This window comes from Perna viridis, chromosome 4 (genome assembly GCF_037379345.1).
Source record: "Perna viridis isolate PV_CMFRI_1.1 ecotype Kerala chromosome 4, ASM3737934v1, whole genome shotgun sequence".
Classification (NCBI taxonomy): Eukaryota; Metazoa; Mollusca; class Bivalvia; order Mytilida; family Mytilidae; genus Perna; species Perna viridis.
Genome location: NC_142448.1, coordinates 39,699,350 through 39,985,666, shown reverse-complemented (window position 1 = coordinate 39,985,666; position 286,317 = coordinate 39,699,350). Strand labels below are relative to the sequence as shown.

Genomic DNA, 286,317 nt, shown 5'->3' with positions numbered 1-286,317 from the left:
ATAGTTTAATTCCAACGGATATAATTAATGTCTACAGACTTAAAAATGTTTGAGCATAGTAACACTCGAGCGACAAGGTTCTTTCCGTTTATAAGTCCGATTAAAATGACTGTTTTTTCCATGTATGCATTGAAACATATTGAAACCTTTCGAATTGAATATAAATTTGCCAAAAACGAATTCAGTTCATTATTATAAATACTGCAGGTTGTGCACATGTAAAGTACATTGGCGACAATCCAACAGAAGACGTCATAAAGGCCTTAGGTGGGTATTTCAGCAATTCACAATTCCATTCTAACAAAGAAAACAGTTTTTACAGCTGTTCAAGACGTTGTTTAATTTAAAAGGGAAACCGCCCATTTTAGCTATTTCGTAATATTATACAGAGATATAAGATATTTTGTTTGCATATCTTTTTTGTTGCATTGTGCTTTAGTATGCCGATAATGTAAAGATACTTTTTTAATCATTACTTTAAAACATTGATAAATCTAGGAAAGCAGAGGACACTTAACCTACCGGTGCACCTGGTCAATGTTCCCAGTTTTTAGTGGAGCCCGAGTTGCTCATTTGCTTTTGTTTCTTTGTATGTATGATTTCATTTACTTTATGTTCTTTGTTGTGTATGTCTGTTTTCCATGTCTGGTCTTTGTCCCTGGATTACATTCTTTGATTACCGCTATAACCTTGGTTCCCTAGATTACCTTTCTACAATTGTATTTATTTATTTATTTTTTTTATTTTTTTTTTTTTTTTGATGATGATGATATTAAGAATGTTGTCCAGTACAAATATGCTTTGCATTACTTTTCGACAAGTCAGCGTTTTCCACAATGGTACTTATCGCATTCAGATCAGGTGGAAACAATACTCCGATGAATCAAGATTTTCTAAGTTGCGTGCACATCTTTCCTGTAATTTTTACAGATAGCATACTCAAGTTTAGGCAATTGTACACAATGAAAAAATATGTGTCCGTATTGAGCTGACTATCAATTGTGTTAACCAAGATTCTTTGCTGAGTAATTTGTATGTGTAAGTAAGTTTTTTTTGTAAAAAATCAGGCAAAAAGTGAACAATAAAACAAAAATGCATGTCAAGACCCCAACAACCTAACAAAATGACTTTTTCTGGACGTTACTATTTTTTATTTCAAAATGCCATTTTGTGAACTCTGCATCACTATATTACCTCATATATTTTCAATATAATGTAAATAAAATTGTTTTGTTTTGTTTTTAGCCACAACTGAATTTACCAAAGTGATAAAGACCGCAATTATGATGGTGCTAATAATCCAATTTAATTTTCAATTCGTGTTGCACCCACTGTCTAATTCTTACAGACACTGACACTAAAGTTGCAAGATATATTTCTCCGATGAAGATTCTGATGATTTCAATTAATCTGGATATACTTCTGACCTTAATGTATTTACTTGAACAGCAGCTACGCCAACGTGTACGTGTACATGCACCATTCTTTTCATTAACTTAACGGTCTTTTTTTCCAGAAATATTGCAACCTTATTTACTCACTGCAAACATAATGCTTAACATTACTCTCTGTTGTTTGATAATCTTCGAATATAGCCATAATGATAAACAGTTCAGTTATTATTTGCTGTTTATTCAGTCAATAAAAAAACTATTGACCAAACTTTACAACAAACGTGATGACTTTACATTCAGAATTGTCAATTTTTTTTCGTGTGTGCCAACATCTCTTCAGCACCTGCATATGGAGTTTTCATATCACAACTCATACGTTATGCCAGATCTTGCCGTAAGTACACAGATTTGTTTGTGTCGTGCAAGACTTTTTTACAATTAGGCCTCAGTAACAGAGGTATATTGCTACAAGATTGAAGTCAACACTACAGAATTCATGAACTCGTTGCGGTGTATCCATCTGCATCATGAATACTGATTTGTTCAACATGTCATAGTTTTCCTTCCCTTTTTTGTCTACCCTGAACTCGTCGGGTGTGTCTAGAAAAGCAGAAGATTTCTATCCTATCGAGGCACCTGGTCCATGCTCCTAGTTTTTAGTGGAGTCCTGGTTGCTCATTTACTTTTGTTACTTTGTATGTTTTATTTTTACTTGATATTCTTAATTGTGTTTATCTGTTTTAGATGTCCTGTCTTTTCCCAGGATTCTGTTGATTTCCACTAGATAATTGGTTCCCTTGATTGCTCTTATAATGTAAATTGAGAGTCATTTCTTTCACGGAATTAATTTTGATGTTCCTCTCTATTTTATCTGAAACAGTAAACAATCTATATTGGAACGGAATTGCCAGTGGTTGAAATATTTGCTAAAGGCCAGTATAACTTGTTTTATTGAATTTTCACCAATATTCTTTACATTTGCACAACCTATAATATCCATAGTAATGTAGTAAATACTTTTTGGTGATATCTTTAAAATACCTAAAAAAAATCAATGCATACATTTGGAAAGTCCATAAACATGATTTATTTCTGTTGCAATCAAATTAGGCCAGTTATGAAATTTCCAAGAAATCAATAATTCCGCTTACTCTATAGCACCGTCATCCATAGTTGTGAAACTTTCCTGTTTTTGTTAGTTTGTTTATATATTTTTTTGTCATCATTATGAACTCTTGGATCGTTTTGATGTTTCCATTTTCACTATGAGAAAAGATATTTTCGCCGTCTCATAGTTTTGCTTTTCTCTTTGGGCTACTAAGAACGTTACATTTCATGAGGAACTCGGTAGGAATTCCTAGAAAAGCAGAGGGCGCAAACCCTACCAGTACTCTTATACAGGCTTATATATATGCGTTATTCTGATTATTTTATTTTCTTAGTTGTGTAAATTTATTTCCTTGTCCAGTTTGTACTTGAATTATATTCTTGTCGTAAACATAGGAATTTTTGTTCCCATGTCAACTCTTTTAGATAATTATACATGCATACATAATACGGAAGAAAATGGACATAATCATATATCATTTCTGCTTGACTGTGTTTACAATAGTCCCTTGTGAGTCTGTATCTGGGTCATTCTATGACTACATGTTGTCAAAGTAAATATTTTTAGGTGCCAAATTTTACACCGATTAACAGATTTATATACATAAACATTTGTGTGCATGAATATTATTTATTTTATAAATGTTACAAAATAGATAAAAATAGGTGAGTTTATAAAATACAATCAAATATGGTCAATAAACATCATGTGCACTATGTCAAAAAGACTGTATAGTTTTTTTATCAAAAGGACGTAGGGTTTGGAATGAAATGGAACATATTTACAGGCTATTGTTTAACATGCATTATTTTTCCCTTAACGAACAACTTTTTTAAATACGGAATACAAAGATAGTTGTTCGGAACAATGTAAGGGTAGATAATCTGCCGTGCTGAATCCTATTGTGTAATATTGGCACTTATAATTACATCGATCTCTATTTTTATTACCTGTCATATATACTTACACACCGAGAAAGACAAGTCTTTAGAGAACCTGAATATGAAACGGTTGATACAACAGACATCCTAGTATTTCCAAGCATGAACAATGAAAATTTTGCTACTACGTCAGTGGGAATAATTTTATGATAATAATGAAGATCTGTGTTTATTGATCATGAAAAGTTTCTACTGATTTGTCAGTGCCATCACAATTTTTTTAGTTTACTATGTTAGATTTCCCAATTTTAGGAACATAAAAAGGAGATGTGATGACTTTTCGTATGACTACTATACTTAAGATTCGGGTGAACCAATGTAATGTTAAAAAAAATGAATAAATAAGACAGTAAAATGAATATTATACATAAATCATATAGGATATAACATAATGAAAAAAAAAGAAAAAAACGGACAAGCTCATTTTTGTTTCTAATTTTGCATTAATTATATTTTCAAATAAAAGGGGGATTCCAAAACCCGGGCCTCCTCTGCCAATGCGATGATTAATCATAGATACATATCCAATATATACATATAACATTTGTTTCATTTTTTAGTCTAGAGCTCTCGAATTATCAACCCAAAGGGCATTGGTTCGTGCGCATAAAAAAGACTTGTCTGCGTTTTACCTGTTTTATATTCTTATAGTTTTCTAGACTTGTAAGTATGAAAGAGAGGCTATTGTAGGAAATATGTCATATCTACAAATGTATTTAATTAACAAATGTTGTTTACACCCGAGCAGAAGATGACTTGTGTTTCCAGAAATTGAATTATCAGAAGTATCCGCCAGGCAAAAATTGAGCTTCTAGAAATATGTCTATTTGCGTATGATCGACCGAGGATGCAGTTTCTACGTCGGATGTAAGTCCTCGTCTGAAGTCCGCTTCTTTCTGCAAAAGGTCATGTCATTGTAAGTAAAGTTATATTCATGGCTATATTTCTAAGAACTTATCTTAAATACCATTAATATTCTTACTTGGTAAATTTCAGAGTGATATTTTTAATAATTCTTATCTTTTAGGGCAGTCAAGTACATAATAGTATTACAGAGTTTTTGGCATAAAATGTTTGCCTGAAGCGACTTTTTAATTAGAAAATGACAAGGGAAAGAAAACATTGAAAACACTACTACAATAAACAACAAAACTTAAAAATCCAAAAAAAGAAAGCTGACGCAGTAAAATTATGTTTTTTTTTTATAGTTTCTACATTTCTGTCAGGAAAATAACACATAGCACGCAATTTCAAATTTTCGATTGTTTTTTTTTTTTTTTTTTCGAACGCAATTTCAAATTTTCGATAGATTTTTGGAAAAGCAATTTCAAAATTTTGTTACAATTTCTTTTTTACGCCACTAAGTTAGCAGTATTTGACCAATCGGAAAAATAATTGTGATATGCATTTCCATAGAAGAGCGTCCTTATGGTCAAAAGGTAAAAAGTAAAACTATACCGACTGCGTCGCAATGAACAAATTTAAGATTTAATCAAAAAAGCATGAGATCGGAATTACTATATCCGCCGATAAGTTTCAGTGATGGGACATGATTTTAAATGAAAGTTGATCGTATCTTAAAATTGTTTCGGAACCTACTTTTTGAACATCCATCGTATATATGAATTAAATCTTTGTTCATTAATTATTTTGAATGACACAATGTATTTCATTCTAACTTTCATCTTACAAATATATTATAGTTCATCTACAATACACCATTGCCGACAACGTTAACGGACTGAGAACCCCATAATTTTGTTTGGAGAATATTGATTTTTTACTACATTAATTACCTTCTATGCCAAACAAGATACATGTGCACTACTGCAGTAAGTATGAGAAACACAAGCATTGTAGCAATGTAAACGTAGATTCCAGGAAAGTCATCTGTAACAAATATTACAAAACATTTTTTATCAGCAAAAGGCCTATCAGAACATATCACTGTTGATTTGATTCTATAATCAATCGCACAATCATTACTATCAATACTATTGTATTACCTATATAATATTTTAAGGCAACGCAGGATTATTATTTCAATCTTATTGCGTTTAACTGTGCTAACTTTTTGTTGCGTTTAGATTCGATTTGTTTAATATTAAATAAGCAAATTAAGTTTGGGGTCGGCTTATCAATTGTCTCCAATTAACTTTGTTCTGAATATAATAACACCTTCCACATCAAGCAAACTATTTAGATATTCTCTAAAACATACTTTATAATCAAGTAAACTGTTACCTTGTTCGCCATTGGTTGTTTCATCCTTGTGGCTATGTTTCAAAGTCCTATTATCATCATATAGATTTATTTATATTTTGATTGATATTAAAATTGTGACGTTTTGGCGGGAGAAAGTCCGAGAATGAAATGACCGAGTTTAATTCACAGTGTGAATCATCGAATTTTATATATATATACTTATATACTTTATATTTATATATGCGTTATATATACTTTTTTATTTCCTTGCGTATTAGAACATAAAGAATATATTTCAAATGTATGTGAAGCGCTAAATCCTACAATATGTGTTTCTGTTTTAGACGAGTTATCAATAATATTTGTACCAGCAGTGCTAAAGATTGATGTAGTATTATCATGGTCCTTTTCGGTGCCTTCATTCTTTTGATTGATGTCGGTTTGGTCTTCTGGTTGGCTGTTATCTGAAGTATGATAAAACATTAGATGTCGTAAGATGATTTTACATTTTTTTTACAATTTTAAACAATTGCATCTATGCTACACTATCTTAACTAATTATGTTCCTATAATGGTGATTTGTCGTCAGCCATTGATCAGTATATTATTAGTTATTGATCCATCAACCGATTGAAATTTTTCATAACGTGACTCCTAAAACTGATCGAATTGATCTTCGGTTGTGAAAATGTGAGCGATCGTTTCAATCATCTTCTGTCAAACCCAGTAACGTGAATCAGTTTAAGGACTGTATGAGATGTTATTATGAGTACTGATCAAAATATGAGCCGTAAATACGATGTATTCAGTTTAAAGTGATACATATGGTAATCCAATGATTATCAACTGATTTTTTTGTGTTGGTTTGCTTCATATCATTATAATATGTTTGCGCAAAACATAAAATTATCTTGCAAAAAGCATATGACAATCGTTATGGTGTATCCATCTGCACCATAAAACTGATTTATTCAACGGGTCATAGTTTTCCTTTCCTCGTTAGTCTACCCCGGATTTGACTTTTTATGAGCAACTCGGCGGATGTTCCTAGAAAAGCAGAGGGTGCTTACCCTACAGGTGCATCTGGTTCATCCTCCCAGTTTTTAGTGGAGTCCGAGTTGCGCATTTGCTTTTGTTACTTTGTATGTATGATTTTGGTTACTTTATGTTCTTTGTTGTGTATGTCTGTTTTCCATGGCTGGTCTTTGTCCCTGGATTACATTCTTTTGATTACTGCTATAACATTGGTTCCCTTAATTGCTCTTTCAATATCAAGTATAAATTGACACTAATGTTAATCATATCACGCTCGATTAATAAAATAGTTATGTGCAGTAGTTCGTATGATTATCAAGTGTAGCAGGTTTGACTGTATAATAACATATACCCGCGTTGAGACGTTTAGGTTTCCCGCACGCACGATACATGAACGCACGCTAAACGCTCACTAAATGCACAATAAACGAACACTTTTTTCTTGCTATTAAACGCAAGAAAAACGAACGCTGCTAGCGTGAGTTTAAACGCACGATAGACGAACTCTCACAGCATTTAAATGCATGATAGACGAAAGATGACAAATTATAATATTAACAAGTAATGATGAAAGGGAAAATAGAAAATTGACTTTAAAAAATATATGAATTAATAATAGCAAATAATATACAAAACACAGTTGAATCGAGGAAAAAATCAAAGTACAAAAATAAACGAACGCTTTCATAGTACGTTTAAACGAATGCTCGTATTGTGCGTTAAACGAACGCTTCTATCGTACTTTCATCGCGCGTTTAACCGAACGCAAAACGATAATAGATCCACAAACGCTAACATGGGAAAAACGTGAACGTTTCAAGGAATGTACATTTAAGCACCTCTTAACATAAGTTGTTTACTCTTTTTGTCAAAGTGAATTGCTAGCTTTATTTTATTCTAATTTTATTTAAAATTAGTTAAATGTAAATTTTGTTTATGCACAATTGTTGACCGAATTAAAAGTACACCATTCCAATAATAAACTTTTTTAATAAAACTTTTATTCGGTTTATTTCTTCATTTCAATACACACTTTCTGCTGCTTAACTTTACACTAAAAGCGCTATTTGTAAGGAGATTTGGCAAATTTTATATTTGTTTTTCGACATCCTTTTAGTATTAAGTATGGCCTCGGTCTGCTGTTATAGTATTCAGTCCTACCTCTCGACAGAAGAATCCTTCTGCATATTTTTAAAATTTCTGGTACTTCACATGACGAGTATACAAATTATACAAAATAATATACATTTAAATTGAAATTGACCTACCCGAAACTGTAGTGAGGAGAAGTCTAAAATATGGCTGAGGTGACACGTTATCAAGTCTAGATTTACATATCCATTCCACTAATCCATTTGAGCCTTTTAAAAAAATGAAGGCAAGGAAATTGTAAAGCTGTTTTAAAGTCCATGTAAAACACAGACAATCCTATGGTAAAGGTCATGCAGGGTGTAGAAAACTCATTGAAAAATGGATACAATTGTTGGTCTCTTTATTAATTTTTTTTTATTTTGTGAACTTGCTACTTTCTGTATTCAGATACGTATTGTTGCGAAAAACATACATTCATCTCCTACTTAAACCAACCATATCAACCAAATCAAGATCATTGACTATTGCCATGTGTCAATTTCATACACAATCATTCATCTCAAAAGCGCAACATGTCAAACATGGAATGATTATGTGATATGTAAGTGTTCCTAATTAGATATAAAAATAACTTTAGTAGGTTTCGAAAATGCATGAATCAACTCTTGATTGATTTTCATAAAACTTTAGTATACGGCAACATACTGAACTATACATGACCATTTTTTTTTTTTTTTTTTTTTGGCATGGGCAATGAAAAAAATGAGAAGCCTAATATATCTATGATGTTGAATTTGTTATATTTTTTTAAATATTTGATAAAGAAGAAGATGCAACGTAGAACAAATTGGGGGTTCACCTTTCCTTTTGGTTAATTACCTAGTGGGAAAATTATCGTTGTAAAATTACATGGCATTGTGCGTAATATCTGTGAGCATGTCTCGCCATTAAGTTCCTCATTTGTCATCAGATCTGTTCCGATACTACAACAATTCATAGGAATCCTGACTGGGAGTTTAATAGAATTCTTCCTTTGTACTGTAACATAAATTTATTTCCGATACATTTTGTATGTATTATAATAATATTAAGAAAATAGAAGAATTCATATTACCATGATTTAACATCTACAGTTCTTGTATTGGGTAAATTTCCCACTCTTATGGTGTACAAGGAATAAGGACAAGGATAAAGAAGGTGTTTAGGTGTTAATTAGTTTGAAAGGGGAAAATTAGGAATAAAGTTTTTAAAGTATGTTTTATACGAGGCATGTATCGAAAGAAATTAGAAATAACAGTTTAGATTTTCATAAAAATATAAAATTCATTTTAATAATGTATGGGGGTTGGGGATTTTTACAGGGAATTCTTTATAAGGAATGTGGGATGTTTTATGGTGTAAATGAGAGAAGTTTATACCTTCCAAGAACTGTACACAAACAAAATGAAATGCAACTGTTACTAAAAGGATGTATAAGATAATCCTCTAGTCTAAAGAATAAATACACAGGTAATATTTGATTGTGTTTTAATGTAAAAAAAAACAAAGTTCTAAATTTCACCATTAAAAATATTGTTTTTCAAGTGGCCTAATTTGTCTTTTTGTCGGATTGATCCAATAGCTTCTGATACGTTTCATATGCCGCCAAAGCCAAAGACTTACCGGATATTATAAGGTGCAGGTGCGAATTTTTCGAGATTTGTCACACATGCCTGTTTATAATGTGACTTTTTTTCTTGTATTTTATTTTTTGGTATCCGGACCAGTACGCTGTGACATAGTTATTCTATGTACATTAAGAAAATACAAAAAAAATAAGTATTGAAAAGTTGAGTTGTACAATTGCAAGATATAGATCTCTGTAAAATACTTATAATTACTACTGTTACTACTTTATGATATTTTATCACTTATTTGTAGATTTACCATTTTCAATAATATAAACAGGAACATCCTTCCCATTGGAACAGAAGAATTCATTAGATCTTCTACAGTATTTCTGATCTATACAATGATTTCTCCCAACTTTCACATAAACAAGTGGTCCTACTGCCAGATAATCAATACACAGACATACTGATTTCTATTATGAAACAAATATATTATCTTAATCAAAAATAAATAAATGCATATTGCGTCGGATATTCCAAACGTCTAGTGAAATGTGTATTAAATATATCAATGTATTAAACTAATCATGTAAAAAGATATCTTCGTATTGTCGGCATACTAAAAACTTGTTCAAATAAAATTTCTTATATTTCTGTATAACCTTACGAAATATGTAAAAGAAGTGATTTCTCTTTCCATTAAACAACGTCTTGAACAGCTGTAAAAACTTTTTTCTACATTGGAACGGAATTGCGCGATGTTGAAATACTCCCTTAAGGCCTCTGTGACTTCTTCTGTTGAATTGACGCCAACATTCTTTACATTTGCACAACCTGAAATATTTTTAGTAATGAAGTGAATTCATTTTGACAATTTTATATTCAACCTGAAAGTTTTCAATACATACATGGAGAAGCAGCAAATCATTTTAATCGGATTTATTACCGGAAACAAACTTGTCGCTTGTGTGTTCCTATCCTTAAACATTTGTAAGTCTGTAACATTATGTATTTCCGTTGCAATCAAATTATGTCAGTTGAAAAATTTCCAAGAATTCTGTTATTCCGCTAACCCTATGCCGCCGCTGTCCTTGATTGTGGTATTTGATGAAAGTGCGAACTGATCTAATAAAGTCAAATGAACACGATTGATTAAAAGGATTCAATTATTTAGATATGAAAACACGTTTAATATTTGTGAATGTTTTATAAACACTCATTGAAGAGAAATTATTATTACATTTGGTAACCTTCAAAGGTTGCTAATACTGTGGCATTTGTTGTAACTACGTTATCACATTTTAACATCTTTGTGCTCACTTAGAACTATGAAATTCTATTACCTTCAAAAGTTACCCATGCCGTTGCATTTGTTGTACTTTCCATATCAACAGAAAGTGTATGAAGGATATCTGTGTTTATCTTTTTTAACTCGGGATTCGTGACTATTAATTCTCCCTTTTCTGTCGAGCTTTCAAATATTTCTTCTGTAAATTTCGAAGGATAGTTAGAAATTAACAATTCTATTTTTTTTAACGTTTTATGAACTGGAAATGTTTATGTCCTATATGTTAAGCGTCAATTCACGCTGAAAAGTTATTTGTGTCCGTTTAGTTATTACATCGTTTTTATCAGGAAATTCTAAAATACAAGGTTATTTCTGATTGATTTAGTATCATGCTTTCATTTTTCAAAATTGTAACATTCCTTTTACATAACCTGCTTACAAATATATTTTAATAGCTGTGTGGTAAAATATCTGCATGTATGTGATCAATTTTTCCACAGCTGCACCTTCATTTTTGATATGAGAAATGTTTCTTAATTTTGAACAGTAAGTCCAAATAACATAGTTTGTTGCAGTTTACACACGAAGGTGTTTGTAAAAAAGTGTAACTGGCCTCTTTACCGTGTCACTTTGATGTTTCGGTAGCATAGGAATCCCGAAGCGAACGGTTTAATAAAATGAAGAAATCTATATACTGCTAAAGCTACCCATGGTTTCCCTCATTTTAACCTAAAGTTTTTATATTTCATATTATCAATATTATGTAAAGCAGCTGTCAGATATCTATGTTGTAAAAGAAACGATCATTTTTTGGTTTCGTTAAAAAATCATGCAGAAATAATATTTTTTATCTCAAAATTCATTGGTTACCGTGCCCTTCGAAGGCTATATTTAACAAAAAAGAAAACGAATTTTACTAGGTGATAGGTTGATACATGTACACCTCCTGAACCATGTAACATTCCCATTTTAGCTTACTTTATGACCTTCGTGTGTGTGTATCGTGTGCTTTGTGTGCATGTTTTGTGGGATCGTGTAACGTGCAGCTTGGGATTCGTGTGCATGTGCCGTTCATTTTCGCACTTTGTGTTTTGTTCTTCATGTAACCGTTCTGTTTTATGATTGGAAAATGAAAATAGCTCTTTCGGTAGATCAATTTTACGGAATACCGTTGTAATTTTTTGAAAATATATTGATTTTTTCATAGTGGCCCTTATCTTTTTTTGTTGAGTTTATATTCCTTTCTTACGGATATAATTCCTGACGCATATGGGGAAATGCTGAACACATTACGTTTTAATAGGTTCCGAAAGCCTAAATAAATTCCCTTAATCTAAATTCCTGTGAACTCTCATATCAAGTTTAAAGTTCCCACTTTTCTCATGTACTTATCGTACAGTACATACGTACATTGATCGAAAGTCTTTAAAACGAATTTCATCGAGAAACAATCCAAAAATCGTATTAGCAACTAATGAAATTGATGCATCGTAGTTCCTTGAATGTTCATACACTGGCTAATAAACTTTTGCCCGAGTTTGGAATCATAAATGAGAGTCACATATTTAAAAATTTCATATACAACGTCCGGGAATTGTTTTCTTTGTTAAGAAACGATTCGCAGTTATTTCAATTTCAAAACATAACTTTAACCTCTCTTGCAAAATCGATTGAACTTCTACCGAAGCAAACTAAAAATAACCACCAATCATCTGCCTCTACGTCACAGATAAGAGCATGACAATATGTTAAGAAATCAATAATCAGATTATTATTGTATAAACTTAAATTTAATAGATTTAATTGCCTAAAATTTCAATATTTTCAGGTATCCAGACCGGTGAAAATATTTTTGCAATGTACCATGTATAATAAAAATGAACATTTATCATATCAAAAATGCTACTTTCTTAGTTAAACAAAATAGCTAAATTACTTCAAGCATGGTTTACTGATACATTTTGAAATTTTACTATTCTGGAACTAACAAAATGTGTTCCCATTGATCCAAATACAACAAATATGGACATTTTTCGCATGAAAATTATTTTTTTATCATATTCAAAGCAATAAAAGGTACCACATAAATCAAACATTCTGTATTATATAAGAATTGAGTATATTTTACCCTAATTTCATGCAATTTCAATATGTTCATACATCCAGACCAGTTAATATGTTATTTGCAATGTACCATGTATAAAGCAAATGGACAATTTTTCATATCAAAAATGTAATATTTTCTTCTTTAGACAAATTAGATGGCATCACATTAGTTAAAATAGCAAAATTACTTCAAAACAGAGTATGGGTTACCAATGCATTTTGAAATTTGATATTTTATACTTCTGGAACAAAGAATATGTGTTCCCAATGATCCAATACAACAAATATGGACGCTTTTTCACATAACATTTACTTTCTCATATTCAGAGCAATAATATGGTATCGCATAAGTCAAAAATCCTCTATCATCTAAGAATTGAGTATATAGTACTCCAATTTTATGAACATTCAATTTATTCATACTCCCATTTCAATGAAAATGTTTTCGCAATGTACCATGTTCAATAAGAATTGATATTTTTCATATCAACAATGCAATATTTTCTTTTTTAGGCAAATAAGATGGTATCACATTAGTTAAAAGGATTTGATGCTTTCAATTTAGAGTATTTTTACCATTACTTTATCTGCAGTATGAAAACTGATTTATTCAACGTGCCATAATTTTCCTTTCCTCGTTTGTCTACCCCAGACTTGCTGGTCCATGTTTCCAGTTTTTAGTGGAGTCCGGGTTGCTCATTTGCTTTTGTTACTTTGTATGTATGATTTTAGTTACTTCATGCTCTTTGTTGTGTATGTCTGTTTTCCATGTTTGTTAACTTCATTAACTAAAATTTGGGAATTTCACTTTAATATTTCAACACTTTCACACTCCCAGCAAGTGAAAATGTTATCGCAACGTACGATGTATAATGGAAATGAACGTAATTTTATATCAAAATATATATTGACATATTTTGAATGCATTTATTAAAGCATAATACACATTAATGTCAAACTACATGTAAGATGTTAACAATCATAAAAAAAAATACGACGAACAGAAGAACACTATAAACTATAATCGATTATAAGTTTCGTGTTTTTCAGTTAGGTACCGTAATACACTAATAACTGAGATAAATACTTCTGGCCGACACGATCATTCGTGTATCGTGCTTTGTACAACGTGCTTTATGTGCGTGTTTTGTGGGTATCTTGTGAGCGGCATTTGGAGCATTACACGTTTCATGAGGGGAAGTATAGTCAGTATAGTCATTGCAAAGTTCTAAACGGGAAATACTCGAATCCGATTTATACTAATAATATATTCTGATTTTACCAAATTGTCGTTGTCATTTTAGGTAATTTGTTTTCAATTTTGTTATAGTTCAGAGTTAAAAAAGCTGTGTATCAATTATTGTTTTCATTTCTCTTTACCTCCATATCCATCACTGACATTTTATGTGTGGTATATTATTAAAGTTAACTTGACACCAAACAATTTTCCTTTACCTGCAAATGGAGTCCGATTAGATGCCTTTTCTCTAACTTGCTTATCTTTAAGTAGAACTGTTTCACCTTGCATCTTTTCCGACTTCATACTCCTGACCTGCCGTTCTATTGAATTCTCACTGACAGCTTCTACGAATATTGGAAGAAAGTAAACAATACACCACCTATCTTTGAGGAACATGTTTAAAATTCATTTGAAAACACTTCTTATTCTTGCAATCAAATGTGTTCAACAGGAAAACCTGCGTAGAGTTTTATAGGCTGGAGTTATATTTAGGATAAACAGGAAATGCGGAAAACATCGAGAGACGAAAATATCATAAAATAGTTTGTACTAGTCGTGAGAAACTTAGAGCAGTCTCCGACTGATACTATTAATATTTTGTTTTGAAACATATTAGTTTTCACTCTTTTTGAAGTCAAATAGCTGAATGCCTATAATTTCATATATATTAAATACAAATGCATTTTACCGTTGACATGTTTTAGATGCATATAATAGGTTATATCGTTTTTCAAGATATAAAAGATGCAAAATAAAAGGATGAACTTAACGTTTTATATTTTCACTCTCTTTATAATTTAATTGATTAAAAATTAAAATTAATACTTCGATATTCCCTACACCATGAGATTTGGTGCTTTGTGATCGGTGTAAGAGCGCCTGCGCACTTGTGCCGAAGGAAATATCGGTGTCATAAAACTGGAGAATTTTCAAGGTCAATGGAAATATGAATGACAAATCAACAAATCTGATCAATTGTGTAATATGTCTAATTTGTCGTGATCAGTACATTGTGACTTTCTGATTGAATTTTATGATTCAATTGTACCAAGGAATATTTTAAATTATACTGGATATATATATAGATAGATTTCATAAAAAGTGAAAGTTGAATATAGCAAAATACGATGTAACAACTCAAGTTATTTGATTTCAACGAACGAGCCTTTTTCATCCTATGATTTGGCCGCTTGATATTCTTAATCTAACATGGCGATGATTCTAGCGAAAAAATGTTCTGTAGATAATAAAACATACATTTATAACTACACAATCACAACAGCAAATGTTCCATTGCCATGATGTGATATAGCAAAATATCTGGTGAAGTAGATAAAACGTTTTGTCAATTTTGTTTATCAAACTTAGAGTTCTTTTTTTTTTTTTTTTTTTTGGTAATGATATAGCAAACTTAGATTTCTTTTTTGGTTATTGTAAAGAATATGCATCAAAGCTATATAAATAATGTACATATATACAATTATCACATTGACTTAATAAGCAACTAAAAGAAAATGTGTCTTTGTAATTTTTCGTAGATTATCTAGCAACAATTGTATGTGTTTGCATTCGGGCATGCAGCTCTTTAAATATACCCATGCTCTCATTTATGAATGCAGTCCAACTTGCTCATTTGCTTGTGTTACTTTGCATGTATTATTTTAGTTACTTAATGTTCTTTTTTGTGTATGTCTGTTTTCCATGTTTGGACTTTGTTCCTAGATTAAGTTCTTTTGATTACCACTGTAACCATGGTATTAACTTGATTACGCTTTATGTACAGATTTAGGTCAAATTAAAACAATAAGAAAACAAATCAGACATAATATTTTTGTTTTAAATGTTGTTACTTCAAAATAGATAAGACGATATATTTAATTTCCACCATTCGATGTTTATATTTCTCAACTAGTTTGATATGGCCGTGTTGGTAGCGAGGTTTAATACATGCAAACTCAGTATTACCGGTAAATTGTCAAATTAAGTCAAAGTTTTTTGCTACCATAGATTAGTTATCAGTTTTATCAAATTATTCTTTAAATATAAAGATTTGATCCTGAAGTTTGGTTGTACCTGTCGTAACTTAATTAAAAAAATGTTTCACATCCTATCTTTTTACTGCAATGAAATAAATAAAACTCGAAATTTTGAATCAATGAAATCTTGAATAAATGTATGATCTTTAACTTATCTTCACCGTAGTATTATTAAATCTGGGTTACGTATTATTTGTTCTGATATTGACTCTCTTGTTAATAAATATAATAATAACTTACTCTATACAAAGGTACTCTATTCTGTTTTTCTAGTACACAATTGATGTTTAATAATTTTTTAACAAAGTTTAAGATTAACGAATCACGTGTAACGTTATCATGTTAATGTGTTGTATTAACGTCATTGTTTTTTATCTTGCCATTAGCACGAAGACCTTGTTTAACTTCTACATTTTATGATATTTTTCCACTAAATCTTATTGGACGTATTGTTTAAATAATCTAGGTGTACTTATCTGTTGCTTTCGGGTTTAACTAGCTAACATAAACAGTGATAACTTTTTTGAGGTATGTGCAGCCTGTTGTCTTCTGTCCTATGTGTTAAAGTGTTTGCTTTCTTTATCGGTCTCAATGGTATTTATACTATATCTCGACCACAAAAAATCGTGTTGCTCATTTAAATACCTCGCATAGTGTTGTTGATGACGCATTCCTAGTACAACGGATCTTGTTCCAGTAGAATTGCGAATAAAAAACAATATGGTATACTACATTTATCATTGTCTCGTTGAAGGATCCACAATCCCCTAAAAATGAGTGATTTCAAAAGTTCTGTTTATCTAAACAATCAATCCACCATCGGCACCTCCCTTTTGTATCTTACTATATATATTAAGATATAAAATATAACAAGAGACTTGAATTCTTCTAGAAATATAAAATACCTATTAATCATAATGACCAACAAATAGGAATAACTCTAATTGACTAGGCTGACTAGATGTAATAAATTATTTTGTGTAAACTTCTAGCTAAAACGATAAATTGTAAATAGGTTCAAAATACCTTTATACAAAAAAAATGTTTAAAAAAAAATAAAAGAGGCAAAATATATATTATGCTCGGCAGATCTAAAAAATGTATTTACACAAATGTGTCTTGCACTTTGAAACGACTTCCACTTGCGATTAACTAAGCCTTTATCCGACAAAAACAAAATATTAAAACGTTTTTCAATGTGTTTTTGGAAAAGCAGAGGACGCTTACCCTGCCGATGTACCTGTTCATTGCTCTCATTGTTCAGTGGAGTCCGAGTTGCTCGTTTAATTTAATTTAATATTTTTATTATTTATTATTTCGATAATTTTATCTTATTTGTGTGTGTTTGTTTTCCATGTCAGGTCTTTGTCCCGGGATAACATTCTTTCAATGTATTCTAAAATCTTGTTTCCCTTGATTACTACACATACCTTTTCCGAATGATCCATGTATGAACTTATAGTTCTCTCCTTGAAACGTTTAGGTCTCCTGCACGCATGATAACTAAACGCACACTTAACGCTCACCAAACACACGACAAACGAATGCTTCTATCGTGCGTTTAAACGAACGCTCCTCCACGATAACCCAACACACCCAGCGTGCGTTTACACGCATGATAAACGAACGCTAATTGGATCGAATATTTCTTTATCTTGATTGAAAAAGTGAGAAACACCAGGCATGGAAGAGACACACATAACAAAAAACATGAAAGAACTAAATTCATACATACAAAGTAACGAATGTAAATGAGCAATTCTGACTCCACTAAGCCATAAGAATAATGAGCAAGTACATCGGCAGGGGAAGCGTCTACTGCTTTTTTAGAAACACTCGCCGAGTTCTCAGAAGGTCAAGTCTAGGGTAGACGAAAAAGGAAAGAAAGTCTATGCCATGTTGAACAAAGCAGATTAAATGGAGCAGATGGTACACCGTAACGATCCACGAGTATTTGACTATTCACAGTTTGATTGAAAAACAAACAAATATTTCATTGCACTACCTCATTGGACGGCCGATACTTTACTGTGATAAAAATGTGTATCTAAAACATTAACGGGGTGTCCTGATTATTGAGTAATCGTGCCTTACAGCATACGATAACATTGTCTCACATTTTTTTTTTTTTTTTTTTTTTTTTTTTTTTTTTTGATAATTGTTTTCTGGTATATTTATGTCTTGATCTGTCTTCAAGTTAAGCAATTCATTTATCTTAAATGGTTTATTTTGTTCGTCTGTGATTGTTGTAAGACAGACAAAACAATACAAATTATTTGATTTTGGCTTTATGTCCATTTCGACGTTTCATACATTTCAAGGAGATAATGGTTGCTCAATTATACCCTACTTTGGCATTGATAAAGGAAGTAACCGAATCCCAATTGTACCAGGTCAAAGGCGCAATCTCTTGTGACTATGCATGTCAACCCTGGCGACCTGACAGGAAATCTTGTTTTGATTTTGAGCAAATCAGTCGTCACGTAATTAATATTGCGGAAAAGTAGTAAATACCAATTTTTAGTCTTTGGTGTGATTTGACTTAGAATCGAAGCAACATACTCCCGCGATCAGAACGTCTAATGCCGGCGGTCACCCGCTAAGGCAAGAAGAGCACCATGGATTAGCATTCAAATGCAATATCCTTTTTGCTCACAATTAAGTTTACAAATAAAACATTCGCATTTCCCCTGTATAATCTTTTTTCCGGAACATCTGACATCAAATTAAACAACTCGAGTGAGTGACAATAAGGAGATACAATATACACCATATTTCATTAAATGAAGCGTATTCAGACTTTTGTACTGGGACTGACAAATTATTGGAGTAGAAACAAAATTCAGTAGTGCAGAAAGTTTCTGTCTATATATTTTAATGCACATAATACACAGTAATTTGTTATATTGATTACTTTTCGAAAGTTTTGTGAAATATATATAGTGGCAACACCATTAGTGACATAAATAAACTCTTAAGTTTCAGAACTAAAAAAATTATGAACATCATTAACACAACAAGATAATTTACTCGAAAGTAAGTACACAATAGCATAGTTTTACACATACTTTCCTTGTGCCTGGATGGTTTTGCAAAAATACTTTTATTTAGCACAACTGCTGTTTGAGTAGGGCGCACTAACATGCTGATTCGTTATCCCTCGCACATACAAATATGAAAGAACAAAACCTCTACGAATGATTCATTGAAAACGCAGCTCTCTAAACAAACATATCAGCTAAATACTGAAGTTCATTTCACATGAAGTTTTTAACATTTTTTCTTTGATCATATGGTATAGTTCTTTGTATATCGATATATAGTTTGATCTAAATTTATAATTCAAATATAAATTAAACTGAGATACGCTTCAAGCCATTTTCCCATTATTGATTTGACGCCGGTTTCCTAAATACATGAGTGCATAAGCACTGATAAGTATTTATTTTAATATCATATGAAGTTTGTCCTTGAATCTATATTAAACTATAAAAAAATGATTTTCTCCAATCTCATCCAATTGATTAAACTTTAATGTGACTGTTCCGGCTTCATCTGTGTTACACTGTCAAAATATGATGCTGAACAAAGATGTAATAAATGTCATGTAATTTATATTAATCTTGACGGAAAGTCTTACTAAGCTGTGCCTTACTTCATTACATTTTCAAATATTTTGAAACGATTTGAGAGTACACACGGTACTGTTAAACTTTAGAGTTAGATCTCATTTTTGGGTACATTTATTTTTGTAATCTTGAATAAAATCATAAGAACAAATCAATTTTGGATCAAATTTGTACAGAACTACAGTATACATTAAGTTTTAAATGATAACCTACAAATGACATATTTTCCATTCCATGTCCAACAACCTGTACAGTCAATGGGCGAATTTCAATGCAATTATTGGTGATATTAGCAGAACATTGACAAAATGGTCATTTTTATTTGTAGAATGTCAGTATGCCTACTCTAAACTATTTTGAAAATATGTATTTGAACTTTGTTCGTGATCATCTCCTTGATGACAAAATATCACCGCCTTGTTTACGAATATGGGTGATTCATTATGTTTGATAACTGCACAGCTTCACAATGAATTATTTAGTGGAGATTTGAACAAGCAATGTGTAATGGTGGACCAAAAAAAACAAAAGAGTACAAAAAAGTAAACCTTCAATACCTATAGCAACAATTACTTACATTTATATATATATATATGTATATATATATATATATATATATATATATATATATATATATATATATATATACTGAGTTTTATTTAAATTGTTTTGTTTCAACGAGGGAGTTTAATATTATCCCCGGCTGGGTCTCAATACTGAAATTTTATTGGTTAGATACACGTTGCTCAAAATCCCATATCCCCGGGCGTTGCTAAGCCATATCCCCGTTGGTTGCTAGACATTTTCCCGGGGAACGTCACGCGCGCTGCTGACTGCGTCCAAGATGGCGAAGCGATTTGCTTCACACAGAGAGAGTGAAATCCTCGATAAAAAAAGCCAAGAGCAGTTTCAGTGATTGAATTATAAAGTTTTTTGTAGAACTACTTTAAATTCCTCAAAGAATGATGGATTCTGTACACTCCATATAACCCGAGTAATTAAATGTCCTAGCTTTTAAACGAATCAATCCTTTAATGCCATTAATATGTCCTTTTCACATTTTTACGCACCTGACTTTGCTTCGTCGTCATCATCGGCAAAGGAATTCCTGACCTAGTATAGTTTTGACGTCACATCTCTGACCCATGAACTTTTGACGTCTGTGACGTAGCGCTCGAAAGGTTGACCGGCAAAAACAACATTGTCGATTTCCATTGTTATTTCAATAAAAACACCTTATATTTGTGCACCTACCAAGACCAAAGGTAGTGCCCTACATTCGATAAATAAAAAACACTCAAAATTTGGATATTTCACTATATTTTTTTAAAAATACTTGTAAAAACCTCAATTTGCGTTACATAATGTGTTGAAAATCCCTAGAAAAACGCCAGTTTAAGCTTGAAACCGGGGATAAAATCGTTATCTACGTTTGTATCTGTAGATATTGAAATTTAAAATCCTTCAGTACTACCGTACACCCTTCGGCTTCGCCTTAGAATGTACTAATGTACTTCAGGGATTTGCAATATCCATATATACGGATACTAACGTAGATAACTTATAGTATTACTTATTTATTGCTATCATTAATGCTATCATTTAGGAGCTTAGTGGATATAGCACCAGTTTTACACACATTTTTAAAACTTTAACCGATCAAATACAAATACAATAGTTACGATCTACAATATTAAATTTCGATAAAATTTCCATCCTTTGTCGCCATCATGCTGCAATACTTGACAATCCCTTTCGATGTGTTCACGATCATTTTATTTTTGCATAGCAGTGTTAAGGGTTTAGTTGCATAGATGGAAACAACATTTATATATACATTTATACAAAATATAAACAGTGGAAATAGTTCTCGTTCTCATACGAAAAAAAGGCGAAGCCCCAGAATCCCGATTCGTACGACGGGAAGAAAACCTTGCTATGTTTAAATTTGAATTATTTTTCAATATTTAGCCGACTTTTATGTATAGCATGCAGTACCTACAAAAATTATTGCCTGCCGTACGTGCTACGCCCCTGATAATTTTAAACAGTTTATACAGAAATTGTAGACCTTTATGGAACTTTAAAGTGCTCACAGTCATGTACATTTTGCAAGAATAAGATATCTTCAAGAAATTTGACTCCAACACAGCCACCTACATGATAGTTATATTGAAAAAAAATAGCATTTTAGTCATAAATTGTAGACCCTCATGGAAATACAAACTGCTTGCACTCATATATTTTGCAAGAATATGATATTTTTGGAGAATTTTGACACAAATTAATGTGTCACAGCCACTATATGATATTTATATTGAAATAATTGGCATTGTAGTCAATAATCTTATACCCTCAAGCAAATTCAAAGGAAGCACACTCATATATTTTGCAAAAATATGACATTTTAAAAACATTCTGACTCAAAAATAATATGTTGCAGCCACCACGTAATAGTTATATGGAAAAAAATGGCATTTTCGTCATTAATTTTAGACCCTCAAGCTAATCAAAAAAGATTGGGCACTCATACATATGCTGAAATATGATCATGACATTTTTTAAGAGTTTTTATTGAAATAAAGGTGTCACAATCACTTATACGAAACTCACATTTTTTAATTTCTATATTTTCTACATATAATAATATGTAGGGAAATTAGAAGTGTTCAAACTCATAAACTTTAACTTGGTCAATCTTGAACTTCGTAAGAACTACCTGAAACACCTGAAAGATATCTGTTATGACATTAACACTTCGAACAGACACATAGACCTTTAATTTTATTAAAAAAATGATTCAATTAATATCACAGTTGTATGATAGAATGCAAGAATTATAAATGTAAACAATAATGTTTTTTGAACGATGAGTGCTCGTGAATGGACCATGACCTACGAAAATTGGAACATGAACAACGATCGAGTTACTGTGGGATGATGATCACGACGAGTTCTATATATAAAATTGGAAATTCAAAGTATATTTTGAAATAAAGATTTTGTTTAGCTAACTTACATTAGTTACACAGTTTCATTTATTAAACTTTCTGTTCTAAATTACGTCACACAGAATAGAAAGATTTAGTGTTAGGAACTGTCCAGGGGTATGACAGTTTAGAACAGCTTTTCGTTTTTTCTTTGTCAGGACCCAGGAGAGTTTCTGTCAGGATCTGTCATAGAATAAGGCAATATGTGTCCTGACCCAGAACAGTCTCTGTCAGACCCTGTAAGGATCTGTCAGGATTTTTCTTCTATCTGCTGTCGTAGAACAGAAATCCTGACAGATTCTGACAGAATTTAAGAGAGGTTAGAAGTGATCGAAACTGTACAGTTATATTTTTTTATTTGAAAAAAAAGCTTGCCTGCTCTTCTCCTTTTAGGCTATAATTATGGTAAAAGTATGTTGTTTGCCTCTCCCCCCCCTCAAACTAGTTTTGCGGTCTATTCTCATTGATTTTTTTTCAAAATTCATTGGTGTTAATGTAGGATTGGGATTAGAAAATATCATTCATGACCAAATTACCACTTTTTTATTAAATCGAGAAATGCACTGTATTTTGTATTAACTGCTTGAACAATTCTCCTAGAGGTAAAAAAAGATATTTAAGTAATATTCACTCTACACGTTGACGTACTCCCAAACATTTACAGTGGGGAAACGCTCTCGGACCCACGTGGGGTCTGGGAGTAGGCCAGAGCGTCAACAGAGCAGCCCAGCCGCTAGTAGGACATACTCTTACTGAGTTCTTCGGTCGGGTATCCCGAAGGCTGGACTCTGCTACCTCCAACTACTAACTGAAATTTACTAACATAATCCCCGTAAGGGGCGGTCGTGCGAGATATGTAAGGATAGTCAAGACCGTAAAAACCCCTAAACATATAAAATAATACGATGATGAATAAATAAGGCTGTATTTTCTGTCATTAGTTCATTTATTTAAGTAGTCTAGGATTTTCTTTCTCCACTTACATGTAACTTTTCACAATTGTTGACTCTACGGTGTGTTTCACTTGTCCGATTATCATATTAATTTGAAGACGTTTGCCTCGCTTCCATATCTTCAAAACAATCCATATTATTATTCATATTAAAAAACCAAAAGAGGCTTCAGAAAAGTGTAGCGAAAGATCTTAGCAATTTTTTTTGGCAACAATTATCCTTTAATTTATATTATATTTCTCTTCCTGAAATTGCCGGTAGCATAGAGAAACTATAACCAATACATTGTGATAAACAATTCTCTAACAAAGCCAAAGTATGAGTGTCGATAGTTTCTTAAAGAAAGTAGAAACCTGAATTAATGTCGTACGGATGATATCAAATCTTGGTATGAAATAAAGGAAACTTTTTGTAAGTTTCAGCTGTTTATGGAATTTTGGGTGAAATTATACAGTTTGCTTTATGGTTCATATTCTACTATACTAATAAAAATGCAGCTTTTCAAACTTACAACTATAAATAAAAAAAACATGAAATCTGTTATGTAAAAGGAAAATTTCAATTTTGAAAAATCAAAATATTATACTGGTATCAATAGGATACAGCTGCGATTACTAGTGTTTCCTGATTAGAACGAATCAATGACAAAAATAACGACAGTTAAATTTAGATATATGATGTAGCAACAACTGAAGAGAAAAAAAAAACAATAATAGTAAAATGCATATACATATACAGATAAAATAGTTGTAGGCATTCAGGTATTTTTTTTCTATCAGTTTCTATAAAATTTAAACACTGGTACAAAATGTACCAAACGGATGTTGTTCTAACTCGTGAATATTAATTTTGCTTAGATCGCAATCGTATATATATACATGTACATGTACATGTACATACACATATTTTTGCCTCTCTATTTTCCTGTTCATACTAATCTGAGCGTTGTAAATCATGTAAATCGTGAATATTATTACGATTCAGTTATTTAGTTAGAAACCACTTATAAATGTATGAGTTTAGTTCTTGCTACATCCTATACCTAGTTTTAAGTGATGCATAACCAAGTGTGAACTTAAAGATTGTTTAACTTTCATTTATGCACGTTCTTTATGAATTGCAATGAACTTTCTGAATAAATGGTTCTTTTTTGTATTAAATAGGTTATTTCGAATGAGCTTTTTTGTATGTTATAAATGTTGATTGGACCGCAAACCGCATTTCATGTACTTCTAAACTACATATACTACACAACGTTTTGATTTGAATCAAATCTTAATTTGTACCTAAGTTAATTATAAATTAAGCTATGAAAACTGCTTTGATATCACCAGGGTAAGCATGCATTATCAATTAAGGGGCAATTTAAGCTTGTATATTAGCTTCCAAATCAATCCGCTAAAACATCGCGTTACTTGTTCAAAAGTATAAAGCGATTACTAAACTTTCCACCACAACGCTTTGTGCAATGCCCAACACTTCCTTCAATTCCTTTAATTCAAAGTGAATCCCGAAAAATTAAAAAAAATCTATGAAGACAATCAGTTCAAGACTATTATCTGTATATAATAGCATTTAAACCTATGATCATTAAAACTGTATACTTCTATGACTTCTACTCCCCATATTTAGTTAAAATCCCGACTTAAAAACATTATACATCGTTGTTTTTCCATACAAGATGGTACACCTAGATACAAATATATAGTTCTTGGTAGAGATTCCTCATACTTTGCAAGAAATGATTCCAAATCATCTTCCAAATATACAGAAGAAGATGTTTACAAAATGCTGAAAGTTTTAATCGACAACATATTCGTCCAGTGTATTGGATGTGTTTTTCAACAAACTTTATTGCTGATCTTATCCGAAAGAAAGAATACCGTTTGGCTAGATCCTTAATCTCAGTTCCCGCTATATAAATGACGTATTATCTTTAAACAATTCTAATTTCGGGGATTTGATATATCGCATCTACCCCGAATAACTTGAAACAAATGATGCTACAAACACTGTGAAGTCAGCCTCATATATTGAACTACACTTAGAAATCATTGGTAAAGGAAAACTACTAACCAAACTTTACGACAAAAGTGATGACTTTTCATTCAGAATTGTCAAATTTCCTTTAATCTGTGGCAACATCCTTCAGCACCTGCGTATGGAGTGTTCATATCACAACTCATACATTATGCCAGAGCTTGCAGAAACTTTTTGTATCGCACTAGAACTCTAACAAATAGGCTTCTGGAACAGGGTTATGTTGCTACAAGATTGAAGTCATCACTACAAAAGTTTTATGGTCGTCATCATGAACTCGTGGATCGTTATGGTGTATCCTTCTGCACCATGAAAACTGATTTATTCAACGTGTCATAGTTTTCCTTCCCTCGTTTGTCCTCCACGAACGTGACTTTTTTTTCGGCAAGCGTTTCTAGAAAAGCAGAGGATGCTTACCCTACCGGTACAACTGGTCCATGCGCCCAGTTTTTAGTGGAGTCCGAGTTGCTCATTTGCTTTTGTTACTTTGTATGAATGAGTTAATTTCTTTATGTTCTTTGTTGTGTATGTCTGTTTTCCATGTCTTGTCTTTGTCCCTTGATTACATTCTTTTGATTACCGCTATAACCTAGATTCCATTGATTACTCTTTCTTTTCTTATCATTTGCATTGTATAAGAAATATTCGAATAAAATAAGCATCTCATAAGTATAAGGTAGATTTACTTATAAGAGCAAATCGAAAACGTTTTGCAAACTTACATTCTAGAGTGAAGAGATACGACTTAATGTGTGAACAATTCAATTTCTTGATTTTGATCATTAATGGATATTGGTGAATTAAGTTTTTAAAATAGAAATTACAAATACAAAATGTTTTGGTCATGTCGATTCATGAAGCATTCCAGACACAAATCGATTCATTTATCCAAAGTATTTTTAGGTTTCTCAAAAATCTTTTTTTAAATTTTTTTCCGATAAGGTAGAGACGGAACATATACAACCGCAATACCCAACAAGAGCACCAAAATTATCGAACTTTTCATCCTGAAACTCAATATTGTTATTTTATCAAGATGAACCACTATTATACTTAAGTTTCAATATAACTGCGAGCATATGCTTTTTACACTAAAGTGCTTTAGCCTTTGAAGCCCCTAATGTATTGATGCAGTAGTTCCTTTTTCCGTTAAACATTCTCTACCGCGTGTAATAATTGAGAAAGGTCTTCATATATAATATAGCTGAAATTCAAATTGCATACTGATTAGGAAAAATAGGGAAAACACATTACCTTGGAGCTTTACGAATTTAATTGTCTGTAGATAGCTTAAAATGTCATTAGAACATTAAACTGAAATTTGATCATATATCCAAAATTACTGTCATGCCCCATGTTTCATTTAAAGTCAAGGCGGTATTTTTTTTTTCATTGGATCATAAATCTCCAAAACACTTCTATGCCGAACAACTTAAGAAACAATTATACTACGTTTAAATCTTATTGATCAGGTAGTGTCAGAGGAGAAGATTTTTTTAAGTACTTACATCAAAAATAGCAAAATAAGTATAAAAAGGCTAATAACTCCAAGATGGATTAATGGACGTAGACAATCATTTGATCAACTGATAGATTCTTCATATTGAACACATTTTCCCCCAGTCAGATTTTTGCTATACCTGAGGTTTTTGAAGATGTAAGCGAAAAAATACTTTTGTCTGACCATATGTTCTTTTTTTAGGTAACGGCGGCTATGTTTTTCCAAGAATAATCTCTACACCAGTTCTATTGAGGAAATTCTAGGGAAAATTCATATATTATTTTTTCACTTGAATAAATAAAACTACAAATACATTGTAAAAACTTAAATGAGGTCAAAAAGACCTTATAATCCTATATATTGAGCTACTTTTTTATATTCATATAACGTTCTAGTAAGTAGTCTTACCCTCTACTGTATGATCAATAATTTTGAAATAGGCCTGCTTTTTTGAAACACCATATCTTACATATCCATTCTACCAATCCTATTGAATCTTTAGAATAAATTGGCAAGATCTGTGATTATTATTTTACTTCAATGAATAGGAATACATATCAAGAAATCGATTAAACAAATTATGTAATGTGACCTTTATATCATATATTATTCCAAACTTAAAAATATTAAGGCTTATTTCCTTGCATTTATCATCTACCTTTTATAATCAAATTATTTTGATACATACTTCCAATTTCACTATTATTTTTGTTTTGATTACTTCCTGTACATAGATTATGTTTGAATCGTGAAACTACTGTGTATTTGTTGCTGATTGCAATACATGTACAGCATACCGAAATTTGAAAGTACTTTTTTTTTCAGATATTTAACAATGTTGTTATGAACAAGAGTCATCAATGCATCAATACCAGGAATATCGTGATGCGTTTAGCGGAAACTTAACGTTCAATTGACATTTTTCATTCTCCAATAGTTCCGAACTTTATCCAGACTGCTTATTACATTTTTTAAACTTATTATCACCTATTTAACATTTATTAACTTAAAACATATATAATTTATGTTGAAATTTCAAATCATAATAACAGTACTTTTACAAATGTATGAGCTAAACTTCCAATTCTGTTAGATTCAGGGGGTCGGGAATATTGTATAGTGGATACGGATTTTGAATGAGGAAAATGCGGAAATTAATTTTCGAAGCATATCTAACTTTAAAAAATAATGACAATAAAATTCAATTTGAATATGTTAATATTTAATTAAGAAAATTTCATGCGGTACTATTGATGAATAGGGAAATTTTGGACTATCATTGGGGAATGTTGAAAAAGTGATGGTTAATGATGTATATCATACAAAATTTGTAATCAAGCAAATTCACATGTCTCATATGTCTCTTACCTAACCAAAGTATAATTCTTTTAAAGTCACATGGACGTTTTCGTAATTCCTTTGAACATAGGTTTTCAAATATGACTCTTGTTGTATGATGATCTCTATCGATCCTACGGCTGTGAGATGGAACGCTGTGTTGGCTTTTATTATATTTTTTCTCTAGAATAAAAGTTTCATGAATAAGGTCAATCCGCAATTTATTTAAGCAATATTTTCTTTCCATCAATAATAATCGAGGCAAGATTATCTTTTATTGTGAGTTAATCTAGATCTTTTTTTTTGCGATACTACATACAATGTCATCGGCTTTGAATAATTCAAATTTTATAGAGGAGTAATGTTATGATACGTATACTAAAACATCCGGTTTCTCTCCATGTTACACCGGAAGTCTCGTGTAGTAAAAAAATATTGAATTAGAGTACCCATCAGGTAAAGATCAAAATGAATAGGTTGTTGGTTTTATATATGATTCCAATATTCACCCCATAAATTAACATGCGTCTTTATACAAATTCATCAACAAAAATGGTTCCAAGTATTTTGCATTACAATATTTGTAATGTAGCGATAATTGTCACAAAAATGTTTAGACTTATCCTGATAAAACACATAACATGGAACACTCCATTTGAACAAAAATTGTCCCTAAACTTTTCACAAGATTCTGGATCTGTACAAAGATAAGTCTAATTCAACTTTAGGAAATGATTCAAAATTCCCTATACACTGACACACTCACTGTAAAACACAATAAACATTTGTGAAAAATCATCGACTCATTTGTGACGTCAGCTGTATTTATATCAAGATGTATCCAATCAAAAATAGGGTTTTTATATGGTTTCGATCTTGAACTTCGTAAATTTTAAGTTCAAATGATAGTTAAACGTTGAAACATAACAGCATATCGTAATTTACAGCATCTGTTTGATAAGTATGCTAGTATTCATTTTCGAGTAAGCATTCAACCTTGTAAGATATTTGAAATAAGCTACATTGTAACTAAACTTTTTGTAAATGATAATTAAATATTTTCAATTCATCCCATATTTAACAGTTTAAAATATTGATTATTTGAAGAACATATATTACATTAGATTATACTTTAAACGGCTGATTAATGAGGGTTAAAAAGATGTGATCATTATATCGATATATATTTTTTCTATGATTTTACAAGAGGCTCGACATTTCAAGTGCTGTCTAAAGCTACTAGGAATGTTCTGTAGTAAAGAACTCCAAGAAAATAAAGAATTTCGGAGTAAACTTACGTAAAATGTAAAATGTATAAAATTCGCCTCCATTACACATCGTTTTGAGCAGCTATAAACATTATTCTCTGTTGATAATTGAAATTGCGATTTGTGGAAAATCTCGTTGAAAGCCACTTTAACTTGTGCAATTGTTGGATGTTCATCAAGTTTCTCTACCTTTGTACAACCTGTAATATATTGTTTGTTTGTTGTTTGTTGGGGTTTAACGTCCGAGCAGCAATATTTCAGCTATATTCAGACGATGGACATGAAATTGATGATAAAATGAACATGAAATGATGATGAAATGAAAAAGGGATGGGACACAAGGACAATGGGGTCGACAAATTTTTATTGCCACTGGAGATAGGAAGAGGTGGGAAGGGTCGGGCAATTTAGCTTCCTGTGGCAGAGCCCTATGGTTCCTACTCCGGGAGAATACCACAGTAGGGTTATTTAACGTTCGAGGAACGTGGCATCTTTCCCAACACGGTGCACCACTATGGTTTGCGGTCAGGTTTTCCGTATTATAGCCTGACAACCCCAGCATGTAACACGCCAAGGGTACCCCATTCAACCACCTGGGGCACACATTCCAGTTGCTCTGTGGGCAAAGCGCCCTAGCCCCCGGCTAGGATTCTGAGCACTATTTAGTCGCCTTTTACGACAAGCTTAGCGCTGCTGCAGGCCTATTCTGTTAACACCCGGACCTGCACCTGTAATATATCAAAGGTTTATTTTTCATAATCAACCTATATCTAATCATGAGGACTTTGAGATACATATTAAGAAGTATTTATCAAAATTTATTGGTCGATAAAAAAATTGCACTGGTTCCCTTGATCGACATATTCAGTACGCCAATTAATGACGTTTGCCAAGTACCTTTAATTATGCAACATCATTAGTTGTATAAAAAATTGTTGATCATTGAGTAGATATCCATTGAAAATCAACTCAGGCAATACGTTTGAACTTTTATTGAAAGCTGTTGTAAAACACATGTATAATGTGACGATGTAAATATTTAACAAGCTGTTTTTAGAAAAAAAAAATATTTCAAATTATTTTTCCTTAAGCGTAAAAAATGTTTGACAAGGAAATTACATTTTTAATGACATCTGTTGTTTAGATTTTGTGGGCATCAAATACTCGATTTTCAATGTCAAAAGTAGGTCAAACGATACTTAAAACATCTTGTCTACATAGTCTAAGTGGTATATGTTTTAAACAGGAAATAAATACAAAAACAATGAGCAATCTCCGGTTTGCACTTATATTTGTTTTTAGAGGTTGTCAATGAAAACATCAGGCAGTGCACAAGACACATTTTGTTTTAAAAAAAAATTCATCCATTTCATATCAAATATACATTCTTTCTAAAAGTCGAATGTTGGTTTCTGATTAACTGCAATGGTTTAAGAGAATGCTTTTTATATGAACAGCCTCTTTAATTTTTTCAAAGGAATTTTTTTTTCAATCGTAAATATTTTAAGTTTATTTTTCATGATAAATGGATAAATTCCCATTTTCGTTTTACCATGCATTGTATCCATTGTCGTTTCGAAGTTTATCGTCATTTGGGTTTAAGGGACTGTAAACGACAATGAACAAATCAGTACTCTAAAACTCTCAGAACTCTTCATGGTGCCATATGAACCATGAGGTCAATAATATACATTGAAACCTGTCAAAACCGAGACTTTTTGGATTTTGAAATTAAATCGGTTTAGACAGGTGATAGGTTCAAAAATCATTTTAATTGATAAAAAAGGGACTGGTTTAGAAATCTTTGTTGATTATACAGGGTATTGTTAATACGGATTTAACCGTTATTTTACCAACAACACCAAATAATACTTTAGATTGTCTGTTATCGCATTTGAACTTGCCTTATCCAACTCTGGTCTTGATTAGTATATAGAACGGTTTAACAACTTTTAAGCAACATACGGATATAATTGAACCATAACTTTGACAGAAAATCAGTGTTGTAAAACTGATGCCAATCGCATTTATCCTTACATATCAAACAATACATCCCTGTTTCTTTTGAAATAGTTTTGGTTATACTCAATTTTACGGTCATTGGTTCCGGTAAAATGTATCAAACCCAGTATCTTCATGAGCAGTGAACACTTGAACTGGGCTAAATAAATTTCTATCAGGTCGGTACGCTTATTACCCTATACATCGGCTTTAATACTTTTCCAGATAAATTACTGGGTAACAGTAAAATAATTTCTGTGAAAGAAATAGCCTTCAATATAGATTATAGGAACGCTTGTTTCTGATTTTTTACTGAATGTTCATGCGCAACAATGTCCTAAAGACACTACACACTACTTATGTAGAAAGATGTCGATACCCAAGACCCTTATTTCAAATATATGTTTTTATATAAAATTGAAGAATTTTCTAGAACCTATCTGCAAGAAACGTTTTCGTAATTGTTAGGTATAGTTTTTAATGTATATATTTTCTTTCTGTAAGCAAAATTGATTGTTGTCCGATTGGTTAAAACTAAAAATATACATATGTCATGCAATTAATAGCAACACGTATCTCTACCTATTAGACCGAACAAACAAGAAGGAATACTTTAACTGTTTATTAATATGAATATATGTTGATTATCAAGAGACTGATTGCTGCTGAATGCATTTTGTTCTGAAAGAGTAAATACAGTAGAGAGTCAAATATCCAAATATCAAATTACGAAAATTGGGGGGGGGGTTGCAAATGTGCACTTGGGTACAGCAGCAACACAAGAAAATACAATTCAGAATATTTATCCAGAATAGATTTTAGTCCCCAAAAACTTCATCAAAGAAATGTTGACTGTTCCAGTTTAATATTTTTTATACGTTCAGTGTCAGACTCTGTGACAATCTTTATCGACATGTTCACGATCATTTTGTTTTTGCATGGCAGTGTTAAGGGTTTAAAAACAGACATACACAACACAGAACATAAAGTAACTAAATTATACATACAAAGTAACAAAAGTAAATGAACAACTCAGACTCCACTAAAAACTGGGAGCATGGACCAGGTGCACCGGTAGGGTAAGCGTCCTGTACAATACGTTGCCTAAATGTCTTGTAATTTTTTTTTGCGACTATGTTCATCACTTGCATATATGTTATATTTTCCTAAATTTGCCATTAACCTTAGCGAAAGAGTGCTTGAATTTTTGTTTGCATTTCAATCATGTTCACGCCTTCTACTGATTAATGCAACAAGTTTTTAGTTACACGAACGTAATAGCACATTTTTCATCAGTTGTGTTTCGAAAAGTTCAAATGTTAGTTATATCAGCCATTTCATAGCCAGATCTAAATATTTGTCCTTCTTTATGTGGTCTTGGAAACATATCCTCTCCTTGATTTCTGCACGCAAGAAAACTCTGCTTCTTTCTGAAAATTAGTAAGGTATATTTCCTTATCTATATCTTTATACTCTGACAGCAAATTTACACTGAAATTTTTTTTTTTGTTTTACTCCAAGCATTAATTTTTTTCTCAAATGTTGAAGAAAATCGATGTTCTACATCGTTCTATAGAATAGAATCACTTTAAAAGCTTATCAAAATTTCCATATGCATGACAAAATTGTAAGCGGGAAGAAAGTAACGGAAACATTCTTTCAAAGAGAAATAAATACAAAATCGCAATTTTAAAAATAAACATACAATTCCACTTTAAAATGTGATAAAAGTAAATAGAAAAGGAAACACTAATTTGTCGACTTAGTATAAACGATCAGAGCATCCTGTTAGGAAATATGTCTATACCGTGCTCTTAATTTAACATCACTGTCTCAGATGTTTTACAGTGAAACATATATAGACCGAACTCCTTTTGGATTTGATAATTTGTTCCGTTAAGTCATGTATTTGGCTTACAAAGAAGAGTCAAGAAACCAAGGTTCTTGCGGAACTCATAATAATGCAATCCAGGGACAAAGACCAGACATTGAAAACAGAAACACAAAATAAAGAACTTAAATTAACCAAAATAATACACACAAAGAAACAAAAGTAGTTCGGTTAGGTTTATTCAAGTTTCACTGCATACGGATTTAAGCTTTGCCCACAGAATAGTATATAAATATATATATATATATATAAATATATATATATATATATATATATATATATATATATATATATATATATATATATATATATATATATATATATATATATATATATATATATATATATTTTAATGGAATTATAATATACTAAGTAAGCTTTATGACATGGACAGGGTTTTTTTAAACAAATCGATGAATCTATTTATTTATAGTTTTGTAGTTTTTGTCTGTTTTTTAGTTCTTTTTATACAGTAATATTTAACCAGTTTTATGAACTACCAATAACTCGAATTTATAAGTTATTGTAAACATTCGAACAGTTATAAAAGTAAAAAACTAACACACACTTTCATCGTTTTCATCAATCGGTGCAGCCATTGAATAAATTCTTGACTTTTCCCTTATCATTGAACTGTTTCTAGAATCGCGTCTCAAATCCAGTTTATATCCAAAGGGCTTGAGAGGAAAACTTGACAACATACTGAGTCTATTTCGGAAAGATATTCTTTTATTAATTGGTTCACTGTAAATATTATCACAAACCACATTTAATCTTTCAGAATAAGGAAGAACCGGGAATAGACCGTCATGCTTGTGTCCAGAATTCATATCTTCTTCGAATCTATTGCTTTCACTTTCCCTATCTTCTTTAATTTCGATCGAATTGTCCTCTATCTCTTTCCTTGTATAATTTTTCAGAGATTCATGGTATCGTAAAAATGGTGGTTGCCAATCATTACAATAATGTTTTGTTTTGTTAGACCGTGTCGGATTGTCTTGGTACATCTCTCGTTTCATAACTGAATTTCGAATGTTTCTGGCACTATCGTATACACTGGTTCTGAACTGCGAGAACAGTTTGTTAATTTTTGACGTCCCAGCATCCCAAGGTTGATCAAATACACTTACGGTGTTAGCTCGTGGTCTGGCATATTCGCCATCTGATACAAATTTAGGTTTACTATCTGAACGGAGTGTGAAATCAAGGTGATGATATTCACTTCCATCAGAGGACTGCGGTTGAGAATAGATGTTTTGGGTACTTTCGTCACCATTGCACTGCGAAAATATTTTGTCTGCACTATCTTTTGAATTTTCTATTATCGGCTTGTTTTCAGCGAAAGATTCCTTTTCTTCATTTGTTCTAACTGTTTGGGAATTCTTTTCAATTCTATTCAATATAAATTCAAATTTAACACAGTTTACTATATTACATGAATTCACACTTGTCAGTTTGCTTCGAATTACCCCAGATTTATCCCCAAATAACCTTTTTGACACCAAAGAAACAAAGTTATCTTATATTGTTACATCATTAATATTGAAGTTGATAATTAATTATGAAAACAATGGGAACATACATAACTTTCTTAAAAGGCGTCATCAAGTGTAAATAAGTCTATAAAGTAACTGTTTAAATGGGTGCGCATAAAAATATATTTCCTTTTGCAATTATCATTAAATAAGCATATCAGAGCACACTTTTGGCAATCGTAACCACTGAATCCTGATATTTTTCTCCAGGAAGTGATACTTTTCATTTTAACACTTAAAAAATGATTCAAATTAAGTAATCTTCGTGATTTGCTTATATTATACCTTAATACCGATTATTGATCAAGGAAACTTTGATTTTTTTATATATAAAAACAATAGAATTTCAATTATTGCCAGGTCTTTTATTTCGCAGTTTCCGCATGACAAAACATTGAAGTATTAATCCTAATTTTCGGTTCATGAATAGTTCAGTGAATCTAATAAGAGATCATCTTAGTCTCCAGTACTAAATTTCACATCCCTATTTCAATATAAATCTAATAGCGTATATATCCGTATTTTTTCTATATATGTTTATGTGTCCTACGGTCTCGCATTCAGTCGGGTTTTAGTATACATTTTCATGTGGATATTTTGAGTGTAACCATGAGTTTTAAATTAAAAATATCGTACGTTGTAATTAATAAGAGGTCAAGTTTGTTTTTTTACTTGAATTAAAGTTTGCCTTTTTTATTTGATCAATCTTGAAACGGTAACCTCAAATTTTCTCTTGCCTTTGTTTTGAATAAGTCTTTGACGCTTCTACTTAGAAGACATTTCATTGGTCAAGAGAACGAGTAAAGGTAAGACGAACCTGCATGACTTCGTCTTACACGGGCCGTCTCACCTCGCAATGACCATTTAATAAGAATTAATTATTATAGTCTGGAACAATAATCAGCAAAAAGAGATCATTATAATTCTACATATTGAAAAAAAATGACAAAGTGATAATCACTTTTTGAAATCATGAACTCGGTCAGCAGAAAAACAATCCTACTCTTTTAAAGTAAAATTGTGTTTGCTATAAAAATAAAGTTTGAGGACAAACAGTTTGTAATAATGCGTAACCTTATTAGCATTTGAAATACCAATCTGTGAAGTGTTGAATTGCTCATTGGAATTAAAGTTCGATATACATTAGTGCTAAAACTTAGCACAAAGTTCCTTTATCTTTTGAGTTTTCAACCATTTTAACTCGAATTTCAGAACTTGAAGGTAGAGTTGTTGAAACTAAGTTCTGCTTTATTAGAAGCTTTATTTAAACACAACTGACAGAACTGTAAGTTATACAAACCTTGTTCGTCGGAATAAGCATACTGCTATAACAGTAATTAGAACAACAAAAACACAGCTTGCCAGTGTAAAACCTACAAACAAATGCATAAAAGTATTTAAATCTACAGATATATATATATATGCTTTAGCTTTTACATAAAAAAAGTGAATCAGTTTACATAAAAATATTTCATTGATAATGACTGTTGAGATTTTCTTTAAAAACTATTTCAAATCGATAAATATATTTGTCGTTGATTGTATTTCAATTCACTTAACTGCGGATAAGTCATTTTTGTAAAAATATAGCGTCCACAACCGTTGATTACTATCTGCAGTACGAATTAATTGTTTGGCATTATGAGACCCGTTACCTACCAATTATCAAACGTATATCAAAACTGTGATATTTATTTCCAGTAGCGTTACTCGGGACGTGAACGATTGTACTTGAATCAACATTAACATCATTTTTAGATGAGACAGTTTTATAAAAAGATGTGGTCGAATCTCTCTCAGAAGTCCATAATTCAGTTTGCGAAACATTGTTAGTTGTCGTAAGCGATTCGTCTGCAAAATAGAAAATATCTTTCAACTAAATTGAAATAATCAGTCGTATTCGTCCTTTACATGTTGTTTTCAAATATTTAGCTTTTCGGCTGCAGCGGAAAAAAAACAAAGACGATTCAAACATTGCGAATTTAGTAGGTTTATTTCAGCTTGATCAGTTTTCAATCCCAATCCTTTGCGATACATTAAAATGATATGAAACAAACAAACAAACAAACAATGTGTATCCGATAGATTAAAAATAATAGACAAATATTCAAATGTCAACACATTCCGACTATTGAAGAATCCAGTTTTTTTTCTAATTGATACCTGATAAGAAAAAAATATAAAGTCGCGAGCTCCAAAAAAAAAAAAAAAAAAAAAAAAAAAAAAAACAACAACAAAAAACAAATTAAATCCGTGCACATATAGAGTATTCCCTTTCGAACAAAGTTACGAAATTGGCATAATCCGAACCATAAAATATAGTACGACAAGGTCAGTATAATTAGATAAAACGAAACATATTTTTTTTTCTTTTTCAAAGCCATGCATGACTGTTTGTGTGCACAGGGTCTTAAATCTTAACTCATTAATCTTCTTTAAACCTCCTCAAATTTGAGTGCGAGAAAATCTTCTTCGCATTGTTGATTACGGTAAAGTGATACTGTTCGTAAGTGTTTATACAAATACAAATGTAAAAAGTATTTTTTATATCACAAGACTAATCTGTAATCGCTTAGAGTGCCATTTCCTCAATTGGTTAGCATCTTACATTCCTCACGCATTTCAGATGACATCGTAAGAGATGACAACATTGTTTTATTTATCAAAGAAAACGAGCATGCTGTAAACAGTAAAATAAATAATACCCTGTCTATGGGCATGATATTCAAAATAATTTTGCAATCTTTGGGTGCTAATGTGTATTTTCCTTGGTTGCCTTTCTACGAAATTATGGCATGAATATCATACTTGAAAACACACCTCATTAATAATTATCTGGATTATGAACATAGGGAAATTAAAGTGCATATAATCCGTTCTGATAGCATGACCTAGGGCTCAATATGGTTATGATGAGTAAATGCAATGTTATATTCCATAATAAGAAGCCGATTGCAGTGCAAGTGTAACATAAAGATGATTCATTGTTCATTAATCCGTGTCATTGATAAAGTGTAGTTGTAATGTAGATAAGAACACAAAGACTTTTACTTGCAGAGAAAGCTTTTTATTTCTTTTTGATAATTGTTCACTTTAATCATTTCGTTATACGAAGAGTCTTTGGGAATTCTTGATAAAAGATAATTTATTGGAAAGAGATAAAAATGTGCTTAAAGAAGCGAGGTAGCTTCAAGACAATTTACTTCAAACAAAGATCCATGTTCCTCTTATAATAGTACCCGTATTTTTTTTTTTTTATATATTTTTTTTTTGTATTTCGACACCAAACCTTTATATATATTAAGACACAATTGTTTTAGTACTTGAAACAAATTTAACTCTTAAAGTATTATCACTGAAACCAATATCTACACACAGATTATAGCTGACATTTAAATTGTGAGTTATACAAACCTTTCTTTTCAGAATAAACATATATTAAATTTTCAACTTCTTTGTTGGTGCATCTTATCTTCGGATAATTCATCGTTGTTATGTTACATTTAAATCCACTGCCTAGATAATTTGACGTTACAATTTAAATAAGTCCTATGCAATTCACTGTTAAGTTAATTACATACTTGTTAGCGTTGCCTAAAACTGACAATCATCTTTGTACTTGTACTTGATGGAAAACCAAAATTCACTTATGTAGGCTAAATTTATAGGTGATTTATTACTTCGTTTTTGTATCTAGGTGATCCGTCTTTTTTGATGAGTAACGACGAAGAATAATGCTTTTGAGTCGCCACTTCAAATAAGTATAAGGACTACTGGTATAAAGGGTTGAAAAATCATAAGTATTGATGTTAAAATATTCTGATGATAATCTAGTATTGAAAGTTTCTACCAAATCTTTCGAATTTTTCTGGATCCATTGAATTAATACCACTACGGGACTAACAATTTTCATGGTAAGATTATAGACCCCTTTTGCAGCTGTATGTATGAACGTTAATAGTTTCGAAAAGATAGAGGATTGGTAGAGAATTCTGCAGATTCAAATATGACACGAGTTTTGGATATAATGAATTGACGGAATATCACAGTAGAGATACTAAAAACAGGTAGAACTGGTTTACGTTCTTCCACTTCAGTAAATGTCATAATAGATCATAATAACATGAAACGCAATTTACAATTTCTTTGTATTTTTAATAATGCATTAATTGATTTTAAACTTTTATTGTGATTCTACTGAAGCTTTATGCATTATTCGACCATTATAAGCTACTATGCTGTTTTCATTTCATTCGTAAAAAAAATATTAATAGATAACTGTGTAACTGTGTCGTAATCATAAAGTTAAAGTAAACATCCAGGTGGATAACACGTTTTGAACTGCACAATATTTGTTTTATAAAATATTATATTATAGCTTACAGTACCTTGAACCTCTTGCCCAAACGATTGAAAACGACAACGTTTTTATGATTAAAGGTAACCCATGATTTTACTGAATGGACTTACGTTGTAAGTTAATATGCAACTTACCACCCCCTTCCTCTCCACAGGAAATATTCAGACGAAAAGTGTTGATTAAATGAATTGATGCGTTTTTAATTATTTTGAGATATGTTCCTACGAAAGAAGATAAGTTCTTATGATTAAGAGGTTAATAATTCTATGTATTCAAATCAATATTATATCTTTATCACACGAGCTTTTATCAAATTACATTGCTACCAAATTATAGATTTCGTTTATTTTTAATTCTTTTGATTTTTTTTCATTGATCATTTTCCCAGTTTTTAGTGGAGTCCGAGTTGCTCATTTACTTTGTATGTATGATTTTAGTTACTTTATGTTCTTTGTTGTGTATATCTGTTTTCAATGTCTGGTCTTTGTCCCTGGATAACATTTTTTTGATTACCGCTATAACCTTGGTTCCCTTGATTACTCTTTTATAAGATAGATTAAATACTTGTAAGTCAACACCAAAAGAAATGATTTGTTGCTCCTGCTTTAAAAAATATATCTAGCTGAATAAAAATAAATCGTCACGGCAGTTATTAGATGTATGCAAATGGCATCGCCTTGTCCCTTTTTTGTTTAGTTTTTTCTTTTTTGTTTTTGTTTGTTTGTTTATTTGTTTGTTTTGTTTGTTTTGTTTGTTTGGTTTTTTTTTGGAGGGGGTTTGTATTTTGTTTTGTTTTGTTTTGTTTTGTTTTTTTTTTGGGGGGGGGGGGGTATGCGCACTTTAAAGTTTTTGATATTCTGTTTTTTTCTGTTGTCTATTTACTACTGATTCCCTTTCGCTAGCTTTTATTCTTGTTTTTTTTTTCATAATTTTCTATATATCTTTTTTATCTTTAGCTATTTTCTCCATTTGATTGATTAAACATGAAACAAACAAAATCTGTCAAAGAATCTTCTCCTCATCATTTTTTATTCTAAAACAAGTTTGGGACTTAATACCATATCTTTTGAAAATAAAACTGTTCTTACTTTTACGTTGTTCATAGACGCATGTATTGTTGTCAGCACAACCGTGTTTACTTGATTCGCTCTCTTCCATTATACAATTATCACTATTGACTTTTGACGTAGGGATGCAATAACACATTCTTGTTTTACTCTACAAAATATGCCAAGGTCTGATTTTTTTAAAGACAAAAATGGTATGTACGACAAAAATATGACTAATTCTTTCCTAAACTGTGAGTACCAGCAGTTACACAGCAGTAGGTTTCGTTGAGGTATCAAATTATGCCTTATTCTTTATTTTCACTTCAGTGATCTATCAATTAATATACAATAAGAATATGCAAATCTAAAATGGTGACAATCTAGCGTCCAATTAATACCAAAAATATTAGTAGTGGTTAACTGTATATATTCAGCACAGCTTTATCACTTTGTATTATTGTCAATCGTTTAAACAAAACGTATTGTAATGTAAAAATCGGCAAGAAAAGCATGTTTGAATAGTTTTATGACAAGCATCTGTTCGGGGCTTAGAATGTGAGTGCATTCTATATACTTCAGACGAAGTGCTTAGGATAAATTTGTTTAAAAAAAAGAATAATTGATTAAAGGCAAGCCCTGTTGTACAATTTTGTACCTCCAATACAAAATATCTAGAGCGTCCGATGCATAGAAACGCACACGTTGATGGTGAATAAGTAATATTTGCCAAGCTGTAATTCAATTCATTTCCAGTATGTAATTTTCGATTTCACAATCTGAAAAAAAGTAATTAATAAAAAAGCAATGTTAGTTGGTATTTTCAAAATCGTCTTTCTAACACGACAAGCATTCCATCGTATTGTAAATATCGGCAACAAAATACCGAAGCGTCAAAAGGATATTAAAAATGTCTAAATCAAAGTAAATGGCTTGAACGAGAAAACAAGAAGCAAGAACTATCTACTTACCCGATGTAGCAAGTCACTAGAAAATAAATTTGTGAACGAGCTTTTGTTGAATGAAAAAAGTTATCAACTGTTACAATAACCACGACTGTTTGCAAACTATTTATTGTAACATTGGTATGTGTTAGTATACATACATTTAAACAACCAGCTTGTTATAGTTCTGTTTTGGTCGGTTTGATCAATCGCTGTAAGCCTTGCAGTACAAGTATGATTTTTATTCGAATGTTGATTTGAATCGCCAATTGCGAAGTCTGAAAGAAAACATGACTGAGGTTGTAGAAATGTATACTTCAATGATTTTCACAGTTTTAAAAATTGAACCGACAATATCCGATTTGATGAATAGATAAACAAAAAAGCAAAAAAGGCAAATACGTAATTAATAATCCAATAGAAACAACAAAACTAGAAACAAATTATAAAAGATTTCATGGCCACGATCTGGTACAGAGAAAATTTTGTTTAAAAAAATTACATAGTCAATAATGTAACAACACGTTTTTAAAGTAACAAAATATTTTTGAAGGATTTTAATGAGTCAAAGTAGACTTATCATACTAGTTGATGTTGTCATGTTGCAACCTAAAGTACCACCAACATTGTAATTTATTGCGGACCCTACAATTGGTCTTTTTGAAAGAGAACATACTTAATGTCGCATCGGAATTGATTACCTTGAGATTTTTAGGAAAATGCCTTTTTCAACACCATGATAGGACGAAAACACGTTATTCGTTTTGTTAAAAGAATAATCAATGGTCCATCAAATTAATTCTTTTTCCAAAGGTTTTTTTTAAAGAATAATCAAGGGAAGCAAAGTTATAGCAGTAATCAAAAGAATGTAATCTAGGGACAAAGACCAGACATGGAAAACAGACATTAACAACAAAGAACATGAATTAACTAAAATCATACATACAAAGTAACAAAAGTAAATGAGCAACTCGGACTACACTAAAAACTGGGAGCATGGACCAGGTGCAGCGGTAGGGTAAGCGTTTTCTGCATTTCTATAAACACCCATCGATTTCCTCATAAAAAGTCAAGTCCGGGGTAGAGGAAAGAGGAACGGAAAACTATGACAGGTTGAATAAATCAGATTTCATGGCGCAGATGGATACACCATAACGATCCGCGAGTTAGCGCGATACAAAAAGTCTGCATAGTTTTGGCAAGCTCTGGCTTGAGTTGTGATATGAACACTCCATACGCAGGTGCTGAAGGGATGTTGCCACAGATGAAAGGAAAGTTGACAATTCTGAATGAAAAGTCATCACGTTTGTCGTAAAGGTTGGTCAATAGTTTAATTTTATCATCGATTTCTAGGTGAAGGTTAATATATGAGGCACAGTGTCTTTAGTATCCTTTATTTCAACGTCTTTGGGGTAGATGCGATGTATCAAATCCACGAAATTAGGATTATGTAAAGATAATACGTCATCCAAATAGCGGAAACTGAGATCAAAGGATCTAGCTAAACAATATTCTTTTTTTTTTCAGATCAGATCATGTATATAGTCAGCCTCATAAGGGTGAAGGAATAGTTCAGCAAGTAGAGGAGCACAATTTGTTACCATTGGAATGCCGATCGCTTTCTTTAAAACGCGTCCTCCACACTGGACAATTATGTTGTCGATTACAAATTCAAGCATTTTGTAAACATTTTGTAAACATCTTCTGTGTATTTGGAAGATGATTTGGAAGTATTCCTTACGAAGTATGAGGAATCTCTACGAGGAACAATATATTTGTATCTAGGTGTACCATCTTTTTTTTTTTTTTTTTTTTTGAAAAACAACGATATATTATGTTTTTTAAGTCGGGATTTTAACTGAGTATAGGGAATAGAAGTATACAGTGTTGACAATTCATAGGTTTTCATGCTTTTATATTCTGATAATAGTCTTGAACTGATTGTCTCCAAAAGATCTAATACCACTACGGGAGTAACAAGCGTTGTGGTAGTACTGCAGACCTTCTTTGAAAGCTGTGAGTATAGAAGTTAAAAAAAGGTTTGGTGGAACATTTTGAAGATCCAGCTATGCAACGTTGTTTGGTTTTCCACAATCTCTTCTTTGGAGAGTTTGGTACCGGTTTAGGTCTTATCACTGCTATTATTCTCTAGGCCTACCTCAGATAATAAACATTAAACGTAAAACGTTATGCAGACAAAACAATGTTGTTTTTGGCTTTGTCTGCTGATACGACAACATATTTGACAATGTTTTGCTACATCGGGGTCTTTAAAAACTGATGAGGAATTGGCACTCATTGACCTACTTAAAACTTCCACACGTTTCAAAATTAAAGACTTCACGGCCTTTAACCACTGTGACAGAGAATCAATGTCTTCTTGTTTCCGTTTTATCCATTTTCTTGAGTAGTATTCCACCGCATCCATAAGAACTTTTAAGTTATAATTCCAATTTATGGGGCGTGGTTCATGGTACTTGGGATCTTTAGAAAGGATATTACGCAGAGATTCGTTTTCCATGATGTTTAATCTCCAGTGATGACGTGACCGGAAGGACCATATTTGAATGGAGAGTTTTTGCGAGAACAGTCAGGTGCTTTAGCCTTGAAGTCCTCAATCACACAATTCTGCAATAGTCTTTTATAATTGAAAAATTTGCATGCAATGGGTGAAGTATAGAAATACGAAATAATTGGTATAGATTTGTCTTTGAAATGTGGGGGAATTTTGTTGGTAAATGTTTTTGTGATGGAGGATGTTAGCCAAATTATTTGCATCTATACCTCTGTTGACAAACGGTAGTGGAAGAAATGATCGTTTTTCTTCGTACTGGCTTTTCAAACAAACTGGTCTGTGAAATCCAATGTCCATAATGATGGCATCAATATTGCATGATGATGAGATAGGGTCAGAAATAGGAGTGTCAAGACTTGTTTTGTAAAGGGAGTGCAGTAGAGTGAGAGATATAGAATAGAGTTTGGTTCTAAGCAAAAAAGCAGAGTTTTAAGTAAGTGAATAATAACAGAAGGCAGATGAGATTATTTTTAAAAGAAAAACAAGTTATTGATAATCATTTGTCACAAACTGCTCCAATAAAACAGACAGACCACTTCTAATCAACTATAAGATTACATTTTAAGCCAAAGGATACATAAGCAACCCAAAATAAACAAAATGGACCAGGTGCATTTGTGGAATAAGTTTCTTCTAATGCCAGACACACCACAACAAGTCTGTTTTCATGGTGAAGATTACCACATCCTAACGATAAATGAGTTAATTTTGACATTATAAAATAGCTTATTTGTAAAACAAATCTCAGACTGTACAAAGCTTCATGAAGACTGCGGCATGATCTTGCAAGTCATATAAAGTGTGAAGTGGAAACTGTTTACACAGGGATTGAAGAAATATTGGTATCGAATAATTGGAAATTGCCAATTCGAAGAAAGTAGCCATCGCCTTTAAAGTAAAGTTTTGTGAGGAGTCTTCCTCAGTCATCGGTTTCAAATACTTGGACAGGGTATTCCGTAATTCTAAGAATAAGAACGATGTGTGATGTTTATGTGACTATATTTCAACTGAAGATGAAACAAAAAATATCTTGCAGTGGTACAGTCCTTGAACCGATCTACGCAATGATTTGACGGATCAATGACCTTTGACTGATAGATCGCTGACGGATCGATGACCAATGACCGGTGATCGATCTGATCGCAGTTTTGTTATGTAAAATGACGTAAGATCTGTTTTAAATAAAAGAAATATAAAATGAAAGTATAATTGATGTTTAAATCTTTAAAATTATATAAATATGTGTAAAATTGACAAAGAAAACAACAAAAACTGTAAAATACATTGACCGCTCTGTGTTCACGTGATGCAATCACCAGTTAAATGGATCGGTTTGACGGATCGATGACTGACCGGAAACGGATCGGTGATCGATGACCGATCGCAATTTTTGTTGCACGGATCGGTTCAGGTACTGTACTAGTGAAACTCTTGTTACTTTCTGCATTATTTGCAGCTGCCTCAAAAATTCCGCATAAAATCTTATGCATCTTACACATACAAATAAAGTTATTTTGGGATATTACTGCAAGTACGACAACATACTTATTATGACGGTGAACAGTGTATCCGATCCTTTTGGAGCTTTTAAAATTGAAGACGCTATTTTCATGTATAAGCATAGTAAAATAGATATACGTTTTAAGATACATGACCTAATGACCTTTACCCACTATGACAAGCAATCAATGTCATTCTTTTTTTGAGGTATTTTTATTTCGGCTCATGGCTTTTAGGCTGTTTAACAAAGCATATATTTGTTATAGTTTTACTAAATCACCCTAATGACGTGGTCAAATGGACAAAATATAGACGAATCATGATGACAAGAGTATCAAAATGAAAAAAGCAGTGAAGAAAACGTCTCTGAATTTAAATTTGAAATGCATGTACAATGGTAAGGACAGTTGCCATGGTTTTTCAACTTTCCGGTTTTTCGCCTTGATTGCCATTTGTTATGCGGACTACAGGCTAGATTTTATTAGTTTGTTACTTCATTTGTAAATGTAAATGTTGAAAAAGAATTAGGACATTAGTTTATTTTGTTCGTCTGGAATGAGTAAAGAAATAAGTTCACGGGGGACCACAAGTACTATTCCACTCACAAAAGAAACCCGCTACATTTACTAAGAACATGCTGCGAACCTTTTTTTTCAAAAAAGTAAAATTCAAACGCTTGGCTCCACTCACAGGTAACAACTGCTAAATTATATATTTAAATTTCTTACCGAACATATATAAACACAAATACAATGAAATTGATCTACAATCCATATTAACCTTCTTTGTATCCGAAAACGATAAATATTGATTTGATTTATTTTCTTCGAAACAACAGTTTCCACGCGGAAGTATTTGATTATGAATTCAAAGGTCATAGATAAACTGTTATTTAACTAAATAGTGATTGCTGAACATTCAAATGTGAATTTTATAAGGTTGATATTTAGTAAATGTTTGTGTGTGAAACCTGATTTTTTTTTTCGATTAAATGATACTACATTTGACGTTTTTGTAGTTCAAGAAGTTGTAGAATTGAATTAATGCGACTGTGCTGGACTAAGGTCAGCAAAAGGACCCGAAGAAAATAATCAATTTTGATACTGCTATGTAGAAAACACAAAACCAAACTATTGCTTCGTTAAAACAAAAATACTCGAGAAAGGTTTTGAAATTGAAAAAATATTCCAATTTAAGCGTTTTGAACCTGTTAGGGCATAGGGGTGCATATTTTGTCCAAAACACAAAAATTCAGTTTATTTTTTATGCGATTAATTGAATCTTAAAGTGGGCGGAAAAGGGTACTTGAAAATAATTTAAGAACACATTTGTTGGCTGATGCACGGGATTAATCTCAGCCCACGTAGAACAAGACACAATGATCGAAAACAAGGTTTTTATTTCTATATATGATTCGTTGGGTCAACAGGAAGTAAGTACTCGATTCATTTACATTTATATTGCATTTCTCATAAATTGTCATTCACCATTTCCTTCGATGAGAGAGAGAATATAGTTTCATTGCATTGAATGAACATTGTTTTCCGCATGTTGTCTTTTCTGATATTTCTAATTTGTTATTTTGATAATTTCATTGATAGTTCTGTGGCCTATTTTCAAGAAAATGGCGATCGGGATGTTTGACTTTTGAAAAAAGCAGGGTGCCCATAACGCATTTATTCTATAACATTTAAATATTAACTTTGTCTTCCATATAAAGAACAAAGTATCAAAACCTGGCTTCACATTTTCTTTTTTTTTTTTTTAAATATTTGATAGCCTCTTTTAAGCTCTAATGCCGCGTTAAACTTTACAACAAAGAACATATGTGTGAGCTATAATTCCAATGTATGTACATTTATTTAATACCATACTTCTAATCAGACAATATGTTTTCAGGTGAGCAAGACTATTTTATAAATACAAAATTTCAGTGAATTTTACAGTTGAATGAGTACTTGAAATTTTATATGAACGTAACAAATATGAATAGAAGCATCACATTTTTTTACATATCTTACGTCAGAACTTACGTTTTATGCTGCTCTTAAGAATGACATATGCTAAACATAAAAAGGAAATGATGTATGATTGTCAATGAGATAGTCATTCACCAAACTCCAAACAACGAACAATTAAACTTTTAGGTCATCAGTGGTTTTTAATGATTGCAAAAACTTGTACAATAAAACTTTTTCTACTCAAACATTTTTTTTGTGCTAGGCATCAACTGTTATAGTTCTTTGATACAACATTAAATATAATTGAAGAAACAAGAAAATATAATATCAGCAGTTATGACATTAGCGAACTAAGCCTCCAAAACGGTTATCTATATGAATAGAAACTTGTACATTTTGAAAAACCGAGAATATGACGTCTGTTTGACCAGAAAAAAATGTGTTTGTTTTCTGTTTCTATACTAAAAACGATATAGATACATATATAATGAATTTAAATCTCTGCACGATAGACAAACATGTTTGAAATTCAAATCAAATTTACTGATGAAAATATAAAGGTTGTTGAATTGAAGTACCGAGAAAAAAAACATTATTTTTTTTTTTATCTTCGTCAATTAAAAAAAGAAAACACAACATTAGGGTCTATTACCTAGCACACCTGGATTTGGTCTTCTGTATTCTTCCACTTCACCATCTCAACCTCAAACATGATGGTGATCCCGAAAATTCATCTGGCAAAATATTCAACCATAATTACCTTTGCACATTGTGTTAACGTTAAGAGAGCTTTCAAGCTGCCTAAGATATGGACAGATACAATATTGAATTTTAAGACCAAGTTAAGTCAGGTGGAATACATCTGGCATGACACCATTTTTCATATTCAATACCATTATTTATTCAGGCAACAGGCAACAGCAACATTACTAATCTCAATGATAAAGGTATTGAGTTCATGCCTTCCCTAAAAAACTAAGCAGGTCTGTTAGAATTGAATCCTGTATCGCCTAGAATCACCACTGCCAGGTTTGACACCAATTTCAGAAAACAACATCAATCCATGTTTACTTATCAACAAAGAAGAGAAAGATGACTTTTATAACCCATTACAAACTATTGAAAAACCAAAGAGAGACATCCTCATGATAAATTGGAGATAAAAAGGATAGTAAAGGGAGAGAAAGAGAAATACAACCAAATGGAATGAGTGAAATGAATGAAAATGGAGAACTCTTTCCTGATTTTCGTGCCATAAACAGTCTAGTAATTGGTGGCACGATTTCCCCTAATAAAAGTAAAATTGGTATCGATAACAGGAGATATAGAAAACCAAATTAATCATATTGCTATATCCAAACGGTGGAGGTCAGCGCTGCAAACGTACGCATTAAGAGATGTGCTGATATAGCGTAAGATCATAACCTATTCATTGCCAGCTAAAACCAAAGCTACTTTCATCCAAAAGAACACAGACAAGGAAAAAGAAATTTAATGTTTATCAATTCATGACCAAAACGTTATTCAAGACTACAAAATTTTACCTCATAACAAATTTAGTACACTAGAAAATACGATGATAACTCAACACAGCATGAGTAAAACTAGGGAGTCAATTGTACAATCTTAAAAAAACAATAGGCCACCTCAAAAAAAAAAAACTTCAAACAATGGATGTCTGAAAATACTTGCGGAAATTCAACCAAGGAAGACAAATCAACGGCATTTTTCGTACGGCAAAAATCAGATAGGCACAAACAGAATATCAGTAAATTAAAAAGGTGAAGAAAAGCTGTAAGCAAGATAAACATAATTATGAAGAACACCTAGAAATGAAGCTGAAAACGCATGTGACAATGGTAAAAAGGCAATTATTAAAGGGTAAACAACCAACTTCATCAAGGACAAAGACAACAACACCTTAACAAAATTTGAAGAACACCTTGAGATATTGAAAGAGCATTTCAGAGGTGTAATTAACAGACGACTACTGTAGATCCACCTGGGAGAACCAACAACTTAACTTATGCTGAACTGACTGAAGTTTTTGGAAATCTGAAGGAATGGGAAAGCTGAGGCATTGACAACATACCACCAGAAGTTTTTAAGCCCTAGATGATACTCCAGCTCATGGTCTTTTACAACTGTCAAACGGAAAAAATACCAGACGACTGGCGAAATGGATCTCTTGTAAAATTTGCAAGGAAATGTGATAGTACACATTCTTACATCTGGAGAGGCATCACTTTGTTATCCATTCTTATCACATAGTTGTGCAGCATTATCCCTCGCGGAATGAAAAATTAATTTGACAAGAAACTAAGAGATGAAGAAAGTTTGCTTTAAGCAAGAAAGATCATTCATAGACAAAAATATCCACACTGGATTTCTAAAGGCCTTTGACAGTATTGACCACCAGGTCCTTTATGGAATTCCACAATTTTTTTTTTTATCAAAATGGTAAAACTCTTACAAGGCCAACTTTCCTGCCAAGAAAACACAATGTAACTATGAACCATCATTTCCTGTAACAACTTGAGAAGATTGTCCTCTATCTCCTCTCCTTTTTATAACGGTAGTTGACTGAACTCACAGCTGTCAAAGAGGGTCTGCAGTCCTATCACAACACTTTTAACTCCCGTAGTGGTAGTTATTCCATGTGGATCCTGAAAAATTCAAAAGATCTTTGAGACAATCAGTTCAAGACCATTATCTGAATATAATAGCATTAAAACTTCTATTCCCCATACTCGATTAAAATCCCGACTTAAAACATTATACGTTGTTGTTTTTTTTTTCTTTCAAAAAAGATGGTACACCTAAACACAAATATATAGTTTTTGTAGAGATTCCTCATAATTTGTAAGAAATAATTCCAAATTATCTTCCAAAAATACAGAGCAATATGTCTACAAAATGCTGGAATTTTCAATCGACAACATATTCGCCCAGTATGGTGGACGCGTTTTTTCAACAAACGGTCGGCATTCCAATGGGAACAAATTGTGCTCCTCCACATGCTGAGCTATTCCCTCACTCTTTTGAGGCTGACTCTGTAGCTGATCTGATCCGAAAAATATCGTTTAGCTAGATCCTTTAATCTGTTTTGATACATCGCATCTACCCCAAAGATCTTGAGATAAAGGATAACACAGACACCGTGAAGTCAGCCTCATATTTTGAACTTAGAAATCGATGGTAAAGGGAAACTATTGACCAAACTTTACGATAAACGTAATGACTTTTCATTTCATTCAGAATTGTCAACTTTTTTTTCATCTGTGGCAACATCTCTTCAGCACCTGCGTATGAAGTGTTCGTATCACAAACGTTATGCCAGAGCTTGCCGAAGCTTTGCAGACTAGACTTTTTGTATCGCGCTTGAACTCTAAGAAATAGGCTTTTGGAACAGGGTTTTGTTGTTACAAGATTGAAGTCATCAATACAGAGGTTTTATGGTCGTCACCATGAACTCGTGGATCGTTACCCCGGACTTGTATGCTTTTAATTTTTTCTTGTTCCTTGTTGTGTATATCTGCTTTCCATGTCTGGTATTTGTCCCTGGATTACATTCTTTTGATTACCGCTATAACCTTGGTTTCCTTGATTACTCTTTGAAAAAAAAACAGCATTGGATGATCTAAAAAGCATTTGATGGACCTTTATATCATCTCAAGGGAGGCTGCTGGTGATATCTGCACATATGTGCTTTCAAGATGCCCAAAATCAGACCAGCAGTCTTCAAACAACAGCAAAATAAACAAGTCCTACATCAACCCACAGAAAACTTCATATATATGATATGAAATATTGACAAAAGACTGGCGACTTCCTCATAGTTGACGTCCAAAACTTTACTTACCCAGAGTATTGCCAGTACATCAGGAGGCACCGATGAGGATAAAACAGCAAGGAAAACGAAACTGCAACAGGTAATTACCATGCGTAAGTCTGTTTGGGGAAGCCGTGCTTTAAGAACTAGAACTCAGATAAAAATATTTAATATTAACGTCTAATCTATTTTTAATGTATGGGACAGAAACCTGCAGGTAGACTGCATCATCTTTAAAATCCTAACAAACTGTTTTTTTAATAAATGCCTGAGAAACATCTTCAACATAAGATAGCTAAACAAAATATCCAATTGAGATTTGGAACTGAGCAACAACCTATAATGCAGATTTTAAGATATAGAAATGGAAAAGGATTGGACATACACTACGAAAGGACGACAAAAACGTCACCAAGCAAGCCCTGGAAGGGAAGCCATAAAAAAGGGGGAGGTCTACAATACCCAGCACAAGAGACTCATAAATGAGCTTAATAAAATTGATAAGACTTTAAAAGCAGCAAAACATATAGCAATGTACAGAACAAAAATAGCTAGAAACAGTAGTCGCCATGGAATGAAGGAGAATTAGTCAAGTCGGTCACCACCGCACCAGTCGGAACCACAATACAAACATAGAAATTAACTTTCATTTTGTTAGTAAGTTGCTCAGGTGATTTTGAGGTTTGTTTTCCTAAAATAAATGGATTTAAACAAGAATCACAACAACCTGGAGACGAATTCCGGAAGCAGAACAGATATTGATTTGTTTGGAAAAAGGCATAATTATATCTATATAAAGAGACATCCTAACTATGATATAGAGGCCTGTTGTACTACACCAGTAAAATATGTACTATACTGGAGTCAATCGGCAAATACTTTTTCCAACCAACGAAATATGAATAAATGAAATTAATCATAAAAGTTTAAATGTTGGATTTACATTTTCTTTTGAAAACAAAACTATAGTAAACAAACAGCCACCACTCCTTCAAAAACGAATAATTATATCGCTATCATGATTATAATGATACATTTATTATTGTGAATACAGGGAAACTCGATCAATACATGTGTTTGAATTCGGTTTGAACCATTTCCTTCCCTGTGCTTATCAAAGCCGAATAACCATTGATATCATGTAGTATTATAAAATCTACAATTCTCAGTAATAGATGTTGGCAAGTTGCCAAATCAATTTTATGTTATTTTTCTTTTATGAATAATAACATTCTAAATTTATCAATTACTTATTTTATCCCATATAGAGAAACAGAGATTAAAACTTTTAAGAGACTGTCCATGTAGTAAGCAGGCAGATTCTTTGGCATGGTCGACACAGAATTAAATTTATTCAACCAATATTTCTGTTCCGATGCGATGTTATATTTAATATGGTGTCAAAAAAACAACAAGATTTCTTGTTCTGTATCAAAAATGGATGACACAGAAGATGTATTGAAAGTTCCATAACATACCAACCAAATTAAAAGAAAGCAAAACATCAGCAGACAAAATAGTTATTTCCCTTTTTTACAGTTTATACTTATTTATATGTAATTTATTTTGCTCATGCCATTTCGGTAACTTACAAACCAATAACAATTTATAAGAAAACACGAGTTTTTGATCTCTTATGAATACAAATTTTTTGAGAAATAAATTGACATGTCCAACCCTCTGCCTGGGTCCTCTATGGATATTCTCTTATATAGGATGTTCAAGGAAGACAAAAATTAAATGGTGAAATTTACAAATTATTGCCTCTCCGTTAATTCTTCCAAGCTTTTGTTGCTAAAAAAGCAACAAACCGAAGTCAATCAAATAATGTAAAAGTACTTTAATTCGTGGATACCGGTTATCATAGATTAGGGAATAATCACAAGCTCGTGGATTCTTGAATTCGTGGTTTTGAGATTTTTAGTATACACTTCAATGGAAGTCTCTTTTTGTTGGGAACCAAATTTCGTGGTATGACCTTCCCACGAAAACCACGAAAATAGGTACACCACGAACAATAGTACTTTCACAGTAGTTGGCCAACACAAAGTTAAGGTTTTTATAGATTAGCAAACAACCGTAAACTGTACAAAAAGGACTTAAAACATGGAATACAAGTGGCTAATATCGAGTTGTGGCGAATTTAAACGACTTATTCGGGCACGGATCCGTATAAAATAATTGTCCATCTTACATAAACAATGATTTGTCAGTGTTCAAGACGTGTACTGATTATAACTGACCGAGAAAGTATAGTACAATTTTGCCAATCGACACCTCTAAAAGGTATGACTAAAAATCAAAGTCTGTTGATCATGTTTCAAATAAAATGGGAAGAAAATGAATTGATTAATAGTTTTTGAACATATTAATTGAAAATGAACAGTGTCGAAGGAAAACTACATTCATATTGCACTAATGCTAATATCGATATATTTAACCTTGGGTAATATCATTAGAACAATGTTTACAATTCAGAACTAAGATAAAAAAAAATAATACTCTAGGAACACAAGAAAAAATATTACTGTAAAATTAAGGGTTATTGCACGAATATTAGTGACTGTTGGCTCAAACAGATATATTACAAAAGCGTACATGTGTTAATATGATAATCCTATATTTTGTTGTGTTGTATTAAAATATTGATGCTTCAATGGAATTATAATATACATCGTAAGTTTATGATTTGGTCAACGTTTTAAAACAAATTGACTTTTGTAATTTCTTATCTTTCTATTGAGTATAAGTACGAGTAATAATCGAAGAGTATTTGAATGAAAAAAAAAGTTTTTATACTGAAATTGTGCCGCCATCGAAATTGAATGAGTTAAGTACAAAATGATCAATTATTTATTTTTTTGTTTAGTTCTTTTTATACAGTTATATTATGTCACATCTATTAGATATTGTAAACATTCAAGTAGTTATAAGAGTAAAATCTAACACACACCAGCATCGTTTTCATCAATCGGTACTGTCATTTAATAAATCTTTGAGTTTTCCCTTATAATTGAACTGTTTCTAAAATTGCGTCTCAAATCCATTATATATCCAAAGGGATTGAGTGGAAAACTTTGCAACATAATAAGTTTATTTCTAGTTCTACACTGCGAGAGCAGTTTGTTACTTTTTGGAGTTCCATCATCCCAAGTTGACTAAATATACTCGCGGTTTTAGCTTTTGGTTTGACATATTCGCCATCTGACACAAATTTATACTTACTGTCCGAACGGAGTGTGAAATCAAAGTGATAATATTCATTTTCATCAGAGGACTGTGGTTGAGAATAAATGTTCTGGAGTATTTTTGTCGCCATTGCACTTTGGAAATGCTTTGTCTTTATTATCTTTTGAATTTACTATTATCGGCTTCTTTTCGGAGAAAGAGTCCTTTACTTCATCTGTGCCAACTTTTTGGTAATTCTATTCAATTCCATTCAATGTAAATTAAAATTTAACACAGTATAGTATACTATATGAATTCACACTTGTCAGTTTGCGTCGAATGACCCCAGATTAGTCCCATAAATAACATTTTGACATCAGAGAACAGTGTCATTTTACATTAATTTTACATCATTAATTTTGATGAAATATAATTCATTATGAAAACAATAGGGAAATGCATTATTTCTTAAAGGCGCCCTCATGTGTAAATAAGTCCGTAAAGTTACACTGTTTCAATGGGTGCTCATCAGCATATTTTTATTTTGCAATTATGATTTAATTAGTATATCAGAGCGCTTTCTTGGCTACCGTAATTACCGAATGTTTTTCTCAAACAAATCATACTTACAGTTGTATCATAGTAACATTTCAAACAATGATTCAAATTGGGTACCCATAAGGCATGTGCATTGCCTATATCATACCTTAATGGAATACAGATTTTTTATCAAGGATATGATTTTTCTATCCATAAAAATCAACAGAATTTCAATTATTGCGAAGTCTTTTAGTTTTGCTATTTCCGCATAATAAAACATTGAAAACATATTCTTCATTTGCCCTCCGTGAATAGTACAGTAAATCTAATAGATCCAATACTAAATTTCACTTCCCTACTTTAATTTGAATCTAATAAGATATGTCATGTTTTTGTTACTTATTTTGATGTTACATACGATTTCGCCTTCGCTCCGGTTTTAGTATACATTTTATGTTGATACATTGAGTGTAATCAGGAGATTTAAATTCAAAATATTGTTGGTTGTAATTAATAAGAGGTCAAGTTTTGTTTTGAACTTGAATCGAGTTTTGCCTTTTTTCGATTTTTCGGTTGTCACGTGTCTTGCTTTTGTTTTAAATATGTCTATGACACTATCACTTCTAAGACATTATTTTTGGAATAAGAGAGATAGAAGGTACAATTGTTGAAACTACTTTCTGCTTTATTAGAAGCTTTATTTAATCACAACCGTAAGTTATACAAACCTTGTTCGTCGGAATAAGCATACTGCTATAACAGTAATTAGGACGACAAAACACAGCTCGCTGGTGTAAAACCTACAAACCAATGCTAAAAGTATTCAAACATATAGATATATATATGTATACATCATTCTGATGCTGTAGCTTTTACATTAAAAATAGAGAATTAGTTTACGTAAAACATTTCAGTAAATAATCACAGTTAAGACCTTCTTTAAAAACTATCTAAATCGATACATATTTGTCGTTGGTTGTTTTCACAACCGTTGATTACTATCTTTAGTGTGAATAATGAGACTCGCTCCCTACCAACTAAAAACCTATATCAAAACTGTCATCTATAACTTCATATCCTGTAACATTAACCATGACAGAAATGATTGCACTTGAATCAACATTAACAGTTTCAACAGCATTTTTAGTCTAGACAGTTTTATCAAAAATAGTGCTCACATCTCTCTCTGTAATCAATAATTCTGTTTGGAAAACAATGTCAGTTGTTGCAAACGATTTGTCGGCAAAATAGTAAATATCTTTTAATTAATTTGAAAAAAAATCAGTTATCTTCATCTTTACATGTGGTTTTCAAATATTTGGCTTTTTGGCTGCAGCAGAAAAAAATTTAAAAAAAACATTCAAACATTGCAAATTTAGCAGATTTATTTCAGTTTTTAATCTCAAACTTTTGCGATACAATAAAATGATATGGATAAAAAAAAACAAACGATATGTATCCAATAAATGAAAAACAAATAATTCTCCAAACCAAAAGACAAATATTCAAATATCAACGCATTCCAACACTATTGAAGTATCCATGTTTTCCTTATTTCACAGACTGTCGGTGTGTAGAGGACCTTAAATCTTTATTCATTAATAAACTTCCAATCTACTCAAATTGGAGTGTGCGAAAATCTAGTCTGCATCGGTAATTACGGTAAAACGAAACTGTTCATAAGTGTATATACAAATACAAATGCGAAAAGTATCTTTAATATCACAAGACTAATCTGTAATCTCTTAGTGTGCTCTTTCCGATATTGGTTATCATCTTACATTCCTCACCCACTCCAGATAACATCGTAATAGATGACAAAAATTATTTATTTTTTAATGAAAACAATCGTGCTGTATTTTGTTTGGTTTCCTCTTTACGATTGTGTGGCATAAATATTTTGATTTAAAATACATCTCAGCAAACGTCATGATTACCTGGACTATGGTCATAAAAAGGTGATAAGAAAGGGTAAAAAAGTGCATATAATCCATTCACCACCAAAACATCTTTATATTCTGATTTCCTTACCCAGGGCTCATAATGGCTATGATATGACAACTGCAATGCTATATTTTATGATAACAAGCCGATTGCAGTGCCAAAGTGTAACATAAAGACGTTAAATTCATCATTCATTAATCAGTGTCATTGATAAAGTATAGTTGTAATTTACAAAAGTAAACAAAGACTTTTTCCTGGCAGCGAAAGCTTTTTTATTTCTTTATGATAATTGTTCACCTTGATAATTATTGTTATACGAAGAGACTTTTAGAAATCTAGATGAAAGATAATATACAAGAAAGATACCAAAATGTGTTTAAAAGAAGCGAGTCATTGCAAGACAAGTTACTTTACACAATTATTCGTAATGTTCTTATACCAGTACTAGTATGTTTCTTGTCTTTCGACACAAACTTTTGTTTATATTCAGACACAATTGTTTTAGTTCTTAAAACTAATTTGACTTTTTCACCACTGAAACCAATATCTACACACAGATTTTAGTTGACAGATTTTTTTATTCGTGAATTATACGAACCTTTCCCTTCAGTAGAAATACATTAAATTTCCATCTGCTATGTTGGTATATCTTATCTTTGAAGAATTTACCGTTACTATATTACATTTAAATTCACTGCCTACCATTTCTAGATAATTGGAACGTTACAATTTAAATAAGTCTTATGCAATCGACTGTGATTATAATGTGCATACTTGTAAGCGTTGTCTCAATCTGACAATCATCTTTGTACTTGTACTTGTTAAAAAAAATCAATATCCGACCGGAATTCAAAAGGCATATAATTCAAGGATAAAGACTGGTTTAGGAAAAATACAAACGCATAACAAAGAGCATGAAACAAACTATGACAACACGTACAAAGATATATAGGTAAATACAACCCGGACTAAAATAAAAAAAAATCTTGGAGCATGCAACAAATGGAAAGTTAGGGTAAGCGTCCTCTGCTTTTCTAGATACATCCGCCGAGTTCCTCATAAAATGTCACGTCCGGGGTAAACACAAGAGAAAAAGAAAACTATGACAAGATGAACAAATCGGTTCTCATAGTGCAGATGAATACATCATTACGATCCATGAGTTAATGATGGCGACGTATAAGTTGTAATATGGCACAAATCTCCACACGTAGGTGATGTAGGGATGTTGCTGCAGATGAAAGGAACGTAGACAATACGGAATGAAAATTCATGGTGTCTGTCGTATAATTTGTTCATGAATTACTCTTTCAATCGATCTCTAAAGCGTAGGTCAAGAAGTAAGGATGACATCATAGTATCTGCAGAACCCTTCATCACAAGTTCTTTAGGGGTTGATGAGATGTATAAAATCCACGAAACTAGAATTGCTTAAAGACAAAGCGTCATCATTATAGTGTAAACTCAGATTGTAGGATCTGCCTCAACGATCTTCCATTTGAGGACCAGATCAGCTATAAATATAGCCTACAGCAGTGAAGAAATTGGTCTCCATACTTTGTAAAAAAGCAATCCTAAATTATCTTCCAAATATACCGAAGATGTTGTCAAAATGCTGGAGTTTTTATCAATTATATGTCCAGTGTGGTGGACGCGTTTTTTTTTTTAAAATGGCCGATGTTCAAGTGTAAAAAATCATATTCTGCTACTCGCTGGCCTATTTGTTCACTACTGTAGGTTAAATTTATAACTGATCTATTACTTCGTATTTGTATCTAGGTGTTCCGTCTTTTTGTTTTTTGAGTAACGATGATGTATATTGATGTTGATACGCGACTTCAAATAAGTATAAGGAATACTGGTATTACAGGTTGAAAAATCTTAGGTATTGATGTTATAATATTCTGATAATAATATAGCATTGAAAGTTTCCACAAGATCTTTCGACTTTGTCAGGATCCATTGAATTAATACCACTACGGGACTAACAATTTGCGTGGTAAGATTAATGACCTCTTTGGCAGCTATATGTATGAAAGTTAATAGGTTCGAAAAGATAGAGCCTTGGTAGAGAGTATTTTGCAGATCCAAATATGAATTATGTTTTGTATGGATTCTTGTGGCAGAGTTTTGGAATATTGTAACAAACTTCAGTTAATTGTCGTTTACATTTTTTCCATACAGGACTATTTAAACTATCCTAGCTTTAAATACCACTAACACCGGTAAATCGAATCAAGTAGACCTTTTGTGAAATCACGAGATTGTACACGTATAGAAATTTAACAGGTGAGTTTTATATCAGTCGGCACATGGTCATTGAGTGAAGCATTGAGTTTGGTAAAGTAGCAGTGGGGAATTATAATTGTCAATTCAGGACATGGATATCCCTAGGCTAATGTTTACAATACTCAGGTAAGTTAATAATTAATTTTATATGGTAAATTATAGTCTATTTTGCTGTCGAGATGATATTTCTTGCTCGCGGTCCAGAATGTACGAGAAATTGCCATATTATGCAAAAGTATAGATGTTGTAAGTAATTTTTGGGTTCAATGTCTATTTACAGGGGTTTTTAGACCCGGTTTTGGTGTGCGTCTTGCACATAGCTAGAAGCGTCGACCTGTCGGTGATAAAATGGTTATCAACCTGATGTTCCCGAGATGGTGTAATAACGCCTAGAGTCGGTGAAGTAATGTCGGTGATTAAAAAAAAACCGTTGGAAAGCTAGGAATTTATTATTTTTGGAGCACAAAGTCCGTTATATTAATTTGTAAAGTAACCGAGAAGTCCGTGCTAGATATGTTCGTTTAACCAGTCATGGCTTACTGAATACAGCATTATAGTGAAATATATATCATCTGGTGTTCTCTTCGTCAATATAGAAATCTACAAAAAATGTGTGAAATTAGTCTATATTTCGTCCAGTTATAATTATAACAAAAGTCCAAGGGAAACAACCCATTTCATTCGTTAATTTTACAGTACATGCAACGTTCGACCTTACCGGGAGGTGTGCAGAAAAAAATGGTGGTGTGTTGAGACTGCGAATCATTTAGTTTATGTGTTTATTTCATTCCATTATATTTAGTTCTGTCTTGTGCGTGTATATTTAGTTACATTTATGTTTATTCATTTCATGATGTCATTTATCTTGAATTAACTTTAGTTTGTTTTGTTTATTAAATTTATGTTTTACATTTTTTTTGTTTTATATGACATTGGCCACTTGACAATCCAAAGAACTTACTTCTTTACAAATATAAAATTAATTGAGGGAAGATCACAGTATACAAACCGAAAACAAATTTATGGTTTATGTTTCAATTGATATATTTGATTTTTGTGAGTAAGTCAAAACCAAAAGAAATGATTTTTTTTGGCAAACAAAAATATATCTAGCTGAATAAATCGTCGCGGCAGTCGTTAGTTGTATGCAAATGGCATTCACACAGCCCGTTTTTTTTTTCTGTGCACACTTTTAAGTGTTTGGTGTTCTGATTTTGCTGTTGTCTATTTTTCTACCGATTCCCTTTCGCTACCTCTTTTTTCCTGTTTTACATAATTTTGTATTTATTTTTTTTTATTTAGTTATTTCCGCCATATGATTGATTAAACACGAAACGAATAAAGTCATTCCGGGAATTTTCTTCTCATTATTTTAAGACAAGCTTGGGTCATAATACTACATTTTTTAACAATAAAACCGTTCTCATCTTTGTATTGTTTATAGATATATGCATTATTGTCAATACAACGATGTTGACTTGATTCGTTCTTTTCCATTTTACAATTATAATTACTTGCTTTTCTGATTTTACTCTACAAAATTTGCCTAGGATTGATTAAAAAAAACAAACAAAATAGTATATAGCAAAAATACGATTATTTCCTCCTTACACTGTGAGTATCAGAATTAAACAGCAGTAAGTTTCGTTGAGTTATCAATGTATGCCTTAACTTTTTTTTTCACTTCAGTGATCTATCAATTTATATACGATAAAATATGCAAACCTAACATGGCGACAAACTAGAGTCCAATTAATACAAAAAATATTAGTAGTCGAAAACTATATATATTAAAAGAGTAATCAAGGGAACCATTGTTATAGCGGTAATCAAAAGTATGTAATCCAGGGACAAAGACCAGACATGGAAAACAGACATACACAACAAAGAACATAAAGTAACTAAAATCATACAAAGTACCAAAAACAAATGAGCAACTCGGAATCCACTAAAACCTGGGAGCATTGACCAGGTGCACCGGTAAGGTAAGCATCCTCTGCTTTTCTGAAAACACTCGCCGAGTAGCTCATAAAAAGTCACGTCCGGGGTAGACAAACGAGGAAAGGAAAACTATGACCCACTGAATAAATCAGTTTTCATGGTTCAGATGGATACACCGTAACGATCCACAACTTCATGATGACGACCATAAAACTTCTGTAGTGATGACTTCAATCTTGAAGCAACATAACCCTGTTCCAAAAGCCTAGTTGTTAGAGTTCTAACGCGATACAAAAGCTCTGCTTCTTTCTATCTGAAAGAAGTCAGCCTCATAAGAGTGAAGGAGTAGGTCAGCAAGTAGAGGAGCACAATTTGTTCCCATTGAAATACCGACCGTTTATTGAAAAACACGTCCACCACACTGGACAAATATGTTATCGATTAAAAATTCCAGCATTTGGTAAACATTTTCTTCTGTATATTTGGAAGTAATTTACAAAGTATGAGAATCTCTACCGAGAACTATATACTTGTATCTAGGTGTACCATCTTTTTTCGAAAAACAACGATGTATAATGTTTTTAGAAGTATACAGTGTTGTAAAATTATAGGTTTTAATGCTAATATATTCTGATAATAGTCTTGAAATGATTGTCTCCAAGAGCTTTTTCAGGATACACATTGAATTAATGCCACAGAAAGGAGTTATCAACTGTTACAATAACCATAACTGTTTGCAAACCATTTATTGTAACATAGTAATGTTTTGAGTATACATACCTTTATACAACCACGTTATAATTTTTATTTAGGCCGATTTCATTATGAATCGATGTAAGGCTTCAATTGCAAGTATGAATTTTATGCGAATGTTGATTTTAATCGCCAATAGCGGTCTGTCCACGAAAACATTACTGAGGTTGTGGAAATGTATAATTTAATGATTTTGATATTTTAATACTTGAAAAGATAATATTCGATGGAAATAGTGTGTGAATAATACAATTAAGAAACAAATATTATAAACACTATAACAGAACAATAAAAAAAAAACAGAAAACAAAACATGAGACAAATTTGATGCATAGATAAACAAAAAAGCGAAAATGACAAATAGATAATTAATAATACTATAGAAACAACAAAACTAGAAACAAATGATCAAAACGTCAATACTGAAACAAAAGAACAAAATATTTTTGAAGGATTTTAACGATTCTCGAGTCGAAGTGGACTCATCGTGTTAGTTGATGTTGTAATGTTGCAACCTAAAGTACTGTAATCGCACTATGTTAGGCATTAGATAGTCGACACAATGTTGCGTCACAGATTCATAAAATTAATACATTGAATACTTAAATATCATCTGATCGAAAGTTACTTTTTTGTGTCCTTAGAAACAGTATAAAACTTGCCAAAAGATCAAAATGAAAATAGTTACTCTCATTCGTTAACTTCAATATTTTATAAAAATAAGCATATTAAAGAAAACTGAATTAGCAAAGCAAATATCAAAAGCATCTAACTAAGCAAAATTAAGCTAAGCAAATCAAAAAGCAAATCAAAGCAAAATATAAGCAAATTCAAACTGAACGATTTACCATACCTCATATGAGGTACAAAGGTTATGCCTCATTACATCATAAGCTATGTTACCAAATCTGTCATAATACCTGTACAACAAATATTGAATTATATTTACTTCGCACGGACTTGATATTTTAGGAAGATGCCCTTGTTTATCAACACAATGACAGGAAGACAGAGACAAAGTTTGTCGAATTTCGTTTTATTAAAAAGAAGGGTCTCAAGTTAGCAAATAATAGTAGAAAACAATTGGCATTATTTTGACAGTCCACTTCAAATCAACTAAAAGATTAAATTTTAAACTGAAGGATAGATAAGCAACCCCACAAAAAAACTGAACACTGGAAAATGGGCCAGGTGCATCTGTGAAATAAATAAGTTTCTTTTAATTCCAGACATACTACAATAAATCTGTTTTCATGCCGGAAATTCCCATACCATAACAATCAATGAGTTCATTGTGTCATTATAAAACTTTTAATGTGATTACTTAAGTCTGTTGGCACAATAAGCTTCTTCCAATAGCTTATTTGTAAAAAAAAAACTTTAGCTGCTACAAACATCAGTGAATAGTTCGGCATGATCTTGCAAGTCGTATAAATATGATATAGAAACTGTAAATACAGGGTTTGAAGAATCATTGCTACAGGAAAATTGGAAACTGACAATTTGAAGTAAGTAGCCATCGCGTTTAATGTATAGTTTTGTGAGGTGTCTTCCTCAGTCATCGGTTTCAATTAGTTGGACAGGTTATAAGACAGTCTTCTAAGTGCCAATATGGTCCTTTTGAAGTTCTTTGTTATAGAAGCGATGTAGATAAACTCTCGAGTGCTGGATCATTTTATAGTAGAATGTTACCTTTACACCAGACATATTTGTATTAAGGCCTAACCATATTATGTTCTTTCATTTGAACCAGATCTGCAATGAAGTATCCTAAGGATTGCGAGAACAAATCAGAAAACAGAGGGGTACATTATTTTTTCCATTGGAATACCGAATACTGTCTGCAGAAAAAATGTCCTCCACATTGGAGACATATATTCATTTTTATTGATTTATATGGCCAGTTACTTTTATGGTGACCCCATGAATGAGGTAATTGGTCATTTCGTGAGTTGACCAATGAAACTGTTGGAAAGGGGTCACAAAACACTTATAATTTATCTCTATCATGTTCACTATTTTCATACTCACATATTTTCTGTGTTATTGTATACGTCATTTTAATAAATAACATTAACTGGAGATTGTTTTCCTTAATCATTGCCCTTACCAAAAAACCTAGTGGTGCAGCGTGTCGTCATACTTAAAGAAATATGAATTTATCTCCTGGAACTTAGTACAATATAAATGCATTTTCTGGTGGTTTGTTAAAGATCATCTTAAAGTAAATGTTAACGAAATAAGTATAGTCATTGCCCAGTACAAAATATTTGTATAATAGGAAATATATATGATGTTTATTAAACTATTTTTCAACCGAAGATGAAACAAAAATCTTGTTATTGTCTGCATTATTTGCAGTTGCCTCAGCATTAATACTCAGCATTAAATCTAATGTATTTTACACACACATAAATTTACTTTGTGATGTGACTGCATGTAAGACATCATACTTATCATGAAGATGAACAGTGTATCCGATCCTTTTGGAGCTTTAAAAATTGACGTCGCTATTTTCATGTATAAGCGTAGTAAAATACACATACGTTTTAATAAATATGACCTAATGACCTTTAACCATTTGGACAAGCGATTAATGTCATTTTGTTTTTGAGATTTTTGAATTTTGGTTGACTGTATGTAACGAAAAAGATACTTGTGCAATGTTTACTAAATCTCCCCAAACGACATGGCCGAATGGATAATATATTATTGAATCATTATGACAACAATATCAAAATACAAAAAAAAATATCAAGTAGCAATGACGGAAACGTTGCTGAATTTGATTTTGAAATGCCTATACCAATTACGGACCATTGCAGCGGTTTTCCATCTTTCCTGTTGGAATTGCTTCAATAAAAGTAAAATTCAAACACTCACTGTACAACAACTGCTAATATATATATATATATATATGAAAGCCACGCAAGGTTGTTCTGGAGATATGAAAGCTAATATGATATGGGAACTCGCATCAATTTTGGTCGTACAGCATGTACAATTACAAGGACACGTATGTCCAATAAACTTATATAACTATAAGAGTGTTGTGCAAAATGTCAAAACGAAAACAAAAACAAATGAAACAAAAAGAAACAAAACAAATTAAAAATTACCATTGGGTCAAAAGATACAAGCATAAACATGTATTAAAATTTGTATCACGTCCATATAAAAACACTTAATTTTCCTAGATTACAAAGTGTAACATTTTGAAGGCTGACTTCTTTGTTCTAGAAGTTAAACCCTTTATTTGTTATATCCCTTTTACAACATTATCACATTGAAACACATAAAAGTTATTCGAACGTTCGAACGGAGACTGAAAACCAATCAATTTGGACAACCTCCTTAACACTCATTTTACAAATTATTGGGACTTGAAGTAAAGACGATTTACATGCATATTTCAAACATTCAAAGTCATTAGCTAAAAACTACAAACTGTCTTGCCTTCCCAGTTGCAATTTGAGTAGTATGTACAACATGTCTTTGGAGAATTAAATTTGAGGGATGAAATTAAAATTAACTAAACCGGAAAGTATAAGACATACATTATATAAATACAAGTTATTTTAATGACAAACTTTATGCAAACGGATGCAAACTTTTATCATGACTGCTAGTATTCATAGAATCTCCCTTTTGGAGCCTTATTAGAAGTAAAAGTTGAGTCTCACCTTTGGAGCCTCATTGGGATCCTCTACGATTGGTCAGTTATAAATATCATCTGTTAACCACGCTAACTTGTGTAAGAGAAAGGAGGATCGATTTACGATTTTCACACCGCATTTGTATATTTAATGTCTATAATCAGTGGATATTATGAAGATTGGGTATCTGGATCACTTTTACAGGTATTGTGTGGATAGATTTGGAGGTAGTTTATCTGGAATTGCTTTTATTTACAGAATAATCGGAAATCAATATCCGCCATTTTGAAATTTTCTTGTGCGTGGGTTTGTTTACAAACATTGGATTTTCATTATGGGATCAAGGACGAAAGTTTTAATAGTTGGACATAGTTTTATTCGCCGTTTACAGAACGATGTTCACGAACGACATGACTTGCATTCTAATTTAAATCTGGATCAATGTGTGGTACAGTATTATGGAGTTGGAGGCGCAACTGTGGCTAGTTTGTTACACGATTTTCTTTTGCGTGAGAAGCTCGAAGAGTTTCGGCCTGAGGTGGTTATTTTACAAATAGGAAGCAATGACGTTTGCAAAACGAACGTAGGTCCAGATACTATAGCTTATAGAATCGTGGATTTCAGCGAGAAAATAGAACAATTTCGTTCAGTTACAGCGGAAGTCACGTGTGAACTCTTTCCTCGACTTTCACCACGAAATATAAGTGCTGAACTTTATGAGTTTCGCCGTAATATAATGAACAACATGATTTCTGTAATGTTGGAGCATACTTCAGACTGCTTTTTCTTGTTTTGGAAACATCTTCGTTTGACACATAGTCCGTTGCCGATTTTTCTACGGGACGGGACACATTTATCATTCATTGGACAGAAAAAGTTCTACCGGAGTATTCGGCTTTCAATTTTGCATGCTTTACAACTAATTTAATTGGCTGCATTCCATCTTGGTGTAGCTGTTTTTTCGTTGAGCTTGATACATGTATCTTTTAGTGTACATCATTCTACATTGTTCAATGTACTGTACACTTGTATAGTTTTATTATGTGCCTTTTGAATGTTAAGGCACCTGGCTTTTTACAGTAGTGACTAATCAGGTATGTTTTACTTGCAATGATTATACTTGTACATTGAGTATTTCAGTGCATATAATATACACAACTCATATATGTTTCTATTTTTTTAACATTCTATTTATGCATACAGTCTTGCTCTCATACAATATATAAATTGACGAGAGATGCATACGTATGTCCAGTTATTACAAATATGCATATTTATACATGTAGGTAGATGTGCGTATACCTCCTACAATAACTCGTTAAAAACCACTTGTACATAAGAATCTACAAACATGCAGTGATGCATCAACCTTATATGTACATTGTGCCACGGCAACTTACACCTGTAGTTGCTTTACTGTACAAATAATTTGATTATCTTTCTTTTCAGTTTCTTGTGTCACAGTCTGATATTTCCTTTACCTTGACTGTCACCTGAATACACAGTTATCTTGTGTTTTTTTGATAAACAGGTATGTGGTGTTCTAAATAAGAAGACTATGGTTATAGTCACATCCATTGTTTACACATGTTTCTATTTATGCCGGTTCAAGGACTTGCCTGACTTGTTCACTGATAATATTTATTCAAGTGCTGTGTCGTTAAAAAAAAATACAAAATGAAAGACAGCATATATGACAATACTAATACATACATGTATGTATTTATTATCAGTGCCATGCATTTGGGCTGTGCATACATTGTATTATTTTGGTTTTTTGTCAGTGGCGGGTATTTGAACCGCAATTCTTATTTATTGTCAGTGCCATGTATTTGGAATGCCACGTATTATTTACAGTCCGTGTTATGTCTTTTGGACTGCAATTATTATTTATTGTCAGTGCCATGTATTTGAGCTGCGAGTTTTAAAGCTGTATTTATTGTCAATGCCATGTATTTAGGCTGCAAATATTGATTATAGTCAGCACCATGTATTTGGATTGCCAAATTGCCAATATTATTTATTTTCAGTGTCATGTATTTGGGCTGCAAGTATTTGTTATTGTCAGTGCCATGTATTTAGGCTACAAGTTTTATCTGTCAGTGCCATGTATTTGGGCTGCATGTATTTATTGTCAGTGCCATGTATTTGGACTGCATGTACTATTTATTGTCAGTGCCATGTATTTGGGCTGCGGCATTTACTTCACGTGCTTAGTGAATAAGTCCATATATTCCTTTGAAGTAACATATGCTTAATGCTGTATTGATTTCATTCTTTTTAGCATAACATGTCTAAGAAAGGTGGAAAACGGAAACGCTTGGCAGACAATGAAGCCGCAACAGATGCTCTGGCTGAGGCTGTCACTCAGAAAGTTATAAACAATTTACGAAAGGAAGGTATCTTTCCTGCAGCCACAGGCAGTGACGATGCACAGATAGCAGGCCCTTCAGGCAGCCAACATGCTGTCCATTCAGGTAGTGCCACTCACATACAGGCTAATAACATTGTGGACTCTGAAAATAATACAGTAATATCAGTCAGCTGAGTGAGCCTGTACGGTCAGACCAGGTGATTTCAATTTCTGCTACCGATTTGGCATCAAGGTCAGCTAATCATGTAAATGCTTACAAACCAATTGGTCGTCCATTGTACACAAAAATTAACTTGAAATTACAGGAAAAGATTGTCGCAAAAGAATTTATAGAAATGTCAGATATTTTAACTGACCACCGTCCTTCTGAAAATGAATTTCACTTCCAAGTACAAAACAGAAGGGTGGGACTAGCTTCTAACAAGAAGCGAAAATATTTGACAATTGAGTCTTGGACTGATGCTTTTTCCATATTTGCATCAGTTCTACGTCGAGCCAATCCTGACAATTTGAACCTAGCCGAGGACTTGGCTATTTATATGGACCTAATCAGGCAAATTCGAAAGGACGGTGGTGACTGGTACTTCTATGACCAGAATTTTAGGCAGATGCTGCAAAATGACCCTAGCTTATCTTGGAGTTTTGTTGATCAAATTTTGCACACCCGGGCCTTGAATAAACAGACTCATTTAAATAGGGCAGTTGCTTTTCCGCATCAGAAAAAGGGAGTACACTCTAATAACAAGCCCTTTCCATGGGCCGCCCCTCCGAAAACTTGCCATAAATTCAATGAGGGGCGAGCATGTGACGGATTTTATGGTTATGCCCACTTCTGTGGAAACTGCAACCAAGGTCACCCAAGATACAAATGTACAAGTGGGCGCTCGTCAGGACATCATTCCACAGTCCATACAACAAACGACTCATCTGCAAACAAAACAAAAAAACACAAACCTGTCTCAACGTCTTACCCATGCCAAACAACAGGCAAACTGACTTACCTACACCAGTTTTTGGTAGATCGTTTAGCACACTATTTGCAAGGGTATGATAGACAAAAAACTTGTTTTTTATTGCAAGGCTTTAAACAGGGATTTCGCGTGGAACATCAAGGCATCAGGCAGTCATTTGATTGCTCTAATCTAAAATCAACAAAGGACAACCCTTCTGTAGTTCAAGAAAAATTGGGCAAAGAGATTGAGTTAGGCCGAATTAAGGGACCCTTTGCTACTAAGCCTTTTGACAATTTACGAATTTCCCCTCTTGGTCTTGTGCCTAAGAAGTCGGGTTCTTGGAGGTTAATATACCATTTGTCTTATCCTGATAAGACAAATGACTCTGTCAATGCTGGTATTTCCAATGAAGCTGCTGCAGTCCAGTATGCTGGTATTAATGAAGCTTTACAAATCATTAAGTCTTTCAATTGTGAAGTTTTCTTATGTAAGACGGATATCCGTTCAGCTTTTAGAATTCTACCAGTCTCTCCTCTTGACTATGATTTACTTGGTTTCAAATGGGATGGACAGTTCTATTATGATAGATGCTTGCCCATGGGTTGTAGAACAAGCTGCAAGATTTTTGAGGAATTTAGTTCAGCAATAGAATGGATTGCTAAAGTTGAACTGGGTATTTTGGACATGGTTCATATTCTTGATGACTTTCTTATTATTGCAAAATCTTTCACTGATGCTTTATCCAAATTGAAAGCTTTTGTTTCTTTGTGTGAAGATCTTGGAGTTCCTTTGTCAGCAGAAAAAACTGAAATGCCTGCTCAGCTTATGGAATTTGTAGGTATTACAATTGATGTAGACAAGAAACCCGGTTACCAAAAGATAAACTTGACAAGTGTAGAACTTTGATCAAAAAATTTTTGGGCGTGAAATGTTGTACTTTAAAAGAGTTACAATCGTTGATTGGTGTCCTTAATTTTGCTTGTTCAGTTATTCAACCAGGTCGAGCATTCTTACGTCGGTTGATTAATTTAACCATGAATTTACCAAGCAATCAATCCCATGTATTTTTATCAAAGGAATCCAAGCAAGATATGCATTTATGGCTGCATTTCTTAGATAATTTTAATGGCATTTCTATGTTTTTGAATGAATCCTTCTTGTCTAGTCAGGCACTCCAATTGCATACAGATGCTGCTCAGTCAAAAGGGTTTTCAGGTATTTATGGGTCTAGATGGTTTTATGGGCCTTTTCCAAGTAGCTGGCGTTCAATTGACATTATGATACTGGAATTTTACCCTATTATTCTTGCTTTAGAACTCTGGGCTCCTCTATGGCAAAACCATTCACTGTTACTCTTTACTGACAATGAAGCTTTGGTTGCTGTTATTAATAAACAGACTTCCCAAGACACAAGGGTTATGAAAATGGTTAGATTCATGGTCTTGAAATGCTTACAACACAACATTATGTTTCGAGCCAAGCACATCCCTGGTAAAAATAACATTTTGGCAGACTTGCTTTCTCGTTTGCAGGTGGAACAGTTTTTAAGATTAGCAGACCAAGCCAACACGGTTCCGTGCTCCGTCCCAGACAACTTTTTGCCAGAGAACTTCTAGAATACATTGACCTACTGACTAACGCATCTTTAGCCCCTTCGACTCGGGCCACTTATCACCGAGCTTGGCTGGCGTTTGATGATTTTTGCCAAGAGCTTTTGGGTACTACTATTGACTTGCCTATAGTAGAGGTTTACATATCTCTTTTTGTTGCTTATTTGTATAAAAAGGGTTTTTCACCTAGTACTATTTCAACATATTTATCAGCCATTGCATATGTACATAATATGCTTTCAATGCCTAACCTACTAAGGCTTTTTTAATTGAAAAATTACTTACAGGTACTCAAAGGTTAGTTGGCAAGATTGATTCTAGGCTACCCATTACTATACCAATCTTGAATAAAATGGTTCAAATGGTCCCATTTCTATCAATTTCTTCTTACAAACAAGCTATGATCAAATCAATGTTTCTATTTGCTTTCTCAGCCTTTGCACGAGTAGGAGAACTTGTTACCGTCCCTAGTGTGCCAAATTCTCATGTGCTTCAATTGGAAGATATTACCTTTATTTCTAAATCTGGGAAGATTAGTGACGTTCAAGTTAGTTTTCATAATTTTAAGCACAATGTCAAAGGTGAGACAAAAGTTGTACTATTTTCCCATGGCACAGCATGTTTTTCCGCCGTAGAGAGTTTGGTTGAATTCTTACAACTAAGAGGAGATAAACCTGGTCCTTTGTATTGTTGTCAAGATCAGAAAGCAGTTCCTAGGTCTTATTTCGATTCTATTCTCCATAAATGCTTGGGATTGTGTGGTTTGGATAGCAGTAGATATAAAGGTCACAGTTTTCGTATTGGGGCTGCAAGTGCAGCAGCTTTGCAAGGACTTTCAGATGCGAGAATCCGTGCCATGGGTCGTTGGAAATCTAATGCATTTCATAAGTACATTAGAGCTTCAGTCGCTTAACATAAAAAATTCATACACATTTGCAAGGGTGTCCACTTGTACATTTCTTACATATTAACTACTTCACCATAACAACCTGCTTGGGCTGGTTGTTCAACTAATGATTTTGTATTTTATTGAAAGTCTTTTGTATGTAAATTATTTGCCTTTTCAAAACATTACAAGACGCCTCTTGCTTGGGCCGGAGGAAAACCACTTAATAATAGATATTTTTTATGGTTTTTGTGACTTGATTCAATTTTTTCATGTCCATGTAATTAAGGTCACAGATTAGATGACTAACTGCTTGGGCCGTTAGTTTTATCACTGTCACTATACTTATTTTACATAATATTGAAGAACCTTAATTTTGTTTGCATTACTTGTTGGAATTAATACAAACTTTTTATATGTACATTCATATCATTCATGTACAGCAAAAGAGAATTGATGTTTTTTTGGTCAGGTTTCTTGATTGTATGCCAATGCTTGGCTTTTGTGGGGTAAGACAGCATTTTCATTTAAATTGTTTTGAATTAAAATTTCAAAGGCTGTCTATGTGGGAATTTTTAACCCCTTTTTAGGCCAAGCTTATATTATGTTGTCAGATGTATATATAGAATGTAAATATTTCATGTTGTGATTTTATTCATGTTTAATGTGTCTACAAATTTTTACGATTTCAGTAAAAATTTCGCAATTTTCATAAGCGTTGGTTTTTGTACGCTTTGGTTTTTTTTTTTTTTGGTCAGTTGAAGGAGGTTGGCATAAATACAAGTTATTTTAATAACAAACTTTATGCAAACGGATGCAAACTTTTATCATGACTGCTAGTATTCATAGAGTCTCCCTTTTGGAGCCTTCTTAGAAGTAAAAGTTGAGTCTCCCCTTTGGAGCCTCATTGGAATCCTCTAAGATTGGTCAGTTATAAATATCATCTGTTAACAACGCTAACTTGTGTAAGAGAGAGGAGGATCGATTTACGATTTTCACACCGCATTTGTATATTTACCCGCCCTCCTTTTCCTTCATCATCCGGGCATATTGATGTTTTATATAATTTTGTCTGTATTTTACTTCATTGTCATGGGGGAATTTTTAACCCCTTTTTAGGCCAAGCTTATATTATGTTGTCAGATGTATATATAGAATGTAAATATTTCATGTTGTGATTTTATTCATGTTTGATGTGTCTACAAATTTTTACGATTTCAGTAAAAATTTCGCAATTTTCATAAGCGTTGGTTTTTTGTACGCCTTTGGTCAGTTGAAGGAGGTTGGCATAAAGATCAATGTACATTAAAATAACTACTAAAGAATAATATTAAAAACGACTACCAGTATTACATTTTAGCAAACATATCAAATAATGTCAAGTAAAAATGTACAATGTACAAAGTTGATAACAATGTAATGTCGATGTTTTTGAATCACAAAAACAACGGAAATAATCAGATGTTGTAGTGGGTTATCAATAAGGATTGATATCAAGCACTTTCAGTTGATCCGAAAAGCATATGATAAGATATCCGATCGTGTACGAAAGTTCTTTGTGCACTGGTCTGTGATTATGTAATCTGTCACAGTCAATGTCCATATGAATTTGCCAAAAGGGTTCTCTCACATGTTCAAACAAAAATGAAAATTGAAAACCTAATATAACACGTTAACTTTGTCCCTACTTACGCTCAATGAGAGAGTTTTTTTTCAAATTTAATTTCAAAATTTGATTTAAGATGACGTAGAATCAGAGATTTCATAAGCAGTTTTGAGATATTTCAAAATATTAAAACTATAAATCTGTTCGTAGATCGATTTTCCAGATTTGTCTTGTTTGTTGTGTTCTTGGGAAAAAAAGTTCTGTCTTAAATTTCTGCTTGTGTCTGAACACTTCTCTTCTTTCTGAAAATGAATATCATAGTTTCTGATATGTGTCTAAACACCTGTAGAATACATAGATAATTTTTTAAGATCTTATCATTTTTTATTTCAATAACCATGATTTGTACGAATTTTAAATAGCGACATTTCATGTTTAAAATGACATCTAAAGCTCGTTAATAAATGAACGATATTAAAAAAAGACAATAACAGAAATACAAGCAACAACAACAAAATTAAAGAAACAACCCACCAACCCACACAATTCCACTTAAACATGAATCCCCAAAGTAAACATTGTATTGGAAATACGATTTTGGCTGATATGTATTTATGACGCCAATAATCAGTTATAATGTAACATATAGATTAGTCATATCTGAATCAAAACCAACCAATAATGCCTATGTATGTCTAGACTGTTTCCAAAATTACTCTATTGGGAACATGTATGTAGAAATCCCACAAATGTGAAAAAAAACGAAAAAAAGTGAAAAACCACTGCTCCAACACAATGAAATACCCCAATCTGTGGCAACATCCGTTTTCATATCCGACTCAAAGCAGACGTCTTATAATTAAGCTTCTGGAACAGGATTGTGTTGCTTCAAGATCAAATTCATTACTAAAACAGTGTGTTGGGGTTTAACGTCCGAGCAGCAACATTTCAGCTATATTCAGACGATGAACATGAAATTGATGATAAAATGAACATGAAATGATGACGAAATGAAAAAGGGATGGGACACAAGGACAATAGGGTCGACAAATTTTGATTGCCACTGGAAATAGGGAGAGGTGGGTAGGGTCGGGCAATCTCCCTACTCCGGGAGAATACCACAGTAGGGTTCTTTAACGTGCGAGGAACGTGGCATGTTTCCCCACAAGGGGCACCACTATGGTTTCCGGTCAGGTTTTCCGTATTATAGCCTGACAACCCAAGCATGTAACACGCCAGGGGTACCCCATTCTACCACCTGGGGCACACGTCCCAGTTGCTCCGTGGGCAGAGCGTCCTAGCCCCCGACTAAAGTTCTGAGCACTATTTAGTCGCCTTTTACGACAAGCTTAGCGCTGCTGCAGGCCTATTTTTTTAACACCCGGACCTGCACGGGGAACGAGTTTTTAGTGAAGTCCGAGTTTACTCATTTACGTTTATCATTTTTTTTTATTTTTGGTTATTCTATGTTGTTTATCGTGTGTGTTTGTTTTCCATGTCTGTTTTCTTTTGTCGCTGGATTACATTGTTTCGATTTCCGCAAGAATTTGTGTTACCTTAAGAACTCTTTTAAATCATTGAAGACCACTACCTGACTTTTTTCACCAGAATGTGAAAATATTTATATAACCAAATTATATATTTAATTCTGCATCAACTATGCAAATTGTATGGTGTTTTGAACATTCAAAGGGTTTTGTCGTTGGAAACGAATTATTCATTCAACTCTGCATCACCTATAGAAATGCTATGATGACACTTCTATTGAAATAATTCGTTTGTGATAAAAATATTTTTTTCCACAACATGTAATAAAATATTTCCCAAGTGGCTCATCGTTCTATAAAAAGGTTCGGGAATTAAAGCACAATGGTTTTCTACTGTCCTTATTACCTTGCATACAATATAATTACTATTGCTAGAAAAAGTACTATAAGAACCAGTATCACTGCATTGTATACGTAGACTCCGTTGACGTTATCTATCAAAAATATCACAAAAAATATAGCATGAGTTTATATTAAATAAGTGAAACAATTTGCAATATGTATTGAGTGAAAATGCAAGGCAAAGTAAATTCGTGGCGTGCTTGTGTGTGTTTTGTCGATAAACGTATTTACCTGTATGTATTTTCAAAATCCTTTCTTATTGATATTTTAACCAATTATGACATAAATAAACTGTAAAAATATGCATGAAATGATTTGATATGTTAGTTCTGCAATTTAAAATATCATTTTCATCTACATGAATGTACTCGAGTTCTAACAATACCATTTTAATATGTATGCATTGAGATGTGTAAAACAAGAGATTTCAGCATACTTAATCAAACTAGATAAACATTCACCTGCGTTTTTTGCGATGGTAATATTTTGTTGTTTGTTCGTATAGTCAAGTACTGAGGTTGCTGTATTAATTGTGTTGTCGAATGCTTTTGGGATTTTTCCATCTGGTAAAATATAAAGATAGAATTATCTATATATCAATCATCATAAAGCACATTTTGTTATTAAACTAGAGGCCCTCGAAGAGCCTGAAAACCTCACCTAACAAACCATACCCTTTTAACTAAGTATGTAACGGTACCATGAATTGTTAACATGTTTAACAAAAGAATGTTGAAAAAGAGAATGTATTCATGAATGCTCTAAGTTTAAAAGAGTACCTAAGGCAATGTAAAATGGCTGAAATGTCTTCAACGTGTTTTTAGAACCTCTCGAAAAAAACTTTCCCCTTGCCCTGTTATTCCATCATATCTGAGAGGGCATTAGCCCAGTGTACTTCTTTCGTCTACCCTGGACTTGACTTTTTATGGGCAACTCGGCAGGTGTTTTTAGAATAGCAGAGGATGCTTCCCGAAAGGGTACACATAGTTCATGCTCCCTGGTTTTAGTGTGACTGAGTTGCTCACTTACTTGTGTTACTTCGTTTGTATTATTTTGGTTATTTTAGGGTCTTTGTTATGTGTTTATCTTTTTTCATGTCTAGTCCTTGGATTACATTCTTTTGATTTTCACTAGAATCTTTGTTCCCTTGATTACTCTTAAAAGCACGTAAAAAAACCAGGTCAGGGGGACAGCATTACACTATTTTTGCATGAATCGTATATTTGATTGCATTGCAATAAATAACAAAACATGTAATACAAATATATCAATTATCAACTTCACTGATCCAAGTAGTTGGCATTTATATCACAAACGTATTTTGTTTAATAGGAATAATTATTTTACGAGTAAAAATTCCGAGATTTTTTTAAATGATTTTGGATGCAGCATATTATATAAGAGCCAAATATGCCACATATCTATATCAGATCATGCTCAATTCATATGGTTAACATGTGCAGCTGTGTAGTTTTTTATATGAGGGCATGTTAAAGTAAACTTTTGGAGTTAAAAATGAAGGTAAATTATTAGTGTCTGTATACAATAAGTTTGCTATTTTCAGAGGGCCTAAAATCCAGCATAGTGCTTATTCACTTTCCTAACGTTAATTAAATCATTCACAAAATAAGTAAAAGAAGCGAGATAGGGTAGATAAACGGCTGTCCATTTATAAAAAAAATTAAATAAGCGTACTGGAGCAAGATACTGTAAATATTTCTTTTTTGTTTTGTTTTGTTTTGTTTGTTTGTTTGTATGTTTTTTTTCATTGATTATGAACTACATTTTTGTGTTTTAAATCAATAAAAAGGTTACTTTCACTTTGAATTGACCCCCCTGAAACATTTCAGCAGACCATTCTGAGACAGTACCTGAACCGATCCGTGCAGCACAAATTGCAGCACAAAATGGGATCGGACATCGATAACCGATCAGTTTCCCGTCAGTCATCGATCCGTCAGACCGTTCAATTGGTGATCGCATCAGATGACCACATAGTGGTCAATGTATTTTACGGTTTTTTGGGGTTTTTTTTTCTTTGTAAATTTTCCACATATTTATTTAATGCAATAAATTTAGACATCAATTGATACTTTTATTTTACATTTATTTTATTTAAAACAGTTCTTACGTCATTTAACATAACAAACATGCGATCAGATCGGTCACCGTTCATCGGTTGTCAATCCGTCAAATTGTTGCGTGGATCGGTTCTAGGACTGTACCTATTCTGGTTTGCTGGACGTATATAGTTAGCCTTGCATGCGATGCTCGTTATTAGTCAGAGAAACAATACCATTTATTGTTGATTAAAGCTTAAATTTGATTTAAGGGACCCCAATAATACCAAAGAAATGGGTGTTTTATCAGCGTTTATGAGAAAAAGTCTTACCTGCATCTGTGTGGTTATGTACTCTAAAACCTCCCTGAGGTGACATGTGGCCATCTTGAGATTCACACACCCACTCAATTAATCCTATTGATTCTTGTTAAAATATCAACAACAAAAAATACATATAATCGTTTTTGTTTCTTGTAAAATTTGTTATTACCAGGTGTTTTTAGATGATTATGTTTAAACTACTTGCGCTTCAATAAGTAAAAAATTCAAACGTTGATAATAAAACCTTTTTATTACCTAAGAGCTAACAATTTGGTATACTAAGTTACTTATCTGAAATATTATCCTTTTAAAATCACATGGAACTTTTTGTAATAACTGTAAGCATCTTTCTTTCGGACGATTCTTCAGTGGCATTAGTTTTGATTCAATAATGCAACGATCTGGAAAAATGCTGTTTTGGGGAAGATCATCACTCTTTCTCAATAGGGTAACTAAAACAAGAGTATGAACTAATTAGTATGAGTTGGACACAATCTACAACTGAGCATTGCACTTCTGCATTGTCCTTGCATTTGTAAAATCATTGAAAAAGGTGTGATAACTGAAAAGGGTGAGATAGGATAGGTAAACTGTTTTCCAATTCTTTTTAAATAATTCATGCTATCGGATCCATATACTATAAATAATTCTTTTTTTTTTATATTTTTTGTGTTCGTTTTTGAATTGCACATTTTTATTGTGAACCAATATAAAGGCTACTTTCACTTTCCTGACTCATCTCTGCTGGCCTGTCTGATATATCTTCAAGTTTATCGTTAGCGATGCTCGATATTAAGATTGAAAGGAAACAATTATCACAATCAAAGAAAAATGATCAAGTCGTTTCGTTTTGCAATCAATGTGCTTTTGTTCAGTTTTAAATTCGCAATCGTTCCAGAAATTGTTTTAAAAACAAAAAACAATTTAACAAATGCTAATTGAATTTTTAAATGCATGGAGTGTTAAATCGATAAACAAAACTTGAAAAAAAAACGATTTAACAAATGATCATATAATTTCAGTTCTAAATAAGTGCATGACTTTGCTATGAAACGATACCTCTCGGTTTCAACACATATATATATACAATAATCAACATTAACATGAACTACGCCGCTGATTTTTTATTTCATAACTTGAATGCATGCTTACCTTCTTCTGTCTCATAAATAGGTACACCTTTTCCATCTGAACAATAGATACATGATGTATTATCTTTACAGTAATTCTTCGTAAGTTCAATGTTAACAATGAGAGCAGTTTCAAGTTGATTTTCTATGCACTGGCAAACTGTCTTCTATTGAAATAAAAAAAATAATTAAAATTTGAACATGAATTAAAAGAGTGTGAAACAACATGTATTTAACTGAAACAAAAATATTCTAAACTAATATTTTGTCGCATAACACTTGCATTGACACAAATTGCCTTTAAATTTATGCAATAAGATTAATAGCATAACTATTTAGCTTGCAAATATATTTTGCAAAGAAAAAAGGGTAAACTTTAACTTACGAAATAGGCAAAAAATTCACATTCCATGTAATTAAAACATCGTATTGAACAGCTATATAGAGTATTCTCTATTTTGAAAGAGAATCGTGACTTGTTAAAACTCTCTTTGAAAACCTTTTGCACATGTGTATGGGTTGAATGTTTGTCAAGTTTCTCTACTGCGAAACAACCTGTAATTTTACATTTATTAATGACAATTATATTTAATAATCTCGATAATAAACAGAATCTTCAGAATGTAAAAGCATACGTAAAGTAGCACTCACTACATTTAATAGGTTTTATGAAAAGTTGGAACCTGTTTCCAAATGCTGACCTTAACTTTAAAATAAATTTTCAAATATACTAAATCGTAACTTATGTACTGTTTACCAGAATATTATTGTTCACTGCTTCTGTGATCAATATACTTTTGCGCGTATTTCAGTTCTACAAATTATGATTGAATATTCATGACCATTTGTTTTTGCATAACATATCACAGCACGAAAAAATATCGAAATAAAATGTAGAGAAAATGTCACGTATTGCACCACTTAGTTTGATTTTACCTTTAGGTGAAGTCCATTTTGTTGTATTTCTATATTCTTTGTATTTCTCATTTGACGTTTTGACTTTAAATTCTTGTTTTACAGTTGAAGTTTCGCTTTTTTCTCCTACAGTACATGTTTAAAGTTGGAAAGATAGTAGATGTTATACAAACTATACTTGGGAAATAAATTCAAAACGCATGCATATTTAAGCTGTACTTAAAATTAATCAACAAGGAAATTAATCTACCTATGTGTGTTTTTTTTAAATATGGAGGAAATATTTTGCCAAGACAAAACGTTCCTATGATACTTAAACATATATTATGTCTACAAAGTCACTATGTCGTATCAAACAGGAAAACACGCGACCAACAAACATAAAGAGCGATCTCCTGTTGTTACCTTTATTGATTTATCAATTTTCATTTTAATGTACATATGATCGATCAAAACTTGAACACAAAAAAAACTTGCTACATGTATATAACTGTTTATAACTGATCTATTGATAAACTTTTTTTGTTCATTTTCAATTTTTATCATTTGAGTTTCTAAAATTAGCCCAGGCCTTATCATCAGTCCAGATTAATTGTATTCAAAACATTTACATCATTATCTCCGCACAGCTTTTATCTTATCTTCTAGTTGCCACGGAAAACATTAGTTCTTTTTTCACTGTCAAAGATTTCGTATAACTGCTGTATCTCGCGTGATTCATATTTTACAAAAAAAAATCATATAGTTCATAATAATTTACCCTATTCGTTTGTCTTTTAAGGGCATAAAGTAGAGTGAGATACCTTTTTTATATATTGAAAGATTTCAATCAAATGTCATTCAATTAAGGGAAACACGTTTGACTTTTCTTTTTCTTCAGTTCCTTCTGAACATTGTGAAACATTTTGTTGAACTTCGTCTGCAAAATTGAGCGCACTGTTTGCTTTGGGTACTCTCTTTTTGTTTTGATATACAGTATTATGAAAACCAGGTTTATAACGAGAGTTTCATACTATTATAACTATGAAAAAGTCGTGTGAGTTTTGTACTGTCCAATTGTAAGATCGGGCAGGGACTCAATGGATTTAGATTTCAAAGGGTAATATATATATCTTATGGTAAGAGTAACCAAGGGAACAAGTTCTAGCGAAAATCAAAAGAATGTAATCCTAGAACACAGACTAGACATGGAAAACAGACAATACAACAAAGACCTTAAAATAACTGAACTAATACATACAAACAAAAATCAAAGTGAATGAGCAACTCGGACTGCAATAAAAACAGGGAGCATGGACAGGGTAACCAAATTTTCTTTTCCTTAAACACCCGCCAAGTTTCTCATAAAAAGTCAAGTCCGGGTTATACAAAAGAGGAAAGAGGAAAGGGAAACAATGACACGTTGAACGATCAGTTTTCATGGTGCAGATGGATACACCGTAACGATCCAAAAGTTCATGATGACGACCATAAAACTTTGGTAGTGATGACTTAAATATTGAAGCAAAATAAACCTGTTCTAGAAGTTTTATGGTAAGAAGTCTGGTATACATATATTGAACTGTAAAGTAAAGATCTAAGTTTATATCTAAACATAAATCATATCAAATGCATGTACATTTTGTATTCTAAAACAGTTTTATTTTAAAAAAAAAAAACAAAACAAAACAAAAAAACAAGCAGAATAAAGACTCGAAAATATTTTTTTCAAAATATTTAATTGATTTCGGAGTTTAGGTCTATTAGAGCAGAGAATTGCTAATATTTTTCAGTATCTTTAGGATCCCTGTTTTTGACATATATGAACTTCCCCAAATGCTGGCGCCTCTGTGATTTCGTATTATTTATGTTTTTGTCGATATTCAAACTTTATTTCTAAAACGCCTGTTCTGTATTCTGTATTCGTTTCTTGTCATATTTTCAATTGCAAAATGTAGTAAAAACACTATATAATATCATCTCAAGTCAACTTTTTTTCTTTTAATTTAAATTGTTTACTTGTTTGTATTTATTTCCTTGTTGTCATTTTTAGTAATAAGGATAGCAAGGATCATGGGTTTGTGTTAAAAGACAAAGGCAAACATTGAGTATAAATTTGATGTTTTACCTTCAAATGAAGTCCAGTTTTTTATCGTTGCCTTGTCAGTTATTTGTTCATCACTTTGTATATGTTGCAAAACATTCCCGTGTGTCACCAACGACGACGTACTCGTCACAATTAATCCTTGTTTATCTGTCGAGCTGCGATAAATAGCTTCTGTGAACATTGGAAGAAAGTAAACAATATGCCACTTGTGCTTAAAGAACATGTTTAATTTCCCAAAAAAATCACGTGTGCTTGTAGTTCAGGAAGTTGTAAGATTCCAAGAGAGGAGCGTAATGGCATAGTGTTTTGGTAAACATTATGTAATATTTGATATTAGCAGGAAATGTTGCAAGGTCGGAGGAACACTTTAAGCAATAGTCTATTGGCGCTATATGAATTGTTTAGTAATGATGAGAACAAAGACTACACACGTAAGAGCTATTTCCTACAGATATTAGTATTGAATTTTGATTAATCAAGTGTCAGTTGTTTTGTTACTTTATTGTTGAGAGTGTTTAGAATTAAACAGGTTACATGGATTTTTGCTAAAATGCAAAATGAGAACAAAACCACACTGAGGACACAACAATGAATATTTGTCAATTGAACTTTTTTCTGGGGAAATCAATTTCACATCATAATTCGGTGTGCTTTATTCTAGCATTGGGCAAAAATATATGTTCAATAACAGATTTCAAGAATGACTGTTTTTTTTAACAAAAGGCAGTGGTACATGCTATCAACAAAGAGAAAACCAAAGTTAAATATCTAATTAACAATGTCGTTCCTATATTACAGCTGAGTATTGGGTTTCGTACAAATTATTATCATATCGTCATCACATCAACAGTTAACCAAAGCTACAACGCGGATGGGAAATTTTCTACAGAATACGTCATAGGATGTTTTACACCTTAACAAAGAGTATCAGGCGTTTTGCTGAACAATATTTTCTGTATGGAAAGCTGTTATTGAATATAATAGAGCAAAGGAATTACATAAAAAGTTTTGCCCAATTGAATAAGAGCATCTGAACCACAATTTAACACATCTTGCTTTACTAAGGATTATCATCAACTACAGTTATTATTTTTCTACCAGCCTTTTTTTTTTTTTTTTTTTTTTTTTTTTTTTTGGTATTTATTTTCTTTTTTTTGGGGGGGGGAGGTATCGTTAAGCTAAATCCGTTTCCGTTATATAGATGATGTATTATCTTCAAAAAATCCTAATTCCGGGGATTTGATACATCGCGTTTACCCAAAAGAAATTAAGATAAACGATACTACAGACACTGTCAGTCTCACATCTTGACCTCCTCTTAGAAAACGATGATAAAGGAAAACTTTTGACCAAACTTTACGACAAACGTTATGACTCTTCATTCAGATTTGTCAATTTTCCTTTCATCTGTAGCAACATCCTCTCAGCATCTGCATATGGAGTGTTCATATCAAAATTTATACGTTATGCAAGAGCATGTCGAAACTAGGCAGACTTTGTGTATCGCGCTAGAATCCTAACAAATATGCTTCTGGAACAGGGCTATGTTGCTACAACATTGAAGTCATCATTACAGAAGTTTAATGGTCGTGATCATGAACTCGTGGATCGTTATGGTGTACATATATCAATCTGCACCATGAAAACTGATTTGTGCAACGTACCATAGTTTCCGTTTCTCGTTTGTCCACCTCGGACGTGAATTTTTATGGGCAAATCGGCGGGTTTTTCTTGAAATGCAGAGGCCATTTATTTTACCCCCTCCCCCTCCCCCGTTTTGCTCATTTGCTTTCTTTTTTTTTTTTTTTTTTTTTTTTTCGTTTTTGTTTTTTTTTCTCTTTCTTTTTTGGGTTTTCTTAGTGTTTTGTTTTTGTTCTGCTTTTTTTCGTTTTGTTTAATTTTTTGTGATTTGTGTGAAAATGAGAAATATTAAACGCTGATAAGCTGACAGTCTCCGATTTAAGTCGATCTGATTTGAAATTATGTTAAATACCACACGACTTAATGCAAGCTTCTCACTTGTCAACCGTTCTTACTGGAAAACCTAATTCGATTCCAACTGACAGCTTACAGTGGAAACAAGCATATGTGCCCAGTGCCGGTAATTATGAAATATTGTTCACATTCTGTAACTCTCCAAAGTATTACGTCTTTTATATATTTTTACATTAGGAAAACGCTTAGTTTTTAAGAGACTTCCGTACTTTAGCAAACAATTTTTAACACGTGGTTATTTAAACCAGACGATATTTTATTTTGCAAAACCTAAACTATAATGCAATATACAGGAAGTATGCATTTCTAGTCATATCACAAAGTACTTTAAACAACTGAATGCACTTCCGTTTTTAGTCAGTATTGCTGATGACTGCATGAAAATTCTCACGTACTAAGTGCATTTGTTTTAAATGTAATCGAGTATCTAATAATAATTTTACTTTTAATCTTTTCAATCTCAGCACTACTGTAAGTTTACAACATTGATTATCCTGACTTAAACGTGTTTAATACGTGTTTACGTTTGTGTATTTTGTAAGTCTTGCCAGGTTCCCAGTACAACTTAACAATTGTACTTTTAGTACTTTGGCATTGAAAAATATGAACTTAACGTTAACTCGCTGACCAATTCTTTACGCTAAGTTTGTAGCGGATCTCATCCAAAAATGTTGTTTAGCCGGATCCTTTCATGTCAGTTTCTGTCAGTTAGATGACGTGTTGTCTTTAATCAATTCTAGTTATTTGGGGTTAATACCGTGCATCTTCCATTAAGTACTTGAGAATAAAGGACACTACAGACACTTTGAAGTCGGCAATATATAAGTTACTGTAAGAAATAAATGGGGATGGAAAACTCATGACCAAACTACTATAGCAATCGCGATGACTACTCATTCAAAATTGTCATTTTGTATCTGTGGAAACATCCCATCGGTATCTGCGTATGGAGTATTCATACATGTATCATAACTCATACATTTTCCCCGAGATTGATGAAACTGAACTTTTTGTACCGTGCTAGATATCTTACAATTAGGCTTCTGAATTAGAGATATGTTGCGGCAAGCTTAAAGTCAAAGACTACAAAGTGTAATTGTCATCATCATGAATTCGTGGAACGTGTTGGTGATTTCATCTCCACTGTGAAAACGGATTTGTTCAACGTTTCATAGCTTTCCTTTCCTCTTTCGTCCATCCAGAACATGACACTTCGTGACCAACCCGGCGGGAGTTTCAAGAAAAAAAAAGACGACGCTTCCTCTACCGGTGCACCTGGTCCATGCTCCCAGTGGAGTCCGAGTTGCTCATTTCTTTATTATCAAGTAGGAATTTGTTTTGTTATATCATCTTCTTTGTTGTGTATATCTCATTCCTGTCAAGTATTTGTACTTGTATTATATTCTGGTGGTTAACATGCAAATCTTGGTTCCCTTGATTACTCTTTTAGATAATTATGCATGCATTATATTGAAACAATTGATATACAAACAATATACCATTTCTGCCTATTGATGTTTACAATATATATGTTTTTCATTCAATGACTCCATGGTATCAAAGTCGGTAATAATGGGGGGGGGGCAATTTTTATGCCAATTTACGTACATATACATTTTAATGTATGAATTTCATTTATTTCATAAATATGACAGAATAGATATGTAAACTATAATACAATCAATGGTCATTCAGCATCATGAACAATATGTCGTAAAGAGTGCACAGTATTTACCTAAAAGTTTTGGATGATATGGAACATATTTACAGGCTTATGTTCTACGTGCATTCTTCCCTTAATCAAACTACTTTTTGTATTGAAACACGGATCACGACATGTTATATTATTACTACGCACATAGGCACTGTGAAAAGAAATATATGAAATTAATTACTGCATGACACATGTCAGTACGACTGATAGTTTCTTATTTGTTAGAATTTTGTTTGTTTAAAAGTAGAAAACAGTCATAGTGTACTCATGTTATAAGTTACTTTAAAAGGGCGATTATTTTAAAGCTTGAAGCGATGAACTTAATACTTCCCAAAAAATCACACAAAATTCCACCCGCTTTGTTAACAATACATTCTTACATATACCAAGATAAATATTGGACACTTTTCAACTGTTTTCTTCCTTAATTCGAGATTTAAATAATATAAAAGTAAATAGTTTTCCATTAGGAACATATGACAGATTAAACAAAAGAAAATGGTCTAATTAATTCACTAACTAAAAATAGCATAAGTTTTTCTTCAGCACTCAAAACCAAAATAGACAAATGTTTGACTCCACATGATCTACAAGTACATGTTATAGTAAAATATAACCACACTTTTCTGTTATCTTTAGTCCATGAGGATTTATGCATGTTTAATTAACTAATCTTTGAAAATGTAATACATAATCATTTAGTGTCATTGTGGCCGTCTTTGACTAATTGTCGTTGTGGGAATGTTGTATTACTTTTTTAGATTCTCTACCTCGAATTTTCTCCTACTTTTTACCATTTTTACACACTTCTACCTTGTTCTCAAAAAACGTCCGCTTCATCAACTTCTCGGCTTTGTACGTTGAAAAATCTGAGATATTCGAACTGACGCCGAAATACATTATCGATTCATCGGTTTTTGGACAAACCATCTAAACGTAAACAACATCTCCTAGCAACCCGATCCCTGTTAACATGACCGACTTTTGACAATACAAATATTGGAATCAAGAAGCCAAACGAATGAGCAAGTCATTTAAGACAATTTAAACGACGGTAGGTGTCAATAAAGTCAAAATTTAATTCAAAATTTAACGGAATCTTATTGATGTAACGCCGAGTATACATACATGCCATTATGAACTTAGTAAAGAATAAAACGATTGTACGATACTTCATTATTATACAGATCCATACAGAAATTAACTAACCCGTTGAACAGTGATCACATATAAAAAGAACCAACACTGTAAACCAAGTAGTCTGAAGGAACATTATTGCAGGTAAAACAAAAAAATGATAATTGAAAAAGTTTACATTAATTATATGTTACGCAAAAAATGATATACGCACAAAGAGTAATCAAAGGGAACCAAGGTTATAGCGGTAATCAAAAGAATGTAATCCAGGGACAAAGACCAGATATGGAAAACAGACACAAACAACAAAGAACATAAAGTAACTAAAATCATACATACAAAGTAACAAAAGTAAATGAGCAACTCGGACTCCACTAAAAACTGGGAGCATGGACCAGATGCACCGGTAGGGTAAGCGTCCTCTGCTTTTCTAGAAACACCCGCAGAGTTGCTCATAAAAAGTCAAGTCCGGGATAGACAAACGAGGAAAGGCAAACTATGACCCGTTGAATAAACCAGTTTTTATGGTGATGATGGATACATTATAACAATCCACGAGTTCATATATAGAATATATAGAATATAGAATCTTCATTTGCTAGCAGTTGGACTTAATATGTATACGACCGAGAAAGATTTCCAACCGACAGACTTCAGTGTTTTATATTTGAAATCTTAGATTCTTTTCTTTTCCTGGAATAGTCTGTAGGTAAGTAAGGGCATCATAACTAATACATTTTAATAAACAACAATTTCTTGTTGATCCTCTGACAAAACAAAAAAAAGATAAGTTTCTTTAGTTTTTAAAGAAAATAGATCCCTGAGTTGATGATATATGGATAATATGAAGACCTGAGATCAAATCAGGGAAAACTTTGTCAGTTTCAGCTGTATTTGGAGTTGTGGATAAAATTTCGTCGTTCGGATAAATAATAAAATGGCCTGAGAAATTGACTGAACAACAAAACAAAAATATAAACTCAATCGAATAAAACAGAAAACAAAAAACAAAAAACAAAAAAAACACACACATATTGTGGACAAAAAATTATAAAGAGGAGTTCATAACTAATTTCCTTTCTACATTTACAAAGGACATATATGAAAGTTCAGCAGATAAGCATAAAGTTAAAGTGACGAGTCCGGCGTTGACAGAAATTAACACCGATACATGTAATATTCCATCCATTTCTGGTGATAAAGAAGTCACAACAAAGGCCACAGTATTGGCAAATTTTGAAGGTTATAGAATTTGATGATAATTTCTCTTTAATAAGTGTTTATAAAACATGCGCAAATATCGAACGTGTTTTATATTTTAATAATTAACCTTGGTTTCATTTGACTTTTATTTGATCAGTTCGTTCTTTCATCAAATATCACAACCATGAACAGCGGCGCCATAGAGTAAATGGAAAGGCGTAATTTTTTTGGAAATTTTTCAAATGACATAGTTTAATTCCAACGGATATAATTAATGTCTACAGACTTAAAAATGTTTGAGCATAGTAACACTCGAGCGACAAGGTTTCATTCCGTTTATAAGTCCGATTAAAATGACTGTTTTTTCCATGTATGCATTGAAACATATTGAAACCTTTCGAATTGAATATAAATTTGCCAAAAACGAATTCAGTTCATTATTATAAATACTGCAGGTTGTGCACATGTAAAGTACATTGGCGACAATCCAACAGAAGACGTCATAAAGGCCTTAGGTGGGTATTTCAGCAATTCACAATTCCATTCTAACAAAGAAAACAGTTTTTACAGCTGTTCAAGACGTTGTTTAATTTAAAAGGGAAACCGCCCATTTTAGCTATTTCGTAATATTATACAGAGATATAAGATATTTTGTTTGCATATCTTTTTTGTTGCATTGTGCTTTAGTATGCCGATAATGTAAAGATACTTTTTTAATCATTACTTTAAAACATTGATAAATCTAGGAAAGCAGAGGACACTTAACCTACCGGTGCACCTGGTCAATGTTCCCAGTTTTTAGTGGAGCCCGAGTTGCTCATTTGCTTTTGTTTCTTTGTATGTATGATTTCATTTACTTTATGTTCTTTGTTGTGTATGTCTGTTTTCCATGTCTGGTCTTTGTCCCTGGATTACATTCTTTGATTACCGCTATAACCTTGGTTCCCTAGATTACCTTTCTACAATTGTATTTATTTATTTATTTATTTTTTTTATTTTTTTGATGATGATGATATTAAGAATGTTGTCCAGTACAAATATGCTTTGCATTACTTTTCGACAAGTCAGCGTTTTCCACAATGGTACTTATCGCATTCAGATCAGGTGGAAACAATACTCCGATGAATCAAGATTTTCTAAGTTGCGTGCACATCTTTCCTGTAATTTTTACAGATAGCATACTCAAGTTTAGGCAATTGTACACAATGAAAAAATATGTGTCCGTATTGAGCTGACTATCAATTGTGTTAACCAAGATTCTTTGCTGAGTAATTTGTATGTGTAAGTAAGTTTTTTTGTAAAAAATCAGGCAAAAAGTGAACAATAAAACAAAAATGCATGTCAAGACCCCAACAACCTAACAAAATGACTTTTTCTGAACGTTACTATTTTTTATCTCAAAATGCCATTTTGTGAACTCTGCATCACTATATTAGCTCATATATTTTCAATATAATGTAAATAAAATTGTTTTGTTTTGGTTTTAGCCACAACTGAATTTACCAAAGTGATAAAGACCGCAATTATGATGGTGCTAATAATCCAATTTAACTTTCAATTCGTGTTGCACCCACTGTCTAATTCTTACAGACACTGACACTAAAGTTGCAAGATATATTTCTCCGATGAAGATTCTGATGATTTCAATTAATCTGGATATATTTCTGACCTTAATGTATTTACTTGAACAGCAGCTACGCCAACGTGTACGTGTACATGCACCATCCTTTTCATTAACTTAACGGTCTTTTTTTTAGAAATATTGCAACATTATTTACTCACTGCAAACATAATGCTTAACATTACTCTCTGTTGTTTGATAATCTTCGAATATAGCCATAATGATAAACAGTTCAATTATTATTTGCTGTTTATTCAGTCAATAAAAAACTATTGACCAAACTTTACAACAAACGTGATGACTTTACATTCAGAATTGTCAATTTTTTTCGTGTGTGCCAACATCTCTTCAGCACCTGCATATGGAGTTTTCATATCACAACTCATACGTTATGCCAGATCTTGCCGTAAGTACACAGATTTGTTTGTATCGTGCAAGACTTTTTTTACAATTAGGCCTCAGTAACAGAGGTATATTGCTACAAGATTGAAGTCAACACTACAGAATTCATGAACTCGTTGCGGTGTATCCATCTGCATCATGAATACTGATTTGTTCAACATGTCATAGTTTTCCTTCCCTTTTTTGTCTACCCTGAACTCGTCGGGTGTGTCTAGAAAAGCAGAAGATTTCTATCCTATCGAGGCACCTGGTCCATGCTCCTAGTTTTTAGTGGAGTCCTGGTTGCTCATTTACTTTTGTTACTTTGTATGTTTTATTTTTACTTGATATTCTTAATTGTGTTTATCTGTTTTAGATGTCCTGTCTTTTCCCAGGATTCTGTTGATTTCCACTAGATAATTGGTTCCCTTGATTGCTCTTATAATGTAAATTGAGAGTCATTTATTTCACGGAATTTATTTTGATGTTCCTCTCTATTTTATCTGAAACAGTAAACAATCTATATTGGAACGGAATTGCCAGTGGTTGAAATATTGGCCAGTATAACTTGTTTTGTTGAATTTTCACCAATATTCTTTACATTTGCACAACCTATAATATCCATAGTAATGTAGTAAATACTTTTTGGTGATATCTTTAAAATACCTAAAAAAATCAATGCATACATTTGGAAAGTCCATAAACATTATTTATTTCTGTTGCAATCAAATTAGGCCAGATATGAAATTTCCAAGAAATCAATAATTCCGCTTACTCTATAGCACCGTCATCCATACTTTCCTGTTTTTGTTAGTTTGTTTGTATGTTTTGTTTTTGTTTTTTTTTGTCATCATTATGAACTCTTGGATCGTTTTGATGTTTCCATTTTCACTATGAGAAAAGATATTTTCGCCGTCTCATAGTTTTGCTTTTCTCTTTGGGCTACTAAGAACGTTACATTTCATGAGGAACTCGGTAGGAATTCCTAGAAAAGCAGAGGGCGCAAACCCCACCAGTACTCTTATACAGGCTTATATATATGCGTTATTCTGATTATTTTATTTTCTTAGTTGTGTAAATTTATTTCCTTGTCCAGTTTGTACTTGAATTATATTCTTGTCGTAAACATAGGAATTTTTGTTCCCATGTCAACTCTTTTAGATAATTATACATGCATACATAATACGGAAGAAAATGGACATAATCATATATCATTTCTGCTTGACTGTGTTTACAATAGTCCCTTGTGAGTCTGTATCTGGGTCATTCTATGACTACATGTTGTCAAAGTAAATATTTTTAGGTGCCAAATTTTACACCGATTAACAGATTTATATACATAAACATTTGTGTGCATGAATATTATTTATTTTATAAATGTTACAAAATAGATAAAAATAGGTGAGTTTATAAAATACAATCAAATATGGTCAATAAACATCATGTGCACTATGTCAAAAAGACTGTATAGTTTTTTTATCAAAAGGACGTAGGGTTTGGAATGAAATGGAACATATTTACAGGCTATTGTTTAACATGCATTATTTTTCCCTTAACGAACAACTTTTTTAAATACGGAATACAAAGATAGTTGTTCGGAACAATGTAAGGGTAGATAATCTGCCGTGCTGAATCCTATTGTGTAATATTGGCACTTATAATTACATCGATCTCTATTTTTATTACCTGTCATATATACTTACACACCGAGAAAGACAAGTCTTTAGAGAACCTGAATATGAAACGGTTGATACAACAGACATCCTAGTATTTCCAAGCATGAACAATGAAAATTTTGCTACTACGTCAGTGGGAATAATTTTATGATAATAATGAAGATCTGTGTTTATTGATCATGAAAAGTTTCTACTGATTTGTCAGTGCCATCACAATTTCTTAGTTTACCATGTTAGATTTCCCAATTTTAGGAACATAAAAAGGAGATATGATGACTTTTCGTATGACTACTATACTTAAGATTCGGGTGAACCGATGTAATGTTAAAAAAAATGAATAAATAAGACAGTAAAATGAATATTATACATAAATCATATAGGATATAACATAATGAAAAAAAAAAACGGACAAGCTCATTTTTGTTTCTAATTTTGCATTAATTATATTTTCAAATAAAAGGGGGATTCCAAAACCCGGACCTCCTCTGCCAATGCGATGATTAATCATAGATACATATCCAATATATACATATGACATTTGTTTCATTTTTTAGTCTAGAGCTCTCGAATTTTCAACCCAAAGGGCATTGGTTCGTGCGCATAAAAAAGACTTGTCTGCGTTTTACCTGTTTTATATTCTTATAGTTTTCTAGACTTGTAAGTATTAAAGAAAGGCTATTGTAGGAAATATGTCATATCTACAAATGTATTTAACAAATGCTGTTTACACCCGAGCAGAAGATGACTTGTGTTTCCAGAAATTGAATTATCAGAAGTATCCGCCAGGCAAAAAATGAGCTTCTAGAAATATGTCTATTTGCGTATGATCGACCGAGGATGCAGTTTCTACGTCGGATGTATGTCCTCGTCTGAAGTCCGCTTCTTTCTGCAAAAGGTCATGTCATTGTAAGTAAAGTTATATTCATGGCTATATTTCTAAGAACTTATCTTAAATACCATTAATATTCTTACTTGGTAAATTTCAGAGTGATATTTTTAATAATTCTTATCTTTTAGGGCAGTCAAGTACATAATAGTATTAAAGAGTTTTTGGCATAAAATGTTTGCCTGAAGCGACTTTTTAATTAGAAAATGACAAGGGAAAGAAAACATCGAAAACACTACTACAATAAACAACAAAACTTAAAAATCCCAAAAAAAGAAAGCTGACGCAGTAAAATTATGTTTTTTTATAGTTTCTACATTTCTTTCAGGAAAATAACACATAGCACGCAATTTCAAATTTTCGATTGTTTTTTTTTTTTTTTTTTTTTTTTCAACGCAATTTCAAATTTTCGATAGATTTTTGGAAAAGCAATTTCAAAATTTTGTTACAATTTCTTTTTTACGCCACTAAGTTAGCAGTATTTGACCAATCGGGAAACATAATTGTGATATGCATTTCCATAGAAGAGCGTCCTTATGGTCAAAAGGTAAAAAGTAAAACTATACCGACTGCGTCGCAATGAACAAATTTAAGATTTAATCAAAAAAGCATGAGATCGGAATTACTATATCCGCCGATAAGTTTCAGTGATGGGACATGATTTTAAATGAAAGTTGATCGTATCTTAAAATTGTTTCGGAACCTACTTTTTGAACATCCATCGTATATATGAATTAAATCTTTGTTCATTAATTATTTTGAATGACACAATGTATTTCATTCTAACTTTCATCTTACAAATATATTATAGTTCATCTACAATACACCATTGCCGACAACGTTAACGGACTGAGAACCCCATAATTTTGTTTGGAGAATATTGATTTTTTACTACATTAATTACCTTCTATGCCAAACAAGATACATGTGCACTACTGCAGTAAGTATGAGAAACACAAGCATTGTAGCAATGTAAACGTAGATTCCAGGAAAGTCATCTGTAACAAATATTACAAAACATTTTTTATCAGCAAAAGGCCTATCAGAACATATCACTGTTGATTTGATTCTTTAATTAATCGCACAATCATTACTATCAATACTATTGTATTACCTATATAATATTTTAAGGCAACGCAGGATTATTATTTCAATCTTATTGCGTTTAACTGTGCTAACTTTTTGTTGCGTTTAGATTCGATTTGTTTAATATTAAATAAGCAAATTAAGTTGGGGATCGGCTAATCAATTGTCTCCAATTAACTTTGTTCTGAATATAATAACACCTTCCACATCAAGCAAACTATTTAGATATTCTCTAAAACATACTTTATAATCAAGTAAACTGTTACCTTGTTCGCCATTGGTTGTTTCATCCTTGTGGCTATGTTTCAAAGTCCTATTATCATCATATAGATTTATTTATATTTTGATTGATATTAAAATTGTGACGTTTTGGCGGGAGAAAGTCCGAGAATGAAATGACCGACTTCAATTCACAGTGTGAATCATCGAATTTTTTATATATATACTTATATACTTTATATTTATATATGCGTTATATATACTTTTTTATTTCCTTGCGTATTAGAAGATAAAGAATATATTTCAAATGTATGTGAAGCGCTAAATCCTACAATATGTGTTTCTGTTTTAGACGAGTTATCAATAATATTTGTACCAGCAGTGCTAAAGATTGATGTAGTATTATCATGGTCCTTTTCGGTGCCTTCATTCTTTTGATTGATGTCGGTTTGGTCTTCTGGTTGGCTGTTATCTGAAGTATGATAAAACATTAGATGTCGTAAGATGATTTTACATTTTTTTTACAATTTTAAACAATTGCATCTATGCTACACTATCTTAACTAATTATGTTCCTATAATGGTGATTTGTCGTCAGCCATTGATCAGTATATTATTAGTTATTGATCCATCAACCGATTGAAATTTTTCATAACGTGACTCCTAAAACTGATCGAATTGATCTTCGGTTGTGAAAATGTGAGCGATCGTGTCAATCATCTTCTGTCAAACCCAGTAACGTGAATCAGTTTAAGGACTGTATGAGATGTTATTATGAGTACTGATCAAAATATGAGCCGTAAATACGATGTATTCAGTTTAAAGTGATACATATGGTAATCCAATGATTATCAACTGATTTTTTTGTGTTGGTTTGCTTCATATCATTATAATATGTTTGCGCAAAACATAAAATTATCTTGCAAAAAGCATATGACAATCGTTATGGTGTATCCATCTGCACCATAAAACTGATTTATTCAACGGGTCATAGTTTTCCTTTCCTCGTTAGTCTACCCCGGATTTGACTTTTTATGAGCAACTCGGCGGATGTTCCTAGAAAAGCAGAGGGCGCTTACCCTACAGGTGCACCTGGTTCATCCTCCCAGTTTTTAGTGGAGTCCGAGTTGCGCATTTGCCTTTGTTACTTTGTATGTATGATTTTGCTTACTTTATGTTCTTTGTTGTGTATGTCTGTTTTCCATGGCTGGTCTTTGTCCCTGGATTACATTCTTTTGATTACTGCTATAACATTGGTTCCTTTAATTGCTCTTTCAATATCAAGTATAAATTGACACTAATGTTAATCATATCACGCTCGATTAATAAAATGGTTATGTGCTGTAGTTCGTATGATTATCGAGTGTAGCAGGTTTGACTGTATAGTAACATATACCCGCGTTGAGACGTTTAGGTTTCCCGCACGCACGATACATGAACGCACGCTAAACGCTCACTAAATGCACAATAAACGAACACTTCTTTCTTGCTTTTAAACGCAAGATAAACGAACGCTGCTAGCGTGAGTTTAAACGCACGATAGACGAACTATCACAGCATTTAAATGCATGATAGACGAAAGATGACAAATTATAATATGAACAAATAATGATGAAATGGAAAATAGAAAATTGAATTTAAAAAATATATGAATTAATAATAGCAAATAATATACAAAAAACAGTTGAATCGAGGAAAAAATCAAAGTACAAAAATAAATGAACGCTTCCATCGTACGTTTAAACGAATGCTCGTATTGTGCGTTTAAACGAACGCTTCTATCGTGCTTTCATCGCGCGTTTAACTGAACGCAAAACGATAATAGATCCACAAACGCTAACATGGGAAAAACGTGAACGTTTCAAGGAATGTACATTTAAGCACCGCTTAAAATAAGTTGTTTACTCTGTTTGTCAAAGTGAATTGCTAGCTTTATTTTATTCTTATTTTATTTAAAATTAGTTAAATGTAAATTTTGTTTATGCAGAATTGTTGACCGAATTAAAAGTAAACCATTCCAATAATAAACTTTTTTAATAAAAGTTTTATTCGGTTTATTTCTTTATTTCAATACACACTTTCTGCTGCTTAACTTTGCACTAAAAGCGCTACTTGTAAGGTGATTTGGCAAATTTTATATTGGTTTTCGACATCCTTTTAGTATTAAGTATGGCCTCGGTCTGCTGTTATAGTACTCAGTCCTACCTCTCGACAGAAGAATCCTTCTGCAAATTGTTAAAATTTCTGGCCTTCACACGACGAGTATACAAATTATACAAAATAATATACATTTAATTTGAAACTGACTTACCCGAAACTGTATTGAGGAGAAGTCTAAAATATGGCTGAGGAGACACGTTATCACGTCTAGATTTACATATCCATTCCACTAATCCATTTGAACCTTTTAAAAAAATGAAGGCAAGGAAATTGTAAAGCTGTTTTTAAGTCCATGTAAAATACAGACAATCCTATGATAAAGGCCATTCAAGGTGTAGAAAACTCATTGAAGAATGGATACAATTGTTGGTCTCTTTATTATATTTTTTTTTTATTTTGTGAACTTGGTACTTTCTGTATTCAGATACGTATTATTGCGAAAAACATACATTCATCTCCTACTTAAACCAACCATATCAACCAAATTAAGATCATTGACTATTGCCATGTGTCAATTTCATACACAATCACTCACCTCAAAAGCGCAACATGTCAAACATGAAATGATTATGTGATATGTAAGTGTTCGTAATTAGACATAAAAATAACTTTAGTAGGTTTCAAATATGCATGAATCAACTCTTGATTGATTTTCATAAAACTGTAGTATACGGCAACATACTGAACTATACATGACCATTTTTTTTTTTTTTTTGGCATGGGCAATGAAAAAAATGAGAAGCCTAATATATCTATGATGTTGAATTTGTTATATTTTTTAAATATTTGATAAAGAAGAAGATGCAATGTAGAACAAATTGGGGGTTCACCTTTCTTTTTGGTTAATTACCTAGTGGGAACATTATCCTTGTAAAATTACATGGCATTTTGCGTAATATTTGTGAGCATGTCTCGCCATTAAGTTCCTCATTTGTCATCAGATCTGTTCCGATACTACAACAATTCATAGGAATCCTGACTTGGGATTTAATATAATTGTTCCTTTGTACTGTAACATAAATTTATTTCCGATACGTTTTGTATGTATTATAATAATATTAAGACAATAGAAGAATTCATATTACCATGATTTAACATCTACAGTTCTTGTATTGGGTAAATTTCCCACTCTTATGGTATATAAGGAATAAGGACAAGGATAAAGAAGGTGTTTAGGAGTTGATTAGTTTGAAAGGGGAGAATTAGGAAAAAAGTTTTTAAAGTATGTTTTATACGAAGCATATATCGAAAGAAATTAGAAATAACAGTTTAGATTATCATAAAAATATAAAACTCATTTTAATAATGTATGGGGGTTGGGGATTATTACAGGGAATTCTTTATAAGGAATGTTGGATGTTTTATGGTGTAAATGAGAGAAGTTTATACCTTCCAAGAACTGTACACAAACAAAATGAAATACAACTGTTACTTAAAGGATGTATAAGATAATCCTCTAGTCTAAAGAATAAATACACAGGTAATATTTGATTGTGTTTTAATGTAAAAAAAAAAAGGTTCTAAATTTCACCATTAAAAATATTGTTTTTCAAGTGGCCTAATTTGTCTTTTTGTCGGATTGATCCAATAGCTTCTGATACCACCAAAGCCAAAGACGTACCGGATATTATAAGGTGCAGGTGCGAATTTTTCGAGATTTGTCACACATGCCTGTTTATAATGTGACTTTTTTTCTTGTATTTTATTTTTTGGTATCCGGACCAATACGCTGTGACATAGTTATTCTATGTACGTTAAGAAAATACCAAAAAAATACCGGAAAGTTGAGTTAACTGGTATAATCCAAGGTTACGTTGTACAATTGCAAGATATAGATCTCTGTAAAATACTTATAATTACTACTGTTACTACTTTATGATATTTTATCACTTATTTGTAGATTTACCATTTTTAATAATATAAACAGGAACACCCTTCCCATTGGAACAGAAGAGTTCATTAGATCTTCTACAATATTTCTGATCTATACAATGATTTCTCCCAACTTCCAAGTAAACAAGTTGATCTACTGCCAGGTAATCAATACACAGACATACTGATTTCTATTATGAAACAAATATATTATCTTAATAAAAAATAAATAAATGCATATTGCGTCGGATATTCCAAACGTCAAGAGAAATGTGTATTAAATATATCAATGTATTAAACTAATCATGTAAAAAGATATCTTTGTATTGTCGGCATACTAAAAATTTGTTCAAATAAAATTTCTTATATTTCTGTATAACCTTACGAAATATGTAAAATAAGTGATTTCTCTTTCCATTAAACAACGTCTTGAACAGCTGTAAAAACTTTTTTCTACATTGGAACGGAATTGCGCGATGTTGAAAGACTCCCTTAAGGCCTCTGTGACTTCTTCTGTTGAATTGACGCCAATATTCTTTACATTTGCACAACCTGAAATATTTTTAGTAATGAAGTGAATTCATTTTGACAATTTTATATTCAACCTGAAAGGTTTCAATACATACATGGAGAAGAAGCAAATCATTTTAATCGGATTTATTACCGGAAAAAAACTTGTCGCTTGTGTGTTACTATCCTTAAACATTTGTAAGTCTGTAACATTATGTATTTCCGTTGCAATCAAATTATGTCAGTTGAAAAATGTCCAAGAATTCTGTTATTCCGCTAACCCTATGCCGCCGCTGTCCTTGATTGTGGTATTTGATGAAAGTGCGAACTGATCTAATAAAGTAAAATGAACACGATTGATTAAAAGGATTCAATTATTTAGATATGAAAACGCGTTTAATATTTATGAATGTTTTATAAACACTCATTGAAGAGAAATTATTATTAAATTTGGTAACCTTCAAAGGTTGCTAATACTGTGGCATTTGTTGTAACTACTTTACCACATTTTAACATCTTTGTGCGCGCTTAGAATCCCTAACTATGAAATTCTATTACCTTCAAAAGTTACCCACGCCGTTGCCTTTGTTGTACTTTCCATATCAACAGAAAGTGTATGAAGGCTATTTGTGTTTATCTCTTTTAACTCGGGATTCGTGACTATTAATTCTTGCTTTCCTGTCGAGCTTTCAAATATTTCATCTGTAAATTTCGAAGGATAGTTAGTAATCAACAATTCTATTTTTTAACGTTTTATGAACTGCAAATGTTTATGTCCTATATCTTAATCGTCAATTCACGCTGAAAAGTTATTTGTGTCCGTTTAGTTATTACATCATACTTATCAGGAAATTCTAAAAACCAAGGTTATTTCCGATTGATTTAGTATTATGTTTTGAGTTTTCAAAATTGTAATATTCCATTTACATAACCTGCTTACAAATATATTTTAATAGCTGTGTGGTAAAATATCTGCATGTATGTGATCATATTTTTCGGGGATTTGGTACATCGCATCTACCCAAAAGAACTTGAGATAAAGGATACTACAAACACTATGAAGTCAGCCTCATATCTTGACCTACACCTAGAAATCGATGGTAAAGAAAAACTGTTGACCAAACTTTACGACAAACGTGATGACTTTTCATTTAGAATTGTCAACTTTCCTTTCATCTGTGGCACCATCCCTTCGGCTCCTGCGTATGGAATGTTCATATCACAACTTATACCTTATGCCAGAGCTTGCCGAAACTACGCAGACTTTTTGTATTGCGCTAGAACTCTAACAAATAGGCTTCTGGAACAGGGTTATGTTGCTACAAGATTGAAGTCATCACTACAGTTTTATGGTCGTCATCATGAACTCGTGGATCGTTATGGTGTATCCATCAGCACCATGAAAACTGATTTATTCAACGGGTCATAGTTTACATTCCCTCGTTTGTCTACCCCGAACTTGACTTTTAATGAGCAACTCTTCGGGTGTTTCTAGAAAAGCAGAGGACGCGTACCCTACCGGTGCACCTGGTCCATGCTCCCAGTTTTAGTGGAGTCCGAGTTGCTCATTTGCTTTTGTTACTTTGTATGTATAATTTTAGTTAATTTTATGTCTGTTTTCCATGTCTGTTAACTTCATTAACTAAAATTTGGGAATTTCACTTGAATATTTCAACACTTTCACACTCCCAGCAAATGAAAATGTTATCGCAACGTACGATGTATAATGGAAATGAACGTAATTTTATATCCAAATATATATTGACATATTTTGAATGCATTTATTAAAGCATAATACACATTAAAGTCAAACTACATGTATGATGTTAACAATCATAAAAAAAAATACGACGAACAGAAGAACACTATAAACTATAATCGATTAAAAGTTTCGTGTTTTTCAGTTAGGTACCGTAATACACTAATAACTGAGATAAATACTTCTGGCCGACACGATCATTCGTGTATCGTGTTTTGTACAACGTGCTTCATGTGCGTGTTTCGTTGGTATCGTGTGAGCGGCATTTGGAGCATTACACGTTTCAGGAGGTGAAGTATAGTCAGTATAGTCATTTCAAAGTTCTAAACGGGAAATACTCGAATCCGATTTATACTAATAATATATTCTGATTTTTCCAAATTGTCGTTGTCTTTTTAGGTAATTTATTTTCAATTTTGTTATAGTTCAGAGTTAAAAAAAGCTGTGTAACAATTATTGTTTTCATTTCCTTTTACCTCCATATCCATCATTGACATTTTGACGTTTAGTTCAGAAGATATCTTTTTTTTTTTTTTTTTTTTTTGCTTTTGGTTTGTGTAGTCCATGTATGCGTTGTATATTATTTATGTGTGGTATATTATTAAGATATTTTAACAATTTTCCTTTACCTGCAAATGGAGTCCGATTAGATGCCTTTTCTGTAACTTGCTTATCTTTAGGTAGAATCGTTTCACCTTGCATCTTTTCCGACGTCATACTCTTGACCTGCCGTTCTATTGAATTCTCACTGACAGCTTCTACGAATATTGGAAGAAAGTAAACAATACACCACTTATGTTTGAGGAACATGTTTAAAATTCACTTGAAAACACTTTTTATTCTTGCAATCAAATGAGTTAAACAGGAAAGCCTAACATTACATTTCATTTGCGTGGAGTTTTATAGGATGGAATTATATTTAGGATAAACAGGAAGTGCAGAAAACATCGAGAGACGAAAATATCATAAAATAGTTTTGTACTAGTCGTGAGAAACTTAGAGCAGTCAACGATTGATACTATTAATATTTTGTTTTGAAACATATTAATTTTCACACTCATTGAAGTCAAATAGGTGAATGCCTATAATTTCATATTAAATACAAATGCATTTTACCGTTGACATGTTTTAGATGCATATCATAGGTTATATCGTATTTCAAGATATAAAAGATGCAAAATAAAAAGATGAACTTAACGTTTTATATTTTCACCCTCTTTATAATTTAATTGATTAAAAATTAAATTTAATACTTCGATGTTCCCTACACCATGAGATTTGGTGCTTTGTGATCGGTGTAAGAGCGCCTGCGCACTTGTCCCGAAGGAAATATCGGTGTCATAAAACTAGAGAAATTTTCAAGGTCAATGGAAATATGAATTACAAATCAACAAATCTGATCAATTGTGTAATATGTCTAATTTGTCGTGATCAGTACATTGGCCAAACTTGGGATGCAATATTCGAGTCCATAAACAACAGATTTACAGACGTCTTGTGTAGGGTACATTTGTATGTAATTGGACGTAGAAAATTCCGTATTTTCCTTTTGCGAAATATTTACGGAAAATAAGGCTATCTGCGTAGCAAAAGAAGTATATCTTATACAAAAATATAACTCTTGTTAAAACAAAAAGGGAAACGAAAGTGAAAAGTAAGCGGAAATCAGTTGCTACATTACTAGAAAAAATGTCGCAAAACAATGACTTAAGAACGCCAACACAATAGCATGGATGTTTGAAGAGTCGCATCCACGAAAGTCCTAACAGTGTACCTATTATTCATAATGTGACTTTCTCTGTGTTTTCCGATTGAATTTTATGATTCAATTGTACCAAGGAATATTTTAAATTATACTGGATACATAAACTTCATAAAAAGTTAAAGTTGAACATAGCAAAATACGATGTAGCAACTCAAATTATTTGATTTCAACAAACGAGCCTTGGCGAATTATAAACATTTTTCTTTCTGATTCCTCCTATGATTTGGCCGCTTGATATACTTAATCTTTCATTGCGAGAATTCTAGCCATCCTCTGTCTTCATGTATGACGTCACCAGTTGTTGAGGGAAACAATGTAAAACGTCACAACGTCGCCTACGACCAGAAATGTTTTGTAGCTAATGAAACATACATTTATGACCACATAATCACAACGGCAAATTTTCCATATCACATCGTGCCATGATGTGATATAGCAAAATATCTGGTGAAGTAGATAAAACGTTTTGTCAATTTTATTTATCAAACTGTGAGTTCTTTTTTGGTGATGATAAAGCAAACTTAGATTTCTTTTTTGGTAATGGTAAAGAATATACATCAAAGATATTCAAATAATGTACATATATACAATTATCACATTGACTTAATAAGTAGCTAAAAGAAAATGTGCCTTTGTAATTTTTCGTAGATTATCTAGCAACAATTGTATGTGCTTGTATTCGGGCAAGCAGCTCTTCAAATAAGTTCATGCTTCCAATTTTTAATGCAGTCCGAGTTGCTCAGTTGCTTGTGTTACTTTGTATGTATTATTTTAGTTAACTAATTTTCTTTGTTGTGTATGTCTGTTTGCCATGTTCGGACTTTGTTCCTAGAAATTAAAAAAAACAAATCAGACATAATTTATTTGTTTTAAATGTTGTTACAACTAGTTAAGACGATACATTTAATTTCCACAACTCGATGTTTATATTTCCCAATTAGTTCGATATACCCGTGTTGGTAGAGAGGTTTTAACTTTAATGAATGAAAACTCAGTATAACCGGTAAATTGTTGAGTCAAGGTTTTCGTTACCATATATTAGTTATCAGTTTTACAAAATTCTTCTATAAATAAAAAGATGAGATGCTGAAGTATGGTTGTACCTGTCGTAATTTAATTAAAAAATGGGGTTTCACATCCTAGTTTTTTTTTACTGCAATATAATAAATACACATCGAAAGGTTAAGGAGAATCATTGAAGTCTGGAAATACATTTGAATAAACTTATAATCCTTCACGGTTATCTTCAATATATCATTGTTAAATCTCAATTATGTATTATTTGTTCTAATATTGAATCTCTTGTTAAGAAATAAAATCATAAATTACTCTATACGAAGGTACTCTATTCTGCTTTCTAGTATACCGATGACTTTAATAGTTCTTTTACAAAGTTCAAGATAAATGAATCCCGCGTAATATTATCATGTTAATGTGCTATATAAACGTGATTACTTTTTTTATCTTGGCATTAACACGAATACCTTATACTTATACATTTTATGAAATTGTTTCACTAAATCTAATTGGACGTATTTTTATTGATACTTTTGTTTGAATAATCAAGGTGTACCTATCTGTTACATTTGGGTTTTAAACAAGTTAACAGAAAAAGTGATTACTTTTGTGAGGTATTTACAGCTTGTTGTCTTCTGTCCTATTTGTTAAAGTGTTTGTTTTCTGTATCAGTTTCAAGAGTTAGATCAGATTCGACAGCATTAATAGTTTGATTTATTAGTGTATTTCCCTACCACTGTCCCATGTTAGTGGAGGGGTTGAGCACTCAAAATTTGTAAACTTGTTTAACCCCGCCACATACGTAATGTGCTTGTTGTCATGAGCCAGGAACATGTAGTCAAGTGGTTGTCGTTTTTTTTTTTTTTTTTTTTAACGTTTTTCGTTTTTCGTCTCTTAGAACAGTTTATGTTAATTTGTTTTGGGGCCTTTTTTACAGCTTGCTTTATGGTATGGGTTTGGCTATCATTATAAGACCGTATGGTGACCTGTAGGTGTGTAATTGTTCGTTGCTTGGTATTTGGCGGATGGCTGTCTCATTGGAAATTTCCTTTGTTATTGAAAGCTCAAACACAACAAATCGTGTTGTTCATTTAAATACCTCACATGGTGTTGTTGATAACGCATTCCTAGCACAACGGATCTTGTTCCGGTAGAAATGTGAATGAAAAGCAATGTGGTATACTTGTATACTTTTATATATATATATAAACGTCTAATAAAGTTTAACATCACCAGATGATATATGAGCATAAAACTCACAAAACATAAAACTTAAAACTTAAAAGTTTTGTGAGTTTTATGCTCATATAGTTTTATGAGTTTTTGCTGAGGAAGGATATCTGTTATCCGAAAAATTCAATTTAAATTTTACCATCATCTGGCGATGTTAAACATATTTAGACGTTTATTTAATTTATTGTTATGTTTCGCATCGTTTTTAACGATCAATCACCCCGTAAGAGTGATTGTTGACTAATATTTAGACGATTAATTATATATATATATAATACAACAAGAGACGTGAATTCTTTTAGAAATATAAAATATATATTAATTATAATGACAAACAAAGAGGAATAACTCTAATTGACTAGGCTGACTAGATGTAATAAGTTACTTTGTGTAAAATTCTAGCTAAAACGATAAATTGTAAATAGGTTGAAAATACCTTTATACAACAAAAAATGTAAAAAAAAAATAAAAAGAGACAAAACACATATTATGCTGTGCAAGTCTAACAAATGTATTTACAGAAATTTATATTGCACTTTTAAAGGACTTCCACTTGCGATTCACTAAGCCTTTATCCGACAGAAACAGAAATGTTTTATAGCTCAAGATCAAATTAGCATCATAAAACAAAATTAAACGAATCGTGTATGCATGGCAAAATCAGACATTAAATCACAGAGCGATTTCAAAAACTTTTTTTCAAGGTGTTTTGGAAAAGCAGTGGACGCTTACCCTGCCGATGCACCTGTGCATTGCTCCCATTGTTCAGTGGAGTCTGAGTTGCTCGTTTACTTTTGCTTCTCTGTATTCATTATTTTGGTAATTTTATGTTTTTTGTGTGTGTCTGCTTTCCATGACTGGTCTTTGTCCCTAACAGTTGAATCAAGGAAATAACCAAAGTACAAAAATAAACGAACCCTTCTTTCGTGCGCTTAAACGACCGCTCGCACATGTACATTGTATCGTCCGTTTAAACGATTGCTCCTTTCGTGCGTTTTAACGAACGCTCCTAGCGTGTGTTTATAGTGCGTTTAAACGATGTATAAACGCACGTTAAACGATGCACGAACACTAAAATAGGAAACGTGAACCTTTTAAGAAATGTACAACATGAGCGACACATTAAAGAACATCATGTACGAAGAATGATAAAAATACAGATACGCGTAATTACCATTTTAAACATTTTTTTTACAAATTTACATGAATTAAACATATTTATTTCAATAAAAGGAGATCATCGGGCTCTTTGAATAAAATCATGGCCGATGAATAGATACTAATTTCCATTATAATAAAACTATTAAAATAATAAACTTCAACATTTGTCGTAAATTTGACGCAATGAACTCATAATTTGGCGACATTGTAACTTTTCCTGTACTTATTGTATTCTTTAGATTCTTTAGATTATTTTGAAACGTCATCGTCGCATTATAACTGTGTGTCATTTTGTACGTATTAGTGTAGTAAGATTACATTCATCAGCACACACTCTTATCACATATCGTCTATTTCTGCATCTAATCAATATTTACATACTACACCGTATTTTTTTCGACTCAGACTGCAAAATGTCGCTTTTTACCCTTTGACCTTAAGGACCCACTTCTATGGAAGCGCAAGTCACATGATGGCAATACTGTTTCCCGATTGGCCAAATACTGCTAATAAGTGGCATTCGAAATAAAACTGTACAGAAAATGTTATTTTCTTGACACAAATGAAGAAGAAACTTTAAAGTAATTAAAGGAACATAATTTTACTGCGTCGGCTATATTTTGTCAAGATAGTACTTGTTTTTTTCAATAATGCTTTATACAGACGTTGTAGCGCGAGCATTGTCGCTTCTTTCCTGAGCACATGGGAAATCTGAAAGGGAAACTTTCTCGACGCTCGAGCTTCTGTGAATTTGTAGTGGATGAAGCGGATGTAGAAACTGTTCTTGCGAAAGATTTATGTCAACGGCTAAAAATTTATTCTTTCTGAAAAAAAATATTTCCATCGATAATAAAGATATACACAAATAAATATTTGAAATGATTTTTTTCATTTAATTTGCGATACACTCTATGTTCTAATAAACTGTAGCATGAAATGTTGTTGTTATTGTTGCTTGTTTTTGCAATAAATTGTTGTCTTTAATAGATAAGAAAATCCCTGTTTTTATTAGCAATGAGATGCTTGCTCGTGACTCTAGAATGTACCTTCCAATGCAAATATGAATGCAGATTTCAATAGGAAGCATTCTTTTAATTTTATTTTTATTTTTTTGCATTAAAAACTAGAGTCTTACGCTCAATTTTTCATCATTGAAATTCTCTTTGAATTCACTTAATATCTGAAGTAAATATATCGATATAAAGTTTTAAATACCTAATTTTCTGTAAGAGAAGAGCAGCAAGAATAACAATCAACAGCAACAACAACAATAAATTGATTAAAAGTATACCACTGTCTTCATCTATGAATATAATAACATTGTAAAATGTGTATAAAAGTAATTATTATAATGTTTTCTATTATGTTATAATATTGTATGTGATGGAAACCGTTTTTCTCATGTTTTATTTTTAAATAAAATCAGTAAATGTGTACATTTAAACCATTTCATCTATGAATATAATGTATATTGTAACATGTGTATAAAAGTAATAATTATAATGTTTCCTATTCAGTTATATCATTATATATGATGAAAACCGTAAATCCGTAAATGTATGAATTCAAAGAGTAATCAAGGGAACCAAGATTATAGCGGTAATCAAAAGAATGTAATCCAGGGACAAAGACCAGACATGGAAAACAGACATACACAACAAAGTACATAAAGTAACTAAAATTATACATACAAAGTAACAAAAGTAAATGAACAACTCGGACTCCACTAAAAACTGGGAGCAAGGACCAGGTGCACCGGTAGGGTAAGCGTCCTCTGCTTTTCTAGAAACACCCGCCGAGTTGCTCATAAAAAGTCAAGTCCGGGGTAGACAAACGAGGAAAGGAAAACTATGCCCCGTTGAATAAATCAGTTTTCATGGTGCTGATGGATATACATATAAAACTTCTGCAGTGATGACTTCAATCTTGTAGCAACATAATCCTGTTCCAGAAGCCTATTTGTCAGAGTTCTAGCGCGATACAAAAAGTCTGCGTAGTTTCGGCAAGCTCTGGCATAACGTATAAGTTGTGATATGAACACTCCATACAAAACCATTTTCTCACAAAACGAAAGCCCAAAGCTGAATGTGAGTTAGTAGACTTATTTTACTCATCGATAAACTTTAGGAAAATAACTGTTAATTTTATGGTTTATTAAGTCTTTTAAATGCGTTTTAACTGCTATTGTGTAAATGTTGAAATGCAATAGGTACATGTTATGACCTGATCGATTAGATATATTCTGAATCACTCGCAAGTTGCTTCTCATTAAGCATTTTATCCTGAATTTCGAAAAGATAAAATTTTACTGAATTAAATATTATTTTGTTCACCCAACAGTTTAACAGCGTTGATTTGATTGAGCTAGTGTTACTGTCGGCAGTGGTCAAACTGATTCCATTTACGGTAGATGTTTGTGAAGCTAGAACTGAAAAAAAATCTTTAGAAATCAACTAAAATCTGCGTCATTTCTAAAGGTATGGTTAATCGTCTTTGACAAATGCATGCATATAATAAGTAAATGTACGGAAATGTTACCACAACAACATTTTATCATCGGTCTCTCTTTTTGATAGTTCCCTAGTGAGTAAGTAAAGATAACAGTTTAACATACTTAAAGTGTTGTTTAAAAAAAAGAATTATTAGAGAGAATAATCAAGGGAATCAAGGTTACAGCGGCAATCAAGCGAATTCAATCCAGGGACAAAGACCGAGCATATAGATTCATCAAACCTGAATGAGTTTATGAAATTATTTTTTTACCCTGTATTATATTACAAAGTCAAACCTAGGATTACGTGGATCGAATATATCTCCATCTTGATTGAAAAAAATGATAATTTCTAGTGTAAAATAATAATAATGCTAGGTCTAAGATTTAATAGCTTCACTAATATATGTATAATTTGGACATTAGTTGTGGCTTTTTTAAGATGCAAAATTATTAGCATCATATTGTTCATGTATGTACATGAGTAGCAACCATGCAAACATAATTTGGTCTACATTTAAATTGTGTTACATATTGCCAAGACAATCAAGGGAACCAATATTCCAGCGGAAGTCAACAGAATGTAATCCAGTGACAAAAAAAAAACAGGCATGGAAAATGGACACGCACAACAAAGAACATGAAATAACCAAAATAATACATACAATGTGACTAAAGTAAATGAGCTCGGACTTCACTAAGCAATGGGAGAAATGATTAGGTGCATTGGTATTGTAACCGTCTTTTGCTTTTCTCGAAACACCCGCCGAGTTCTCAGAAGGTCAAGTCCAGGGTAGACCAAAGAGGAAAGGAAACCAATGATACGTTGAACAAAGCAGAATTTATGGTGCAGATGGATACACCGTAACGTCCTCGAGTATTTACTATTTCATTGAAAAAATATTTCATTGCACTACCTCATTGGACTGATACTTCACAATGATAAACATGTGTATCTAAAGCATTTACAGGGTGTCCTGATTATTGAGTAATTGTGCCTTACAGCATACAAGAACATTGTCTTAAATTGTTTATTTTTGTTTTCTGGTCTATTTATGTTTTGATCCGTCATCAAGTTAAGCAATTCATTCATCTTCAATGGTTTATTTTGTTTGTCTGTGGTTCATGAAAGACAGAAAAGCACTCTAGATAGATTGATCTTGGTGTTTCATGCATTTCAGGGAGCTAACGGTTGATCAGTCATACCCTTGGTAAAGCACTTAGCCGAATCTTCATTGTACCAGCTTATAGACGCAACTTCTTGTGGGTACGCATATCAACCGTTGCGACCTGATCGGAAATCTTTTTTTTTTTTATTCCGAGCAAACCAGTCGTCACGTTTTACACCAATAATATTTTGTGCTCCGCCAAAAGGTAGTGAAAACCAAGTTTAAGTCTTTGGTGTGATTTGGCTCAGAATCAAAACCACAAACTCCCGCGGTCAAAACAAGTCCGTTGCCGACGATCACCTAAACCCTAAAGTGAACTTTCCACAGGTGCTAAGGCAAAAATAGCTCCGTCAATTTGCATACAAATGTAATATCGTCCAATTTCCTCACAATTAAATTTACAAATAAAACACAAAAAACATTATATGTGGTAGTATGTCCATTTGAAGAATCAGCTGATTATTATTTATGAGCACTTCGCAAATTCATAATACAGTTCCAGTTAATGCATATAATGTACTTTGGTAACCAATAAAATATTAGCGGTTTTCCTGGGTTACCTTTTTTTAGAAACATCTGACACCAAATGAAACTAGTTATTAGAAGTACAGAAATATAAAAAAAAAACGACTCGAGTTATACCACGTCATAAGTGACAATAAGGAGATATCACCTATACCACATTTTATTATATTTCTTTAAATGAAGCGTATCCAGACCCTTGTCCTGATTTATTGACAAATTAATAGAATAGAAACAAAGTGCAGGAAGATTGTGTCTACATATTTACATGATACACAATGATTTTTATAATGGTTACTTTTCGAATGTTTTGTGAAATGCATGTATATATAGTGGCAACACCATCAGCGACAGACCCGCACATAAATAAACTCTTAAGTTTCAGAACTAATAAACTTATGAATATTATTAAAACAACAAGATAACTTCCTCGGTAGTACAAAAAGTCATCATAAAAAATACTTGCAGCATATTTTGACAATTGATTTTCTTGCGCCTAGATGGCCTTGCAAAAGTAACTACTGTTTGAGCAAGGCACACTAACCTGCTAATTTGTTATCCCTCATACATACAAATATGAAAAGAACAAAAACTGTACAGGTGATACATTGAAAAATCATATTGCCAGCTTTCTAAACAAACCTATCATCTAAATACCGTTCATTTCACAGGAAGTTTTTACATTTTCTCTTTGATCATATGGTATAGTTTTTTTTTATATTCATATATGGTTTGAAATGCTAAGTTTTTTTATCTAAATTTATAACTCAAATACAAATTAACCTTGACTGAGATACGTATCAAGCATTTTCCCAGTATTGATTTGACGCCGGTTTCCTGAATACATGAGTGCACAAGCACCGATAAGTATTTTTTTCAAATTTAAATTTGTCCTTGAATCTATATTAAACTATACAAAACTATTTTCTAAAAATCTCATGCAATTAAACGTTAATGTGACTGTTGCTGCTTCATTGCTGTTTATCTTGACGGAGAGAGTTATAAGAGTAATCAAAGGAAACACGGTTATAGTGGTAATCAAAATAATGTAATCCAGGGACAAAGAGTACATATGGTGCCGTAACATGTTAGATCTTATTTTTGTGTGCATTTACTTTTCTGTTAATTTTGAAATAAATCATTACAACAATTAAATTTTAGATCAAATGTGTACAAAACTACAGTATATCTTAATTTCAAAAGATTACATACAAATGACATATTTTTCATTCCATGTTCAACACCCTGTAAAGTCAATGGGCAAGTCTAACTGTGATTATTGATGATATTTGAAGAGAACAATGAAAAATATTGTCATTTTTTTTAAATTCATTTGCAGGATGTCTGTAAGCCTAGTGCAAACTATTTTGAACATATTTTTTAAATATTGTTCGTAATTATCTTCCTGCTGACAAACTGTCTTCGCCTTTTTTACGATTGGATATATTTCGTTATGTGATAACAGCAAAGCTTCATAATGTTTGATTTATGTTTTATAATATATTGAGGATTGGATTGATGTCAATAATAGTTTACATCCGGTTTGTGATTGTATTCATCTTGCAGTAGTTATTGAAAAAAATATTTAAATAAAAACGTTTTTGAGAACAAACATATATTAAAAGTTAAAACTATAATTAAAACTTCTAATTAAATAAAGTGTTATGTTTTGTATTTAGTGGAAATTTGAACAAACAATGTGTAATGGTGGACCTCAGGAATGAAACAGTACAGTTTTAGAGCCTATAGCGACAATAACTTACAAAATATTTATACATAGTGAATTTTATTTAAATTGTTTTGAGTTTCAACGAGATTACAAACTTATTTTGCTATCATTTGGAAGCTTAGTGGATACAGCACTAGTTTAACACTCATTTTTTTTAAATTTAATTAATCCAATACCAATGCAGTAGTAACAATCTACAATATTACATTTCGATAAAAGTTCCATCCTTTGTCGCCATTCGAATGCAATACTTGACAATCGCTATATACGTATTCACGAACATAACATTTTTTGCATGCCAATGGTAAGGGTTTAATTGTATACATGAAAGCAAAAATCTTTGAACAAATATATACTGTGTAAATAGTTTATTTCGTGCTCACAGAGATAATAGGTTTTTTATGGTTGTTCAAATCGTTGTTTAATGAATCTAGATTTTGTTTTTTTTTTCTTATTTGTAAGTTTACAACCTTAATTTTCATCGTGTCTTGTTTTGTTTTGTCCCCAATACGATAACGTACTGACTGACAGTAGTTTTAACAATGGTAAAATGCAAATATGTCTATTGTCGTATTTTTGAAATACAGAACTATTATTTTACCATAGAAAAGAAGAATGTTAGTGCTTCCGAAATTGCCATACCTCCATATCGTTGCAGTGTTGGAACAGATCTAATGACAATTTATGAACTTCACGACGGCACATGCTCAAAGGAATTACGTAAACATTCGTGGAATGTTAAAGGGTTATTTTTCTTTAAATAGGTAATAAATGTCAAACAAAGGAAACCATTTCAAGTATCTGTACCAAGCTTCTTCAGACTACTTCAAGATCAAATATTTTCTGTCTGTTCATCTGTTTATTCTTTATACAAAATGTTATTGAATGTGTGTCGCTCATATTTATAGGCTATAAAGTGAATAAAATATAAAACTGGTATTTTTATTTTTTTTTTTTTTTTTTTTGTATTTAAGAACCACTGGGTCAATACCACTGCTGTTGGACCTGAAGTCCCCCAGGGTATTCACTAACCCAGTGTTAGACTTGTGTGACCCCGAATAATATCACATATTATCTACCCTTTTAACGAAATTTTGCAGTATTCCAAATTTAAAAATACGTAAAACACCGAAGCTTCACTCCTTGAATTGCATATGGTAGAACCTTTCGGTGATGGATTTGACTTCCTCTTTCGATATATTTGGTTATGTGTACTTTTTGTATACAACTTATATTTTGATTATGATCTTCCTACATATTTCATTGTAATGCTGCAGATGAGAGGTTACTCCTTGAAACACGTGTACAGCATATCGAAATTTACAATATATAAATCTGGTAAAGGCAATAGGTAAACATTTCCACAGGCCTAGAATTTGCTCCTTGATTTTGTTGTCCGATTTTCTTACGAAGATTTCTATTATTTCGCAATTATTTATGACATAACCTAGTACGTGCTACTTATAAGTCTATAAATAAGTAAAAAAAACTATCCTTGTAGAGTAGTTACTGTAAAGCAGTGTACTGAGTGCCGAGATCTGTATTTGAAAACAAAAAAATAAATTAAGAAGTCTAGTCAACAAAGGCAACAAGACTATTATTCTTTCTTTGTAATTACGATTGATATATGGTACTATAGTAAATTAGTGTGAAGTATTAGTATAATAACAATAAAATAATAGTTTTAATAACGGATTATTTAGTTTGAAGAGATTATATCTCTGTAGACGTAGTGAAATAGAAGCAGATAGACACTCTAATTGCTTTTATCAAAAATGGATTTTATCAAACTCAAGTATACCTCATTTTGAACAAAAATGTGAAATTCAAGAAAAAATATCGTTTTCTTACATCATATTTTCTTCATGTGTCCTAAAACGAACAAAAGAACTGCTTTGAGGACATTCCACTTGTTGATCGTCATATTCAAATTATGTATGGTCACATATTAATACGGATAACACGAACGCGAATATCCCGTAACAATTTCACTGCCTTACACATAATCATGAGCAACCGATGTGCATTATTACCATACTAATTGGATATTACAATTCTTTTTACAGTTAAAATGATATTTTATTTCAAGAACGTTATTGATTAATTATGCATAATTATAAGCCGAAATTATCCGTTGTCATGACAGTATATTAGATAATTACATCACATTTTCCCTACTTTTGATTGACGTTCAGCCTCATTATTTGGAAGTCTACGGTAAGCTAATATTTTATGCACAACTAAACATAATATTACACAATGTACAATTCTTTGACAAAACCAAAGTATGAGTGTCGATAGTTTCTTAAAGAAAGTAGAAACCTCAACTAATATCATACGGATAATATCAAATCTTGGGATAAAATAAGAGAAACTATTGTAAGTTTCAGCTGTATATTGAATTGTTGGTGAAATGTTATCGTTCACATTCGGGTTCAGATTCAGTAATAATAATAAACATGCAGCTTTTCAAACTTACAACTACGAATAAAAAAAATCATGAAATCTGTTATGTAAAAGGAATATTGCAATTTTGAAAAATTAAAACATTATATTGGTATAAATAGGATAGAGCTGCGATTACTTGCATTTCCTGATTAGTACGAAGCAATGATAAATAAATACACTTAACGACAGTTAAATTTAGATATATGATGTAGCAAAAACTGAAATAAAAAAGTTAATTGTAAAATACATATACATATATGGATAAAATAGTTATAGGCATTCAGATATTTAATTTCTATCAGTTTCTATAACATTTAAACACTGGTACAAAATGTACCAACTGGGAACCAAGGTTACAGCGAAATTGTTTTAAATTCGTTAATATGAATTTTGATTAGTTCAAAACCGTATATATATGTATATATACATATTGTTGTCTCTCGGTTTTCTTGTTCATACTAAACAGAGGGTTTGCCTATCCTTAACAAGACGCAATTTAATTGTAGGATAGTTTTGTTGAACTTGACTGCAAGCATTTGAAGTGTTTTGTAAATATGTCCCTCAAAACAGGTGGTTTATTTTTTACATTCTTCAAATATTCATCGAATATGTGTATGAAAGTTCGACAGAAAAGCAAGGATTCAAAGTCAAGAATATGACTTCGAAAGTAATGCAGGATGAAATAGTCAGCGGCCAAGCCTGGTGATAACAAAAGATTTGACTACATTTGCAGGTAAAACCAAAATAATAGTCGAAATTTAATATAAGCGCAAAATATAGAATTTTCATTTGCTAGCAGATGAACTTATGATGTATACGATCAAGAAAGATTTGATTTCCAACCGACAGACTCTAATGTTTTACATAAGTGTCCTGGTTTTATGTGCTAAATTTAAAATTTCAATTTAGCGCATGAGTATTAACCGGAAAGTTTCCAGAAGGTCGAGACACTCTCAAATCAAACATTTTGTCGACGTCAAAATTGTTTTGTACTGATCAAAACAAATATAAGAAAGCGAAGAATTATATTTTCCGTAGAAGCAGAGAACAGTTTAGGGTGTATCAATAATTTAAGAGTCTTAAACGGCAATGATTAACCCGCAAATTTCAGTTTCAATTTTTTGAAAAATTCATGAAACCACAACAATTTTCTAAACTTAAGATAATTAAGGGGAAGGATGTGATCACGCCAAAGTATTTTAACACCGCCGCATTTTTTGTACCTGTCCCAAGTCTCATTGCAGTTAAGACACTTTTTTTGCCTGTACCAAGTCAGGAATTTTTGGCATCTAAACAAAGAATTTATTGAAACAAGACAATATTATTGCGTTAACATTTTTTTTTAGGGGGGGTGATGTTCGGTTTTTGTTTTTTGTTTTTTGTTTTTTTTGTTTTTGTTTTTGTTTTTGTTTTTTTTTTTTTGTCAGTTAACATAAGGTTTTAATTTGTAACTGTTGAACAGTCACAACAAAACGACTAGGGATGAGTTTATTGTAGGATATTTTTGTTAGTCAAATTGTTGATATGCATGATATCTACATTCTTCAATATTCAATTTACAGATATTGTATAGGTTTTTTTCTTTGTTCATGCATGTGTACATGTAGTGTTTTATAATCCCACTTGCAAATGGGGGTATATAAATTGATAGGGCTGTCCGTTCTTCCGTCAGTACTCCCTTCCGTTCTTTCTCCATTACGTAAAGGGGACCATCTCTTATCCGTTTTCCCTCGTACACCGCTGATTGATATTTTATGTATATTTATGGAATCTTTGAAAGATATTCGTATTGTGTTCCCCTACTGTCATGATTAATAAATGGTCTGTGTAAAGTGGCTCGTTCAAAAGATAACAACGAAGAAAAGCCGTAGTGGGACAATACTCAAAGCGTTTCCTGATAATTGATCTTTAAAGCTTGTTATCCGGGATCCATTCAGGACAATTTTATTTAGCACCTATAGTTTGTAAGTTGTCATTAATCTGATTTTATATACTAGATTAATTATTTTTATTTTGCGACATTATTTTTTTTTATCCTCCACCATGAGTTTTAATACGGCTAACGACATACTCCTTGTAATGAAAGTATATGTCAAAAACCTTAAATAGTAAAGAAAAGAGGATTGTGAGAATGTTTTCGTTCGATTAAGTTATTCTAATTTTAGGAGGGACTACCTCTAAGATACAAATAACAATGTAGAAACTCATTGATAGTAAGTTTATTGACTATATTGTAGCTTTTTTTTCATTTCAACTATTAGTCACCTGTAAAGATAAGTTGATAGTACATGATGGGAAACTAGCAATAACCTAAATTTCAGAAAGTATACTCTGTGCAACAAATATTTCAATTAGTAAATATTTCAGGTTTTGCTGATGTACTGTTCAGTTAAAATAACAAAAAAAAGCAATACTTTTTTTGTCTATCATTATCATAAGTTCAACAATGATATCGTTTTTTTTTTTCGGAGAGCGCCCATGGCATGCATTGGGTGGCACATGACTGATTTTGATTTCTAATAAAGTTCACAAATGCATCCTTTCTCAAAATTGAATGTTGGCTTTTTTAATTAACCGATTCAAGAGAAATAAATTACATAAAAAGCATTTAATTTCATAGAAAAAGGGAGATAACTCTAAATTTTATGCAAAATTTGGTTCTTTGTAAGGGAATTATACTATAATTTCCAGAGCCATCCCTTGTCGATTTAATGAGTAATCAAGGGAACCAAGGTTATAGCGGTAATCAAAAGAATGTAACCCGGGGACAAAAACCAGACATGGAAAACAGACATACACAACAAATAACGTAAAGTAACTAAAATTATACATACAAAGTAGCAAAAGCAAATGAGCAACTCGGAGTCCACTGAAAACTGGGAGCATGAACCAGGTACACCGGTAGAATAAGCGTCATCACCTTTGTCGTATAGGTCAAGATATGAGGCTGACTTCACAGTGTCTATAGTACCCTTTATCTCAAGTTTTTTTGGGTAGATGCGATGTACCAAATCCTCGAAATTAAGATTGTTTAAAGATAATACGTCATCTATATAGCGGAAACTGAGATTAAAGGATCTAGCCAAACGATATTCTTTCTTTCGGATCAGATCAGCTGTAAAGTCATCTTCATAAGAGTGAAGGAATCGGAATTAGAATGCCGACTGTTTGTTGCAAAACACGTCCACAACACTGGACAAATATGTTGTTGATAAAAAATTCCAGCATTTTGTAAACATCTTCTGTATATTTGGAAGATGATTTGGAATTATTTTTTACAAAGTATTAGGAATCTCTACCAAGAATTATATATTTGTATCTAGGTGTACCATCTTTGTTGGAAAAAACAAAGATGTATAATGTTTTTAAGTCGGGAATTTAACTGAGTATGGGGAATAGAAGTATACAGTGTTGAAAAATCATAGGTTTTAATGCTATTATATTCAGATAATAGTCTTGAACTGATTGTTTCCAAAAGATTTTTCAGGATCCAGATTTAACACTACTACGGGAGTAAAAAGTGTTGTGGTAGGACTGCAGACCCTCTTTGACAGTTGTGAGTATAGAAGTTAAAGGTTTTGAAAGAGGTTTGGTGGTACATTTTGCAGATACAGCAATAAAACATTGTCATGTATAGTAGACAATGTTTTTGCTATATCGGGGTCTTTGAAAACTGATGTAGCCTTGGCACTCATTGACTTACTTAAAACTTTCATTCGTTTCAAAATTAAAAACCTCACGGCCTTTAACCATTCTGACAGAGAATCAATGTCTTCTTGTTCTTGTTTTATTCATTTTCTTGCATAGTCCTATACGGCATCCATAAGAACTTTAAAGTTATAATTCCAATTTATGGAGCGTGATTTACGGTACTTGGGACCTTTAAAAAGGATATTACGCAGAGCTTTGTTTTCAATGTAGTTAAAACGTAACGTCATAACCAGGAGACCCATACTTGAATGGAGAGTTTTTGCTAGAACAATCAGATGGTTTATCCTTGAAGTCCTCAATCTCGTGGTTCTGCAATAGCCTTTTATAATTGAAAATTTTGAATGCAGTTGGTGAAGTATAGGAATATGAAATAATTGGTATGGATTTGTCTTTGAAATATAAAATCGTTATTTGATATGCATATGATATAAACATTACATTGGTTTAAAAAAAATTAACGGTATCAAATTTACCCTGTGCCAATCATATCATGAGATCAGCCTGATTTTTATATGGACAGCCTCTTAATCCTTTGGCGCTATAAAAGAACTTTCTTTGTAAAATATAACATTATATTTCTCACAAAGGAGTGCTTTAAATAGAGAAAGCATCCTTGGGTGAAATTTCATCGTCCGATCTATGGGTTTTTGGCATACATGTTTCTGATTTTTCCCAATTTGCCTGATATTTTCAAAAACTAACACTTAAATGGTTGGGCCAGAAACTAAATAGTAGTTAATTGCACCAATTTCCTAAAAAACGCGTAAATTAGTACCCGCAAATATAAGTTGGTTGAATTTTAGAAGAAACAGACATTTAATAAGATGGATATTCAGATAAGTTAATGAAAGTTTGAAATTTATGGTTTTTGTGAAATAGCTAAAGCAATGAACAGGTGTCGATATCACTTTCTTGTACATTGAAAAGTAATTTTTGATATTTTGGTGTAGGTAACTTACAGAAGTTTCTCTCACAAATCCACAGGTATTTATTGTGACAGGCTACATCAAACCAAGTATCCAGGTTGTAGTAGTGAGCTACACAGTCCTCATTTCCGCTGCGTGAACCCCAATTATTGGGTTGTCCGCTTTAGAACGCCGTAAATTTTGGTTTTCTCTGGTCATACGACCATCTGAATGTTCCCTCTTGGAGATCAGTAAGACCTATCCAGTAATGGGTTCCTAAAAGGGCAGGTTTAGAAATTAGGTTGTTTTAACCATTTTTAACCATTGTGGTATTGATATTCCCCTTACACTGTAACAAAAACGTATTATTTTTAGTTCATGTGAGCTATAGCCATCACTTGACGTCCGTCGTCGTCGTCGTTGTCGTCCGTCGTCGTTAACATTTTTTAATCTTTTCCACTGAAACTGCTGAACCAATAAGTACCAAACTTGGTATGAATGTTCCTTTGGGTATCGTGCATAGAATTGATGTGGGGATTTTTTATCTTTCGAAAAACATGGCCGCCGTTACTGAAAATAGAACATAAGGGTCAGACAATCATTGTTCGCATATATCTGCAAAAAACGTTAGGTTTAGCTAAATTCTGTCAAGGGGATGAAAGTGTTTCAGCATGATGAAATATATCTGAGGTCAAATTATCAAATTATCGTTTTAATACGTTAAGACATGATGGAGTTATTGCTCTTTTTAATGATATTTCTTTCAAAAATCCCCTAATCAGACACTACTTGACCGGTTGAAAACAAGCATGATATGAATGTTCCTTTGGGATATCCTGCATAGAACCGCAAACATGTATATCCATAGGGATTTTTATCCGTCGACAAACATGGCCGCCTTTACTCAAAATAGATCATAGGGGTCAGACAGAAGTCTTTTGCATATATCTCCAAAACCGTTAGATAAAGCCAAATTCTTTCAGTTGCTGAATTTATAGTTTCAGGGATAAAAGGTGATGACGATTTTTTGAAAGAGTAATTGTCCTTGGAAGGAGAAAATGACGGTTTTTTGTTTGTTTGCTTTTTTTTTTTTTTTTTTTTGGGGGGGGGGGTTTTGGTTTTGTTTTTTTTTTTTTTTTTTTTTTTTTTTTTTTTTTTTTTTTTTTTTTTTTTTCTTTTTTTTTTTTTTTTTTTTTTTTTTTTGTTATTTTTGTTTTTTTGTTGTTTTTTTTAGTTTTTAGCTAATATCATGAAAACTATGATAGATAAAAGAAATTTGTGATTGCTGATATGATTTAAAATGATAGGTCTTACCAAAGTCTTCAAAAGTCAAAATTGTTGGACAACTTCTTGTTAAATGTATTGCCCTTTGAAAGGTACAATTCAACAGGTGAGCGATTCAGGCTCCTAGGAGCTTCTTGTTTATGTTTGTAAGTGATCTGAAGATCAAATATACCTTTACTGAATTGCGTCCTAAGCCGTTTTCTTCAGCATCGTCAATGTTTACAAGATAGCCTCCTATCTGTCGGCATTTCCTCTTTTTATGTGAAAATATACGAGTGTATCATTAATGAAAACACTACATATTCTGATTGCCTACTTAATTGAATTGATTTTGGCCATTGCTAATTTTCGCAAATTCTGTCAAGGAAGCATATTTGCGGGTATCGATTATCGCACTTTTAATAAAATATAATTGTTTTAAAGTGTTAAAAATTAATTTCGCAGGTTCTACTTTCGCGTGTATCTGTTCACCACCAACACTAATAAGGTTACAATATATCAAAATTAGTGTTGTTCTCTGTAATATTGATTGCTATAATAGTAAGTGATATCAAAGAGTGATCAAGGGAACCAAGGTTATGGCGGTAATTAAAATAATGTAATCCAGGGACAAAAACCTGACATGGAAAACAGAAACACATAAAAAGTAACAAAAGCAAATGAGCAACTCGGACTCCACTAAAAACCGGGAGCATGTACCGGTAGGGTAAACGTCTTTTGCTTTTCTAGAAACACCCGCCGAGTTGTTCATAAAAAGTCCGAGGTAGACAAACGAGGAAAGAAAAACTATGCCTCGTTGAATAAATCAGTTTTCATGGCGCAGATGGATACACCATAACGATCCACGAATTCATGATGACGACCATAAAACTTCTGTAGGGATACAAAGTTGCGACACAATCTTCTTGTGTATAAAGTATTGTTTTCTAAACAACTTATCAACTATTAAGTTATCATTCCGGCGAAATCCGCTATACTTTTTTTATACGCGAACATCATTCACAATGCGTACTCAAGCACCTTTCCGCTATACTAAGAAATGTGCTTATGGTATTCCCATATTCCCGCTGCAGAGAACCGTGTCTCTTTGTCACCACCGAGGTAGTAACAATGTTTATTGTATTTCTGCAATTCTTTTTTCTGAAATTATAGTAAGAACAAGTTAAAAGTAATAAAACACCCTGTCTAAACTTAGACGACAAAAGATTTTCCGGATTGGTCAGCACAAGTGTTTGTTAATTTATAATTTCAAGAATCGTATATTTCTTTTTCCTTTTCTTATCCTTTGAATCGTATAGGAAATATGCGAAAAAAAAGAAATTATCTCATAAGTTTAAGGTAAGCATGCTAGTAGAACAAAATCGAAAACATTTTTGCGAACTTACGTTCAAGAGTAAATGGAAACGATTTCATGCATGAAAAATTGTTTGAATTGATCATTTATGGAAATTTGTTATTTTAGTTTTAAAATAAAAATTACAAATAAAGTCTTTGTTCATGTTGATTCAGGAAATAGTCCAGTCACAAATTGAACTACAATGTAAACATCAAGACTCACTGTTCAGCTCCGCCTTCAGTTTATCCAAAGTATTTTTGGTTTTCTCAAGAATCTTTTTAGATTTTTCCGATAAACAAGGTAGAGACGCAACATAATACCCCACAAGAACACTAAAATTATCGAACCTTGCATCCTGAAACTAATCATTGTTATTTTATCAAGTTGAACAATACTATACTTAAGTTTCAATATATCTGCGAAAAAATGCCTTTTCCACTCAACATGCATAGGTAGCTTTATCCCTTGAAGCCTTGAAGTATTGAATCAATAGTTATTTTCCGTTAAAAATTCTCTTCCGAGTAAAATGTGTGTAATAATTGAGAAAGGTTTTCATATACTATTTAGCTGGAATTCTAATTTCTTAATGATTAGAAAAAAAAATAGAAAATATACATTACCTAAGTAAACAAATCAAAATATGTTTGTTGATTCGCTTGGAGCTTCACGAATATAATAAATTGTCTGTAGATATCTTTAAATGCCATCAGAATATTAAAATGAAATTTGATCATACAGTTCTTGTATATTTGCACGCATATCACTACATATGTGCAGACTCTCGGATTTACAATTTTTAACACCACGAGGGAATATATTTAAATGTCAGTAGTAGACTCAATTACAACCGATACAAAAAAATATCTTAACTTCTTTTTTTATAATTAAGACTGGCATCATAAAAGGTATCATGAGTATAGAGTGCGTTTATAGTGTGTTCAGTGTATATATTTGAATGGACCGGTATCATTTGATAGAATAATGTGCTTTTGATGGATATTGTACAAACAAATAGTTGTAAACTGTTATGTATATATATTTGTTCCTAAAAACTACATTTGCATCATCAGTTATCTTCAACGTATTTTGCAGCATGATCATTCTTTCAATTATAATACTGTTTAGGAAAAATCAATAAAGTTATTAGAACCTGAACCTGTGGTCCCATTATAGTTTACTATTACTTTTTTTTTAAATATGTACTTCTGACAATATTACGGTGATAATTTTGACTTTCCAGTTGTAAACTTCCCCTTCCTTAGCGGTTATATACGAACATCTCCCGACAATAAAATATATATATCATTATGATTAGTTTCGAGTCTGCGATGTTTAGATGGACTTCCTTTAAGAGAACGAATACTGTCAATATAAGTTTTGTTATCTTTAGTTCTTGAACAAGTAGTTGAATTTTCTTTTGTTTAGTAAATTATGTTTGTTTTTACTCTTCTTTCTGTTTTCACGTTTTGGTCATGTACTTGGATTTGGTATTTCATTTTTATCATTGAATAGTTGGTAGTATAACGAAAAAACTTGAAACGCCATTAAACACCCATTTCGCTTGCACGAACGTTTTACATGTATAAAAAAGACGCAGGTTGTAGCAGTTCTCAAGGAGTTGTCAAATTTATTATAGAAAGTACTGGAAATAGTAAAAGTACAATATACGAATATAAGCAATGAAGGGTTTAAAAAACATCCCTAATGTCAGTAAAGTCTCTAGCTATATTGCTATCCATACAGTTTGCTATATTTTAATACACTTGCTACACTTGAACTAAACTTCAGTTCAGTGAAGTTTTTTAAAAGCACAAAATATTTGTTTTAAACTTTTTCACATATTTGCACACTATCGTCTCTATGAGTGTACTTATCCCTCTGTATGCAAGAACTAGGAAAATATAATGCACTTGACAATTTGCATTTCCACAATATATCGGTTTGATTTGAAGCTTGATTCAAAATTGAAATAGACGCTTTGGTTTTATCACTTGAGTTTGGAGGATCTTAAATCAAGGAGGTATCAACCATTTCATAGTTAGAAATTCTATAAATTCGTCCTTGATGTTGTGGACGTCGATTCCTGTCTTGTGTTTGATAAGTACATACGAGTGGTATCCGCTTCTTTCTAAAATTAAAGACTAAGACAGTCATCTATTTTAAGATTTGATATTATATTGTTTATAAAAAAAACTAAATATTGTGTTTTGTAATAAAAACTAACAAATATTAGTTATTGTTTAACAGCTTACACTCCATGAGACGTTTGGGTCTCCCACACGTGTGATACGCAAACGCACGCTAAACGCTCACCAAACGCACGATAAATGAATGCTTCTATCGTGCGTTTAAACGCACGATAAACGAATGCTCATATCGTGCGTTTAAAGGCACGATAGACGAACGACGAAAAATAATAATATTGACAAATAATAAAGAAAGAATAGGAATGAAATTAATGAAACTATATAAATTAATAATACCAAAAAATATAAAAAATAACAGTTAAATCAAGGAAACAATCAAAGTACAAAAATGAATGAACGCTTCTATCGTGTGTTTAAACGAACGCTTCTATCGTGTGTTTAAACGAATGCTCCTAGCGTCCGTTTTAACGAACGCAAAACTATGTGTAAACGCATGATAAACGATGCACGAAAGCTAAAATGGGAAACGCGAACATCTCCAGGAGTATAAAAGAAATTGAGAGAAGAAGATAAAAGAGGTATCACTTTTAAACCAAATCTAAAGTTCATAGTTTATAACTAGTACTGTGAAAGTATTATTGTTCGCGGGTTACCAATTTTAGTTGTTTTCGTGGGTGTGGACAACGAAATTTGGTTCCCATCGAAAAGTTGATTTTCCATTCGTTTGCATGAAAAAAATCAACGAACTGATAGGTTTTCTCTAAACCTGGAAAATTGATACCCAAGAATAAAAGTACTTATTATCGGAAATGTTTTCAAAAGCGTAACAAATAAAAAAAACACTAATAAGGACTTCACTCAAAACCAGTCTTTAAGGAAGACTTGGACACTTTCACTACATCGCCCAACATGTTTTGCTGACGCCGGTAATGAGTCATGAATTAAATCGCACTCTGAAAGATTACAACGGAAATATGTCTACGCTGTATCCCAAATAACTTATTTTGAATTACTTTCACAAATCATTGTCTAAGCTTTCGTAACAAGATAATAATCAAATAAAAACACATTGTTTGTGTAACTAAATTAACTGTTCCCCTATAATTTCTATCCAAAGTACACAGAGGAAGATATTGAGGTGCAACATGTAAGCAAATGTCAGAACACATTGACGGACGATAGTATTTGCAGCTTTTTTTTATATCGTTTGTCCATTCATAACCTTGACATGATAAGTTGGTGATTAGAAAAACATGATCGTAGAAATATTTACAGACTATTTTTTTGTTTCCATATCACTATGCAGTACTGTTATCAATACTGAACCGACTTCGTGACGTCACGTGCTAATCGGAAGCTATTTCAATGGGAAGACCTTTTTTATATTTCTTCTGATAATTATCATTCTTTTTTCTTCACCTGCCCAATTTTTCGTAATTATGGCTTTACATATCACGACAAGATTTATGCCATGTATTGCAATATGGGAGAAGACTTTGGAATTCACCCTTTGAGATGTGATCATTTTTCGATCAAGAGTCATCTGCCCGACAGCAAAAATTTTATATAAATATTTTAAACCGTTACAGTTTGACAAAAACCGAAAGCTAGACATTGTTCAGAGACAGGTGCAGTACTATTTGACAATATTTCGAAAAGATTCGAGGCTTCCGGAGTCACGCAACTTAAAATGAAACGATTCGGTTGGACACTATAACCGTAAGTCGTACAGACTTGGGACCTTCACCATTGATCTTAAATGATGTCAAAGTCAAGTGTCATCGCTCACTTTGAAATTTGATCTTGGCCTTGTTATAGGACTAACTTAAAAACGGTAACAGATAGAAAAGATTTTGGACACAGAAATTATGCATCATATATAGATCTTCAATATAGTTCAAGATAGACAACTCAAACGACTTCCATAAATTAAGAAGCGTTTTTTCACATCCAGTGATATGTCATGATGCATACTTCAGTTCAAATTTGACAATTTTCCAAAATCGGTGACAATTTGCCGTAATTATGGCTCAACATATCACGAAAAGATTTATACCATCTATTTTCCGAGAGAAGACTGTGAGACGTGATCATTTGTCGATCAAGAGTTATCTGCCCGACAGTGTAAAAATCTAATTTTGTAAAATTATGCTTTACAAAATCCACGAAAAGCACGAAAATTGATACCCTATGATTAACAATACTTCATATTGTATACCATTTACAATATATAAATATGAATTGATCCAATGACTTATCTTAAAAACAAGGGCCCGGGATGTCAGTTTTAAATCTATATTGACTCTCTAAAAGTTATTTTATTACCTTCTTTGCCATGAACAATAAGATACCCCAATTATCACAACGAGCACCAGAAGTGCAGCGTTGTAAATAACGATTCCTGGCTGGTCAATCGACAAAGTCGTCGAATCCATGACAACTGTGACACCTAGAATGAGATATCCAAAAGATAAATATTAATCTATCATAACTAAGAAAACAAGCCAGAACTTATGAAATAAAAAAAAATAAATGTTTGATTCAACAGTTCAGCCAGCGGAATGTTTCTAGATGACACAATATATTTAAAACATTTTGTCATGTAGTTTTTTCCGGATGCCCTACTTCTATATTGATGGTAATGAGTACTTCCCTATATATGAGGTTCTCATGCAGCTGGTGACAGGTTACATTTTGAAACACGTAACCGACATATCGGAAAGAACCATATTGACTGGATTGGAATTTTTGTTTTTATTTTGAACAAAAAACACTTCTGAAGGTGACAAAGTTTTTTAAGTGCATTCTTAAAGTATGTTTAGGTAATCTTGACACTTTAATCATTACCATATTTGTTCTTGCTTCTTGTACTGAACCTAATATATAACTTAATGGTTGTTTTACCTAAAAATCACAATCACAACTATACGAATATTTTTTTCTTTTTTTTATTACTTGTCCAATACATTATCTTTTCTTTCACCTGATGCAATTTGATGTCGTAAATTCTTACCTCGTTTACCTAGTTGTGTTTTGATACTATAAGTTGGTGCATCACTTCCACCACTTCTATACTTCAAATATGTTGTTGTCTCGGCAAATAAACAATTTCATTTTCAAGTTTTAATTTGAATCGAAGCCGGATAAATAATATTTACAGATTGCCATTTCAGTGTTACTGGACAATACTGTATCATCCTAATTAATTTTGTCTTTGATTTCAAACTCTTATTGTGTGCAAAAAAACTTCTGAGGGACTACTACCGTACCATTTTATTAACAAGCTTTTTTATTGCATAAACATGTAATAAACTGGAATTTCTAAAGAGTCTTAATCGCTCACCTGACTTGATAAGCAATATTCTGATTTTGTAAGGCGGACCTTTTTTAATTGGATAAAAAATCATAATTTTCATACCTAAGAAACCGTCATGTCAATTTTCATTTTTGTGTGTCAAGTAGTTTCTGAGGATAGCTTATTTCAAAGAAATAATATTTAAAAAAGCACTAGAGGCTCTGAAGAGCCTAAATGGCTCACCATGTCCTATAAGAGATATTTCATTTTTAGTAAAAGCGACCATGTTTTTTCTAAGATGAAAATTGTAAACGCTCATAACAATCATATCAATTTTCATTTAATTCAGTCCAGTAGAATCCGAGGAGAATTTTTTTAGTAGGAACATTAAAAAGAACAAAAAGAAGTTATAGAAAGGCGATGACACCAACATAGCTTATTAGAGTTACATAAAAATCTGACCACAGATACATTTTGTAGAGTCTATCATACTAAACACTTCAATGACCCTTGCTTAACCTAAAAGTTTTGGAGATATATGCGAAAAACTTCAGTCTTTCTACTAAGTTTTATTTTCCTAATGGCAGCCGTGTATTTCGAAGGATACAAATACCCACATCAATTCTATGAAAACATTCTAAGGAATATTCATTCCAAGTTTGGTTCTAATTGGTCTGGGAGATGGTTAAAATAAAAAGACATTAAAAATAGCGAAAATATGTCGAAAAAGGGCAATACCTCTAAAACGGCTTAGCAAAAAATTACACAAACATTTGGCCATTGATATATCTCATCAATATATTTATCTTGTCAGATTTTTGCTATACCAGACGATTTGGAAGATATATGCGAACGAATTGGCCCAGTTGTTTCAGAGGGAAACAGCTGTGAAAAATTGATATTGACGACGACGGACGCCAAGTGATGGCGATAGCTAACCTGGCCATATAAACCATAATGTTGTGGTATATCTGCTATGTTTATATGTGAGAATTTTGAGGTATAGTTGAAGTACTTTTAACAAATCTATTGGTCGAATAAATGGTTGAACCGGATCCTGTTTGCAGTATATTTAAGTGCGAAAATATTGTAACTTCCATTGAGTGACGTTGAATATTTATACAGTACCTCTGTTTATGCAATATCATTTGTTGTATGAACTTGAATGCGCAGATAAAACTTTATGAACTTAAGATTCAGATTTAAAATACTTGAAAATCATAAATGTAATATGTTCACTTGTTCATACATATAAACTTTACATTACTGATAACTATTTCTATTTACCTGCAAACGTTGCCCATTTTGATGTCTTTGTACTAAACTGTTGATCATGGAGTAAATGTTGAGTGGAATTCGCCTCGGACAATACTTTTGAACTGCTTTCGATAGCTGTTGTAAAATACATGTATAATGTGAAGATGTAAATATCTAACAAGATGTTTTTAGAAAACATATTTCACTTTATTTCTCCTCAAGAGTAAAAATTATTCACAAAGGAAATTAGATCTTTAAGATTTGTATTTGATTTTGATAGGCGTCAATAAAATCGAGTACGGGCGAGGAATACTCGATGTCCGATGACAAAAGTAGGCTAATTGATTCTTTAAAATATCCTGTCTATAAGGTACATGTTTTAAACAAGAAAGCATCAAGGACAATGAGCTATTTCCGATCGGAAATAATATTTGTTTTAAGAGGGTGTCAATGTAAAAATCACGTTGTAGTTTGCACATGACAAATTTTGTTTTCAAAAAAATTTATCCATTTTATAACACAAATACATCCTTTTTCAAAGTTGAGTGGTTGTTTCCGATTAAGTGCAGCGAATGTCGAAAATAAAAATACATAGAAAGCATTGGAATTCATTGAAAAGGGAAGAAAGCTCTTTCATTTTGTGCAAAATTTTGTTGCTTTACAATCATTTTCTGAGCCATCAATTGTCGATTTTAAAAACCTATCTATACTATTGGACATATATATATATACAACGTCTCAGAATGTGACGACTCTATTCACTACACTGCTTCATCGGATCAAATTGATACAGGGAAGATATGAAAACGTATAGAAAGGTCTGAAAAATTCCCAACGATGTTAGAACTGTCAAATTTGCGAAGCAAATTTTTTTTGTCGTTCCCTCCGCGGGTCTCGAACTCGTACCGCTGTGACATCTATGGCAACACCGCCTGCACTAAAACCAGCGCCCTAGACCACTCGGCCAGCTAGGCTATATAAAAATATAGCTTTCGCTGGCCGGGTCATTCCTCCTCGTAGGATTAATCTAGGGCTGTAACTTAGTACACGATATATGGTAGTACGGGACAGTTCATCTAGGTGTTATTATGTAGGATAGAGGATCAAATTAATGATGCATGTCACAACAAATCAATATTATACAACGTCTCAGAATGTGACGACTCTATTCAGATAGCGTAAATTATAGAAGGGTCTGAAAAATTCCCAACGATGTTAGAACTGTCAAATTTGCGAAGCAAATTTTTGTCGTTCCCTCCGCGGAACTTGAACTCGTACCGCTGTGACATCTATGGCAACATCGCCTGCAATAAGTCCATATATATATGTTACATTGGAACAAAAAATCAGCGGAATATTATAAGATCTGCCTGATTTTTACATGGACAGCCTCTTAAATGTTTCCAATGTAATTTTCTAAATTGAATATATTTTTTTGTTTTACCAAGCATTGTAATCATAGGCGTTTCGAAGTTTATCGTCATTTTTGTTCAATATATTTTAAACGACCATTAAAAAATCAGCATGCTTCAATAAAAATCTCAGAAATCTTCTTGGTGACCTATGAACCATGGGGTCAATAATGTACATTGAAACCTGTCTAAACCAACACCCTTTGGATTTAAAAATCGGTTTGGTTTAGACAGGCGATCGGTTCACTAAGGTTCAAAATATATTTAAATTGATATAAATGGATTGGCTTATAAATGTTTGTCGATTGTACAGAGTTTGGTTTAGACAGGTTAAACTGTAATTTTCTCCACAACACCAAATATACTGTCAGTTCTTACAGTAAAACTTGCCACAACCGAAACCTGATTGCGAAGAAAAACAGTTTTACAGCTTTTAAACAAAATACCGATATAATTGAATTATACCACTGAAAGACAATCAGCATACAGACTGTTTCCAATCGATATTATCCTAGCATCTTAGACAATATTTTCATGTTAATCTTTAAATAATTTGGGCACACTCATTTTAAAATCATTGTTTTGGGTCAAATGTATCAAGACCAGTACCTTCATGAGAGTGAACACGTGAACAGGGCGAAATGAATTTCTATCAGGTCATTACGTTTAATACCCAAGACATCGACTGCTTAGATAGAATAGAGGGTAACAATGAAATAATTTCCCTGAAAGAAATAACCATCAATATAGATTACACGAAAGTTTGTTTCTGAATGTTTACGGAATGTACATGCGCGACGATGTCCTAGCGACCCTGCGCACTACATGAACTTATGTAGAAATAGATGTATATACCGAACACCCCGAATTCAAATATCATTCTTTTTATAATATTGAAATTAGATTTTTTTTCTCGTATATCTACCTGCATAAAATGACTAGAACTTTTACAGAACGGTTGGGTTGTTTTTATTGTATACTTGTGAGTAAATAACACTATTTCTGTAGAAAGATGAATATCAAATTAGGAGAAATGGGGGTGTGCAAAAGTGCACATTGGTGTAGTTGCTACACAATCAGGGGTGTTGAAATACTATCACCCGGACAAGTGCTTTGTTGTCCGGGACAAGTAAAAAATGAGGGTCCACATACCTTTTTCAAAATATTACAACATAGTTTTATGACAATACATGACGTTAGAAGAAGTCCGGTCAGTCAAGTAGTCAAGTGGAACGTTGTTATTTCGCTTTCCTTATCTACTTTTAAGGAATGTAAATTTAAAAATGTGAAAATAGTTTCGTCGTCAACCGTTCGCATAAATACGTATTCGGTGCCGGATAACTAGATTTTTATCGTTGTTTTTCCTTTACAGTTGCCCGGGGTTAGGCTACCAGGTTTTATAAACTATATGCATACCGGATGTGTGAAATTTTGTCTTGGTAAAGAACTATTACGGGAACGGTCATGGTTTGGTTTGGAATAAAAAAAAAACGACGGGAAAAGAATGCAAAAGACCGGGAACATGACAAAAAAACGGAAAAAGGCATTTAACAATTTTGGCTATCCGAGTTTTTCTGGATTTCGTATGAAGAAAGTTTGGAAAATGAAATATGTTATAAAATTTGTAGAAAGTGCCCACTCCTTGCTGGGCAAAAGCGTAATTTATTTGTTGGCTAAATATGGATAGGAAGGACACTCTTCATAACCACCAGGCCTCTGCTAAGCACCAGGCATGTCAAATCATAGAAACAGCTAAAACTACACAGGTTTCTGGACAAATGAACAAAGCTCTAGGTAAGGCCAATCAGGCTTAGATTGAAAGATTTAAAGCTGTTTTTGCTGTAGCTAAAAACAACAAACCTTTCACAGACTACAGCTTAATATGTGATATTCAAATAAAAAAAATTAAAAAAAACCACGCAATTGGGTACGGATCATTTGGTAGAGATCACTGTGTTGATTTTATTGAAGCTATATCTGTAGTTCTTCCAAATAAAGTCAAAGATAACATGACGCACGTGAAATTTGTTTCAATCTTGTCAGATGGTAGTACAGATTCCTATGTCACAAAACTGGAACCTTGCTAACAAGATATATCCATCCCAAGAAACATGAACCTACTACCGCCCTTAAAAACTTTGAAAATCTAGAAAATGCTACGGGAGATGGTGTGTTTAATGCAATTAAATGAGGCCTCCTAGAATGTGACGTAAATTTGATGGATGAAATTGGTGGTCAGCCGAAAGTTATTTTTGTAAACAGAATGAATCTGAACATATGGGAGCAAAAGTAATAAATGATCAGGTTGATATAACAAAGTCATAATCATGCACTGTCTTGATCATAGACTATAACTTGGAATTCTGGATGATATTAAAGAAATTGGGTATTTAAAAAAGTGGAAGATGAGCTGAAAAGAATTTGCAAGCTGTAGTAGTTAAGTCCAAAACGAAGAAACGAGCTGAAGAATTGGGCTAAAATATTTGAAGAAGATTTATTGATGCACTCTGAAATTAAAGCTGTTCGATGGGTGAGTTCTAAAAGCAGCTTGTGACAGTCTCCCATATGGAGCAATTCATCAACAAAAAAAGAGCCGAGCAAAATCAAAAATAAGTGCTTTGACACAGATTAAATTTGTCTAACATATTCATCCTATGCTTGATGTTTTAAATGCAGTGTCAGCAACTTCTAATTTTTTTTCAGTTGAATGATTTGTTGATCTTTGAAGTCAAAGAAGCTCTGGATATTCTGTTTTTAAAGATACATGCTATGAGCCATCTGATAATATTGCTTCATTTTATGACAAGTATGTTGCAGAAAGCAAAATGCTTAAAGACAGGCTTGCAACTTAAAGGGGTGTTATTGCCTTTCAAAGAAGATAAAGTAGTTTCAACATTTAAAAACAAATGGTGACTATATTCTTAAAAGGATTTCTGGTTTTGATGCTCCTCCTTTGTTACATTTTAAGGTGTTTTATTTTTTTACCCAGTCTCACAGATTAACAAAACTCAGTGTGTATGGAAATGCTGTAGACTGTTCAGTGATGTATTATCTGATGACAAATCAATGAAGGCAATAAAAGAGTGGCAAACTTTGAAAGTAAAAGTTTCCGTTCATGAAGACAACCACTTATTGTTTATAGTGACCTTCTGAAGAGAGCAGATCATGATGTTCCTTAGACCATATTAAATTGCTTATTGAGATAGTGATGACAATGTCACCATCTTCTGCTTGTTTCACACATGAACATCGTTAAAAAAAAACCCTAAGGAGTAAACTTAAACAAGAGAACCTAAAAAATCAGTTGAGGATTCTGAGCAATAGAGTAAGTGTTAAGGACTTTGATCCGAGACCAGCAGTTATCCATTGGTAAAATTCATGTAATAGACATATCGTTCACAAGAAGCCTGTCATAGCCGAAATCCGTTTAAAATTAAAAATTATTTCAGCTTAGACAGTTTACCAAATTTCAAAATACTCAACTCTTACAAATCCTTGGAACGTTTGTTTTCAGCATTTTACATCAATCTCATGTAAGCATCAAAGAAACTTGGACTGATTTCATTCTGTTTGAAAGGGAAGCTATTGAACAAGCTCATTTAAATGCCTCTGGGCTTAGAGAACATAATAATGTCAGGCGTCTGTTACAGAATTTGTTTAAATCCCTTGGTAGATAAGCTGCTAGAGCTAAACTCGGGAAGTGGCTAATGAACCCTCTGGTTCCGGTCAGTGTTGTTTGATGTTATGTGTGACTTTTTTGACAATAGCAATAGACAATTAGTGAATAACAAGAATAGAACTGTCAGATTTCTTTAATTATTGATTAATTATAAACAACGAAATGTTGACTTTTCTAATAATTCTTTTTTGTATGAAATTGTAAAGAATTAAAATTATAATAATTGATATCTTTTCTTGATTTTCCCATTAGACAAGCCTTTAAAAAGGAAATATAAAATAGAATTGTCAAAAAATTTGTTTAAATAATTCTACAGAAAATTTACAATCATTGAACATGGGCGATACACTGTGATACATGTATGGGGCATTGCTTTTAAAATATGCAACTATATCTATTTTAAAAATCAATAAAAAATGGGCAAGTAATATGTTTTCCAGACAAGTAAAATTAAGAATAAAACTTGCCAAGGGACAAGTGATCTAACAAATTAATTCCACACACCTGCACAGGAAAATACATGTCAGAATATATATATCCAGAACAGTTTTTACTCCTCAGAATCTTCATCGGAGAGATAATGAGATAATGTTATATTTAATACTCTTATAAGTTTAGTGTCAGTGTGTGCAAGACTTGTGCAGTGGGTGAATCATTGTTTGCAAATAAGAAAAAGTTTGAAATATTAATTGGGCTGTTTCTACCATCAGATTTTAGGGAAAATGATAAGATTTTCCATATTACTTTGGTAAATTGAGTTATAAATTCCATTGAAAATGCACTGAAAATGAACATTTCAAGGGCAGATTTCTGAGATAATCAATTGATGCAGACATAAATAATAGTCTTTTCAAATGTAGAAAGCATCCTTGAGAAAAATTGTATTGTCAGATCGGTGGGTTTTTGACCTACATGTTTCTGATTTTTTTCCCATTTCGCCTGATTCTTTCAAAAACTTACACTTAAACATTTAAACTACTCCACAGAGTATCCAAATATAAATGTATATACACCGTCTTGATTTACAAAATTGATAGTCAGCTGAATACGGATCCGGACAAAGGTTCTTACGTTTTTCTTTGTGTACAGTTACTATAACTGTTGACGGCATATTTGAATGCATATTTGAAGTGGACTACATCCCAAATATCATCAAAGAATAAAATCGTGGAAAACAATTGTGTTGTCAATAACTTTTCGCTCTCTTATTTTGAACAAAATATCTCTAATCATTTTCATTGCTCGTTATTGTACACATCACCTGTGGTTGAATTAAATGTATCGTCCTCTGAATTGGCGTTTACACGGAACCTATTCGATGTTATGTCTTGTTCACATTGAAAATCCTGAACTACAGTTAAATACATCTGATTTGAAAGCGATGGACGATTTGTAATTCGCACGTCAGACTGACGTTGTGGGATCATATAACAATCAGAATCAGGTTGCAATTGAGCTTGGGGTTGTTCATGAACATTACATTCTCCACAGGGGAAATTATTTGTCAACTTACTAGTTTCAGCCGTTGTCTTTTCATGATCCAACTGAGTTTCATTTTCATCTATTAAATAAAGCTGATTAAAAGGACATCGCGCTTTGAATCGTGACACTTTTGACTGCTTTAGCCGTGTATGTTTATTCCGGGTAGATGTGTTTTGTGGGTTACATGAAGTCAACCTAACTTGATTAGAAGTGCTAGGGAGTTGTAATTGGGCTTGAGATGTGGCGTGAACATTGACATTTCTCTCTCTTATGAATTCAATATCACTATCATCTGCATAATCGTAATAATCCATCTGGTTCTGGTCGATTGATTCATATCGATTCGACACATTGTACATTACAATTTCGTTTCCATGGACCGCATCTTCTTGGACAATATCGTTGACATAATTTGCGTCATGACCTTGAATTTTAATCATTTCCGATGTCCACTTTTTCTGTAGAGATATTATGTTGCATACAGATAAACTGAGTATTATGAGGACTCCTCCTCCAATGGCGACGACTTGAAAGTATTCACGGGAAAATGACCCTACAATATCCAAATGCATTACAACTAAAAAACAACCGTATCATAACTTCCCTTTATTTTTTTTTCAGACTGGCGTATCCACTGTTATCTACAACATGATGAAACCTCGTGTCTGTTTGTTTTTATCTCATTACTTCCGGTCATTTACTGGAAAACTATTTCATCTTATTAATTCATGTTATACAAGACAAAGTCGATTTTTCTAATACAGCTTCAAGGTTTTAGCTAAACAAGTAATGTAACCTCTTGAATAAGATTTGAAAGGAGAGTCTCTTTAGAAGTCGATTTTTCTAATACAGCTTCAAGGTTTTAGCTAAACAAGTAATGTAACCTCTTGAATAAGATTTGAAAGGAGAGTCTCTTTAGAAGAGAATCATCTAAGAACAATTTAATCATTTCTATTGTACTTTTGAGACGAGCTATCAATAATACTTGTACCTGCAGTGTTGAAGATTGTTGTAGTATTATCATAGTCCTTTTCAATGCCTCCATTCGTTTGATTTGTGTCGGTTTTGCCTTCGGTTTGGTTGATATCTGTAGTATTAGAAAACCATTAGATGTCGCAAGATGATAATTATTTTATAAATATTTTACAATTTTAAACGATAATTATGTACATGTATGCTACAGTTTTTTTTACCAATTATGTACCTGTAAAAAAGCGATTCGTTGTCAGCCATTGATCAGTTACTGTATATGAGTTATTGAATTTTCAACCGATTGGATTTTTCATCACGTGTATCCTAATTGAATCATATGTATTCTTTTTTTTCCGTTTTTCTGTGTTCTGAAATATATTCTCAAATATATGAGAAATGATAATTTTATATAAAAAACTGCTATCAAATTGATCTTCTGTAATCGAAATGTGAGCGATCAGTCAATGATCAATCATCGATCACTCAAACACAGTAACGCGAATTGATTCAGGGATTGTAAAAGATGTTATTTTGAGTATTGCTTAAAATACGTGCCCTAATCACAATGTTTTACTTTAAAGTGATACACATGATAATCCAACGATTGTCATATAATTTTTATATGTAAGTGTTGGTTGTCTAGCATATGGTCATAATACGTTTGCGAAACACATGATAATCAAATATATTATGAAACATATGTTAATCTTATCACGCTCGATTCACATGATAATTATATGCTCTAGTGGGTATGATTATCATGAGTGGCACTTTTGACTGTATAGTGACAAATATTTTAGCACTGCTTAACGTTAGTTTTTTTAACTCTTTTTTGGCAAGGTAAATTGTTAGTTTTATTTTATTTCATTTTGATTTTACTTTAGCCAATTACTTAATTGCAAACATGGTTAAAACAAATTAAGCATCAACTTAGTGTTGCTACAATTGTTACTAATTAAAAGTACAAACTAACTAACCCTTTTTGTATAATTTTGAAATTCTAAAGTATCTTTTTGCTTGTCCATTGTTGGGTAAACAAATCCACTCCACAAACCAAGATGTTTCTAAATATAGTTTAAAACAGCAAACATATTATTAACATTATCGACAACATTGTCTTAGCCGAAATCCGTTTAAAATTAAAAATTATTTCAGCTTGGACAGTTTACCAAATTTCAAAATATTCAACTCTTACAAATCCTTGGAACGTTTGTTTTCAGCACTTTATACCAATCTCATATAAGCATCAAAGAAACTTGGACTGATTTCATTCTGTTTGAAAGGGAAGCTTGTAAAGCTTTGGTGAAATTGAATATAATACAAACATATCACTGATTCCAAGAGTTATGTCCCTTACCCCAGGTCTACTTCCTTTTATTGATATAAATATACGTAAAGTTTGGACAGGTTCCGGGTACGGTTAAGACAAGTTTCACTGTAATAAAAGCAAACCTCGAAGAGCTGCTTATCATCTTCTTATATTTATTTAAACAAATTTTATCAAAAGTAAATTTAAATTCTGAATTAATCATTTTTACGACAGCAGTTTCAACGCACAACTGGTCTGATTGAAAACTAATTGTAGACCAAGAGATTGCATATTATTTTTTATTCGTAAAACTTAACTTTCCTTTCCTCTTTCGTCTTCATCGAAAGTGCTATTTTCTGAGCAACTTGGCGAAAAGTAGAAAACGCTTACCCTTCCGATGTATTTTTTTTTTTCTTTTGTTTTTTTTTTTTTTAGTGGAGGACAGGTTGCTCATTAACTTGTTAATGATCGTATTCTTGCTAATTTTGCATTTATATTTTTTATGAAAAGGGCTGCTGGTATTCAAATAAGATTTATTTTAATTACTCAGTTGGTATATTATTCTTTGAAAAGAACACGAAGTGCTCCTCATATGTCTTTTACAGGTATTGTCGTCCATGACTCGTTCATTGGATCCATTCGTCTGGATTACACACCTTGATGCATAAAGGCGGTGAGATGTAATGTTGAAACTTCCATCCACCTCGTGATTCATATCTGCATACAAAACAAGATAATTTAACCATAATTCATGGTATTTTTTGTTAGATTTTTTTCTCCGCTTAGATATTGGTCCACGGCCAATATAGAATGAGCTGAAATCTAAGTTAACTATAACTAGTGGAGGATTAATTAGCCAGTTAGTATGGTAAATTTTCTTTCCCTATAGTACACCATTTCAAACTTTTCGCCAAATTATTTCATATAACTTATATTCATTACTCTATAGATACCAATTACTCATTGTTCTGGTATTTTTTTTTCGATTTAATTGTAGGTATAGTTTGTGTAAATGTAACGATTTTTTTCTTCAGATGTGTTGGAAATACTGTATTAGGCATTGTTTTTCTTTTTTTCTCTTAATGAATATATTGCTTTCAAAATCAGATAGAGTGAAGCTTTGAATGCATTTCTATCTTTTGTGTAACACATATTTCTGTCAAATGAACATACTCATATGGTTATCATACTTACTTTGTCGAAGGTGATAAAACGGCAAACCAAAGCCGTTAGCGCAAAAACCATCTTGGAAGTCAATACACGAACTTGTATCTATACATGTCTTTCTCTGGCTGTTTTGATACATAGACACATTACTGATACACTGACATAAATCTTTCTGTAAATACAAATACAGAGAAAGTGTAAGTCTAGTGTTTCTAGAAAAGCAGAGGACGCTTACACTTCCGGTGCACCTGGTCCATGCTCCTAGGTTTTAGTGGAGTCTTAGTTGCTCATTTGCTTTTTTTGCTTTATGTGTATGATTTTAGTTACTTTGTGTTCTTTGTTGTGTATGTCTGTTTTCCATGTTTGGTCTTTGTCCCTGGATTGTATTCGTTTGATTACCGCTATAACCTCGGATCCCTTGATTACTCTTTCAAATGTTGAAAACTGCAAAAACATCCAAAACATTACTAAGTTATAAAACACAAAAAGACTAAAGGTACCAACAGGCTTGGCTTCCTATTCCTATTCTTGAAAGAGTAATCAAGGGAACCAAGGTTATATCGGTAATCAAAGAGTAATCAAGGGAACCAAGGTTATATCGGTAATCAAAGAGTAATCAAGGGAACCAAGGTTATAGCGGTAATCAAAAGAATGTAATCCAGGGACAAAGACCAGACATGGAAAACAGACATACAAAACAAAGAACATAAAGTAACTAAAATCATACACACAAAGCAACAAAAGCAAATGAGCAACCTACTTCATTTTTTTACTTAGAACTTCTAAATATGAGGTTATCATGCTGCTCGTGATAGGTTACTCCTTGAAAAACATGTACAGCATATCGAAATTTGCAGTTTGGTTGGTACTTTTATTATTCAGAAACGAGTAGTACAACCACTGAGTAACATGCATAATACGTGCTTTGATGTATCAAGCGATTTTAAATATGAAAGGGTATAGTAACCATTTAGATTAGGGTATGTCGAATAAGAAGATGTGGCAGCTTTTCACGTAGAAAAGCTATAGGTCCAGAAGTCAACTGCATAGAATGTACGGAGCGGCCACAATTAAGAATGAAATTTAAAAAAAAAACTGCCAAAAGCCTCGTTAGAGAAATCTAAAGTGTCAAGAAAAATATAAATGTAGCATGAAGTACTTACGTAGAATGTAAAATGAGTTGAATTTGTATCCATTTCGCAATGTTTAGAACAACTGAATATACTTCCTTCTTCCTTGAATGCATAAATACTGTCACTAAAGATGTCTGTGAAAATTTGTCGTACTTTAGAATTGGTAGCTGTTTGTAAAGTATCCGACTCATTCCTAATTGAACATCCTGGAAATGAGAAATGTAAGATGTGATATCACATTCAATAGCGTAAGAAGATTATTGTTACTTGATTATTACTGGATTTGACTCACTTGCAATATGGCGGATGTCGCTTGCAGAGCAGGACATGCATACCTTTCCGGAAAACTTAATGTAGTTCCCGGTATTGAGTTTTTTTATGGGAGTTTATATTTCTGGTGCTTTTGTTTCGTTTCCTTTATCTTCAGTTTATGTGTAATCTATTTATCTCGGTTTGCTACATTGTGAATGTAGATCGTCTCCTTTTCATACGTTCCCAGAGGCCATGGGTTTTGTTTCAATTACATCGTTCCAATGATCGTAAAGTTAAAGTTTAACTTATGTAAAATGATATAAGATTAAAATTCAGGGTAATTTCGTAATGTTTGATCGACAATACATTTGTCCAGTATGGTGGACGCGTTTTTCCAAAAATGGTCTGCATTCCAATAGGAACAAATTGTGCTCCTCTACTTGCTGACCTATCCCTTCACTGTTATGAGGCTGATTTTACGGCTGATCTAATCCGAAAGAAAGAATATCGTTTAGCTAGGTCTTTTAATCTCAGTTTCCGATATATAGATGACGTATTATCTTTAAACAATCCTAGTTTCGATGTATTTGATACATCGTATCTCCACAAAAGATACTACAGGCTAAAAACCACTAATTCCACTTCCCATAGGCTTCTATGCTAATTTCACAATATTCAATGGCTTCTCTGGACTTTACCTTAACTTTAACCTGCAGAGGACTATATATCAGCATGATTCTACATATGTCAGCTCACAATCCTCAGAATGGCATGTGGGGTTAGCAGACTTGCAGTGCAGTACTGGTCACCGGAAGTGAAGGGTCTATAAATAGCATGGGAAATCCCAGTGTTTTCACAAGATTGGGGTAAATTTAAAAATCAATATGGAGATTAGGCTTCACATCACAAGAAGCAAAATGCACCTATAAAATGTACAGAAATGTTTTTCCTTTCAGAAACTGTTTAAATTTTTTAAATAAGATGAGAACTTTTTTTCACAGCACTATGAGGAACAGGGGTAATTTCTGCGTAGGACTATTTTTGCGTACGTTCCAAATGCTCATTGGTTGAATTGGTGGTCTGTAACCTAAAGAGTCACTTTTTGTCTTAGAAAAAATAAATAACTATACAGGTATCTTCCTACACACATACTGAATGCATTTGCAAAGTTTCAGTGAAATGTGACAAGCACTTTTTTAAATATTTGATTTTTAAATATAGGGTAACCAAGTTGCGCGAGCAAAAAAGTGACAATATTCTACCATACTTAAATGCATTAAATATTTGCAAAGAACTTTTTCTGACTTTTCAAATAAAAAAAATCAATCACAACTTGTTTTTTAACAATATTAATAAAGAGATAGATTTAAAAGTAATCATTTTCTGAGAAATTGGTCTATTTTTAAAAATTTATTTCTGACATGCCTCCCCCTTTTTCTTGATCACATGTCAAAAATCCTAAATCTTTAAATTTTCACAAAAGGTGATATATTTGGCTTTAAATTTGTAAATACAGTGTTTTCACATTAAAACATGACCAGTAAAGGGCACCTAAAGCAAAAAAAGTACTCAATAATGGATTTTCCATGTTGCCATAGGGGAATGCTTATTTGGCCTTAACCGCAGTAATGAAAGTGAGTTTTTCCTCATTTCTAACCTAATTTTTGCTCAAATCTACACAAAACTTGATTTCAAGTGCTTATTACCACCATATTTAGGTAAATATAGCCCTCAAAGTTTAATATTTGATATTTTTACTAAATTTTCTACACTTTTTACAAGATAGGACATAAAAATCAGCCAAAAAGACCAATTTTCCATAATTTGGAACTATAACTTAAAAAAATGCATATTTTGAAGGATTTTTGTAGTGTATTCCTCTCATGGCAAAGTTAACAAGATCTTCAAGTAGTTTAAAGCTATTTCAAGAAACTTTTCATTTTGCTATGGCTTCAGCTTAAGGCTAAAAACCACTAATTCCACTTCCCATAGGCTTCTATGCTAATTTCACAATATTCAATGGCTTCTCTGGATTTTACCTTAACTTTAACCTGCAGAGGACTATATATCAGCATGATTCTACATATGTCAGCTCACAATCCTCAGAATGGCATGTGGGGTTAGCAGACTTGCAGTGCAGTACTGGTCACCGGAAGTGAAGGGGCTATAAATAGCATGGGAAATCCCAGTGTTTTCACAAGATTGGGGTAAATTTAAAAATCAATATGGAGATTAGGCTTCACATCACAAGAAGCAAAATGCACCTATAAAATGTACAGAAATGTTTTTCCTTTCAGAAACTGTTTAAATTTTTTAAATAAGATGAGAACTTTTTTTCACAGCACTATGAGGAACAGGGGTAATTTCTGCGTAGGACTATTTTTGCGTACGTTCCAAATGCTCATTGGTTGAATTGGTGGTCTGTAACCTACAGACGTTGTAAAGTCAGCCTCATATCTTGACGGTAAAGAAAAACTATTGACCAAACTTTACGACAAACGTGATGACATTCCTTTCATCTGTGGCAACATCCCTTCACCTGCGTATAGAGTTTTCATATCACAACTCATACGTTATGCCAGTGCTTGCCGTAACTACGAAAACTTTTTTGTATCGCTACATTTCTTACAATTAAGCTTCTGGAACAGGATTATGTTTTTACACGATTGAAGTCATCACTACAGAAGTTTTATGATCGTCATCATGAACTCGTGGATCGTTTCAGTGTATCCATATGCACCATGAAAACTGATTTGTTCAACGTATCATAGTTTTCCTTTCCTCTTTTTTCTACTTTTGAATGAAAAAAAAACAATTCCGATTAGTTTTACCTGCAAATGATGTCCAACCTAACGAAGCTGTAACTACTTGGGTTTTCCTTTTGAAATTCTTAGCTCTGAAGTTTCTTATTGAATCTGTGGTACTCGCATTGATGGTTGTAAAAGTTTCTTTACTATCTAGATAAAAAGTAAATAAATAAACCATGTTTAATTTTCCTAACAAACATTTATAAATGGTTTTCTAGTATTTGTGTCACAGTATCAGGCTTGTTGAAAGATCTAATCATAGGTGAACTGTTTCCTTACAAAAGGAGCAGGTTCATTGACACACACCGTTTGATAATATAAAAGAATGCAACTTAATTTCATCATGCTGTGGAAGTACTTTTGTTTGTGGGTACCAATTTTCGTGGTTTTCGTGGGTAGACCAAACCATGAAAATTAGTTTCCAACGGAAATGAGATTCAGATCTCTTCGATCTTCGTACCGAAAATCTAAAAACCACGAATTCAAGAATCCACGAATTTGTGTTTCTTCCCTAATCCACGAAAATTGGTATCCTGGAATTAAAGTACTTTCACGGTAATAGATTTAAATCTTTTTTTTTCTTTTTATAAGATATAATAACATGATATTAAGCCTTCTAATCTTTCATTCAAAATAATATTTAAAATGTAAATTAAACACGAAACACAAAAATAAACGTTTGCATCTAGGTACTTACTCATGAAACTTTGCTCATAAGAAGTTGATGACTGGATACATACATTAACGACAAGGGTTAGATAAAACACCATTTGGAGATGCATATTTAAAATTTCCCACACCATCTACGCGGATATTTGAAAAGTACAGGGAAATATTCTCTAAATTTGTTCAAACAAAGTCCACTTTAGTGCATTCTATAATTACATAGGAAATGACGACGCTTTTGTTACAATCAATAAAAACTCTACAAAACAAATATAGGTATATTTATTCTGGATCCCAAACAACATGTCAGAATAACATTCATGTTTTTGTTTAGGTATTTTTTCCGGGAAAACATGTGATTTTTTTTTTTATCAAAACAAATTTTTCCGTGATATTCCAAAATTTTGAGTTGGAATTTTGATTATTGTTTTGAAAGTTCGTCAAATACGCACTTAATTGTTTAAAATGTCCGGTTAAATATTTGTTGTTATGTGTTGTTTTTATTCCCCTCCTCCTAAGGCACCGCTCGTTATCTTTAATTGGTAACTATTAGGATGTGGTAAAAAACATAAATAAGTGAATTGAGTACTAGTATTTTAGGAGGATTTTAAGTAGAACTCCAGTTAAGAATCGTGCAAAATGTGATTCATGGCTGAAAAGCTTATATATTTTTATTTTTGATAGTTTATTTGAATTGCCATTGTAAACAGAAATTAACATTCGGTTTTTCATATAACCCGTGTTCTTAGAAGATAAAAATCATATAGGATTCATTGTAAATTTTAAATTTAAGGGAGATAACTATAAATGACACTCAAATACAATAGAATCTATTGGATTTTCAATGTTGATTATCTCCTAAGAGCAGGCAGATATGAATGAATAATTACACATTTCATAGCATAGACCCATAAAACAACTTAATTACAAAAACAAAAAATGTGTAGCCTGTTTTGGAGGTGTATCATATTTTTCAGATTTTGCATGATTCTTACAAAGACAACTACCTTTTAACTATTTCATGAAGACGTAAAATAACCAATTCACCCACCGCTTAGATGTATTTTTCAGAACCTCTCAACTTTCTAGATGAAATTTTAAGTACCAGTGCACATAAAATTCAGACACTACTAATGGTAAAGTGATTCATGGTGAAGAAAAACCCACCAAACAAATGATGCATTTTTAGTCTACATATGCTATACGTTCACATAACAACTATCTTCTTCTGCATTTAGATCTGCACTTTTTAGAAAATCATGCATCTATCTCCCACTAAAATCAACCAAATAATGCCAAATCAAGAACGATAACTCTGGCAAAGTGCAAATTTCACGAACATTCTATATAATGTTTATCTCAAAAGCGCAACAACCAAATGGAAAACTAGGACTGGTTAAATGATCAGGTACCGTTTTTTAACATGAAATAAAACTGAATTCGGTGGGTTTCTGACATGCATGAATCACCTTCTTTCTAATTTTTAGGAAGAATGCTACTTAAGTTGTGATGAAAATTCATTTATGTATTTTTCGTTTCGTAAAACATTTTCACCATTCAAATTAACTTGAAAATTTGAATTATTTTAATTTCTTTTTGTATGGTCATCAGAAGTAAATGATCAGTATCTCCAATTCAAGGTCATACACCTGCATTTGCCTTTTTTTACCAATAATTTATGTTTTACGTGGGACCATTAAGTTTTACGAGCATTAAACTGACAATGACCAAATTATACTTCGAAGAAAATAATTTCAAATGTAGTTTATGAAACAAGAGTTGTGGCTCCTTACACATCATTTTAAATCTCGATGAGAATTTACGGAATTACGATTCATTCGAAAATATATATAATACGGGATAAGGGTTGCCTAAATCAGCGAGCACCATGAGATTTACCATACATGTACCGTCTGTGCGAGACTCGTAAGAATAATAAAGGGCATTACAAAGAGGGGAGGTCGACCCGATTGAAAATTTTGGCTTCGCAAGTGCAATATTTTTATATTTAAGCAGCAGGCAAAATCAATATTTGTATTTGAAAATTTGCCTTGTAAAATAATGGGAGAGTTTTTTTTCAATAAATGAATAACAATTTATTCCCAAAATTCAAATCCCATACCTCCTTTTCCCCTCGCTCTCAAAATCTCTAGCAACATCCATTTCAGTTTTGGCCTGTCCGATCAATCTGTGAAGATACCGTAAATTTTTCAGTTCTCCACGGATGGTGGGAATATTTACATATATCTTGTGACGTAAACAAAATTCCTCTCTCTCTCTCTCTCTCTCTCTCTCTCTCTCTCTCTCTCTCTCTCTGTTATTTTCATTTGACTGTAGTTAGTTCCCTTTTACCTTATAAATGTAACTACTTTTGATTTGTTTATTACATGTACATGTACTTTAAATTGTAATCGTTTGTGCATGTGTAAAGTAATCGAGGCTTCAAAATGTAGAATATATTATTTATTGAAGTTCTATGTTACAACTAATATTCCATTACAATTTTCAATCAATAGTGAATGGAAGCGTTACAAAAATATTGAGAATTTACTGTCAAAAGTACTTTTACTCGTGAATTAGGGAAGAAACACGAGTTCGTTGATTCTAGATTTCGTGGTTTTAAGGTTTTCAGTATATATAACAATGGGTATCTCCTTTTCTTTGGTAAACGAATTTCGTGGCTTTGGCCTACCCATGTACTTCTCTGTCTAAGAATCAGTCAAAATGTGTATAAGGTGTGTCACGTGAAGTAAAAATATACAGAGCTTTTATTACATTATCGAAGTATTTATACCTCATAACCTCAAGAAAATAGTCAAAACTGTTTGTAAAGTTTGCCTTTTTATGATATTAATAGTTTAAATTTAGTTGAAATGCATTATGAAAAAATGGCGGGAAAATTTTCCCGAACTTTTTCCTTATATAAGCAGTCGAAAAATATCTACGTCACCAATCAATCAGGATAAATTTAAATAGCTTTTCTAGACGTATTTGAAAATGTTTGAGGCAAAAAAGATCAAATTGGGGAAAATGATGTTTCACTAATTGCCTGATTCTACAAAGAATGTTACTTGACATTTCAAACAACCTAAGAGCTGTTAATGGCAACCATAGAAAGTGTATGATATATGATAAACTCAAGAACATCCTAAAATTAGAAGTGGACTTCTACTTTTGTTATAAGAACGCTATGAAATGCAGCCTTTTTTGTCGTTTGTTTTTTTTTCTAAATATATATGATTTTACTTTAATTGTTAAAAATAAATCATGCATAATTATTTTCTCTGCCTAAAAAGACGATTTGAAATTCTAATTGCATTATTTATGTAAGGGAAAAGAGTTCAATTGTAGAAAGCAAGAATTTCCTACGTTATGAGGTAACCAAAGGTTTAGAATTACCACGTAGTGGCCATATTTCAATATATTGGTCTAAATGGTTATGTAACTAACCGATCTAGGTGTGTTGCAACAATCCATTGTTTTCATTTAACATTTGCAATGATAATTGAAATATTTTCTCTTTCGTATATGGTTTAATCCTTGGGGACATTTAGACGTATTTAAATGTAGTGATTTTGCGACCAATAATATACATGTCTCCCAATTGTCGACAGACATACGAATTTCAATTTACTACAATCCATATCGAATGTAGCTTAAGCAACTATAATTATCCTAAATGGTATTTTATTGGTGCAGTCACGAATAAAACATTTGCACATAATAAATATAGTGAACGATTTCCTAAGAAAAGAAACAACTGGTTGGACACAGTTTATTGATATGGCATTTTATCCTGGATTAAGATTACGAAATTCAAAATATCCGACCTGGTCCAAATATCTGTTATTATAAGAATTTATCTCGCACAACATGTTCACTCGGACATGGAAATAATGTTTATACAGTAGACTGATTATAGTTACTCAAGTATTACAACATTTCGCAAGGCTTTTTGAGGTTTAAACTCTTGAATTTTAAAACTGCTAATGAATTGCAGATGCCTTGGTAAAATACAATCAGTCCAAAACAATAGATTGAGAAATTAGGAATTTAACACCGATAGAAAAATCTCAGACAACCAAGCGTAAGATTTCAATTTCTCTAACGAGGCTCTGACGAATCATTGAAATATTACATCAGTTTGTAACCTAAAGTAATACCAAAGAAAGTTAGAACAGACACGTGATCATTGTAAATCATTACCGACCTGATAAATCTAAGAAATAGTAAAAAGTAATTGTCCATAGGAAAGTCTGTTTAACAAATGGTAATATCAGGGTAAAATTCGGAAAGTCCGAAACCACTTCAATGGTCCTGAACTTGTACAGGCATTTCAAAATGAAAGGTGGGTGAAACCAGGTTTTAAACCGTCCACTTCCATAACGGTTCATTATATCCGGCATATTTAAACACAAATGGGCAGCATTAAATTGCTACCAGTTAAAATTGGTAACAAAAAATAAGTGAAAAATACAAAAAAAATATGTAAAGATTCAAAGAATTTCATTGACTTTGTGGGGAAGGTGAGTCAAGTTTAGGACTAAATAATAATATGCAAGTAAAAACCGCAGAAAATTAATTTGTAGGTATTATGAAAATCCGTCGTGTATAATCTGTTTGTTAGAATCAAAATATTTTCGATAAGATACGGATTTTGGAAATAAAACTTTTTAGGCAATGAATGAGACGTATTTTCTTGTAACCTTGGCCCAAAAGCCTGTCTCTAAGGCAAGAGTGGCGTCTTAAGAAGTCAGAATAGTCGCTACCAGCTCTGATGTACCATATATTACAAGAAAGGGAAATTTATAATTTTGACATACAAATCGTCTCGTCTGTCATTTATTTTATACTGAAATGACTACTGTCGTCAGGTTCAAGGTGAAGGTCTAAAAATAACGCGGAAGCAATGTTGGTACTCTCTTTAATTATCATTTTAAGGGATGCCGCAGTTATGTTTGAATGCCAGGTGAATCGTCATGATCTAAACATGAAGTCTACTTATTAAAGTACAAAGACTAAGCGACATTACCATGGTGATAAAGAAACAGCATGCATCCTAAAAAATCCGAATGAAAAATCTGAAATAGTACAGTGAAACCTGTCTAAACCTGTCCTCCTATGGACTTCGGTTTAGACAGGTGTTCGGTGTAGACAGATATTCGGTTAGACAGGTGTTCAGTTTAGACAGGTATTCAGATAGACACGAGTTCGGTTTAGACAGGTGTTCAGTTTAGACAGGTATTCAGTTAGACATGTGTTCGGTGTAGACAGATATTCGGGTTATACAGGTGTTTGGTTTAGGCAGGTGTTCGATTTAGACAGGTATTCGGTTTACCCAGTGTTTATTATAAATTTTAATTGAAATAATGGGACTTTAAAATGGCTGGTTTAGACAGGTTTTTGGATTATTCAGGGATTGGTTCAGGCAGGTTTCACTGCATATATGAACCGCAAAAAACATTCGTGTACTTTTGAAATTCAAATAAGAGATGCTATGTATTTTTTATAATTAGTGTTTACTATTTCACACCTCAGAAGACGATTGAAGTAAAGACTGCTTCTGTTCGTAAAGTGTTTATAGAAAGCTAAGGTACTAATGAGCCTTCAAATTGAAGAGCATAATGGTATATAAAAATATAGCACATCTTTAATCTACGAAATGGACAGACGTTATCTTGACTTCTGTAAGTTCAAACATTTTGATCTATATATTTACTAACAACTTTACCAAACTATCTCAAACGAGCCATCTATTTTCTTATTATACACCCAACAGGAATTTTTCTTAATGGTTTTTCAAGTACTTAATAACCATACAGTGAAAATAGTAATTTTCCCTGCTTTAGAAAAAGAGGTTTCAGATCACAATGACCTTACATTTTAAATATTTACAATTATAAGTCTTAAGTTTGAGTATTAAATAATTTAATCAACGTTTTTGTTTAAAAATATTTAATCGTTAGCCATGTTAATTCGGTATAGGGTTTTAATATGTTTTGACAAAGGTTAAGATAATTCTACGTAAGTTCTAGTTTTTGATATTGAATGAGAAGAATTCGAAAAAAAAATCCAATTAGTGAATATTTATAATAAAGCATTTAATTGTTATTTCTGTTGATTATACGTACTTTTGATGATAAAATGTAATTTGTAATGATAAAATATAATTTCTGGCATTCAAATGTAATTTCCGATTACTAAATGTGATTTCTGATTATAAAAATGTAATTTCTGATTGTCAAATGTAATTATTGATTATTAAATGTAATTTCTGATTGTCAAATGTAATTATGTTTATTATTAAATGTAATTTCTGATTATCAAATGTAATTTCTAATTATTAAATTTGATTTTTGATTATTAAATGTGATTTTTTATTATTAAATGTAAGATCTGAATGATTTTATTCAATTTCTTATGATAACAGTTACTTTTTCAATTATACCGTTCTTTAATTGTAATATTTTTTTTAATATTGGTATGAATGAACTGTTTTAAATGCATACGATAGTGTCTCGTAATTCTATTTAGATTTGGTGTTGATTTTTGTGAACTTATGATATCGTAATATGGTCATAAAAATAAATGTTTTAGTAATATCAATGCATGACACTTTAATAAGCCATTAATTTTTTTCTTTTTTTTTCATTTGAAATATTGTGATTTGAAGCTAGTTTCAAGGATGCATGTATAAATGCTGTCACTTATTACATGCATTAAAATGTAAATGTATATTACTAAACGTACACTGTATGAATGAAAGCATTTCATTAAGGAATGTCCTAAATATTGACTTTAGCTAAACCGTAAATGCATCAAATAAAAACTTGATTTAAACATCACTGCGATATGCATTAATGTCATTGTGAACGGAATATATTTATTATTTATAATAATTATTTATAATATTTATATTTTCAATTCTTCGGCTTTTGGAGGTAAGAAATTGTGGCTTGGTTTTTAGCAGTTGTTTTTGCTATATGTTGTTTTCTCTTTTACATTTTAACAAAATCTAAATTTTACTTTATACTTCAAATCAGCCATCATAAATAGGGTATGTAAGTCTCGTCATGTGATCCCGTAATTTCACGAGAATGGGTCCTAGTCCACCATTCAAAAGCATGGAGATAAGTCATTTAGAGAGCGTTGAGTTCAGTGTTAAGGGCAAAACATCTTTTTTTTTTGGTGAAAAATGTCGATCAAAAATGACAAAGTCTATTTCTACATGATAAATGTATTAAGAAAAAATATAAAATAGAAGTTTTTGCATTCTTATACAGCGTTTCGAGTAGTCTATCCGGAATCAAACAATTAAATGCAGATCGGTCTTCGGTTTTCAATACGTTCTACGTCGGAAATTCCGGTAAAGAGAATAAAACCAGAACGAGACTTACATACCTTACAAAGGCAAAAAATACAGAAGCGTCACCAGTAAGATGATTCAAATACGTCAAAATCCTAAAACAAGGCAGAAAAATGAAAACATGAAACAGAGACCGAATAAAAATAATTACAAATGAAAAATGAAGATAAACGAAACAAGAAATCAAAGCAAAAAATAACATACTATCAATATGAACTCCCAAAGGAAACCGGGAGTGACACCAGCAGTTCCGGGAGGGTAAGTATGACCTGCTTGGCCAGGGACACCGGCAATATTGCAAGTGAGTATAATCCGTAAATGATCTAACAGCAATAATGCAGTTCCCCGACACGTGACAAGGCGATAATCAGATGTAGTTAATGATAGGCGGATCCAAAGGAGAGGCTAGGGGATTTCTGCATCCACCACTGTGCAAATGCAATAACTATGACTTCAAAAATTTAATATGTAGATTGTTCATAGTGCGATACTGTAAAAGGTCAACAAAAGGTCGTCAACTTTAAAATAACTGTAAGTGACACAAACATATGTTACACATATGGTAAATGATGATTACAAAATAAAACAAAATCATTGTTCACATCAGATAAATTTGATTGTGGAAAAATCTAATTTGTTACATACAGATCATTGTAAGTTTCTGGTCAGCATTAGGCAATGATTATGCAGAACAAAATGTGGAACTATTTATTACTGAAATACCTTTAATATACCCAACACTATATACATGTAAATACGCTATATATTGCCGATTTGTGAAGAAAAATTGCTCAAAATTCAGTGAAACATTTTCATGCAAATCATTCCAGACATGATGCTACAAATTGAAAACAATCTGTCATACTTAAGTTTCAGCAGTGCGTGAGTGCGTGCGCGAGTGCGTGCGTGTGTGCGTGCGCGAGTGCGTGCGTGTGTGAGTGCGTGCGTGAGTGCGTGCGAGCATGCTTTGTAATTGTGTTGAATGTATATGGGCAACAAGAGGTATAGAATTATTCGCCAAATAGTCCCATTTGTATTAATGTGTTGTATCTTGAAAACCGATTAAGTGTGTTTTGACTCGGCGAATGTTTCTAGAAAAACTGAGAACACTTACCCTACCAGTGCACCCGGTTTATAAACAAGCTTTTAGTGGCGTCCAGTTTGCTCGTTTATTCGTGTAAATTTATTTATGTGTGTATTTTGTTTATTTGTGTTTATTCCTTTTGTTAACTTGTGTTTTTCATGAGCTTTGTCTATTTTTTTCTGTCTAGTCTTTGTGCCGCACCCATCCACAACCCCGGATAACGAAGGTCCATTTTTTCATTCTAATCCTTGTTTATTTTAGAGATACATTTAAGCGCTCAGACTTGTGTACTTGCAAGAACGAGAATCGAAGTTGGGAATGTCATCATGGAGAAGATTCCATTTATGTTCAGTTTTTATTCGTTTGAAGCAAAGAAAGAAACAATAAACTATGGATGAAATATCGTTTAAAACTAATTGCATTGGGAAATGAATTTAACACTCGCAAGTCTAATATAACACTTATATTTCGCATTTGAAACTTGACGATTTTAATTAAACTGAAATAGATATTTAAATTCAATATACTCGCATATTGAACTTAGAAATATAACTCAAATGCTTCTATTTATGTCCAACTGCAAAGGAAACAAAATCTTTCAATAATAGCGCTAAATCGCTAAAAGGAATTTGAAAGTACAAACCCGGTGAACTAACAGTGTAAAGCAGCTGGCATATGAGAAATTTAAGAACTTCAAAAATTGTCGAATTCTGGCAATTTTCCGATCCATTTAAGGTTCCATTTTGACTGATTTCACTATATAAATGGTTTATTCACACAATTTCTTTTCATTTATATCGTTTAAGAGGTCAACGGGATTCAATTTTAAGTATGAACTTGGTCAATTGCAAATTAAAGATGTTAATTGGACTACTTTCAGGCGCGTAGCTGCCGTTAGGCAAAAAAGCTTTTGCCTGCACTTAATTTTGCCAATTTTATTTATTTTTTTTTTTTGAGATAAAATACATCCAGGAGAGGCATAAATGATGCTCTAAAACGCTAAAGCACCTTAAGCGGCCCCCAGACCGCCTGCCGTAATTTTGCCTACACTTCAATTTGGCCTCAGCTACGCGCCTGACTTTCTTCTTTAGTTTCTTCAACTAATTTATTGTTCTTGAAACAACAGTGATATCAAAATATACTATCACAGTTTGAAAGACAAATTAAGGGGGACAAATATAAGGTAGAGTCTTTTTTTAATAATCAGACAGGAGGTGATTCATGCATATAAAATAAACCACCGAATTCATTTTTTTTCTTGTTCAAAAACAGTTACTGATCACATAACCAGTCTTAGTTTTTCATTTAATTGTTGCGCTTTTGAGATAAAAATTATATAGATTGTACATGAAACTGATACTTAGGTTCATTTCTCAAATTTGGTAATGATTGAAGAACAATACAAAAGCTCATTACGAAAAAACTCTAAAAATAGTTCGTTTCTTACGTAAAATTGTACCCTTTTTAACACTATATCCAAATAAAAATTTTTTTGCAGCATTAAGGCTTTTCGGAGAGAAGGATAAGAATGCGTACGGTTATACGTATCTGATTTCTGAACGAACACTATTTGTAACAACTAAGGAATAAAAGATGACGCATTTAATCTATTTGGATTACATGTACTTACGCAAATTATAAGTAAAGCAATTCACTGCATACATGTGATATCTATTAATGTTTACGTGATGTTCGGAGGAGATCACAATTGGCTTCTTTTTTTATTATGTAATGAATAGTAGTTTTCGAAATAAACCTGTTTAATCGTTTTTTCTGTTTAAAATAGAATATCAGATCTATTTATTTTCAAAGATTAATCAAGAGAACAAGATACAGGCAGAAATCAAAAGAATATAATCCAAGGATTAAGACCAGAGAGGGAAAACAGACACACACAACACAGAATATGAAACAACACATACAAAGAAACCAAAGCAAATGAGCAACTCGGTTCCACATAAAAGTTGGGAGCAAGGACCAGGTGCACCGGGTTAGGGTAAGCGTTCTCTGCTCTTCTAGAAACACCCGCTGAGGTAGAAGAACTAGGACTCTATTGATCCATTAAATTACAAAAAATAATCAAGTCTTTCCAAATATTGAACGGAATGATTTTATTACTGCTCACCGTCCACAATCTCCTGTGCAGATCTAACTACAACTTCCTGTACACCTTTTCACCACGTGTCACTCCGCTAACTTATCAGCAATTGTCTACTATATACTTAATAAGCTATGCTTTATAGAATGTACAAATGTAAGTATAATTAAGATTTTTGCAGTTCAATAAAAAAAAAGTATGTTCTAGACTAGGTATTAATAGTATTATACACATGTATAAGTATAGTATCTTTAAGGTTAGTATTCAAGAACTATGCGTGATGATAAGGAAAATGTGCTAACGGTAAGCAGGCTTTTTCAGCGAATTGATATTTCTTGTAGATATTATAGGGAAACAGCAATGAGTTCTGTTACGTTTGGTTTGGCAATAAAATATTGTTTAGTTAAGCTTTTTTTATTATTATAATTATTTATTTTTTATTATTATTTTCGATTAACTTAAGGTTAAACCATGTTTGATGAAGATTTTACGCTGAAAAGCATATACAACCCAAAAAGTCCTACATGTGGAGACTGTCGACCCAAAATGAAGAGACAAAGTGACCTTTTGAAATAGATCTTGATCATTTATTTGACAGTGATTGACGATGATCAAGATAAACTTTAATGGTCACCTTCTAAATTTATCTACATTGAGAATCGACAGTCTCCACCTCTAGAACTTTCTGCCCCTGACGTAGGCCGTTATGTCGAAAATTTGGACCTCACGTTCTTTGTTTTAATTGTTTTATTTGTATTTTATTTGTATAAAGTTCTCTTTTACACATGTACCTTTAAAATGTGGCTATTATTCACGTCCATGTACAGATGAGATCAGCTTTAACCTCTCAAGGGAACTGTCAGAAGAACTGACTATAGGACAGTTCTGAAAGTGTCCTAGAACAGTTCTAGAGCCAGCTCTTCTGACAGTTCTAGCAGAGCTCTACGAAAACAGTTCTAGTAGTAGAGCCATCTCTGCTTAAACTGTCAGAAGAGCTTGCTCTAGAACTGTCAGAGAACTGTTCTGAATCTGTCATAGAACTGTTCTGATGACAGTTCTAGGACAGTTTTCTGAAAGGTTGGAACTGATCTCATCTATGTATACCAAAGTGCATGATCTTATACAGAAAAATGATCTACGTCGAACCGTTCTTTGTTCAAACGGGTTCAGAATATAAAGAGTCTAACTAAATTATACATTGTTGACTAGTTACTCAATGTTGTATTTTTAAAATCTGGAGAATATGTACACGGCATCATGCCTTAATGTACATTCCAACGGTCTATAAATACACTAGAGAGCATGTAGTAAAGCAGCCCAGCCGATAGCAGGACAATATTTGACCGAGTTCTTTTTTCATGTATCACGGATGCAGATTGCGATTGTCGTTTTTTGCCATTTTAGCAAGTTTTTCAAAGGGACGTAACACACCAACACCCGACAATCTGGTTGGTGGTCTCATTGGGGAAAGGAAGAACAGTAAACATTTTTCGTTGAACCCTAAACTATTTATACTTCGGTAAGAAGCTAAATGGTTTGAAATTAATTATTAAAAAGTAACAAAGTACATGTACTTACCACAGCTAAAATAAGTCGAATATTTTAATTAGAAGTCTACTACTGACCATTGCTCCAATCGGACAGTAAACCAGTCTGTTGGGTTGGAAGCTTACTTATCTTTGCTAATTTTTTTAAAAAATGAAGTCAAAGTCGGGAATATGAAAAAGGTCTATTGAAGTTACCGAATTCGGAATGTTGTTAAACACAAGATTTGGAAGCTATTCATTAAAACGAAAATGGTGCTAACGGTTTTTTTAAACATATTCAAATACACATTAATATGAGGAAGACTATCAAAAGTCAAAACAATAAGACAAAATAGATATTAACTGCCAAATTAACATGTAATCTGTCGATCTCTTTAACTACAAAAATATGCAAGGCTTTATTCGTGGTCTGTGTATTGTATCTGAGAAACAGGTAATTAAAAGATAATAAACCCACTTGAATGAAACCAATGCATGAAGTATGAAGACACCAAATCAACTGTCATAACTAGAATTCCCACTATTGACTTGCAATGCATAGCTAATGAGCGGTAAAATGAGGTTTTTGACTGGGATGTAAATTTTTGGAAACGACCAATGAAAATCGCTGCAAGTGTCAAATGAAAACAAATCTGTATCGTGAAACTAGTCAAACTGAGAAAACACACTCATCATGAAAACGTAGAAAATCTGACATGCAAGGTTTTATAGCAAGCAGTTATAATTTATAGGTTGTGAACTGTTACCGCAGATCAAAATCAGGAAGGGAAAGTGGAATAGTTTATGTAACTTTATCTCGTGCATCTGTTTCAAAACTTGTAAAATTAAAATTCAATAATATATGTTAATGAATAGGGCCCGAGGCAATCGAAAGGTAAAATTCCTGTATGACTGAAGTTTTGTGGAAGTTCAGGCACGACAAATGTGGGAGAAAAATTTGAAAATTCCAAAGGATTTATGATTAAATTACTAAAGCAAGAATAGCAAGGTAAGTGACAATTTGAATTTGGATAAAAAATGACACTTTCCTTTTATTAGTTAGTTTATTTATATCATTACATACATATACTAATATGGTATTCATTGGAAAATGTTATGTTTAGAGATTAACTCAAGGGCGTCTCCAACTTCAAAGTTTGTTTAACAAATAGAAACAACGGAGATGCCACTGAGGACAGGAATTGCTATACAGCAGCTCATAATTGATAAACACAGGACCGATGAAATCTTATTTCCTTATATCGATTCAATAAAGGAATGGAAAAAATCTGTACGAACTCTTATTAAATTACGGAGCCAAAAACTATCGTCGTGCAGTAATTTCAAAAATAAACACTAACAAAATAAAATTTCTTCATCGACGTTTTAGGGCTTTGACAAATAAGGAAAAAAAACGACGGATATACATGTACGTGATGCTCCTTTATCATGTTCTGTTATTATTCATTGCCTCTATCTTCATCTCTATCTTCATGTTCATCAACGTAATAAAAGCACTTAACTCATAACCGCTTTATTTTATTTTATTAACACCACTCAATTTGCACTTGGCCTTTCACACCACTTACGCACCAGGATATACAAATTATGTTGTAAAATAAGTTCTAGTTGCCAGGCCAAAACAATAGTATGTCTGTTTCCTGCTACCCTACCTACCCCAGTGTAAACATGCATGGCCGTTATTGCTCAAGCACCGTTAAAATGTATATTATTTCCAATTCACTCAAATGGAACGTACAATACTTTTGAAAAAAATATAAAAATTCCTTACCTACCTACCATTGTACAACAAGAGAAAAACAAAATATTTCTTTTTATTCTTTCTTTCTTTTCCTCAGTTCCCTGTGGTTTCAGGCACAAGAACGCAATTAATTTTCAAGTGCATTTCAATATACACATTTGAGCAGATTAAAAAAATTCCACCGGCGCAAACTGAATAAAACTTCTCTGCCCTAAAGATATGTACTAACAGGATTTTATATATAAATTGTAGAAAATTTTACCATCATTTTCTGAAATTAATACATATAATTCGGAGATGGGGTAAACATGACAAATGAACTGAGTTAAAAGTCCTAAATTTTAACCTTCTTCCACTGAACCAAATCACAACTTTTAGTCAGAATTGATTAATGAAAAAAAAATCTCATGTAATTTTAACCTATTTTCTACCAATTAGAGGCAAAACTTCAGCAAATAAGTTTCCAGTAAAAATATGAAAAAATGTGGAAGGTACCTACTACCAAAGTTGGAACTCTATACTATATACAACGAAAACCAAGGGGAATTAATTGTGTTCTCGTACCTTCATATTTATTCTAAGTGGTACGTTATGGTTTCAAAGGTTGAATCTCAACTTCGATTTTATTTACATACAATGTATTTCTCAATGATTTTTGATAATGTTATCATCGCGGTATTTTCTTATCTATTGTTTTGATAGTATTTGCATTATTTTATAGTTGTTAAAAATAGCCTTGATTTTGATCAAAGTTGCTAAGTGTTACGTCCGCAGCTTTTGAAGTAAGATTGCTGCTTATCTAGTTCTCTAAGTTCTGTCTTTAGACAGCCACTAGATATGTTCTCATCACCATCTAGTATTGTACTTATAGAAATTATATAACCAAAATGTCATAATAGAGATATTCGTCATATTTAAGTGATTCAACTGTCAAAGAAGTGTAAACGCCGTGTCCCACCATTGGGGTTCGTGATTCTGTTTAACGAACTATCGTTAACTTTTCTGCACCAGGAAAAATGTAGGCTTCAAAGATCAATTCGAGACAGTGTTTTTCCGAACTTTTCGAGTTCTATTAAAGTACATTTGATCATAAGTGTAAACAACAGTGATTTAGCAGTAAAGAAATTAGCCCCCTGGGTGGCCCCAACCTTTCCACATAAAAATCAGACTGTTGCGTCTCAAAATTGGAGGTTAAAAACACACATATGACTGCAAATCTTCCACAATAATAGAGTTATTTGTGTTTATATCTTTGGATTCATGCATACATTCAATATATCGTCAAGCCATTTCCCCCTTTCACTCTTCGACTCTCTGTAATATATTCAACAATATCGTCAGAATTTCTTGCCTGCAAATTTTGCTTTGAAATTCTTCAATTTAACAGGATTTGACTCAAAGCAAAATAAATGAATGTATTAACAATCTATCTTAAAACAAATGCGATGACAAAGACGACTAAATCTTCCATCCGGCATTTACATGTTGTTGGTATTAGAATGAAAGTGCTTAATGCAAATATAGTGAGTACCTGTAATATAATTAACTGCAGGGAATAGATTTAGTCTTCCATGATGGAATGGTCATAACCTGATAGCTGTCTTAGTTACATTGTATTTATCTGGACTATTGACAAAATATTTAAACTTTCTACCATTTCATATGCATTTTAATACAAGTTTGATTAAGAGTAATCATGGGAACCAAGATTCGAGCAGAAATCAAAAGCATGTAAATGCAGGGTCAAAGACGAGACATGGAAAATAGACAAAACACAACAAAGAACATAAAATAACCAAAATAATGCATACAGAATAACAAAAGTAAATGAGTAACTCGGACCCCACTAAAAACTGAGAGTATGGACCTGGTGCACCGATAGGATAAGCGTCCTGAGGCTTTACTTTTCTAGAAACACCCGCCGAGTGGCACATAAAAAATAAAGTCCAAGGTGGACAATAGAGGAAAGGAAAACTATGATACGTTGAACAAACCAGTTTTCGTGGTGCAGATATATATACTGTAACGATCCATGAGTTCGCGATGACTACCATTAAATGTTAAAATCATTTTATCATGCGATTGTCCCTTTGACTTACCAAGACAGTTCACCAAGTGATGGTCATTCAGTTAAGGGAAGATCAACTCAATTCCTTGAAGTTAACCAATTGCAGACTTATTTTTAATTATCAAGAATAAATGTACTCTCGCACTTTCGGAGAAAACGAGACAGCAAAACGAGAAACTTTGTTCCTAAGTTATCAAAATGCAAACAATTATTTCTTTTTTAAATATTAATTTCATTGTGTTGCATAACCGGCGTTTTCAAAGTTTGAAATATAAAAATTTGTGTTAATTATTCGTCATACAAGTACCAAAGTACTAGAATAAAAGTAAAATAAAGGTGATTTTGGTTGTTCGAAATGTTACGTTCGTGTACCTAGCTGTGCATGGCAAAAATGTAATATTTCAAAAATATTTGACTAAATAAGATATTAAGCGAACTATTAAAAAGCAGAAAAGAAATGCGTTTGCATGGAAGCGTGAATAAGAACGTCTTTACTACTATTTTTAGAAATTTCTTAATTTGTTGGATGTGACCTTGACATACTTGTACAAATGAACTCAATTTGTTAAACTGATAAGGAAACATTTGATATGCATACTTACATGCATGTCATGAGGAAAATCCATATTTCATGAGCATGTTCCAATTTTAGGACACTTTTCGATACTTATTATGTCTTTGGTGCTTTTAGCTGGGCAAGATAGATGGGCTGGACACTGCAAATAACAAAAAGACTTTTCGTCTGAACTATACAAAATGTACTTTCGTAGTATTTATGCGTACAATATTATATACATGTATAATTCCGCGAAGATACCCAAAGCCTTTCGTCGCAGAAGTACATGTCATGCACACTTGTCGACCTACAGTTAAGGTTCTATACCAAACATTCAAAAAACATATTTTGCTTTTTACACATGTTAAAACTAGTCATATAAGATTCGGGTGAAGTTCATACCTGGTCGTCCATTTTCTTGACGTTACCAATAATTTTGTCATTTTAAGGAGGTTGACCTAGGGTAGGGGACATAACTCTTACAAATCATTAGAACGTTTGTATACAGTATTTTACTTCAATTTTATGTAAGCATTAAAGTAATTTTGACTGCTTTCATTCTGTTTCAAATGAAAGCTTGATAGGCTTTGGTGAAATTGGAAATGATGCAAACATATCACTGATTTCAGGAGTTACGTCCCTTACCTTAGGTTTACCTCTTTAACTTCATAACCTGTTTAAAAATTGTCAAGCTAATTGTTACAACAAGTAATGTAGTCAATTTCGTGAAATAAATTTTGGACTTCCGAATTGATTTGAATGACACGAGTCGCGATTAACATTTCTTAGTTTCATTGACAAAGAGATTTAAACCTTCTATCAACAGTCCTATGAAATTAGAGAAAGTTGAAATATCCTTGTCAATTGCCCAGATACTTAAGTCATTTTATCAAAGATAAGCCATTCAATCAAGAGACTAACTTTTACTGCTGAAGTTAACTATAAAACTCGCAGTAAAAATACGTTCATGTTAATTATGCAGCTGTAGTTTTTGTTTATTTAATTTTGAAACCCGGATACATCAGCAAAAAAAAAAATACATGTACCATGCTCCTTACAACATGAGCAGGATCTACATGTACCACCATTAATTTTGTTAATTCACTTTTGTAGAACAAGACTTGACTTACTTTTTTAAGCTTCATAGAAATATTTGCAACAGGTGCGTGCTGCTTATTAAATTACATAGTTAACTGCACATAAAAATGGAATGAACTGACTTTTATCATCCTGCTACGAGCAATTTACCTATTCTTTACCCATCAACTTATTCACCCCTCTTAACTCATGCTAATTTAAGCTGATCCATTTAATTATGAAGCTAATTAAAATCACTTTTATGTACTTAATGTAAAATACCCATACAACTTCAAAAACTATATTGCCAGAACCGTAGAGAAGCCATAGATTCACTGCAATTAAATATGGTTAAAACTAACCAAAATTTGATATTAAAGTTAACCCGCATTCTTTTGCAGTGTGACCTTTAAATTTGCTTAACTCCTGCACTGAAATATCAGGACAAAGGAAATCATTTTCCATATCAAAAGAATAGTTTTATCTAATTCAAACGTGATTATCATTACGGTTTGTGTGGGTGTGTTTGTTCTTTTTTAAGTAGTCATGTCATTCCTTTTTACACGTTCATGTATACATGTACGTGATATGTTTTAATGTGAAAGAGGCCGAAAACTAGACGTACATACAGTTGCGATCACTTCTAACCTCTCTTAAATTCTGTCAGTATCTGTCAAGAATACTGCTCTATGATAGCAGACAGTACAGAAATCCTGACAGAAACTGTCCTAGGTGGTGACAAAAAAATACGATATGCTGCTTTAAACTGTCATACCCCTGGACAGTTCATGACACTTTTCTGCGTGACGTCATTTATAACAGGAAGTCCGATCAAATATGAAAACTGTTCATGATAGAAGGTACGAGACCACAATTATCTGCCCTTAGCTTTTCGTTCGAATATAGTTCCTATAATAATAGGGGATTTTTCAAAAAATTTTTTGAAACACTTCCTTTCAGAATTTCTCATACTTTTTGTGCTCAAATGGAAGAGGAATAATGAAATTATTTTAGTAGATGTGTTGAAATGAGAAATTTGACATTTAGGTTGTGATTTGGTGAGGTCAAAAAAGGTCAAGTTTGTGACATACAGAAGCCATTTTGGGTCATTTTTAGGGTATCTCTGTGTTTATGCATAAAATTTGAAAAAAATAATGGTAAATTTTTATATATTTTTTATATAAGTTGTTGGAAGGTTCAAATTAACGTCCCTGAAAATCTGAATTGAATTGCGCCGGTGGAATTTTTTTAAATTACAGAAAGGCTATAAAGAAGACAGTGGGAAAATTAATTGTGGTTTCGTGCCAGAAGATTAGAGCAGTAAACAATTTCTGCATGACGTGAACTAGAAATTCAGAAGAGTAGTATCATAATCTGTCAGGAACTGTTCACAGTAGAAAGTCTGTCCTAAACCATGACAGAATCTGACAAGCTGCGTCATGGGTCTTGACAATTTCTGACAGTTTTGAGCTGTTCGATTACAGCAAAAAACCCTGACTGACTTGAAGAGAGGTTAAAAGGGATCGCAACTTTAATTGTATATTAAATTACTGAAGTGATTGCAACATGTTAAATTTCTAATTGGCTTCAACAGTTTGCAGATTGTGAAAAGAACATTTCAACACGTTTTGAAATAAACAAATTGTTTTGTGTTTTTGTTTGGTTTTTTTTTTTTCGTTTTGATTAATCAAACAACAGCCGTAATATCTGTAAAATCTGTCTAACCCAAGATCCTGAATAATCCAAAATATGTCAAGGAAGCCTCTGAATGATCCAAAACATGTCGACCAAAACCCTGAATAATCCCAGACATTTCAACGAAAACACTGAATAATCCGACACATGTCAACCAAAACCTGAATAATCCAAGACATGCCAACCAAAACCCTGAATAATCCGAAACATGTCAAACAAAACCCTCAATAATCCGAAACATGCCAACCAAATCCCTGAATAACCCGAAACATGTCAACCAAAACTCTGAATAATCCAAAACATGTCAACTAAATCCCTGAATAATCCAAGACATGCCAACCAAATCCCTGAATAATCCGAAACATGTCAACCAAGACCCTGAATAATCCAAGACATGCCAACCAGAACCCTAAATAATCCAAGACATGCCAACCAAATCTCTGAAAAATCCGAAACATGTCAACCAAGACCCTGAATAATCCAAGACATGCCAACCAGAACCCTAAATAATCCAAGACATGCCAACCAAATCCCTGAATAATCCGAAACATGTCAACCAAGACCCTGAATAATCCAAGGCATGTCAACCAAATCCCTGAATAATCCGAAACATGTCAACCAAGACCCTGAATAATCCAAGGCATGTCAACCAAAACCCTGAATAATGCAAGACATGTCAACCGAAACCCTGAATAATCCGAAACATGTCAAACAAAACCCTCAATAATCCGAAACATGCCAACCAAATCTCTGAATAATCCAAAACATGTCAACTAAATCCCTGAATAATCCAAGACATACCAACCAAATCCCTGAATAATCCGAAACATGTCAACCAAAACCCTGAATAATCCAACACGTGTCAACTAAAACCCTGAAAAATCCTAAACACTTTCTAACCCAGGGATTTTTTAATCGCATATTAATCATATTATTTTAAACACTTGTCTGAAGAATCCAAAGGCGGTTTGGTGTAGACTGGTTTCCGTGTACTTATTTAATTGCCAGTAAATATTTTATTGGGCACGAAAATCACGAGATTTTTATATCTATGTTACTATTTATGACTGTTTCTGTCTGAAATAACAATTGTTCGCGCAATACTTTGATCAAAGATAGTTTGTTTCAGTGAAATGCTGATTTGCAAAACCATTGGCACTGCCAAAGATAACAAATTTTACAGCAAAAAAACTGACTATTTATTCGGCAGAATCACTGACAAGTAGGAAATACTTTTGTACTCGAGTAAACATTATCAATGTGTCATTTTTCTTCGTGAATTTTCAGTTTGTTTATGTTCGATTGTTGGTTTGTTTTCAATTTGTCATTTTTTTTTAAATCCGAGGTACATTTGCACCGATGTAAAATTTTCAACTCATCGTTTTAATTATTATGATTTTGGTTTTCCTTGTGCTTCATTCTTTATTTGTTTGTTTGTTTGTTTGTTTTTTTTTTTTCCTTATAATGAAATTGGAAAATTCTTTAAATTAAACTGTACAGCAGATGTTCCGCAAGAGACCATTCCAAACAATATGAGTTTACCGCCGGTTTGACATTGTAAGTTGGAATTGCGCGGTTCTTTTCTGTGTTACATGTAAGTTTGTTCTTTGTTTGTGTTGTGTGAGAGTTTATCTTTTGATTTTGTCAACGGAATGGCTGTCGTTTAGCGTTTCGTATTGAAACACAGGTTTATACATGTAAAGTTTGAAAAAAAATATTCTGAGCAAGAATATAAAGAAATGTCATTAAGACAAAAAAAAACAAACAAATGAATATCATCAAATGATATTCATGGTAATAAAACATTTATATTGATCGAAGTATGATAAACAACCCAATTCTGAAAAATGCTACCCTCAACTTCGTCTCGGTATACCTTTCATCAGAGGATGAGAACGTGTGTTTATTCATGTTTGCATCATATATTGATGCCGTTCGTGAAATTGAAAAATAATACTTCATTTACAATGAAACTATACTCGGCGTCACATAAATAACATACTGTTAAAATTTGAATAAAAATATTTTCTACGACTTTATTGACACCTACCGTCGTTTAAATTGTCTTAAATGACTTGCTCATTCGTTTAGCCAAACGGCTTCTCCCTAAACATTGAATCGTTAAATTCCGGTCAGATTTTAATTCTAGGTGCCAATATTTACATTGTAAAAAGTCGGCCATGTTTACAGTGATCGGGTTGCTAGGAGATGTTGTTTACGTTTAAATGGTTTGTCCAAAAACCGAAGAACCCAGAATGCATTTCGGCGTTATTTCGGATATCTCGGATTTAGTTTACGCGAACAATGTACAATACCGAGAAGTTAATCAAGCAGACGATTGTCACCGGAGTTCGACGGGAACTTACGAACTTCGTTTGTAAACAAATCGTCCCGTAGAAACCAACATGGCGGATATTAGTATGGGATTTTCCCGTAAGGATTTGTTACGCATGATTTAAGCTAAAAGCGACTTGTTCAGGGAGAAGCCGTTTGGCTAAACGAATGAGCAAGTCATTTAAGACAATTTAAACGAGGTAGGTGTCAATAAAGTCGTAGAAAATATTTTTATTCAAATTTTAACAGTATGTTATTTATGTGACGCCGAGTATAGTCTAAATTGAACCGCTTTTGGATTTTAAAATTGGTTCAATTTAGACAGGTGTTCGATTTACCATGGTGCAAAATACATGTATGTATAAAATGAAGAATGCTTTAAAAGGATCCAGTTTAGATCAAATGCAACTAGTCAATCTGAGGATCAACGCTTAATACACCCGAGCGTCGATTCCGAGCATTGCCGGAATTGGCCGAGGATGCACCGATTGTGTTTAGATATGTTATCAAACTATTCAGGGTTTGGTTTAGACAGTTTTCACTGTAATTTGCATCAAAATACCATAAACAAACTCAATTAATCTGTTATAGCTATTTTACAATGTTTTTGTTTTTTTGCATTCAACGCAAAAAATATTATCCGTGATCCTTGAACCCCTGTTATCTCGGCTGCTTCCTGCTTGTTATGTAATATACGCAAAAGCCTTCATCTGATAACATTAATCACATAAGAAAATATGTGTTTGTTCAGTAACACAGGGTTAAAATATAGTAAATCAGATTTCAATTAACCAACGTCTATAAATTCTTGCAATTAAATCGTTAGCATAATGCCTGACTAGAAACAAAATATTGAACCACTAGTTGTTTACTTTCTGGTATTCCCAATTACGAAAAAGTGTAAACGGTCGTCAAACCAATGCCCAGCATTGATCACTAATTAGTTTCTGTAGTTTCTGTGGGGTCTAAAATCAAAGCATACGCAAAAGTTCTAGATTTTTCATTTTTTATAAGTTCTAAAGCGTGTAATACATGTTGTATATACATGTAGGACTGATAAATGAAGAAAGTATTTTTGAAGCTCTGATTGATTAATTGATCGATTGGTTGTCTTTGGTGTTCAGAATGACAGGCGGGAGTATTTTGTTGCATTGGGTGGCATTCCCTCCATTTGTTGGAAAATTGTGTTAAATGTATTCAAAATTTGTACTAAGATGAGCAAATTATACCATGAAACATCACTAATAAATCCTTGATCCGCCATCGTGCACGTACATTCTGACAACAGAATGGGCAAACAAACAGTGTTTGTGATACTATCATACATGTACATGTGCTACCTCTTGATCCAATACGATATCAAAACATTGCTCGCTTTTCAGTTTTTTGTCGAATCTAAGCTACTCATTCAATTCTAGTTTTCCGGATGTGCTTTCAGATGTATTATGTTTTCTGCCCATTATCTTTGGTAACGCCCTTTGACCTCTAAAAGGACCCATTGAACCTAAAACCCCTGACCTGGCCGTTAAATTTTGAAATCGTCCAACCTTTGGCAGTCTACACAATGTAGTTTTATTTTTTCCTGTCATTTGATACCTAAGTAGCAGTCTTTCTAAAAATCAGACAGAAGGTAATTCATGCATGTCAAAAACCCACCAAATTCTGTTTTATATCTTGTTCAGAAATCGTTATAGATCACATTATAAGTCTTAATTTTTCATTTGGTGGTTGCGTTTTTGAAATAGAATTTATATAGATTGTCCATAAAACTAGCACTTTGCAAGAGTTATCGTTATTGATTTGGTTTGATTTGGTTGGTTTTGGTTGGAGGATAAAGTGTAGTTTTCTCCAAAGTAAAAATCTAAATACAGAAAGTACTTTTGCCACATAAAAATATAGCATAAGAAGACCAAAAAAGCATCGGCTGATCCATGGGTTTTTTATACACCATGAATCATCTGACTACATGTATAGACAGTGTCTGAATTTTATATGGACTGATACTTAAATGTCTTTACCTAATCCAGAATAGTCCAAACATACCTGCCTTAACCATACAGTATTTAAAGTCCAAGTACATGTATGTCACTTCAAATGTATTTTGAACCTTAGTTAATCGAACACCTGTATAACCGAAAATAATTATACTAAAATCAAGAACGGGTTTTTGTTCGGTTTAGACAGGCTTTAATGCATTACTTATGTGTATGTTGAGAAATTTAGTACCTTCGTGACATTATTCAATTCTCGTGTTTTCTCGCACAGTTGATCTCTGACGAGATTTACTTAGTACCTGGGTTTGCTTCGTACCATGATTAATAACAAAAGTATAGATCTGTATTCAATATGGATTAATATCTTACTTCAGCAAATGTACTTTTAGCCGACTTTTGGAGTGCTAGATAGACTTCGTATTTGTATTTCGATGCGTCATTTTTTTTCACATAAAAACCAAAAGCGAAAAAACAACCGAAATATAATTCTCATTAGCCGAAAATAAAACAAAATAAAACATGAAGAAAAAGCGATGTTTCATTACAGTTTTCATTGAAAATAACTATGAAAGATGTGAAAACGCTTTCAGAGATAAATCACGGCCTATTGCATCATGACATGAAAATTCTTTGATGTGGCAACTTAAAGCATGTTGGGTCATAAATGAAAAATGAGATGTTTATAAAGAGTGTGTAAATGAAATTTCACGCTTGCTAGGACTTGAAGAAAACTACATACAACATGGGATATTGTTAGATAATTAAACTGATAAAAAAACAAAAATAAATCGTTCTCGAAATTGAAATAATCAGTTTCTACAGTGGAGCCTTAAGCTTAAAAGTAAGTCGATCTATGGTGGGTGTAAACTTTGGCAATTTGGGGGCAAAAGGGTAAACGGACAATTTTGGCGGACGCTAAGTGATTTATTAATAACTTCAGCCCGGAGTAAATATTTTGCGGAATTTGTTTTGGCGTTTTTATACAGACGGCCAAAATACGCCTAAATTAGCACCTCGCGAATATCTTGCGGAATTTGTTTTGGCGTTTTCGTACAGACGGCCACAATACACCTACATTTGCACCCAACGAAAGTTACAAATTACCCGCTTTACAAAAGGACAATTCTGAAAATGCTGGTTCCTTTGCTTAAAGTGACACTACTGTTTATAATGTTAATATACAGAGGAATCTACGCTAAGGCCAAGAGCGATTTAGTAAAAGTTTGCATCGCAATGTCGCCGCTGTTTCGGAGTTTGTTTGTCAGTGGTAGGAACAGTTATTTTCAATGGTCTGAATTTTGTACGTATGTATGTGCATTTTGTACCTTCCACAACATTTCAGAACCGTCATCAAGGTACAGAACTATACACAGCAGAGTGAAACGTAGTTTTCCAGTATGTTTCGGTTTCATTATGTTTTCGAGGACTCTCTTGTATTGCCTTTGCGACTTACCACTCCGATGATTTCCAGCTTTGTAACTTTTATTTTAGGGGAGACCAATAGAGTAGAATTGACCATACATGTAAAAGTTAGTACAATCTACAACATTGCATTTATATTTTCAATTACAAATTACCCCAATCGGGCTATTTTGCAATCACCTTGTCCATCCGTTCGTCCGTTCATTACACCTTTCTGTGGCATTTTTTCGGCTTCTTTTGGGGGAATGCTTAAATATTTGATATATTGCTTTTTACAAATTCATACGTTTCAACTCTGTGTCATGATTTAGTTCTTATCGATAGTTGTTACAAACTGGTTTTTGATAATGTATATATGTAGTACTTTAATGCAAACGTTTGACAGAAGTTGTTGAATAGATATATTTCAGCAGGATGTAGCGTGCAGCATATTGTTTCAACTGAATTTTTCGCCATTCAGTGGTTATATTGACATGGTTGTCTTTTCCGTTTGAGCTTCCCGTTTCGCTACGATTAAGGTAGGCAGGTGCCTTCGCGGCATTTCAGCCGTTTTCTCTTACTATATAAAGTTAGGTTTTTTTCTTGTTTTCTCTTCTCCTATTTTTCTTTTCGTTTTCTTGATTTGTTTTGTTTTTTCGTTGGTAAAAAGAATTTGTTTTTTTGGTGTTTTTTTTTTTTTTTTTTTTTTGTGTTTTTTTTTTTGTTTTTTTTTTTTTTGTTTTGTTTTTTGTTTTTTTTTTTTTTGTATCCAACATTTTCAAACATGGCCGCCTTTTAATTATTTTTTAATCGTCAAAAAAACAGGAAAAAATCAAGTTCATACTTGGTTTAAACAGGCCCAAATATTTTGGAATTTTTAAAAATGGCCACCATTCCAAGATGGCCGTTGGTCAATAAGTAAACGAAATAGTAATTTTGTTTTTAAAATCATGGAGACATAGAAAGACATAGTAAACGCTAACGTGACACTGGGTAACTGGGAACATCTGTTACGCTGTACATGGTAATAACATCTAGTTGATATCGTGTAATTTTTTATTATTTTTTTTATCTTCGTCATAAGATATGTAAGTTTTTGAGAAGTGATGTTAAGCATCGCTAGCATTATGAAATAAATATTAAAACAGAAAGTGAAGTATGGAATTAAATCGTTCAATCTGCGATTATTAAATAAGTGAAGAAACAAAACTTAAAATTCGGTTAAAACAATTCTGATATTTCAGCATTGGAATATTTCATGCACGCATTGTAATGATTATTCCAGCTGTGACCATTATCTTCTCACAGTTCGGCATGTAGTGTATCCATACCATGTAATGGAATCACTGGGAAAAATGAATGGTATCTAAATAATATCTCTCCATATCTATTACATAATTCTAAGAACGCAATCAATGCGTTTTTCGCTTTGTTTTAGATAACTTTAGATTGTTAATTCTACCATAATGATGATTGAGACCCTTGGAGGGAAGCTAGACCATTATTAATCTTACGTGTGGTGATTTAAAGCTTCCATCTTATTATACTTTATTACTAATGTGCTTGAACGATCGCGTTTCTCTGATACACGCTTTTCTTAAAGTGCAATGGGAATAGCTTTGATATACGTCACAAGAAAATTGAACCATAGATGTATAATTCAAAGATAAAAGTCATAACTTGAATTCAACGTTGCCATGCAGTATAACGTTCCAAAAGGGGTTTCGGTGTTGCAATTTTGTTAGCCTTGTGCAAATTTGTGTGAAAAAAAGGCAAATAATACCGCCTTCCTTTTTTAAAAGTCGATATCCACCCTGCCACGAGTGTCATAACTATGACCTCGCAAATTCTGATAGTTCATAACTTACATAAAATGCAGAATGGAATAAGCTAGTTTAACCTAGTTTAACACAGTCATGTTGTCATGTTTTCTGGCAACCTGACTGTGGTTTTAGAAACAAGAAGATATCATATCGGAAAGAAGGTCTTGCCCTTTTCGGGCTTATTATTTTGTAACTCCGACATCAAGTATTGTAGACTTATGTAGCAGTCTTTATAAAAATCAGACAGGAGGTGATTCATGCATGTCAATAACCCACCAAATTCAGTTTTTTATCTTGTTAAGAAACAGCTATAGACCACATAACCATTCTTAATTTTTCATTTGAGCGTTGCGCTCTTGAGATAAAATTTATATAGATTGTACATGAAATAAGCACTTTGCAAGAGTTATCGTTCTTGATTTAGTTTGATTTGGTTGATTTTAGTGGTAGGTTAACAGTGTAGTTTTCTCAAAAGTATAGATCTAAATACAGAAAAGAGCATCGTCACATAAAAATATAGGATATGTAGACCGAAAAAGCATCGTTTGTTCAGTGGGTTTTTCTACACCATGAATCACCTTAGCATAGGCAGTGTCTGAAATTTATATGAACTGGTACTTAAATGAATTGCTAAGTGACCGTTTTAGAAAGTAGCTGGCCATGAACGATAGTTTCAGAATTGCAACCTTAAGGATGAAGAACGTATGATCAATTAGAGCCATATAGTTGTAATTTTAGATTTATGCACTATATTAGTATGAACTACAAAAGCATGGATTTTTTTGTTTCAATTAAGGTTTCAGAGTTGCATACAAGTCCCTTTAACCGATCCATGCAACTTTAATTTCGGTCCGTCATCGATCATCAATCATCGCTCGGTATTAGATCAATCATCGATCTGTTATTCGGTGACCGCTTCCGTTTCACACCAAGTAACCTCTGATTTAATTTAGTTGATATATTTATAGCATGATAGTTTGTTTTGTTTTCACATTTTACACAAATTTACTAAATGATGAATAATTAGACTAATTAATGAATAATTAATTATAAATTGATTTTTTTTCTTTATACTTTGCTTTTATAATGCAATACAAAAAACGTTAATTTAATGTCTTTAATTGGAGGTAAATTTACAAAGCATTATATTAGATTCGTTTCAATGAAAATTCTGAAATTCGCAGGAATCGATCAATCGTCATTGTTTGTCATAACAAATACACAAATATCAAAATTGAGTAACAAAATTATCCAAGTCGTTTATCATATTGTAAGTGACTTCTGTTTATGGGTTTTCCCACTGGACAAAATTCAAAAAGATACAAAATATAGATTTTTATGGTTAAGTGCTTTTCGTGTCTTATTTTAGAACACATAACGATTGAAACAGATTCTTTCAATCTCTTTGATCTTATAAAAAACTGTTTTGATTCACCATGTATTTATAAAGAAGAAAATAGAAATGCAAGTGATCTGCTTAATTCGTTTCATAATATTTCATATGTATTGCTTACTTCCGCTTCCGGAATGACTGAAACATTCTTTTCACATTTTTTAACAGTAATCTGTTACCAATTCCGTTTCTTCATTTCTTTTAAAGTACTTTCAACTTAACAACCAAACATCGAACACGTTTTTCTCAATAATTCACTAGTTAGCTACAGGTTGTTAAAATGTAAAATATGACCTGAATGTATGAAAAAGCAATGAGTAGTTTTCTTTCAAAGACTATTTAAAAGGTAGCGATGCTAAAAACGATTATGAAATTGGAACTTTTGAAGCATGTGATTTAGTAATTAAACGCCTTTGTTTCTTGCATAATTAACAAAGTCGTTCCGTACTTGCATTTATCGCCGCTTAGTTTTTTCTTTCTGTACCCGTTGGTAAAATAATCACACGATCGGTAAATCGATCTGGCTAATTAGTGAAACTACTCATTTACGCAATCAGCTTATCTTCGTGTATTATCTAAATGTACCAACATCGCTTTCTCAGTGGAATTCGAAAAATATGATTTGTCATTATTTATCCTGTAAGCACATAAAAAGATACATATTTTTTGTGCTTATTCGTGTTTCGTACCGTAGGCGGTTCGTAAATATTTGATGAAAATTACTGGATTTATCTTACAATGATAAAATTATAAAGTACTTTTTTCTATTAGACAGGCTGTCATCGCTTCCAACCATTCTTAAATAATGTCTAGATTTTTATATCAATATCAGAAGGTTTACAGATATACTGTTATTAAGTTGGTTGTTGACTTTGCGGAAAGATAAGCACGTAGACATGCGTCTGTAATGATAACATCTAAAGTCTTGATATACATGTATTTACATACATGTATAATTTAAAAAAATACTCTACATAAAGGTTATCATAGCTACGAAAATATAATACATGTAAATACATGTGAGTTTCGAAATTCAAATTTAACTCTGTGCGTTTCTAAGAAATACTACATTTTCCAATATTAAAAAAATATTAAATTATGAGGTTTTAGTATTTAGTAGTTTTAAGTAAATAAAATTTGATAAATAGTTATTGGACTATTAAGTACTTCTCTGTCTAAAACTCGGTCACAATTGGTATAAGGTGTGGCACATGAATTAAAAAAAAAACAGAGAATTGTTACCATTTTCTAAGTATTTATACCTCATGACCTCCAGAAACAACCATCAAAGTGTTTATAAAGATTGTCTCTTTAAGGTATTGAAAGGTCGAACTTAGTTGAAATACACTATCATGGAAAAATGGCGGAAAAACTTTTCTGCACTTTTCCCCATATGAATAGTAAAAGAATATCTATGCCATAGATACTTCAGGATAAATTTAAATAGCGTTTTGGGTATTTTCTAGATGTATTTATTGTATATGAGGCATAAACGAGTAAATTGAAAAAGAAAAGATGTGCTACCCATTGCCTGATTCTTACACAGAACGGTACTTAATGCTTTCTTTTACAAGCGTGTTACATGACATATATTCGACAGATGTGACAAAAGAGCTTTGTTAACAAATAATAGATGTTTCCTAGAAACTCTTCAGTATTCCAAGTTTCAGGAAGGATACACAGTGCACGTGGAAGGAAATTTTACCGAATAACTTTGCAAGCCGTCGACCACGTTTCCAACATTTGGATCAGAAACACCCTGTCACGTATGCATGTTTTCAAATTCCGTATGACTCTTTTCATTCTTTGGAAAAAATTTCATTTCAACCAATTTTATTATTCAGTACTACTAAATTTCAAATGGTAAACGTAATTTTACAATGTAAAGTAACTTCGTTTCAGAGAAGCGTGTGTTAGTATGTAAATGCGTACTGTTGGTGATACTTTACTTTGAGAAAGGTAAGTGAATGGGTTTAATAACATTTAATGAATTCAAAAACTATGCAAGCTGTCGACCATGTCCGAAACGCCATGCTTGCATGTACATTTTGAGAAATTCTGTGTAACTTTTTTCGTTCTTGAAAATCTACATTTAAACCGATAATGACAGAATTGTGAAAAAAATCCGGATCGAGTACAGTTCAAATTTAATTCAAAGAAATACCAGGAAGCTATGTAACTTTCAAAGCTTTCATACATGTATAATTCTGTAGAATGCCCTGAATATCGTTAGCGTTCTATTCAAACAAACGGGAAACATCTCTTATGAAGTTTTATCTTTTCTTCTGAACAATTGGGTTAATTTCATTTTAAAATGGAAAATGACGTTTTTATCCTTTTTCTGACGACCAAACAAACTTATCTTACAAACTGTACCGGTATCTCCCTGCAAATATTACATCATAATAAACTCTTAACGGAAGTAGGAAAAGGCTCATGCTAACTGATGAACTGATGAAGATGATTAAAATCTGTGGAGTCACCGAGAAATATTGTTCCGGGTATTTTTTTTGCAATTTGGTTCGTTTAATGGCCATGATTGTTCGGTTTCCCTGAATCAGTAGATTGTATGTTTATGTTGGTTCGCAGTTACTATGACAAGGTGTAGTAGGGGGTTGACATGCATTTGTATATTAACTAATGCTTCCTTAAGCTACATTTATATGCACATGTGCATGTGCATGTATCACGTTAATTATCCTACTGATAGCTTTGTAATACACATCGTCTTCCATAGAACAAAACTTTTCGTCCTTAGATGAAAAAGACTTTAAATAGACATTTAGTGTCAAACATTCTTGTATTCATATGTACTATTGTTACATGTATATGTATTTAATTTACTACAGCTTCTTTCACGGTTGTATCTTACATTTTTAAATCAACAAATAAAAAAAATACCAGTGACCAGTAAATGATACAAGACAACACCAACTACCATGCATATGATACATGTATGCAATGGTAAGTGTATGGGGAGTCACTAGAAAAAAAGGCGGTGAAATAAAAGAATCGGGGACGGATCCAGACACCTTGAAAAGCGAGTGTGTCAACTGGGATTAGAGATGTTTTATAAGACCGTTGATATGCTTCTTGTCCACGAATCCGTAATATTTTTGATCAGCATGATGGTGACCTGGTTGTGTCAATGTTGGGTGGAGTCACGACTGCCATGCACGCATAATCGTCCGATAAATGGGGTCGCCTAATGTGGCATTTAGCAGAATATGTCACAAAAATGTACTCATTTTTTTCGCATGATCTTTTTCACCACTTACTTAGATGATATATATTATCATATCAAATCAGTTGCATATAATGTATTTTATTAATTTGATGTCTGTATTGACAATTTAATTTGTGAATATAATGTTTACGTAGGTTTGTCTGCATTATAACTAATTTTGTTTCTTAAATATCCAATCTTTAATTATGGAGGAAATGAAGATAATCAATCAATCAATCAATCAATCATGAAAATGAAAATTTTTTCCAATAAAATTCAAACCTCCTGAATACCCCCTGGATCCGCAAATGAGAAAGTTCATTATTAATGCACGTACATGTAAATGTATATCAACTGATACTAAGTTTGTTGTAGAACGATCATATTTCCTATCCGTCCGCCCGATTTTGCTGCGATTGTTTCGACTACCAATGGATGGATTTTTAAAATTTAAATGGGTTACACGTTTAAAGCAATATGGGATTTTCGTACATGTGGTGGTAAACATAATAAACGTATACTTGATACGGATAATTTGTAAGTCATATGACTTCGACGAATGGTGCTGTTCAATTATAAATACGAAATAAATCATGAATCAAAATATAACGGAAGTGTGAATAGCACATGCATGCATGCATGCATACTGATGATTCAATCTAAGAAAGAATTACAAAATCATCAAAAAACCTTGTTAAATATTACAAGCCAATTTAGTGGCAATATATTTCTAATTTAGAAACGTTCAGTTAATTACTTTTTCCTGTAAAAATGCCATTTAATTTATGTCTAAGTTTTTGCAATTATAGTTGATATATACTATGAGTATATTACAGTAGAAGTATGTTCCCTCGAAAGCCAGGGATTGTTTAATGTTAATCTGTTGTCTCATTCACAAGTTTGCATGTTTCCCATTTAAGGAGGTAGACCTAGGGTAAGGAACACAACTCTTAAAAATCAATGGAACGTTTGTATTCAGCATTTTACATCAATCTCATGTAAGCATCAAAGTAACTTGGGTTGATTTCATTCTGTTTCAAATGAAAGCTTGATAGACTTCGGTGAAATTGAATATGACACAAACATATCACTGATTTCAAGAGTTGTTTCCCTCACCCTAGGTCTACCTTCTTAAATAATTCATTATTTCAATATAAAATTTATTCTTCTTCTATTAAGTACTTTAAAAAATAAAAATCGTTCTGTCCAAATTCTGGAATTTGTTTTGTGGTCCAGAATCTTGTTAAAGCAGTTGTCTCACTTTCACGTTTGCTTGTTTTTGCTTGTTTTTGCTACCCGTTTGAATCGTTGTATTAAATATGAAATATAATTATGCCACTATTTTTAAGTTCATATAAAAATTAGACAAAGAGAATTAAATAAATTCGTTCCATCATAGGTAAAAAAATTGCTGAGTGGGCTGTTGTCTCATTCACATTTTACTAGCTGTTTGTTTTAATGTTTTTATAATGTAGAATGTAAATAAATTTGTTTTTAATTAATGTATCTTCTATTATAGTTGTTGATACAGTCAAAGTAGAGATTTATTCTTATTTGTATTTCATTTGGCCTATTAACTTTTTATAGTACGTTGAATTCTTATGCGTAGCACTTATTTGTTTATTTCCTGCAATATGTATTCCGGCGTCGTTTCCCTGCCATTTTCAGTTCCTTTTTTTTCCTTGGTCTTTCCCCGGCATCAGCTTCTTTTAACATTATATGAGCTATACTCGCCTTACATTGGACGCTATACACAGTGTATCTGCGTTTTGACCGACCGAGCAGTTTTAGTAGGGGTTGTCATATTTGTTTTCCATGACATTTTTGCTATAAATTGTACTTCTATTCTTACGTTGGAGAAGAATATTCCAATATAACGGTCAAATACACGGTCTGTTGAGTGTGTGAACGACTCTTGAAACTTAAAAGCACTTGCAATGTACCCAAAACTTCACAAGAAACTTCCGTCTGATAACATTAAGTAAACAAATGCTGGAATTTGATTGCATGATGATAATGATAATTACTCGAAGGCAATATTATTTTTGTTGTGGCGCCCATTTTTGATTGCACACTATCAGTGTCAACTTAAGATCTAATAAGAGCTAATTTCGATTTATATCGGAGAATGACTACTTTACATCGTCTACACATTGTCATGAAGGCTATACAAGATCCAGTAAATCAAAAAACAGATGAAATTGCTTATTATCTACTCAAAAACTGACTGGAAGGCGACTTTTCAATTGTACACGACACGGCTGCTTAACGATAGACGTACGTGACAAAACTGAAAATTTTTAGAATACAGTCATCTTTTTCGTTATGAAAATGGTTCACGCAATCAGTTTTAAAAGAAAGTCTTGGTCAGCATGTCGGGCAATTGCAAAGCAGTGTCGCTTCTATCAATTTACCGTTTTCTTCCTGAAATGTACGAAATATCTGCCATGGGACGTAAAATTACAATCTATTAATAAGTTAAAAAAAGAAAATCGTCCTTCCGGATTAACGGTCCCCATTGGTGTTAATGGGAATTGTCTATCTCAACTATGGATGCCGATTTTACTTTTTATATAATAATTTTCTTACGTAAGCTAACTATGTAGTACCGAAGTTAACAAACGCAGCGTATCTATATATTGTTAATAAATTGTAATCCGAGTTGTTTATTCTAATATAGTAACTTCTCGGTTCTGTTCATGATTAATTTTCTTCTGGTGTTTATTTGTTGTTAAGTTTTCTTTTCTATAATTTTACACCGATTCTTATTGTGTTGCTATTCCCGAACGTATTTACTCCGAAATTGTGCATTAGGAAAAAAATCATCGAAAAAGTCTGTAAGAGGGCTTTTAACAGCCTATCGTTTAATACAAGTAGTACTTTGCAGCGACAGTCGTTCGTTTCCTCGCTTACTAAGAGTGATTTTCGAACGCCAAGAGCTGTTTCGGAGCTTGCTTCAGGGGCGGATCTAGAATTTTTAGGTAAGGGGAGCGTAAATTGAGTTAAAGGTCGTGTGAAGCGAGGCAAGAAAATTTTGGTGGTTTCCCGCATATTTTCAGGCCGTGCGTAAGACATGTCTGCTTCTTCCGTCCCCTATGAATCTGCACCTGTTTTTGTTTATTTTTTTCTTACATGTAATTGCAAAAGAATCATATTTTGGTGATTGTCCTTGTGTCCCTGTGATTCTTGAACTATAAATCATTTTATACATCCACGGGCTTTCCTATAATTACTGCATTCAAAATGTATAAAAAATTAACAATGAATTCAAACGGAAATCTAGATCTGCGCTATATATGGACTTCATGTAAAGTTTAACAATTTATTAAGCCATCAATAAATCTTGTCAAGAGTAACTTTAAAAGTTCGCTGTAAAAGCAAACAATTATCTTACTATCAGTTTCCTGTGTTTTAATTCGGTCGTATTTGATGACTAGTCTGAAATACTATGTATTTCCTCATTATTATAGTAAACAATGATACATTTGTAATTATGCATGTACATGTATGTATTATTTGTCGATGTCTTAATTCATCCGAAGGTTGGGCCGTGGATTAATTGAAATTGAGGACTCTATGGACTATTATGTGAAAGTAAGCGATTCAAACATCTTATTTTTATACGGCCTCCTTGACTATGCTTACATTTTGCACAAATTTTCAAACAAAAAAGCGGTGGTTGTTCATTGACCCGCCTCGGAGATTAAAGGTGGGACTGGGTTGCATGTATATACTACATGAGGTATGTTCTGACCTCTCATGGGAACTGTCAGAAGGGCCAGCTCTATGACAGTTTTAACCTCTCAGGGGAACTTTCAGAAGGGTCAGCTCTATGACAGTTCTAACCTCTCATGGGAACTGTCAGAACGGCCAGCTCTATGACAGTTCTGACCTCTCATGGAAACTGTCAGAAGGGCCAGCTCTATGACAGTTCTAACCTCTCAGGGGAACTTTCAGAAGGGTCAGCTCTATGACAGTTCTAACCTCTCAAGGGAACTGTCAGAAGGGCCAGCTCTATGACAGTTCTGGCCTCTCATGGGAACTTTCAGAAGGGTCAGCTCTATGACAGTTCTAACCTCTCATGGGAACTGTCAGAAGGGCCAGCTCTATGACAGTTCTGGCCTCTCATGGGAACTTTCAGAAGGGTCAGCTCTATGACAGTTCTGGCCTCTCATGGGAAATGTCAGAAAGGCCAGCTCTATGACAGTTCTAACCTCTCATGGGAACTGTCAGAAGGGCCAGCTCTATGACAGTTCTAACCTCTCATGGGAACTGTCAGAAGGGTCAGCTCTATGACAGTGTCATAGAACAGTTCTAGATCCAGTTCTTCTGACAGTTCGGCCAGCAAAACTGGCTCTATGAAAACGCTTCTGCTACTAGAGCCAGCTGTTCTGACAGTTCTAGCAGAGACGGCTCAACGAAACAATTTTAGTAATAGAACCAGCTCTTTGAGAGCAGTTCTACTAGTAGAGCCGACCAGCCCTTCTAGAACTGTCAGAAGAACTGGCTCTAGAACTGTCTGAGAGCTGTTCTAAAGTGTCATAGAACAGTCCTAAAGCCAGCTCTTCTGATAGTGCGACTAGCAGAACCGGCTCTACGAGAATGGTTCTGCAACTACAGCCAGCTGTTCTGACAGTTCTAGCAGCGACGGCTCAACGAGAACAATTTTAGTAATAGAACCAGCTCTTCGAGAGCAGTTCTACCAGTAGAGCCGGCTCTGCTAGAAATGTTAGAAAAACTGGCTCTAGAACTGTCCGAGAGCTGTTCTAAATCTGTTGTACATTGTCCTATTAATATGAGAAATTTACTAGGTCTTGAACCATTTAGATAGTAAAATAGTTGAGAGTATATATACGCTTTAGGATGCAAAACACTGAATTGGTCTATTTTCAAAGAGGCGGAACGTGTTTTGGTGTTAAAAGGACATTTAATTTTGCAGTCCGTTGTACTTTTAGCATCACGGACTAGAAAATTAGAAACAAAATATTGTATCCATGTAATTCAAGATCAAAATGCATGACGAAAAGCTGAGTAACCGTGCATGCATATTAAACTACTGCGACTGAAAACGGAAACGGGTAAACTTATTAACCTAAATAGTGTCTTTGTGTGGTTAACGCAGCAGAGGAATTCAATGCGACTTGTGCATAAATTCTTCATACAAGTTTCATTGTGTTGTGTTAAGCTGTTATTCCCCCCAAAGAAAACAATAGACTTCTGCTGAAATGAAACGATACGAGTGAGTTAAATGTGGAAAACAATAACGTTTTTCATAATTTATCGGTCATTGTTTTCTTTTTAAATGATTATTATCAAACATTCATTTAGACACCTCCATCCTTGCAAAACGGTTAGTCTTTAGTTGGACACACATCGCCAATACATGTATTATATAAGTTACGATTTGTGTTTTAAAGAATTTGTAATTTGGAACAACATTACGGAGGTAGGTTCTAAATGCTTTCGATTCAAACTTATTTTCTAATAATTATTTAAATGTATGATGTTTTTTGATGTTTTTCGCATCGAAATATTTCCCATCAAATTTTGGTACAAATGTTTACATGAACAAGAACTACATGTATTTCATAAGGGCTGCAAGTTGTCTATGAGTTTATATTCATGCTACTAGTATATACTGGTAAATGATTTACTTGTACATGTATTTCAATATTTGAAGCGCAATGTGACTTCATCATAAGATACATGTATGTGTTAAAACTATCGTACGTAACTAAATTAAATGGATATCGCAGAAAATTTGAGTTAAAAGTAATAAGTAAAACATTGAAAAAAAGACTGTTTGATATCAAAAAGCAACATGTAAAATTTATTACATTCTTCTTCGTAAGTTTAATACTTCCGTAAATAATTTTACAAAATTTTACAATTAGGCCGTTCTAGATTAGTTTTGTATCCTAGCCATATCGATGCATTCAGAAATATTAAGTTTCATGGACATCATTTTAAGTCTGGTGATATTGACAGCACAACCTGTCCGAATTATACAAGAATTTTTGCTGTACGTTACGTAGGACTTGACAACGATTTTCAGACATAAACGGTAACTTACATATTCAAGGTCGTAAATTCTACTGCTTGGTTGCTTTTATTTCTGTCCATCCAGCTTGTATGTCATTAGAAGTGTCGAATCCAGGGGTGCAAGGGGTTGGCACCCTTCCTTTTTATTGGAAAATTTGTCATTTTCATGTATAAAGATTGACAATTCTGAGGAACCGCCGGCTGGCAAGCCTTCTTTTCGAAGAGTCTCGATCCGCTCCTGATAAAACAAGATTATCGTTTATCGAAAGTCTGTGCTTAGTCCGAACAGATTGTATCATGTGGTTATTACAACTAGACCACGGTTCATTACCCCAAGCTCAACGCTTGTAGGATTCAAATGGAATCATTTACCAGGATCGATGAACTCTGAAATGGACGCTTTCGACTCTTAGGTGGCACTGCACGCATTCCCTGATCACGTTCGCTTTACTGTTTGGTGAATAAACCTTCATGACATGTTGAAAAGGATTTTTTTTTCTTTTTCTTCATTTCAATTTAAATGTCACGCGTTTAGTGATACCTCAATATGGATACAGGTATATAAGTATGAATCATTAAGGACTTTTTAAAAGAAAAAGTGATACCTTGTCTCCTGGAGTAAGAACACGAATTTTGTTCACTCTTGCAAAAAGTAATATGATTAACTTTATATCTGTCGAGCAAATCTGTAAACTATAGGTTTAATTCAATATTGAAAACAAGAAATAACAGGATTCGTGAACCAAGTTCGCTCTACACTTCAACTTTTAAATTAATATGATTTTAGGCTATGCCTATATATGATGGACGGAGCTCAATGTGTGCCCTCACCCTACCTTTAACATGTACACATTATATTTGGGTTGCCTTTCTGACTTTCACTTTTACAATTTTCAAATTGTTGTGGACGATCTGTTAAATCTCTGTTCAAGGTGCGCTGACCTGTGGCTATGGGTGAAGTAGTCTCATTCGGTAAGGAGAATGACTGTGTGAGACGCTATATAAAATACCTTTCTACACAGCCAATAACTTCCAAATTATCATTAAATAAATAAAAAATCGTATCTATTGATGTATTAAAAGACAAATAGCGCCTCCACACTTGCGAAATCGTCTATTTCCATGACAAAGTTCGTCTCTTCCATCAGAGTATTTTTAGCGATTCAAAGTTCTGGGTCCGGTTTCATAAAACATCTCAAATTGAGATTTTCCTCAAATCCTTCTTCAACTCAAAATTCGACCAACCAGATCACTTAAAATTGAAGATTTTAGGAAAAACACAGGAGTTGAGGAAATTCTCAACTTGGGATATTTTTATGAAACCTATGCCTGGTCTTACATTATACATGTACGCGCCGTCCAATGATATCAAAACTACAAGATGCATTCATTTTAAAGTTATATTCAAAACAGCCGAAAGTTTGGGAACTTTTTGTACGAACAATTCATTCATTTTAACCTTAAGAGGTATTTTGTTTTTACATTGTTTTATTATATAGATAGCAGTGATTTACCGTAAAAAAAAATCGATATTTCGGTAATTTCACTCTCGCATTTTCTCCCGCCAAAACTTCACAGCACGAATATCAATCCGCCGTTCACAAAATATAGAATTCATATCGAAAATAGCACTGAATAATGGAGGAAATCTATATAATAAATAGGATAATCAATAGGTTATCTGAATAACTAAAATATGATCACTCGTGCCAAGAACGGATAAAGATTTAACTCGTACGCGGAACAAGTTCCGAACACTTCTTAAATCGGGGCGTTCTTCGGCACTCGTGATCATATTTTGGTTATTCATTCTTTCCAATTAATTATCCCATTATTATTCATTGTGGTTACAATGTACCACTGGGGAAGCTTGGTAGAATATCCTTCTTCATTTTTTCACAGACTTCATAGCATGGCAACCAAAACATTAGTTTTGTTGAAAATGTCTATTTACAGGCTCTGCATATGTCATATGTTCCACACATTTCTAAACCACTATACCTGATTCTAAAAACTAAAATCAGAATTAGAAGCGAAGAGGCGAGCTTTCTAATTTTGTATTTGGCTAACTTACCATAATCACGTATGAGTTGCTGATAAAGTACAAAAAACACATTCGAGGTGGATAGTTCATCCATTTTCCATAAAACATCATAATCAGTAAGTCTGTTGAAATGTCTGTGATGTGTGTTTCCTAACAATAATTTAAAAATAATTAGAATATTTAAGCTTTGAATTTGTTTGTCTGCCTGAGACAAGAAAACTTTATTTAGATTCCTTTGGTAACGTGATTGGCAGTCTAAATACTTGAACAACATGCTCATGCAGTTAAGTACATGTGTTGTTCTATGTTCCAGTAAACTATTACATTACAAACGTGCTTTTTGTCTTTTTATAATATCATGTTAACATGTGCGTAAGAATCTCACTTATTTAAGAAAAAATGTCTACCCCGGACGAGCAACTCGGTGGGTGTTTCTAGAAAAGCAGACGACGCTTACCCTGCCGTTGCACCTGGTCCATGCTCCCAGTTTTTAGTGGAGTCCGAGTTGCTCATTTACTGTTGCTTCTTTGTATGTATTATTTCAGTTATTTTGTGTTCTTTGTTGTGTTTGTCTGTTTTCCATGTCTGGTCTTTGTCCCTGTATTACATTTGTTTTTTATTATTTACGCTAGAATCTTGGTTCCCTTGATTACTTTTTCAAGGGCAGAAACTCTATCAAAAACCGAATTTTTCCATCAGTCTATTAAAAATTATCTGAGCAAATCCGGTGATGCGGAGATCAATTAAGGCATCTTTGAATGAAATTATATTGTCGGATCGGTGTTTTTTTTTTTTTTTTTCACATATTGCCTAATTCTTACAAAAACTTACACTTAAAGGTTTATGAATTACTACACAGACGGAAAGTCTTGCGTGAAATTATTTAAACAGAGTTTGCACGGTAACGAGTTTTCGCATGATGTTCATACGAAAGTCGGTAAAATTTACTTCGTTCTCCGAAGTCGGTCTTTTTTATGTTATATGTTCAGGTAAATATGGATACATTATTTTTATGACCAACCACGGATTTAACTTGTCTACGAGATTTTATCAAAATGTCAATATAAATGCACTATAAAACAACCAATCATAAATTGACTACAAAAATTAATACAAAATAACTTTACATTCAGTACATGCATAACGAATGACTAATGACAGCCGCCTAAAAATCTGATTAGGACAAATTAGATAGTAATTATCAGAATTTGATCAAAATTGTTTGATTTGGAACATTTGTTAACGGAAGAGCTTCAAACGTTGGTATAATCGTTTTAATAGAAAAAGTTAGATGGGAACCAGACCAAAAATTAAATTTTCATTATTTCTTTGTGCAAGTATTGAATACAGATCTTCCATACAGTGACCGATTTTTTGTGTTTTATTTTATTACATGGTCATTGACGTTGATACAAGTATTTGAAAAAGAATGTGCACTATAACATCGTAGACACTTTTTTGGAAACTAAATCATTGAGAACTTAAAGGCAGATAACGTATGTAGATACAGGCGTTTGATCTTACTGCAGTAAGAATAATTTGCTCAAAGCAGCCTACTTAAATTATATTGGAAAGCACAGCACCTTGTGCATTGTTTTTGCTCATTATTTCTTGATCACCGTGGGTAGGCAATTCTGGTATAAGCATTAGACATAAATACGCATTAGTAATTACCAATATACCGTAAATTGTGAACAGAGCATAAATTAAGATGCATCCTCTCACCTGTTACAATGCTATTACAAATATCTGCAATTAAGTTTGATTTTTGAATCGGACTGCTATCCTCTCTGATCGAACTTCAAGACGGGAATATGAATGACGTTTATAAGTTCAATCTTCAAATTATTCAAAAGGTTAATTATAAATGTATGTATATGTCAAATTAAAGTTCAAGAGGTTAGTACCTTCTTACGACCGAATCAGTTTATAAAGGACAGTAAAAATTATACAAATTTAACCTACATGCTGTTGCACGGTCATAGTTTCGTCTGACATGAAGTTACATGTATCTGTGAATAGCACGTGGTACAAGTACCGAAGTTTAAAATATAGAACAACCCGGCCTGCAGTGGTTCCAAGTCTACTAGGACATAGAATATATCTAGACTAGTCGAATAGTCCTCACTAGATTATAAATACAAGTCAGTACCATTGCCGTGGTTTCGAACGTTTTGGATTTTCTCTTGATACTGCCATTTGTTATACAGTCTTTCCTTTTTGTCTGCTCCTTCCGACTATTGCATAGAATTTACCAGTTCGGTAATTCAGTTATTGCTCTTACACTTTACACCTGCGTCATAATAATATAAAGCTGTTACATTTTGTTATAATGTACAGTATACATGTACATATAGATGCGCTTTCTTCTGCTTCCGCGATTTTCACAAAAAATACAGCTTTGAATTATGTTCGATTGAATTCTAAATTCAAAGATATCTGTCAATGACTTGTGTTTATTTTACTTTCATATTATTTATTTGGATTTGATAGAGTTATAGCAGCGTTTGCCAACACTACATGTAACTTGTAAAAAGAACGTGTTGTTTTTAGTTTTATTATTTCATTTAAACGCCTTTTTACGGGACGATACATTTAAATTTATCCTGACCCGAAGGATACAATTAACACCTGTTTGGGTCATTTTGAATGACATTTTTACCTCAAAATGATATTGGGTATTTTTTATACGTTAATCAAGCTAATCAGGTGAATGAAATACACACAATGGGTAGACTGATTTGCTTATAAAACACGATATGTGGATTATTGGATAATGCGTAAAAACAATAATATGTTATTTGCGATTTAACACCATGATGTTAAGGTGTATATGATACATGAACTGGGTGGGTTGACATGACATGGTAAAAAGTCCCAACACTATCTGGCAGTATGCATGTAGTTCATAAATTTGTAGAAGTCAAATTTTTTTATGTTTATTTTATTTTCTATTGATATGTAAAGTAATAACCACTTACTTAAAGGATGAATTCAAGAAATTTAGAAAGGATAGGGGTTACAATTCCGAAAAAAAAAGGTTAAAATAACCGGACCCCACCCCCATTTCCGATCCGCCAATGCACTTTGTATGAAACATGTGCATGTATATACTATGTGGTCATACAACAGGAGCTACACATGTAACCCCCTCCGCCTTTCGAGTCGAATGAGTTAAATGTACAGTACAGCCTGTTCAAACCGTGTCTATGAATTAACCGGATTTATATGTCTATCATCAAGATGTTACTCGATTGCAATCCCACTGGAAAAAGATCTTGCTCTTATCAGTTTCTGCGCACTTTGAATTTGTGTAAACAGCCACCCGCCTTATCTGACCACAATCTCATCCCGCGGATTTCCATGTATGCGAGTTTTTCAACCCATTATACATTTTTTTTTATTTGAGAAAAAATTATCTTGTGTCCACGTGGAATATTTTGATTTCTATAAAATGAATGTATTTGTCAATTAAGAAATATCCAATAGCAATACTTTTCGGATATCAAATCTGATCTTCAACGTAGCATTTCATTTTCACGGTCTACCTAAAAATAAGTCAAAAATATAATTAAAGTGGGACATAGTTGTTTGCATTCAGTGGGAGCTTCCCGATATTGCACGAAGAAATAAATATATTCTCCAGCTCACCTACCATTTCTCCCGCCTTATTTAAAAAAATGTAAAAACAGAAAACTTGACAAAACTCCGGGTTTGAGAAAGTCTTCCGCTTTCTACGTATGCTGAAAGTTATAATTCTTAGATGTTGACAATTTATCTCTTTTGATGAATATATAAAAGTGTATTCTTTTTAAGTTACAAACGTATTAAAAGTGAAAATGTGTGATCTTTTGGCCGAAAAATCATCGGCATGTTTCTTAGATGGACGTCTACTTGAAATGAAAAAGTAGGAGGATGACGGAAATATTTACTATAAACCATGGAATCCCGTGTTTCTAATGTACTGACAAGTTTATTATGACATCACAAGCAGGTACATGTTTGCTAAATCCTCAAATGACAGATTCAGTTTCACGTGGTATCGTTTCAGAAACAAAATCTTCCTACATTTAAGATACTGCTATATTAATTATGCTATCAAGTTTTACTTGAGGTGTCAACAAAACCGTTTATCATGGCTAATATCTCAGGGATGTCATATTTACAGATGTGGGTTTAAACTTGGCGTTAGTGATATCAAGTTTCTGTTCTTTTCAGTTTATCTTAATATTACATAAAGACTTACTTGAGTGTGCATGTCAAAACCGTTTTCCTCTTTGATAAACTAAAAGGTATTTTTTGCATACATCGTGTATCCAGGGGCGGATTCAGGCGGGAGCGTGGTGGGTGTGCGCCCCCCCCCCCCGTAAAATTTACAAAGCATGGGTTGTCAGGGGTAGATTTAGGTGGTTTTAGTTTGAAACTTTAATTTCTCGCTAATTTTACTACAAAAAATATCTACATTGCACCCACTCCATAAGAATATTTCAAAAATTTAACCTCAAAAAAATTGTTCGCCACGCTCTGCACGACGAAATTTTAACTGTGTGCCTCCTAATCTAAAATCCTGGATCCGCCCTTGGTATCTATGTTAATTTAGAGTTATGTTTATATACATGTAGATAAATGACGACGTCGATATCAAATCTACAGCAGGTAAATGACCTACTTGTATTTACACTATTTACATGTATGTACACGGTTTTGCCTTGATTCTAGTAAGAGTTTCAGATCATTGACCTTTTCACACTGGTCATCCGGCTTTAAAAATGTAAGTGTTCGTTCCGTTGTTTTCATGACCGAATTTCTAGTTACCCTAAATGTCCGATAGATTCTTGAAATTAAGTTAATCTTTAAACGCTTTCGTCATTTAATGTTTTTCAACCATGTTAGTTTTACTCATCAATGCGTCTTTGTTGTTCTAATTTCAAATCGATTAAATGCGGAAAAAATAAAACCAAACTGTTTAGATATGGTCCATCTCTGCAGGAGAAGTATTAAACTATAAAAAAAAATCGTGTCATGGCAACGGCCGCTGATAATATCGTAAGAGGAACACATGCGACATTGTCCAAGCGCATTAGGAATCTCCCTTCTCACAAAAAACTTGTGCATAGATTTGAAAAGTATTCATATGAATCATACAGTTTCTTAACTATATTTACTTCTCAAGGATTGACATTAGGAAATGAAATCAAAGTAAGTGCGGCTTAGTCCTGAAACAGCATTTTAAAGGTCATCGAACTTCCTGGTGACCTTGAATGAGATGATCAGTATACTGACCATTTGTGACATACGGTGTCACTGAAATCTGTCTAGTAAATCGATTTCCTTTAGGACTAAGTAATTTTTACTGGTTTTAAAAGTTTATAGATTCGAAATGCATTGAAATTATTATGAAAAGTCATGAAAAATATATTGGTCTGGTTTAGATAGGATTCCGATTATTCAGAGTTCGATTTGTACAAGTTTCTTTGTAGTTTCATGTAGACTTTTTTTATTTTCAATAATTACACTGAAGACAAAGGGAACGACCATTTGATTATAAGGAGCTTTTGGATTAATTTTGAAATAAATATTTTGACTCCGGCTTTTTTTTTAATAAATACTTTGATCTTAAAGATGGGAGAGAAAAATACTTTGATTTTTTTCAAATCATTCTGATCCAAACATCATGCTTTTTTTAAATATGAACATACATATAAACATTTGATTTAATACATTAGCAGAATAGGTATTCTAATCGTTAACATGGAGAAAATAAATATTTTGATCCGAAGAAATCTTCCAAGCCCTCCTCTCAATATCAAATACTCGTACAATAATACAAAGTTAAGGGCAGATAATCGACGGCTATCTGCTCGAGGTTGGTTATTCGCCTTGAACAGCGACTCCTTTTGCTTCATTTTTTTTCAAAGGGAACATATACTTAACGTATGGAACATTGCAACAATAGATTTAACTTAGCGTCATATTTAGAAGTTTATTGAAGATATATAGTTGATAACATGCTGTTATATTGCTGTTAAATTTCCAATTTACCCTACATGTATACCACTGTATGGGGAATTTCGCTAAAACATGTACATTTAAAGAAGTACAATATGAGCTGTTAATCTCTCCGATTTTTATGATACATGGACGTTTATCACCGGTTAATGTGTTGTAAAGAATGCATGTTTTCTCAGTCGGGTTAATACCTACTGATAATTTTATTTATTTATATATTTATAAAATAACTAAGTTTATAGATGTTATGCAGATACGTCGCAGTATCATGTTTGTACTGCTTGTAAATTGGCTAATGCGTGTTTAGGTGGATGTCAAAGGATATAAAATCTATCTTGATGTGCTTCGATGTATACTATTTCATATTTGTGAAGCGATTAGGCGGAAGTGAAGGTATGTCAAATTTAATTATCAATCTATCCTGAACTTATTTCTTCTTATTGTTTTTTTTAGTTCCGCGTTTTCTACATTTCGCAGAGTATTTTTGTTTGTTTCTTGTTGTAATTGATGTGTGTAATATTTGACTTCAGATACATCATTTCGAGAGATACGCTGATCTTATATAACAATAGAATAGTATACATATATATATATATCTTATGCACTGGGTAATACTATTATAACTACAGGAAGCTATGTAAAATAGCAGGAAAATTAATGTGGTAGAACATTTTTGGTTCTATAAATCATCGGTTTCTCTTTTATTTAGCTCGCTAACAGAAGATTTAAAAGGTGGGTTCGGAGTTGAAACCCACTTTTTTTGGAACATGAAGTTAATTCCGTTCATTTTAAAGGTACAAATTGACCAATATCAGCCTGGAGCCCTTTTCTCTGGGCTGATATTATACACTTAATTTCATATCCAATTCTCTACCTGGACCGTCTTAGTTGCGATTGATAAGCGGAAGTGATAAGCTCAGTGACGTAGAATGTAACGGAGAAACTTTCTCTTCTACATGGAGTAAAAACTCCGATAAGGTCGAGATTGATCTGAACTTTACGTTTTTATCGTAGTCTTGCATATCAAATGATGACAATTAGGATTATTTTACAAAGAAATTTTCAATGATTGCCTTTTGAATGCTATTGTTGTTTTAATGATTCCAGATTAATTGGAATTCTACGAGTTTTTAATGACGTGTTGACAATTGAAATCATTGTTGATTTGCAATTTTGTCTTGAAATGGGTAAAAAAATGAGAGCAAATGTCGTATTCATGATTAAAGCAGAGAATTTGTTCATGTGTATAGCTTACAGTGTTATATCCTTTAAGCTGGACCGGTATGTTTGTCGTTTGTGAAGCAAGTCGAGGACTGACTTCGGTTACTGTGGGAAATCTCTCACTGTTTTTTTTTTCAACCATCCGCCTTCTGAAACACAATTGTGAACATTCTTCATACAATATTCTTCGATGAACTTCGATCAAACTTGATATATACATTTACAAAACGTACTTAAGTCCTTGAGAAACTCGGAACCTCAAGCGTGATGCCCTTTAAGCTGAACCGGTATATTTATCGCTTGTGGGGCAAGTCGAGGACTGACTCTGGGTACTGCGGGAAATCTCTCGCAGTTTTTTTTTTCGACCACCCGCCTTCTGAAACACAAATTTGAAAATTCTTCATTCGAAATCCTTCGATGAACTTCGATTCAACTTGATACATACTCGGAACCTGAAGAACTTTTAGAGTCAAAGAACGTGATGGTTGGGGCATTTGTTTAAAAATGCGAACAAAAACGCCGATTCTTGACCTTTGCACCAGTCTCCACCGCAGAACTGTAACTGCTTGCTGATTTACTGCGTATCACTCCGCTAGTTTAAAAGTTCTGCTATACAAGATGTGAAAAAAAATTTACATAGAAGGTTAATAAAGTGATGCCCCTTGTGAATAAACCTTTAGAAATCAAGCAGTTTTAAGGTTTGTAAGCCAAGTTATCTTTTGCAACTTTCAAATCATAGGGTCGTGCGGCATTTTTTTTTTTGCCATTTCCATGGCTTGTTTACATACAATGTGAAAATGTGCTAAATTTTGACCCTAGCCCCCATAACTGTTTAACGTGCTGTGAAAAAAAAACATTGAACAGCAAAATAAAGGACAGGCATATTCTGAAGTGCAAAAATGAAATATCTTTCAAATTATATTTACTTATATTTTAAAAAAATATTATTCAATCCCATGTGCACTGGCCTTCTCTTCTTGACAGATTGTTCTCCCCAAAAAAAGGGCATTCCTTGTGACGTCTTGATTATTTACTATATTTATACCTATAGCGCTCAACCTCCATCTTCCATTACGGTTAGTTTTTCCGGTACATGGTATATTCATTACAATTCAAACGGCAGCATGAAACGGAGTATGGCCGAATAGTATTAAAACTTTGAAGTATCGAATATAATAAGCTCAGCTGACAAATTCCGTGTTATACATATACAAATTTGAAACCGAGGTGTAGAGGGCGTCGTCTAAACTTGTCTAGTAATATAGTCTGTAGATTCTTTTTATTGGTTACTTAATCTCAGCATAAATTGACTTTAATCTCAGAGAGCTCAGATAATGATATGGTTTCTTCATAAATTTGCACATTCTACAGGTATTAATTCAATCACTTACAATCCGCCACGTGAAATCGGTAGTTATCATGTGCAAATAGGTATTACGAAAAATCTCAATCTTGCCAAGATCTCGATTAAGTGTTTTACCAAATGTTTTAACCCTAATCTTATCTATTTGTTTGCAACCAGGCAGGTCAAAATGTTCTCGCTCTTGGCATAAATATTATCTCAATCAAAAGGTTTTTTTCTTTTCATTTTTTTTTATTTTAAGAAAATTTCTGGTCTTGGTTCTACTTTCACTGGAGAAACAGACTAGTAATGCATTCCGTTTCAATTTTGGAAATAAGCAATTAAATAGAGACGACTCTTAACGAAATGATTTACAAGCATGCTTATTAAATACTCTCTAGAATTCAGCTGAAAGAAAAATAATGTTAAAAACTTTAATGTCATTATATTATATGTACCGTGTAGTTCTCAGAATGTCGTGTCAGTCCATCCGTTAGTTTTTGTTTCTCTGCTTCTATCATTTTTTTCTTTCTTTTCCAAATGACTCAGTCTTCTGCAATCTTGTCAATCTAGACAGTATCAAGAAATACTGATAAAATATATTTCCTTTTATTATGAACCAAAATATAACCAGATTTACTAGGTGATTCAGAAAAGTTTCCCCTTGCCATGTTGACTATGGTCATTGTATTCATTTGTTTTTAGAAATATATATATATATTATATGGGTATACATATTGACTAGGAGTCATCGCCCTGTAATGATTTTCATATCATAGACCATGTGTACTTCGTACTCAGTTGACCATAATTTAAACTTTTGTTTTTACTGATAGCTATCCCTTTATGACTTTTTTATGATTGCTTCTGATTGAATGTCATTTTCAGGCACAATAACATCGTATCTAACATTGTAATAATTATTCTCATGGTAGATAGAACCTTATACTGATAAAACTTCTCCATTATCAATAATTTACATTTTTTACGATTTTTGAAGAAATGAACGAAGTTTGTCCATAGATCACGCGATGAATGACAACACGTCTAAACAGAGAACTGATATTTAGCAATGCAGACATGATACACCTCAATCTCCCCCTCCGACCTGTAACAATTTCCTGATTTAACACGCCGCTAGATTACAGGCTCTGCTATACGCGATGTAAAAAATAGCAAGGCATGAACACCGTTTAAATGTAACATACAACTCTGAGAAGCTGTTGGTATCAAGAGAAAGAGATGGTATAGTACTGAGTGTGGGAGAGATTTTAGAGTTTTAACATAGCCAATATACTCTCTGTGGAGAAGATTGGGTACATGTGTGCATCATTCTAGATAAAGTTTCATACTGAATTATTTCCATTCAAAGAAGTTCACGACAATTAATGGAAAATACGATGCGGACAGCTGTAGACCTTATCGATCCCCACGAATGCGAGTCATTGAACTTCCTTACGTCCCTGGTACTTTTGGTTATCATTTTTAAGTACAAGAGTTGGTCTTAATTGTTCAGGATATAGACCGCTATGGCTTAAATCTTTCGTAGTTTGGTCTACTCTTTCCGTACAATGTAGCTGGAGTGAGATTTCGTGTATTATAAAAGTCCTTTATGACCACAGTTAGGCATTAAAATCGTCAAAATACATATAGGGTCAGGTAAAGGCAAATTTAACGTATGTATCGTGCAGCCAACTTAGTGGTATTTCTTCTTTTCTCACACGAAATTTAAGATTCTGTACCACCACTTCGTGACGCCTTGATATGTATCATTTCAATGGACCCATGATTCTATTTTAACAACTTTACACTTTTACCTTTGTCATAGAAAAAAAACTACATCATTGTGTAATATTCGACTACATTTCCCGGATTTTTAATCTATTAAAAGATATGTCATATAGTTGTTTAAACATGTGATCTCTCCTTTTCCTGTTTCACACGCATTTAATTAGGTTTTAAAGTCAAAAATAGACGTCGATGATCTGAAGATATGCTTCATAATTGAAATATATGTCTCTAATTAATGCAATTGTATTTTTAATTTTCACAACTTGATCCCTTTACCCACCGATTACATACATTTCAGACCTAAAATAAAATGATGTCAACTGTCAAAAAAGTCATATATATAAACCAATAAAACTCGAAGAAAAATCGGTTTTGTCTAGGTCTACCGTAAAACAAATATTTGAATCATTTTTGCTTATTAATGTTGGTTAATAAAATATGGTTCATTTTTCTTGCATGTGCTGTTATTTTATTTTTTTTTATCTTCTTCACTAAAAAGCGCTTATTATATGATCTCCAATAATTATGTAAACTCAGATACTTTTTATCGTTTCCGACATGCAATAAGAGTAGGCCTTTCTGGCTTTGGTCAGAAAGTCCGAAGGGCAAACAGGAAGTCATACCGGTCTCACTAATTAAGAACAAGAGGTGTCAAGAAGCATCAAGAAATGACCTTATATATATCTTTATTTCTCAATAAACCTCTTTACAGTGGTATAGAGACAGTTAAAATTACAATATAGTACTAATGGCAAAATATATGATACATGTATGTAAAACTACATACTTTAGGAATATCAGTACAATAGGTTACGAAACAGTATATGAAATCATTACAAATGTACATCGAATTGCTTCAGTATTAAACATATTACTACCCTGGAGAATTCAACTTATTAATTATAGCATTAATTAATTTATATAATTTACTAAGATCCGAGACGTTCTTAGTTTGCATTAGATCTCTCATAACAAGAATATTTGGACGTGATCTAAATCTAAATTTCAAATTATTCCGTCTATCAATATCAAATGCGGAGCAAACAAAAAGGTGATGAAACTCATCACCAATATTGTGAGAGTTACATAAAAAGCATTTTCTGTCATTTCGATTGATATTTCGCCATCTGCCAGATTCAGTCGGCAAATTATGATTTGCAGTTCTAAATCTACAAAGTCCAGTCGCTTTTTTATCTAAAATTTTCAAATAGTGTTCGAACTCAAGCTTTTCTTCAAAGATTCGATAATTTAGTGTCTTAGGTGAGTTCTTAACTTGGGAATTCCATGACTGGTTAAATTGATCTGTCAGTTTTTGTTTGACAGTGTTATAATGCCAGGTATTACTGGCAAAATTTTTTGTATCCCAAACGTATGACAATCCACAGTTATCAAATATGGATTTAATAAAGTTAATCCAAATCATATTTTGTCCATCAAAAAATTTTCATAAACAAAGTTTGTACAAAATAACAGGTAGTTTTTCTTGTTTTTCCTAATATTAATTTGGACCAGTAATTGACTGTTCTCAATTTGATGCAAATATCAAGAGGTTATCTCGCAAGCACCCCGTAGACCATGTAGTCTGGTGTGGTACTCTTCAAATGTAATAACATTTTACAGAATTTTAAGTGTTATTACATTTGAAGAGTACCACACCAGACTACATGGTCTATAGGGAGCTTGGGAGATACCAGAACCATCAAGTGGTCTAGAAAAAGAGATAAGGGGGATTTTTTTTTAAATGTATAAATGAATTCAACTTTGTCCTTGTACATGTCACACTTGCCTCATATCAGGTTCATTGGGTGTTGCGGTGTTTTTGAATACACGTTACTCTTCAGATGAGGATTTGTCGCGCCCTAAACTCCTCTTCCTTTCCTGAGTTAACATATAATCAAAATTGTTAATAATTTGAAAGCGAGAAACCTGCCGGGAATTCGAACGAAATTATGAAAAATTAGTTTGCTCTTTTTGATAACTTATCCGAAGTGTTATATTGAACAGATTTTTTCTATGGAAAAATGTGACGCCTGTCAATCTGGTTGCATAGTGGATATTGCGTGAGATCATTCAACACATTAAAGGGTTTGAATGATATTATTTGCTCTTTTTTGTCAATGTTACTGTAACCCATAATAAATGAACCACATCAAATGAACGTTAAACCAATTTACGATTAGTTTCAGGGCCTCCATGTACATTTCAATCTGTAAGATGACGTTCAGCCCTTTAGCACTGACTGATTGAAATATACAACGTTGATTTACATAGAATTAAGCAACAGAAATTTTCTCTAACATTTATACCTGATAATTTACCTGTACGGTCACCTGTTAATGATTTAATTAATCATGTATTCTGTCAACTCAATCAAACAGTTTACATTAAGTGAACGAGAAACGGTGATATAAATAATTGGCTTTTATCAGTGATTTTTTGGAATAAAGCCCCATGTCAATTGCCATTTAGTGAATTAGATAACTTGGATTTATGCATTCGGTAAAAATGGTCCTCCAAATGGAATAAATGGTATGTCATTTTAGATTCATTTGTTAATCTTTCTAATGACAAAATATTTAATTTATTATTTTGTTCATTAATTGATAGTTACAATATCAGGCATTTTAACAACTGTTTCAGGCATTTTTTTCTTTCACTTTTTTTTCAAATTGAGGTAGCTAATGTGGTTTAATTCAATTACTACAATTTAGCAAGACTTTTTTTTCAGAAAAAAATAATGATATTTAAGAAATTAATAATCGCTTGTTGTCTTAAGAGAGTAACTGCAATATCATAATTTATTATTGCAAGAAATCATCAGAATGTACTAGAAGTATCTTTCTTGTGTTTGTAAATGAAAGTTTGAAACGTATTAAATTATTAATCACAAATGTACATTAAAATAAAAAAAAAGACATCAGTTATGACTGACTGTCAATGATTGTACATTTGATGTATATAATAAAGTATTGACAATATTACTAGAGTTTACTCTATCATCCATTGAATTTATGATGGAACTGAAATGCATCTTGTCCCCCATTTTTGCATACACATTAATAAACTGCACAGTTTAATAAACGCTTGTCTTTTTTTCTCTAGGTTGACACAACCATATACAGGGGCGGGTCCAGACACCTTGAAAAGGAGGGGTGCCAGCCGGGGTTCCTAAGAAAAATACTAGGAAGTTATTTACTATTTTTGTCAAATGACAATTTTCTTCATTAAAAAAGGGGGTGCCAACCGGCTACACCCCTTGGATCCGCCACTATGTATACATGTATTTACATGCGTAACTAATTCAAACTTTGTCGTTTTACCTATGTGCTTGAAATTCTTATGTACTTTCACAACATTTGGTAGCTTCTTTATGAATATTCAAGTGCACTTGCGATACAAGCCGACTGTAATATTTCATGCAGTTTTTTTTCTTATATAAACTTTAACATTTTAACGTACATATTTTTACTTAGTGTCCATTGTCGAATATTTTTACATGTACACGAAAAAAAGTGCACAATGTAAGAGATAGGCTAAGCATTGACACTTTAGATATGGATGTACAAGTATGTACAAATAAGTTTTTGAGCACACTCAACGTTTTAGATGGACCTATATTTCATTGCTCATTTCTATTTCACTCAATTTCCATTGTTGAGCTTTTCATTATGTAATATTACATGTAGTTTTGCTTCTATGCTTCCCAATCATCCTTAAGAATTCTCGTATTCCTTAAGATGTAGACCCTTTTGTAGTAAGTTCATTAAAATGCTCACTTCCGCGAGGTAGGGCTTGGGTAAAACAAAAGAATTTTCCTCGAGCAAAATCCTTCGCTTGCCCACCGACTATCCCACAGTTAGCACAAAAGGGTCTATTGGAGTGTATTGATCGCAGTCGTACCTTAAGTATCTCGAAACCTCATGTGCATAAGTACCATCATTCTTTCAAAGCAAATCAGTACAGTAATTTGTCAACAGATTCACGGATTCTTAACAAGTAATATTCATATATTGTACCTAGTGGTGAAAATTCTATTCCCTATATTTAACAGCATACTTTATTAGCTAGCGTAGGGATATGCATTAAAGCAGGATGTGGTTATTTGGTCTGCGGAGAAAATTTATTACCTCGTCCCATTTGATGTAATATTAGTAGCGTGTATGGATATCGACTGGCGCTTTAACAAAAGTGAAGTGCCCAATGCTCTAAATTTACAACAACGCCCTATAATGAATCTCCCTATTTTTTTGAATTAATCTAGTGTTGGGAAAGATGCCACGATCCTCGCACGTTAAAGAACCGTTGTGTGGTATTCTATCGGAGTAGTAACCATTGGACTCCGCCACAGTAGGCTAAATTGCCCGACCCTACCCACCACTCCCTGTTTCCAGTGGCTATCAAAATTTGTTGACCCCACTATCCTTGTGTCCCATACCATTTTTCATTTCATTATCATTTCATGTTCCTGAATGTAGCTGAAATATTTCTGATTGGGCGTTAAACCACTACAATCAATCAATCAATCAATCAATCAATTGATAAATGTTTTATAATATCCTACCGATGTTAAGGTGTCAACGTGTTTCACTTTCATGCGCCATTTGTGGCCACAGTGATAAATACAAAAAATGCAGATTGACGATTGGTTGTTGATTGCCTTTTTGGTGGCAACTTACTAGGTGTATTTTTTTACTGCTTGAGTGAAAACAAAGGGACTTTTTTACGAACTCGCTTTGACCTTCGGTATATGTATTTCATCTTATCTCCATAAAGGTAAAAGTAGTAGTTGGTCATAATGCATAACTTGCATGTTCCATTCGCACGACCTTTAAATATAAATGTTTGTCCATTCCTTACGCTTATGGATATTCTTATACATGTAACACACGTTGAAAATGGATATCAGTTTCGAGATAAATGTGAAACAGTTTTTAGGTGGCTACCATATAGTATAAATAAGCAGGTTTCTTAAATGCGATCAAATTGATGTATTTTTTAAAAGTAATACCTAATTAGTACATGATTAATTAGCGTCGTGTACTTTTCTCTCCTTATACCTAATTTTGAAAATGATTTGTGTTTTCTGTCTATATATCCATACATTACGTAAAGAAACCAAGTAGCCTAAAGGCAAAACCATAGATTTGAAAAGGATTGGTACTTAAAAGGGATATTGAGAAGCTGTTGATTAATATATGTTTTTTAACTGGAAGAGTCACGTATAAATATATATCAAACGGATGGTAAAGGGGGGAGTCCGAGAATAAGACACGACAAGCAATTACCCCTTCACATGTACATACATGTACAATATACATGTGAAAAGGTTTCAAATGATATTCACATGGATTGTGCAAACACATTTGTGACAGAGTTCACGTGAAATTCATGTTAAATTTTCACAAAAAAAGTTTATGTTATGTGAATTTCACGTAAAAAGTTCACATGAAATTCAATTCTCGTGATTTTCAAATGAACAATATTTGCCTGTGTTTTATGTACAAGACCGTGAATCTTCGGAACAAAACAAACAGTAAACCGTTGATTTGTGCTGTTTCATGCTTATTTTCGAATCTTGACCATAATAAATATTATACAACTCAACTTTTGAGGAACTTTTGTACAATTCGATTCAAAACTTAGTCTTTCTTGATGTTTAGATACTTTGTGTACTACATTTGGCAAATGCAAATACGAAATACATATGTATGTCTCTATTTCATTTATTTGTGCTTGATGATTGTGTTTATCACTCTTGTTTACGACATGATACGTATAAAACTAAGGACAAAATGTAAATGTTATAATCAATATCTCATAAATCAGATTTTAGTGTCCCCACTCCCACATTAACGAAATATTCTATATTTTGGTTAATATCCCATTATGGACAAAGAAGGCTTCGAGGGGTGAATGCTGGTCGCATCTGTAAAAAAATTGTCTCGAGCTTGCATCGCCGTGGACTCGAATCTCTATGTCATCCTATTCTATGCTCAGAAATTATTTGATACCAATGTCCTTTTAAATAACTTCACAGAAGCTTGTATGACTATTGTACGTTTTATGATTTTGTATGACAAATCGATGTTATTTGTGTGATACTGCACATATCGCTTTCTACAGTATTGTCTATACAAGTAGTAACAATCTGTCTCAGATATTGACTTCAGTGACCTTCAATATACAGTCAAGGGCATTTTGTCTATCTCGACACTTTTTATTCTAGCTCCTTGTCTTTAATGAATCATCATTACTATTCTTCTAGTTATTAACGATTTCTTAAAAAAAATCCTGTCCCTTTCCAAGACGACTTCCTTTCTATAGTGACCCCTTTTATGGGTAATCCCTGTCTATGGCTACCTTTTTTCAAAGACTAGTTTTTCAAATATATAGAGTATAGTTTTGGACAGGTATCGGTCATTATTTGAACTTTGGGTCAATTTACAATTTTCCTTGATAATTCGTGTACATGTATATTTACCAAATGTGACCATGCATATAAATTGAGATGACCAACTCTTAACATAGATTTGAACTTTCATTATGTTCGGTATGGTGATGCAATTAGTGTGTCCTTGGTAAAGCTCCTCTTGTTTTGTCCAATTAATACAATAATAAATCTCTTTTTTAATAAATAACTATAATTGAAACTCACCTTTTCTTCATATAAGGTTATTAAGGATTACAATTGATAATATCTCAGAATCACTCGGTTTCCCGTCAACCAATATAATACTTCCGGCGCAGAAAGATTACCGAGGTATCACTAAGTTGATAAATCAAAACCAGTTAAAGTAAGCTATAAAACGTTCATAATGTTATTAAGTAGTACTCCAGCTAAGAATCATGCAAAAATGTGATCCATGGGTAAAAAGCCTACATATTTTTACTTTTGATATTTTGTTTGAATTTGCATAGTAAACAGAACTTTACATTCAGTTCTTCATATAACCCGTGTTCTTAGGACATAAAAATTATATAGAATGCACTGTAGATTTCAAAATTAGGGGAGATAACTCTGTAAATGACACTCAAATACAATAGAATGTATTAAAATTTCAATGTTGATTATCTCCTAAGAGCAGACAGATTTGAATGAATAATTACACATTGCATAGTATAGACCCACTGAACAACTTAATTACAAAAATAAAAATATGTAGCCTTTTTTGGTGTGTATCACATTTTTCAGATTTTGCATGATTCTTACTAAGACTGTTACTTAAATATATTTATCATTTGTTTTGCATCTGAAGGGATTTCCCTATTTTGTACTGAATGCATGATTTCAAAATTATATCACTTTATATATTGCACAAAACTAGAATAACAAATTACACATTTAGATGAACTCTTTTTATGCTATGCAATCCATCTTATACAACGATTCATTCATGCCGTGCAACCTGCGCACACCTGGCAAAATAGACCGATATGTATTAAGAACAACGAAGATAGTTAAGTAACTGTTTTGTAAGAATCATGCAAAATCTGAAAAATGTGATACACCCCCTAAAAAGGCTACATATGTTTATTTTTGTAATTAAGTTGGTTTATGGGTCTATACTATGAAATGTGTAATTATTCATTCAAATCTGCCTGCTCTTAGGAGATAATAAACTTTGAAAATTCAGTTAGATTCTATCGTATTTGGGTGTCATTTACAGAGTTATCTCCCTTAATTTTGAAATCTACAATGCATTCTATATAATTTTTATTTCCTAAGAACACGGGTTATATGAAAAACTTGATGTTAATTTCTATTTACTATGGCAATTCAAACAAAATATCAAAAATAAAAATATTTAGGCTTTTTACCCATGAATCACATTTTGCATGATTCTTAGGTGGATTGCAACTTAAAACGATTGCAAATAGAACTCCAATAGAATAGCGAGAAAAAAAATATAAAAACACAATCAATATAAATATTTATCACTTCCTGTGGTCGAGTAAAATATGTTTCACTTTAAAACTTTTTTCATCTTTTCAAATTTTTCACTCCCAGGACAAAGGATTATACTTAAGTCTATTTCAAACACTTAGCTGATATAAGAATTAACCAAGTCGGAGAGTCTTTTCAAGGAAACCTCAATAGGTCAAACATTTCAAAGTTTTTTTTAATGCAATGAATCGCATTCCCTTCCTAAGTATTTACATACTTTGTTTAAGATGGGCCTCTCTTAGTCTTTGAACCGTCTTTACTTCTTCTACAACCTTTCTTGCTAATGTCGTTTCTCGAACTAAACGTATTGCCAAAATATTGAATATATGTGTAGAAAAACAACTAGCAAGAAATGCATTGGAGTAATTTGAACGGGCATGAAGAAGTGAGGTATTACCCAACGGTGTCGTAGAAATTAAAGTCTGAACTCGTACCATAAACCGCATGCGCATGATATTAGTAGTTCGTCCAGCAACCACTTAACGTTAAACTTTTCTTTGTTTCTGGTATTTGATTCTTCTTTTTTTTTTTAATTATTTAAGTAGCTGTTTTTGTAAGAATCATGCAAAATCTGAAAAATGTGATACACCCCCTAAAAAGGCTACATATTTTTATTTTTGTAATGAAGTTGTTTTATGGGTCTATACTATGAAATGTGTAATTATTCATTCAAATCTGTCTGCTCTTAGGAGATAATCAACATTGAAAATCAAGTAGATTATATTGTATTTGAGTGCCATTTACAGAGTTATCTCCCTTAATTTTGAAATCTACAATGCATTCTATATAATTTTTATCTCCTAAGAGCATGGGTTATATGAAAAACCACATGTTAATTTCTGTTTACTATGACATTTCAAACAAAATATCAAAAATGAAAATATGTAGGCTTTTCACTCATGAATCACATTTTGCATGATCCTTAGCTGGAGTCCTACTTAAATGTTCAATGGTTCTTGTACTTTGTTCTATATACAGTGTTTTTCAGATTCAGTTTTGTCACAATTTACTATTAAGTTATTTCTACGACAATTTCGATATTCTCCTGATATCAGCGTCCTTATTTGTTTTTTTTTACTCTAGATTGACCTGTCAAAGAGACAAATTATCCTGGGGTTATCTAGAAAAACAAACACTGCGAGTCTGAAATAAAACAAGTAAAAATCAAACAGCTTGAGGTTATGGATAAGATTTACTAGGTCGTTGTGGATTACTTTTTGTGCTTCTAGCTTTTTTGTTATAAGTATTTTGTCTAGTCCATGATTATGCCCGGATTTTCCCTTCCATTTAACAAATGTTTTCGTCCTATGTAGAATATAAACTGTTTGGTCTAAAGAATTGGAGAATGCAAATTATTTGTTTAATTATCGTATTAAAGGGGGAGGGTGGGGATAATGAGAATCGATTGTAACCGAAAATCTTCAGAATGATTTTTTTTGGCGGGGGGGGGGGGAGGTTAAACGTTTATGTGGTTTGCAAAAAAACTATCAAAGTTGAAAATTACAATCACATGGACAAAACCCATATTTTTAGGCTAATTCGGCCACGTATGATAAATTAAATTATAATAAACTTGGCATAATTCTTGGTGGTCAAGAGCTACGTCATTTATAACTGATATAAGTAAACAAGGCTTTATCGAAAACAAGCATTTGAGATAAAGGTCCTTAATTCGGAAGTAAGCACAATATGTAACATGAAAATATCAATTTGGATAAAGATATCATTTTCTAGAAGGGTCATATGACGGTCAGGATGCTTCCGTTTCCATTATTGATATCTAGGATTACCATGGTATAGAAGGCGGGGGTTTGATATCGAAACACTCCCGGCACATTTTTTACGTCTTGAGCATATGTTCTGTTTATACATGTCTTAAGTAATTGAAACAGATTGCTGTATCAAGCGAGAATTCTATGCCAGGTTATCATGGATTGAATTATAGGTAAAATATTTTCGCAATGGAGTGAACCAGAAATTGGCTAAGTTTCATACAATCTGGATTAGAAAAACGAATAAGATTAACTTGGAATTATAGATTATAACCTGGAATGTTCGTGTCCACGTACCTACATGTGTATACTTAAAACTGTTCGTATTTCTTAATTTTATTTATTTAATGGGTGCACTCGAATTTGGTGTCCAGGATTGGGAGTTACATTCGATGGTTCTCTAAGGTTACTCATGTTTTTCTTCATTCTCTATACTGTCCGTATTAGTATGAGTGTAAATTTTTCTCATTACATTGTAAGACACCAGTATGCCTGCCCCATCGGTTTCCAATGTTCATAGCAATCTCCTTCGTCGATATATAACCGCCAACTGTCAGTGATTTACTACTTACATGTATCACTCCGCTAGCGTTTGAGCTCTGCTGTACAGGATGTGAAAAAAATCACAGGGCGTAAGCACTACACATTACCAAACCCCGAGATTTTCTTACGGTGTACTATACTACTTTGGTTGAAGAGGGTTTGCCCCAAATGTGCCAGGGGTGTAAAAGCTTTTAAGTAGCACTCCAGTTAAGAATCATACAAAATGTGATTCATGGGTAAAAAGGCTACATATATTTATTTTTGATATTTTGTTTAAATTGCCATAGTAAACAGTCATTCATTTTTTCATATAACCCGTGTTCATAGGAGATAAAAATTATATAGAATGCATTGTAGATTTCAAAATTAAGGGAGATAACCCTATAAATGACACTCAAATACAATAGAATCTATTGAATTTTCAATGTTGATTATCTCCTAAGAGCAGGCAGATTTAAATGAATAATTACACATTGCATAGTATACACCCACTGAACAACTTAATTACAAAAATAAAAATATGTAGCCTTTTTTTAGGTGTATCACATTTTTCTGATTTTGCCTGATTCTTACAAAGACAGCTACTTAATTAGTAGTTTTTGTAAGAATCTCCAGCTGAGGATCATGCAAAATGCGATTCATGATTGGAAAGGTTAAACATTTTAATTTTTACAGACATTAACATGTTGCTTTTCTTATAGCCTTTGTTCTTAGGAGATAAAAATTATATAGTATGTAGAATTCAAAATTAAGGGAAATGATTCTGTAAAATGATACTAGTAATACAATAAAAAATGTTGAATTTTCAATGTGGATTATCACCGAAGAGCAGACAGATTGGAATGAATGATTTATACATTTCATCATTAAGACCTTTCAAGCAACTTGATAACAAAAATAGAAAATGTGAAGTCTTTTGGGGGTGCATTACATATTACAGAATTTGCATGATTCTTACAAAAACTACTACTTAGCTGCATATCCTACTCGATGAATTTTACCACCAATATCAACAACAGAATATTTGTCTGTTTACACTGAAGATTTGCTTTTCCAGCCTTTCTTTAGCGCCTTGCCAACACGTGACATGCCATTTTCTCGAAGTATGCTTTTGTTTGCTTATCATAAGCTTGTCAATCGTGATTTTTTTAATAGTTTTCTATTCATTTCCATATTTAGTGGTTCACGCACCAATTACGTTATGACATTTTAACTACACGACCTGACGGAAATTGTCAAAAGTTTGCGTCGAATTCGATTATAATTTGAAATAAAAGGAATGATTGAAAGGCTTATTAGTTTTATAACACTTAACTATAGCATTTATCGTTCGGGTAACTGTTCAATTCAACTTAAATCAACCGTAATTAAATCAACCGAAGCCTCTTGAATGTTTTGTTCATTCCTTAGATATCATTAGTCTGAGATCTACTGTAGAGGCTTTTTCATTTGAATTCAGAGAACTACGAATTTGCAAAGAAACATCAAATCTTTAGTGACCTTCTCTCTTCTAGTCGCCTAAGCGATGTCAGAGTAGCATGCTCGCCACGAATGCGGGAAGTCGTGGTTCCCTGGTCCAGTCATAACAAAAACTGACCAATTGGTAGTCTCTGCTTTTCAGGCAGGTATGCAGTATTTAGGATATAGATCGACAACTTTTTGGCTCAGAGTCAGTGTAATGTATCTGACTGGGGTGGCATGCCTACAATCAGGCTGTTTCTTTCCTAGTTTTAGTTAATCATTCGGTTGCCCTTTCGAGATAAAAAAAAATAATATTTTATAATGAGCAATCCATGTAAATTTGAATAACCTGGTTTGGTACCATGCCGTCTTACGTTGACTGGTCCGCACTCCGCGATTCAAATAATCCCAAACAAATTAACATTTTGATTACGAATCAGTTATTAATATTTGGATTATCTCCCATTAAATTAATTATAGGGAATGTTTTTAATTTTTGAATAGGTTATAATGAATGATCTGGTTTGGGGCAGTTTACACTTTTTATATTTCTATAGAATATTTTGTTGATTTTAGTGAGAGATACAATGTATGTTTCTCAAAACTTCGGGTCTATATACAGAAAATATTTTGTTACGTAAAAATAAAGCATTCAAAGCATTGTTCGGTGAGTTTTTCTTTAGCATGGACTGTGACTTAAATTTATATAGACTTTATGTTACAGTGAACATTAGGAACACGCACAAAGTTTTGTACCGAGTTACCTGAAAAATACAACATGGTATTTGTACCAGACTACATTCCATTCCTGGTCCCTTGATAGACTATACAAACAAAATAACTTTATAATGCATAGCCGTCTTTTTAATTTTACCACTGACAATACACATGATATTAATTTTTAATGTGTTCCCATTTACGAGTAAAAAATAATTAAAATCAACATTTATTGTCGACAATTAGGACGTAGAATTTTATATATAGTATTTAGCATGTTTCCGAATCCCACTATTAGTTTTGTATGTAAATAGTGTATGTGTTTGTGCTTACTTGAACAAATATCTTTAAACTAATTAGGACTTAACAACGATTAACCATACTCTTGTGCAGAGGGTATATTCGCTATTTAAAAGTTTTTCGCATTTGCAACACTCGGTACTTAACCCCGCCCATTGACTTTATGCAAGTAAGTACAGTATAACGAAAGTAGCTTCGCGGATTTGTTATAAGCAGTGCTCATGCGTTGTATTTTTTTTCCACATCCTGTATAGCAGAGCCTATAAGCTAGCGGAGAAATGTGTAACAGTAATGAATGAGGAAACCGTTTTATGTCTCCGGCGGCGATTGATGATTTCGACATTTTATTTTCATGATATCTTAAGGTTATATTCATTACGAAAAAAATGTCGTGTGATATCTGAGTAGTGGCTTGAGCATGAATAATATTAACTTTGTCAATTACAAAATTATTTAATTATATTATATCTTTTTTGCATGTCAATTGTTTCAATCTGACTTTAGTCCAATAATTCAATTTTCTTCCAATAAAACATGCAAATTGATATTGCAAATTGTCATTGAGAAGTTATGGTGGTCTTTGAAATCTATTGCATTTCAATAGTCAGAGCAAAATAACCTGGTACGCTAACTAGAAAACTCGCGAAGCAGATTTCATGTATGCTCAGTGAGCATCTGATTTTTTCATGTTAGTTCGAATTGAACATAGCTGCACTCAATCCTTATAATGACAAATTAGGCTTAGTGGTTTTATATTGAATTTCTACCCTATTTAATAAAAAAAATATGGAGAAAGAAAAGAACTCGACCAATCAGAAATGGCGTTACATCTAAAGCGAAATTATTTATATATAAACGTTGAGTATTCAATAAGTTTCAACATTGATTATTCATCTTTGTAAGCGATGGAAAGTCACTTCATTGAATTTTCAATTGATTTTGAAATTCCAACCGCGGATGCCAGCATTACGAACAGCATTACCAGTAATATTTTAACTTGTTAAATTGTACATTTACCTGATTTTTTCAACTGCGATCAACATTAATAAAACAAAATTTTTCAGTTACTTTTCCATTTGTATATTTAATGGACCGCTATATAGAACAATCCACTTGGTAAATTGCTCTTATATTTATTTTCAGTAAATTTGCTGCAATATCAGAAGAGTAAAGGGAAATTTTCTTTTAAGTACTTCTCCGACTAAGAATCGGGCAATTGTATATAAGGTGTGGCACATGAAGGAAAAAACGCAGAGGTTGTATTGCATTAACCAAGTATTTATATCCGATAACCTCCAGAAATAACCATCAAAGTGTTTGTAAAATTTGCCTTTTTAAGAAATTGATAGGTCAAATTTAGTTGAAATGCACTATGGAAAAATGGCGGGAAAATTTGTTCGCACTTTTTCGTTATATAAGCTGTCAAAAAATATCTACGTCATAGATGCTTCAGGATAAATTTTAATAGCTGTTCGGTGGTTTTTTAGATGTATTGAATATATTTGAGGCAAAAAAGACCAAATTGAGAAATATGATGTGCCACCCATTGCCTGGTACTCTCACAGGATGGTACTTAACAACTACACATTTGCGGTTGCAAAATTCATTACAGTTGTATAGGTTCTGAAAATAAATCCTCAATCGTCAAAATCGACGCATTGACGTACAAGCTAACTTTAGAGTAATGCAGCTTTGTAGATTTTTTTGTGCGTCTTTATTTGTTTTTGTTTTTTCTTTTGTTTGTTACATCGATGGATACATAGTAATTTTGGCAATATAATTATCATGCAAATAGGTAATACATTAGCTTTTTCTAAGCTTATTCACTTGTCACGCTCAGTACTTAACCTCGCCTCTTAATTTAAATTTATCCGATAGACCGGAAGGAACTTAGTATACTAATGATCGGTTGAAAGCATGATTGGTAAAAAAAATCACCTCCAGGATATTTAAAATGGTGGATTGATACTTTGTAAATCCGGTGTATATATTCAAATATGCGGAGGAGGAGTAAGGAAATATAGTTGACATTCAAAACATCGGTTAAATCACAAGTCCGGAATAAATGTCTAATCTTCATACAGTAAAAACTGTATATACCGGACATTTTTTGAATTGTAGAATTTGTGCACTAAAGGCAGGTGTTCGGTTTACTCAGGTTCATAATTTATTTAAATTGATACAAGAAGACTATAAAAAGTGTCTGGTTTAGACAGGTTTTTGGTTTAATCGGGGTTCTGTTAAAACATGTTTCATTGTATAACAATATCATTTTCTCTCCCTTGTTGAATTATTGCAAATGGTCTGGTAGAAACTTATCCCAAAATATTGGAGTGGGAGTGGGAGTGTTGTTATAAAAGACATCTGTCACCGTTAAGAGAACGAAATAATATGCCAGTGTCTGAAGCAGTTCTTTAGTGGGGACTTACCTGAGTTTGATTTGTTGATGGAGATGTAATGAGTCAGGTAAGGAACTGCATGACTTTTACAAACGGACGGAACGGAATTAACATTTTCAAGTACTTTTTTTCAACAGTGATTACATATATTTTGCTCAGATTTCTGAAACAATTATACAAGCGTGATAAGGCGCTGCATGACTCTTACTGACGGACGGACCGGAATTAAGATTTTCAAGTAGGTTAAATTATTGATGTGATGGATAACTCCAAAGCGATGAATTCACCGAAATCGTGCTACTTTTTAAACGTTTAGAAAATTGCGTATTTACTACGATGAAATAAAACCAAGTATATTCTGCTATAAGAAGCCATTTCACAGAAAATCAATGAGTTAATGCCATTTTCTCACATTGATGATGCCGTTTAAGTCATTTATTGAAGTATTAGATGTTAATAATTGCCTATATTTGTATATGAAGTTCGAAAATACATCAGCACGTCAAGTACATTTTGGTGATGGATATTTCCTCTTGCTACCAACAGAAGTTCCGATGAACCCGGAAGTAAATACATATTAATTGAATTTATAGGGGCTATATTTATCTAATAACACATTCATAAACTTTATTACTAAACAGTAGAAAAATGTTTATATAGGTCTTCCGAAGTCGCTAAATTGATATAGAAAAATAAAATCTATCTTAAAAGATGTCTTAAAGATGAGGAAACGTCCAAACGTGGTCATGAGGGGGAAACCCTTCCTTAACGTTCATTCCTACGTTAAATTGGTCATTGAAGGACAACAATTTTATAGTTGATTGATTCAAGGATTGAAATGGCAGGTATTTCATGTTTGTTTTTGATGGTAATGTCTTTGGCCCTGGATCATGCTCTTCATTTTAATCATGACCTCCTTGCTTAACGAACATGGTCAGTTGGATTGATAAAATGAGCTAGCTTATATGCATGCACAGCAACTACCCGATAGGACTCAGAGATTACTTGTATACTGAGCTCCGGGTCAATCACATTTCCGACTGTGGAGAGGCAGTGACTTACTTGACAGTATTCAGTATTACTCGACGGGTATTATTTATAGTTACCATAGGGTTTTTTTCTTAGTTTTGTTACTTATACCTACATGTTAACTCATGTCCTCTTTTGAACTCTGCAGAGGGCAACGACATTTACTTTTGTGTATCCTTTTTATAGAGATTGGTGTTCCATCAATAGCGATTTTCATGTCAAGTGGACTTTTCCTAGGAAATAATCCCGTAACCCTCTTACTCCGATGAACCCTATGTCAAGCAGCATTCGTTAATAGCACTGACAACATGTTGGTCAATAACCTTAATATACTATGAATAGAAAAGGACGAGTAATCGATAAGATATGCTTATATAGGGGTTCTTGATTTTTACTTGTATCTACGCAGAAAAGTCACGACGAATAAATTAAATTAGATCGTAAACTCTGTGTCCTAACTCTTACACAAAGATAAAAACACTAATTTTCCTTATTTAGAAATTATCCCGGCAAGGTCGTTCACTTTTCATTATTCTATACACTAAAGCTCCCATTAGTAGCACTGTTAAGTAACTTCTTGCAGCAATTTCAGTAAGAAAAGAATTTTCTAATTTTCCGAGCATTTTACTCTCTATAGATCCGTTATAGTAACACTGATAATCTCACGTGTGAGTTTTTTAATCCCCGCAAATGGTTGGCTTGATTTTCATATGACGTCATCAAATCAACTTGTATATGACAAAAGGTTGGGAGAATTTGAGCTTCAGAAGTTAATTTCGTAGTTTTCGGCATGCCGTAACTACCCAGACTTTTTGTATCGCTAGACTTCATACAATTAGGCTTCAGGAACAGGTTTATGTTGCTACACGATTTAAGTCATCACTACAGAAGTTTTATTGTCGTCGTCATGAACTCGTGGATTGTTATGGTGTATCCGTCTGCACCACAAAAACTGTTTTGTTCAACGTGTTATAGTTTTCCTTTCCTCTTTCGTCTACCCCGCACTTGTCTTTTTATGAGCAACTCGACGCGTGTTTCCAGAAAGCAGAGGACGCTTACCATATCGGTACACCTGGTCCATGCTCCAAGTTATTAGTCCGAGTTGCTCATTTACTTTTGTTATTTTGTAAGTATTATTTTGGTTATTTTATGTTCTTTGTTGCCTTTGTCTGTTTCTTTGTCTGGTCTTTGTCGATGGATTACATTCTTTTGATTTACGCTAGAATCTTGGTTCCCTTGATTACTCTTTCAGAACATCTTTCGTATCAACTATCTTGATAGAAGAAATCTGTTAATCTTTACGTTCTAATTTAAGAAGTTGTATTTGTCATGAGCTGGAATAGACATTACATAACAAATTATGATTTAAAACAAAACTTAACAATATCTCACCAATATCATTGATTATGACGTTATAGAGATTAAATCCACTCAAATTACATGTTATACGTCATTAATGCCATTTAGTCTAGCAGTTTATCCATCGATACATTTCCCTCCTAGACACGCTTTGAAGTATTTCTGAAACAATAAATAATTTTAACACTGACTAAAACACGGAGTCAATAACCGAGAAGTATCCGTGACAGAATATGCATGTATACTATGTAGTATCACTGCTTGGTACAGACTGGTCATTTGTCATTGTGTTTTTCACTCCAAAGCATCAATTTGTCATTACATTAATCTGCTTAGATATATATTACAATATATTAGATGTAACTAGGGGTCGTTCAGTAAATAAAAGATTGAGCAAATATGAAAACTTGAACCAGCTGGACATTGGAGGTTTTTTTTTTTTTTTGTTTTTTTTTATTATTATTTTTAGGATGCTTACCCTACCGGTGCATCTAATCCTTGTTAGTTTAGTCTTTATTGTTGGATTTGTCCTTATTGATTACATTACGAACCTCGTTCCCATGATTTCTCTAAATATGTTTGATCATCATCTACATTTTCTGGAACTAAACAAAAGTGATCAGAGGTTTATTTGGTGTTGTTGCAGTTTTAGTAAGAATCATGCAAAATATCTGTAATATGTGATTCACCCATAAAAAGCTATATATTTTTATTTTTGTTGAAAGTTGCTTTATTGGTCTATATGATGAAATGTATTATTATTCATTCATTCTGTATGTCTGCTCCTAGGGTATAATTCACTTTGAAGATACAACAGTTTCTGTTGGATTTTAGTGTATTTTACAGAATTAATATTTCTCTTTTTTAGAATACAGTATATTCTACTAGTATATAATTTACATCTCTCATGAACAAGTCTCATTTTTTTGCTTTGTTTACTTCAACATTTTAAACAAAATGTCAAAATAAAAAATATGTACGCTTTTTAACCAAGTATCACATTTAACGTGATTCAAAGTTGAAGTGTTACTTATATCTTTTTTGACAACAATATCGGAAATATATTTCTTCTCCATTCTGTCACAATGAAACAAACTCGTTATGTAAGGGGTAGTGGGGGTCCTCTCATTTATTAAACTGTTGTTTCACCCCTTAAAGAAACCAACGTAACATAAATTGAGAAATCAATCATTTTAAAAGACATTTTTTTTTGTTTTCTATAGTATTTCATGTACGCATGTTTCAAATTTAAAACCACTCTTCTTGCTCCAATAAGTTTAATGATACACCCACAAATAAAAACCAGACCATTTGTTTTATTGTCATGTCCTTTTAGTCCAATTACATGACGAACTAAAATGCATATTACGATATATAAATTACTGACTCTGCTTGTAAGCATCCCCAATTAATATGACGTAACAATGATTTATTTAGTTGTATTTTCGACGAAAATGTTCAACGTCAATTTTGCCTTCCCTTATCAATTCCCTAGAAAATTTCCGTTGCATTTAACAAGTTCTGAAATTCCGTTTGAGTTACCTTAAAATTAGTACAATACAATTATGGAAGACGTAACGAGAATTGCTAAAAAGCAACAAACAAACAAACAAACAAAACAACAAAACAAAACTAGCGTTCAGGATCATTGAAAACAGCACAGGTTTTTTACATTATACATGTATGTACCGTTACATAATTTCAAAACCTCAGCAATTATTACTCGTACATTGTAATTTGCCTAAGTATCGAACCGTTTAATAAGGACTTCAAACTTTTACGAATAGAAGGAATGTCTGTTTTCCATGTCTGGTCTTTGTCCCTGGATAACATTATTTTGATTACCGCTATAAACTTGGTTCCCTTGATTACTCTCTCTAAAAGTAGTAACTAACAGTTTTTATAAAAATCACTTTTATTTTTTATTTGACCGTTAGAGTCAACAAAACTGGTCTTAGTTTGTAATTTGGTTTTGCGCTTTTGAAAATAAAAAAAAATATATCAATTGTATATGAAATTAACACTTTGCAAGAGTTATCGTTCTTGATGAGGTTTAAATATTGTTTTCTCAAAAGCACAGATCTAATTACAGAAAGGACTAATGTCACCTAAAATATAGCATATGGAGATAAAAAAAGCATCTTTTGCTTCGTGGGTTTTTCTTAACCGCGAATCACTTTACGATAGGCAGTGTCAGAATTTTATATAGACTGATACTTACATGTAAATACATTTCTGTGTATAAGATGTGGCACTTGAAGAAAAATCCGCAAAGATTTATCGAAGTATTTTTATCTCATTACCTCCAGAAATTTCCATCAAATTGTTTGTAAAGTTTGTCTTTTTAAGATATTAATAGGTCAAATATAGTTGAAATGTACTATGAAAAAATGGGGGAAAATTATTAGCAGTCAAAAATATCTAAGTCACAGATGCTCCAGGATGAATTTAAATAGCATTTCAGGTGTGACCTAACTGAGAAAAATGATGCACCACTCCTTGCCTGATTCTTAAACAGAAAGGTTAATTACGCACATTCTTTATTTGGAACATTTGTCTAGGCTTACGTTGTTTTTCCATGAATAATTTTCCAGTAGTGTTATAAAATTGTATATTAATTACTGTAAAGTTCAAACGTACTTTAATATCAATTATAGACAACAGACCGTTTTCGATTTGTCTTTAACTGTGATGATTCCTGGAATAGTTAGCCTACATAGATTTCTTATAAAAAAATCTCATTATAAACTGTCTTCTGTTATATATTGTTTTCCTTAATGTATTCTTGCGAATGACATCTGAATAGCTACAAGGTTATATTACACTCACTTTTGCACCTACCCCAGACAATTGAAAAAAGCAATTCATTCAATGAATGTCTGTTAATAGATATTTTGAACTGAATTCGTTAATTGAATGCGTTCAGGTTTACCATGAATTTGAATACAAAGTAAAAACATTTATGTCTCAATAAACAAGTATATGTGTAGGTAAATTTTACATGGAAGAAAGTAAAGGAAACGCTGTCGCTTACTATATTTCAAGCATGAAAACATCCATTCAATCTAAATTCAGTGGGAACTTTGCGAATTTACTGCCGAAGGATACATTTTTTTTCGTTTTGAATTAGAAGTACTATCATGCGCTTGCATTTAATGAATAACTATGAAAGAATGGACATATTACTGATAATTAGAGCATGCCATGTGTTTCATCATAACTTCTGTTTGGTTTTGTTTCATGATTATTACCCAGAACCTAAACGGCTCATTCATACCAATTTTAATGTCCGAAACGTTCTCATCTAAAATTTACCACCTTAGCATTATAAATTGTATGGTATATAACAAGAAAAAGACATTCATCGCAAGAGTGATTCTGTCAGTATTGTAATTTAGCTTTTGCATTCGAACTGAATTAATATGGTATTCGCTATTACAGCAAACGTTTTCCTAAAAGGTATCTATTTTATTTACTCAAGTTAATCTGTGCTGCAAATTACTGGTAGAGATTTATTTGTTTTTCTGTTAGTACACCAATTTATTACAAGTTCAAGTAACTATAATGTCATCAGCTTTAATCAAGTTCTGTCTTGTTTTCTATCCTTTATTTGTTTTTCAGCAATGCTGAAACTCAACATTTAGAATAAGTATTTCGTATTTCACCAGTTAGGACAAGTTTATTTTCGATACGAACCAAATAACTTTCATACATCATAAATATTAATAAAAAATGGAGACAAAATTTCATCCTTTCTTTAATTTATTCTACATCAAAGTCACGGCCTTCAGACATTTTTCAACTTCAAGTGAAATCTGTCTGAACCGAACCCCAATCAATCCGGAAACCTTCTTAAACCCGATTTATTTATATCAATTTTTATGTATTTATATGTATTTGGAACGTAGCTTGGTAAACAGTGAAACCTGTCTGAAGCAAACCAATTTTAAAGTCGAAAATATGTTCGGTTTATACAGGTTTTACTTTATTTCCTACAGTATGTTTCTTCATCGTAAATTTCTAATAAAACTCTCCGATAATTCTGCAGTCGCAACAATTAACAAACTGATTGCTGGGTGTCAATTTCTTTACGTTTATGTCGTTGTTTCAAATCGGTCATTTTTGTATTAATCTGCAAATATAATTTCCATGATAATTGGTTAGTATATTTCTTATTATGCATCTTTTTTATCTACAGTGAAAAGTCCATCGGTTTTACTCTAAATACACTTTAATACTTGCTGTGAAGAAGAGTTGTATTTTCTTTAACATTCATCCTCAAGCAAGTTGTCTTCATCACTCATTATATTATCATTTTGGCTACGAATCTTAAATATTTACAAAATGTTTATCATTATATGGTGTGGAGTCTGAATTACATATTTATTTATTTTATTTGCTACATTGATTTGATTGTTCTATCTCCTATTTCTTGTCTTAAATTTATTGTCAGATGTTCGAGTCTAGTTAAGGATGTAGACCTAGGGTAATAGACATAACTCTTGAAATCGGTGATTGATTGTTTCATATTCAATTTCACCAAAGCCAAGTCTTTTTTATTGAAACGGAATGAAATCAGTCCAAGTTACTTTGACGCCTAAATAAGTTTGATGTAGAATGTTGAATAAAAACGTTCCAATGATTTGTGAGAGTTGTTTTCCTCACCATAGGCCTACCTCCTTATGTAAATATAAAATGGAAGCGTTTATAACAATCACTCAAATAACAATAACGTAGTTTTAATCCATTGCTCCATTTTAGTACAAGTAACGTTTTGACGGTACTTAAGTACAGGTGCACTTGACAATCAAATAAGAAAATACGGTATCAATTTTCTTCACAACTACAGTGTTATTGGTCTAAACCGAATCTGTTTTTGACTTTAATTTTGGACATGTTAAGCCAAAACTTCGATTTAACAATATTCCAATCCCGATGGTTCTACATCATTATAAATGGACCTTGAAATGGTTTCCAGTTTCTTCAGGTTTCGGTTTGGGCTTTAGAATTGGTTCGGTTAAACAAGAGTTCGATTTACCAAGGCTCTAACGCGTATACATCAATATAAAGATATCCTAAAAGTTTACGGAATAGACGGGTTTCCGGATTATTCATGGATACGTTTGTACACACACATTTTGTACATCTTTTAGAAGATCACATTTATGATGAAAATAAGTGTTGTATCTTAGGTGCGGAAGAAATAAATCAAAACATTGCAGAAGATAATGATTCATTTTATATTGAAAGACATATTCCAAGAGCTAATTCACTACTGATAACTAGTCATCAGCTTTTGCTACAATTTTCCAACCTCTTCCAATGCTTTTAATATTTCTCAAGTTATAAATCGGACATACCTGAAACATTCCCTTTAGTATTGTAATATATCGGACTTGATTAAAGAATCGGAAACTTTAGCGCTATAAAATCTGGTTTTATCCTTTCATCGGAAATGCTTGTACCAAGTCAGGACCATTGCGTTTGTTTTTCAGCTCTCCGACATTACCTTGATATTGCCATTGGTTATACGGACTTTTTTTTTACTTTTCCTTTGACTATTGCCTAGCGTTTAGTAATTACCGAACTACTAATAAAATTGGCAAAATATGGACTTAATGTACTGTTCTCTGTATGATTCATATGTAAACCAATACTGAAAAGAACTGCAGACATTTTCATCATCGTTTTATTTCAGTTTGGTTGATATATACCGTTTCAAAAAACCAATAAAGCACTTCTCATCTTAATGTTCACTGTTTTCATCGCAATTTTCTTTTTTAAAAACCTTAACTTCAGACAACAAATCTTCATCACTCTTCAGTTTATTACATGTTTGGCTACGAACCTCTTTGGATGAGTGATATGTTACTAAAGTGCTTCCAGTTTACGTTGTCAAGATTGTGATCTTTATTTACTTTAAATATTTGCATATTCAAATCCTTTTTCTTGCCGTTTGTCATTCCTTTTTTTTTCTTTTCTTTTTTTTTTTTTTTTTTTTTTTTTTTGTCCGTTTACTACGTTCTATCTGCATTCTATATTCTGTTTTAAAGGTATGACCGATAATTCCTTTGATTTCATTCCGATTAAAAAATGAATCTGCACACTATTTCTCTTTAAATATAAAAAAGCTTTATTTTCATTCAAATGCGAAAGTTTAAAATTAGAATCTTCTTCGTCCCACATCTCAGTTGGGCTGATATTGTGTTTATTTGTCTCAAACAACAAAAAATGCTCGTCGTTTTTTACAAGCACTGTTTTCATCCTATTTTTTATCCGTCTTTAGACAAGAAAACTTCATACCTCTTCAATTTATTACTTGTTCGCCTAGGAACCTCTTTGGTGGAGTGTAGTAATTACAAAGTGCTTCTCATACTATGATAAATCGTAAACGTTTATCGTTGAAGCCACTTGAGGTGCTTCAATCTTAATTTCACAACTTCCGATAGATGCTGTACAATTCGTAAGATCTTTTGCACTGAGGTGAATATTTGCTTGATCATATATTTGAATTACAAGGTTGACATCTTGATTCTTGGTGGTGGTGTCCATGTACACGGTATAGACATGTTTAGATTGCAATATTACGATAAGGTAATCAGATTGCAATGAGCTATCAATCAAATGCTATGTTGAAGTATGATTACAATTAATTATCACGTGTAAATTTAAAAAGGTTAATTATTAACTAGTATCAATTAGGAAGAAAAAACAATAGTTTGATAAAGTCTGTATAATATTTCAATCTAGTGTTCATTAGTGATGTCGTCGCTTCTTAGACAAATGGTTGTGGATTTTCATTATTATTATTAAGCATCTTCGATATAGAAAAGTATGATCTGTGGAAATGGTTTCCTATCATTGATTGGGTATCAGTGATATCGGAAAATTCTTTATAGTATTAATAGTAAAGGCTTGAAATAGAACTTATTTTCACTCGGTGAAGTGGAGAGTTTGGATATAGACATACGAAGTTAAAGAAGTTAGATTATCAACATTGTATTAGAAACTTTGAAGTGATTAGGAATTAGTCATGATAGTGTGTAACGTTTCGAATTTACCTTCTGCAGAAAGATTTTTCACACAAATATAGTATTTTTCGTTCTTTGTTTATTACTGGAAAAGTTTTAATAATACAATCATTGTATGAACATTGATTGCTTTTTTTTCAAAATGGTAAGTAGTTGTTTCTTGTGAATTTGATTTAATTTATAATAATTTTTTGTCATTTTATTTGTTTATTTATTTATTTATTTATGCTCTTTTCCTTTGATTTATTTGAAATAAATTAAAATGTTTACTTTAAGTTTATGTTTTGGTACCGCCTACAAACTATTTTAAAGTAAACTCATAATATCCTTTTTAAAAAGACAGTTTGCATGAGCAAGTACTCACGTCAAGCAGAATAAATTTGACATTTTAAGGGTCCATATGTTATTTGATAACCAGATATAAAGACAGTATCTAACTTTATGATATAGACGTTTTGTCGGTTATTATGCTTCCGTAACTCTAAACAGTTACAGTCAAAACGGCCTAAACCGAACTTCTTTGGACTTTTCGGTTTATCCGAGTTCAAAATACATATAAACTGACACGGAGGGATGAAAAAACTACCTAGTGTAGACAGGATTTGGGGTTTTTAATGGTTCGGATTAGACAGGTTTTACTGTATACCAAAACACGGTGTTTTACTAGTAGAACTGCTAACGTTTTTACTATTTTACTAAGAGTAGGGGGCATATTTTGCATGCGACGTTCTAGTACAGGAAATAAATGTCCCTAGACCTATAAATATCGTAGCAGTGTTCATTTTTTTATCTATCTATGTAACTATACGTTTTCGGTAAACATGTAAAGGTTTCAGTGGGACTTACAAAAATAGCACTCTTTTGAATTCAAATTAACGATTTATGACGAACCACAGTTTTCACAATCATTCCATGGGATTTTACTTGCATCGATTAAAATATAAATGCTTAAAGATCAGGTTTCTGAAATCAAATAACGTTAAAGCACTGGAAGTAAAGCTGAGTATACCATTGTCTTGATGAGTTACTGATACGAGAAATTACTATTTTTTTGTGATAACTAAGTACTGGGTATATGTATTCAAAATATTGGGCATTTCAGTGTTGATACTATTCTCAGTCTAGATATACGTTATTTGATATGTTATAAGAGTGACGTAAGCTTCTAAATAGTATGTTGAAAAAAGTATGAAACCATATCAAAATATAGAATATTTTGAAACTGCTATGACATTTGCCGTCATCTAATATAACTCTTACATTATTATTTTAATACGGAAATGAAATATATTTATTATTCCTTAATGACATTGTAGAGAAATATCTTATCTCATATTGTTATATTTGTACCTATTTAATATTGAGTGACTATTTTTATTTCCAGATTCAGATATTAACTACAGCCTAAAGGAAGCATAGTACTTAAAAAGGTTAGACATATCCATATTTTTATTTTGACATTTCAATACCAATCGTAAAATGCCGTGTCAACATATAAAAGGTTAGATTCTAGATTGTCTTTTGCGCTTTAACATTCAAGGTCAATTATGGGTCATTATAATAATTATGAACAACATGTAGATATATATTTTAAAGTACGGGGTAATACAGTATAACCTGACTAAATAAAATCTTTGTTCGGGGGGGGGGTGGCTCTGTTAAAAGACGTTTCACTGTTCAGACAAAAAAAAGAATTTAGCTAAAATACGGGGATATTCAGTACAACTAGACTAAACCAAATTTGTTTTTAAGGGGGGGGGTGCTCTGTTAAAACATTTGTCACTGTTCAGACAAAATACGAAATTTCACGATGTGGTACAAGTTGAATTTGCACATCAGTAACAATATCTACGGTATTAATTGGTCATCAAATATATTTTGTAAAAGTATCTTGATAAATATATATAGGTCTGAAAAATTCCCAACGATGTTAGAACTGTCAAATTTGCGATGCAAATTTTTTGGTCGTTCCCTCCGCGGGACTCGAATTCGTAATGCTGTGACATCTATGGCAACACCGCCTGCACAAAGTCCAGCGCTGAGTGGTCTAGGGCGCAAATTTGACAGTTCTAATAGCGTTGGGAATTTTTCAGACCTTTCTATACGTTTATATATCTTCCCTGTATTAATTTGATCCGATGGACCAGTGTAGCAAATAGAGTCGTCATATTCTGAGACGTTGTATATATATATATAAGATACGATACGTCTTTTTTTAAACCATATCATATTGACAAGTACTTATATTTGATGACTAATTAGCCAATGATATTGGTGTTAGCAGTTTTCCTCCGGGTTATCAATTAGTACTGAAACCTTAAACATTACAAAAAACTAACCGGACGAAACGAAGACAAAGGTTTTGAACAGTTAATGAATAGGAAAATAAGGAAGTGTCATCTCACTTACATACCTTGTTAACAAGTCATTGTTTTATAAGGTTTTTTATTCAAGGAAATGACAATCGTCATTTGAGAAACCTTATTGACCGAATTAAATCAATGGCGACATTTTTTTGTGTTTAATGGTATTAGGTTATATTGTGAAAAGGAAGGGTTTCAGAAGAAAGATGATCAAGGCAAACTTTCAGCAAAGTCAACAAAATTTTCCAACAAAAGGGGAGGTACTAATACCCAACTCCCCCCTTCCTTCGTATCCATAACTGAAATACAATGCTGGACATTAGACATATGTAGCATATTGTAAATATGAATCATGAAACCTATTCGAAAACGTTCATTTTTAAAATATTGGAATGAAATGCTCGATATATTTTCACAAAATCGAAACTAACTTATATGAATCAAATGCAAGTAGTACTCAATAAATAAAATGCATTGATAATAGAAATATAAAGGGTTTTTTTCATTCATTTATAATAATTTTGTCACATCTGGTTTACTGTTGTCTTTATCCTATTCTAACTTGAAAAAAATAATTCTCATGATACTCTTTAATCATTTTATTTTAAAATATTATACATTGATGATAATTTCTCGTCCTGCACGAAGAATAGGGAAAGTCATACATTGGAAGGGCGTTTTTTTACGATATGTGAATCATCTCCTCTTTCTATCAAATATAATGTTGCACAATATACGTAAAAAATTGTTTTACAAAGAACTATGGATATCAATTTAGCAATTTTTAGTCATTTTTCAATCAGCATGAACAAGAAATAAAAAAAGAACAATATAGGGGGTAAATTGATTTTTGGATATTCCACATGAACTTAAAATAAAAAAAAAACGAAAAAGGAGGGTAAGAACTTGGGGAATCTTGGAGTGCAGTGTTCAATACATTTATTTTTAAAGCTAAAATAATCTAAGCATATTTTTGACTCTACCATACATATATTTAAGACATTTTTGCTTCTGTTGTGATTGCTAATTAGTGTTAAGTACCAGTCAATTTAAATTTCAGACACTGCCTATGGTACAGGTGATTCATGGTGCAGAAAAAAATCCATGGAACAAACAATATTTTTTTCGATCTTAAGATGCTATATTTTTAAGGAATATAAGTCTTTTTGTATTCATATCTGTACTTCTGGAAAAATTATGCATTTATCTCCCACTAAAACCAACCAAATCAATGCAAATCAAGAACGATAACTCTTGCAAAGTGCTAATTTCATATACAGCCTATATAAATTTTATCTCTAAAGCGAAACAGCCAAATGAAAAACTAAGGTAATGTGATCAGTAACTGTTTCTGAACGAGAAATAAAACTGAATTCGGTGGGTTTTTGACATGCACGAATCATCACCTTCTGTCTGATTTGTAGAAAGACTGCTACTTGTATACTCAGTTCTTAAAGCAGTGTGTTTCCAATCTTTTTGTGTGTGTGTGTGTGTGTGTGTGTGTGTGTGTGTGATTTTGTATGAAGTCAATAATTTTTTCTTGCATTTCCATTCTGTCTAGGACTTTGTTTTTCATTCAACTTTGCCAAATTCCTTTACAATCCTTTTTGTGTATGGTGGTCCTGAAAAAAAAAAAATCCTTTTTGCCTTCATCATCTTCAAACTTGTTTTTGCTTATAGTGGTCATTTATGTCATAGTCACATCATTTATGTCAATGGACAATGTGTCGTACCAAATTACGTCTTGGCTAAATCAGATTTGTCGTTTGTGCATCTCTTTTAATAGCAATTCATACATATTTACTTCAGTTAGATATGGTGTATTGCTCTCTTAATTTAGGACTTAATATCCCAATCAAAAAACAAACTCGGTTATCCAGTGTGCTCACGCAGGGCAATGGTCTATAAATTGTTTGAAGCGATTGACTTGTTTGTTGAATGGTTTTCTGTTAATTTACATGGAACTCAGTGCCTTTTAAGAGAAGTAAAAGCATATTATATTTAGTAGAAAATCCTGTCTGTGTTCATTTGCCTACAATATGTCGTGTCATTGTGTTCCTCAATTATAACGCTAGATATGATCAAATTGTAGGACAGATACCATTCAGTTGTCAGCTTATAACATTAAGCTGATTTGTTCCTTCCTTAAAATCATCTCAGCTGCTTATTTTTCAGAAACTAATCGATATCCCGTTACCGCAAAAGCAATTGTGACACAGTTTGTTCTCATTGTTTTCTATTACTCCTATGATTAAAACTAAGATATTAATGCGATTCTTGTCAAAACAATGTAATGGGTTTACTCGATTACAATATTGCCCAGTTTGGCACCTGATTATGATAAACTCTCGCCTCTGAGGCATTAGAATCAATTTCGATTCTGCGGAAACTTATCTGGTCCGCATTTGTGTCGTTTATTGAACAATTATACAGTAATTGAAGGAAGGGACATGTAAATGAAGAGTTATCATTGTGTTTGTTTACTGTTATCTAGAGGATATTTAAAGTGATTGATATACAATCAAAGAGAAATATGTTATCAGTCATAGCAGTAATGTTTTATACTGGGCTTCTTTAATACTTTATCGAGAAAGTCTTTGGTAGCAAACGGAGTGTTTCAAAAACAATACAGCCTTGGTCAATTAAGTAGGTCTAAAATTTTCTTTGGAAAAATAAAACTGTATTCAGCGTAAAAATGATACAAAATTAACGATAAGTAAAACAATTGGCTCCATACTCTCATATACACATTTCGTGATGTGAGTGCCTAAATAGAATTGATTGTGTATGTGTGTTTTTTTTTTGGGTTTTTTTTTTTGTTATTTTTATTGTTTATTTTTTGTTGTGTTTGTTTCTTATTTGTTTGGTTTTTTTTTGTTCTTTTTCTTGTTTGCCTTTGTCCTGTTCTTGTTTGTTCGTTTGCTTCATTTATTCTTTTGTCTGTTTTAAAGGCGTTATATTAATAAGGTTTGGATACTTAGCAGCGTTCTCATTATCCACTCGTTTTAATTTTGTATTATTATTTTTTTTCATTTATTGAACATCTAGATGATAACATAACTTTTAATGAGCTCATATGCTTTAACCCCTTTCTTAAAAGTTCATTGCAGAAGGAGTAAAGATGTGGAATTCTATATACGTTCATCATTTAATCTATTATTTAGTCTTTACCTCTGAAACGTTTTTCAAACGTTAATTTTAGTTAACAGCCTAATAGCCATTTATGGTAGGTCTTCGATATCGTGAGGCAAGATACAAATGCCACGATTACATTGAACATTTGTAGTTGGTCACTGAATAACTAAATTGGATATGATATGAGTCTTTACGTTCTTTTATGATTTGTTGTGCAGTGACGAAACATGGGTACACAAACTAGCACTACCTGTTTCAAGGCACGATATTACCGTAATTAAGTTTTGATTCTGATTTGTCACCATCATATCAAAACAGGTTTCTAATTTTTGGACGCTTGTGTATTTTCTTATATGTTTCGCTGAATTCATCACGATCGGATGCACAATGTTACGAGCAGATGGGTGTTTTTAACGATCAAGACTGTGAACGAAGATTATTTTAGCTCCAACTTGATACAAGCCGTTAAGACTGACCATTTATTTCATAATATTTTACTCTATAAACCCATGCATGTTTCATGGATATTGATATTAAGTTTTAATTATGTAGTAATCGGGTAACTTCTCTTAGCAATCTGTTCCATAAGAATGCAATTTACAACAAAATATAACAAGAATGGGTATGGTTTAATATCAAAAAGAAACCGATCCCAGCGGGAAGAAAATATTAGTTTAATAGGTTAACTTGATAAATTATTGTTGTTAAAGTTGTTAAATATTTCAAACATATCTCTTACGGTTGCAAAGACAAAGTATATTTGGTACTATTCTAAGTATAATGTGCTCAGCTCAAGTGAAATTATTATTCGTTAAGGTATAATCTATGATTGCCTTTTTGTATCTACCTTTTTATGTCTTGTAGCTATAGAATCACCACATTTAATGTCGTATTTTTGATAAAAGTCATTTGTATTGTGTCAATACGACATTCGATAAGACGATTTTCTATGCCTTTACTTAACATGCAAGGTACAGACAAAAGAATCAGATTTCACGACTTGATATATTTAATTAACATTTGTAACGCGGTTATATTTGGAGGCATCGATAAAACTGACATGATATAGGCTTTAAGTGGAAATTATCTCTTCTCGTGATATAAACGTTTTTCTTCAATCACAAATGCATAAAACTGAATACGAAGTCAATATTTAACGAATTCTTATGAGACTAGTTCTTACGGTGATAACTTAATTGAATGTCCAGCGTGGGGTTTTAAGTTGACTGTTTGTTTGAAAATAAGTGATGAATGCTGCCATTTATTGGTCCAACAAATACTGAACTCAGACAAATTGAGACTGTTTGTATGCTCTGCAGACCAATAGTTTTTAATTTAACCTTTGGGTTTCTCATTACGAAAAACTGCAAACCTCATATTGATGCAATTTGTATACTACGCTGTTTGTGAAACGGATTTCGTGTGTGCTAATAAAAGTTGAATGTTTGCAGTGTGGTCTATTCAACCATTAAAAAACCGTTAAGTCATTTACGTATCTTTTAAAAGTTGAAAATATGAAATGAGGCATTTTTTAAAAATAAGATATTTTAGAAAAATATAAATACATAGTTATAAATATCAAAATTGATAAAACATGTGAATAATGCCATTTATCCTTGTTAAACAATGTGGGTTTTGGTCCTATTTTAAATCTTAATCTATTCTTTTTCGTAAATAACATAAAAAATGTTTTATTTTTCAATTATTAATGTTATATTTGAAACCTGCATTTGCTGGATATGATAATTATGAAACCCATTGATTCAACAGTTGTTCCGACTTGCTGTATTTGCTTGCGCAAAAGACAAAGAAAGGAATAATTTCTTTTAAGAAGTCTTCAATAAATCTGTTTTCGAATAATTCATTAAAACAATTTAGATAAAAAGAATAATTAGCCTTGTTATGTTTGTTATCATATGAAAGTTATTTCTACTCTCAAACATGTTCAAACAAGTCATTGTACATGCTTTCAAAGTATTAGCTAATTCAATAAGTAAACGCTATAAATGCCACTTCACAAGCATGTTCAATTACTTGAACATTTCAAAGGTTTCACTTTACATCATGCATTTTTGTCACGTATTAGTTGTGTTATGCAACTTGTATTAAGATATTTCACATTCATGCCACAGTTTATATTCTTTTTTCTTGTAACATTTCCTTAATATATCTGTTTTTGAGACTCTATACTGATGGAGTATTTACTAGTTTGAATGTTATAAAACTTCAAAATTTGAATCTCCACATCTTGACATATATAACCCTCACACCTGCACCCTCAGACAATTTTACGGAAACGCCTTCGAGGAAGATTGATTGAGAAGTATCAATTAGCACAGATGAACTTTTCTTGTGATTCTAAAAATTAGATTTAATAACAAAAAATATATATATAAGGTAATATGTTTGAATAGTAATTCTTTCAAAAAAATATCCATAAACTGTTCGGGAAAAAAATCTGTCTCTTTTCAAATCACGATGTCATAAATTTTACACAGAATATCACTTTTTTTATGACTTTATTTCTTTCTAAAAATAATTTCAATTTATCGGTTTGATATATAGATGGAAAAGAATTGATGCGAGAGGAAAGCAAATGTTATCATTTGAAACGTAATGAAATGAAAATTCTCATATCCGGTTTCCTTGTGTGATTTGACCTCGTTCTCATCTTTTTTGTAAGTACGAAATTAGAAAACATGTATTGAAACAAATTAGGCGTCATTAATAAAAGTTCGTCCAAAGACCCTTTTCTATATTACATAAGTGCATTTCCATCGTGGTGTTTATTTTAGTAGCTACAACACCTTAATGGAATAAACTCCTCATTCTATAGAAAAAAATGGGAAATGACGAATGGGATTTAGGGCAATCGGACTTTTGGGATTTGTTAAATGGTAAACCAAACTAATTAATCAAATATTTATTATAAAGACAGTTCTATTTTATTGATAATTGCATTGTATGAAATAAAATAAATTAATGTATTCAATTCGTAATATGTATAACCCGTTTTGATTATGTATAGCGCGATGATCGTAGATTTGGGCAGTAGGGGTCCAGAATTGATTAATTTGGATCGGAAATGCATGAAGCAATGAGATTCAGTAATGAGCGATGTAGAATAGGTGATATGAAGTTTACCTCATAGAAGAGCTGAAAAAGATCGATGCTATAAAGGTATTTCGATATTTATTTTTGCTCATTTCAGATTTTATAAACCGAACATGATATATGCTACTCATGTATGAACCAGATGAATTAAAATGGCATAAACAAATATTTGATACATATGATGATGTCTCGTCTATCTTATGTTTAACCTCTGCAAATCGGCCTTGAACCTGAACCAAAACAAATATATTATGCTTGAATTGAAGTTTTCTTCCATCATTAATATACCAAACTCCAGAGCATTTTACCGTTACTGTTATTTAGTTTAGTGTTTGGATTTACATCTCTTTCGTGAATCCGAACTTAGATCGTAGAATTTAAAGCCATATTGTAATGCAAAGCTGTATAAATCCCGGTTCTTATTAGACTGTAATAGCAAACGAACGCATTTTGCAGGTCATTTGTTTGATTTAACGATAATTCTTTCGTCCCATTAGTTCCAAAGTTTGATATGCTTAAAATCATCAAGTTGGAAATTACATAAATTGGACTTATCTCATTCTATTTTGCTGATGGTGCAAAAAATTTAGGCATTCAAAATTAACCTTTAGAAATTATTCAGTGGTACGCGCTTCGATTTATTGACGGTTATTTTGCTTCCAGCAAATTTTTGATTTCAGGTTAGTGGTTTTAATTTACAATCTTCCCTTAAATAGATGAATTTTGGTCATAAACATTTTTTTTTAGAAATCTGAAGTCTAAAAAATTGTGTGTGAAGCGCACGATTTGTTATGTACATGAACATGTGTATTATGAAGTTTTAATATTACTGTTACTATAAACAGTGAACATGTACTTTCGTTATTTCGACGTATTTACTGAAACTGTAGTTTTAATCTGTCGTTTATATTCTTACTTTACTGATATTTGAACAAGATATAAATGCTATTTTTTTTCCTACTTGATATTGTGTTACCCTATAAAATGTTTTTTATTGACTACAAATGAACTCAGATCATTAAAACTGATCTAATTATCTAACAGACGATCGTGACGTCTGTCTCGTGAATAACATTGTCATAAACCGGAAATAAATCAAATGTCAAGTGAACCATGAAAAACAATTCAATTATTCAATGATACCTAATTTGTGGTTATTATGACATGTCTGATATGGCATCAGAATGAACGTATCGTTACTTAAGCATTGATAATTCTGTTGTGTTTTGAATATTTAATTTCCTCAAAATGTACATTGATATTGTTTTCCATCTTCTTTTTGGGATAATGGATATCGGCTTCTAAGTATATTACACAATCTAGCTCGAATAACAGCTGTGATCCGATTAGGAACCAAATTAGGTTATAAAATGGTTGAGAAAATAGTATTAATTTCCGTTACTTTATTATCTTATTGCTTCAGGATGATTACACATAGTGGTCACTGAGCTGATGAATAAAAAATCAAAACAAATTTTTTCTTCTTTTCATTTCTAGCCGTGGGTTTCTTTTCTTTCTTTTGTTATGGACCTATCCTTGAAAAAATAAACTTGTTATTAACTGACCATATTGTCTATAGCATGTTCACACAATTGTTATTTTTGTATTATGATAATACAACGCGAAAAAGAGTAAAAAAGATTTCTTAATACTTACATGCATTTGATGTACATGTCGGTATAGCACATGGATAATAAAATAGATTAACACTCAATTATACATACCTGTATACAGGTATTCTTTGGGTTTAATTTCCGCTTTCCCCTTTCCATATGTCCAACTCGTAATTACTTAAAATGAATTATATTCAATAAATGTCACAGTTTTATTTAACCTATGTTTTTATTTCTAGTAATATTTTACCTTTAAACATATATTTGCTTATTGACAAGTGGTGCTTTATGTATTCTGTTTAATCATTTCAAGCGCCCATGACCAATTCCTCTTGGCCCCATACTTTAATACATCGAATATGATAGTAAAATTCAGGAAAAAAAGTGTTGTCCATACCTTGATTGAATTTCCATTACTTGATGAAATGCCTTAGGATTAGCAAGATCTAAACTTTCTACCATTTTATAGGTATTTGATAGAAAACTTAAATATACTTGTCAACTGTTCAGTGGAATATTTCAAAGGATTATCATTTAATCGAGGGCAGACTATGTATTCAACTCCACCTGCAAGATTTGCGCACAATTCTTTGTTCCTAGCAGATTTGGGTACAAATGAATAAACATAAAACATAAACATTTTTCACCTGGTTCATCCTCCCAGTTTTTCATGGAGTCCAAGTTGCTCATTTACTTTTGTTACTTTATATGTATTATTTTAGTTAATATTTGTTCTTTATTGTCTTTGCTGTTTGCTTTCTATGTCTGGTCTTTGTTCCTGGATTACATTCTTTTGATTTCAGCTAGAATCTTGGTTTCCTTGATTACTCTTTCAACTGAACATAAAATGTAGAATTGAAATGTCCATGGAAACTTGTTTGCTTGAAAATCATATTTAATTTTGTCACAGGTTCCATACGTTTTGAAGCTGATATGGATAGACTGAATAATATGTCACATAGGTTTTGGGTTCGTTTTAGATAGGTTTTCTGTATTCATTTATTTATTTATTTATTTATTTATGTTTTCCATAGTGTATATCAAACTAATCAAAGAATGCATATCCTCAATTATCTTAAAGAAGTTATTTTAGATGAAAACTATTGTTGTCCATCACTGAAAATAGATAGAGACCGAGACAAGACAAGACAAGACAAGACAAGAGATAAAACATCAATTCTTACAGGAGATATTTTTGTATAAATGGTAATAAAGGTCTCGATTTGACCCGATAAATGTCCTATTGAACAGTAGACTTTGTGGAATGTCCCTTTTATCTTGAACTTAACGTTGTTTTTCACTTTCTTTCGTTTTAGAATGTTAATGATGAGTATATAGAATGAGCAAAGGAAAGAATGGCCGAAAAAGGATTTACGGAACATTTTCCCAGCCAAATGGGAGTCCATCAAATCAACTTTGCTGTAAATTTTACATATAATGATGGTGGATATCTTCAGGACCAGTGCCCATCTAATGCATCCGATTGCTGGGATGCTTTTCGTGTTCAGTATGTGTCCAACGGAATTTTACTGCCAATACTGTCAATATTTGGAATTTTAGGTAATGCCTTGACAATGGTTGTGCTATGGAGACGTGAAATGCATTCGTCTACCATTCTTTTCATGAGAGGCCTAGTCCTTACTGATACCGGAATCATAATTGGCGCATGCGTAGCAATCACGCCATTTTCAATAGCACTATATCATCCCGAGCTCAAGTATTTTATTGATGTTATTTATCCAAACATTTATACGCCTATTTACTTCCTAGTTATGACAATACAACAGTGTAATGTTTGGATTACCGTGTCGACATCTGTTGAGCGTTATATTTCAATCTGTCATCCGTTTCGTGCGCCTAAAATTATTTCAAAGACGAAAACAAAAATATCACTACTTGTTATAACTATTGTCTCAATTATTTACAACATTCCTCGGTGTCTTGCATTCAAAGTAAAGCATCCCTGTCCCGGTGTGCAGCAGGATTGCTATCTTCTCGTCAAAACGGAGTTTGGACAAAGTGGGTTTTACGAATTTTATTTATTATATCTATATGCGTTTGTGATATATGTGATACCTTTGAGTACATTACTAGTGCTTAATTTACTTATTATAAATGAACTGATGCGAATGCGCAGGCGTCGAGCTGGTCTTAATATCCAAGAGGACAACGAGGCTAACCTTAGCCTAGTTTTGGTCTTAATTGTTGTCGTATTTATTCTTTGTCAGACCCCAGGATTACTGGCGCAATTTGATAGTCTGTTTGACAAATATTCAATCATTAAGTGGTTGGCTATAAGTAACTTTCTATTCGTAATGAATTCATCCGTGAACTTTCTTATCTACACCGCCGTTGGAAGGAAATTTCGAAAAATCCTGAAGAAGTTTTTCTTCCGAGTGATACGTGGAGCCTCTTTTTCAGAAATCTCTAGGGCGTCTACCTCAAGACGAGGTACTGTTGGTGGATATGAACTTAATAATGCCAGTACAAATTATACTGGTGTGTCTGAAGAAACACAAATAGAAAATTTAGAAAAAATGAGGTTGAATGGTTGACCTGAGTTTTAGACCAGAAAATTACCAAACTTTCTTATCAGTTGTCGAAGCTTCATTGGACTCTATTAAAGTTTAAGTAGTTGAAAAAAGTTAATTTTAAAATTCTGCTTTTTTTTTGTCGCATTGTATTTAATTTTTACTTTTTTCAAATTATATTGCGTAAAAAAATTATACTCAGATTCTGTCTATTTATGAACACTACATACGATGAAAATTAGGATCTTTCCTTGTTGTTGCTGTAATTATATTCGATTTCTGTATAAGGATACAAGTTCTTTCAAATAGCTTTACAACTTTCCATGATTATTTCACTTGCAAACCAAAGGATGACTCAAAAGATGATCCCTTCTGAACCAATGGCGTTTTGACAATTGATTTTTTTATGATACATTAATGACTTATCTAGTTCATGAATACACATTACTATTTATTATACACTTGTCTTTCAAGATCACATTTTCATTTGAAATAAATGACAAAACAATGATTTATGTGTTAATCATACGCATGTCGATAAACAAACGTGGTTGAGTTAAACATATAATGACACTAGGGCTAGTATACCAGTCCTTATTTGGACATTTCGTGTTACTATTGTTATTTTCTTTTTTTTCGTTTATTCAAATATGTGATAATAATATGTTCCTCCTAGAATCAGTCTACCTTGCCTATCTAGTTTGAAAATAATTTACAAGAAAATATCCAGGGCGTCTACCTCAAGACGAGGCACTGTTGGTGGATATGAACTCACAAATACCAGTACAAATCATACTGGTGTGTCTGAAGAAACACAAAAAGAAAATTTAGAAAAAATGAGGTTGAATGGTTGACCTGAGTATTAGACCAGAAAAGTACCAAATTTTCTTTTCATTTGTCGGAGCTCCATAGGAATTCTTTGAAAGTTTAAGTCGTCAAAAAAACGATGAAGCTTTTTTTTTCTGTTTTCTGGTTTTTTATACATTTTAAATCTGATTGAATTGAACAAATGTCAATTTTTCAATATCGAAAGTGAATTTTATGAACTACATAGATGAAAGTTTCACCGGATTATTTTCAGGCTGTTTGACTTTCAGTACTAATTTCATTGCTTGTTTGTTTGTTTTGGTTTAACGCCCAGCAGCAATATTTCAGCTATATTCAGGCAATGAACATGAAGTGGATAAAATAAACATGAAATGATGATGAAATGAAAAATGGAATGGGACACAAGGACAACGGGGTCATTTGATTGCCACTGGAAATAGGGAGAGATGGGTAGGGTCGGGCAATTTAGCCTCCTGTGGCGGAGCACTATAGTTCCTACTCCGGGAGAATACTACAGAAGGGTTTTTTTAACGTGCGAGGAACGTGGCATCTTTCCCAATATGGTGCACCACTATGGTTTGCGGTCAGGTTTTACGTATTATAGCCTGACGACCCCAGCATGTAACACACCAGGGGTACCCCATTCCACCACCTGGGGCACAAAACCCAGTTGCTCTGTGGGCAGAGCGGCCTAGCCCGGCTAGGTTTCTGAGCACTATTTAGTCGCCTTTTACGACAAGTTTAGCGCTGCTGCAGGCCTATTCTTTTGACACCCGGACCTGCACGGGGCACTAAGTACAATGAAAACCTGTAAATCTGTCTTAAACAGACTCCTTTTAAAGTCTCTTAAATTTAAATTTATTTTTAAACTTGGAAGATCGAACACCTTTGTGAACCGAACCAATTTAAAGACAAGAGTAATCAAGGAAATCAAGAATGTAATGGAAAACTTACAATCACAACAAAGAACATAAAGTAACTAAAATAATACATACAAAGTAACAGAAGTAAATGAGCAACTCGGACTTCACTTTAAACTGGGAGCATGGACCAGGTGCACCGGTAGGGTAAGCATTGTCTGTTTTTTTCTAAAAAAAACACCCGCCGAGTCAAGTCCGGAGTAGGCGAAAGAGGAAAGGAAAACTATGAAACGCTGTCAAAATGGGGTTTGGTGTGGACAGGTTTCACTGTATCAAAACAAATTACTACTAGTAGTTAGACGAAAAGTTTGGAGAATAAATTGGATACATTTGTCGTTAAACCGATATACTTCCCTGCGGATTAATGTGAGACTATGTCTAGCATTTTCACTGGTGTTACTTTAGGGAAAATTTTGTGAAATTTACATATGTTCTTTGAGACAATATTAAAGCTAAGACCAAAAACAAGGTCTAGAACAGCATTTGAATATAGAACCTCCTTTTACTGGTTCAGCTGCGTTCACAAAAACTGAAAGTTGACAGAATGAATATGGTACGAGACGAAACAGGAAAAGGATCTATGGTTTAACTGGGACGAACTGCTTTTGGAAATTGAAATGAATTACAGTGGCAAAGCAAAAAAAAACTTAGCACTGTAAAAAAGACCAATCAGATGAACATAGTGCGAAGTCGACTTGATATTCAGATATGACAGTGAAGTTTAAATTCTAGACCTAAATGGACTTAAAACTGTTACGAAAAAAAACTCTTTCTTATTAAATGAAGTTTTTTTAATTCATGTATTCATTCAATTTAATGCAGAGGCTTGGTCTTAAAACAAAAGTAATATATTTTAAAGGTTTTGTAATCGCCCACTTCATCCTTTAATCTTGTAAATGGTCTTCAGACAAGAAATCTTGTTTTCGTTAGGCTACAATTTACCTCAGAAAATATATAAATTGACAATCAGATGAGTAGCAGACACTTTTTACAATATTAATCCTATTTGCACCATATTTACTTGATATAATTTTTGCTCTAGTGGGAGTTTATTACGCAATGTCTTTCTGTTTATGAATTAATACCACGATTTTTTACAGATTTATACTTCTTCAATGTCATATATTATAGAAATTTACAGTTCAGGCGGAAAGTATAGCAAAAGTATTTCAGTTCAGTAAGGGCGAAAAGAATGAACAATCAATGATTGCGTCAATTTGTGAACATGTCATTTTTGTGCATCATTTCCAAACACTTGAGTATCAATAATGCAAGTAAACGATCCTATGTATTTTTCAATTTTCAAAAGTAGAACTGTGTATGAAATAAGCTTGAAATTATGATACATTTCTACTTGTAAAAAGATGTACAGTAAAGCATTAGTGTTCACGGTATACTAATTTTCGCTATTTTCGCCATGAACAATAAAGCGCGAAAAAAATCCCACGAATTTGACTTTTAACACTACATGACGCTCATTATTTTTTGAAATTACAAAAAATGATATCCATGAATATGTCGCCTTTACAGAAACCGCAAAAATTTGCAACCATGAAATTATTACGTTTACAGTACACTTTTCAGGAACAATATTCGAAGAAATGGAAACAACAAAGTTAACAAGAGAAGCAATCATTGTGTACAATATAGGCAACAGGGAAAAAACAATTCATTCAACACAAAACACTGAAAATGTATACACATAAACTGAATACAATAAAACCCACTAAAATTGGGTACGAATTCAGGAGCTCCTAGATTAGCAGACCCTCCCTGCTCCCGGCTACGCTTCGAACTGAGCTTGGCGGGAAGACATCAGTCATGCTTCTCGGTGAAGGTCAAGTTCGGTACAAGAGTGTGGATATCTATGACAGATGGATGTCATATTGGAAACGTGCACTCCATATTGGGCACTTAGGTCATGACACGTTCTATACTATGGAAGAGGACAAAATTATGTTGGTAGAAACTTAAGGCTTCAAATTGAAATTAGTGGGCTTAATTCAAAATGAATTTCCAAAAATCAAATATATGTTTACATCCTAGATTAGCAGATCCTCCCTGCTCCCTCCCACGCTTCGAACAGCTTCTGTCCGAATGGTTGTCATCATGAACTCTTGGATCGTTACGGTGAATCCATCTGCGTCATGAAAACTGATTTGTTCAACGTGTCATAGTTTCCCTTTCCTCTTTCGTCTACCCGGTAATTGACTTTTTATCAGCAACGCGGCAGGTGGTTTTAGAAAAGCAGAGGGCGCTTACCTTACCGGTGCACCTGCTCCATGCTCCCAGTTTTTAGTGGAGTCCGAGTTGCTTATTGCTTTTGTTACTTTGTATGTATGATTTTAGTTACTTTATGTTCTTTGTTGTGTATGTCTTTTTTCCATGTCTGGTCTTTGTCCCTGGATTACATTCTTTTGAATACCGCTATAACCTTGGTTCTCTTGATTATTCTTTCATCCAAATATTGTTACAAAAAAACCCAAACGTCGATAATGGGACAATTCAGATACATCAAAATCCAAGTAAATACTGTGAAAGTACTTCAATTCGTGGATACCAATTTTCGAGGATTAGGGAAGAAACACAAGTTTTTGAGGTTTTCACGTCAATGAAAATCACCATTTTGTTTGGAAACAAATTTCGTGGTTTGGTCTACCCACGAAAACCACGAAAATTGGTACCCCACGAACAATAGTACTTTCACAGTAGCCTGAACGTGATGAAGCAAAGGCAATCTGCATACACAATATATCAAACTGAATAAATGAGAAAATAAGGAATACAGACTAAAAAGCACTAGCAAAATGAACTCCCACAAAAACCGGGAGTGACTCAGATATGATCGCAGCATATATAGCTTTTTCTAAAGTCAATAAGGTAATTTTTTTGCAAAACTAGTAGCATGGATCAGATGCACCGGTTGGGTAAGCGTCCTCTGATATAAACGATTAAAAATAGTAATATCAAACCATACAATGTAAAAACTGAACTACACGCATTAAACTCCCATTTGCTTATACATCTTTCATATGTCAGTCAGTTACAAATATCAGAATTTCAGGTGAAACTATGATTAGCTTACATACAATTAACTTCATGAAACCAAACTATTTAACTCATTAATAATTCAAGAATGCATTTGTTTTTTTAAACAAACTGAAAAATGTATGGATAAAAGAAATAGCCTTGAGATGGATTTACTTACGTGTAAGTGGACAAACAAACTATTCGAAATCGGGTACGTGCTGCAAATCGAAGTCTAGATATCCTGTTTTGTGTGTGGCCCTATCCAGTTGTAGTGAAATACTACGCTTAAAATTGAATCGACTTCATTTGTGTTGGGATGAAGTTTTAATGTGAGAAATCACGATAGCTTTGAAGGCAGGTCTGTCATTGTTTGGGAGGGCATTACTGTCAACCGCACAATTCAGCTTTACTTCAATATGTTTTTTATTAATGGTAATCTTAAATTTACAGCACCACTACATTAACGAAATTTTTAATTTTTCTGCATCAAATTGGACCTCAAGCAATCTTTCAGGGCGATAATGCAAACACCACTTCGAGGCCACACTGTGAATGACTTCTTGTGGTTAACAATATTACTAGGCCTGCTTGTTCACCCGATCAAGCATGTATAGGAGATATTTAGTCGTACAATGTACATCCTTTCATACCAAACCTTACACTCTTCAGGGTAAGTGCAAGAAGGTAATTATTCGTCGTTGTGTTGCATTTAGTGGTGTTTCTAGAAAAGCAGAGGGCGGCTACCCTATCTTTGCATCTAATCCACGCTTAAAATCTTTTGTCCCTTGATTACTCTTTCAAAGTTTTGCCACGATTTCTATTTCTTATTTGCAATGATTTTCTTAATATTTCTTTAAAAGAGAAGGAATTCCCTAACTCTGTAGGTATTGGTACTTCGTTTATGCTACATCGACACATTATGTGGTATTTTCCATTACATCTAGAAAATTTAGAAAAGGTTACAGTTCTTATGTAATTAGTACCTTGTAGCAGTGTATGAGGATCCACTACAGAACTGCCAATATTGAGACGTTTTCGCTAAAAAAATATTCACCAAACTGTTCAGTAGGTACTATAGGCAACTGGCTATAAAGCTGTCCCTTACATCATTATCAATATAAATTTTTATTCAAACAAACCTATTCTATGATGTTGGAGTTTTGAAGACCTCTGTAATCTTGTTCATGTCGTTTACTATAATGGTCCATTATTGCTTGAAAATGGTCCAATAAAATGTTATTCGCCTAAAAGGTAAAAGCCTCAATTTAAAAAAAAAACAAAATTTGACTTGTTTGCTGGGGACACGTGCCAGCTATCCTGGACTTCCCCCACCCCCAATCCACCCCTCCCGTTAATCTGACATTGCATTTGACTGTTTAACTGCGTTAAAGGGGTGATTTTAGTACCCTTTCGTGTTATCTTCGTGGTAGTCGGTAAGCATGTCTAACATATTCTTTTGCATAATAAGGTTTTGGGTAGAACAACAGACTTTTCTTCGCGAAAGTTTATATAAAGCATGCTCTTTGACACCCTATTTTTAATACAAAAAGGTATTTGTTAATTCCAAGTACACAAATCGTTTTAGAAAAAAAATATGTCTGACAAAACGTATTGAATCAAAATAATGCATTGTTCTGATTGCAGTTTTATTATTATTATTATTCTAACATCTTAATAGAGTATGAAGTTCGCATAACGGTAATTAATACGAATTTAACCTTAGCAGCACAGAGAACTCAATTTCAGTCTGACAGATCGTTAACCAATAATACTGCGTAAGGTTCTTATATAGTTTCGTATCTTAACAAAAACGAAGTTTTTATCTGTTTATGGCTCACATCTTTGAGTTTCGGAACAGTTTTGTGATATAAAAAAAAGCCCTACCTGATGTAAAACTGTAAAAGACATGATTAATATATTTTTAATATCAGTAGTTTAAATATGCCTCATATTAGTTAAAAATTAAAACTTACTATTGGGCAAATATGTAACTTGGCAATTTATAAACTGAAGTTACAAAATAGTAACGGTTATTTGGAACTTTGGACATATTTTGGATCTTAAAAGATCTTGAAATTCAAATGAATCACAATTACTGTAGTCGTATTGGCATATTACTGAATGACTGAGTAGATCAAATGCATATAAGGTACACGAAGGTATCGAAGTTAAAACTCACCAGACGAAAAGGTTCTTGGGTCATATGGTGTGATTGAAAGCAGACAATCGTGAGTATGCTCTTGCTTTCAAATGATGAAGCAAAGACATTTCATGTAGTGATTGAATGCAGACAAGCGTTCTGAGTCATTGAACCGATTACGCCTATTGAAAAAGTTTGGACTATTACCGAATAAATTGAATATCATGGTCGTCATGCCCTCTTCTACATCAAACATTTCTAATTACACAGAATCAGATTGGAAGGATTACGTAATGGTGAATTCGGAGAAAAGGTTAAGTCCTACAATTATTTCATGGGCAAATAACACGTATGGAGCTGGATGATAAAAATTGCAGACTCTTTTATTGTCAATTTCATTGGAATATTTTTGTCCTAGACAACTTGATTGCTTGTTTTATCAATTTTATTGTAATGGTCATTGAACATTTTAACTGAGATCTAGCCGATGATGCTTTTTTCTACTTCAACTTTTTTTATCATATTTCGCTTGGTCTGTAGGTTACAATTATATTCTCATTTTCCTTGTTTACGCCGACATTAGACATATACATTTAAAGTTAAGGTGAAATAACATTAGACGACCAGGCAATGTCATCAGGTCTATTCTGAATCAGCAATAAAGCTTTTTCGAAATATTGTCATTCTGAAATATAAATATTTATTTATAAGCAAATGCTTACTTTAAAAACCTTTTTCCTTATTGTGTTTTGTCTCGTAGTGCGATATCTTTTTTTCAAATTTTGATTATAAGTACATGTTTGTGCAATCATAGAAAATCATTTTTACCCGATGAAAATTTAAGTATATCCAACTCTTACACAGGCAAATGTGCCACACAAGAGAATCATAACGTTTGCACAATATGATTATCATATAAATCGAGCACCATATGATAATCATATGTTTTGGTATACATATGATTATAGCATGGTTATCATATGATAATCATATGTTTTTCACAAAGATGAAGGGTTAATTATGGAAAACTTATGTTTATAAGTGTGGAACGGCGGATACTTAAAATACCATTTTATCTAGTATATTTTCAACATCAAATCCTCCAAATCCAGATTTTTTTTGTGCATTGATGCCCATCTTAAATATATTCCTTCTGGTCATGTCGTTACAGGAGCTTTAACTATCATCGAAAACGAATCTCTGCGTAATATCCTTTCTAAAGGTCCCAAGTACCGTGAACCACGCTCCATAAATTGGAATTATTACTTTGAAGTTCTTATGGATGCCGTCGAGGACTATGCAAGAAAATGGATATAACGAGAACAAGAAGACATCGATTCTCTGTCAGAGTGGTTAAAGAGTGGTTAAAGGCTGTCAGGTCTTTTATTTTGAAACGAATGAAAGTTTTAAGTAGGTCGATGAGTGCCAAGGCTACATCGGTTTTCAAAGACCCCGATGTAGCAAAAACATTGTCTACTATACATGACAAGTATGTTGTCGCAACAGCAGAAAAGCACAAAACATTGTTTTTGTCTGCAAAACGTTTTACATCCATTGTTTGTTATCAGAGGTAGACGTAGAAAATAATAGCATTGATAAGACCTATACTGCTACCACACTCTCCAAAAAAGAGATTGTGGAAAACCATAAATCTGTGCTGTCCTCTTTTGCTCACTCTACCAAGGACGATGATTGTGATTTACCGTCTATGTACTGGATTCCTAAACTCCACAAGAATCCATACAAACAACGTTTCATAGCTGGATCTGCAAAATGTACCATCAAACCTCTTTCAGAACTTTTAACTTCTATACTCACAACTGTCAAAGAGGGTCTGCAGTCCAACCACAACACTTGTTACTCCCGTAGTGGTATTAATTCAATGTGGATCCTGAAAAATTCGAAAGATCTTTTGGAGACAATCATTTCAAGACTATTATCTGAATATTATAGCATGAAAACTTATGATTTCTCAACACTGTATACTTCTATTCCACATACTCAGTTAAAATCCCGACTTAAAAACATTAAACATCGTCGTTTTTCCGAAAAGATGGTACACATAGATAGAATATAGTTCTGGTAGAGATTCCTCATACTTTGTAAGAAGTAATTCAAAATCATCTTCCAAATATACAGAGGAAGATGTTTACAAAATGCTGGAATTTTTAATCGACAACATATTTGCCCAGTGTGGTGGTCGTGTTTTTCAACAAACGGTCGGCATTCCAATGGGAACAAATTGAGTTCCTTTACTTGCTGACCTATTCCTTCACACTTATGAGGCTGACTTTAAGGCTGATCTGATCCGAAAGAAAGAATATCGTTTGGCTAGATCCTTTAGTCTCAGTTTCCGCTATATAGATGACGTATTATCTTTAAACAATCCTAATTTCGGGGATTTGATACATTGCATCTACCCCAAAGAACTTGAGATAAAGGATACTACAGCCACTGTGAAGTCAGCCTCATATCTTGACCTACACGTAGAAATGGTAAAGGAAAACTATTGACCAAACTTTACGACAAACGTGATGACTTTTCATTCAAAATTGTCAACTTTCCTTTCATCTGTAGCAACATCCTTTCAGCACCTGCTTATGGGTTGTACATATCACAACTCATACGATATGCCAGAGCTTGCCAGAACTACGCAGACGTTTTGTATCGCATTAGAACTCTTAACAAATAGGCTTCTGGAACAGGGTTATGTTGCTACAAGATTGAAGTCATAACTACAGAAATTTTATGGTCTTCATCATGAACTCGTGGATCGTTATGGCATATCCATCTGCACCATGAAAACTGATTTATTCAACGGATCATAGTTTTCCTTTGCTCGTTTGTCTACCCCGGCTCCCAGTTTTTAATGGAGTCCGAGTTGCTCATTTGCTTTTGTTACTTTGTATGTATGATTTTAGTTACTTTATGTTCTTTGTTGTGTATGTCTGTTTTCCATGTCTGGTCTTTGTCCCTGGATTGCATTCTTTTAATTACCGCTATAACCTTGGTTCCCTTGATTACTCTTGCATAGATATTTAAATGTTGAAACTTATAGTGTAAACTTAAAGCAGTAAGTGATGGTAAACCTTCCATTCAACAGAGCCTTTGGTAATATAAAATGGGACAAAAAGGATGGAACATTGTGCAGGGGAATCTACAATAAAAAAATGTTAAACCGACATTCGAACTCGACATATGAATGTGGTATGAGAATGCATCATGGGAATGTAGAATGAAAATGTGGCATGAGAATGCGGCATGGAAATGGAACATGGGGTATGGTGAATAGGAGCATGGAGAATGGGGGAGAGGGAAGTTACGGAGATGGAGAATGAGAGGAGTGGATAGTTTCGGAGAAAGGCGACTGGGAGGACTGGGAAGTTTACCCTATAGAAAAGATATAGTTGTCGATAGTCTTCATTAAACCAGAAAAAAATATTTCGACAATTGAAATATCATTATTTAACAGTTTAAAAAAATTACAGAAACCTTAAGATTTCAATTGATACGAATTCGTGTTGACGGTATCACTTTTCTTGCACGAAATATTATAGTTGAATTTATAGAACTCAAAAATGTAAGGCATTTACACAGTACTCATCAACCTTACCTGTCAATTAAAAAGCAATTAAAACTAATTTGACGACCATCCTATTTACTGCATGGTTGTCAGTTACAATGCATTATAAAATCACATGATTTATTGTGTTATCACTTGATCGACTCCGGCTGTGGTATCTGATTCAGGCAATGCCACCCTTACTCTTTTCCTGATTGATTTATTTCTATTTTGCAACGTGAACAAACAAGGGTGTGATCAATGTCCGGTATCAAAAGTACGAAACAATTAATTTGTTTCTTCCCATATTTTCTCTATTCAGCCACGGTAACGTCTGTTCTATTTGTCACATTAATGACATAACTTAACAAAGTGAACAGTTTTCTCATTCGTATTTTAGTATCGAACTAGAGTTGTCCATTATCATATATCTAAAGTCTTTGAATGTAGGTGGACAATAAACAACTACTTCAATGACAGGATATTGAGTTCATATACTTTTCGGCTTCGGTTTCCCAAACGTGATCTTTTCACTTTGATGGAAGAGCTACCGCTTTAGAGTTTGAATGATTGAGTGAACCTCAAGTTTGGCTACAATTTTAATGTTAGTACCGGGTTCAATGACCTGTTGTCGAATCCTTTGGTGATAGATTGACTTTATGTTGTTCATCTCATAATGAACCAAGAAAAGAAGATACATTCTCGTATAAAAATTAAAGAAAGTTTCCGGAAATTTGCAAATGAAGCTGCAAGCATGCTCCAAGAGATTTTAGGTTTTTATTGAATAAATTATAATAATAAGTTTCTAATGTAATATTCAAATTGCTGTGGAAGGCGTTATTTATTTTTTTTTTTTTTTTTGTAGTTATAGCAGTTAAAATATTAACATTTCATAGTGTTAAAATCAATTTTAAGGATATCTTTTCCACACCCAACTGTCAAACACATAAGTAGTGAAAATTAGTACACCTCGGAAATGAATGCAATTGCAGTATTCAAAATTTGTTTATTCTTTAGCATTCAAATTATGACCTTTTATCTATGTGACAAAAATGAGTCTGAGGAACAAAAAAAAGTGAAACTGTTTATCTGTAAGAAAAACACTGCAGTTTTAGTTTTATCGTTTAAAAAAATGTTGCTTATTCGAATTTTCATATGGATGGAGCGTCAGCGACGTCATATAAATGTAGAATGTAAGACCAGAACTATGAATGTTTAAAAATATTCTTAAGGAAAATTTGTCGACACGGAAGTAGACGATTGCGCAAATGCGGAGTCGCTGTTTTGTCCTTTAATTTCATCGATGGATACGATATTATATTAATTTATTTATTTAATAATAATTTAGAAATTATTGGCTGTGAAGAAATGTATTAAGCTTTCCCTGAAGAAAGTCTCACACATATACACATTTTCCTCACCTAATTAGGCTTCGAATTAGACTTTTACACACTTAGAAATAAAGACAACAAAAGACCAGAAAAGACAAGATGTCAAAATAGAGGAAAATGCACGTTTCTTTCTTTCTTATCTATGCCGTTTTTTCCAATTATACCAAAATGTACTTCTTCCTATATTGATCTATATGGAATTTTCGTCAAAGTTCATTTTAGAAATTGTTAAATGGGTTTTTGTGTACTTGGGAAAATCATTGATCTATATCTAGGGACATTTTCATCCATTTTTTCTGTTACATCGTTGGTATATTTCGAAATTCTTCAAATTGGTCTTTGATATTAGACAAACATTTTTGATTGAGACGTAATTTATTACAATAGCTCTATAATTGATAAATAACTAAGTATAAATCTAACAATATAAGCATTTATGTCACATTGTATTTGTCAAACTATCTCTTGTAAAGACATTATGACATGTTTGTCATGTGCAATCATTAATAAAACTTAGTTAAAGGGGGCAATGAACGCGAACCATTTGCCCTTATCATGAAAATGGAATATAAACATGAGTGAACTTGTTTTATACCAAGCCATACACGAAAATGTGAAAGGCGTATTTTAATAGTTTCCCGTTATTCCACGCATTCATACGAAACACCGGAATTGGTCGGACTTAAAAGAAGCACAGAAACGTATCAATCTTTAACAATGGGATTTATAAATAAAAAAAATGAAAAACCTGGCCAAATCAACATCAGACTTGGGTGTAAAAAACAAGATTTGACATACAACAGATAATTTAAAGCCCTGTATCGTAGAGTGGTTAGTTTTGAAGGCCAAATAATGAATATGCTTGCTAGTTTCAATCTCTATTAAGGAGATAGACCTAGGGTAAGGGACATAACTCTTCAAATCAGTGATATGATTGTATCATATTCAATTTCACCGAAGCCTTTCAAGCTTTCATTTGGAGCAGAATAAAATGAATCCATGTTACTTTAATGCTTACATGAGATTCTTGAAAATGCTGAATACAAACGTTCCAATGATTTGTAAGATTTGTGTCCCTCATCCTAGGTCTACCTCCTTAAATTCAGGAAAAATGTTTAAAATTACGTCATAGATACATGAACGTAAACGTCACAATAGAAATGCCGCTAATATAAATGTTTATGTAATTTGAAAGGCTGAACACCCTGCTATATGGGTATGACTTTAGTACAAAGCATGATTTATAATTAATGATTCTCGAACTTCGAAAGAATTTTTTTTTCGTTGAATACCGTTTTCCACAATTTTCATGGTTCGAAGGTACGAATTAAAAATCTCATCGAGAAGTTCTACATTTAATTTGATCAACCTGTTGCACGCTTATCAAACCAACGAATTTAAAAATGTGCTTTACCAACGACCACAAAGAAGTGTACTGCCCCGTCCTATCAACTACATCAACAGTATCTTCTTAGCCGGATAGCTTTTGAGTAATTGAATGGTCAAAATCTGAAATTGTTACAGTTGACGCCCATTTCATTCTTTTTTTATATTTTTCTTCAGCCACATCAATTCCTGGTGTTTTAGTTTCTTGTTTGCTTTATATTTAATGTCAAAAACGAAAACACAACAAAAAAAGAAAACCTCCCAAAGAAAACGCCATGGATAATCAAATTTTAACATATCCCGGTAATAAAAGTGCAACACAGTATGAAGACAAAAATATATCCAAAAAAGATTAAAAATTGAAAAAAAAAGTCGCCTTTTTAACTGGCCTGGATGTCAATAAACTTAGAACAGAGGTACCTTGCGTGCAGCCTTGTATAGTTCCTTAGTAAACTCTCTAACGTATCATATTCTGCAAATTGTCCCGTATACCTCTTTTCACTTCTTATACTTCTTTATACTTAATCTTTTCTTATCAATTGGTGGCCCCGTGCAGGTCCGGGTGTTAAAAGAATAGGCCTGCAGCAGCGCTAAGCTTGTCGTAAAAGGCGACTAAATAGTGCTCAGAAACCTAGCCGGGGGCTAGGCGCTCTGCCCACAGAGCAACTGGGATGTTTGCCCCAGGTGGTGGAATGGGGTACCCCTGGCGTGTTACATGCTGGGGTTGTCAGGCTATAATACGGAAAACCTGACCGCAAACCATAGTGGAGCACCGTGTTGGGAAAGATGCCACGTTCCTCGCACGTTAAAGAACCCTGCTGTGGTATTCGATAGGAGTAGGAACCTTTGCGCTCCGCCACAGGAGGCTAAATTGCCCGACCTTACCCATCCCCCCTTTTTCCAGTGGCAATCAAAATTTGTCGACCCTATTATCCTTGTGTCCCATCCTTTTTTTCATTTCATGTTCATTTAATCATCCATTTCATGTTCATCGTCTGAATATAGCTGAAATATTGCTGCTCGGACGTTAAACCCCAACAAACAAACAAACAAACAGTCAATTGGCGCATATTGCCTGGTTTGTAAAATATATCTCGTCGCCTGAGCTTCATAGAACGTTAACCTTTAATTGAAGTATCACTTGTTTTCATTTGCACTTTCCTAATATGTGCAAGCTTTTAAGACAGGAATCAACCAGTCAATTAATATTGCAGCTGCACCAGAAGATATAAAATAAATTGTCAAGTACTCTTATTCAAACTTTAATTCGTTTGTTGTTACTTCCGCTATTATGATTCAATTAGGAATTCAAAATCAAATGAGAGTTAATGCATTTTAGCTGATGCTGTATCTTTATGACTCTTCTATGCTGAATTTAGTGCATAAAGGGCATTTTAACTTTAGAATAAATGTCGTGTAAAATTTTGTTGATCAAATGAGCTAATCAAAATCTTTGGATCAATTATGTGGAAGTATAATAGTGCAATCTGCAGTGACGAGATGCACTGGTTAATTATGTCTCTTATATCCTTCTAACCTCAGTTGAGTTGCTCATCTCATGATGTTTGTAAACTTCTAGAACGTTATCATCCTCTACCGCCCAGCATTTCGATTTCAACCACTAATTTCTATCAGGTTTTATTATTTGATATGCATGTATTGTTAATAAAATGTTAAAAACACGCGTACTATCCAAGAAAACAAATTTTGTAACGGGTGCTGCAAATGGTAATGCTATTCTTTCCTGAAATTATAGAACTACATTGTATGCCATTTACATATTACATTTCCTGTTGTTTACATTTATACAGACCTAGCTTCAAAATGTTTATATAATATGTTCGGTTGCCTGGACATCAGTTGGTGTTTATAACTAATTGAAAAAAAAGGTGCAGTAAACACAAGACACATGAAGAATATGAGAGGAAGAAAACAATACATAAAGAGACAACAAAATGTAGTAAATTGTATAAATAAACATACTGTGATTAGCCGTATACATCATCTGTGAATGCGATTTTCCAAAAGTAAGGGATCATTAGCAATCATCAAAATAAACGCCTTTAAAAGTTGGAATTGTTAAGAACATGGGTCGTTCTTCTCTTTATCAAAAATACATGCATTTTTTGTTTTAGTTTATTTGTTCTTCGCTCGCATCAGGAATGACGTGACAGTGAAGACAACACTTACAACATATCGTACAATTTTATGCGTTTATGAAGGGAAAAACTTTTCTTAAGCAGTACATCGGCTATTTTCTTCTACAGAAAAAGACTTTGTAAAGTGTTGTAGGTTTAAGGTGTGTCGTTTAAAGATATGTAATAAAATAAGACTTTTTTATTCAAGGAACTATATAATATTGCGTTACCCGTGGGCGCTTTGATATTGTTGAAAATCGATTTCTCTTTCTCATTTATAGAACAGATGTAAAACCCTGCGGTCGATCTAAAAGTGTATAAAAGTACGCAATCGTCGTTGCGTTAGGCACGACACGGCTTAGACAGTCTCCGCTTTATAACCCGGCATGGCTATGGGCAGTTCCCAGGTCTTGACCCTGACACAACGGCGATTTGGCAGCCATCCATTACAGTTCCATCCATTTTATGTATTTCAATTTTTTTTAATTGACTTATTTGGTGTGCAAATTAATCGCTAGGAGGGCAAAGTTCAGTACATTTATTATATCAAGAGGATGATCTAACGTTTTTGGTTTTCGTGCAATGTATTCACATGTTGTATACCCTTCTAACTTTCCGTTCTAGGTGTCAAGATTTCTAGCTTTTCTTTCTTGACCAGTATTTCGCGTCATGTGTATACACCTTTATAAATTTCTTGAAAGTCGAGTCTGAAGTACAGTATATTTCATAAAATGATTTTAAGTTATGTCGCTTTACAAAAATAGTGCATACAGTAGCTATCCAGTGGTTACATCTGAATAAATTAAAAACGAATATCAGGAAATGATGTTGGAACGTTCAATTACTTTTTGGGGGCATTTTATTTAGAAAACAATCAAATGACGTCAATGTTGAAGAACAGTTCGGAAAAAACTGTTTTGTGACGTTCTTTGTTCAACTGAAAAACATTAAGGCCTTTCCTTTGGCACGCAGAGGGAGGTATTACCAAAGAATAATGGCACTCAAAGGGTTAAGGATTTATTCAACATCGATTTTACCGTTGTTTATTATTGCATACAATTCGAACCCAGAAACTTTCAGCCTAATCTTTATGGTGTTTGTTCACAAAACGTCTCTCGTGATCGTATAGTGTTAGGATTGCGTTATGTTTAGCGTAGACAGTAAAGGATGTTTCGTAGACAACATTTAATGGAGAACCGCTAACTGACGTTTTTACATAGATACATAGTACAATGACGTTACTAGAAAGTGCTATAACGCTTAACAAGAGTCACACATTAAGAAAGTCCTCAATCCTCCACACAACAGCCAACCAGCATGCATTGCACCCAACTCGGATATATTATTCTGACTCAAGTCGTTACACAATCACTTACAAGCTGTATTCTTTGCAAAGAGGCTTTGAGTACCAATTTTAAAGATTTTGTTGGAGATCGAACCACCGATCCATCGCACTTGAGACGAGCATGGTAAAGTTATATCGAAACGAAATAATTATTTTCAATTTTATACTGTAAGCATTTCAATGTTGTCAATTTCTTAAGACTGAGAATAATTTAACTACTGAAAGTTTGACATTGTGTCAAATTAAATTGATTCGTTCGGCAGAGGGAATCTGCCGTTTTTGAAGAGTTATTTCTTTGTTATTTCTCTGTACTTAAAAGAACGTCTAAAGCAAAAACATGTCCTGTCAGATACACGAAAAAGTCGAAAAATCAATCATTGCGAATAAGGTAAGCTAATTCTACCGCTGTGATAAAAATTCAGTTTAGAGACTGAAAATTGTCTCATTACATGAAGTCAAGACAAATACTACCAGTTGAAACTGGTTTCCTTTAAATATGTTTTTACATTGAATAGTTTTTAAAATGTATTGTGAGATAAAAGTAAAAAAAAAAACAACAAAAAATTTTTTTTTATATCGTCAAACTGCAAGCTTTCATTTTAAAATCATTGTTTATTTATCAGTTAAAAAGTTCAAATACTGAATATATTGATAGCATGCTCGAATACACTCTCAGGCTGGCATTTCTTACTTTGCTCACAGCTTGATTCTAGATGTATCTATTTCGTAATGGCATCTACAGAAAGAAAAGGTGATAAAAGTATAAAGTGACATTTATTATAGCGTTTAACCTTATTGTGAAAAATAAGTAAATCAAGACAAAAAAAATGAAATGTCAACACACAGGACTATGCATATAAAGGACTTCGCTTTTGTCTTAAAGGATACCATAATGTGTGAATTAATTATATTTATCCCGAATGATCAAAACTTACTGAACCCTGATTAGGTAAAACAAAATTACTTTTTTTTATTATTATTATTCTGCGAAAAACCAGATATGACAGGCGTTATACTCTGCTCAATATAACGTTGGGCGAGAATCGTGCTTCTTATTTTTGATTGAGTCTTGGTGTAACATTTACAAGTTTCCTATCTTTTTTTTATTTTGGTTCTTCTTTTAGTTTATTTTTGATTGCTTTATTTGTTTGCTATATTGGCATTATATTTTTGTCTGAAATTATTGTTAAATCGCTGTTTCTTGACCAACAGCATTTGTTTTAGCCATTATTTTCCATAGCATTAACTTCATTTATATCTGATGGAAACTGGTAAAACTGTGACTTAAAGTTTTGAATATGATCATTAGTTTTTATTTCTAAGAACATTTTTATTTGAAATGATTGATATAAAATATACTCGTACTTTTACACTCACAATTCCTTTTTCATGAAACATCTTTTATATTTCTTATTCATCCTTACAACGACGTTATTTGTTTTAGGTAATCAAATAAATATTTAAAATTGATATGAAATGTTTCTTTGAAAATTGTATATTGATAAATATGTACTTTTGAAAAAAAAATTTTATCGAAGGATGATACACCTGACAATGTTTTGTATATTTTCATAAAGTACTTTAAAAAAAAACAATTTGAAGGTGAATTCGATGTGTCGTGAGTTTAAGTATATTGCAACAAAAGTTCTTCAAATTTCACTTTAAAATTGTGCGATGGATTGTTCGGTTTAAATATATTTATTCGAATAAACTTTTGAATTCGTCCAATTGATTTGTGAATTTGAACTAGCCTTTGTTTTTTTTCCACAAATTTCAAATACAAAGGTCACAGATCATACAAGACATTTGATAAGAAACAGATGACGTTTATATGTCTATATAGTCAATTTAAAACATGTTGATTACCTCATTTATACGTACAGACATATTCGACTTGAGTTAAGTATTTTAAGTAAAAGAAAAATAATTGATTTTCAAGACATTCGTTGTCATTTTTATTCCTTGTAAATGCTTCAGAAATGAGAAAAACTCATTTTTTTTTCAATGAGGTCAGTCGTCAACCAAAACTTCGGTGATTGCTGTCACTAACATTACAGATCAATCAAATTCAGCATCGATCAATTATTGGTCATAAATTGAAGATTCATCGATTGATAACACTGCCATAAATTTGAATAGAAATCCCTGTTCGAAATCTGGCTCACCTGCAATTAATTTGAAAATTCATTTAAGTGGACTTGAAGTATAGTATTAGACATCTTGAATATTCGTTTTACTATAAAAAAAAAAAAAAAAAAAAAAAAAAAAAAAAAAAAAAAAAAAAAAACAAAAGTGGTAACCGGACAATTATCAATTGAAATCGATAACCCTTTTTTTCTAAACAAAATCATTGATCAAATTATCTGAAAATTTTGACCAATACAAAATCGAGCTAATAAATCGATTGATCAATTTAAAATGTCAAGAATTTTTTTTCTCATTTTATACTACACACATCCAATGGTTACTCATGTCAATCGTTCTGAAATAAAGCTGCTGTGTTTGATTAATTCAGAATGATAAATTGTAATATCGGAGGACGAACGTCCTGTGTCAATTCAACTAAGTTCATTTGACCTGTAAATGCTTTATTACATCAAATGAATAATGATATTTAATTTAGAAACATTGTATGGTTTACCAAATTACAGGAAATCGAATTACGTCTTAAAGTGAATAATAAAAATATGTCTCTTTAGCCGATATTTTGAATTAATTTTCGGATTTCCTGTACAATCTTATCAATCAAATGATGTTATGCCATACCGCGTCTAATTGCAAAACAATAACTTATTAATTATGAGACATGTTATCAACAGTGTTTCCTTATTCTAGATTTTCCAAAACAATTCTTTACTTTCCATTATGACCAATGGCTTCCATCTTTTATATATTTGATTCCTTATTGGTATCTTACAATCTAAGTAATCTTGTGATAATTGTTTTGAACTGTGAAGAACGGAGAACGGGAAACAACTCTCTCTCTCTCTCTCTCTCTCTCTCTCTCTCTCTCTCTCTCTCTCTCTCTCTCTCTCTCTCTCTCTCTCTCTCGCGACCTGTATCTTGTTGGTGTTCTCTTATTCGAGATTACTGTAATAGTTTAAGATTAAGGAGCTTTCGGTAAATTATTTTTTTCTTAATTTTTACATGCATATAGCATTCTGAACTTTTGACATTTCAACGTAAACATACACATCATTCAGCATTCGAACGTTAATCAGAACCATTCAATTTATTATGCTGGTAATCGTTTGTGTTATATTTGAGACTCGTAAAATAAATCACTGCAGGTTGGGTTTACACGACTTAAGCTATTAATTAATGGTTATTAACATTAAAAGAACATAAAATGTATCAAGGATAAATGTATTAGGCTTATAATACGCATCTAATAATAAATGAGAAATAATAATCCCGAAAGTCTGGGGAAATAATCATGAAAACGTTAATCGCTGTTATAAGTTCTACTTTTCACAGTAATGGTCATTTAGTTTTAGAAATTCTTTTATTGCCAGAGTGTCGACGGTGCAGAAAATACATAAACACTTAATTTGAGATTAATGTTGCTGCATCATAAATGCACTTACTAAGTATATTTAATGGTACAAGAAACAAAAATTTACATAAACATCAAATTAAGTATATATGAAGTGTACCAACTGGCATAGGTAGTCAATGTGAATTTATTGCCTGAGAATTTTAAAGATATATATTGGATTCACTTTATTGTACAAGTAACGAGATTTTCACATAAGTATAGTTATATATATATATTTTTTTGAATGACTTCTTACCTTTGGTTGCCATTAAAACAGTTGTTTCTTCTTTAAATCATTCATCAGCGTTTTAAGGTGTTTGTGTATTTGCTTTAAATTGGTGTTTTAAAAGGGGAAATAGGGAGCGTAGGTTCATTCCACAGGTCTCAGTATCGTATTAATTTTCCCATAGACTTCTATAGTGAAGTGCATATTTTTAGGATTTTTAAAAAAATATGTAAATTGATTCAATAAAACTTTCACTTATGTAGCATTTCTAAGGACATGTGAAAAAATAATTTCCCGCAAAGAAAATAGGGTGAGTCCACGAAGATCGGACAGAAAAGTAGTCTTGAACTATAAATAGCCATTTTCCCTACTTTCACTTTTGTTTTGCACTCACCAAACCAACCTTTTCAGTGGAACATTTTTATGATATTATGTTAGATTTTCTTTTAAAAAAGTTCTTCATCTTACAGTGTGATATTTGCTCTATTTTTTAAGTCATTGTTCATATCTTTTGACAAAACATTAGTTTGTAGAGAGGCAAAAAGAAAATGCACTATATTTTTATAGCATCCATGTTTTGACGTACACCCGCTCAGGGATATGCAATACGGTACTGGTACCTACATGGATCGTCGGCCTTATTTAGATCAGTAGGTGTTGATTTATAAACAAGTCTAGCATTGATTTACATTTACTCGGGGCTCTCCTTTTGGATATTACCTACTCCCGGAACACTGGTGCTGGTTTGTATCTCGTCTATTTACTCATATCTAGTTTGATGTATATAAGAACCATCAGCGTATAGCAACACCAAATTTCTGAATTCAATTTATTACGAAAAAAAACCAATTATATAACCTTTTCCCAGAAGATAAACTAACTTTATTGTTATCCTTCACTTATCATACCGTCAAAGAGTAATCAAGGGAACCAAGGTTATAGCGGTAATCAAAAGAATGTAATCCAGGGACAAAGACCAGACATGGAAAACAGACATACACAACAAAGAACATACAGTAACTAAAATCATACATACAAAGTAACAAAAAGCAAGTGAGCAACACGGACTCCACTAAAAACTGGGAGCAAGGACCAGGTGCACCGGTAGGGTAAGCGTCCTCATAAAAAGTCAAGTCCGGGGTAGACAAACGAGGAAAGGAAAACTATGACCCGTTGAATAAATCAGTTTTCATTGTGCAGATGGATACACCATCAAGATCCACGAGTTCATGATGAAGTCCATAGAACTTCTGCAGTTATGACTTCAATCTTGTAGCAAAATAAGCCTGTTCCAGATGCCTATTTGTTATAGTTGTAGTGAGATACAAAAAGTCTGCGTAGTTTCGGCAAGCTCTGGCATAACGTATGAGTTGTGATATGAACACTCCATAAGCAGGTGCTGAAGGGATGTTGCCACAGATGACAGGAAAGTTGACAATTCTGAATGAAAAGTCATCACGTTTGTCGTAAAGTTTGGTCAATAGTTTTCCTTTACCATCGATTTCTAAGTGTAGGTCAAGATATGAGGCTGACTTCACAGTGTCTGTAGTATCCTTTATCTCAATTTCTTTTGGGTAGATGCGATATATCAAATCCCCGAAATTAGGATTGTTTAAAGATAATACGTCATCTATATAGCGGAAACTGAGATTGAAGGATCTACCCAAACGATATTCTTTCTTTCGGATCAGATCAGCCATAAAGTCGGTCTCGTAAGAGTGAAGGAATAGGTCAGCAAGTAAAGGAACTCAATTTGTTCCCATTGGAATGCCGACCGTTTGTTGAAAAACACGACCACCACACTGGGCAAATATGTTGTCGATTAAAAATTCCAGCATTTTGTAAACATCTTCCTCTGTATATTTGGAAAATGATTTGGAATTATTTCTTACAAAGTATGAGGAATCTCTACCAAGAACTATATATTTGTATCTAGGTTTGCCATCTTTTTTGGAAAAACAACGATGTATAATGTTTTTAAGTCGGGATTTTAACTGAGTATGTGGTATACAGTGTTGAAAAATTATAGGTTTCAATGCTATTATATTCATATAATAGTCTTGAACTAATTGTTTCCAAAAGATCTTTCGAATTTTTTCAGGATCCACATTGAATTAATACCACTACGGGAGTAACAAGTGGTAGGACTGCACACCCTCCTTGACAGTTGTGAGTATAGAAGTTAAAAGTTTTGAAAGAGGTTTGGTGGTACATTTTGCAAATCCAGCCATGAAACGTTGTTTGTATGGATTCTTGTGAAGTTTAGGAATCCAGTACATAGACGGTAAATCACAATCATCGTCCTTGGTAGAGAGACCAAAAGAGGATAGCACAGATTTATGGTTTTCCACAATCTCTTCTTTGGAGAGTGTGATAGCAGTAGAGGTCTTATCACTGCTACTATTTTCTACGTCTACCTGTGATATAAAACACTGGATGTAAAACATTTTGCAGACAAAAATAATGTTATTTTGGGCTTTGTCTGCTGGTACGACAACATATTTGTCATGTATAGTAGACAATGTTTTTGCTACATCGGGGTCTTTAAAAACTGTAAGAACTTTAAAGTTATAATTCCAATTTGTGGAGCGTGGTTCACGGTACTTGGGACCTTTAGAAAGGATATTACGCAGAGATTCGTTTTCGATGATGGTTAAATCTCCCGTAACGACGTGACCAGAAGGACCATATTTGAATGGAGAGGTTTTGCAAGAACAGTCAGGTGGTTTAGCCTTGAAGTCCTCGTGGTTCTGCAATAGCCTTTTTATAATTGAAAATTTTGGATGCAATGGGTGAAGTATAGGAATATGAAATAATTGATATGGATTTGTCTTTGAAATATGGGGAATTTTGTTGGTAACGTTTTTGTGATGGGGGATGTTAGCCAAATAAATTACATCTATACCTTTGTTGACAAACGGTAGTGGAAGAAATGATCGTTTTTCTTCATCTTGACTTTTCACACAAACTGGTTTAAAGAGTCTGTGGAAACCAATGATGGCAACAAGTCTGTATAATGATGAGGTGGGGTCAGAAACAGGAGTGTCAAGACCTGTTTTGTAAAGGGAGTGTAGTAGAGTGAGAGGCATAGAATAAAGTATGGTTCAAATGTGATGACGTCCAAGAGGTTTTTGTATGAAAGGAAGGAGACGACCATCTATGGATACATCATGTAACTTAGGTGATGTATAGTGGCGATGGCCATGACTCCTTTCCCGTCTTGGAGTTTTGTCAAATAAGTTCATCACATTTATGCTATTGTTATATTGGCTTGAAAGGTTTCCTATACTTTTGATGTTGTCATTGCTTCCATAAGGTATTGCAGTACCTAATCTACGTATCCAGTACTCCTCCCTTTCCCTACGATAGTTTTCACTTAGAATGGGACTGTTCGTAGGATGGTAATTTTTTTCTAAAATACGACCTTTCATGGAGAGGATTGAATGATCTTGTTGATTAAAGTGTTGATAAACTGTCGGGAATTTGGTGGTGTTAATATGGTACAATGTGGTTCCTCAAGTATGGTCTAGGTGAATCGAAACACATCCCAAGTTTTATAACAATCCTGCAGGTTGTTGAGGGGTTACGAACAACGCATCAGACCAAACATTGTTAAAAAACGCAAAACGCTTAAGTCCAACAGCCGTCTTTTCTACAATATTTGCCCAAATATAATATAAAATTCAAGCAACCATTCTATATTTTCACTGTATTTTAAGGCAATATTTTGCAATATTTTGTAATTTCTCATGAATATTTGTTTGCCGTGAAAGAATACTTACGACATGTATATTTGTTTGGTGTACAATTTTAGACATTGCAAATCGTCAAACAATATACAGTAGTGCTATATTTTTTTTCATAAACAAAATGAAGATAACCTTTATATACAGCTAATCAAATTTCAGTATCGGTGACAAATCAAAACAACCCAATGCATATCATTGCACCTGTATGTCGCAAATATCAAAAATGACAAAAATAGTGGGTAATTGGGTAAAATAGTTCTATGTAAGTCAAAGTGATAGTAAAATTTAATATGCAAGAGTATTCAAAAGCATTTTGATTAAAAGAAAAAATAGCATTAGCTGGTGGTAAAATGACGTCGTGAAATTACAAATCACAGTTTGTAGTTCTTTCATTCTTAAAGCAACGACAATTTCCTTGATTTTAACAATAAATTGTTGACGTTTTTTCATCCCAAAAGGGTTGTTTTTATCTTTGATAGGTTCACCATATCAATTCTCGTTATATTTTCATAGTTGTACTTCCTCCTTGTAAATTATAATGATACTGAGAGAGAGTGCGCTGCTCTTTTTCTTAAATTATACTTTTTTTTCAGGAAACATTTGAAATTCTTACAGGAAATTTAAGTGAACAAAGTAAGCGAACAAATGAAGCGAATTAGGTATAATACGTTTTGTTATTTATTTCATTTTTAGTTCAAAGTACAAAGGAACTTTAAAGGGCACATCTTTGCCGTAAATCACTTGTATGTTCTTATATATATATATATATGCCATCATGGAAAATTAGCTTTTTTCCCTTGAACAAATAGATCGTCGTAAAAGATAAACAGAACGACATTAAAATGCCTTGTTAAAAGTACCATTTAAAATTTTTACTAGCATGTAAAGCTCAAGTTAATAGATTGAAAAGATAAACGAGACGACAACTTTAACAGGACATTAATGGCAAGGTATCAACTTGTAAACACAATTAAGTCTTCAACACAAAGAAAACTTGCACTTTATAATAACCTGGCATGTAGTTCCTTCAATGTCATGTATGAGATAGATAAAACCACGGCACTCGTGTTGTAGTTATCAATTTTCACAGGGAAAAGCTGAGGACCATTATCACTGTTTGATACTATTAAAAGGCCAAGACATGTTACATATATAAAGCCAGAGTAATCAAGATTCTAGCAGAAATCAAACAATTGTTATCCAGAGGCAAAGACCAAACATCGAAGACAGACACACATAAAAAGGAACATAAAATAAACAATACAATACAAACAAAGCAATAACAGTAAATGAGCAACTCTGACTCCACTAAAAACTGGGAGCGTGAACCAGATACAACGGTAGGGTAAGCGTCCACTGCTTCTCTTTACGTTGTTTTATAAATAATTTCAAGAAAATTTAAAAAAAAAAAAAAAAAAAAAAAATTGCCTCAACAAGGCATCAAAAATAGCCAAAAATAGTACAAAATGCTAGGGGTTATTAATCTATTTATTTATTTTGCGACAAATGGGGGTACCAGGGTACCTGAAAAACATATTGGGGTTGATGAAAGGGGGTGAACGGGAACTCGATAAAAATGGTAAAAACTTATTCGACTACCTATCCTCGGGCATAGCCTCTCTAAACAAACTTTGGTTTTTAATGTCCCAATGTGCTGCATTTCATGTACCATTATCATGTTTATTAAGACCACCTGTCTTTTTGACAAGATTTCGCTCTCATTTGGCAGTATCCGTAAGACAGATTTCACAGTAGTTTTATTGTGCAAAAGCTTATCTTGACCTTGACCTGGTAAAAAAAACATCATATACCTTAAAACGTCGTTTGATTTTTTCATCGTGTCATAGTTTTCCTTTCCTCTTTCGTCTATCCCCGACCTTGACTTTTTATGAGAAACTCGACGGGCGTTTCTAGAAAAGCAGAAGACGCTTATCCTACCGGTGCACCTGGCCCATGTTCAGAGTTTTTAGTGGAGTTCGAGTTGCTCATTTGCTTTTGTTACTTTTTATGTATCATTTTAATTACTTAATGTTCTTTGTTGTGTATGTCTGTTTTCCATATTTGGTCTTTGTCCCTGGATTGCTTTCTTTTGATTTCCGCTAGAACCTTGGTTCCATTGACTACTCTTTGACAATAATCATTTGCGCAATTATTATGTCCAAACAACTTAAGTAGCACACCAGCTAAGAATTATGCAAAATGTGATAGATGGTTGGAAAGCCAACATATTTTTTTATTTTTGATATCTTGTTTAAAATGCTTTAATAAACAGAAATCAACATTTAGTTTTTCATATAACCCGTGCTCATAGGAGATAAAAATTGTATAGAATGCACTGTATAATTCAAAAGTAAGGGAGATAACTCTGTAAATGACACTCAAATATAATAGAATCTATTGGATTTTCAATGTTGATTATCTCCTAAGATCAGGCAGATTTGAATGAATAATTACACATTTCGTAATATAGACCCACAAAACAACTTAAATACAAAAATAAAAATATGTAGTCTTTTTGGGGGTTTATCACCTTTTTCAGATTTAGCATGATTCTTTTAAAGACAGCTACTTAATCACAAGATCGTGTTACAAAAATAGCCTGGCTTGTATATAAGTTCAAAAGGTGATGTCGTAATTATAAAATTATATTTATCAAAACTGTTTTCCTAGTTGTAATATACGGTAAACTTCACAGGGAAAATGAGTTAATTACCGTAAACAATACAAAAATGAAACGAAGAAGTATATATTCGCAATATGTATTACCAACGTTTAATCGGTTCATAAGTAAGAGTAATGCATCTAATAACACGTAAAAAACATTCGTGTTAATGTCAACCGACGTAATTCCGTTTGCGTTTTTTTTAACAACAGCTTCACTCAAAATTCCTTCTTCTTTTCTGAAGTAGCAGATATTCATATACATTGTCAGAGAAGTTGGGACCGATTCAACATTTATCCGACTTGATCATAGATATTTATTTATTTCTTTATTATTATTTTTTTTTATTTTATTGGTTTCAGTTTTATATAGCATATACTGACTGATAAAGCATTGTTTGTTTGATGGGGTTTGTAACACCATGAAACACTATACCATTTGTACTGTCTGAATTTTATGTGGACTGGTACTTAGGTAGAAGCGTTTTTTAAGTCAAATAGGATGTAATACCCTACAGGTTACAGACCACCAATTCAACCAATGAGCATTTGGAACGTACGCAAAAATAGTCCTACGCAGAAATTACCCCTGTTCCTCATAGTGCTGTGAAAAAAGTTCTCATCTTATTTAAAACATTTAAACAGTTTCTGAAAGGAAAAACATTTCTGTACATTTTATAAGTGCATTTTGCTTCTTGTGATGTGAAGCCTAATCTCCATAATGATTTTTAAATATACCCCTATCTTGTGAAAACACTGGGATTTCCCATGCTATTTATAGACCCTTCACTTCCGGTGACCAGTACTGCACTGCAAGTCTGCTAACCCCACATGCCATTCTGAGGATTGTGAGCTGACATATGTAGGATCATGCTGATATATAGTCCTCTGCAGGTTAAAGTTAAGGTAAAGTCCAGAGAAGCCATTGAATATTGTGAAATTAGCATAGAAGCCTATGGAAAGTGGAATTAGTGGTTTTTAGCCTTAAGTTGAAGCCATGGCAAAATGAAAAGTTTCTTGAAATAGCTTTAAACTACTTGAAGATCTTGTTAACTTTGCCATGAGAGAAATACACTACAAACATCCTTCAAAATATGCATTTTTTTAAGTTATAGGTCCAAATTATGGAAAATTGGTCTTTTTTGGCTGATTTTTATGTCCTATCTTGTAAAAAGTGTCGAAAATTTAGTAAAAATGTCAAATATTAAACTTTGAGGGTTATATTTACCTAAATATGGTGGTAATAAGCACTTGAAATCAAGTTTTGTGTAGATGTGAGCAAAAATTAGGTTAGAAATGAGGAAAAACTCACTTTCATTACTGCGGTTAAGGCCATATCAGCATTCCCCTATGGCAACATGGAAAATCCATTATTGAGTACTTTTTTTGCTTTAGGTGCCCTTTACTGGTCATGTTTTAATGTGAAAACACTGTATTTACAAATTTAAAGCCAAATATATCACCTTTTGTGAAAATTTAAAGATTTAGGATTTTTTACATGTGATCAAGAAAAAGGGGGAGGCATGTCAGAAATAAATTTTTAAAAATAGACCAATTTCTCAGAAAATGATTACTTTTAAAACTATTTCTTCATTAATATTGTTAAAAAACAAGTTGTGATTGATATTTTTTATTTGAAAAGTCAGAAAAAGTTCTTTGCAAATATTTAATGCATTTAAGTATGGTAGAATATTGTCACTTTTTTGCTCGCACAACTTGGTTACCCTATATTTAAAAATCAAATATTTAAAAAAGTGCTTGTCACATTTTACTGAAACTTTGCAAATGCATTCAGTATGTGTGTAGGAAGATACCTGTATAGTTATTTATTTTTTCTAAGACAAAAAGTGACTCTTTAGGTTACAGACCACCAATTCAACCAATGAGCATTTGGAACGTACGCAAAAATAGTCCTACGCAGAAATTACCCCTGTTCCTCATAGTGCTGTGAAAAAAGTTCTCATCTTATTTAAAACATTTAAACAGTTTCTGAAAGGAAAAACATTTCTGTACATTTTATAGGTGCAGTTTGCTTCTTGTGATGTGAAGCCTAATCTCCATAATGATTTTTAAATATACCCCTATCTTGTGAAAACACTGGGATTTCCCATGCTATTTATAGACCCTTCACTTCCGGTGACCAGTACTGCACTGCAAGTCTGCTAACCCCACATGCCATTCTGAGGATTGTGAGCTGACATATGTAGGATCATGCTGATATATAGTCCTCTGCAGGTTAAAGTTAAGGTAAAGTCCAGAGAAGCCATTGAATATTGTGAAATTAGCATAGAAGCCTATGGAAAGTGGAATTAGTGGTTTTTAGCCTTAAGTTGAAGCCATGGCAAAATGAAAAGTTTCTTGAAATAGCTTTAAACTACTTGAAGATCTTGTTAACTTTGCCATGAGAGAAATACACTACAAACATCCTTCAAAATATGCATTTTTTTAAGTTATAGGTCCAAATTATGGAAAATTGGTCTTTTTTGGCTGATTTTTATGTCCTATCTTGTAAAAAGTGTCGAAAATTTAGTAAAAATGTCAAATATTAAACTTTGAGGGTTATATTTACCTAAATATGGTGGTAATAAGCACTTGAAATCAAGTTTTGTGTAGATGTGAGCAAAAATTAGGTTAGAAATGAGGAAAAACTCACTTTCATTACTGCGGTTAAGGCCATATCAGCATTCCCCTATGGCAACATGGAAAATCCATTATTGAGTACTTTTTTTGCTTTAGGTGCCCTTTACTGGTCATGTTTTAATGTGAAAACACTGTATTTACAAATTTAAAGCCAAATATATCACCTTTTGTGAAAATTTAAAGATTTAGGATTTTTTACATGTGATCAAGAAAAAGGGGGAGGCATGTCAGAAATAAATTTTTAAAAATAGACCAATTTCTCAGAAAATGATTACTTTTAAAACTATTTCTTCATTAATATTGTTAAAAAACAAGTTGTGATTGATATTTTTTATTTGAAAAGTCAGAAAAAGTTCTTTGCAAATATTTAATGCATTTAAGTATGGTAGAATATTGTCACTTTTTTGCTCGCACAACTTGGTTACCCTATATTTAAAAATCAAATATTTAAAAAAGTGCTTGTCACATTTTACTGAAACTTTGCAAATGCATTCAGTATGTGTGTAGGAAGATACCTGTATAGTTATTTATTTTTTCTAAGACAAAAAGTGACTCTTTAGGTTACAGACCACCAATTCAACCAATGAGCATTTGGAACGTACGCAAAAATAGTCCTACGCAGAAATTACCCCTGTTCCTCATAGTGCTGTGAAAAAAGTTCTCATCTTATTTAAAACATTTAAACAGTTTCTGAAAGGAAAAACATTTCTGTACATTTTATAGGTGCAGTTTGCTTCTTGTGATGTGAAGCCTAATCTCCATAATGATTTTTAAATATACCCCTATCTTGTGAAAACACTGGGATTTCCCATGCTATTTATAGACCCTTCACTTCCGGTGACCAGTACTGCACTGCAAGTCTGCTAACCCCACATGCCATTCTGAGGATTGTGAGCTGACATATGTAGGATCATGCTGATATATAGTCCTCTGCAGGTTAAAGTTAAGGTAAAGTCCAGAGAAGCCATTGAATATTGTGAAATTAGCATAGAAGCCTATGGAAAGTGGAATTAGTGGTTTTTAGCCTTAAGTTGAAGCCATGGCAAAATGAAAAGTTTCTTGAAATAGCTTTAAACTACTTGAAGATCTTGTTAACTTTGCCATGAGAGAAATACACTACAAACATCCTTCAAAATATGCATTTTTTTAAGTTATAGGTCCAAATTATGGAAAATTGGTCTTTTTTGGCTGATTTTTATGTCCTATCTTGTAAAAAGTGTCGAAAATTTAGTAAAAATGTCAAATATTAAACTTTGAGGGTTATATTTACCTAAATATGGTGGTAATAAGCACTTGAAATCAAGTTTTGTGTAGATGTGAGCAAAAATTAGGTTAGAAATGAGGAAAAACTCACTTTCATTACTGCGGTTAAGGCCATATCAGCATTCCCCTATGGCAACATGGAAAATCCATTATTGAGTACTTTTTTTGCTTTAGGTGCCCTTTACTGGTCATGTTTTAATGTGAAAACACTGTATTTACAAATTTAAAGCCAAATATATCACCTTTTGTGAAAATTTAAAGATTTAGGATTTTTTACATGTGATCAAGAAAAAGGGGGAGGCATGTCAGAAATAAATTTTTAAAAATAGACCAATTTCTCAGAAAATGATTACTTTTAAAACTATTTCTTCATTAATATTGTTAAAAAACAAGTTGTGATTGATATTTTTTATTTGAAAAGTCAGAAAAAGTTCTTTGCAAATATTTAATGCATTTAAGTATGGTAGAATATTGTCACTTTTTTGCTCGCACAACTTGGTTACCCTATATTTAAAAATCAAATATTTAAAAAAGTGCTTGTCACATTTTACTGAAACTTTGCAAATGCATTCAGTATGTGTGTAGGAAGATACCTGTATAGTTATTTATTTTTTCTAAGACAAAAAGTGACTCTTTAGGTTACAGACCACCAATTCAACCAATGAGCATTTGGAACGTACGCAAAAATAGTCCTACGCAGAAATTACCCCTGTTCCTCATAGTGCTGTGAAAAAAGTTCTCATCTTATTTAAAACATTTAAACAGTTTCTGAAAGGAAAAACATTTCTGTACATTTTATAGGTGCAGTTTGCTTCTTGTGATGTGAAGCCTAATCTCCATAATGATTTTTAAATATACCCCTATCTTGTGAAAACACTGGGATTTCCCATGCTATTTATAGACCCTTCACTTCCGGTGACCAGTACTGCACTGCAAGTCTGCTAACCCCACATGCCATTCTGAGGATTGTGAGCTGACATATGTAGGATCATGCTGATATATAGTCCTCTGCAGGTTAAAGTTAAGGTAAAGTCCAGAGAAGCCATTGAATATTGTGAAATTAGCATAGAAGCCTATGGAAAGTGGAATTAGTGGTTTTTAGCCTTAAGTTGAAGCCATGGCAAAATGAAAAGTTTCTTGAAATAGCTTTAAACTACTTGAAGATCTTGTTAACTTTGCCATGAGAGAAATACACTACAAACATCCTTCAAAATATGCATTTTTTTAAGTTATAGGTCCAAATTATGGAAAATTGGTCTTTTTTGGCTGATTTTTATGTCCTATCTTGTAAAAAGTGTCGAAAATTTAGTAAAAATGTCAAATATTAAACTTTGAGGGTTATATTTACCTAAATATGGTGGTAATAAGCACTTGAAATCAAGTTTTGTGTAGATGTGAGCAAAAATTAGGTTAGAAATGAGGAAAAACTCACTTTCATTACTGCGGTTAAGGCCATATCAGCATTCCCCTATGGCAACATGGAAAATCCATTATTGAGTACTTTTTTTGCTTTAGGTGCCCTTTACTGGTCATGTTTTAATGTGAAAACACTGTATTTACAAATTTAAAGCCAAATATATCACCTTTTGTGAAAATTTAAAGATTTAGGATTTTTTACATGTGATCAAGAAAAAGGGGGAGGCATGTCAGAAATAAATTTTTAAAAATAGACCAATTTCTCAGAAAATGATTACTTTTAAAACTATTTCTTCATTAATATTGTTAAAAAACAAGTTGTGATTGATATTTTTTATTTGAAAAGTCAGAAAAAGTTCTTTGCAAATATTTAATGCATTTAAGTATGGTAGAATATTGTCACTTTTTTGCTCGCACAACTTGGTTACCCTATATTTAAAAATCAAATATTTAAAAAAGTGCTTGTCACATTTTACTGAAACTTTGCAAATGCATTCAGTATGTGTGTAGGAAGATACCTGTATAGTTATTTATTTTTTCTAAGACAAAAAGTGACTCTTTAGGTTACAGACCACCAATTCAACCAATGAGCATTTGGAACGTACGCAAAAATAGTCCTACGCAGAAATTACCCCTGTTCCTCATAGTGCTGTGAAAAAAGTTCTCATCTTATTTAAAACATTTAAACAGTTTCTGAAAGGAAAAACATTTCTGTACATTTTATAGGTGCAGTTTGCTTCTTGTGATGTGAAGCCTAATCTCCATAATGATTTTTAAATATACCCCTATCTTGTGAAAACACTGGGATTTCCCATGCTATTTATAGACCCTTCACTTCCGGTGACCAGTACTGCACTGCAAGTCTGCTAACCCCACATGCCATTCTGAGGATTGTGAGCTGACATATGTAGGATCATGCTGATATATAGTCCTCTGCAGGTTAAAGTTAAGGTAAAGTCCAGAGAAGCCATTGAATATTGTGAAATTAGCATAGAAGCCTATGGAAAGTGGAATTAGTGGTTTTTAGCCTACAGTTTCACTAGCATTTCTTATTGAGGAACAGTTACAGACCACATACGAAGTCTTAGTTCGTCATAAAATTATCGCCATTTGAAATAAGAATTAGATAGATTGTGTATAAACTTGACACTTTGAGAGAGTTGTAGTTCTTGATTGGAGTCGAAAATAAAAAAAAAACATATACGTAAACAAAAAAAGTACTTTACTTACTTAAATTATGGCATATATTCATTGAATAAGCATCATTTTTTTCGGTTCCGTGAATCACCTCTGCTATAGGTAGTATCTGAATTTTATATGGATTGGTACTTACATAGTAAAATTAAACAATGAATTAGGGGAACAATTGTATTTTAAATTAAGCATTTACATCATTTTGCCCGTTATATCTACTTTGATACTTGTTGATCCATCTAGATTGACTTCCAATCTTCCAACTAGCACTCTTTATATCTGGGATAATTGGTTTCAAAATGAAAGCTAGAAACTAATAAAGTTATGTAATTTTCAATCCATAAATTGCATGAAATGAGAACAAAGTAAGATCTTTCCACGAAGAGTTCTTTACAGGGAACGCAGTTTAAATTGGTTCATCAGAATCCGGTGTCATAATGTTCTATAATTCATAGACAAGGTACCCTTAGAAATTAATTGAATGAAACCTTACAAGCTGCAAAGAACAAAAATAGAGTGCTCACGCGAGATTTAACGTGAATAGTCGCCATTCGAATACACCCACTATTATAATAGTTTTATTACAGTTAAATGGTAAATCACCAGCATGTCAGAATATTATAACTGTTCTGGCTACAAATCACATGGTGAATGTCAGTTAGTATATACTTAAGTGTCAGTCTCTGTAAGAATCAGGCAGTGGGTGAAACATGGTATGAAAAAATCCACCATTATGATACTAGTGTAATTTGACTATTTGCACCATTAAAATCAAGGAAAAGACAATATTATCCATATCATGTTGGTGCATTGCGTTACAATTTCATTGAAGTGCACTGAAAATTATTACTTCAAGGTCAAATATCTCTATAAAAAAACTTTTTCTGACATTCTAATGAAATTTGTGAGCCAAGCCTGTGATGCAGTAATTAAATAATGGTCTTTTCAAATAGAGAAAGCATCCTGAAGTGGTATTTTATTGTCAGATCCGGTGGGTTTTGACATGCATGTTTCTGATTTTTCACATCTTGCCTGATTCTTACAAATACTTAATTTTAGAACATTAATCATGTACTATAAATTTGGTCGTTTTTTTAATGATTTGCGGAAATATTAATGAACAATCGTATTTCAAACGTAACATAGTTAGTTTTGACACATCGTGATTCTTGCACCGAGTAAATATCATGCCGCTTAAGAAACCGATTGTGTTTCAGAAATCTATCTTTTGGGAAGATATTTGATAAGAATATAATTTCGAGATTGGAGTTTTTATTAATGCTTCCCCAAAAATATAAATAAGTTCTGTGTAATTGAATTTTACCAAACGAAATAATTTTTTTTTACATGAAACCTTTTAAGTTTAAGAAATTGACTACAATTGGACAACGTTTATTATACCGGTTGCAATAATACTGGAAGTCAAAATGGATTTTTTTTCTCATTCGCCGAATAAAAAATTATGATATCAAATTTGACGTTCCTGTCACTGATGCGTTGGATAAAAAAAAACGATTTGTACGTTTATAAATTGTTAACCTTTCAAAAGATGGGACGCATATCGAATCGCTCAAAACCAGGAAAAATTGTATAACTTGCAGTTTGTTTGTGTACATATCTATTAAGCGTAATGCTAGACAGCTGATAAACGAACATTAGCAGCAAATATGCTGATAGCATGCGTCTATATCAGACAAAATTGCAGCCAATTTTATTGAAAAGATCAGATAGAATTCCTTGATATGTACCGATGCGGGGAAATTGTAGTTGAATCTAAGATGAATGTCTATCGCAACGGCATACTAAAATGTGGGCAATGGATCATCCTGTTGATTAAGAAGTCATTCACTGAAATCAGTTCAATGTGCTGTGATGATTTTTGATACATCGAGTCGATCTTTGAGATAAGTCATGCCTATGCCTGCAGTGTGATTTGTTGGCAGTCTAAGGTTTCTATATCAGACGGTTCTAGAGTCTTATTTCGTTCTTTTTGTTTTTTGTTTTATTATTATTTCTAATATCGTTATTTTTTTAACATTATTATTATTATTATTATTGTTATTATTATTATTATTATTATTGCTTTTAATTGTAACTTAATAGACTGAGCCTAAATTTTATATAATATTTATATGTTTATTATATCATTTTATTCTTATTATATTATGTATTAATTTATTTATTCTTATAATGGTTTTTTTTTTCTTTATTATGTTTGATACGTACAAACTAGTTGTTCAGTTCCCTATGCCTTATTGTCTCACTCAGTATTGTTTAATTTACCATAAACCATCTTTTTATTGCATTGCGCTAAAATCTCATTGCATTGTTGATTTTTCATTTTCCATAACTTAAAACACAAAAAAAACACGGTTGTCACAATCACTAAAATCCTAATCCACAAACCACATACCCCGGTAATCAGCTTTTTTAACCAATTACTTGGCATAATTTCGTATACTAAAAGTAGTTCAAGCCCGGATTTCAAGGCCCAAATGAAACATTGCCTTTTTCTGTAGTGCTCATATCTTAATTCCTATGAATTGAGCCTTCAGATCATACCGCATTGTCTTAAATTCTACTTTTCAATCCCCAAAAATTCTAATACTTGTATTTTATCTGCAATTTATAATTATCTTAAACCCTTATAGGGTATTGCTTCCAATCCATTTTTCTCTATTTCCATATACCGTTGCTTCCTCCTATTTGCATAAATATCCAGAAATTCCCATACCCTTTTACACTTATATTTTCACAAAACCTAATACATCCCTTCTCTACTTCCAATTGACTAAATGTCTATATAGCATTGTCCACTTACATGATATTGTTTACCCTTATCACTCATGTTTTCCTCTACCATCGTTAAAGATTTTTTTGAGTTCAGAATTTCACTTTCTTCGTTCCACCATTTCCAAGGTTAAATTTGTAATTTCCCTATAATGTATTAAACCTCACTTTCATACTGCTCAATCTTCCTTTTTTTAAATTTTTTAATACACATTACACCCGTTCTTATGACGAATGTTTCACTTTTCTCATTCAAAAATACTTATAAAAATAGAAGATGTGGTATGAAAAGCCAAAAAAAGCCAAGCAACGAACAATTAAGTAGCTGTCTTTGTAAGAATCATGCAAAATCTGAAAAAAAAGTGATACACCCAAAAAATATTTTTTTTATTTTTGTGATCAAGTTGCTTTATGGATCTATATTATGAAATGTGTAAATAATCAATCAAGTCTGCTGCTCTTAGGAGATAATCAACATTGAAAATCCAATAGGTTCTATTGTATTTATGTGTCTTTCACAGAGTTATCTCCCTTAATTTTGAATTATACAGTGCATTCTATACAATTTTTATCTCCTATTAGCACAGGTTATATAAAAAACCAAATGTTAATTTTTGTTTACTAAAGCATTTTAAACAAAATATCAAAAATAAAAATATGTAGGCTTTCCAACCATGTATCACATTTGCATGATTCTTAGCTGGAGTGCTACTTAAACTTCTACTGTTTCAATGATGAATAAAATCCATACGATCAATTAGGCTGTTAAAGGCTCCAGAATAGTTAAGTGAAACAACTATCGACCAAATCTGTAAAAACGTAGAACAAATAACAATGAACACAAAAACAATTAGACTATAAGTTCCTGTGGTCCTTTTCACAAAAAACCGTAAGTGTAAAATTAGTCGTAAGTTCTGACGTCATAGTAATAAAAGTATTGTGACGTCATAACTTACGACTAATTTTACTCTACGATTTTTTGTGAAAAGAGCCACTAGATTGGGACAGGCACTAAACGTATGTGTCAGGTTTTAACTTGTTTGTGAGTGCTCAGCTCTCGATCTAACTTTGGACAGAGGTGGGAAAATACAACAATAAAACTACAAAAAAATGTGAATTCAGATCGATACAGAATACAACCACTTTAACAATAGGACACAAGATAAAAAACTGTATCTACCTCGAAAGATTACTCGTTTTTTTGTAAGCTAGTTCTAAATCGAAAAGCAGCTGATTGAATAAAATTCCATTATTTAATATTCCTTTAGCTTTCTTTCTTCTCAAACATAAAGAATTTAAGATATGATGCATTCAAAGAGTTGTATTTACTTCATGAGGAATTGTTTTAAAAAATTTAGGAAATGACTCTGGTTTTTACAATCAAGGGGTGTTTTCCTTTTTGTTTGGAAAACAAAGCAACGAAACCCAAACATATTTACCTCGCAAATATTGATTCTATCTAGTATCAATTAAGCTCGTGCCTATGTAAACTTAAACAGTTTGAACAAATTTGTTTTCATAACTTCTATTCGTACTATTCCTAATTTCACTGGTATCGTTATGGACATTTGCTTTTGTAATCATTCCGGCTTTTCACCATGAATGTACTTTAATTGAATTTCAAGATAATAAAAGAACATTATCTACACTTTAATTAAACTAATATAAACTGCTTCGAACAAATCATCTATATGCCGAAGGCTGTCAGTTTCTAAGCTCATATATTAAACGCGGAATATTCATTACCAGAAAAAATAAGGATGCTAAATAATAAAGCTGTGTACTTCCCGTATGCTTGATTACTTGCAATCTTTTTAATAATGCTGTTGGCGATATAACATGGCTTAGTTAACAAAAGTTATATAACTTCATTAAGTTTCCATTCATTTTCTCAATTATGGAAAAATTGAATAATTATTCTCTCATAACCTACAATGCACGATTGTCTTCTATAATAGATTCCATTTTGACATTGAGGATAATGAAAGAAGAAATATCAAAACGAGGTCATTTTTAGCTTCTTTTAGATCAAGATTTTTTCCTTTATCTGAATCATTCCTGTGCTTTTGTTATTACTAAAACTGTCTCTCGATTCCTTCCAATTCGTTGGAAGCTAATGCATTATCCCTTGTCTGCGATCAAGATATATTACACATTCCATACTAAAGTCGCCGTTCTTGTTACCGAATTATCGAATCATAGGATTTTTCATTATTTCAAAGACGCGTACAATCATTTGTTAATACACAAGAATTCCCAATCGTCGCTTTTATATCAATCCATATCCCAACTTGGAGAAATTGTTTGCGTTTTCTCTGTTAGCTTTCTGCTAAAATAGCAATTAAACAGGAAGGGATAAATGACAATAGTGTTATCTGCACTTCCGATGTTCCCTTTGAAATATGGCATATTTTCCGTATGAATAAATTTCAATTAAACATTATACATCTGAATTTCGTTTGCACTAAAAACCAGCTAGAATAATTCAGTAAATATTAACATCAAAGTGAAATAAGACATGTTTGCATGGTACAGTCATTCGGTTGAAAATGATATAGATGTAGCTTCTCTGTTGCGCTTAAAAGTCGTTACATTAATGCTACATTTTAGAGAATGATAAATTTTAGATTTTCAAAGCAATATATAAACAATGAAACAAGATAAAGGGATAAAATGCTTCGAGCAATGTTCGAAAAGAGCCATAAAAAATATGGAATAGGCACGGAAAACAGACCCTGACTTTTACTTAATATAAAAAAAAGCCCATTAGCACAATAAGAAAACGTAGCTAAAATGATAAGCGTGAAAAGGGTTATAAAACGCAAAATGAAAAGTATTTACAACGTTTAAAAGTTTGTAAAAAAGGTAAAAAAAAAAACGAATAACGAGAAATTGAAAGGCGCCTTCCATTTTTATCTTGTTAATGTTTTGGAAGAGCATGATTCTATTACAGGGTTCCGTAAGACATAAAGCCATGGCTCCATAGGAAAAGAAATAAACTTTTTTGGGAAAGTTTATTGTCCGATATGTTGTTACTAACTGTTCTCGTTTCAATATTATAGTTTAACAATCAATAAGTTAAAAAAAACTGTGTTTTCTTAAGTGTCAGTGCCTGTAAGAATCAGGCAGTAGGTGAAACATGGTAAAAAAAAACCTATTATTTTTATCTTGTAATTCGACTATTTGCACCATTAGAATCAAGGAAAACAGACAAGATTTTCCATATTAAGCTGGCCCATTGAGTTACAACTTCATTGAAATGGACTGAAAATGGACATTTCAAGGGCAGATAACTCTGCCCAAAACATCATTTTTCTAAGATTCTATTGAAAAATGTCTGAGTAAAGCCAGTGATGCAGAGATCAAATAAAGGTCTTTTCAAACAGAGAAAGCATCATGGAGTGATATCGTATGGTCAGATCGGTGGGGTTGTTTGACATGCATGTTTCCCATTTTGCCTGATTCTTACAAACACGTACACTTAATAGCGAAAACTAAAAGAAGATCTGAAAGCTGCCAATTTCACTGAGACATTACAATGTTTGTTAAGTTCCACAATTTCTGGAAATGAGAGCACTAACTGCTAAACTGACTGATAGACACAAACATATCACGTGGGGTATGTTTTCGGCTGCACCCATCTTATAATTATCACGATATGCAATTTTGAAATTCAATGTCAATATCTGTTATATCCATAAAACCTTATCTTTGCATGTTTGTCTCTCTGTGCCAGAGAAGACAGGTATTTTCTGCATCGTATCAAATGAATAAATACAAGTTGATATTATCAATATCCTATCTTAAACTTTGCTAATTAGCTGACAGTTATATTTGTTACTGACGTCAACTTTTTAAACAATTAAAAAAAACTATTAAAAACAATGACAGATTACATGCACATTATGTAATTATGAAATGCGGTTAATATCAAACTTGAAAGTGTTTTATCAATACGTTTGTTTAGAGGTTTCCCATAAAACTCGGCAGGTGTATCGAAATTTTGACAAAGAGGCTCACGTGTGACTTATCTTTTCATTTGATATCCGTTGCTACCGAGAACTACACTAGAGTGTTGTCTGGTACAAAGCTTTGCGTCAATGATTAATTTCTAGATAGTTTTTTTTTTATTATTTTTCAAATGCAATGTTGAAAAACAATCAATCCAATTATTTTAGTAAAATGTAGTATAAATGTCGAATGAATAAATCGCCTTATAGGAGGACTTTATATTATACAGAATATCAAAATAATAGTGTCTTTTTGTTTAAAGTTTTATTGTGTTATTGTGGCGGTCGAAAAAAATAGCTGATATGATTTTTCGATCGTGAAACCTTACTGCTGGATTGGTAAATTGCCTTTACTTACATGACAGTTTTCCTTAAATCCACGATTTTAATTGATCCTTTTGTCTTTACGGCGAGGTAGTCTTCCTCGAGGAAATTTCTTTCTAATCCGCGAAAATATTTGTCAAGCATGCTCATCGACTACAATAAAGACAAAAACCAATCTCAATTGAAAGAAAAAAAGATTGATGTGTCTTTTTTGTTGTGATTTGTTGTGTTTTGTATTTGTTTTGTTTTGTTTTGTTTTGTTTTTTGCGTTCTACGTTTGTTTAATACCTTCCGTTTTCTGGCGCTTTGCTGATAAAAAGAATACTAATGCCTTCATGTGTGAAACTCGTTGAGAACATAGTAAAACAAAAATTCTTTCTGTGTCGTCCGTTTAAAAGGGCAGCTTTATCATTACCTCTGCAACCAGAATGATCGGCAAAACAGATAAACTGTTTTCATAAAAAGGAACAGCGCCATTAAGATGAATAACAAAATAATTGGTTAAGTGGATGGAAATTGAATTTTTATTTATTTATTTATTTTTTATGTTTTCTTAAGTGTGTGTTTGACCTTGGGTGCTATTTTTGAGTCATTTAGCTGAAATTGATTTCATGAATATTCATATTATTATTTTTTTTTTTAATTCAAGAGAATGATTATATTCGTGATTGTGAGATAATACAAGTAGAGCTGGTTAAAAATGGTCGATAATATGTCCGTGTTAACTCCCTTTTCAATTACACATGGCACGCTAGATAAATTTAGTATATGTGATAAATATCGTCATGTATTTATAGTTGGTAGAAAAGAAATCCTGAAAATTATGAAATATCGCCGATGTAACATAAAAAGTTATGATATCGTTTGTTTTGGATAAACGCGTGATCTCATTTCTCTACAAATGATGTCACTAATGTCGCATCACCGACAGTAGATTTGTCGGAGCTCTTCGTGAACGCAGTACCAAGTGTTTAACCTTCTTGTGCAGCCGCCTCCGAATATAAACGTAAAAACATAGTAACCTGTACCCAGGACGTTAAAAATACCAGCATTTGTAAATAGATTTGTGTTTTCAGTAGACCGTCGTCTGTTCATCAGTCTGTTTTTAATATTCAGTATAAAAATTAGGCGATTACTGCGGAGAAATTAAGTACTATTTGAATCTAATCTAGCATGCTTTTGTACATCGTGCTGAGAACATTTTGCACTATTCTTGGTTTACAAGATACATGTATGTATGATTTCAATCCAGATTAATTAATAAGGAACATTCGATTCGTCATTGAAAAGATAATATCTCCATACTGGTTAGATTGGAATCTGGTAACTGAAATGCGAGATTTACAAGCTAGAGTTGGAAACACATTCTTTCAATATACGATGGAGGGAAGCCCATTCAGATCAGTATCAATTGCAATAACAAATGTGGAAGGTTCATCAGGAGTGCATTGACATTTTTTCAGCATATTCCTCAAAAAGTTCGATATCTATTGCATAAAATGTATTACTGACTTTTTTAGATCAGTACCATTCATTAAAATTCCATAATGAATTGAAAGGCACTGATGGCACATTGCGTTATAATTTTGTATACGTTTCTGTAAAAAAACTCGTACCCGGTAGAAGATTAAAAGCCTTAAATATAATAAGGAATAACAATTTTTAGGGGTGACAGTTCACACGTAATTATGAATACTTGTACATGATGTATATGTTCAAAAAGTCAACGTAGTTAGTAAGCTTTTTATTCTATGAAAATAATAATATTTTATTGCACTTTTCCTTTTCTTAGAATAATTTCTTCAAAAATAAAAACATAAAAGGTTTTTTTTTCTTTTTATTCAGATATGTGATATCTTTTTCTGAAAGCATAAAACTTATCAACAACATCTTTGAAATTGTAAAGGCGTTGGTTATACATAATCATATCGCATTGTATATTTTTAGATTGTTTGAATACTTGACGATGTTGCTGTGAATAGGGGAAATAAATTTTACTTTCTAATGAGTTGAAATAAATAAATATTCATGGTAAATATTCATCCAAGTATTGATGTTTCAATAAGAAGGATTTATTTTCTTTTTTTTAGGTGGGTATCAATTATCAACCCCCACTCCTTGTAAAAATGTCTTACGATTTCAATGTAAATGAGTTTAAAATAGAAATTTTCTATACTAGCTCTTCTGTGCGTATTTTTGTGATACCCTGACAACGAAAACAATTCCACCATCTTGTCCAATTTGAGAATCCATACACAATATAGCTGGTGGTTATAAGTGGTTGTATACTATTTTATTTAATTCTGAGTATTGTAATACATTTGTTTTAAATAAGTCCAATTCAGTTTGCTTTTTATATCTTTATTATCGTTTCCAAATTTGAACAAAATTATTTTAATGAAATCAATTTATTTTATGATTGGAACAACAGAAAACCCGAAAATACAGAAAGGTCGTCAATTACACAATTCGTTTGTTTATATTTATATATGAAGTCGCTCGAAAAAATATGCTTTAAAATGATAAAAAGACACAATTTGAACATCTTAAGCAACACAAACAGAATGGAAAAGCTCAGCTCTACTTAGTATTTAAACATCAATTTTACCATGGGCTTATCTAATGTAGGTGATGTAATATTATATGACACATTTCATTCGTTTCCTGTAATTTTATCGGAGATTCGTATTCGTATAAAACATAAAAGGTGTTTATTTTCACATTAAGAAATGTCAATTAGCTCGTGTTAAATATACATTTGTGATTCTTTTTCTAAGAGCATAAAATTTATCAACAGCATCTTTGAAATAGGTGTAGGTTATATATTATCATAGCCAGATTGTTTAAATACTAAAAGATATTGCTGACAATGTAGGAAGTAGATTGCATGTGCTAATCAGTTAAAATAAATAAAATTCAAGTTAAGAATTTAATTCTAGTATAGATGTTTCAAGGATAAAAGCTTAAAATTTTGTTTTCAGTAAAGTTACTATACCATTTTTCTTGATTTACAAGATATTTAAATGTTCGATATCAATCCATATTAATAGATAAGAAGCATTTGATTGGTCATAAGTAACGAAAATATATTTAATCGTCGAACTCAGATCAAATACAAACTGACAAGATAATATCTCCATAGGAAACTGGTAACTGAAATGCGACGTGTACAAGCTAGAGTTGGAAACGCAGTGTTTCAATAAACAATTGAATGAAGCCCATTCAGATTACTACCAGTTGTAATAACATATGTGGAAGGTTCGTCGGTAGTGCATCGACATTTTTTCACCATATTCCTAAACATTTTCGATATCTACTGCATAAAATGTATTACTTACTTTTCAGATCAGTACCATTCATTTACTTTCGTAATGATTAGAATGTCTCTGGTGGCACCTTGCGTAATGATTAGAGATTATGTGCTGTAAAAAGTCTCCAACCCCGGCAAAGTACCATAGTCCCCTTAAGTATAATCAGGACAACAATGGACAAATGAAGACAGTTCATACGTGATAACAAATACTAGTATATGGTCAAAAAGGCAACTGGATTAGTTTGTAAAAAAATAATAATTTATTGCACTTTTCATTTTACTAGAATTATTTCATGGAAATTCGTCTTGTATAAAACCAAACAGGTTTTTTTCAAAATCTGAAATGTCTATTATTTAATTTTGAAAAGACATTTGTGATCTTTTTTTCTGAGAGCATAAAACTAATCATCATCTCTATAAAAAGTCAAGGTGTAGGTGATCATATCTCATTGTTAGATTGTTTAAATATTTAGATATGGCAGACAATGAAGGCAATAAATTTTACTTGCCAATGACTTAAAATAGATTAATATTCATTGTTAGTATTCATTCTAGTATTGACGTTTCAATTAGAAGGGTTTTTTAGGTTGTCATCAATTATTAATCTCCAAACCTTGCAAATAATGTCTTGCGCGTTCAATGTAAACGAGTTGAAATGTTCGATACTAGCTCTTCAGTGCCAATCAAAAGATTTGTGACACCATCTCACTTTGAAGAAATTTTCAAACACCTCCATCTTGTCTAATTTGAAAAGTCATACAAAATTGAACTATAGTGGCTGTTAACTATTTGATTTAATTCCGAGTACCGTATAACAAAGGTCAACTCGAACAGTATTTATATTTTTTTTTAAATGCAATTCAACTTGCTTTGCAAATCTTTATTATCGTTTCCAAATTTGGACAAAATTATTTCGCATGAGACGATTAATTTGTGTTATGATTGGAACAAAAGAAAACCCGAAAATACAGAAAGGTCGTCGATTACACACTTCGTTTGCTTATATTCTTTGTTTTGGACGTACACGTGATTCCCTTTTTCGACTTGCGCAGTCACCATGGAAGAGTCACTGTCGCTGATATTGCTCTCAGTGAATGCCGTTCCCAATCGAGTTCCTTCTTTAACAATATCTACCCAGCATGTATTAGAACGGATGGCTCTGATGTTTATGAAAAAGGCATAGTATCCGGATATTGGAGCAATAAATACACCACTGAACGGGTCATAAGTAGACGTGACGTCTGTAACTTTTGTATCAAATTTGATGGTTTGATCTCAACCTAAATGACCTTGATCAACATTAATGACGTACGTAAATGCAACGCTTGGAGTTTCTGCAAAAATGTAAAAATGCAATCATTAAGTTTTAGATTAATGTGGGAAAATAAAATAGAAAATTTTTGTTTCACTTTCAAATATCTTAGTTTATTGTGTCCCTAATATTGTATAGAAATAATGCTTTAAGTATCAGTCTGTATAAAACAGACAGGAGGTTATCTATGCATGTTAAAAACCCAACGAATTCGCTTCTATTTCTTATTAAGAATCAGTTAAAAGACAACATAACCATTCATAGTTTTTCATGTGGGTGTTGCGCTTTTTAGATATAATCCATATATAATGTAAACGAAAGTAGCACTTTGCAACAGCTATCGTTCTTGATTTTGTTCGATTTGGTTGATTTTTGTGGGAGATTAATGTATGATTTTCTCCAAAGTACAGATCTGAATATGGAAGGGACAACTGTTACATAAAATTATATAATATGTAGATTGAAAAAAACATTGTTTGTTCGGTGTTTTTTCTTCACCCTGAATCACTTTAGTATGGACGGTGTCTGAATTTTATAATGAGTGGTGCTTAAAAAGATAAAAAGACACAGTTTGAACATTTCAAGCGGGCAATAATGCATCAGTGCATGAATATGTCGATTTAAATTATCGCAGGTATCAATTTTCACTATGACCTAGCATATATTGTTGATCACGCTGGGCTTTTTAAGCCAATAAACTTTCGAGTAACAACGAAATTGGAAGTAATATCCTAAAAGGAATATTAAATGACTTACCCCCTTGACGCTTGTTAAATCGCACATTGCTTTCATGCAACATTTTATGCATCATTTGTAGCTCAGTTTTAAACTGTTCCTGCATATTTTTCATAGATAGCTGTATTTTTTCCAGACTTATTACTGTATTTGCTACAATATGGCGAAGTCCATCTGAAGAAAGAAAATGAATATTCTGAACGTCCTTAAAACTAATCTTTTATCTACCTAAGTAAACGTGATACTTGTGCACATTGCCTTGTGAGTACAAGGAAATATTCTTGTCTGAGGAAACATGTAAACAAAAAGAAAATGATTACATGAAGGCTCCAAACTTTTCACATAATATTGTAAGACAAAGGTTTGTGTGAATCAATAAAAATATAGTTCAGTATTATTAATACATGGACTGTTCTCTTATGAAGGACTTTATGAAGACGGACAAGCCACTTTTCTATTGCAAGTTAGTTTATAAAATTAAATCCTCCCTCATACTTTTTTTACTATTGTTAGGTTGACTGATTCAAGATACCGTTGAGGATCAAGTCGGACACCTTTTACTCAAAAACTATCAAATTCATGGACAATTTACGGAATTTTCAAGGCCTATTCACAATATTTTGCATTCAACTTGAGTCAAATGTTCAGCTTCTCTGTGTGGAAATGTCACACAAATTGTGTTTTTAACGTGCTGGTCTAGGAATAAATGGTATTGAAAATCTGTAATCAAAAGACAACCTGATTACCAAATCATGAGTTCAATGTTCATATAGTTTTATATCGTAAAACACACTGAATACCCAAAATGTAATCTAATCTATATAGCGATTCTCGTCATTAGTTCAAATGTAGGTTGAACTTACCATTTTCGCGTTTCAGATATGCCATATTGTCTTCAAGCGCTTTACAGATGTTTGGTTCATTTTTATTACAACTTAGTACCTGGAATAATAAGTAAACGTTAAAAATTAAGATTCTAAATTTTGAATGCATTGTTTATGGAGAGCTTCCCGGAGATAACAGGAACGTGACACTTTACAACAGTCGTGTGTATGGAAGCCTAAACAGATCATCCAAACAAAATTTGTATGAATAATATACTGATACAAACCTTGTCATTTACTACAAAAGGCCTTAAATTATCAAAGGTAAAGTTATCCTTAAGTTACAAAAGTATCAATAAGTGGAAGTGGGGATATAATGGAGGTAAATTAGAAATACGATTGTGAATTGTTTGTGGTGTGTATCTGTGACATATATTTCAGTTACCTTTGTGAAGATTATATTGTCTTGCATTATTGCCTTATGATTAGCTTAACAGAGATCCACATTTGCTGTACTTTGATGTTCAAATATTCATTTTTGGTACAAAATTGGAAGTGTTCGGTAAGCGTGTTTGCTCCAATTTGAATCGATTTATATATGTATCGCACACATCCATTTCATATTGCTATGTTCAGCTTTAGCTTAAATTAGCTTTAACCTAGGTGACATATAAAGCATGTACCATGTAAGGCAATCTCTTCCCCAAATCTATAACTATGTATCACTGAGCTCGCTCATATGTTCTGCTAAATTGAATGTAAAAAAATCATAAGGTATGAACACTACTCGTTACAAATCTGCGCAGCTATTTCTGTTGTACTGTACTTATTTACATATAGAGGCGGGGTTAAGTACCAAGTGTGGTAGAGATGCAAATCTTTGAAATAGCCAATATACCCTCAGCGCAGGAGATTGGGTGTAGTTCGGCTTCGAGAATGCCTCTCAAACTCAGAAAAATAATAGACGTCGCCGTGAAAAATCAAGTATAATATTTAGCATAATTTTTGTTTTACAATGCTTGATTCCAAGCCAAATTAAGTGACAAGGAGAGTTCGATTCGTCATAAATATCGAAATAAAATTCAAACAATAAACTCAATTCATGTATAACCTAAAATAGCCCAGTGCTCCGGGGTAAATTATGGAAGAATTGTGTACTTAGTGTATGACATAAACAATATTTTATACATTATAATGAAAAAAAGAAATGTCAATTAGCTCGTGTTAAAGATACTTTTGTGATTCTTTTTCTGAGAGCATAAAATTCTTGTATAGATGTTTCAAGGATAAAGGCTTAAATCTTGTTTTCAGGAAAGATACTATATCATTTTATCAAGACAGGAATAGACACAAGTAACAATTACACTAAGCTGATCATGGTATACCTATTATCTATTCTTTTCATATAGCAGTGATGTCTTTCGTGCGCAATTCAGTAGCAGTCTTTGTAAGAATCATGCAAAATCTGAAAAGGTAGATACACCCCCAAAGAAGCTACATATTTTTACTTTTGTAATTAAGTTGTTTTATGTGCCTACATTATGAAATGTGTAATTATTCTTTCAAATCTGCCTGCTCTTTGGAGATAATCAATATTGAAAATCCAACTGATTCTTTTCTATTTGAATGTCATTTACAGAGTTATCTCCTTTAATTTTGAAATCTACAGTGCGTATAATTGTTATCTCCTAAGAACACGGGATATAGGAAAAACGAATGCAGATTTATGTTTACTATGGCAATTCAAACAAAATATAAAAAATACAAATATTTAGGCTTTTCACCCATGAATCACATTTTGCATGATTGCTATCTGCAGTCCTACTTAACAGTTCGATTCTAATTTTTATTTTGAGAGCATATATATCAAACACATAAGTACCAATCCATATAAAATTTAGACACAGCCAGTGGAAGAGGTGATTCATGTTGCAGAAATCCCAACGAAGAAAGTCAAACGAAGCTTATGCTCTATTTTCCATAGCGGTAATCCTGTATGTATCTAGATTTGTATTTTCGAGAAAACATACATTTATCTCTGACATTAATGAACCAAAACGATAACTTTTGCAAAGTTTCTGATTCATTGTTTTACACTTGGTAGAAACTCTCTGTGATGGATTTGGCTCCCAATTTCGATATTGTTGGTTTTGAGTACTTTTTGTATACAATATGTTTTTGAATTCGGATCTTCCTATGTATTTGATTATAATACTGCTGATAAGGTGTCACTCGATCATTGAAACACGTGTACAGCGTATCGAAATTCGCAATATATATGATTGGTATTTTTTGTATTCATAAACAATCTCGGATTGGTTATGTGGTATGTCACTGTTTCTGAATTAGAAATAAAAGGGTATGTTTTTGACATGCATGAATCACCTCATGTCTAATTGTTATAATTCCTAAAATACTTAATTCCTCAATGTGGTCCGATAAGAAAATCATGTTCAGCAATAGTATTGAAGTTAACCTTTATATCGATTTTCACAAATTCTAACATTATCCATCAGTTATTTGTTCCCCTCACTGAAATTCTTACAAGATATTTTTACATAAGTAAAAACAAGGTGATCATGTTGAGGACGAGAAAAAGTATATAAATAATATATACCAGCAAAAAAATCCAAGTAAGGAACTATATACGGTGCAGTAAATAGTACATTAATTATGACAAATCGCAAATGACCAGTCGTTACGCTTGGAACACATTACATTAATAACTACAAGCCAATAAGCAGTCGCGAATAATTACTCACACGTAGTTACTACATATTTAAATGGACTTTTTAGGCTACAGGGTATTTCGTTCTAGGACAGGTTTTGTTCTGTTTCGGTTTACATAGTGTGAAAGTACTTTTATAAGTGGCTATCACTTGAAGAGGTTTGTTTGTAAAATGTACAATTCATGGATTTGACCGAACAATGAAATCCACGCAAATATATGCCAAACGAAAAATGTTTTAAAAAAATTTAGCGAACTGATAAATGCTCGTTCTGTAGTCCCATTCCCGGTGTATAATACAAAATTGTGTCAGTTGAATACAAAAGCATGCTAGAAATTTGGCCCAGTGCAGCTAGTTCCGGCCCCCATTTGCTAGTGAAGTAACCTATGATTATTTGTGCATGTTCGAATTCTGGTTCCCTTAATTTACCTTTCAGTAGACAAGCTACAGCACTCTTAAACGCAAGAATCCTTTTTGAGTGAAAATTTATTGCCTTTTTCAAATCTTAAACTATTTTTTTGTATGTTATTATCATTAAACATGAAGCCGTGAAACATCTAAGTTTTTTTGGACGTACAGTGTATGTCATACATGTACTATTATGTCTGAATAGTGTGATAACGAATGCAAATGTTATGTTACAATTATACCCATGCCTCTCCTGTTCATTAAGATAAATAACAATATATTATAGGGTTGATGAATTTTAATTACTTGCCTTGGTATCTTCCAGTGTATGTTCGGCCTCGATTGTTTTTGTTTTATTACTGACGCCACAAAATCATTTTACTAAGTTTTACTTCTTGTTGTGAATGATATGAATTAATTGGTACAGAAGTTTGATTCTATTATATTTCTTAGCTATTAGAATTTGTCTGTGTGTGTGTGTGTGTTTTTTTTTTAAATAGGTTGATTTAACAATTTATATCCCTCAAGCGATCGACTATGTCTTAAAATTTTCGATATCCACAACATTCAAATTCATTGCAATATTCCAACTATAATTCATTGAATGATAGCAGATATCAAGTCGCATTCAATAAATCGTAATTGATTATCAATTAAAGAAATTGCATGATTTGGTACTATTTTTATGTCAGGATATTCTATTACTTATTTATCCCAATCAAAGGTGCAAAAAAATATAGTGAATCTTTTATTCATTCTTAGAAGAGTAAAAATCCAGAGAATGATGAAAGGTCATCAACATTGCATATGTGTGTGCCATATTTTTTGTTTTGTACATATACATGATTCCCTTTTTCTAGATAAACTGTTATTAAATTTGCATTGCTACCAACGGTATTGATGGTAGCCTCTGCGTAAACGGTTCCAAAGCTAGATCCGTCTTTGACGATGTCAACTCAGCAAATAGATGCTCCGCTTTCTGCGGTATTCTTTACTCTAATATTCAGGAAAAATACATAGTAGCCAGTTATTGGAGCGATAAAATACCACTGTTAGCATAGTAACTTGATGCTGTATCTGTTATTTTCCGATTGATTCTGAATAAAGGATGTCGAAGGTGAATAAGATAAAGCAAAATATAGCGTTTTATTACAATAAATACGTTACCATCATAAATTCTGAGTAAGTCCATCTGCGCAAATCAAGCAGGCGGAATCCCCTATCTAAAAATATTATCCAATTGGATGACCTTATAGTAGCCTTTATTCATCCATCTAATTTCCGCCAGCGCACATGTGGTAAATTATATTGTGAATAATATTGAAATTTTGTAATAATAGAAATTCTTTTTATTGAGGAATTTTTTTTATATATTTATTATTATTGTATATTGATACTTTATTATGGAGTTCAATGTTAATAGCCCATTTCAAGCCATTACCGGCAAAGATTTTTTTTTGGATGGGTCGTTACCTTACGATAGTCAGGTGGTTACTCAATATGTGTCTAGTCAACCAACCGATGTTTTACCTTCGGTGACTAACACTACTATTCCACATATTCCTTTTGTTGGTTCTGTGGATAGTAATAGAGTAATCCTTATTTTAGGTACGGTAACCCTTGCAATATCTAGGCCAGTAGACACCACGGGTTCAGTTTCCTGTACCCCTGGTGTTTCTATGGGTCTAAATTTACCTGGTTCAAGGCCTCCAGTGTCTTACTGTGGTGTTACTTTGCCCTCCTCGGCTAATAACCCCATGTCTTGGTCAAGACATCCCTGGCCTCAGACTTACCTTTACCCAGGTTTTCCTGGTCAGGTTTTTCAAGGTTTCTGGCCTTATGGTAACAACTTTGGTCCTATTGGTCCTCAAAGTTTCACTCCGAGTTTATCAACCCCTGCTCCTTCTGTAGCAGTGCCTTCCAGTAGTGTTACTATACTAAAGTCCCTGAATTTTATCTACCGGAAAAAAGATAAAAAGAAAAAAATCAGCAAATTAAAGGTTGCGAAATGTTTTGGAAGTTTGAAAAGGTCGACTTATTTAGGTACAAGAACTTAGAATCAATATAATGAGTATTTCAAATCTCATTCACGATACTATTGTTGGCACTTCGATATCTGATTGGATTATGAAGTCTATATCACACGTAAACAATTCAAATACATCTTTTCTTTTCATATGTTTCATAAAACACGTGAAAAAATATTTTTTGGACTCACATGAAAAAAAAACATGCTAAGGACTGATTACTTAAATCATAAATTAATGTATATGAAAACTCAATGATAATGACATGTTTTCCATGAGACTTCAATTTAAAAATCGTATCTTTTTATTATTTTTTTTTCTTTGTTTGTTTGATTTTTTTTTGTTTTTGTTTTTTTGTTGTTGTTTTTTTTTTAGGGGTGTTTTTGTTTTGTTTTGTTTTTTTATTATTGTTATTATTTTCCTTATCATATTTGTTTTTGTTTATCTGGTTTTTTTTGTTTTTTGTTTTTTGTTTTTTGTTTTTTTTTTGGAGGGGGTATTATTATTATTATTTTCGTTTTCATTGTTTTTGTGAACTTATGTTTTCATGTGCTTCTTATATGCACAAAACTCATATTTCAATATCGGCCCTCAAAATAAGTTTCATGATATATCAAACAAATGAAAACAAATTATATTTAAATTGATTTGAAAAAAAAACGTTCCATTAGATATAAGCAAAACTCACTGTTTTCAGTTTTAAGTTGTTCTACATCTTTACAAACTGTCCTGCACATTTTGTTTTCGTCACATAGATATGTCTGAAATAAAAAGTTGACATACAGTTTCCAATTATGGTTTTAACTGTTGAATACATTGTCGTAAAGTGTGCTGAAGATAATACAAACAAGATAAACTGACGGCAGTACAGAGTAGAAAAGATATGGAACAAGGCCTGATTTGAGACCATTTGATAAACTGCGTTCGGTAGGTTGACTTCTTGAATGATTGAGTGTTTTTTTTTTTTTATTCCAGAAAATGAGACACATGTTAACATAGCTCTAGGACTATAGAGTAATTTTCTGATAATAACATTTGAAGTTTTCAACATTTTATTCGAGTATTGTTATTTCATGAAAAAAGGGTTTTATTTGTTTACAGATATAACAGTTGGATGTGATGAAAAATAATTTTGTATGGTGTAAACTCATATGTGTGCAATATTTTTGCAATACCACATTACAATTCAGAATATCCAGTCTATTCAATCCGGTGAGTAACCTTAAATTAAAACATTGTTGCGTTTTAGTTGTGTATGGGTTTTCTCGAATCGCAAACGTAATCTTAAACTGTTTATTTTTCGGTTGTCGTCGGTTTCTCGCTGAATTTTTGAAATTGTTTTCCAGGTAATATAACTTCAAGGTTTAGAACAACTATTATTGGCCATTATGTCTTTAAAATCGATATGGTGTGTCTGGTCGTTACACCCTTCCCCTATATCAACGGACATAACATGACGAACTCCAGCATGAGGTTTCTATAAAGCGCAATAGTCCTATCCTACTTAACCCGTCATCCAAGTCTATTACTGGAGTTGGAGATATGTACTAGTACTTGTATATTACCGTTTTGTCTCTGTTTCTTAGTGTTTGTTTTATCGCTATTGTCTTTAACTATTATATCCTTTGACTTATGTTTGATTCTGGTTTGGATCAAATAGATTTTTCTCTTGTTTTACTTATATTTAAAGCCGCTACAAAAAACGCCAATTTTTCACTTTATCTTCAAGAAACAAATGATACTTGCCCTTCCGCCTTTTGTAGGTCTGCTCTTTATTTTAGAGCCACATTTTATATTTATCCATGGTAATTAAAAAGAATGTTCAACTTTTAAAATTAAGTTACAAGTAATTTTTAGATGCACAGTAGGTGGTTAAATATGCACGCGTTGCAATGCATATCAGATAACGGCTGTCAAACATCCAGAAATAGTAGACATCACTTGCAGTCTTTATGATCTTCTTTATGAGGTGTGTATTTTATCACAATTGTTGTTTATAATTTGAGCTGTTCGTGCCCTAGCCACATAATTTGATAACTTAAATGCACAATCAAGAAACTTGATAACAATGATCGAAAATAAATCGTTGATAAATCACTGCACCTAAATTCTAATATGTTGAAATATGCTGTGGTTAAGATATAGATATAAAGGTACGGAATATAAAGGAAATAAGTACAAAGTGCCTGTAGAAATTTTTTTATATAAATGAGTTCAAAAAAAACATCATCTAACCAGGAAACTTAAAGTCAAGGGATAAAACTTGTCATTCTCCTACCCAATAAGGGGACAACCATTTCACTCCAATGGGTTGGGGCAGGCAAATTTGTGGGGTTAGAATATTGATTTTTGAGATTTTGCTTTTCAGGAAATTTATTTTCAACCACATCGGAGCAAGATCGTTTGTATGGTGTATTTGGACAAGGGTCAGAAAATTTATCTACTTTCTAGAAAGTGTACGCCATATTTCAACTTTTTCAGAATATTTATTTACTAATATTGCCAGCACCCCCTTTTTCCAGAAAGTGGAGGAGTTTTATATTGAGCGATGGAGAACCAGTGGTGTAATGACTTTGACTCAGAAAATTACTAGGAATGATGAAGAAGAAACAAAGTAAATGGACTCAGAATGTCGAACAATAAATACAATTAGAAAGAAACAACCACCGATACTTGAATCGTTTACATCGACACGAATTTTCCTGTTCGTTAGTGGTAAACAACCACCGATACTTGAATCATTTACATCGACACGGATGTTCCTGTTCGTCAGTGGTAAACAACCACCGATACTTGAATCATTTACATCGGCACGAATGTTCCTGTTCGTCAGTGGTAAACAACCACCGATACTTGAATCGTTTACATCGGCACGAATGTTCCTGTTTGTCAGTGGTAAACAACTACCGATACTTGAATCATTTACATCGGCACGAATGTTCCTGTTCGTCAGTTTTGGGTATCTGTTCAATATCAGATATTACTTGAGCAGATAGAAGGTCAGATTTATGAGGTTCGTCTTCAAATAAAGTATCAAAAATACGTTTTGAATTTGAAAAATATCAGATGGTCCGTGTAAAAGATACATTTACTGTTCCTCAAATATCTAATCAATCAACAGCATCTTTCAAAAAGTCGAGTTTTAGACGATAAATTTTAGTTTATAAGGCGTTGAGAAGCGCCTCACTGTTCAAAATAAGATTGTTTTAAGAATGTGCTGACTATTGAGTTATAAATTTAAAGCGCTAATCTGTTGCAGTAGATAAAATTCAAGATTTCATTTATCTCTATCAATAATGATATCTCAAGAACAATGTGTTAAAATTGTTTTCTGTTTTATGTGGGATGATTTTAAGATTACCATAGATTCAATATAGATAAAAGCAATGATTCACTTAAGGGATTAATATAATTTTGATATTTCATAGATTAATTACCGCAGCCAATTTAGTTATTACATTATAGCACCGTCTATAACATACATGTTAATGGTGAATATGTCAGAGAGACAACCCCACCGGGACGAAAAAATGTTAACTGAAGGCAAACCGTGTATGTTTTACCTGCCCATTAATTATGTTCTTACTTTTAAAAAGATTAATAAAAACCTTCGTTTCCTTGATATCTTGCAGTTGGGTGGAATCGGACGGAGGCGTGGTGGACGTGCGATCTACCGAAATGTTTCAAAACATGAATTGAAACAATATGGAAAAATGTGAAAGTCAATGCGCCAATTAATATTAGTGTTTAAAACCAGTATTTTCAATGAGTATGACAAGAATTGCCCACTGAATATTTTCGCCTTGCTTTATACACTGTTTTTAATTGAAATACTACTGGGCACTAATTGCGGTATAATTCTGCTTTCTTTTTGTTACTGTGTAACACCTAAATCCGATTGTTTAAAGAAACAATGTGGTAAAATCAGGCCTACATATTGTTACATATTGACCTGTCACTGCATGCTGAATCTAACAACACTCTGTTCAGTTCAGATTTTCTTCTCGAGAGTCCTCGGGTTTTTCCTTCGCATAAAGTTGCTCTCACAATCGTGAAAGCCTAAGTTTGATTGGCTGATAAAAAAAGGTCATTTGAACAGAAAGTAGAATGTAGGGGTATTAAGTCGTACTTGCAGTTACTGAATTGAACAATTTGTAGGTCTCCGATGCCAACCACTATAGATGATCATCTCTGTCTCTGATATGGATACCAAATCAATGCATGTCATGACTTGAGTTAACGTCATATTATATATTTGTGTAAATAAACTTTATTTTTTATGATTTTATTCTTTTTATTTCTTAAGTTATAATTAGGATTATGTTAATACGAAGTTTGGTTATCCAGCTGTTGTTGTACTTGTTACAAATTCGTAACATGAATTTGTTTTAATTACTTGAAGCAATTTTTTGGATTAACATACATGTATTGCAAAGCAGTTTTACTTTAACAATCAACGAAGAAATGTATTGCGTATAGAATCAAAGATAAATACTTTCTTACGTATAGTAATTCACTGACTTATTATCAATCCATTCAAGGACTTACGAGATGCACAATTAATTTGTCAGCATACCGGTATATGTATTGTTAATAAGTATATAATCACTACACAAGGTAAAATTAAACTACAATGTGGATCACAAATGTTCTAATGATAGCATATAATACTATAAAAATGGAGAGAAAAAATACTAAATGTAGGAATCTTTCTTCTCTATAATAAATGGTGCACATATCAGTATATTTATAATCAATGAGCAAAGTTTGAATGATGTTGCTTTAAAACTTTATGAGTAACAGACTACACAAAGAAAGTACCGTTCACAACATAAAGTGACAAAAAAGTTCAGCATGCTAAAAATGTAAGAAAAATATCATTTTTTATAATTCGATGCACCTCTTCAATATACATGTATATATAATCACTGTGCAAAATTTGAATAATACATTTATAAATTAATACTTCTTGAGTTACAAGTTACTCAAAATATGTACACCCTAAGAGTGACAGATGGACAAACAAACGAACTGATGGACGCAATGACAAACTGATGGGCGGACGGACGGACTGAGTCGAGCGGGTACTAGGCTTGCGTTCACCGTTGGTGATGCAGGTAAAATACTTAAAACATTTCTGACGAT

General features: G+C 32.5%; 9 protein-coding genes, 2 long non-coding RNA genes and 2 pseudogenes across 23 annotated transcripts; 4 read left to right on the top strand and 9 right to left on the bottom strand.

Moving 5' to 3' along the window:
- Positions 1-3,145: 3,145 nt before the first annotated feature.
- LOC148620052 (uncharacterized) lies at positions 3,146-8,306 on the bottom strand. The gene is made up of 5 exons (XM_088577078.1): positions 8,261-8,306; positions 7,952-8,044; positions 6,017-6,112; positions 5,240-5,333; positions 3,146-4,339 (listed from the first exon to the last, which is right to left on the bottom strand). The coding sequence occupies exons 1-5, from the start codon at positions 8,304-8,306 to the stop codon at positions 4,300-4,302; spliced, it is 369 nt and encodes a 122-aa protein (XP_088433204.1). The 3' UTR covers positions 3,146-4,299.
- A 288-nt stretch (positions 8,307-8,594) lies between these two features.
- On the bottom strand, positions 8,595-14,446 carry LOC148620051 (uncharacterized). Its single transcript, XM_088576981.1, has 5 exons — positions 14,235-14,446; positions 10,729-10,872; positions 10,053-10,219; positions 9,702-9,858; positions 8,595-8,813 (listed from the first exon to the last, which is right to left on the bottom strand). Exons 1-5 carry the CDS (start codon positions 14,413-14,415, stop codon positions 8,647-8,649), a joined length of 816 nt encoding a protein of 271 aa, XP_088433107.1. The 5' UTR covers positions 14,416-14,446; the 3' UTR covers positions 8,595-8,646.
- Positions 14,447-34,202: 19,756 nt separating this feature from the next.
- On the bottom strand, positions 34,203-46,436 carry LOC148620050 (uncharacterized). 2 transcript variants are annotated; one of them, XM_088576979.1, is made up of 8 exons: positions 46,355-46,436; positions 41,713-41,829; positions 40,650-41,386; positions 39,696-39,782; positions 38,616-38,717; positions 36,861-37,052; positions 36,502-36,574; positions 34,203-35,058 (listed from the first exon to the last, which is right to left on the bottom strand). In XM_088576979.1, the coding sequence occupies exons 3-8, from the start codon at positions 40,765-40,767 to the stop codon at positions 34,224-34,226; spliced, it is 1,407 nt and encodes a 468-aa protein (XP_088433105.1). In that variant the 5' UTR covers positions 40,768-41,386; positions 41,713-41,829; positions 46,355-46,436; the 3' UTR covers positions 34,203-34,223. The 2 variants fall into 2 exon arrangements, with proteins under 2 accessions (XP_088433105.1, XP_088433106.1); XM_088576980.1 differs by having other exon boundaries at positions 40,650-41,829.
- Positions 46,437-59,215: 12,779 nt separating this feature from the next.
- Positions 59,216-60,271, top strand: LOC148620049 (uncharacterized). The gene is made up of 2 exons (XR_015921693.1): positions 59,216-59,486; positions 59,641-60,271. It is a non-coding gene; the product is annotated as an uncharacterized LOC148620049 (long non-coding RNA).
- Positions 60,272-65,671: 5,400 nt separating this feature from the next.
- LOC148620047 (uncharacterized) lies at positions 65,672-72,636 on the top strand (annotated as a pseudogene). The gene is made up of 4 exons (XR_015921694.1): positions 65,672-66,804; positions 67,160-67,241; positions 67,995-68,187; positions 70,570-72,636. The product of XR_015921694.1 is annotated as an uncharacterized LOC148620047 (transcript).
- Positions 68,187-70,573, top strand: LOC148620048 (uncharacterized). The gene has a single exon (XM_088580631.1). It carries the CDS (start codon positions 68,420-68,422, stop codon positions 69,941-69,943), a length of 1,524 nt encoding a protein of 507 aa, XP_088436757.1. The 5' UTR covers positions 68,187-68,419; the 3' UTR covers positions 69,944-70,573.
- Positions 72,637-72,898: 262 nt separating the features above from the next.
- LOC148620046 (uncharacterized) lies at positions 72,899-81,891 on the bottom strand. 3 transcript variants are annotated; one of them, XM_088580632.1, is made up of 7 exons: positions 81,564-81,881; positions 79,478-79,582; positions 78,927-79,096; positions 78,564-78,708; positions 77,421-77,863; positions 75,490-75,591; positions 75,033-75,120 (listed from the first exon to the last, which is right to left on the bottom strand). In XM_088580632.1, exons 1-5 carry the CDS (start codon positions 81,763-81,765, stop codon positions 77,667-77,669), a joined length of 819 nt encoding a protein of 272 aa, XP_088436758.1. In that variant the 5' UTR covers positions 81,766-81,881; the 3' UTR covers positions 75,033-75,120; positions 75,490-75,591; positions 77,421-77,666. The 3 variants fall into 3 exon arrangements, with proteins under 3 accessions (XP_088436760.1, XP_088436758.1, XP_088436759.1); XM_088580633.1 differs by lacking the exon at positions 79,478-79,582 and having other exon boundaries at positions 81,564-81,891; XM_088580634.1 differs by lacking the exons at positions 78,564-78,708; positions 78,927-79,096; positions 79,478-79,582; positions 81,564-81,881 and adding an exon at positions 72,899-73,441 and having other exon boundaries at positions 77,421-77,644.
- A 9,081-nt stretch (positions 81,892-90,972) lies between these two features.
- On the bottom strand, positions 90,973-100,635 carry LOC148620045 (uncharacterized). The gene is made up of 9 exons (XM_088580629.1): positions 100,390-100,635; positions 98,560-98,703; positions 97,877-98,043; positions 97,526-97,682; positions 96,470-96,628; positions 95,771-95,863; positions 93,837-93,932; positions 93,060-93,153; positions 90,973-92,155 (listed from the first exon to the last, which is right to left on the bottom strand). The coding sequence occupies exons 1-9, from the start codon at positions 100,568-100,570 to the stop codon at positions 92,116-92,118; spliced, it is 1,131 nt and encodes a 376-aa protein (XP_088436755.1). The 5' UTR covers positions 100,571-100,635; the 3' UTR covers positions 90,973-92,115.
- Positions 100,636-117,846: 17,211 nt separating this feature from the next.
- On the bottom strand, positions 117,847-121,699 carry LOC148620044 (perlucin-like protein; annotated as a pseudogene).
- Positions 121,700-121,830: 131 nt separating this feature from the next.
- On the bottom strand, positions 121,831-142,336 carry LOC148620043 (uncharacterized). 2 transcript variants are annotated; one of them, XM_088580627.1, is made up of 11 exons: positions 142,141-142,321; positions 141,468-141,593; positions 138,415-138,590; positions 137,279-137,423; positions 136,631-136,801; positions 135,753-135,839; positions 134,795-134,890; positions 133,835-134,356; positions 127,261-127,365; positions 125,004-125,127; positions 121,831-122,659 (listed from the first exon to the last, which is right to left on the bottom strand). In XM_088580627.1, exons 1-11 carry the CDS (start codon positions 142,244-142,246, stop codon positions 122,539-122,541), a joined length of 1,779 nt encoding a protein of 592 aa, XP_088436753.1. In that variant the 5' UTR covers positions 142,247-142,321; the 3' UTR covers positions 121,831-122,538. The 2 variants fall into 2 exon arrangements, with proteins under 2 accessions (XP_088436753.1, XP_088436754.1); XM_088580628.1 differs by having other exon boundaries at positions 122,556-122,672; positions 142,141-142,336.
- Positions 142,337-154,732: 12,396 nt separating this feature from the next.
- On the top strand, positions 154,733-229,784 carry LOC148620041 (FMRFamide receptor-like). Of its 8 annotated transcripts, none has more exons than XM_088580618.1 (3): positions 154,733-155,192; positions 217,902-217,947; positions 228,059-229,784. In XM_088580618.1, exon 3 carries the CDS (start codon positions 228,098-228,100, stop codon positions 229,295-229,297), a length of 1,200 nt encoding a protein of 399 aa, XP_088436744.1. In that variant the 5' UTR covers positions 154,733-155,192; positions 217,902-217,947; positions 228,059-228,097; the 3' UTR covers positions 229,298-229,784. The 8 variants fall into 8 exon arrangements, with proteins under 8 accessions (XP_088436744.1, XP_088436752.1, XP_088436750.1 ...); XM_088580626.1 differs by lacking the exon at positions 154,733-155,192 and adding an exon at positions 172,033-172,052; XM_088580624.1 differs by lacking the exon at positions 154,733-155,192 and adding an exon at positions 177,005-177,106.
- Positions 179,602-198,782, bottom strand: LOC148620042 (uncharacterized). Its single transcript, XR_015921692.1, has 5 exons — positions 198,617-198,782; positions 190,629-190,739; positions 188,863-188,977; positions 181,629-181,748; positions 179,602-179,792 (listed from the first exon to the last, which is right to left on the bottom strand). It is a non-coding gene; the product is annotated as an uncharacterized LOC148620042 (long non-coding RNA).
- A 16,821-nt stretch (positions 229,785-246,605) lies between the features above and the next one.
- LOC148620040 (uncharacterized) lies at positions 246,606-276,228 on the bottom strand. Its single transcript, XM_088580617.1, has 5 exons — positions 276,048-276,228; positions 275,206-275,358; positions 273,163-274,471; positions 269,859-269,977; positions 246,606-246,749 (listed from the first exon to the last, which is right to left on the bottom strand). The coding sequence occupies exons 1-3, from the start codon at positions 276,175-276,177 to the stop codon at positions 274,413-274,415; spliced, it is 342 nt and encodes a 113-aa protein (XP_088436743.1). The 5' UTR covers positions 276,178-276,228; the 3' UTR covers positions 246,606-246,749; positions 269,859-269,977; positions 273,163-274,412.
- Positions 276,229-286,317: the final 10,089 nt, after the last annotated feature.

Excerpts from the sequence above, each read along its gene's own strand:
- LOC148620048 (XM_088580631.1), top strand. The coding sequence starts at position 68,420 with ATGTCAGATATTTTAACTGACCACCGTCCTTCTGAAAATGAATTTCAC.
- LOC148620052 (XM_088577078.1), bottom strand. The coding sequence starts at position 8,306 with ATGGCAATAGTCAATGATCTTGATTTGGTTGATATGGTTGGTTTAA. Across the intron at positions 5,334-6,016 it reads ATCAATCTTTAGCACTGCTG|ATGACTTTCCTGGAATCTAC; the intron begins GTACAAATATTA and ends TATTTGTTACAG. Across the intron at positions 4,340-5,239 it reads TATCTTGTTTGGCATAGAAG|AAAGAAGCGGACTTCAGACG; the intron begins GTAATTAATGTA and ends GACCTTTTGCAG.
- LOC148620043 (XM_088580627.1), bottom strand. The coding sequence starts at position 142,246 with ATGGTGTGGGAAATTTTAAATATGCATCTCCAAATGGTGTTTTATCTA. Across the intron at positions 125,128-127,260 it reads AAAATGGGCAACGTTTGCAG|GTGTCACAGTTGTCATGGAT; the intron begins GTAAATAGAAAT and ends ATCTCATTCTAG. Across the intron at positions 122,660-125,003 it reads TATTGTTCATGGCAAAGAAG|AAAGAAGCGGATACCACTCG; the intron begins GTAATAAAATAA and ends CTTTAATTTTAG.
- LOC148620051 (XM_088576981.1), bottom strand. The coding sequence starts at position 14,415 with ATGTTCCTCAAAGATAGGTGGTGTATTGTTTACTTTCTTCCAATATTC. Across the intron at positions 10,873-14,234 it reads TAATCGGACTCCATTTGCAG|AAGAAATATTTGAAAGCTCG; the intron begins GTAAAGGAAAAT and ends CGAAATTTACAG. Across the intron at positions 8,814-9,701 it reads TGTTTATATTATTGAAAATG|TACAAAGGAAGAATTCTATT; the intron begins GTAAATCTACAA and ends TTTATGTTACAG.
- LOC148620045 (XM_088580629.1), bottom strand. The coding sequence starts at position 100,570 with ATGTTCCTCAAACATAAGTGGTGTATTGTTTACTTTCTTCCAATATTC. Across the intron at positions 98,704-100,389 it reads TAATCGGACTCCATTTGCAG|ATGAAATATTTGAAAGCTCG; the intron begins GTAAAGGAAAAT and ends CGAAATTTACAG. Across the intron at positions 93,154-93,836 it reads ATCAATCTTTAGCACTGCTG|ATGACTTTCCTGGAATCTAC; the intron begins GTACAAATATTA and ends TATTTGTTACAG.
- LOC148620040 (XM_088580617.1), bottom strand. The coding sequence starts at position 276,177 with ATGCATTCAAAATTTAGAATCTTAATTTTTAACGTTTACTTATTATTC. Across the intron at positions 275,359-276,047 it reads ATATCTGAAACGCGAAAATG|ATGGACTTCGCCATATTGTA; the intron begins GTAAGTTCAACC and ends TTCTTTCTTCAG. Across the intron at positions 274,472-275,205 it reads ATTTAACAAGCGTCAAGGGG|AAACTCCAAGCGTTGCATTT; the intron begins GTAAGTCATTTA and ends ACATTTTTGCAG.
- LOC148620046 (XM_088580632.1), bottom strand. The coding sequence starts at position 81,765 with ATGTTCTTTAAGCACAAGTGGCATATTGTTTACTTTCTTCCAATGTTC. Across the intron at positions 78,709-78,926 it reads GTGAATTTTTTGCCTATTTC|AAGACAGTTTGCCAGTGCAT; the intron begins GTAAGTTAAAGT and ends TTATTTCAATAG. Across the intron at positions 77,864-78,563 it reads TATTTATGAGACAGAAGAAG|TTACCCTATTGAGAAAGAGT; the intron begins GTAAGCATGCAT and ends CTCTTGTTTTAG.
- LOC148620050 (XM_088576980.1), bottom strand. The coding sequence starts at position 40,767 with ATGTGTTATTGCATCCCTACGTCAAAAGTCAATAGTGATAATTGTATA. Across the intron at positions 38,718-39,695 it reads CTGTGGAGAGGAAGGGGGTG|GCAGTGGATTTAAATGTAAC; the intron begins GTAAGTTGCATA and ends CAAATTATCTAG. Across the intron at positions 37,053-38,615 it reads TGTTTATTCTGAAAAGAAAG|ACGAATCGCTTACGACAACT; the intron begins GTTTGTATAACT and ends TCTATTTTGCAG.
- LOC148620041 (XM_088580618.1), top strand. The coding sequence starts at position 228,098 with ATGGCCGAAAAAGGATTTACGGAACATTTTCCCAGCCAAATGGGAGTC.